This window comes from Pongo abelii, chromosome 4 (assembly GCF_028885655.2).
Source record: "Pongo abelii isolate AG06213 chromosome 4, NHGRI_mPonAbe1-v2.0_pri, whole genome shotgun sequence".
NCBI classification, from domain to species: domain Eukaryota; kingdom Metazoa; phylum Chordata; class Mammalia; order Primates; family Hominidae; genus Pongo; species Pongo abelii.
Window position 1 is genome coordinate 41,558,014 of NC_071989.2, and position 288,358 is coordinate 41,846,371.

General features: G+C 37.5%; 1 protein-coding gene and 1 long non-coding RNA gene across 2 annotated transcripts; both read right to left on the bottom strand.

The window, feature by feature from the left end:
• Positions 1 to 16,599: 16,599 nt before the first annotated feature.
• LOC129059384 (uncharacterized) lies at positions 16,600 to 26,810 on the bottom strand. The gene is made up of 3 exons (XR_008525230.1): positions 26,510 to 26,810; positions 25,533 to 25,706; positions 16,600 to 16,823 (listed from the first exon to the last, which is right to left on the bottom strand). It is a non-coding gene; the product is annotated as an uncharacterized LOC129059384 (long non-coding RNA).
• Positions 26,811 to 38,844: 12,034 nt separating this feature from the next.
• On the bottom strand, positions 38,845 to 239,177 carry PLCXD3 (phosphatidylinositol specific phospholipase C X domain containing 3). Its single transcript, XM_002815523.5, has 3 exons — positions 238,808 to 239,177; positions 116,536 to 117,244; positions 38,845 to 45,591 (listed from the first exon to the last, which is right to left on the bottom strand). The coding sequence occupies exons 1-3, from the start codon at positions 238,908 to 238,910 to the stop codon at positions 45,438 to 45,440; spliced, it is 966 nt and encodes a 321-aa protein (XP_002815569.1). The 5' UTR covers positions 238,911 to 239,177; the 3' UTR covers positions 38,845 to 45,437.
• Between the last annotated feature and the right edge of the window lie 49,181 nt (positions 239,178 to 288,358).

Genomic DNA, 288,358 nt, shown 5'->3' on the forward strand with positions numbered 1-288,358 from the left:
TATATTAGGAAATTAGAAAATAATTCTAATTTTCTATAAGTAAAATTTTGCTGACCCCCTACTCTTATCCCAAATAAATACAAGTTAGAAAGATTTAATAATGCTAATTTCAAGCTTTGCTATGTTAAGAATATGTCCAGGATATCAGCATTAAGAAAAGCTATACCTAACTTCTTTATTTTATAGAAAGGAAGTAAATTGTAATGTGATTTATGGTGCATAAGCTACAGTATCAATTTCTTTCCCCATAAATGTAGCCCTACCTTTTACAGAGAAGCCAATTGAAGCAGTAAAAATTGTCTTAGTACAGGCATTTATTTGGCCAAAAGAATCCTGAAAGAATGACTGTTGTGTGTAAGTTGTTTCAGTGCCTTTCTTCCCCTTTTCCTTATCCTTGATTTAATATTTCCATTTTCATTTTAAACTCCTAACTCACTTATGTATGGATTCTTTCAGGAAATCTTTCTTGAATCCCTGCATTCCTGATACAGTCCTAGGCACTGAAAAAAAGGGTATGATTACTAAGAGATAGTCATGTACATCAAAGAATGTGAATTCTATTACAGAAGAAAAATATATTAATACACAGTGTCCACAGGGTACAATAAGTATAAAATTGAAGTAAGTGCAAAGGTGAATGAGAACTTAGTGCCTACAACAGTAGGGGAAGTTATCCCACAGAAAGTAAAGTTGGGTCTTGCAAGATAAATTTTGCAGACAAAAAAACAACAGAGACATTTCAGGCAGAGAGAATGACATCTGTAAAAGCATGAAAAAGTAAGGCAAAAATGGCAAAACTTCTATTGTGAATATAGCAAAGAATTGACAGGAGGGCAGGGGAATAATAAGAGATAAATAATGGGCTACAATAGTTGTAGGCTGAGGGCAAAGAGTGAAGAATGCATGCCATGAGCCGACAGTCAATTAATGTTTACCCAGTGCTCCCTACAGGGCCTACTAAGTGGGTAGCATGCCCACCACCACCTCCAACTGATTAGACCTGGCCTGCAGCTAGTCCATCTTTTGGCTTGAATGTGACCAAGCAGTTTCTCCTTCTCGGGCATTTGCCTTACTAGATAAGGTCAATGACTGTACCTGGTCACATACGATGCTGAATTAAATGGTTATGTAGGCACAAGGTCAGTTCTGGTGTCATGGCAAGCCAGGACCACAAGCAAGCGGGCAGCAGAAGCGCTACAGACTTGCTGAGTCTGTGGATAGGAAAATGGAACTGACATGCTGAGAAAGGCAGAAATGAAGGACCATGTGATCAGAGTAAACATTAGAGTGAGACAGAGCCATTAAAAGATCCATGAGAAGATCATATCTGGGAGAAGGGTGTGAGATTAAACAATCAGGCCAAAGGTAGGAGAGACATCAGCCAGATGGGGACTTGGTTTCATCCATTGGCTCTGACAGTTATTTCTGACTTTAGAAAGAGTGCTTCTCAGGTAACCTGATGTCAGAATCTAGACACTATCATTAGGAGCTCTGAGTCTACATGGTGTGTCTATGAAATAAGGCAAATAAAGTATGATGTATACTGATGATTTCCTATTGACCAAGGTGATGGGGAATGGCTGCAAGGATGAGGAAATTCAAGGCACGTTCAAATGGGCCACCTCTCTCTAACTATGTTATGATGGGCTGGCTTTCCCTTTCTTCCACTCAAGTCCTCACAGTTTGAGGAATGATTTGAGCTCCCCAGTCTTCTAAGATGTGTTGCTTTCTCTTTTATCAATGATCACAGCTAATGCTGGTAATGTTCCATTAACTTAATCTACTTAAAACTCAGCAAGGGCTGGGTGTAATGACTTGCTTGAGGTCAGGAGTTCAAGACAAGCCTGGGCAACATAGTGAGATTTCATCTCTAATTTAAAAACAAAAAACAAAAACAATCCAATAAAACTCAGCAAGTCCTCACTTTAGTCTAAGTAGTGCTCATACATTGAAATATTGGACAAGGGACCTCAGAAAACTTCATTTTTAAAGAAAATAGTGTAGCATGAGACTGTGAAAAGCTGGAGTGAAGTAAGCTAGGTTTTGCATTGTGATTTTCTTACCCTTTGGATCTTCAGACTGTGGTTCTGGAGGGTGCTTAATGTAGCTATGGTGGTATATCTAGTAGAACAAATGCCTAAAATATAACAAGAATTTCCTTGTTGATAGGATAGCTGTTGATGCCTTATCCACAGCTGTCCTTGGATTCTCTTTTTTTCTGGTGATACGGAAGAGCAGGAAGAACGGGTGTAACAAGTAATCCATGGGAGCAGCAGGTATCTTTAAGGGGGTCCAAAAGCTGCTTGAGACCCGCTGCCTGTTGTCATATCATGTCTACCCTTCAAAGGATCCAAGGCCTAAAATCTTTGAGAAAAACAGTTCTTGACTTTAGAGCAACAGTAGAAATCTTTACATCTTTTCCAATACAGTTTAGAAGAAGAAATTAGAAAAGGGGGGAAAAAATCAAGCAATGGGCAATGACCAAAGGAAGGAAAACAACAACAACAAAAGAATGTCCTCTGAGGAAGATCAGAGTTGAGTTTTATATGTTTATTACTGGCTGAGATATAATGGCACTTGAAACCACAGAGCTGCTTTCCTAGTTGATGTATTAGCCGAGTACCTGGAGTCTGACTGCCCTTTGCTTACCACCAGGGTGCACCAGTGCACACAGTATTCCAAACTTCTAACTCATCAGGGTTTGTTAGCCTTTAACAACTGGGCTAGTCAAAAGTTACTCACTTTTGAAAAGACCATTTGGAAGGAATTGAACCTGTAAGATACTGTTTATCAAGCCACAATTCTGAAATCCTCTGGACTTTAAAAATTACATCTACAGTCTGCTTTGCTACAACAAGTATTTTAAAATGAAAATTAACTCACATGCAACTGGTAATTAGGGGAATTTTGTTAGCACAACAGGGCAGACAAATTGAACCAAACGTGATTTTTCCCAGTATGTCCATCATTTGACATGATCAAGGGTAAGTTTCCTCACAGTTAAATAAAATAAAACTGTAACGATATTTGCAGATCTTAAGAAAAAAGTTGAAAAATCTCAAAATGTCTTCTGTTTAGTCCAAGATAGCAGCTGGTTAATGGCCTTAAGAACTGCTGTGCTGTCCACTGTGCTAAACTATCTGAGGGTAGCGTAAGTGAAGATTAGAACCTGGAAAGACATTTCCCTGTGTTAAAACAAAATGACAACAACAATAAAATACATTCCTGAATCACATTTTTATTTAGAATGTAACTGGCTTGTATTAAAGCAACTGTTTTTAAAGCCCTCCATTTCCAAGAAGAAAGCTTTAGACACCGGAGGGTAAACTGATTCAGGTTCTAGGGCAAAGGCAAATGGAGATTTAACTCTGCTAGTGTTCGCTTTAGGATTGTTACTCCTTTTGTTAGTGCCCTGGCCAAAAAGTGCTGTAGGTTTTGAGGGATCTGTTTCTAACTGTTTTTCTCCATGAACCCTATTATGTTTAATGTATGATTTTGAAAAATGTGAGAATGCATATATATATAGTGATATGGCAGAAACACCTGTGCCAAGAATTTTTCTGAAACATTTGCTTAACCCTTACTAAATGACAGACATTTTTCAAAATATTTTATATACATTAACCTATTTAATCCTCAGAACAATTTAATGAGGTTGGTTCTATTACTATCTTCTTTTTTACAAATGGACAAAATAAGGCAAGGAAGAATAAATGAACAACAAAAGGATGAATGTTTTAAAATAATGTGAATCTGGATGGATAGGAGGAGGAGGTCCTATTCTTTAAGTTATGCCCATGGGAGGGCTTTCTTAAATGGTGAGTTTGCTGGGAAATAAGGTTTCATTAGAATGAGGCTATGTAGAAGATAGCATACAACCTCATTTGATGAATACTGGTTTTTAAGCTTTGCCACATGTGTTTAAATGCACAAGCCATTTCGTTTTTAACTCAGTGAGGCACATATTCCTCTTTTCAAACTTTTCATCAAGTTGTCAGTAGATATTCCATATGAAGTAATGCTATGTGTGATGAACTACAGTGATTGCACAAATTCATATCTATAAAACTGGTTATTATGGTAACTTAGAGTTTATTAACTGCATCTCCCTTTCCTCCCTCCCTTTCTGCCTTCCTTTTTAACTCCTAAGTTAGATTACCTACTGAGATTGGCTAAGCACAAAGTCAGGCCAGACATGGAATATGGAGACCCCATAAATCTCTTGTATATAAGCTTCTAAAAGGCTCACTTGCTTACTTCTCTACATGAGAAATTGCTGCTTATAAAGAAATTCTTTCAGAGATTGATTTAATGTGAGTAAATAAAATTTTAATGGTAAATAAGCATTGTGTGTGAGCTGTCTATGGTACAAGCTTCAGACACCAGCAAGCAGAATGTGGTAGGTCATATTATCCTCAGCTGCCTTTCTGTGAATCTGAAGATTATTGAAAACCATTCTCATTTCCATAATGAGTTCATAATGCAACAAAGAATGACAAGAGTTTACCATATCACTCTGATTGTATTCTGGGACTCTGGAAAGAGAAAATTCCATCATTGAATTACCATTTTATTTGACATTTCATAATCAAGTGAGAATGCATAAAAATTGGAAAATAATGCACGTAAATTTATAAAGAAAGAAAAGTATGACATTGTATTTTACAATTCCCCCTTCCATTCTTTGTAACAAAATGCTTTTTTGATTTATTTTTAAATTTTCCATTTGGTGCCAAGTACCTGAGTGTTAGTTATACTGCCAAGAACCTGAGGGTTAGCTACACTCTTCTTTTGAGAACAAATTTGGACTTTAAGGCATCCTAGTAGTTACAGATTAGTGTTTAGCCAAATGTAGGCTAAGAATTATGTTTATCAGAATCACCTGAAGTGCTTGTTAAAAAACATAAATTCTTAAACTACAGTCCTATTTACTAAATTACAATATTTGGTTGTGCGGGTCTAGGAACTTTTTTTTTAAACGGAGTCTCACTCTGTCACCCAGGCTGGAATGCAGTAGCGTGATCTCGGCTCACTGCAACTTCCATCTTCCACCTTCCGCCTCCCGAGTTCAAGCAATTCTCTTGCCTCAGCCTCCCAAGTAGCTGGGACTACAGGCACATGCCACCATGCCCGGCTAATTTTTTGTATTTTTAGTAGAAATGGGGTTTCACCGTGTTAGCCAGGATGGTCTTGATCTCCTGACCTTGTGAACTGCTTGCCTCAGCCTCCCAAAGTAATCCTCACACCTGGGATTACAGGCATGAGCCACTAGGCTTGGCCTACCTCAATATTTTTTACAAGGTTCTTATGGCTTTTACACACACTAAAATTTTGTGTGTGTAAAATTTGGGTTTAAATCACTGATTTAGAAAATCCAGAGAATTTACAATAGGTATAGTTGTTGCAGCCAGGCAGAAAAAGCCATTGATTGATTAGTTACTATAGATCCCAAGTTTTTTTCTGATTAGACAGGCTTTGTTTCTTAATACAAATTAAGAGAGTCAAATAATCTACTTAGTCAGTTGAAGACTGAGAACCAAGTCAACAAATCAAAGTCCAGTTGTGCAACCAATCTCAGAGGTCTTGTTTGACTGAAAAAAGACATTGTAAACAGCCTATACCCAAAGTTTGTCAGGATAGTCAAATTGATTTATGAGTGGAGAAAGAGCCTTAAAACAATCACTACCATCAAGATTGTAGAAATGTTTAGGTTTATCCAAAAATCTTTAGTTGCAGAAGAGGAAACCTCCGAATTAAATATTGATACATGCAGGATCATGCTAAGTGTAAGAGACCCTTTTCAGTAGTTGTTTGACTTCTAAGCAGACTTTTGACATTGCTAAATACTCCTTTTTGAAACAGTCTCTTCTCTTGGTTTCTGTGATTTAACATCGTGTACGTGAAGGTGGCTGCACTTGGTGGCTTAACATAATAAAAGTTAATTTCTCACTCATGTTAAGTCCAATAGTGTTTTTCCCCAGGGGATGGGGAAGTTTTCTGGCTTCTTTTGGAGGCTGACATGAACTGACTAGATGGAGAAGAGACAAATTGTTATGGGAAGATCTTACGTATCAGCTTTGAGAGCGGCATTTATCACTATTGCTCTCATTCCATTAGTTAGGATTCAATCATATAGGAATACCTAAGTACCTGGGAGGCTGGGAAATACAGTCTAGAAAGAAAAATAAGCACGTTGGTGCTCAGTGAAAAATCTCTGCTAGACAAATTCACCTTGTTTTCTTTCTACCTCTTTTATGCTCTTTCTCAGATGCATCTGTGACTTTTTTTCTCTACCCAACCCTGAAACATGGATTTTCCTCGTGGCTCTGTCCTAAGTCTCCAATCCTTTTGGTCTTCAAACTTTCCCTGGGCAATCTCATTCTTTCACATGACTTTAATGTGCATCTGTAGCCCCGGGAGCCCCCAAAGCAAAGTCCAGTTGCTACTGAATTTTTATCCCCCAGTGGCTCAAAGGTATGTCAACCTCAAATGTGCAAAAGTGAACTCTTCAGCATCCTGATTCTTTTCTCCTTCCAGCCTTTTTGGACACAGTAAATGGCAACGATCTGTTTCAAACTGCCCAAATCAGAGACCCAGGAGTGCTCCCTGACTCCTCCTACATTTCCCTTCATCATTGAATTAGTCATTAAGGTCTGATGATTCTAGTTGCTAAATATCTCTTAAATATAACCACTACTCCATGTCCATTTCTGCTATCCTAGTAAAGTCCATCATCTCTTCCTTCTTTTCCTGGTTACTGCCCAAAGTCTTGCTCCCCCTCCATCTACTCTTTATATTGCCACCAAAGTTATTTTTATAAAATTAAATTATTTATTTCTCTGCTTTAATTCTTTCAATGAGTTTTCTGTGCCATCACAATAAAGTCCAAGCTCTCGAATGTGATTTATAGTGTCCTCCATGATTTGGTCCTTCTATCCCCTTTCTTGACCTTCAACTCCTCCCCTCTTACTATTTTTCTTTAACATACAATGTTCTTTTGATTGTTTTCTCAAGCATAACATTTTTTTCTCTGGACCTCTGCTCATGTTGTCCCCTTTACTTAGATCTGTTTCCCTGACCCATTTGAAAGTCTAAATACTATTCATTTTTGGGGTTTTAACTTAAACATCACTTCCTTTTGGAAATCTACAAGAATTCCTTAGTTCATACTGGTTCATATTAGAAACCTGTAAGGATTCCTTAGTTCATATTAGAAGCCCTGCTTATTCTTCTGTGACACTTTGCAATTTATTGTGTTTTCTTGTTTAAAATGTTTATTTACCCTCACTCTTCTGCACTCTCCAAGAAAGCAAGAGTTGAATCAGTTATGTTTACTGCTTCATCTCCAAGATTCTTACTGGGTATGCAGAAGTTTGCTGGTGAATGAATAAAGTTATTAAATGAGAAACTCAGCCAGCTACTATCATATTTCTGCACGTTCTGTGAAACAAATGGTTGCTTATGTGGTCCAGTTAAATGATCTGTGAAACCATTTTCCAGAAGTCCAAATTCTGATGGCATCTTCACGTAGCACCTCCAATCACTTTCTTTGACAAGAAGAATAGGATTGCTTTTTGTTTGCACACACTTGTTTGTTTCCATTACTATCAACTTCCTCAACAAACCCAGGCAAAGCTAAGGAGCGATTTCCATAACACTTCCCAGAGGAACACAATAAATGAAATCAGAGAGACATCTGTGCATTGTTTTTTTCTTTTATCTCCATTAACCTTTTATGAACTGCAAATTACTTTAGAACAGCTGGGCAAGAGGGAAGAGAGAGCTATTTTGTTTAAAAAAAGATGTATGAACATAATGACTAATTTGATGCTTTCAAGTTTTATCATCTACAAAGTTACAGCAATTTTCTTAACTTACAATTGACTAGTATAATATTAATCAGGAGACATATTGAGTATGTACATACAGTGAGAAAGGACAACTCTAAACATGCCAACTGACTTTGGAAAACTGAAATGGAAAAAATGTGTAACTGAGGTGGAAGCTGGCTATTGCCACACCAATCTCCTTTCCAGCACTGAAAAATTGATTCTCCTGGTTATGGAGTGCTCTCTTATATTTCATGATTGCTTGGCTGAAGAGAGCTAACCACCCCCAAGGTTACATCCTTTTCTAAGGTCAGTTTGCCCTGCTGACTAGGTTGCCTTGAGCATGTAACAGCCTGGGCCTCTTGACCCAGCTTGAGGCAACTCTTAAGGATTATCAGTTAAATGTGGAGCTTCCCACGTGGTTGGCTGGGGTCTCCATTTGAACACACCAGAGCCTACGTTCTCCCTCTGTCCGATAGTGCTTCCTTCTCCCTTCCCACAGGTATCGGTCGTGGGAACACTCCCTAATGAACTTCCCATATGCTAATCTCCATGTGCTGTCTCAGATTCTGTGACACACACCTTCTATACTAGGCTGCACATCTAGTCTCAGATAGGATTTTTTTTTACTCTGTTATCCACTAACTTCTTGATGGTAAAATTGGAAGAGGAGATATTGTTTGTCCAGCAAGAGAGGCAAGGGAGTAAGATTGGGTTTGAGGATGGAAGTAGGAACTGAAACACGAGGCAGAGGATAGATGGACTCCTAGAAGCTTTAGCTTAATTAAGTTAGGTAGAATTATTTAAACTTCCTAGGTAATTTGTAGGTTTTTGCTATGAGAAGAAACCTTTTCTGCTTCTGACCAATAAAGAGCTCTGTGACTCTTCCTGCAAGTTTGCTTTTATATTTTGTCTTATACTGCTAGTTTATTTTTTTTTTTTAAAGTGGCTTATAACTCAAGATTTTTTAGAATAGAATCTAGATCTTATGCCTCACCATTTCCACAGAGATTCTACCTCAGTACCTTGAATGTCCAAATAGTATAATATAGATAAATTGTTATCAGATAAAGTTTCTTAAAAATAGATACCTAGCTGTGCCTTATTCAATTTAGAATTGAATTTAACTTACTCCTCAGCCTGGCCCTTCCATATTATAACTTTTTTTTAATCCCACCTGATTTTAAGATGCTATCAAAACCACTTTTCAAGCTTGGTTAAATAAAATAACTGTTTTTTTTATCATCAATACTTCTTTATTTACCGTAATGACTAAATATAACAATTCCATTATCATATAGAAAGTGACTCCACCTAAAGTTGAGAACCTAGTATACTCCAGGGGCTATGCAGAATACTCTACCTGCAATCTTGAAATACTCTCTGGAGTTTGAAGAAATACGTGCCCAATGTTTTTTTTTCTATTTATTATATTTTATTGTGTTGAATTCTTGTAGGAACCAATTAGACAGATTAGATTAATCTTTCTTAATAAGAATGATTAACAAAAACTCATGCCTTACACTTGCCATGGAACAGGAAGTCAAGTTCATTGTAGAGTCAGTTTTTAGGTCCTGAGCATTCAGTGATGAGACCAGGTCTTGTGGGAGATGGCCGTTCATGCCCGCCTACTGAATCTTATGTGACATTTTAATTTGCATGACCTGTTTTCATTGCTGTTGGAATTGCTTTTAGTTTGTCAATGAAAGAGTGAGTTAGTTTGTCAGTCATTCAAAGGAAGGAAAGCAGCACAGGAGACCAAGAACCACATCAAGCTAGGAAACAATAACATAATTAAACACACATGAGTGACCTGGAGAGAATAGAGAAGGGTGTTGTAAATCTTCAAGTAAAAGAATAGATTGTGAGTATGAGCAAGTCTCTCATACTGTGAAGAACAGGAAACTGGCAAAAACTTAAATTAGAAAATTGTCTCATTTCAGCCTTTATTGAATCCCATTATACGTACTCCTTTCACTGTGCTACCCTCCCTGCCCTCGAAGAGGCAACAGTGGGGATAATGATGAATACAAATACGACATCACTACCCTAATGCACTTGCTGGCAGGGGAGGGGACAGAGGAGGACCAATACAATTCTGGAAACAGGAACCTGTGTCTGGGGGAAGTTGAGCTTTCAGTCTAGGTTCTTAAAAGGTCATTTCAGGATATTTCTTAGGAAAAAAATAGGCCCAAATGTTGCTGTTATTGAGTTATCTTTTCCAAATAATCTGCTTAAGAAAACTTTCATGTTTAAGTAGGAGATTGCCCGAAGGAAATAAAACGTTATCCTCCTATTGATGGCAGGTTTACCAAAACTATATTCTGTGAGCACAACTTTACCCACAAAAGAGGTCAGTCATACCTATATTCCAGTGAAAATGAAATTTCTGTTTCCTGCATTTACTTGTATAATGTGGTGAAAATCACTCCACACTTCTCTCCCTTGTATTTTTACCTGTAGCAAGTCCCTGTTGATCTTAGATGTTTCTATAGCATCTCAGAGGAAGCAAGAGGAGAAAAGGGAGGAGAGGAGGGGTGTGGCTGTGAAGTCAATGGCTTCAAGATGCCAGAATCTCAGACCAGACACAGGGGCACACCTGTGGAATGTGTATAGGTTTATTTTCTGTTATCTGCCCTTTCTATTAAAAAAATCTTTGAAAAGTAAAGTAGATGGTGACTGTTAGCAGATTGCCCCCCCCCCCCACTTTTTTGAGACCTTACCTTACAAATAATTATTTTCTGTGGATATGAGTCAGTGCAGGACAGAGAGCAGAGCCTTTGGATGTACACAGACTCGATTTGGATCCAGCTCGTCCCCTTAGTAGTTGTTATGATAGAAATTTATTATTTGACACCAATTAATTTAGTACCTGTAAATAGCCAAGTCTTGAGTTCCTAAGTTCTGTGTATACAAAGGAAGCAATAGCGGAAGAACTATATTTATTTATAGTCTGAATTGTTTTTGTAAATGTGGATAGGTCTTGTTGGGCTTTGATTTGTTTGGTAAGCAGAAAGAATATATCTTTCAGCTGAGGGAAATCAAATTGTTTTAGAATTTAAATATCAGTGATTTAAGTCACTGTTCCCTCTTTCTGTATAAATTTTTTTTTTCTGAAACGCAATAGGTCATCTAACCAGTAGATCATAGAAAATCCTGTGATGATATTTTTTAAAAACACTTTTCAGGAAGCTTATAAAATATGTAACTGGATTATTCAAGTGAAAGTAAGCTGTCAGAAGATGTGGAAGTGAGTCAGGCTGGAAGTAGAGGTAAGAGATGAAAATCACTATAGCAGCAGACTAGGGCGAGCGTCATTAATGCAGCCAACCACTATATTTAATTCTGATCTTCATCATAGACAAGGCCGAAAAACCAAAGGCAGTGAGATATGAAATAAATCTATTAGGGAAAACGTTCTCTTTCCTACTATTAAATTATAAGAAACTTATATACCCTTATATAAGAGACAGAGAGATGTTAAATTTGCTGCATATAACAGGAAAACCCCAAATAAAAATGATTTAAACAAAGTAGCAGCTATTTATTTCATGTAAAAGAAGGTCAGATATAGGGAATCCCAGTGTGCCTCAGGAATCTTCATGGTGTCATCACGGACCCAGGCTCCTATTTTCGGATCCATCGTCTTCAAGATTTGTGGCTTTCATCCTCACAGTATCCAGCAGTCCAAGACGGCTGCTGAACTCTGACCATCACATCTGAGTTTTAGGTGGTCGGCAAGAGGAAGGAAACTCCAAAAGTTATTTGTCCCTTCCCATTTAAGAAAACTTTCCAGGAGTTGTATGCAACACTTATGCTTTATTTTATTAGTTAGAATTTAGTCATGTGGCCACATCATGTAAGGGTATAGGCTTGGCTGGGAAAAGTAGTCTTTTTCTGGATAGTAATGTGTAACAGTAAAAATACTTCATAAGCAACTGATAGTCACTGTCACAGACAGGGAATAACAAAATGGATGATGTCTTTCATGATAGTTTTACAGAAAATTCAAATATGGTATTTATAGAAATGCGTTACCAGAGGCAAGAGAACAGAGTCCTGGGGCCACAAAATATTGGTGCATCTGTACTATTTTACTTAGCTCAGGTCTTGGGCATTTCTCCAGGAGAAGTAAATGCTGAGGCTCCAGAGAAATAATTACATATTTAACATGTTGGCTCTAGTTCACGTCCCTAGGGACCAACCAGCTTTTAAAACATGAAGTTCTAATAAGGAAAACATAAATCCAGTTCTTCTTACCCATGAGATGTAATTGATGCATAGTCTTATATTCTTTTGGCCTTCTAACAGGCAATAGCTACACAAAACTTTTGCCTGTGGTTTCTGTAATAATTTAATTGTGGGGAAAGTGCTTTGTCCAAAGCAAATAGGTAATCGAGATGTCAGGAGTTCCCCCTAACCCTTTAGGTCTAATGAAGATTGATTTGAGCCCCATTATCTGGACTGTGGAAGACTACCATGAGCTTCAGAGGGACTCAGGTTCTTATGGTCACCTCTGGTTCTGAGCACCTGCTTGTACAAATTGTCTGTTTTTTTTGTTGTTGTTGTATTTTTTTTTTTTTTTTTTTTTTGAGACAGAGTTTCAGTCTTGTCGCCCAGGCTGGAGTGCAATGGTGTGATCTCAGCTCACTGAAATCTCCGCCTCCCGGGTTCAAGCGATTCTCCTGCCTCAGCCTCCTGAGTAGCTGGGATTACAGGCATGTGCCATTACGCCTGGCTAATTTTGTGTTTTTAGTAGAGACAGGGTTGCTCCATGTTGGTCAGGCTGGTCTCTAACTCCCGACCTCAGGTGATCTGCCCTCCTTGGCCTCCCAAAGTGCTGGGATTACAGGGGTAAGCCACCACGCCTGGCCCAAGTTGTCTGTTTTTATAGATTAACTTGCTCATGTTGTTCCTCTTCCATACTGTGTGGAGGCTGAGGTAAGACCTGGATATTTTTCTTATTTTCCATACACATAAAAATGCAAACCAAAAGAAAATCTATAACAAAACCAGAAAACTCTCATACAAGGTAATTTGCGGGTCAAGGACTTTCCTGAAATATATCAGAGTAGAAAAGTACATCAGATGTACATGGACAATTTTAAACAGTAGACATATTTTGGATAGAATGTCCTTTAGCCACCATGCCATTGGAGACATTTTCTTGGCAGCTTTATTCTCATTTCTGCTTTTGCTAATCCCTTCTTATATGGTTTGGCTGTGTTCTCATCCAAATCTCATCTTGTAGTTTCCATAAAATCCCCACGTGTCGTGAGAGGGACCCTGTGGGAAGTAATTGGATCATGAGGGCAGTTACCCCAATGCTGCTGTTCTTCTGATCGTGAGTTCTCACGAGATCTGATGTTTTTAGAAGGGGCTTCCCCGCATCCACCTCGTTCGGCACTTGTTGCTGCCGCCTGTGATGAGGCCGTGTTCGCTTCCCCTTCCGCCATGATTGTAAGTTTTATGAGTCCTCCCCAGCCATGCTGAACTGTGAGTCAATTAAACCTTTGTTGTTATCACAGGCAGCCAGGTTTTGTTGATGTCATTCCTACATTGAACTACCTTTGATCTATGGCTGCTTTTAGGATTTTAGCAGTGAAAATGAAAGCCCTTAGGAGGCTGAAATTAGATTATGAATGTGAAAGACAAATCACAGTGCCTGCAAATAAGTGCATGGTAGTTATTTAATAAGTGTTACGTATTGTTACTAAACAATCTTCAATCGATACTGCTTTTCTCATTGAGAGAAATATTGAGTCTGTTTATTCTTCTGGTGCAGAGTAGTTTTAATTTGAATACAGAGACCTCCAGAATCTGGATTTGGGGACTGAGCCTAAGTCAGGAATCATGGTCGGCTGGTTCTCAGGACGTGTCAGTTCTTGAGGTGATCTTGTAGGAACAGTGGACTAGCTAGTTCTCTGTTACTGTAATTCGGTTTTGAAAATGCAGCAGCTAGCCATTTAAGAATCAACCAGGTGAGCACTGACCATAGTCAATTAACTAATGTAGCGAGAGGGAAAGGTGATAACTATCTTTTAAAGTGTCTAATATCTGACTAAGCTGATCTGACTAATGATAATTTATTTTGAGCTTCACAACCCAAATGAACAATAAAAAGTTACAACCAGCCAACATCTTGAAAATGTCTTCGCCTCTGTATCTTCACTTCTGCCTTGCAAACCTCATCTCTTACTCTCTTCACTAACTTCCTCTCTTAACCTGCCTTCTTTTTCTCCCTCTTCTACCTTTATTATACTTCTGCCTCTTTAGATCCCTGGCTTTAAGTTATGATTTAAGAACTATAGTACTTTCCTTTTCCTTAGGATTTATTACACATCTTCAATAAATGACCAATTTCACTTTTGAAAGTAGGTAGATTGAATATTTTCCTCTGTAAATAAAGCCAACTGTGTAGTTATTTTTTGCACTCAATTGATTTTCCTTGTACAATATTATTCCTTAATTGAAAATGGCTTATTCCAATGGGTCCAAATGTTTCTCCTCCAGGCTGTGTTTTGTTAACTCCCTATAGTTTCTCAAGTTATTTAACCACCATTTCTTGAAAATTTGTTACATGTTGGACACTGAGACAGATGCTGTAGATTAAATTAGATTTGGCTCCCTTCCTCAAGGAGCATGTAGTATATGTGGAAAACAAGATATAAAATACACAATACACAATTTAAAATACTGGTTCAAGACATTATATATAAACTCCCTACTGTATGTCCTGTTAAGAGGTTTAAAACTTAAATATGCCAGACCCAGGTTAGTGATACAGTTATATTGTCTCTAATTTCCTAACAGCAGACTAAATTATGATAAAAGGCACTTCCCAGTGCTCTTTACAAGGAAAGCAAAACATGGATTCATTTTCTTTTAGAATGAAATCTATAAGGGTGGCACAGTCGTAAGTCCTATTAAGCAGCGATATTTTCTCTTTTCTGAAGATTATTACAGTAGATTTTGCCCCATATTCTAGATTCACTATCTCTGGCACTCACTCAAAATAGAGTATTATTTAAAAGAAAGACGCTTCTTTCCTTATATATATGACTAATGTTTCATCTAAAATGTCATTTTAGATGTAATAGTCAAGTCCCTGGTCTCAATTAGGCGAAGGTAGTCAGATTCTCTATAAAAGGAACTCAAGACAGAAAAAGTAGCTACTTTTTTTTTTTAATGTAAGAAAGGGAAAAAATACTTTCTTAGGTTACTCACTGGTTGTCTGGGATGGGTAATAAATTATGTAGCCTCAAGAAGTCTTAACTAGCAAGAAGAAAGCATCCTTTCTTACTGACATCTTCGGGGTAGATGAGAGAGGCTGACCACTTTCACCCTGAAGATATGTGTTTTTAACTCATCCTTGTACCTGAGAGGCTCACAGATGTGGCCTCACCTGAGATCACAGGTCAGTGTGGAGAGAGCCAGATGAGGATACGTCTTTCATACGTCTTTTATATATCCACTTGGATTTCAATTTATTCTATAAGAGCAATTGATTTCTATATGGAGGGCAGGGGCAATATTACAGGGTAGGAGAAGTCATTGTTTATATATTACCAGCAGTTCTCAAAAATAGTGCTTCCCTGATTTACTTAACAAAAGGCAGATTCCCAGAACATTTGAACTACCTTGGGCATAAGGAGAGAGGGAGTTGGGTAGGGGTGGGGCAAATGGAAAGCTAGAGATTATAGGCATTTGACACGTTAAGAAAGATGGTGCAGTAGAATGAAATAGCATGAGGAAGAGAATACTGGCTTGACTAAAGAGAGAAAATAACTCAGAATTTCAGGACCTCTGGTGTAGGGGAGAGCTAGATCTATGAAGGAGCTTGAAACTAAATGGGAATCTATTGTTTAGTGGGCCTGAGATGTTTCTGATTTTGAAGTGTGTGTGTGTGTGTGTGTGTGTGTTTAAATGGTAATCAATGCATATTTTCAAATGTTTTCGAGACTTACAAAGATAAACAATAAAAGTGCTCCTATAATCACTGCCTCTTAAACCACCCAATCCCAATCTTGGAGGCAACTGATATTACCAGTATTTTTGTGTGTCCCTCCAAAGATGTTTTATGCATGTATAATATGACTATATTTATTCTCTTCGTTTGCCAATATGGAAGAAAGCTTTTTGAGGGTTACATGCTTTGAATAAGAGAGAAGCTCCAGAGCATTAGAACTGGCCAGAATGCCAACTCATTTTCTTGAGATAAAAAGAAAACAGAAAAATAATCTGCTGAAAATGGAGCAATACATACAATAGTTAGAATGAGGGTGACTATTAGATGTCCCTATTTATTTGTATTATGAAATATATTAGGGTATTGTGCCCTGCCTAGTGTTACTAGACATACATTAAAATAGAGGAGGTATAACTTATTAAGGGAGTACCATCTGAATGGCAAGGTAACCTAAGCAAAGGAGGACTGTCCTTTAGAGCTCTTTCACATTATAGTTTAGATAGGTTTTCCAAGATTTATTATGCAATATTCATTTTCAGGACTTCAGGAATTTAATTTCAATGTTATACCTAGAAAGAAGTAAACATCTTTGACCTATTGAGTTCCTATTATCTCTGGTTATGATATAGCCTGTTTTCTCCTTAAATTCCAACTCCTCAAGGCCAGAAACTATGCTTTATTTATCCTTCTATTTTCTACTTAGTCTAGTGATTAGAATATGGTAGATACTCTATAAATATGTGATGGATGAATGACTAAATGAATACGTTTCTAAATAATCAACCAAGCCATCAAACAATCTATGGCTTAATTTCTTTACTTTCCAACAGTGAGTATTTTCTTTTCAGCTTTAATTAAAATACGGAAAAAGGCATAATCATTCAGTTTTTAGTATTGCTCTGTGGCAACATTTCATGAAATTCAAGGTGGCCATTCTTATGTTAGTTTTGCTAGATTAACATATCTTAAAATTCTTTTCTTTTTCTGTTTTATCTTCAGTTTCCAAAAGGGCAAAATATCTGTATCTGGAATAAAAGACAAATTTAAAAAAAGAGATTAATTAAGCACTTAACATTTTTTTAAACATACATTTTAGCACTAGAGGGGTGATAAAATCAATCATTTCAAATGTGCTGTATGAGGTGGGGTTCAATTTAATTAATTTACTTAAAAGATGATGCAATCTGCACAATTAGAATATCAATAAAAACACAGCTTTTACATATAAAACTCTGAAAGAATTTCCATTATTATGATTGCTAAAACAACAACAACAACAACAATAAAAAACATGCTTTGCACAGCTTTGTTATCAGGAACCTTTGCATTTGACATTTTGGAAGCAAGAAAAGGGAATGGCTTGACAAGTTGAAAAGCCAATTCATCATGATGTCTGACATTTGGGAGCTGATATTATCGTCTGCAATTTAAAGTTCAGAATTGATAAAGTGCAATCATATAGCCCAGCAAACAAAGGGTTTTATTGAAATGTATGTGCTCTGGGAAAACAACATCGAGTCACAAAAACTTGACGGTTTTGAATTTGAATGTTTATTCCTCCTCCTCTCATCCCCAATTTCTACAAAAAAGTGAGTTTCTATCTTCTGCAAAAAACAAAATTATACGTACAAAAAACCTGATTTTATATAGGGGGATTTATAAAGGGGGATTTTATATAGTGGATCTAAAAATACACTATATGACCTTTCTCATCATGGTTAAGAGACTTTTCTTAAACGTGTGTCATGTGATATTTGTTGGCTTTGTTTCTTATCAAAATATGAAGGCACATGAAAATATGTTCAGCGCTACTATGGAGATTCTGTGTAATAGTTCTTTCACTGCTATGTGCTTATACATAAGGTTTACTGGTTAGGGATTCCTATCTGGTAACATTAGCAGGCATTTTTGGGAGCATTTGCATCAGAACATAACCAGTTGGAGAAATTCTTCAGCAACTACAGCCTCAAAAGTCACATAAGGTGACTCTGAGTGCTCAGATAATCTCCTGTCCTTGAATCTGGTCATCCACTTTCCTTTTCATCAAAGGAATCAGCATTAAGATTGGGAAATGGGCATCAATGATTTTATGTTCATTTCTGTCCTTGTCTAGCATTGACGATTCTGCTGCTCTCTAAGTTTGGCTTGCTTCGTGTCCTGTGCCCAGATTTCTTGCACTTACTCTTGGATCAACAAAGCAAAATATTCCTTTTATTCCTTTCTTACAAACACTGCAAGAAAAAGCACCTAGTGATTTGTACAATTGACAACTGCAACCATTGCTCTAGGGCAGAGTGAGGAGAACTCATATTCTCTCTAATATAATCTAGAAGTGCCTGTTCATCTACCTTATGACTGAGGCATGCATTTCATTGCTGCTCTGTGATCTGATTCAGAGGAGAGATAGCTGCTGCATTTACAATTGATATATAAAAATAGCTGGTTGCACTAGACACTATCTGACGTCAATGGAAACATTAAAAAGCAGTGACCAGTCTGCAGAAAGTCTTGGTTGAAGCTAGTGCAGCTCAGTCTGCAGATACTTAAGCCATACCATTTTTTCCTTTTGACAAACAGCCATCTTTTCCTATTGCAAGGTAATTTTCATCAATCATTTAGCAAATATATGGTCAAAGTTCAAGCTCTTTTCACTACACCATAGTGCATAATTCTGTGTCAAAGGTTAGCCACCTTTGAGAATGATTCATATTCTGTGCATATGTTAGGAATGGATTTATGAGGACCCTTGGAAATTTCTCAGTAGAATCCTATGTAATCTGAAGCCCATGGACTAACTTTTACTATATTAGCTTCCACCACAGGCTTTTCTAGAGGTGACTGATGCAGAAAGCCATTAGACTCTTAATAGTGACCAATATAGTGCTGAGGTCCTCTTGCAAAACCTTTCCAGGATATGGAGCTTACACCAGGAACCAGATATGAATATAAAAATGCCAGACAGAGTCAGGCTCACGAGTCTGCCAAATCTGTTACTCTGTAAAACGTTCTGCTGCCCTTGCTCCGGTATGAAGTCTCTTCCCCTTTCCTCACTATCAAGCTAAATTTGATTCTGCAAATGACCCTAAGAAGTCTTGCCTGACCACTCTGGCATATTATCTTTCCCCTTCCTCATCAGACTACTCCAGTTCTTGGTCATTGATCTAGCTGAAACTGTCATCAGCTGTCTCTTAATTGCACTTTCCCAAAAGAATGCCTGCCTCACCCCTGTTCACGCCATCTTTCAACATACCTTAGTTGCAATTTTTCTTTTTTTTGAGACGGAGTCTCGCTCTGTCACCCAGGCTGGAGTGCAGTGGCGCAACCTCGGCCCACTGCAACCTCCACCTCCCGGTTTCAAGCGATTCTACTGTGCCAGCCTCCCGAGTAGCTGAAATTACAGGCATGCACCACCACACCTGGCTGATATTTTTATTTTTAGTAGAGATGGAGTTTCACCATGATGGCCAGGCTGGTCTCAAACTCCTGACCTCAAGTGATCCACTTGCCTCGGCCTCCCAAAATCCTGGGATTACAGGCATGGGCCACCATGCTTTGTTGTAATCTTTCTAATACCAGTCTGATTATGTTAGCCCCTGGCTTGACAACTGTCAATGTCTCGCTATGTGAGAGATCCCCTACCTCTATGTCTTTTCACCAGGCCAACTCATCCATATCCTAGCCAGAGGCCAACTAAACAAATCTTTGGTCTTTTAGGCCTTAGAATTGTTGATTTTTATTCTCCCCTTGCTTCTGTTATCCAATCATTCCTGCAACCACTTGCCTTGTGATACTCTTCCTTTTTACCCCTCACCCTTGACAGATTTAGCTATCTTAATGTTGGGCAGTTGTGTTCTCTTTTAAACGTAGTTTCTACTAGTCTTATGAATGCTCAGATAACCACTCTGCTTCACCAGTATCCAAACCTCGGCCTCATACTGGAACATGATTTACCACCTTCTTGGAAATCAATTAGGTACTCTCCCATTACATGCAGAATAAAACCCATGGCACAATACACAAAACCCCAACCCACCGTTCCAGACTCTTCTTCCACCAATTCCTACCATACACCTGTATATCAGCCACATAGCCCACCACAATCTCTCATTCTTTCATCATTGTGCCATGCTGTGTCATATCTTGAAAACACTTCCACTATTCTCTATTTGACACATTAATCATTGACTATCAAACTTAAATGTCATCACCTCCAACCAATTTAATTGATTCAATGTATATGTTCCCATGAAAATGCATATTTATCTCTAGCACACGTGCTTTGTAACAGCTTCATGTTCATCTGTTTTCTTTCCTAAAACTTGACTTTCCATAATGAAAATCAAGTTGTATATATTTTTATCCCCAGCACACAACAGAGTCGGTCAAATGATGGTTCCTCAACAAAGTGTTTGTTGATTGAACAAATAACCTACACCATACATTTGAGCATATCTTGATTTTTTTACTTGTACTGCCCAATAATTAAGTGTATGTCATCTATGCATTATTGCCTTTGATTACTCACAAGCGTGATGTGCTGCAGATATTATTTTTAATTACCTGTATACTACCTTGGTCAGTGTTCAGAATTTACATTTGATGAACTATCTTTTTTGATATTATCTTCTGGTTTCTGTTTTACCTATATTATAATATTTTCACTTATTAATATTTCCTTTCAAACTTAAAATTTTAGCCTTTATCATTTCTTAGGAAGGCACTTAGATGATGGAGGATTAAAGTTTGTTAGGCCAGTTAACCTGGAGGCCCAGGTGGAGGAGGATATTTGCCACTATAGAGATGTGTAATGGTACCTTCTTTGGTCATGTTTGTGTCCTGCAGTCATCATTTAATTCAACATTTAATAATTGAGAGATAGCTTTGTTTCAATCCAGACTCTGTTTCTAAATAGATCTGGAGATTTTCATGTTGTTCTTCAATTTGTGTGTTCAGCCAGTTCACACAGCTGCCTACTCAAGACTATCCCATCACACAAGTATCTAAAACTCATTATGTTCAAAATGTGAACCAATGATCCATCTTTCTAAATGTGTGCATTCTGGAATGTCTTCCATTTTTATATTTAACATAACAATTTCTTGATTTTTTTCTAATTAGAAACTTGAGGATACCTTTAAATCCTTTTTCTTCATGACCACTCGCCATATTCAGTCTAGCATTAAATCCTGTGTTTTCAAACCCATCCATTTGTCTTCACCCCCATTGTCATTATTCTAATCCAAACCATCATTGTCTCTCTCCTGAATTCTTGCAAAGTCCTTTTATTTGCTTCCTGCAATTTATTCTCCACATAGCATCCTAGGAAATCTTTTAACAAACAAATATGATTACTTCCCTCTCTTACTTAAAATCCTTTAATGGCATCTGATTGCCTTTAAAATAAAGTCCAAAATGCTTCTCATAGTCCACATGCCTTTGCATAACCTCTTCAGTTCCATCTCAGCCTCCTCCAGCCTCTGTTTTCATGAGCCTCACTGAAACTGTTCCTGATATACAAGCATTTCATGCCTCTACTTAGGCTGCTCCCCATGCTCTTCCTGAATCTTCCTCCCTCTTCGCCTGGCCAGTACCTACATATCCTCTAGAACTCAACTAAAGCACCACTTCTTCTAGAAACCTACTACGACCCCTAGATTAAGTTAGGTACTTCTTTTGTATGTGCATTCACCTACAACTCATAACTTTCACATATATATTTTATCACATTTGTAATTATGTAATTGTGTAATAATTTCTTTTAGCTTTCCCTGCTATCATGCAAGTTTCTTCCAAGAGGACAAGTATGTTTACATATTGCTCACCTCTGTATCTATAGAATATAGGAGAGTACCTGACAAATAGTGGTGTTCAATTAAAATACTAATTCACTGAATGAATGAATGAATGAATGAATGAATGAATGAATGTCTCTTTTCTGTGAGGGTTCAGCTATTAGTTGAGACTCTGAATTTTTAATTTAGGCTTGGGTGAAAGATTAACATCTCAATGGCCAAGTTGATGATACTGTCACAGGATACTTGGGGAGTTGCTTCACCAGGCAGAAACCTCTGTGGCTGGCAGTGCCTTATGCCTGAGTATTGCTTGTGCCCACTGGGCTCATTCCACCCACTCAGCCTGGTAGGCTGTACTCAGCTCGTGCTGCTGGCTTGGATCCCACACCTGCCAAGGGCCAGCCAGGTGCAGAGAGGCAAGGGGTCTGTGGGCAAGTGAGCATGGGTTCCGGCCACTGCACACAGCCAGGTGCTGGCACAAGTGCTGGCTCTGTGCAAGGCTGTGGCTGGACCAGATGTACCACACATGGCTTCTGCTCTGGGCACGTGTGTCTGGATGAGGGGAATGTGGTGGCTTCTGAAAGCTTACAAATGTCAGGAACCACAGAGCCAAAGAAAGTGTCACAGCCCTGGCTCGGGGAGCCCCTAGGTCTGGGCTCCCCAAAGGGCTGCAGCTCTACTTTCCATCTTGTTGCCTGCAACATGGTGAGGTGGAGTGGCGGGCAGGGTTCAGCCCTGTTTGTGTTAGAGCTCTTTCAGTCCCACCATTTAGCAGGTCCCAAGGTCTTGTCCTTCATCTAGGAAAAATGAGGTACACAGACAACTGGAGGGTGAGCAAGGTGGAGAGGAGCTTCACTGGATGACAGAACAGCTCTCAGGAGACCCAGAGTGGGTAGCTCCTTTCTGCAGGCAGGTCATCCTGATGAGTGTCCAGTTCTCAGTGGAGAGGAGGCCCGCAGTGGGTAGCTCTCTGGACCGGGGACTCTACCTAGAACTGGCAGCCTGACTTCTAGGCTTTGGGCCATCCCTGCATTGAAAGTGGAATTTCCCCCGGGACTCGCCCCTTTCTGCTGAGAAGCCTGTCTGCCTCCTGCTGCCATCAACATCATCACAATGTTACAGCGCCCAGGCTGTTTGTGGCTCAGGGGTGCCTGTGGGCTCTTGATGAGCTACCCTCACCCCTGCTCAGTCTCCCTCTTATGCTCATCAGCACCCAAAGTCTGGAGGGAGCCAAGGTGGCAGGGGGCTGGCCTGTCAGTGCCACTGGGAGTGTGTACACACCTAGTCGGGTAGTGACAACACCTGGGCTTGGCCACAACTTTCCTCCACCCAAGAGCAGGTGCTGGGAGGAGGGAGAGGCTAGGGAGTGGGAGCAGGTACTTCTGAGCCTGTGGGGAACTCAGGCATTTCCTGAGTCCCCAAGAAGGCAAGAATGCCCCCGTGCAGAGCGTCAGCTGGGTGCTGCAGTTGCTCCCAGGAGTGTGGGGCTCCCACCCCCCAACTCAGTAAGGGGCAAGGCTCCCACTAGCTCCGTGGAATGCACAGCCCCAGCTGCACCTACCCGGCTGCAGCCAGCATCTTCGCAGCAGCCACTCCAGATGGGCCACTGCTGCCATCAATAACGGGTAAAACATATTACAGGTTATTCTTTTTCGTAAAATTGCTTTCCTTTTGCTTGCCTTCGTGAAAGCTCTTCACACTTGAAAACAGCATATATAGGAAAACAGTAGGTTCTATCAAGGTTTTCTCAAAATAAGAAGAGATATTGTGATTCTGAACTTGTGTTAATTGCTGAGGTTGGCATATCATTGAAAAGTCGTACCTTGCCCTTTTGTTTAGGTGCTGCAGTAACTATGTTTGTATGTTATTGTGCAGACACATGTTTTAGCTAATCACTGAGAGCCACAACTAAGCAGCTGTCGATGGAAAATGCAGAGCAATCAAATCAAATCAATAAAGATGGCTGAGAGCAGTTGCAGAAAGAGGGTGGTACAGACTTCATATGGTCTGACCTGTTTCAGGCCAGTTTGTGTTTTTGGCTTAAATACATTTACTGTAACATTTTGCTATTGCTAAGTATTTCAGGAGTCTTGAAAAAATAGAATAACTTTTTTTCTTTCTTATAACTTCTATATTTAGTGCAAAGATCATGAGCTTTGGCATCAGGCAGTCCTGGGTTTAAATTCTACTTAGAGATTTTGTAATGCTGAGAATATTGTTATCCTTTAGGAGGCCTTGCTTCTTTTATTGCATGGTTATCAGGGTTGAAATAAATAACATGTTCAAAATAACCAGAAAGCTTGATAAATGTCAGTTTCTCATTCCACACACCATGCCTTGATTTTTTACTTTTATTTTTTCTTTACCTAAACTCATTTACCTGGTTTTTCTGGTCTGTGGGGCCATTGGTAACCTTCTTTAATTTCTAAGGTATTGGAAATTAAAGAAATTACTTTTCTACTTGAATATTGGGTTATAGATTCTCCAGAATTCTATAACTTAGGGAAATTTAAATCTTCTTTAAACATATTAGTAGCTAATAAAAGATACTATTTCTCTATTTTTACTGATGAAGAGTCTGTTTTGACTGACTAAAAACTTTAGAATCCTTCTTTAATATGCTATATGGCCACAGTTGATCAACTTCTAGTTGAATATTGTAAGCTTAGGTGAACTAAGGTCATCTAGAATCTTATTGATTTAATATAGTGGGAGGGAGATAAATGACTGAGAGAAAGATGGGCAATTCTAATGGAGTCTAGTACAAAGATCATGGAATCTGTAGTCAAATCCTGGGTTAAAGCCATCTTTTGCTCATGTAAACTTGAATAGATAATTTAAAATCCCAAAAACTCAGTTTCTTTATTTATAAAATTGGATACTTAGTATACAATTATACAAAATAATTAGTAAACAGTCATACTAAATCATAGTATTTAGAATGCCTTCCCTGTATAAAGTATATAAATTTTATACATGCATTATTTCATTTAATAGTCACAAAAACTTTACCAAAATTGGACCCTAGAACTTTACCTAGTATCCAATTTTGGTAAAGTTTTTGTGACTATTAAATGAAATAATGCATGTATAAAATTCATATACTTTACGTAGGGAAGGCATTCTAAATACTATGATTTACTTTTTTCACAACAGAAGATAAAGTGTAGTTCCCAATTCAGGCATTTTTCTTGCATATGCAAAGGAGAGTCTGATTATGTATCTGGGAAAGAATATAATGAAAAGTAGAGGGCAGAGGAAAGGGGAAGAAAGCAAGCAATATTTTTTCAATTCTTCGAATTTCCTAGGGCATATTCTAACTAATGCTTATCTGGTATATGCTTGGAGGGAAGGAAGATGACTTTGGGTGCATCTTCCATCATCACAGTGTCTGGAATTCCTGGATGCCTACCAGAGTAAACTGGTTCAGCTTTTTCTGAAGCAGACATTCCAAGCAACAAAAGAGGCTCCGTCCCACCCCTCACCCGTAGACCTGATCTGGTGTCTATTGAGCTGCTGGGATTGGACAAAAAGATGGATAAGCTGGTCCCAAAGATTTTTTTTTCTGAGACGGGGTCTTGCTATGTTGCCCAGGTTTGTCTGAAACTCCTGGGCTCAAGTGACCCGCCTGTCTCAGACTTTCAGTATTACAGGCATGGGCCACTGTGCCCATCTTCTACAAAGCTTTTAAGTGATAGGAACAGAGACTGCTTTTAGCCCCATCCCAAGGGCCCCATGGGACATAGTGGAATTGACTGGGCAGTCATTTGCATAACCGGGTTCTATTCATTGTGATATCACTCCCTGAATTCTCCTACTCTGGTTACCATTCAGCATTGGTAATTGGGGTAGATGAGATGGGGGTAGGTATCTTAGAATGAATGAAAACTAGAAAACAAAAAGGATGATAGGTGACTAATACCCTTTTAGCCCTCTGCTTACCTTCAACAACAATTCACTCATCCTCTCTCAGCTGATAAATTTGCTTTGAATTTCACTGAGCAAGCTGTGGCAATCAGAAGAGGTCCACAAGTTCCCACACCACATCTGTCTGCCAACTGGCATCCTCACCCTTATACTCACTTTCCTCTTGCTGTAGATGAGGAGTCCGTGTTCCTAGTAAGGACAACCTCTTCAATTGTTTATCAGATTCCAGCCTTCTCACATTCTCAGGAATATTACCACAGAAATGCCCCTCTCTTGCATCATCAGTTTTTTTCTCCAGTTGAATTATTTTCATTCATCTACTTATATGCTATTATTTTAATAATCTCAAATAAACCCTCTCTTTACCCTATTTTTCCCTGTAGCCTATCACTCCATTTCTTTGCTCTCCTCTACCACAAAACTCCTCAAAAATATGGCATATAGTCTCTACTTCTAGTTCCTCCTTTCTCATTCTCTTTTAAACCCACTCAAATTATGTCTTTGTTTCTATCATTTTAGTAAAGGTGCTCTTGTCAACAATGATTTCAAGTTACTAAATCCAAAGGTCAAATTCTCAATCCTCATTTTATTTGTCCTTTCAGCAGCATTCAACCTGATAAATCACATATTTCCTCTCTTTTTGAAGTGCTTTTTTCACTGGGCTTTCAAGACACCACTCTCTCCTGGTTTTCATCCTCCTTATTGACCATTCTTTAGTCTTTACTGATTCCACTCTACCTCCCTCATTTTAATATTGGAGTGTTCCTCGGCTCAGTACATGATCTTCTTCTTTTCTCTAGTAACACTCATTTCCTTGGTAATCTTATTGAATCTCTTGGTTTTAAGTCCTAATAACTCATTAATGATTATCAATCTGGATCTTTCTCGTGAAATCCAGACACATACATGCAACTGCTCTCTTGACATCTGCCCTTGGAGTTCCATGGGTACATTTAATTTATCATGTCTAGAGCGGGGTCTCTGACCTTTACCTGCTTTTTACTTTTCTTCCCCCTTTTAGCTCATATCAAATCAAGTTTTCCTTAGAGTCGCCCATGCTTCTTCTTTCCTTCTCACACCATAAAAAATTTCAAATAGATTTACCCTCACAATATACCCATAATCTACCACATCTTTTCACTTCTGCTGTTACTGGCCGACGTCATCATCTGTTACCAGAATTGCTACAGTAGACTCCAAACTGGTTATCCGTTTCTACCCTTGTCACCTTCAGTCTCTTGTTAACACAGTGCCCAGAGTCATCCTGTTAAATCATAATGCAGATGATGTCAACAACTTCTCATCTCAAACAGAACCAAAGACAAAGTTCTGTTAAGGTCTATAAGGCCCTACATGATGGGTCCTCCATTACCTCTGGACAAAATTCTATTATATCATCCCCCTTGCTCTGTTTGATCTTACTACAGTGGCCTGCTTGCTGTTCTTTAGCATGCCAAACACATATCCATCTAAGGATTTTGCACTTCTTTTCCAATTTGTGCCTCAGCATGTGCTACCCAGAAATGGAGGCATAGAGCTTATGTGATGTTTTCAGGGAGTTCAATCCCAGGGCACAGGTGAGAAGGGCAAGAAGAGTGATGCAGGGAAGGAGGAAGAACCTGCTTCCAGTTACTGCAGTTAGCTGCTCAGTTCGCTGGAATACACTCTTGAGCAACCTTGAGTGTTCCTGGGGAACACAAAGGAAGAAGAGCTTATCTAGATGATCTTCTCTTGCATTGGTTGAAGTTTATCCACGTGGATAAACTTCCAACTTACACTTCCATGCCCTTCCAACTTGCACATGTGTGGGTTTAAGTGCCCACGAGTCTATAGTAGTATCAATGGGAAGCCCTGGGGCAGAATAAAAGAAGTGAAATCAATCAGAGCCCACATAGAGCAGGAACAAGACACATTGGGATCTCAGAGATACATAAGAGATGTTGGATAAACTCTTGCTGGAGTGTTCTTCTCCAGGTGTTGGTATGGCTCACTTTAGCTTTGAACAAAGGTGTTCTTTTCTCAAGTGCCGTCTTCTCAGTGAGATGTTTTCTCACCTTCCCTTTTAAAATTGTAGTACCCTATCCCCTTTCACTGCTTTATTTTTCCCATATCACTTTCTAAAATGCCATAAATCTACTTTTTTATTTTGTTTATTGCCAGTCTCCTTCACTAAACTTTAAGCTGCAGGAGAGCTGTGAGTTTGATGTGCCTTATTCATAGTTGTATCCCCAGCCTATCACATAAATAAATACATTCAATAAGTACTTTGTTAGTGGATTATTTATAGAAATTATTGAAACTGAGGTGGTAAACTTTTGTGATAAGCTTTGAATTAGATATATGAAACATGTCAATGCATAGATTATGTGTTTCCTTTGTCAAATAATCAAATATCCTAAGCTTTAAAAGATAGGGTGCAGTATTTCTTAGGTGGATTCTAAAGCAAATTATTGAATGAGAAGATACATTAATGTTCACTGATCAACAAGACATTTGTTTACACAGCTTCTTTATTTCTCTAAATTGCCTTTTATTGATCGGTTTATTAAGTCTCTATGGAAATAACCACAAGGGTTGGCAACAAACTTATTCTTTGTTCTGCCCTCTCTTGGATGTTAACAGTGGGTCCCTGTGAGTTAGACAGTGATAGCAGAAGTTTTATTAACATCACTTTCTGAGCAAAAGGGAATGTGGAAACAAGAAGGTGAAATGAAAAAAATGAGTAAAATTAGATCCCATAAGCTTACATAAGAATCATAAATTATGATATATGTTATTAAAAATAGTCATTATTGATCTTCCTTAGCTATTCTAATGCTGCCAGAAGTAATGATGTCCTCTGCAATTATAAATGAAGGGAAGGGAAGGACAGCAAATAGTAGCAATGGCACAGCTATTTTATAATTTTCTTCTAATCATTGACATTATTTTCTTCAGGGGCCATTATAGAGTACTGATGAGTCATTGATCTAGACATGCCCCCATCCTGATTCAATGATTTATTAGCTTATATGGACTTGGTCAAGTTATTGAACTTGTCTAAGTCTTGATTTCCTTATTTGTAACATAGAGATGATAATATTCAAGCTTAAAGTGTAAATTTTTGATAAATAAATTAGAATATATAAGGAAAGCACAAATACCCAAAAGATATTTGATAAACTCTGCCTCGAGTTTAGGTCCTCTACTGTTAATGTTTGTCAGAAAACAGCAATGTAAAAATAAATGGTAGGAAAAGCATGAAGTAAGAAAGAATAATTTAGATATAATATTAATAAGATTTTTAAAATAAAAATAATAATTCTATGTAATGATGGTTTCAATTTTATTCATAATAAACATAAAAAGCATTGTAACAGGCTAAGCATTGAAGGTCTCTATGTTTAAGTGTTACACAAATAGAATGTATCAGGTGACATATTTAGCCTCTAGTATTTTGCTGTTCCCTTAGCACTTGTATAATTTAGAGAAACTCTCTTGTCTCCACAAAAGTTAGTGTCCTAGCAGTCTAGAATACCTCATTAAGCAATACATGATTGAACTCAGTTTACAAAGTAAGAAAATTGGTTAACCAGATGTGCCAATTATCAGTTTATTGCCTCAGCTCCAAATTCATATTTTAGTGCCTGCTTTGTGATAATATAGACTTTAAATAGGTTTTCTTTGTTATCTGGCTCAATGTTGGGCTTTACCAGTGGAGGACTTGGAGGGAATTTAGAGGAAGAAAGCGTCATTTTCTTCCTGGTCCCAGTTTGTTCTGCCTACCAGGATCCTGCAGCATGGTTTCTCTAATACTGGGCTTCTCAATGCTCAGCTCCTGCAGTGCCCAGCTCCTGCAGTACACGGTGCCCAGAAGCACTCATTGACCAACAGCTGCCCCATGGAGCCCCTTAGATGTTTTTTTCAGTAAGGCACCCATGAAGGGGCACATTTCTGTGCGCAGTTTTCCCTGAACCCTCTTGTGCAACATTGCAGCAAATTCTGAGACATTACCTCTCCCTCTGGATGGTTTTCTTCAGAGAGCAGACTGCCATCAGGTTGCAATGGCACAGCATCTCAGCACCTTTTCTGACATCCAGTGAGCCATTGTTTTGCCCTCCCCAGTGAAGTATGAATCTCAACCTTTTGGGAAGTTCTTACTTGGATGCTCTACTTAAGCCCTAAGGGTGGGTATTGCTCCTTATTTCTGCTATTCTTATATTCCTTATAGTTCTCCTTACTTCATGGTAGCCTGCCGAGACCAGCTTGGTCAGGGAGACCCTAATGCAGCGGCGCTAGAGGAATTAAAGACACACACACACACAGAAATATAGAGGTGTGGAGTGGGAAATCAGGGTTCTCACAGCTTTCAGAGCTGAGAGCCTCAAACAGAGATTTACCCAAGTATTTATTAACAGCAAGCCAGTAATAAGCATTGTTTCTATAGATTATAGATTAACTAAAACTATTCCTTATGGGAAATAAAGGGATGGGCCGAAATAAAGGGAGGGGTGTGGCTAGTTTTCTGCAGCAGGAGCATGTCCTTAAGGCACAGTTCACTCATGCTATTGTTTGTGGCTTAAGAATGCCTTTAAGCGGTTTTCCGCCCTGGGTGGGCCAGGTGTTCCTTGCTGTCATTCCAGTAAACCCACAACCTTTCAGCGTGGGCGTCATGGCCATCATGAACATATCACAGTGCTGCAGAGATTTTGTTTATGGCCAGTTTTGGGGCCAGTTTAAGGCCAGATTTTAGGGGGCCTGTTCCCAACAGTGGCCAATATTCCATTTCTTCAATCCTCTGTTACAGTTAATAATTACATATTAAACTTTACCTGTTCAAATTAGTGTGGTTTCTGTCTCCTGTTTTTTTCTAACAGAAACACCAGAGTCTATCTGGTGCTATATGAAACAATGAGAGAGCAAACATGTTCTGTTTAAATGTCACTTTTAAATTTGTTAACACAGGGTTCATTCTGTTCTATCTCTTGAAGTGCAATGTTTTGAAAAATGGTAAAATTTATTTAAAGAAGGATTATTGATCATGTAATCATTCTACCTGAGAAGAGGTCTATGGAAAAATGCAATGAAGAGAAGTTGTAGAAAAAATAGACTATTTGAGCAGAGTATACCAAATCATTATTTTTTAAAGTTACTTAAAAATGTGAGAATGTTTCTGAAGTCCAGGACTTGTATTTCTTTTTATATTGTCAGCATTATAAGAAAAAATATTTCAAATGAATTTTTATATACTGATAATTTAAATTCTATTTCATGCTATTTTGATTTAAATGAAGTTCACTGAACAACTAACCTACTGAATTGTAGAAGGATCTATCAAAACAAAGATGGATGATATATATATTATTTTGTAACACATGGTGAATATTTCAGCATTTCTTTAGGATATATACCGATTTTTAGTGATCTGAACAGTATCCCTCCAAATCCTTGCATACCCTGAATCTCAGAATGTGACCTGGTAAAGAAATACAGTAGTTTCCCCTTACCCATGGGAGATATATTCCAAGACGCCCAATGGATGCCTGAAACCAGGAATAGTACTGAACACTATACATACTACACACAAATTTATTTTTCCTTCTTTATAATTTCATGGATAGGAGATGCATTCTTGCCATAGATCTTAGCAACCTCATCATACAACTTATTTTTCTTAAGAATTTTCGCCTTTTTGCTTAAAGGAAGCACTTTATGGCTTCTCGTTGGCCATATATGAATCATCAGCATCCCTACCCTTGTGCTTTGGGGCCATTTTTAAATAAAACAAGAAATAACTTGAACATAAGCACTGCGATACTGAGAAAGTCGATCTGATAACTGATCAGATTGGGACAGAGTGAGTCCTTATGCTACTCAGAATGGCAGGAAATTCAAAACATATGAATTATTTATTTCTGTAATTTTCCATGTAATATTTCCAGACCACAGTTGACTGTGGGTAACTGAAACCTCAGAAAGTGAAATGGTGAATAAGAGAGGACTGTAGGATTTTTACAGATGTAATTAGTTAAGATGAAGTCATACTGCATTAGGGTGGGCCCTACATCCAATGACTGGTGCCCTTATAAGAAAAGGAGAGGACACAGAGATAAACACCAAGGGGATGATGTAATGATGGCAGCAGAGATTGGAGTAATGCATTGACAAGCCAAGGGATGCTGAGAATTGCCAACAACCACCAAAAGCTGGAGGAGAAGCATGGGAGGTTTTTTTTTTCCTTTGAGCCTCCAGAAATAACTAATACTGTTAACACTTTGATTTCAGACTTTCGGTCTTCAGGACAGTGAGAGAATACGTTTTTGTTCTTTAAACCATCCAATTTGTTATGGAAGCCTTGGGAAACTAATGTGCAATTACCATACGAAGTATTGGGGATTGACAGGTAAATAAGACAAGAACATTCTTGTGCTCATAGGGCTGCTGATCATATTTTGATATTTTCAGTATTAGTTTAAAAACTTATTTTTATATTATGTGCTTTTGATTAAGAAGGTCTTTTTCTTATAACTCCATAAGAAATTGTAACTGCTGAAATAGTGACCGGAATTTGGGAATGTGGCCTTGTGGAAGGCCTTATTAGATGGGGGCGTCTAAATTAGATTTAAAAAATATCTTTTAAGAGAAAACCCTGCAGAAAATCCTATGGAGCACCTAAATATTAACACACACACACACACACACACACACACACACACACACACACACACACACACACACACACACACACACACCCCACACTATATTTCACCCACTTCCCTAATTCAGACTTACCTTATCTCAGGTATCAGGTAGATGTGATTCTGCCAACTATTTTAATAGTGACCCTGATACGGTTTGGCTGTGAATGAGTTACAATTCTCTTGTAACTCATCAGGTCAATAGTGACCTTGACATGGTTTGGCTGTGAATGAGTTACAAATTCATCTTGCATTGTAACTTCCGCAATTCCCATGTGTTGTAGGAGGAACCCAGGAGAGGTAATTTAATCATGGGGGCAGGTCTTTCCCATACTGTTCTCATGATAGTGAATAAGTCCCATGAGACCTGATGGTTTTAAAAATGGGAGTCTCCCTGCACAAGCTCTCTTCTCTTGTCTGCTGCCAGGTGAGACATGTCTTTCACCTTCCGCCATGATTGTGAGGCCTCCCCAGCCACGTGGAACTGAGTCCATTAAACCTCTTTTTCTGTATAAATTACCCAATCTGAGGTATGTCTTTATCAGCAGTGTGAAAACGGACTAATACAGACCCCAAGAACTGCGCTGATGACGTCGGGATCTCCTGCAACTTGTATTGATTGGGGAGGAAATAATTTGGTGCTACCGAGGCTGTAATTTTCCCCCACTGTTGAACCATTAATTTGACAATATTGGCACCTTCTTCTGAAAGTTGTCTCAGAAGAATTGCCTGTTACTTCCTCTACAGTGAGAATTCTAGCCTGCATCTTATTCAGACTAAACAGCCCACCTAATACCTTCTCACATACTATACATCATCGAAACTTTCTTTTCCCCTCTTTTTATATAAACCAATGGGTTTCTTTTTGTATTCTCTGTGGTGCTTTAGTATAATGTGAATTTTGAATGAAGACCTACTTTATTATATGAATGACTGTGGGGATATAGGTTTTTAAAGTTTTCAATTCTGACCTCTTAATTAAAAATTTCTTATTGGAATGTGAATAATCATTTAAAAGCACACTATTTTCCAGATGATAAGTTAACATTGAAAAAATATTAACTAAAAAGTGACTCCAAGGAAAATATATATGGATGTTTTCTCTAATACTTTTGCAACTTCTCTGTAAGTTTGACATAATTTAAAATTAAAAAGCAAAAGAAAAAAATCAAGAAGTAAGAATTAAAATTCAACTTAATGTTAGTTTTTACTTTTTAATCTCCTCTGGGATTCGGAACTGAAGTCAAAACAATCAAGGCCACCCTAATGAGTAAATAAAGTCAATGCCCACCTACACGGCATGGCTTCAGAGGTATTGGGAAACTTATGTAGATGACATCTGCTATTTGTGCCTGACTAGAGCACCTTCTAACATCTTGTAGTAGCAGAACTTAGGTTTTTCTTATAAACCCCCTCTTCCTCATTTGCAGTTCACTCATAGGGATGGGGCTGGCAAAGGCCCAGCCAATCAGTCCATTCTATTCTCATACCCAGTGCTTGTTTGGGCAATTGCCTTCAGGCCCAAATCAGATCAGTGAAACTCAGTATGTTTCTAGGTTGAAACTATTAGGAAAACATATCTTTGGTCATCTTGACTCAGTATGGAAAGATCCTCCTTAAGGATAGTCAATGCAGACAGAGGAAAATAAAACAGATGGAGAAAACTCAAGCCCGGATGATACTGTTTGAGAGCCCAGATCCAGTTATCCCCAAAGCTGCTGCTTTTTCAGTTCCAATTAGTTTGAAAAGTGTCTCCCTACCTCGTGTTTTTGGTTAAAATGATTTTAGTTGGGTTTCTGTCATTTGCAAACTGATCAGGTTAAAATTAGATTGGAACTGAGAAAGTATAATCTACATGGTCATTTATCAGGTTGGAATAATAGAAAGATATAGATAAAACCAACTCTGCAAGGAAGGAGACACTCACACTAGGACACACTGCAGCTCTAAGGTGTCAATACAATCCCCTTCTTGAATGAGTATGGCTGTTTTAAATTCTATCAGTAAAACTAAAACATTCCACTTGTGCATGTGGGACTTAAGTCACTTTGACACAGAGAAGCAGCCTCAATTCACAGCCCAGGAGCAGAGCTTTAGATAATGAGTTTCTGCACACAACATTCCATAGCTACATCACTTTGTAGGGTGAAAAGAAACAGGACTCTGAGTCCGCTTTGCAGTCTAGACTCCACTAGACTTTACAAAGCCCTACTTTGCTTTGAGTCTATCAAAATAATGTTTTGTTTAAATTTCATTTAAACTCCACTCTTACACAGAACTCTGTAACAACCTATATTTTTCTTTGGTGAGATGAACTTTGCAGTGGGCAGATAAACCTGATTTTGTTAGACTTCAAGTAGTTACTGGTGGTTTTGGTTTGACTAGGACTGGGAAACAAAAGGGTTTTTAATTATTATAGCTCTCCCACAATAATTGTTGCATTCAAACTGTTTTTATAATTAGAGATCTGGTCATTTGTTCATCTGCAGAGCAAATCTCATGAACATTTGAGACTATGAAGCAGGTTTTTTGAAGCTGGACTCCATAGCCTAGCTACTGAGAGTGGGATGCCTGTGACAGTAGCATCAGTATCATTGGGAGCTTGTTAGAAAGGCAGAATCTGGGACCAGTCTCTGACATGCTGAATCAGAATCTGATCTTTTATGAAGATCACTATGTAGTTGTTTGCACAATAAAGTTTGAGAAGTGCTGCTCTGGACAGTCCTAGGAGTTTCCATAGAGCCTCTCAGGAAAGCTAGGGAAAGGGGACACAAAGCCACTGGCCTTTCCCTATGACAGCCATCGTGTAATACATTGCTTTGTGATTTCATTTTTCTGTAAACACTCCTGTATAGTAAAAAAAAAATTGAAAAACTGCTATTTTAAGCCACATTAAACACTTCATTGTAAATGAACTCATCATTTTTTGTGTGTGTGTGTGAGAGAGAATAAAGTTTTGTTTGGGGTGGACAGGGGAAGGAAGAATTCTACTAAGGAAAAGCTTGGAACCCAAACACAAAGCCCCCTACTCAGTTTTATCGTTTGCCTGTCTGTGTGGAGATGGCTGCTAGCAGGAGCTGCTGGTTCTTTTAGACCACACACACACATGGGGTTCTAGAATGATTCTAAATAACAGAGCTGGGAGGGTGGGTCTCTCAGAGCCCTATTTTTATAAAAATTAAGAAATCAACTAGGATAATGTGTTGAGAGAATGAGAAGCCAGGAAGATAAATTTGACCAAGAAGAAAGCTCTGGTCCTCAAAGGGGAGTGGCAATTTTGAGAATAGTACAGTGGTTGTCACTGGAATTCATTTCTGTCTCCAGGCCATAGAGGAGAGAGAGGGAGAGGGGGAGGGGGATAGGTAGTGGGAAAGAGGGAGGGAGAGAGAGAGAACCAGATCTAAAAATGATATGCCTGCAATCCCAGCACTTGGGAAAGGTGAGGCAGGAGGATCACTTGGGATCAGGAGTTCAAGACCAGCCTGGGCAACATAGTGAGACCCTGTCCCTACCAAAATTTTTTAAAAATTAGCTGGGAATGGTGGTGCATGCCTATGGTCCCAGCTACTAGGTTGGCTGAGGTGGGAGGATCACTTGAACCCAGGAGCTTGAGGCTGCAGTGAGCCATGATTGCACCACTGCACTGCACTGCACTCCAGCCTAAGGAACAGATGGAGACTCTTATCTCAAAAAAAAAAAAAAAAAAGAAAGAAACTTCCACTCCTCGGATCTTGGGTAATTATTAGAATATAAGAGCCCTATATCTGAGCCCCTCTGTTAGAATGTAACATAAAGGGAGGAGAAGCATTTCCTCACCTAGCTTTGCTTGGCCATAGGCCAGTCACCCCTTTAGTCCCAGAAGACTCCACCTTTGTAGAATGCTCAGCTGTAGATAAGCAGTGCTATCTGGGCAGATCGCTGGGTCTGGCAGAGAAAAGGCAGAGACCAGAGACTGCAGTGGGCATCAAGATGAGAAAGAAGCACAGGCAGTAGCCAGAAGTAGTGGAGTTTAATATGAATCAAACAGGAAATAATGGCAAAAACGGAAATTATTTTTGCAACTACCTAGTATCTTCTGGGCACTCAGAAAAGCATGGGGTAAGAGGTAGTCTTCCAAAAGGGTATGTGAGCAGCGGTCTTCTGTGGGAACAGGAATCCGTGGAATTTTAGTTAACAGTTTATGCAACCCCACATGTATCTATAAGAGGATGAAAAATTTAATAGGGATTTTGGGAAAACTTAACAGGACATTTTGTTGAAGCTCAAAATGTAACCTCCTTCCCAACTCTTTTTCACTCTTTGTAGAATAGATAAGCCAAGTTCCCATGGTTGAATATTCTTCAACAAGATTGAGAGTTGACTTTGGAGCCTAAGAGACAGGGTCTTTTACTCTTATAGAGAACACCATGCAGTGTATTTTCCCCTAAATTCTCCTCACTTTCTCAGTATTTCTCCAAGGAATACAACAGGTAGGGATACTGCCTTATGGTTTTTTGAGCCCTCATTACTACCTATTAATATTTAGCATGTATGTGACCCTTATCAAGCAACTGTCCACAGTTTGATTGGGTCACAATCAGCCACACTTTGATTTCATTGTTTTCAAACATGTTTTAATACCTGCTATGCACTAGGAATACAAGAATATTTTACCTTCAATGCTTAAATCAAAGGCTAATATTCTTATAGTCCTAAGAAAAAGGATTATTGGTTCTAAATTAAAATGTTCTGCCTTATTCCCATACAATGTAGAAACCAGTCTACAGGCACTTTTTTTTTTTTTTTCTAAAGTGAAAGAGGACAATTTAATAACAACTGGGTAGTTGTGTTAAGGCAAAAGATTTTTTCTTGTTTCTCAGTATAACCCCAGGAGGTCAAGCTTACATATTCCTGTGAAGAAGTAAGTGCGAATAGAGAATAAGGGTTCTGCCAAGAGGTGCTTCGGGAGCTGCCAGCATTGGTGTTCTCAAACACCTTCCTCTCCCTGTCACTGTGGCACTAAGGCCCACTTGTTAGAGTTTAATGTGGTTCACCTTTGCCTCACAGCGCTAGATGTTTCCAGGAATAGTTCTATCCACAGGACTGAAGAGTGAATATGGTAGCAATGCCCATCACATTTAGATTCACTTCTTGCTACTTAATTCCAGTGCAGCCATTATTATGGCTTATCGCTAAGAACATACATTGAACCACATGTTGAGAGCCAATGATGAAACCTCTTATTGTGCTACAGTATTTTTTTCTACCTAAAAAGAATTATCTCCTTCAATTCCAGATGATGTTTTTACTCCTTTGGTGTAGGAAGCACCATTATTTTTACCTTATATGGAGGAGATACCTCTTTTATTTATGGGGTCAGCTTACCTGAGATGCAGAAGTCTACTTGTTAACATCTCAGTGGTGCTATCAGCCTCTCCTGTGGAGCAAAGGCAGTTTCTTCTGAAGTCTGGAGGTGAGGGGAGAAAGGAAAAGGGATAGAGTTCTGCTTTTTCTGTTTTAAAGCTACAGATAAGAAGTGGCCACCAGCTTGCACACAGTGCCCTGTACATAGTGGCAAAGTTTGTGTCAGGGAGAGAACAAGAGTCTACTCTTCATTGCCTGTGGTCATGACCAACCTATTTCCAATTATACTTATTTTAGAAGTTGTCCCTTTCTTCTCAGGCCTTCAGGAATAACTGTGCTCAAACCGTTTTATTATCTGGGGATATTACTTTGAAAATGTCATTGAGAATGAATGCTTTGCTTGGAGACAAAATAATGCCACTTGTTAGCTCAAGTGAGAGACTACCAAAGATGTGCTTTGTCCATTTTCCTAGGAAACTTTTTAGAAATGTTTTATAGTGCTTAGCAGGGAGGCTGCCACAAAGTAGGCAAATGTTTGCTGAATGACAAAATAAATGAATAAGAGCTCTGATGAAGCTATAGCAGTATTATGTTAAGGACACACAGATATAGTTATGTGGATTATTATTTGCAGACATACACTACTTCTTGAATGCAGCAATCATTACAGCTTTATAAATAGAAATCCTCTAGTGTCATGAATCTACTAATGTGTATTAGTAGAGTCTTTGGGGGGATTTATGTCCATGCTCAGCCTCAAAGATAATCTTGGACCATATTTATTTGCTTGACTATTTTTATAATAATATTACAATGCTTAAATTTTGTTTTAAGTATGATTTAAACCCCAGCAGGTAGGGTTTACTTGGTGAAATACAAAGGCAGTTCCACTTCTGAAATAATGTCTCATGTATTAGGTACCATGCAGGCTCAATAAAAGTAGATAGATTTCCTTCACCTGAAGCTTTTAACAAAAAAAAAAAAAAAAAAGAAAAGAAATTGTGTTTTATATTAATATGCTATGTTACTATAATATTGCTACATTGATATGGGCCTTCTTCATAATATCAGAAGTGAAGTGTATTGGACATCAGATACCTAACTTTTATATAATTGAAGGACTCACAGCATTGACTTTATTGGTAGATAATATACATATATATTTTTATGGTGGAAACCCTAATATGATGATTCACATTGTTAAAAAAGAATTATATTTTTTGATGCTCTGAGTCATGCCCTATTTAAGAGATCCATTTTTGAGCTTATAATGAAGCACTGATAAATATTAAAATAAAAAATAAAGATAATTGGTACCAAGACTTTATTAGGCATTTCACTGAATACAAATAAACTTTTTTTTTTACATTAAGAACACAATCTTATTAAAAAAATTCACATTTTCTATACAGACTGTAGGCATGGATTTTCTTTACACCACATTTATTAAAGTATCAATAACCAGATCCTAAAAAGAGAAGGCACAGATCTGTCTCTCTCTGGTGAATTTCTGGTGTCTAATGAAGGAAATGTCACCAGCTCTGCAAATTTCCATCCTCCAGAAATGAAGCAAATCAACACAAATGTGTGTAAGCAGGAGTCATGAGATGGGCATGTTATATTAAAGGATTTGGATTTTCCTCTGCCACTTATAGGAATTTCAAGAGAGGAGGTAGCTACTGAAAATGTTTCAAAACTCCATCTGCATTCAGTCTCTGTCAAGGATTCACTGTTGGAAACAGGAGTATTTGAAAGCTAGAATTTAGGAATTCCAATATGGTTCTATTTTCTGCACTGTTTTTAGAAACTAGCCTTTGATCTCACTGTTCTTATTTTAGGGCTTCTTGGGTTTTCAATTCCAAAAAAAATAGTACTGGTTGTTATAATTTGCTTTGATGAGTCTCTCTGCCAGGTGATAGCTTCATGTCAGGGTCAGATTCTATCCCCTACTTGCGCCTGCCTCCCCTGTCCCCCAATGATGTTCTGAGGAGGTGTCACCAGGGCAGTGTCTATACCTCAGACTCTTTTATTCTTCCAGCAGTGAAGACAGTTCCTATGTCACCTTTTCTACAATTCTGTAGATGACCAGTTTTAACCTGATAAAAATAATTTGTGGTAAGGTGTGAATGGGGGAAATAATGAATTCATTTGTTATCTCTCTGAAAGATAAAAGAAATTGAATTTAGAAGAGGTCCTGGTACTGAGTTAGGTGGTGCTGCCACTTTTCAGGAGCATTTCTAATATGTCGGTGTGTTTTTGGTTGTCCCAGTTACTGGGAAATGCTCTATAAGGGATTAATGGGGAAACTTGGACCTCACAACAGGCTGGCAAAGGGAAGTGTTGAACATGGTGGCATTGATCCTATGAAGATATTTACTTGATTATCCCATCTGTATTTGAGTTGGTCCTTCAAAAAGCATTTGCAAGACCTAGAGCTGACCAATGTTTTCCTTCTTGAAGGACATTATGACTGCAGATATTCATAAGGTGTCTGAACACAAGGGTATGGAGGGAGGTAGATCTCACCCCTTATAGATAGCCCAGCTGAAAAAGATAGAAAGGCAGTGTGGATAGAATTGTGAGATTTAGGGAAAAATATATAGGACGTACCCAGTTACATTTGAATTTCAGATAAACTTTTTTTAAAGTGAAAGTATGTCTGATAAAATATATGATAAATACGCTAAAGAAATATTGTTTATCTGAAATTTAAATTTCACTGGATATCCTGTATTTTACCTGGCAACTCTAAATATTGAAAAGGAATAACTAAGGATGGAGAAAGAAAGGAAATAAGAAAGTTAATTAATATTCTGTACTCAGATTCCCAAGCCCAAAGAAGGTCACAGAATTTTTGCTTTAAGCATGACCACATGTGTAGATCCTTGTCAGTCATGAGTTTTCTATTGCTAGACTAATTCTACATGTGGGGCAGACCAGAAAGGTGTGTGGGTTGCATGCTTGTTTTCTCAAGAAGAGAACCATGTTGGAACCACCTAGGATGGATGGGCCTTTAAAAGCTCTCCTAACACCAAGGCAGTTCATCTTACTTGAGAAGATTGAATTTTAAAAAGTAATGGTTTGGAGAAACAATTTTTCATGGAAAATTTATCATTAAAGAAAAATGGGTGCCATGTTGGGAAGGTCAACTTTAGAGGTGTACTGGTTCTACTGCTGATGAAAACAAATTAGTCTGTATGATAATGAAGTTAATATATGAATTGATGTTTGATTATTTCGAAAAGCAATGGGGTGCCTCACAAGCTGGACAGTTTGCTTGTGGGAACTCAGATAGGTTCTAAAGCCCATTCCTCACAAAATTAAAAGACACCATTTTTAACAAAAACTTAATTTCGGTTTCAATTTTAAATCCAAATTGCAAAAACAACAAAAAAGTGTTAATAAATTAAGGCTGGTCACAATGTGCCCTTTTTCTTTAGGATAAGTTTGATTTTTGATAAGATATTATATACGTACACACACGTACCACATACAAGCACATACTTTTGACTCATACAAATATACATTTAAAACTAATACCTACAAAATAGTATCACAATTGAAATAACAATTACACAATTTTCAACAGATTCAATTGACATGTTTTATAAATTCTACAGAATATTTTATCATTATCATTGGGAAAACAAACAATTTAGAGCATTATTTAAAACTGTATGTAACACAGGAGCCACCAATAAGTTATGGCAAATATAGCATTTACACCATGGTGTCACTGAATTCTAGCTGAAAAGACTAAAGTGCTGTAAAATAAAATGCTCTTACAAACCTTGTTTAGCATATCTTGAGGACACTGTGCATTATTTTCTATTAGCAATTCAAAGTGAGCACTCTGCCTACGGAACTCCTGTTTGGTTGAGTGACCAAAGATTAAAAGATTGTGAGTAGTTGGATCTGTAAAACTGTGAAACTAAAAAACTCATGGAAACATGCATTTCCTGAGACTTCCAACTTTCCAGTCTGGAATCCTAACAAGGAAGAACCTGAACAAATAACCCTGGCTAAAAACATGTCAGAACTTCAAAGAACTTAAAATAACTTTAAGTGAAGATGTGTGTATGTGTTTGTAATTTATATTCTAGTCCATCTTGGATTCTCTAATTTGAAGTGAAATTGACAATTTAGATAGATTGTTCATGCCAGGCATTTTCTATTTCTGATGGTCTCACTTTTCATGGGTTTTCTAGTTACTTTTCTTCTCTTAAATATTTAAATATTTGAATTATGTTTATATCTACTAATGTAGGAGATATTGATTTTAAGAGTTGAAACAGCAATAGAATCAGATTGATTCGAGTGCAGTTTCAGCTTGAATAATAAGTGTATGTGTGTGAAATGTGCATTCTGTGTGTGTGTGTGTAATGTGTGTATGTGCACATACAGGTGTATACATGGCAAACATTTTATACTCTAATACATTCACTGTTAGGTGGCACTCCATGAAAAGTAAGTTTTCCCAGTATGGCTGAAAGTAAATATTGAGGTCATCATATAGAATATCCTAAGGCTTTTAAAAGATGCCTCCTCATTCTCTGCATTTACATGATTGTGTGGTAAATAGGGAGACATAAATGATAATGGCAGAAGAAAAATTTGCTATATTCTTGAAAATTACAGACAGGAAAGCAAACTTAAAAATGATCTCTTTGCATATTTTCTCTCATCCCACCCACTCCTTTGATTTCCTGCTGTAGATTGGGTAAAAGTTAGATTGTATTTGTTTGGTTGCTTTGTTTTGTTTTGTTTTGTTTTTTTGCCTCACAGGACTTGTGAAGTAGTCTTAAGAAACAAGTAAAACAAAAAGTGCACCAAGGTGTATCTACCGCCATCTTGGTGCCCATGTGTAGCCCTTGTGCTACAAGCTCTCTGAAAAGACAATGCCCAGCTGAGACAAATGTGCATAGGCTGAGGATAAGCTTCGATTGCATATCACCATTTTTTACTTTTGGAAGGCCTGCAGCCTGCTTCCCCAGTGTGCTCCAGGGCAGGGTTAATGGATAGAAGACAGTCAAAAGCACCTTCTCTCCATTCCCCTTTCCAAGGACTCCCTTTTAGTAAACTCCCCCTCTAGCTGGAGGACCCATGGTTCCCTTCTACCTCCTCCCTCCTTTATAAATTAAGGCAAGTCCATTTACTCTAAGTGCCTGCTACATAGGCACTGTATGTCCACATGGAAACCATAGCATTGGCTTGAAAGTGCCTTTTGTCTAACAAGGTTTCTGGGTGCATATCATTAGCAGCAGTACAAAGCTTTCCCTAGTTAAAAAACTGCACAATTATTCAAAAGCTTCATCATGTTTGTTTTTTTCCAGCACCCAGTTGACAAATAGGACAAAGTTAATTCTAAGCAAACACTATGAGAAAGTATCTAGGTTCAAGAAAATACAACATAGTTACCTCTATATTTTATTCATAATATGATGAAAAATCTGTTTTCCACTACATTTATAAAATTAAATTCGTGTGTCATTGCAAGTATTCTTGGCTAAGATCCTCCTGAAGGATGACTGAATAGCCAGTTAGAGAGAAAGTCTGCCCAGAAACCAAATTTACGGGACATACATTTCAATAATCCTAATCATTTAAAAAGGATTCATATACATTTTCACATAAAGAGCAGGTGTAAAAGACAGAAAGATAATAAAACTACAAGGGAAGGGAAAATGGAAAGAAGAAAATGAATATATTTTAAAAATAATTAAGTCCTACACTAGAATTCTTTTACAAAAATACTTTAATGTGATCATCTACTCTCAAAGGTTTTATTACTCTTTTTCACACATTATTAAGGGTTTCAGTCTTAAAATTAAATTATTTAATATTATCAATGTCTTCATTTGAAAAGAAGAATTGTACTGTGTCCATATCTGTGTGTGTTTGTGTATGTTTGAATTTGTATGCTATCACAGGAATGGGCATATGTTTGTATATTGTATATAGCAAGATGTATACACACAATCCAAATGTATACACACATTTTTGTGTGTACATGTATGCTATTTGGTATACCACAGGTACATACACACTCCTCATAAACATTCTCTTCAGTATAAACAATTTCTTTCCCTCCCTTTAATTGCTAATAAGTACTATTTTCTGATCATGAGTATTTATAATCTTGAAATCAACTCTTGATTATTTATGATCTTGACATATATAGTTTTGAATTGAACTCGCTTATCTGAGTCTAAGAGATTAAGCCATATGTGCTACATTTAAGTTCATTAAAAGCTGAGGGCATGCTTTTATTTCTCTATGACCCTACTTTGCATGGACTGTATTATCCTAGGAAACTATTGGGGTGTGATTATTTCTAAACATGAAAATAAAATAATTCATAATTGTAAGAATTTCATCAAATTTTATAATTTTATAAACACCTCACAATATTCCTGTGAAGTACATAGGCAAAGATTATTGTGCTCTAAGTTTTTTATTTTTTATTTTTTAGAGTTGTCAAATATCACAAAGACACGAAGGAGGAAGTAACACTCAAGCTGTGTCATTGTTCTTCCCTGTAGACCCGGACTATTAAATGTTAGGTTGCAGAAACTTTGTGTGAAACTTTTGCCTCTGCCTTAGTCTCATCCCTCGGATAGGATGAAACTCAGAAGTGAGGAGTCAGTGCCAATTTTAAACAAGTCCACTCAGACCTCATAAATTTCAAGTTTCCTAAAGATATTTCACAGATCCCTGTGATTTCATGGACATAATTTCAAACACATTGCTCTAACTGCTTCTACCAGCCTTCCTCTTTCTTTCCTTCAAGTCAAAAACTTGCAGTTTCTTGAAAAATCTTCCTTAAAATCTGGAATTTAGAATTAAATATTTGAAAATCCCAAATTGGCAGGAAAGCTTGCAGTCTTTTTTTTACTTCCTTCCTCTCTTCCTCCCTCCCTCTCTTCCTTCCTTCTTTCCTTCTTTCCTTCCTTCCCTCCCTTCCTCCCTCCCTTCCTCCCTCCCTCCCTTCCTTTCTTCCTTCCTTCCTTCGTTCTTTCTTTTTCTTTCATCAAAAGCATCATTAAGAGGGCTTTTTAAAGAGTTCTTTTCAGAGTTTTCAATGTTAACACACTTGTACCTTACCATTTACTGGGTACTTGCAGGACAATATTATTTAAGAGATTGCCAAATTAAAATGCCATACATCTCTTGCACCCCTCAACCATTTTTCCCTCTGAAGTTGGCATTCACAGCTCTCCAAAAACATTTCTCTCCTGTATTTATAGCTGCCTTAAATAGAAATACTGTGAAACACTATTATTTTCACATAACAAAAATCACTGATTATGACCTTCAATATTACTGATGCATGGAAACTGATTTGATGCAGATTTTCTATGACCAAAAGTTAGCTATCATTGCCCAACTGCAGATGACTATAGAGTATTATAACAAGTCCCACAAAACAAGTAAGTTTTAAGACAACAATGTAATACACAAAATGTTGGGCATTCAATTGTTTTGATTCCCATACAGCATCTGATTAAAAAGAGCGAGCAAGAGAGGGAGCAGAAAGGTTACAGGATATAGACAGTGTAGGAGCCATAGGCTGGAAATAGAGAACCTAATCAGGTAAACACTCATGAATTCTATGTTACAAAGACTAATTTTGAAAAACAAAGTTACTGGTCTTTTTTTTTTTTTTTATTCCTAACACTAGAAGTAGATTTTGCTCATCAAATGGGAAATGAAATATTTATAGTAATGAAGAGTATGATTGCAATCACTGAAGAAACAGTTTTTCCCCTTTTCCCACCCACTACCAGCCCTATTCCCTTCAGAGACTCAGTGGAATAGGAAGATCAGAGTGTTTACAGATAATATGCCCTAATACAATGAGCCTTCTCCATCTTATTCATGGAAACTCCAAGTAGCGCTATCAAGTGTTGGCTTCTCCTTCATCAAAGACATAGTTGAGTTTTATGACAGTGCTGATAAAGTCACCAAGTTCTACAAAATCGGCAGTGACAATATTGATGCCACTCTCTCCTGGCTTCTGCGTGCGGACCCACTGCATCATGGCGGGAAGAGCTCTGAGAAAGGAAACAAAAAGAAAAGTCACAGAAGGCAAGATACTATTATTCAAGCTCTACAATTCTCAGTCTTCCCTTTAGTTTCTGGCGTATTAAAATAAATGTTTCACGTATAGGTACAGGAAGGAGAAAAGGCCAAATGGACTCTGGGGATTTCTTAACCTTTGAAGAAACTCTGCAGGAGAAATATTCACTATATTGATCCGTGTTGGAGTCCTCATCTCGGCAGATCCCAGATACTGTGATAGTTTATAATGATGCTTCCCTACTAAGAAAACAACATTCTCGCATTTGTATTCTGATTTAACATGTTGTCATCACAAACCCTGCAAAACTATGGATTGGGGAGGTCAGAGATGAATACACGCACTTAGCAAACATTTATTATGAACCCACTATTATGAGGAAATGTGCTAAGATATTGTAAATAGACATAATAGTAAAATCCCCTGCCTTCAAAAAGTACACAGTTTGGTGGTGGGTAGGCAGACAAGGAAGAAATTGTAGCACAATATAATCAGGGCTCATTCCTTCAGACATATTTACTGGGCACCTATTAAGTTCCACTCATCAGTGTAGGCACCTGGAGGATTCAAGTGAACAAAACAGATAAAAATATCTTTCCCTGTGGAGCTTATATTCTCATAAGGAGAAGCAGACAATAAACAATAGTCATAAAAATGTGTAGTTTGATAGGAGGGAATAAGTGCTATAAAAATGGAGCAAAGAAAAGAAGATTAGGAATCTGCAGGTGGGGAGGAGTGATGCAGATTGCATTTTAAAATAGGGTGGCTTAATAGACTTCAGTGATAAAGGGACATTTGTGCAAAGGTTTGAAGGAGACAAGGGAGTTAGTCATGTGGCTATCTAGGGAAAGCATCCCAGCTATTGCCATGGCACTAACGGGGTAGCATGCTTAAGCTTAGAGAAAAGAAGAGAGTAGTAAAAAAATGAAGATAATGAGGAAAAGGGGGCAGATTCTGTAGGGCACATTAGGCCATTATAAAAGTTTTGATGTTCACTCTGAGTAAAATAGGGGGCCTTTGAAGTATCTTGAGCAGAGGAGTAGTGTGATTTGACTTTCACTATAAGAGCTCATTCATCACCATGAGATCATAGTGGAGAGTCACTTAGCATAGCCTGGAAAATCAAGGAAAATCTTCTGAAAACCTTTCAGAAGAATGCTCCCTAAAATAAATATTGAAGGATTAGGAAGATTTAGCTGGATAAAGGTGAGAATGGTAGATGGAGGATGATGCAATGCACTTTCGGGCAGAGGAAATACCATTTTTTCATTCACTGACAGAATCACGGTGTGTGCTTAGGAGCGATGGATCCAGGCAGACAGATACAGGTGATGGTAATGATGATGTTCAGCATCTTCTGACAGCATATTGGAATGAGAACTACTATAACTTGGTCAGGGCAGGAAGGGAAGTTTCCATGACAAAAGGATAAATGAACAGGCCAGAGACATGATAGTGTATTAACAAAGAAAGTTTGAGGGAAATACATGTGAACATTAAATTCCTGGATGAAATGGAGAGGGAGAGGGAGAGAAAAGGGAAGAAGGGGAGGAGAGTTTAAAAACCTAGAGGAAGTTGTATAAAAAAGGTAAGGTAGTTTTGAAAGATGTTAAAGAGAAAAAAAAAAAAAAAACCCCAGACAGTAGAAGGCCTTGAGAAATATATAACAACTGAATTGGGAGGCTGAGCAAGATGGTGGAACAGAAGGCTCCGCATATCCCTGCAAGGTCATCGTCCTTCCTGCAAGGATACCAAGTTGACAACTATCTACATAGTAAAAAACACCTTATAAGAACTAAAAATCAGATGAGTACCTTTAGTACCTGGATTTAACTTTATATCGCTGAAAATGCCACAGAAGAAATAGAAAAAACAGTCCTGAATCACTGACACCATCCCTCTCAATCTCCACCAGCAATGGCCTGTTGTGGAGAGCATCTCTGGGCTCTGGGCAAGGGAGAATACAGTAATTGTGAGGCATTAAACACAGTGCTGTCCTGCTAGAGCAGAAATGAAAACCAGACATAACTCAGCAGACGCCCAGTCACACAGGGAATATTTAAACCAGGCCTAGCCAGAGAGGGAATCACAGATCCCAGCAGTCAGAACTTGAGTGCCTGCAAATCTCACCACAGAGGGCTACGGAGTTCTGTGTCTCCAAGTAAATTTGAAAGGCAGTCTAGGTCATAAGATCTGCAACTCTTAGGCAACTCCATACTGAGACATCAGCTTAAGTAACCAAGGGAGTGCTGGCATCACCTCTCCCCTAAACCCAGGCTGCACAGCTTGTGGTTTCAAAAGAGACCCCCTTCTTCCACTTGGGAGAAGAGGGGGAAGAATGGTGAGGACTTTGTCTTGCCTCTTGGATACCAGCTCAGCCACAGCAGGATAGGGCACCAGTCAGAGTCATGAGGTCCCCGTTCCAGGCCCTAGCTCCTAGATGACATTTCTAGACACACCCTGGGCCAGAAGGGAACCCACTGCCTTGAAGAAAAGGATGTAGACCTACCAGCATTCATCACCTGCTAACTGAAGAGCCCTTGACCCCGAATAACCAGCAGAGATATCCAGGTAGTACATCTTGGGTCTTGGGTAAACCTCTGAGACTTGCTGGCAAGTAAGACTCAGCGTATTACTAGCTATGGTGGCTGTGGGACAAAACTTCTTTTTGTTGAGAAAAGCAGAGGGAAAAGTAAAGGGGACTTTGTCTTGCACCTTAGGTACCAACACTGCCATGGTGGGTAGAGCACCAAGCAGACTCTTAGAGTCCCCGATTCCAGGACTTCACTGTTGGATGGCATTTCTGGACCTGCCCAGGGTCAGAGGGAGCCCACTGTCCTGAAGGGTGAGTCCCAGGCTAGGCAGCATCCACCAGAAGCAGACTTAAGAGATCTTGGACCTTAAGGGAACATCAGTGGTAGTCTGGAAGTACTCATCATGGCTAGGGTGGTGGTGGCTATAGGGTGAGGCTCCTGTACCTTTGGAAAGGACAGAGAAGACTGGTAAGGACTATGTCTTGTGTTTTTACTGCCAGTTCAGCTGCAGTGTAATAGGATACCAGATAGATTTCTAAGGTTTTTGGCTCTACTCCCTGACTCCAGATGGCACTTCTGGACCCACCCAGGGCTTGGGGGACCTTGCCATCCTGAAAGGAAGGATACAGACGTGGCTGGCTTTGCCACCGGCTGATTGTTCAGCCCCAGGGCCTTGGGAAACCATACACAATAGCCAGGGACTGGTTACAGCAGGCCCTGCGTGAGACCCAGTACTTTGCTGGCTTCAGGTGTGACCCAGCACAGTTATAGTGGTGGTGGCCACAGAGGTGCTTGTGTCATTCCATCTGCAGGTTTAGGTGGTTCAAAATGGAGTGGGAGACTTTGTATGTTTGGAAGAAAGTAAGGAAAGAGAACAAATCTCTGCCTGGTAACTTAGAGAATTCTCCCATATCTGAACCAAGGCCATCAAGGTGGTACCTCTACAAGTCGTCAGGAATCACAGCATTACTGATCTTGGGGTGCCCCCTAAAGCAGATACAGTTTAGATCACAATACCCAAGTCTTTTCAAATTTCCAGAAGGCCTCCCTGAGAAGGATGGCTACAGATAAGCTCAGACAGCAAAGACTAGAATAAATGCCTAACTCTTCAATGTCCAGACATTGAAGAATATCTAACTAGCATCAACACCATCTGGGGAAAGGTGATCTCACCATATGAACTAAATAAGGCACCAGGGACCAATCCTGGAGAAACAGAGATATGTGACCTTTCAGACAAAGAACTCAAAGTAGCTGTGTTAAGGAAACTCAAGTAGGTTCAAGACAACACAGAGAAGGAATTCAGAATTCTATCAGATAAATTCAATGAAGATATTAAAATAATTAAAAAGAGTCAAGCAGAAATTTTCTGGAGCTGAAAAATGCAATTGGTATACTAAAGAATGCATCAGTCATTTAATGGCAGAATGGATCAAGCAGAAGAAATAGTGACCTTGAAGACAGGATATTTGAAAATATACAGAGGAGACAAAAGAAAAAAGAATAACAAACAATGAAGCATGCCTACAGGATGCAGAAAATAGGTTGAAAAGGACAAATCAGAGAGTTATTGGCCTTAAATAAGTAGAAAAGAAAGACATAAGGGTAGAATGTTTATTCAAAGAAATAATAACAGAGAACTTCCCAAACTTAGAGAAAGATATTAATATCCAAACACAAGAAGGCCAGGAGAGCATGACATGACATATTTAAGGTGCAGAAGGAAAAAAAACTTTTACCCTAGAGTGGGATATCTGGCAAAAATATCCTTCAAACATGAAGGAGAAATAAAGACTTTCCCAGATAAACAAAAGCTGAGGGATTTCATCAATACCAGACCCGCCCCACAAGAAATGTTAAAGGGAGTACTTCAATCAAAAAGAAAAGGATATTAATGAGCAATAAATAATCAGTAGAAGGTACAAAACTTACTGGTAATGGTAAGTACACAAAAAAACAAAGAATATTATAACACTGTCACTGTGGTATGTAAACTACTCTTATCCTCAGTAGAAAGACTAAACAATGAACCAATCAAAAATAAAAACTACAACAAAATTTCAAGGCACAGTCAGTACAATAAAATATAAGTAGAAACAACAAAATGTTTAAAAGTGGGGGGATGAAGTTAAGGCATATTTTTATTAGTTTACTTTTTGTTTGTTTACTGATGGAAATAGCATAAAGTTGTTATCAAGTTAAAATAATGACTTATAAGATAGTATTTGCACACCTCCTGGTAACCTAAAACCAAAAACATGCAATGGATACACAAAAAATAAGAAGCAAGAACTAAATCCTATCACCAGGGAAAGTCAACTTCACTAGAGAAAGACAGGAAGGACAGAAAAAAGGAAGAAAAGACTACAACACAACCAGAAGACACGTAACAAAATGGTAGGAGTAAGTCCTTCCTTATCAATAACAACATTGAATGTGAATGGACTAAACTCTCCAATCAAAAGACATAGCATGGCTTAATGGATGAGAAAACAAGACCCAATGGTCTATTGCCTACAAGAAACACCCATCACCTGTAAAGACACACATAGACTGAAAATAAAGGGCTGGAAAAAGATTCCACGTCACTGGAAACAAGCAAACAAACAAACAAACAAAAAAAGCAGGAGTTGCTATACTTATATCAGACAAAATAAATTTCAAGACAAAAACTGTAAGATGAGACAAATAATGTCACTGTGCCATGATAAAGGGTTCAATTCAGCAAGAGGATATAACAATTGTAAATATATATGCAGTCAACACTGGAGCACCCAGATACATATAATAAATATGTTTAGAGCTAAAGAGAGAAATAGGCCCTAAAACAATAATAGCCAGAGACCTCAACACCCTACTTTCAGTACTGAACAGATCTTCCAGACAGAAAATCAAGAAACATCAGATTTAATCTGCAGTATAGACCAAATGGATCTAATCGATATTTACAGAACATTTCATCCAAGAGCTTCAGGATACACATTTTTTTCCCTTAGCACATGGATCATTCTCATAGACTACATTTTAGGTCACAAAACATCTTAAAACATTCAAAACAATCTAAGTAATATCAAACATCTTCTCTGACCACAATGGGATATAACTAGAAATTAATGATGAGAGGAATTTTGGGAGTTATGCAACTACATGGAAATTAAACAGTATGCTCCTGAATGACCAGTGGGTCAGTGAAGACATTAAGAGGGAAATTTAAAAGTTTCTTGAAACAAATAATAATGGAAACACAGCACGCCAAAACCTATGGGATACAGCAAAAGCAGTACTAAGAAGGAAGTTTAAAGCTACAAGTGCCTATGTCCCAAAAGAGAAAAAACTTCAAATAAACAACCTAATGATGCATCTTAAAAAACTAGAAAACCAAGAACAAACCAAACCACAAATTAGTAGAAGAAAAGAAATAATAAAGATCAGAGTGGTAATAAATGCAATTGAAAAAAATACAAAAGATCAATAAAACAAAAGTGTCATTTGTTGAAAAGTTAAGCACAATGGACAAACCTTAACCATACTAAGAAAAAAAAAAGAAGATCCAAATAAATAAATAAAATCAGAAATGGAAAAGAGACATTACAACTGACACTGCAGAAATTCAAAAGTTCATTAGTGGCTACTATGAGCAACTACATGCCAATAAATAGGAAAACCTAGAAGAAATGAACAAATTCCTAGACACATACAACCTACCAAGATTGAACTAGGAAAAAATTCAAAACCTGAACAGACCAATAACAAGTAATGAGATCAAAGCCATAATAAAAAGTCTCCCAGTAAAGAAAACCCCGAGACCTGATGGCATCACTGCTGAATAATTCTACCAAACATTTAAAGAAAAACTAATGGCAATCCTACTCTAATTAATTTTGAAAAATAGAGGAGAAGGGAATATTTCCAAACTCACTCTATGAGGCCAGTATTACCCTGATACCAAAACCAAAGACACACCTAAAAATGAAAAAAAGAAAAAAAAAAAAAAAAAAGAAAACTACAAGCCAATATTGCTGATGAATATTGATGTAAAAATTCTTAACAAAACACTAGCAAACTTAATTCAGCAATACATTAGAAAGACCATTCATCATGACCAATTGGGATTTATCCCTGGGATGCAAGGGTGGTTCAACATATGCAAATCAATTAATGTTTTGGTTTTTTAATTTTTTATTTTTTTGAGACGGTGTCTCGCTCTGTCACCCAGGCTGGAGTGCAGTGGTGCGATCTTGGCTCACTGCAAACTCCAACTCCCGGGTTCACACCATTCTCCTGCCTCAGCCTCCAGAGTAGCTGGGACTACAGGCACCCGCCACCATGCCCGGCTAATTTTTTGTATTTTTAGTAGAGGCAGGGTTTCACCGTGTTAGCCAGGATGGTCTCGATCTCCTGACCTCATGATCCACCCACCTCAGCCTCCCAAAGTGCTGGGATTACAGGCGTGAGCCACCGCACCCGGCCACAAATCAATTAATGTGATACATCACATCAACAGAAAGAAGAATGAAAACCGTATGATCATCTCAATTGATGCTGAAAAAGCATTTGATAGAAGTCAACATCTCTTCATTATAAAAAATCTTTTAAAAAACTGGAAATAGAATGAACACATCTAAACATAATAAAAACCATATACAACAGACCCACAGCTAGTATCATACTGAATGAGGAAAAAGTAGAAGCTTTTCCTCTAAGATCTGGTACATGACAAGGATGCCCAGTGTCACTGCTGTTATTCAAAATAGTACTGGAATTTCTAGCTAGACCAATCAGACCAGAGAAAGATACAAAATGCTTCCAAATTGAAAAGAAAGTCAAATGTCCCTCGTTTGCAGATGATATGATCTTATATTTGGAAAAACATAAAGACTCTGTAAGAAAACAGAAGTGATAAACAAATTCAGTAAATTTACAGTATACAAAGTCAACATACAAAAATCAGTAGCATTTCTGTATGCCAACAATGAACAATGTGAAAAAAGAATAAAAGAAGCAATCCCATTTACAATAGCCACACATAAAATTAAGTACCTAGGAATTAACCAAAAGAAGTGAAAAATCTCTATAATGAAATCTATAAAACACTGATGAAAGAGGACACCATAAAAAAAGGAAAAATATTCCATGTTTATGGATTGAAAGAATCAATACTGTTAAAATGTCCATACTACTCAAAGCATTCTGCAGATTTAATGCAATCTACTGTTAAAATACTAATGATATTCTTCTCAGAAATACAAAAAGCAACCCTAAAATTTATGTGGAACCACAAAAGACCCAGCATAGCCAAAGTTATCCAAACCAAAAGAACAAAACTGGAAGAATCACATTACTTTAAATTATCCTGCAGAGAAATACTAACACAGCATGGCACTGGCATAAAAACAGACACATAGACCAAAAGAAAATAATAAATACAGAAGCAAATTCACACATTTACGGTGAACTCATTTTTGACAAAGGTGCCACAAACATACACTGGGGAAAAGACAGTATCTTCAGTAATGGTGCTGGGAAAATTGGATATCCATATGCAAAAGAATAAAACTTGGCCACTATCTCTCACCTCTCACCATATACAAAAATCAGATCAAAATGGATTAAAGGCTTAAATCTAAGACCTCAAAATGTGAAACTACTATAAGAAAACTTTGGGGGAAAATCTCCAGGACATTGGTCTGGGCAAAAATTTCTTGAGCAATACCCCATAAGCACAGGCAACCAAACCAAACATGGACAAATGGGATCACATCAAATTAAAAGGCTTCTGCACAGTGAAGGATACAATCAACAAAGTGAAGAGACAACCCACAGAATGGGAGAAAATATCTTCAAACTACCCATCTGACATGAGATTAATAACCAGGATATATAAGGAACTTGAACAACTTTATAGAAAAAAAAGCTAATTAATTAAAAGATGGGCAAAAGATTTGAACAGACATTTCTCAAAAGAAGACATACAAATGGCAAACAGACATATGAACAGATGTCCAACATCACGGATTCTCAGAGAGATGCAAATCATGTCGTCCAAGTTAAAATGGTTTATATCCAGAAACAGGCAATAACAAATGCTGGAGGGGACATGGAGAAAAGGGAACCCTTGTATACTGTTGGTGGGAATGTACATTAGTACAACCACTATGGAGAACAGCTTGGAGGTTCTTCAAAAAACTGAAAATCGAGCTACCATGTGATCCAGCAATCCCACTGCTGTGTATATACACAAAAGATAGAAAATCAGTATATTGAAGAGATATCTGCACTCCTATGTTTGTTGCAGCACTGTTTGTAATACCTAAGATTTGGAAGCAACCTAAGTGTTCATCAACAGATGACTGGATAAAGAAAATGTGGCTGGGTGTGGTGGCTCATGCCTGTAATCCCAGCACTTTGGGAGGCCGAGGTGGGCAGATCATGAGGTCAGGAGATTGAGGCCATCCTGGGCAACGTAGTGAAACCCCATCTCTACTAAAATAGAAAAAAATAGCTGGGTGTTGTGACGCACACCTGTAGTCCCAGCTACTCAGGAGGCTGAGGCAGGGGAATTGCTTGAATCTGGGAGGTGGAGATTGCAGTGAGCCGAGATCGCACCACTGCACTTCAGCCTGGCGACAGAACAAGATTCTGTCTAAAAAAAAAATAAATAAGAAAAGAAAAAAGAAAGTGTGGTACATATACACAATGGAGTACTATTCAGCCATAGAAAGGAATAAGATTCAGTCATTTGCAACAACATGCATGGAACTGGAGATCATTATGTTAAGTGAAATAAGCCAGGTACAGAAAGACAAATATCACACGTTGTCACTTATTTATGGGATCTAAAAATCAAAACGTTGAACTCATGGACATAGAGAGTAGAAGGATGGTTACCAGAGGCTAGGAAGCATAGTGGGAGAGCTATGGATGAGGTGGGATGGTTAATAAGTATAAAAAAAAGTTAGAAAGAAGAAATGAGATCTATTTGATAGCACAACAGAGGGACTATAGTCAATAATAACTATATATTTTAAAATAACTTAAAAAGTGTAATTGGATTGTTGGCAACTCAGTGGACAAATGCTTGAGGGAATGGATACCCCATTCTTCACAGTAAGCTTATTTCACATTGCATGCCTTTATCAATACATCTAATGTACTCATAAATATATACACCTACTATATACCCACAAAAATGAAAAAGAAAAAGAAAAGAAATACATAGCAACTGAAAACTGTTAGCTGGGGAATACTATGATTAGATTAGTGATTTAGAGATTAGTTTGCCTTCAGTGTAGACAAGTGATGGGAGAGAGCAACACTAGGGGCAGAAATCGCAATTAGGAACTGCTGAAGTAATCCAGACCAGAGACAGTGGTTGCTTGAATTGCAGTAGCAGCAGTGTATATATATCTGAAAGATACCTGAAATCTAGATGTCATCTAAAATGACATCTGATATGAAACTGGATGTAGAAGGAGAGGAAGAAAGCGGCCATGAATTATGCCTAGATTTCTAGAAGTATTCTGGCAGGTGGACATCATTCACTCATCTTGGAAAGACAGGAGCGAAGGCTTTCCAGCAAGCATGATAAGTTCAGTCTGATATATGTTGATTTTAAGGTGACTTTGGAACACATGAGTTGAGATCTCAAGTGGCAGGTAAGTACAGGTCTTATATGCAGGACAGAGAGCTGGTCAGAAGCCATCACAAACAGAGAATAGTTGGAGCTGTGAATGTGGATAAGATCACTTAGAAAGATTTTGAGGAGGAGGAAGAAAAGAGAAAAAATCAGAAGCATTTAAGGGATGGGCGGGAAAATGGATTCCATAGAAGGCAATCAGAAGTAGATACAGAAGTAAGAGGAAAATCAGGAGCATATAGTGTCATGAAAATCAAGAAAAGAAGGAAGCCATGCTCCTTTTGGAAACTAAGAAGAGCTGAGTGAGATTGAAGCAGGGAGTGCGATAAATGTGCATTTCCCCAGATCTCAGAAAGTTTATCTAGTCTGAAGAAATTCAGCCCATTCAGACAACACTGGGTCAACAGCCTTGAGCTACACCAATCCCTGGCTAGTACCTTAAAAATCCTGATCCATAATTTCAGCATATACATTTTCCTGTGAGACTCAGATAGAGGAGGACTCAGTTGTTTCTAAAAGAGCATAATGTGGATCTAAATGGCCCAATGCCTTTAGGAAATAGAGTAGCAGGTGGAGACATTTGGTCCCCACAGCAATAGTTTTAGAAGATAATTCTATCTTAAAATGGACAATCTGGATCCCATGTCTGAATACACAGAATGAGTGTATTCAAGTTCATTAGAACGACAGATACTGTGACAGTATGTGTGCAGCCACTCTGGTTGAACCCATAACTTTCTCTTCTGGCCTTGCTAGAACAGATGAAGTGGCTCTGCTGTGCCTGTGACATCACCTTTGCATATATGAGAAGACCAATGCTCTTTGGAAATAGTATCACAACCAGTGTATTTCCTGGGAAGAATGATTTTTCAACAGACTCATTCACCTTGAGAGGTGAGAAGCGGAGTAGATAAGTGTGATGCTGAGGCCAGTATTGATTCTGTATTAGCCTTAACTGAGTAGCTTGTTCAGCAGATCCCTTGGGTACTACATCATGGGAGATTCCTGAGCAACCAAATTCACATCTCAGAACCTTGATTATCACAGAAACAGCTCCTCAGATGCCGTCTGTTACTCAGAAGTTAAAATTTCTAGGCCTGAATTTAGAACAACTAATTGTTATCCCCACAGGGAGAGTTTAGGAGAACACAAGAATGTTCTTTTTTGTTTCCCCATAAAGTAGATTGCTTTGAGAATTGATGAAACATTGTTTCAAAATAACTTGTAGTCCTTAGATGAAATATGAATATTACATTTAAAATATCATTCCTCTGAGTCATGGGAATATTTCTATTTTCTGTTCAGGCATACTTTTCTAAAGTCAACATGATGCCAGAGACAAAACAAGCAATAATGCCAAGTTAAATCTCAAATACTCAGACAGTCTCAAGTAGAATTATGTTAAACAAAAAGACTCTCTGTACTGGATTAAAACTAGCAAATGCTACTGAAGTTACAACAATTATTTAGAATAGCATTTCTTAATCTTTTATCATTATTACCTCCCAAGGAGCTTTTTTGAATATTGTTTTCCTATTTGTCCTCCTCCTCCTCCATGAAATTTTAATACTACAGATATATTGTATAACTGTTTATATATCTGTGCTTTACCTGTGAAAAGAAAACCTTTTTTGTTTGCTGTCTGAAGAACCAATTTTTGTGTTTTTTTGCCATTGATAATGTATGACGTACAGCTAATTGGGACATTGCTGGTTATACTTGGTGTTGGACAGGTAATAAGAATGAACTGAAAGATGACTCTGGTGGTAATAAAATGCCACCAATGTAACAATTTTTATGGTATAAGACTGTCTTAGTCTGTTTGGGGCTGCTATAACAAAATATCATAACCTGGGTAGTATATAAACAACAGAAATTTATTTCTCAAAGTTTTGGAGGCTTAGAAGTCCAAGATCAATGTGCTAGTAGATTTGGTGTTTGGTGAGGGCTCCTTTCTTGATTCATAAATGGAGTTTTCTCATTGTATCTTCACATGGTGGAAGGGCAAACAAGATCCCTCATGCCTCTTTAACAAGGGCACTAATCTCATTCGTGGGGACTCTGCCCTTACAGCCTAATCACCTCCCAAAGGCCTCACTTCTTAATGCCATCATCTTGAAGGTTAGGATTTCAACATATGAATTTGGAGAGACACAAACATTTGGATCATAGCAAAGAAAAACTGGTTAAACTTTATTTAAATCACCTATCTTTCTATCCCTCCATTCATCCATCCATGCATTCATCTAACAAAGATGTATTGTGCATCAGTGGTGCTACTTGTAACTCCCTAGGGCCATTTCAGAGTTTAGACTTTCCTCATTTCTCCTGGAGAGATGTTGCCACAGTCTTGTGCCTATGTTCCTTTTTTGTGTGTTATCTACACCACAGTCAGGACAATGTTTCTCAAATTAATTTGAGCGTTATTATTCCTCTTCATGAACAACTACAAATTCATCTCTCACCTGCAAGATATACCCAACTCTTCAGCAGTGTGTATGAGTTTTTCCTGTCTCCCCCATATCAGCTGCCAAATCCTCCTCAGCCTCATTTATTGCTACTTCCTGTTCATTCGTTCTCCAGTGATACTGAAATGCTTGTATTTTCCCCCAAACATGCCCTGCGGTTTCATGCTTATGTATTTTTTTCAGGCCTGTCTTCTTCCAATACCCTTCTTGGCCAATTGCTCCCTACAACTTAAGATTTGGCCTGGGCATCATCTCAACCCCTCCCATCCAAATCTGAGTGAAGATCCTTTTTCTTTATGTTTTATGCCTCTTAAGCATAGCTCTGTGAGTGTGCATAGCACATAACATTGTGATTATCCATTTCCATGACAATTTTTACCAGTACCTGCCCATTAAAATATCATATTGTATTCATTAATACATCTCCTGTACCTACCACAATCCCTAGGATCCAAAGGGAAAACAACACATTCATTGAATTCCAGTTTCCTGGGCTCAGGTGGCTCAAAGTTTAAGAAGCAAAATAGATGTAAACCCACCATGACAATATGATATGGTACAATAGAAGTAGGCATAGGATTCTATGGGAGCACAGTAGATAAAATCATTCATTTTACTTGGGAGAAATTAAGGAGGAATTTAAGGACCATTTCACAAAACAGGGGCTATTTAAACTTGGTCATGCCTAGGCCTTCTTAAGATAAAGAGAAGGATTCCAAAGAAGGTGAAGGAACATATCATAAGAAAAGGGAACAGCACATGCAAAAGCATATGGGCATGAAAAAGAGGATGCAACTAGGAAGTACATGGGGACCAGAGAGCAGGGGCCCTGGAGGTGTGAGGGGATTGACTGCATCTGAGAAGAAGCAGAAAAGGTGTTTGGCCAGATCGTTAAGGACTTCCTTTGACATGCTGTGGAGTCTAAGCTTGACTTTATATGCAGATAAAGGTTTGTCCAATTAAAGAAATTTTTTAAAAATTTTCTCATGCAAAGAAGAGTCTAATATTAATTCCACCCAAAGGCTCCTGAGACATTCAAACTTGTATTTTCTTCACCTATAAATAAAGAGCTCATTGTCTTCCTTTGAAACTTCTTAGATTGCTGTGAGAGTCTAAAAAAGCTTTAATTCATTCATATTTCCCCTACCTTTCTTTATAGCCAAGATGTTACTAGTGGAAATTTTAATATTATCCCCTAGTATCACGAAGGAAAATATTTCTAAGTGAGTTATGTAATCTGAAGAGATAATTAAATTCCCTTTGAATTTGTATATTAACATTTTAACATCTATTTATAGAATGGTCTACTTTAGTATAGAAGGATGTGATTATATAGTTACTGTGATGTTAAAAATGTCCCCCCACCATTCTTTAATCTTTCTTTTCATTAGATGTTGGATTTTTTCTTTTTTAGAAACAGTGTCTCACTCTATCACCCATGCTGCAGTGCAGTGGCATAGTCATAGCTCACTGTAACCTCCAACTCCTGGACTCAAGTGATCCTCCTGCCTCAGCCTCCCAAAGCGCTGGGATTACAGGCCTGAGCCACTGTGCTTGGCAGATGCTGGATTTATAGTGTGGATTAGACTCTGATTGCTTGCAAGACCTCACTGATTACCAGGAGAATCATTTCAAGATAAATGAAATTTAAAAAAATTTCATAGCACTACTGTCAGTTCTAGAGCAAGACTGTTTCTATTCATGTTTAAGCTCCATTTATTATGAGCAAGTTGGTCATCACTCTAAGCCTCAGTTTTACCATCTATAAAGTGGGCATAATAATGAGGATTAAATTAGTTAGTACATGTAGAATGATGAGAAGAGTGCTTGTCTCTCTGTAGTGGTGTTGCATTCAATAATCACTGAGTGACAGCCTGTCAATTCACTGCTTCAGTAGGGGATTCTGAGAGCTGGGGATTAACACCTGGGCATAATACAGATGTGATATAAAAATGAGTCTGCAGGATTTCTTTCCAACTTTCACAATTCCAAAGACAGAAAAGAGGGGGATAATAACGTCCTGGTGCTGTCAGACAAGACTGGTGATGAGGCATTTGGGGAAGTATTCTTGGAATGGCTTTGTCTCCTGGGCACGTAATTGTGGCAAATATCCAAGTATCCTTTTCCCACTGCAGCATCTAAAGTAAGTTGGTACAAAAGCAGGTCCCAGATTTGGCATGTGAGGTCTCAAAGCCCCTCTGGAATGTGAAGCTCTTCTGAGGAAAGGCATCTTCAGACTGTTTACAGGATTCTTAGAAGAGAAACAGGGAAGCCTACAGGAATCAGAAAACCTCCCTCCTCCAAAGAAGCCACAAGAGTGAAGAGATGTGAGAACCAGAGGTCGTCTTCTGATATGCTGACATTAAGAACTGGTTTTAAAAAGATTTAAAGAAAAAGATTTAAGAGTTGGAAATGCTGAGGAGTTCTTTTGCAGGTCATACTATTGAGTTCAGTAACCCGCAATGTGCTGACCTTGACTTGTTATTTCACGTCAATCTCCTGCTTAGAATGTTTCAATTACCTCTCAGTGCTTTTAGAACAAAGGTAAAAATGGCTTAACTGGCCTACAGGGCCCTGAACAATGGCCACTAGAGGTTTCTTCAGTTTCATCTCTTGTCATTCTACCCATCAGTGAATGCTAGCCACGTTATCAGTCTTGCTCATCTTGACCAGCCTAATTTTCCCCAGGGAAACTTCTGGGTTGTTGTTGTTGTTGTTGTTACTTGTTTTGTTTTGTTTTTCCAAAGATGCCTTATCTTCCCTGCCCCGTCACTTGGTGTTAAAAGAGAAATCTCAGTTCTGGTCCTGACTAGAGTAACGTACTTTCATCTTTCAGGTGAAAGTTTAAATGTCACTTCTTCAAAACACTAGTCAGAATTGTAATCGTATTTATGCGTTTGATCAATGTCTGTCTCCCCAACTAGACTGTAAGCTCTTTGAGGGCTGTTTTCCCACTGTTGTAGCCTGGGTGCTTAGCACAGTGCATGGCACAGGCTAAGGACTCAGTAAATATTTGCTGAATAAACGAACAGGCTTTTCGTTTAGAAACAAGGTTTACTTTTAGAACAGAATTATATGCAGTAACATAATTCATAAAAATGCTACTCAGTATTCCTCATTGTGGCTACTGCCACAGATTTTAGTTTGTGGACTCACTGCTTTTTTGCTGAATAAAAGTAATTTTTTAAAAAAAATATTAACTTGAAGAATTTTAACTTTTACAAATTTTCAAATTGACCAGTCAAGTTGAAAGGTGCCTTTCCTTGTGTTATACATATAGTGTCAGGAGGTTCTGTGTTAATGATAATGAAAGCAGTAATCATCACCATCTTTATAAGAGTAAAGTTTATTAGAATTAAATGTTTTATGTAATCAGATGTATTTTATCTATTTTATTATATATTATTAATTATAATTATAGTTGATTATCATTTTATTAATTAGAATTAAATTTATTAGAAATGTATTATAAATCCATGTCAAATTCTTATTTAAGTATACGTGTTTGTGTATATATAATACCTTTATAACAATTGTATTTCATATATGCTACTTCTCTAACACTTCTAAACTTATATTTTACAGTTATGGACAAACAATTGTGGATAATAAAATATTTGTGTCTTTTAATGAATTTGTTTTGAATGCATTTAATTTTCAATGAAGTGTATCTTTTATTGAATGAAATAAATTTCCAAAATCAATTCATTAATTTTTACAGAACTCTCTGATGCACTGGGGGATAAAGATTATTATAAAAACGTCAATGCCTTGTGACTGCCCGTCCCAACCCAGTCTAAGAAATGAAGGCTTCATTGATCTGCAAAGTTTAAAATAATGATCATGGATCTTTCTTTCTTCGAGCAACTGAGCCCCCACAGATCAACTAATTAAAGTCAAGTGTGACAGATTTTCAAATGTGTTTTCTTGTCAATCTGGTTATTTCTGAAAGTTTGGAAATTTCACTTGAAAATGTAAAGAAAAGAATGACAACATGAAAAGAAACTCTTGCCCAAAAGGTTAGTATTTCATACACTGAAGCATTCAGTGATAAAAGGCAGGGTCTTTGCATCTATAGGTTAAAACAATGGTGAGGGTTCAAAATAACCTCAGGTAGACAAATGTATCTCATAAATCATAGCATCTGTAAACACAAGGCTTATGGTTTTTGCTAAATTCATCTCTGTGTAGGAAGCAACATATCTGATTTATGTCTGGTGAAAACAGTTCATTTAAAAAATATTTTTCCCCTAAAATTACACTCAGAGAAATAATTAAGTCCTATGAATTATCTGAAAAAGAATGCTCTAGCAAGCAAGTCTGGAGCTTTTAGGTGACCTGGGATTTCCTGAATAGGGCTAAAGTCCTCCTAAGTCTTAACTATGTCCTTCATTATGTATTCTCAGAACTAATTTATTATAGCTATTTAGGTGTAAAACAGAGAGTAATTAAAGGCACAGCTAAAGAAAACATTAATCTGAATTTTCCCCTTGTTGCTGCAAAAGGAAAAAAATCCCCTCACCTTGACTTTCCCAGATTCTCTGCCCAAATCGAATTCAAACCCCATTTATAGCTTGTTAAAGACATCTGTTTGACAAATATTTATAAAGCAACCCTTATTTGATAAATATTATTCTGTGTGCTGAGGACACAATGGTGATCAGAAACAAGCACAGCCTTTGCTGAGAGATTTATTTTTAAAACCAACAAACAAAAACAATCACATCAACTGAATTGGTGTTAAAAATTTGAGTTCTGGTCCTGACTAGAGTAGAGTAATGTACTTTATTTATAATCTTACATAAATTATGCAAACCTTCTGAGTCTCAATTTTCTCCATTTGTAAGATTAGGAATGATAATACTTTGGGGTTACTACAAGTATCACACTCATGCCACACCACCTCACTGCCAACACATACCCAGGTGACAATATCTTCGATAATATTACTCAAATGTACTCCAGGGTCATTCAAAACTACTCAGCCACAGCCTTGGGTACAGTCATCTTTTGGGAGATGCAGGATTTGCATAGAAGAGCTGCTGTTGCACCAAAAATATTGGGCACAGGAACTGACCAAGCCTCACCCTCATCCTAACGACACTAGTTGTTTTCGGTTTTCCAAGTGGAAAATTCCAAGCCCTCAGAAGTACATGGGACATATCTCATCTTATTTACATGCCAAGAAGGTTGTTAGTTTAGTTTAGCTTTTGTTTTGTTTAACAAAAAGTAATGCAGACAAATCAAAGCAAAATATGCCACCCGTTTCCTTTGATAACGGCAACAGCAGCCCTTATTTTTGTTGTGGCCAGGAAAACCATTAAAAATCAATTTTCAATTAAAATAAGTTCATATAAACTACAAGAAAAATGGTGTTTAAGAGTTCATAAAATGCACTCTGTCCTCAGGCTCATCGTTTGCTCCAAGTCAGGGTTTCAAAATGAGTCACAAACCCTGCCAGGAGACAGAATGTGAGCACAGCCAGCCCTTGATGGGGGCCTCCTGGTGTGCAGGGACTATTTTGTCTTCTAGTTTTCCAGGGGAATGAAAGAATAAAGAAAACTTTGCAATTTTTAAACAAAGAGACGCTTCTGCATGTTAATAAGATTTTGATTGCCAGGAGATAGACAATGGGTTTTCTTTCAAGGGCAGAGTCTTAATATAATGAACTCTTCTATGTGGGATCAAGTGTTCTCACTTCACAGTCTCTTCCTCGGCACAAATAGCCCCTCACTCAGTGCAAATGCACGGGGAATTTGGGTACTCAAAGCTCAAAAGCAATTTACCTTCTTCAAAGCAGACAGTTTCTATCGCTAGCACTGTCCTTCCTTTCCCTTCTTTGGAAAAATTTCCATTTGATAAGAAAGGGCTGTGATGAAAGGAAGTTTTACATTTCTGGTTTTGCTTGGAGCAAATATCTCAAGGACTATCTAGGTTTATCCTTTGGCTCTCAGTAGTTAGATCCACTTGAGAGTTCTGGATCTAGTATTATTAGAGGCAGTAATGTTGAAAGCCACAACACAAATCAATTACCCATAATCCATAGTCACATGAGTTAACAAAAATGCTGCTTCACTGTTGGCAGGATCATTTTACCAATCCGGGTTTAGTATTGACTACCTATTGCTGATTGGAAGTTCTAGCGTATTCTGTGTGTCTTTAATTTTAGCAGTGGGAAAATAAAGTATTACTTTAAAAATATGCATTTATTAAGAAGAGAAGGGCTTTGTGGAGAGAAATAGGGAAATAGGTCCTTGATGGTGAGATCCTGGAAACTGCTGGTCTCCATGGCATTCATACATTTGCTCATACTGTCAACAAGTGTTTATTGAGTACCTATCATGTGGTATTTGTTGGGGTGGATACAGGGATGAATCAGATATGGTCCCTGACTTGACTATGGGACTAGTTCCAGAATTACTTGAAATCCTACAAACAGAAATTGCTAAATTGCTCTGAATAGCCTTGCATGGAAACATTGGAAAAGGAGATGTCCATAAAGCCTCCTTTGGCTTCATGAACTAGCTGTTTGTCTCTTTATTGGCACACATTCCAATTCTAAACGAAATATTCCATGGACTCTCACAAATATATGAGGCGAAATAAAAACTACTCCCCAAGGACTCATAAGCTAAGTGAGTATTTATCGACTTTTAATGGACTCCCTCCAATCGATGCAGAAAGATCAAGAGCTTTGGAATCAGACAGAGTCATATTTGAGTTATAATAACATGTGGCCTTTGGAAGGTTATTTAACCTCCCCAATTCTCATCTTCCTTGTTGTATAATGACAATAATAATGGTACTACTTCATAGTGTTTTTGTAACAATAAAATGAAACAATACATTATAGATAGGTGGTATGGCATAGAGGTTAATAGTGACGACTCTGGAGCAGAGTGTCTGAATTCAAATCCTGGGTAAGTCACTTATGTAAGAGAATAATAAAAGTGAATAGTAAATTAAATGAAATAAAGCATATAAAGTTTAGTATAATACCCAAGAGATAAGAACTCAATGCAGGTTAATTGTTACTCCATTATTAGTGTTAATGCTTCAAATGCTTAGAACATAGACAGTAAATACATGTAGTTACTTTCATTTTTTCTAGTTCTGAGTGACTTCAAGGCAGGTGACTGAACTCTATTCATTCAGGTATGTAGTGAAAGCTTGTGATGAGCCTCCCAGAGCTTCCCTTCCAGATGGAGAGTGCTCATTCTTCTAGCTTCTGAGAGTGTTATTGGCTGTCAATTCCTAACTAAGTTTCTGTCTGAGAATTGCCCTCAGCAAAAGAAAGCCACCTCACTCAATGCCACACATGCTCTTTGGAATAGCTTGCATGCAATGACTGATGTCTGGGGAGGGGAGGGAGGAGAAATCTGAAGATCCCCCGCAGCTCCTGTAGTCTTGGCTGAGGCCTTTGTTCTGACCGCATCACAGTCCAATTTCTTCCTCTACATAGTTCTGTTTCCTGTACTCTCCCATAGGTGTTGATCCCAAGAGAATTCGAGAGTAAACCTTCTGCACACAAATCTTGGTGTCTTAGAGTCTGCTTTCTGGGAAACCCAACCTACAAGTTTAATCTAGATGGCAGGAAATTCTGTGTTCGTAAAATTTATCCTTTAGCCAGAGTAAGAATTAAGAGTGGCCTCTGACAAACTTAATAAGGGAGAAAAATTACAACTACATTTTCATTTCCAAAATGCCAACAGGGTAGGTTTTCAGCTGCTTTAAGGGTGTTTTGTGGTGGTCAACCAAAAGAAATTGCATTTATGCTTAGGCAGTGTACCGTACGTACCCACGTGGGTACCTCTACTTCCTCTGGCAAAGGTGAAAGGCCACCAGAACTAAATGACTTATTGTCAGTGACCACAGAGTCTTAACTCAGCCAGGATTTCCCTCTGGATACCATGAAGCTATGAATAATATATAAAAGGCTCAGAAAATCTAAAGCTACCTCTCAGAAAACATTTGTCATGGGCACTTAATGGGAGACTTTTCCAGTCCAAACTGCCCAGCAGAAGCTGGAGGATATTGATTACATCATCAGGACTTTTTGTGTATAGTACTCTGTTCAGCTTCATGTCCCCAGTGCATCCTTTCCAAGATAAGTGTGATTATAGCATCCAAATTTGAGTTTGATTTTTTTTTAAAAAGCCAAATTCAGAAATTTCACTTTCTTTAGAGAACACGCTAACAGGCAGAATGAATGAATATAAGCAGAATTTAATTTGATCAAAACATCCCAGGTGCTAATATGTCAATGTGTCTTTGGACACTTGCAATCATGCGTAATTATCAGAGGTGATTTCTTTGTTTTTTTCCCCTTTAATCAGTGACAACTGCATGTGCAAAGGATAGAGAAATATGTCATCTGTTCTGTAAGAAAATAATATTCATTATGTTGTTAATTCTATAATTTCCTCCTGACAGTGACCTTATGAAGTCAGAATCTTTTAACAGTACCATCAGGGAGAGAAATTTTAAGTCAATTAGTCTGAGTTAGAAGAGTATTTCCCATGGTGTCATCTCTTCATTATATCTTTGGGAAATCATATTACCTGACACTTTTCTAAATTGTTTGACCATGTTAACATTTTTAAGCAAATTCCTAGGAACTTAATAATGTACAATAAATATTGTCAAGCCATAGAGGTGCCACATATGTGTCTTAATTCGTAATACATTCTCCCTCTTCCTTGTATATTTCCTCCTTGCCATGTTTAGAAAAGTCTCAGAGAATATCGGGTCTGAAAATGTCTTTAAGATATTATAAAGTAGTCATATTCTCTACAAAAAATGTTTCCTGAATTAAATTCCATGGAACAATGCTTCATGAGAGATTAAAGATGTGCCTAAAACAAAAGGTTTTCTTGGCCACATAAGTGTAGGGAATGTTGAAGCCTCTTTGATGTTCACAATACACATAATAGCATATGGAGACCATTATCATATTAAGAACATTGGAATGTCCTGAAGTTAAGGATTTATTTCCCTGTTTTTAAGTTGGGAAACAAATTTATTTGACCTGAGAATAGCCCTGCTACTACCACCCCTACTAACATGTGTGCATGCATGCACACACATACACAAATCACCAATGACATCTAGTGGACCTAGTGTTCTACAGAACACTGTTGAAAATATTGCAGTTTCTTTTCAAGGGGCTCAACTTGAGCATCCTTTTCCAGGGGCTCAGCTCTAACATATGTTTTAGGGGCTTGGAATTCTCATAGCCTCCCTCCTACTATTACAAGTTTCTTTCTGACCACCCACTAGATCTACTTAGGTTAATGTAAAACAAGTCTATTCCTCTTCAACATGATATTCCTTTAAATATTTGAAAATAATTGATATTCCCCTAACCCCACCATCTGTATCTTCCCTTATTCTTCTTAAATACCCCCATTTACTTTCCTTAGATTTTTCAGCTTGGAACCCTCTTATTGTCCTTATCACTCTTTTCTGAGTGCTCCACTTTGTCTATACTCCTCTAAAAGGGGTAACCGGAAAATAATGCAGTGTTCTCACTTGGGTGTGAAGTGTAACAGAGTATTTCCGCCCTCATTCTGGTTCTTTTATTATGGCCAAAGATTATTTTGGCTATTTTTTCATTAATGTTTCCTGGTAATTTCATGATCATCTTTTTCCTGGAATTCTTTCATGGCTTCTTCTGCAGTGAGTGGCAGGTATTAGGCAGTATTAGAGGAAGGGGTAGGGAGGAAGCTGCTCTGTCTCTGGAAGAGTCAACAATAGTTTGCTAGCATATATATTCTTCTCCCTCTTTAGCTCAGAGAATCTCCTCTCTGCTTCCAAAGAAGATATAAAGCATGCAGGAGCTGAGATCCCACCAGAACTGCAAGAAAAGTCCTCAAGAGTGATCCAAGGGTAGATAGTGGTCAGAAACTAAGGAATGGGAGCAGGGGAGAAACATGAAAATTTGGATCCTCTAGGAGGTAGCTCCAGCTGGTAGTATCAATGGTGCTGCCAGGGGATAATAGCCATCTGAGTAAGTCTCTTCTGGCTTGCTTTAGAGTGAATATGTCAATGGATACAGAGAAATCATACTATTTTTTTTTTCAAAAATTGGAATCACTGATGTATGTGAATAGTTGGTCATGTAAATTATCTGCCTGACTGACTGAGTCTGTACTTATCAAATACAGAAGCAGGATTTCCAGGGTGACAAAATGACAGTAGTATTGCCCCTCCTCAGGGCTTGTGCTCACTTTAGCTTTAAGTAAGTCATTGATTGACTAGCTATTGATTCTAATAGACATCATAGAATATGTTATATGGAAGAGAAGCATTATGAACAACTTGGTATGGTTGTATTCTAGGGAAGCATTTGAAAATGTCATCCTAAAAGAACCCTTGCTATACTTTTTATCTTAAATCTTCCTTCATGTTAATCTATAATGCTATAAAAATGACCTTAAAAAGATGAATTAAAATGCTTCCTCATAATAGATCATATCCAGTGCTGGGTTATTTTAAGGGAGATTTGCAGGGATAGGTCTTTAAAAGTTGCTTATAGGATTTATTCTAGATGGAACAAAAGGAAAGAAATTCGCCATAGAGAAGGCCAGAGGAGCCTTCGGTCAGAAACATGGCTAGGTGTTGAAAATTCAGATAAATGGCTCTCTGTTTGTATATGTGTTTCTGGAATCTCAGTTAACCTTTAAAGTTATATAGATTCACACCTATAATTGCATTAACTGCATGCCTTTATATAGATGCTGCTCTCCTGGGTCCTTCTCTCAGCAGTGCCTCTGTTAGATAGTCAGCAGCAGTTTTATTCAGGGAATGAGGTAACCAGCATTCACCAGTCTTTTTTTATCAGAGCATTTTTCTACACGGAATTTTGCAGCTCACTGCAGGTAACATGATACTGTGAAATGAATAATTAGCTAATGTACTGAAATATCAAAATTATCCTAGAGGCAACAAAATATATTAGTTTAATCAATTAACTAAAAGTTGTAAAAATAAATGGAATGCCATGAGTTCTCAGTTTCTCTGCCCTAGACCAGAAGAACAATTTGAAAAATCCCATTATTCTTCACCACTCCAGACTGGAAATTTTTCTTTCCACAGCTGGGGTTCAAATTTGGAAGATACCCACTAAGGGAAGTTGGTGGTGAGCTAGACAACGACACTAGAGATGGCCATGATCTCTGATGACTGCGTGCATCCGTTGCTCATCACCTTTACCAACACTGACCCTAGGGACAGGCCAAGGCAAGGAAAGAGTCTTCTCCCAAGCAGTTAAAGTCTCTCAGGCAGAACCGTTTAGAGGGATAGTGCTATTTTCAAGTGAAAGAATGAATAAATACTTTCTAACTTAAAGTTGCAGTCGGCAGGAAAGAACCTAAAGAATTTTGTTCCTAATTTTATTGGGAACTCATGTCCCATTGAAAGTCATTAAGTAGAAGTTATTTGAAAATATTTTTAATTGTGTGACTTTTAGCTACTAATAATAGAATGTATTTTATAATAGGTCTTACTCTTGGCATTGAGTTACATTTTAGGAGATGAAAAAGTTTTAATATTAAAAAAGTACAAATATTTGTTAATATCCCACCAAAGTAAGGTATTATAAATAAATGTAAAAAATGTTGCTGACAAAATACTTACCAGTTTTGAAAGTTGCTCTATTTCTAATGACAAAAGTTTATAATGTTGATTTATTTTCTTAGCTACATTAAACCATATATCTAGTGAAATTCAGTGAAAAACCAACTAATACCATATATAGTTGACTGAAGAATTATGAATACTTGATTCTAAACTGGGCTGTATCACTAATGGAGTATGTATGGAAGAGAGCACCACCAGTATCACATGTCTACACTGCCATGCTAATATCCAGAATGGACAACTTCCTAGCTGACTCTGTGAAGTCATTCTTGAAACCAAGACTGTGACTCCACCTAAATCACATCTACAAATTGCTGATCCTTTCTTTGCAACATGCAGCATGAAAATACATCATTCTACCTCATGATTACTAGGAAGCTTAGATATAATCATGACTATGAATACTCATGCAAATTTCAAAGTGCCATGCAAATTTCAAAGTGCCCTACAAATTTAAGTTGTACCAAATAAATTAATGATTTTGGATTATGTAAACTGGAAATAGTCCTGTTCCTCAGCTGAACTTTTCACTTGTAAATGGATTGGGTTGCCATTGGGTTTATAATGTTTACCTGTTTGCAATATTAGCTGTTGTAGCTATGAATCATTCCTCTGCCTTATAAAAGGCCATAAAGGGTGGGTGGTGGGTAAATAGGCAAGGCCATGCTAGAAAAGAAAGTTTTTATCACTTATTTTTACATCTCTTGGAATCTCCCCGTGTTGCTAATCTCAAATATCTTGAATCTAAAATGAAAGTTGTCATCTAGTTATTGTGTACCCATAGCTTATAAACTGTGATGCCATCATACTGCTTAGGTGCCAAATAACTCACCTGGATTACAAAGGAGCACATTCCTAGCCATGTTTTATCTCTCAAGAGATGAGTCCACAGTAAGAAATTTCCACAATCTACAAGAAGGCTTTGTTCCAATAGTTGTAAAAAATGAGACTGGATCATACGGCTGTGATCTAGTGAGCTCCTGCCTGCTCATCTTTCTATTTAGGGATAAATCTGGGTAACTGGGAAAGGATTTGTTACTTTTGGAAATGAGCACAGGAGTATGCAGATGTGATTTTGAGGATACTGTGGCCTATAGGGTATCCATATATCCTTTAATTGATCAAGATATTATCAGCTCAGAGTATCCTACTTTGGAATCCCTCTAATGATGTCATAGTTTTTGTTCAATCCAGTTATACCAAATGGTTACTGCCTGCCAGGCACTGTGTTAGGCAACAGAGGTGCCGTTTTAGGTGTTGAAGAGCAAGCCCAGAAAAGTATGTGAAAGGAGAGACTAAACTTTCTAGTTTAATCTAGAAAGCCTGAATATATATTCAGGAAATAGTACTGATTTCACCATCTGTGCAATAATTAGATTTTATTGACTCTGTTTCCCAAACTTGTTAACAATGGAAGAGAAAGTGTGGGCCTCAAAGCAGTTGAGGCCAAAAGGCAGTTTGATGATTAAAATGAAGGTTCACAAATGATATCTTCTTGGACATATAAAATTGTGCAGCTGAGTACCTTCCAAAACTGAAATAAAATGTACAGAATGCTTTGTAAATTTAATGTGGGTATTTTATTACCACTTCACTATCTCATTCTTTATCTAGGTTTAGTATATGAATATATTGAGTCAATAGAACTTTTGTAGGAGAAATTTCAAAACAGAAGCAAAATCTCCAAATGCAGCATAAAATATTAGTAGAAAAGGAGGAGCTAATTCATTCCAAAAGTTAAAAACTATAAGAATTTATAACATACTTAGCTATTTTAATAAGCTGAAGATACTTGCTTCACAATTTGAAAAATATAATCAATGATGCCTCCGTTTTTGTGGTGGGGATAGGCCTTGTATCTAAGAAGGATGGTTTCTAGACAAAAGCAAGAACAGAACATTTGACTCCGAAGATGGCCGAATAGGAACAGCTCCGGTCTACATCTCCCAGTGTGAGCGACGCAGAAGATGGGTGATTTCTGCATTTCCATCTGAGGTACCGTGTTCTTCTCACTAGGGAGTGCCAGACAGTGGGCGCAGGTCAGTGGGTGAGCGCACCGTGCACCAGCCAAAGCAGGGGCGAGGCATTGCCTCACTCGGGAAGCGCAAGGGGTCAGGGAGTTCCCTTTCCAGGGGTGACAGATGGCACCTGGAAAATCGGGCCACTCCCACCCGAATACTGTGCTTTTCCGATGGGCTTAGGAAATGGTGCACCGGAGATTACAGCCTGCACCTGGCTCAGAGGGTCCTACGCCCACGGAGTCTCACTGATTGCTAGCACAGCAGTCTGAGATCAAACAGCAAGGCGGCAGCGAGGCTGGGGGAGGGGCGCCCGCCATTGCCCAGGCTCCCTTAGGTAAACAAAGCAGCCTGGAAGCTTGAACTGGGTGGAGCCCACCACAGCCCAAGGAGGCCTGCCTGCCTCTGTAGGCTCCACCTCTGGGGGCAGGGCACAGACAAACAAAAAGACAGCAGTAACCTCTGCAGACTTAAATATCCCTGTCTGACAGCTTTGAGGAGACCAGTGGTTCTCCCAGCACGCAGCTGGTGATCTGAGAACGAGCAGACTGCCTCCTCAAGTGGGTCCCTGACCCCTGACCCCCGAGCAGCCTAAATGGGAGGCACCCCCCAGCAGGGGCAGACTGACACTTCACACGGCCGGCCGGGTACTCCAACAGACCTGCAGCTGAGGGTCCTGTCTGTTAGAAGGAAAACTAACAGAAAGGACATCCACACCAAAAACCCATCTGTACATCACCATCATCAAAGACCAAAAGGAGATAAAACCACAAAGATGGGGAAAAAACAGAGCAGAAAAACTGGAAACTCTAGAAAGCAGAGTGCCTCTCCTCCTCCAAAGGAACGCAGTTCCTCACCAGCAATGGAACAAAGCTGGACGCAGAATGACTTTGACGAGCTGAGAGAAGAAGGCTTCAGACGATCAAACTACTCTGAGCTACAGGAGGATATTCAAACCAAAGGCAAAGAAGTTGAAAATTTTGAAAAAAATTTAGAAGAATGTATAACTAGAATAACCAATACAGAGAAGTGCTTAAAGGAGCTGATGGAGCTGAAAACCAAGGCTTGAGAACTACGTGAAGAATGCAGAAGCTTCAGGAGCCGATGCGATCAAGTGGAAGAAAGGGTATCAGCCATGGAAGATGAAATGAATGAAATGAAGTGAGAAGGGAAGTTTAGAGAAAAAAGAATAAAAAGAAACGAGCAAAGCCTCCAAGAAATGTGGGACTATGTGAAAAGACCAAATCTACATCTGATTGGTGTACCTGAAAGTGACGGGGAGAATGGAACCAAGTTGGAAAACACTCTGCAGGATATTATCCAGGAGAACTTCCGCAATCTAGCAAGGCAGGCCAACATTCAGATTCAGGAAATACAGAGAACGCCACAAAGATACTCCTTGAGAAGAGCAACCCCAAGAAACATAATTGTCAGATTCACCAAAGTTGAAATGAAGGAAAAAATGTTAAGGGCAGCCAGAGAGAAATGTGGGGTTACCCTCAAAGGGAAGCCCATCAGACTAACAGCAGATCTCTCAGCAGAAACCCTACAAGCCAGAAGAGAGTGGGGGCCAATATTCAACATTCTTAAAGATAAGAATTTTCAACCCAGATTTTCATATCCTGCCAAACTAAGCTTCATAAGTGAAGGAGAAATAAAATACTTTACAGACAAGCAAATGCTGAGAGATTTTGTCACCACCAGGCCTGCCCTAAAAGAGCTCCTGAAGGAAGCGCTAAACATGGAAAGGCACAACCGTTACCAGCCACTGCAAAATCATGCCAAAATGTAAAGACCATCGAAACTAGGAAGAGACTGCATCAACTAACGAGCAAAATAACCAGCTAACATCATAATGACAGGATCAGATTCACACGTAACAATATTAACTTTAAATGTAAATGGACTAAATGCTCCAATTAAAAGACACAGACTGGCAAATTGGATAAAGACTCAAGACCCATCAGTGTGCTGTATTCAGGAAACACATCTCACGTGCAGAGACACACATAGGCTCACAATAAAAGGATAGAGGAAGATCTACCAAGCAAATGGAAAACAAAAAAAGGCAGGGGTTGCAATCCTAGTCTCTGATAAAACAGACTTTAAACCAACAAAGATCAAAAGAGACAGAGAAGGCCATTACATAATGGTAAAGGGATTAATTCAACAAGAAGAGCTAACTATCCTAAATATATATGCACCCAATACAGGAGCACCCAGATTCATAAAGCAAGCCCTGAGTGACCTACAAAGAGACTTAGACTCCCACACATTAATAATGGGAGACTTTAACACCCCACTGTCAATATTAGACAGATCAACAAGACAGAAAGTCAACAAGGATACCCAGGAATTGAACTCAGCTCTGCACCAAGCGGACCTAATAGACATCTACAGAACTCTCCACCCTAAATCAACAGAATATACATTTTTTTCAGCACCACACCACACCTATTCCAAAATTGACCACATACTTGGAAGTAAAGCTCTCCTCAGTAAATGTAAAAGAACAGAAATTATAACAAACTATCTCTCAGATCACAGTGCAATCAAGCTAGAACTCAGGATGAAAAATCTCACTCAAAACCGCTCAACTACATGGAAACTGAACAACCTGCTCCTGAATGACTACTGGGTACATAATGAAATGAAGGCAGAAATAAAGATGTTCTTTGAAACCAACGAGAACCAAGACACAACATACCAGAATCTCTGGGATGCATTCAAAGCAGCGTGTAGAGGGAAATTTATAGCACTAAATGCCCATAAGAGAAAGCAGGAAAGATCCAAAATTGACACCCTAAGATCACAATTAAAAGAACTAGAAAAGCAAGAGCAAACACATTCAAAAGCTAGCAGAAGGCAAGAAATAACTAAAATCAGAGCAGAACTGAAGGAAATAGAGACACAAAAAACCCTTCAAAAAATTAATGAATCCAGGAGCTGGTTTTTTGAAAGGATCAACAAAATTGATAGACCACTAGCAAGATTAATAAAGAAAAAAAGAGAGAAGAATCAAATAGATGCCATAAAAATGATAAAGGGGATATCACCACCAATCCCACAGAAATACAAACTACCATCAGAGAATACTACAAACACCTCTACGCAAATAAACTAGAAAATCTAGAAGAAATGGATAAATTCCTCAACACGTACAACCTCCCAAGACTAAACCAGGAAGAAGTTGAATCTCTGAATAGACCAATAACAGGAGCTGAAATTGTGGCAATAATCAATAGCTTACCAACCAAAAAAAGTCCAGGACCAGATGGGTTCACAGCCGAATTCTACCAGAGGTACAAGGAGGAACTGGTACCATTCCTTCTGAAACTATTCCAATCAATAGAAAAAGAGGGAATCCTCCCTAACTCATTTTATGAGGCCAGTATCATCCTGATACCAAAGCCGGGCAGAGACACAACAAAAAAAAGAGAATTTTAGACCAATATCCTTGATGAACATTGATGCAAAAATCCTCAATAAAATACTGGCAAACAGAATCCAGCAGCACCTCAAAAAACTTATCCACCATGATCAAGTGGGCTTCGTCCCTGGGATGCAAGGCTGGTTCAATATACGCAAATCAATAAATGTAATCCAGCATATAAACAGAACCAAAGACAAAAACCACATGACTATCTCAATAGATGCAGAAAAGGCCTTTGACAAAATTCAACAACACTTCATGCTAAAAACTCTCAATAAATTAGGTATTGATGGGATGTATCTCAAAATAATAAGAGCTATCTATGACAAACCCACAGCCAATATCATACTGAATGGGCAAAAACTGGAAGCATTCCCTTTGAAAACTGGCACAAGACAGGGATGCCCTCTCTCACCACTTCTATTCAGCATAGCGTTGGAAGTTCTGGCCAGGGCAATTAGGCAAGAGAAGGAAATCAAGGGTATTCAATTAGGAAAAGAGGAAGTCAAATTGTCCCTGTTTGCAGATGACATGATAGTATATCTAGAAAACCCCATTGTCTCAGCCCAAAATCTCCTTAAGCTGATAAGCAACTTCAGCAAAGTCTCAGGATACAAAATCAATGTACAAAAATCACAAGCATTCTTATACACCAATAACAGACAAACAGAGAGCCAAATCATGAGTGAACTCCCATTCACAATTGCTTCAAAGAGAATAAAATACCTAGGAATCCAACTTACAAGGGATGTGAAGGACCTCTTCAAGGAGAACTACAAACCACTGCTCAAGGAAATAAAAGAGGATACAAACAAATGGAAGAACATTCCATGCTCATGGGTAGGAAGAATCAATATCATGAAAATGGCCATACTGCCCAAGGTAATTTACAGATTCAATGTCATCCCCATCAAGCTACCAATGACTTTCTTCACAGAATTGGAAAAGACTACTTTAAAGTTCATATGGAACCAAAAAAAAGCCCGCATAGCCAAGTCAATCCTAGGCCGAAAGAACAAAGCTGGAGGCATCACACTACCTGACTTCAAACTATACTACAAGGCTACAGTAACCAAAACAGCATGGTACTGGTACCAAAACAGAGTTCTAGATCAATGGAACAGAACAGAGCTGTCAGAAATAACGCCACATATCTACAACTACCTGATCTTTGACAAACCTGAGAAAAACAAGCAATGGGGAAAGGATTCCCTATTCAATAAATGGTGCTGGGAAAACTGGCTAGCCATATGTAGAAAGCTGAAACTGGATCCCTTCCTTACACCTTATACAAAAATCAATTCAAGATGGATTAAAGACTTAAACATTAGACCTAAAACCATAAAAGCCCTAGAAGAAAACCTAGGCATTACCATTCAGGACATAGGCATGGGCAAGGACTTCATGTCGAAAACACCAAAAGCAATGGCAACAAAAGCCAAAATTGACAAATGGGATCTCATTAAACTAAAGAGCTTCTGCACAGCAAAAGAAACTACCATCAGAGTGAACAGGCAACCTACAAAATGGGAGAAAATTTTCGCAACCTACTCATCTGACAAAGGGCTAATATCCAGAATCTACAATGAACTCCAACAAATTTACAAGAAAAAAACAAACAACCCCATCGAAAAGTGGGCGAAGGACATGAACAGACACTTCTCAAAAGAAGACATTTATGCAGCCAACACACACATGAAAAAATGCTCACCATCACTGGCCATCAGAGAAATGCAAATCAAACCACAGTGAGATACCATCTCACACCAGTTAGAATGGCAATCATTAAAATGTCAGGAAACAACAGGTGCTGGAGAGGATGTGGAGAAATAGGAACACTTTTACACTGTTGGTGGGATTGTAAACTAGTTCAACCCTTGTGGAAGTCAGTGTGGCGATTCCTCAGGGATCTAGAACTAGAAATAGCATTTGACCCAGCCATCCCATTACTGGGTATATACCCAAAGGACTATAAATCATGCTGCTATAAAGACACATGCACACGTATGTTTATTGCGACATTATTCACAATAGCAAAGACTTGGAACCAAGCCAAATGTCCAACAATGATAGACTGGATTAAGAAAATGTGGCACATATACACCATGGAATACTATGCAGCCATAAAAAATGATGAGTTCATGTCATTTGTAGGGACATGGATGAAATTGGAAATCATCATTCTCAGTAAACTATCGCAAGAACAAAAAACCAAACACTGCATATTCTCACTCATAGGTGGGAATTGAACAATGAGAACACATGGACACAGGAAGGGGAACATCTCACTTCGGGGACTGTTGTGGGGTGGGGGGAGGGGGGAGGGATAGCATTGGGAGATATACCTAATGCTAGATGATGAGTTAGTGGGTGCAGCGCACCAGCATGGCACATGTATACATATGTAACTAACCTGCACATTGCGCACATGTACCATAAAACCTCAAGTATAATAATAATAATAATAATAAAAGAAAGAAATGCAAATTCTCACACTCCAAAAAAATAAAATAAAAAGCAAAAAATAAAATAAAAAGCAAGAATAATGGATGGGTCCTGGAAGTCTGCAGTTCTCAAAACTAACAAATCAGTAGCTTCAAAAGTCTACTTATTTGAATGCAGTGGGTACAGATTTTCTTTTCATTAGAAAAATGTAAAAGTTTAATGCTAATTAACTATCATCAACAAAACTGTGCTATCAAAGTTGCTGCAACTTTGCACAAGCATAGGATCCTTAGAGCTAAACCTAGGTAGCTCCACCTTTTCCTGTTCTGGCTCCTTACTCATTTTGGGCTTCTAAGTAAATGAGTACGTGAGGACCCCTTTATTCACCATAATGATAATAGAAAATTAAATGAAAGATATTAAAATTATGATTTTTTCCTTCAAGTGGAATAACCTTTGTATGCAATCTGAAGTTTTTATGTTTACTTGAAACCTAGTTGTTTTGCTTCAAAAATCTCTTTTACATAAACAGAAAAATAATCAATCCAAAGCCAAAGAAATAATCCATGTATTTGGTGAATATATTGAAAATGAATTACTACTAGGGAAAAGGAAAATTGTTTGCTTATATGCAAAGTAAGTGACTTATTTTTGGCTAAAATAAATGGTCTATTCAGTTCTGAAGTCAGTCAAAATTTCTAATCCCAACAGGTGGTTTCACAGGTACTACTACTAAAATCACAAACTTAGTTTGTGTCTACATCTTGAACTTTGGATTGAAATAATTTAAAATCATAACAGTGTCTAGACTGAGAACGTTTGTAGTTACAAGGAAAATCCAATATACTTAAACCTGAAGAAAACAGAGAATATCATCAGCTAGAGGAGAATTCTGACATTTTTTCTGATCTTAATGAAAATGTGGTTTAATGTCAAGTCACAGTCATATTAAAACATTTTTTCCTAAAGCCCAAGCATTATGTTTGCTATACACGAGGCCAACATTTTCATGAATTGTGTTATTTACTTGCTTAAGCACAACTGGATGATTTGTTTGTCTGATAAGACAAATTCTTCACACCTCAGGCTTCCATTTCAACTTCAAATAAGTAACAACTGTATTGCTTTTTTTTTCTTACGTTCTTGTATTTGCTCTAACTTTTAAATGGCATCTATGATTCTCCATTAACCATAAAACATTATCTTGAACTGAAAAAGTAATCTTTCTAAATTGATGTTCTGAATTAATGGGCATGTTTTAAAGGAACGATTTCAGATGGACTTCTAAAACATGAATAATACATTGGTCATAAAGAGCAGGCATTAAGCTAGCATTTAGAATCACTCCATGAACACAGAATAGAAGAAGACAAAAGATAGTTTGTCCAATATTTTGTTGATATATTTGGCCAGAAGATTAAGTGCCAAGTCATCCATCCAGAAATGCGACTTATTTTTAGAAAGAGTAGACTCAATAATTAAGGTTTCAGATTTATTCAGCTCTTATTCAGATAAAAGGTAGAACTTTTCACATTTTTCAGTTATTTTCCACAGCAAAATGAAAATCTGAAATCCAAATGATCAACTCATCAATTAAAGAAATATTTGAATCTAGAATGAGAAATCCATTTTCATTTGTCACTTAAGGAAATAGTTATTTTTGTTATAAGTTTATATTCATAACAGTTCCTATTATTTTGCTCTTATAATTTTAATTCATTTGTTTGCCTAGAAATTGTTTTTGATAAGAAATATAAAAATGCAGCTGATATCTATGACTCACATCAGTTAACAGAAGATCATTTATGGACAAGAAATTACATGAATTACTAAAAATTACAATATTAAGTTCCTGTTGGAAAATTTTTATTTCAAACCTACAACCATTTAGAAAAAATATCCTAATTCAGAGCAAGCCATGTGTCAAAAAATCTAAATTCTCTTTTACTTCATATAATTAAAAATTATATTTATGTTTCATTAAACTAATATAAAGAATCATTCATTCAATATATATGTATTGCCCACCTACTCTGGGCACTAAGCACTGAGGAGTTAATGGTGAATAAAATCAAATCATTCCCTTCCTTCATACAACTCATAATCTAGAGGTAGGTGGGTGTGTGCAGACGTTAGCAAGTAATCACAAAAATAAAAGCATAATTACAAACTGGTTCTGTAAACAAAATGATTCTATTACAGCATATAATAGGGAGACTTGGACACAGTCAAAATAGTCAGGATATTGATTTGAGTATTTTCTTTCCAAAAGTCCAAATAGTAATTGATGAAGCAAGGCAACATTAGATTTGTGTCCAAATAATATGATCTCTGCAGACTTGGGCTTTCTTTGAGATTTTTCCAAATGATGTCTTTGGCTAAATCTAACCAGATAAGACAAAAGAACTTGAGAGGAAAAATGGAATTCAGAGAGTATCTAGTCTAACCCTCTTATTGGATAGATGTAGAAACAAATCATGAGAGAGGGTGAGTAGCTTGCCCCTGCTTGTTTTCACAGTGGCAAAGATGAAATTGGAACCCATTATGCTAAAATCCTGTCCAGAGGTTATCCTTCTTCATATTATTCTGGGTCTGGTTTATCTAACGTTATCTACTCTGATGCACTAAGGCAATAACTGGAATAGCAATATGATGATAAGAAAGTGTAGAGAATGAGAATATTCATAAGATGACATTGTTTTCTGAACACAGCATGTCATTCAGCTCAGGCTAGTAGTGAATAGAAAAAAATAGCTTATGCAAACAGCCAAATATCTTGGTAAGTGTCCAATTATTTACCATGTTTCATCCTTTACTCCAAATTTATACATACATATGTGTACACACACACACACACACACACATTCAGGTCACTAAAGCCTCTAACTTTACAGATCCCAACTTTAACTCATTTAACTCATGGCTAACTCCATATTTAATTTTTGCTATATACTTATTTGCCTTTATCCAAATGAATATTTGTTAGAGCAGTTTCTTTTCTTTTTTTTCGTTTTTCTTTTCTTTTCTTTTCTTTTTTTTTTTTTTTGAGACGGAGTCTCACTCTGTCGCCTGGGCTGGAGTGCAGTGGCACTATCTTGGCTCACTGCAATCTCCACCTAATGGGTTCAAGTGATTCTCCTGCCTCAGCCTCCCAAGTAGCTGGAACTACAGGCACCCACCACCATGCCTGGCTAATTTTTTGTATTTTTAGTAGAGAGGAGGTTTCACCATGTTGGCCTGGCTGGTCTCGAACTCCTGACCTCAGGCGATCCGCCCGCCTCGGCCTCCCAAAGTGCTGGGATTACAGGTGTGAGCCACCATGCCCAGCCTAGAGCAGTTTCTAGTTTACAGAAAACTTAGACAGAAAGTACAGAGAGTGCTCACATATAACCCTTACTCACCAACCCCTAGCTAGTTTCTCCTATTATTAACATCTTGCATTAGTGGAGTATGTTTGTTAGAATTGATAAACTAGTTGTAATATAGTATTATTAACTGAAGTTTAGAGTTTACATTAGGGTTCACTCTGTGTTGCACAGTTCTATGGGTCTTGACAAATGCATGACGTCCTCAATCTACCATTACAGTACCACAGTTTCACTGCACTAGAAATGCTCTGTGCTGTCTACCTGCTCACCCAACCTCCCCTAAAGCAAACCCTTACAACTGATCTTTTACCTTTACTGTCTCTATAATTTTGAATGTGTATGTTGTGGTAAAATATATATTAATATATTTATTAATTTAACATATAAAATTTACCATTTTAAATATTTCTAAGTGTATAGTTCAGACGGATTAGGTACATTCACATTGTTGTATTATACAACCATCACCACTCTCCAACTCTCTTTATAAACTTGCCTTTTACAGAATGTCATATGGTTGAACTTACATGCTATGCAGCCTTTTCAGAATGTCTTTTTCACTTATCAATGTGCATTTAAGCTTCCTTCATGCCCTCTTGTGCCTCATTTATTTTTATGATGGAATAATGTTCCATTGTATGGATTTAACAGTTTGTTTATCCATTCAACTACTGAGGTACATCTTGTTTGCTTCATCTTGGTTCCTTCTAAGTTTTGGCAATTGTGAATAAAGCTGTTATCAACATCCACGTGCAGGTTTTTGTATGGATATAAGTTTTCAATTCATTTTGGTAAGTACCTAAGTTTGCTATTACTGGATCATATGGTAAGACTAAGTTTAGCTTTGTAAAAAACTGCCAAACTGACTTCCAAAATAGCTGTTCCATTTTGCATTCCCAACAGGAATGAATAAGAGTTTCTGTTGCTCCATATTTGGTGGGACATTTGGTATTGTCAGTGTTTTGGATTTTAGCCATTCAAAGTCGTGGTATCTTGTTTTAATAAATTGATATTTTAGGATTTTCCAAATTAAAATGTCAAAGAGATGCCTCAGCACAATAAATTTAGAAAAAATTAGAAAAAAATTCTTTATCTATTAAAATGATTTTTGGTTCACTAATGGCAAGGCTTGTCACCTAGTAGATTTGGTTTACTCTGGACATTTATTAGATCAGATTCATAGATCTTTAGCAATCTCTCACTCCAAGGAAAGTAATTTATCTCTGCTCTGAAATCTCACAGCACCTCAACACCTGAAAGACACCATTCTACATTGTAACAGTGTATTGCTCTGCCAATCTTTCTCACTTAATTTTGGGGTGAAAAAGACAGGGAACTTGGTGTAGCTGTGTCTGTATCCCTGTGCAAGCACAACATCTACAGATACTAGTTACCAACCTATAGTTGTTCTTGATTATGACAGCTGTTAAAGAAAGACATGGAAGATGAATGTAAACTCACCCTGGTCTTCAGTTTTACTATTTGCTCTCTAACACCTTTGTCCTGAGTTGCAATTGTCTCAGTCTTACCCTACTCTTAACACCAGATCAACTGGAGGCACTATTATTCAAAGAATCACCAAATAGGTGCAGGAAAAACTGAGAGAGGAAAAACATATATAGTCCAAAACCAGGTAACTGGGCCATAAAAAATAAAATTTAGCTGGCCTTCTTACTTTTTGTCTTTTATTCCATACCTCTCTTGTTAGTAGCTGAATCAGTCTCTGTCATAGGCATTACACTTTTTGGGTTGGTGGGCAATTGTTCTCCAAAACACTAAGTAAAAATAGTTCAGTGGAGATTTTTTAGAGATGTTCTCTGGCAGCTCCAGTGGATATTTGGAGAAACAAATACTTTTTCCAAGTTATTAGTTAACATATCATGGAATTCCTTATTGTAAAGTGCTTCTCACACTTTGAGGTAGGTTAATAGTATTAGCCCCATTTCCTAAATGAGTTAGAGGAGTAGCTGCTCTGGATGCTATTTTCAAAACAAGGACATCATTGCTTGTGTGATATTATGATCCAACAGACATTCTAAATGGACCCCAATGTACCATTATCTTAAAATATAGATGAGTTAGTAATTGTGCAAAGGTAGGAGGATGAAAAGAAGTAATCATGGTACAGCTGAGAATTCCTGTCAGAAAGTCATTTTTGTTGTTGTTGTCTTTGTATCTAATGTCAGATGTCATGAGAGTAGGATTTTGAATCAGTGAGGGAAATCAGAAAAAAAAAATCCTGGTAATATTTTGCAATGTCAATAGGTAGCACTCTAGCTTTACTAGTTAATTAACAAGACAAGGAAGCTTGTGCAAATATAATAATAATGGTCTTCCAACTTTGAAAATAGATGTTTTTCCTACAGAAATCCCATCACCATCATATAAGATGACCACTTACAAACAGAGAAAATTACTGAGTTTTTTGTTTGTTTGTTTGTTTTAGATTGCAAGACCATTGGGCCAGGTGTGATGTTGAATATGTTAGGTGCTTGGCAGCCTCTGTAATGCAGACTTATTGAGTACAGAGGCACTGGGGAAGAGCAAGACCTGCAGCTGATCCATGATGGCTTGGCAAAGAAGAAGGAAGACTTTTAAACCTCCTGGGAATGAAAATAAGCCATTTCCTTTGAAAAAGTATGGAAATACAGGACTGAGCTCTGGAAAATTTGCCAAAAGAAGTGAAAAGTAGTAGGGTCTAAAAAGGTCAAATAATAACCACACATCTGTGTACTTGCTCTGGTTTTCCAGTAGTTGGATCTAAAACCTATGATTCAAAATTTCTGGATGATTTTAATGTGATTTACCCATCTTTTCTATGATTTATTGACAATATCCATCTACAGATACTGACAGTGCAAAGGATTAGAGAGAGTCCACATATCCATGTGTTACAAGTTCTGCACATGCAACGTGAAGACCCCTAGCTCTATCTAGTAGTTGTTTAAATGGTCAGAAAATTATTCTCAGGTTGGGTCTTTTGTTTCCAAAGCAAGATTTATTTTTTAAAAGGATGGCTGCACTCATTAGAGGTTGCTAGGATGCTAAGCATGGCTTTAGGATCAAAGAAGCCATCAGAAGTTCAAAATGCTATGTCAGGATAAAAAGTTTCATCATGATCATCAAACAGCTCCTATGGAGGACTGCTACTTTTAGAAGAAAAACTTCTCTCAAATTTGGAGGTGGTTAAATGCTCCTATTGGGAAAAGGGTATGGAGTTCTTTAAACTTTTCCTTATATTAAATTCTGCCACAAGTTGTGTTAAAAGGACATTATCACTGAGAAATCAACATTCCTTTAAACTGCAGCAACTAGAGCACATCCCACTTCATGCATGATGTGGAGTTGAAGATGAGGAACTGACAAAAGCATTCCACACTTTCCCTCATGAAATGGTCCAAGAGTTTAAAGCAGAGGTTCTTGTACTTTGGAGGTTTAAATAACACTTCAAAATGCTAGAATTTTTTGCTCCACACTTGAGGAGATTTAAAGACTCAAAAATGCACTAAGCAAGCCAGTGATCATTACAACACAATTGCATGCATCACAGGTCTTTAAATTATCCTGTAGTTACAGAGCACTAGCCCCTTAGTTGTCCTTTAGCACTGTGGATACTCTGCTTACTTCCACAACTGCTGTACCCATAAATTCCCAAAGGAAAGTTCTGGAATGTCCTAATAAACATGCAGGATTAGTTTTTTTTTTTTTTTTTTTTTGATAGTGCTTTGCAACATTTTGTTGCAGAAAATTGTAGCCAGCTATTCACTGTGGTGCCCTACTTGCTCAGCTGGGGTAATATCTGTGGATAACTCCACAATGGGTGAAGTTGATAAAGACCTCTCTCACACTTCCTGTACCAGAAATTTCCACTGTCTCCTGCATCACAAGAGACCATAATATGCACACAGCTCCCTCTCTCATGTTTTTAAGCCAAGTTTAGGCTCTCCTCCCACTTCTATTCTTTCATAACTCAATTATTTCATTTTTTTAAATTGCCTCCTCTGTTTTCTCATTGAAAACGAATGAGGCATATTTGATTTAAGCTAAATCTACAGCATAGAGGTCCTCAGAGCTCTATTTGCTACAGTTCCCACTGCCTGACCCCATGTCTACTATACTCTTCATCTTCTCTCTGATTCTTTTTCTTTACTTGTCCTGTTTCTCCATTCTTTTTCCTTTTTCTCCATCTGAAGCTGTAAGAGTAAGGGAAACAATCTTAGGATATTAGGTTCTATTCCCATAGGAAGAGTATACTATGAATTTTCATGGAATTCTTTCTTCTTAGAGTATAGATGCATTCCATTGAAAGACTCCTTCAAGGTATGGAATAATTGGGTAATTAGGTACAGATTACATCATTCTTACATCATGCTTAAAGAAATACAATAGGGTATTCTGAGCATACAACGTGAATCAGCATAATCAGGTGCAATTCTTTCCCAGACAAGGTCAAGAAAATTTTCCCGAGTGTCCACCTAGAAAATAGAGTATGGCAAAAGTCCCAAAGAGCTTTATGAAGTACAGTAATTATAGACAAAATTATTTTCCCCAGGAAGTTACCTCTTAAAGTGTGATAAGTATATTGCATAAGCAACATCTCTTATATGTTAAATTCCGTTTTATGTCTTTGTTTTTTGTTTCCTGTTTGTAGAATCTGGGACTGGTAACATAAGCTTATTTTGTACAACTTTATGTCTTCGTCTTCAGCTTGAGTAAAAAGCTCTAAAAAAAAGATTTCTGGTCTTATAGTTGACAGAAGTCACCAAACCATACTTTATACTATTGTTTGTGGCAAGGACTGGAGAAAGTATTAAATTATGTTTTATAAAGTATTAAATTATGTTTTATAAACTATTTATAAACTATAAATTATGTTTTATAAACTATCAAAGAAACCACAAGTCCTCAGAGCAGATACCTTTTCTTTGAGGCAAACTTGTTCTAATTTTTGGATTTCTTAGATATTTAAGAAAACAATCAGGGTAGAAGATATCCTGGCTCACTAGGTCCCTCTGATATGTGCTTTCATCGTGCCACACACCTTTCTCACTCTCCATTCCCCACATCTTGACATTTCACATCAGTGTAACTTTATCAGTATCACACAAATGTCTCTTCCCATTGGAGTGTGAGCTTTAGGCTAGCAGGGTTCCTTTCATCCATCATTGTATTCCCAGACCTAGCACAGGGGCTGAGCACATAGCAGTCTTCAAGGCCTGTAAGGGATGAGAGGCTTTCACCTCACTCCCTACTGTGGGCTTGCGGCAGAACAAGGGCAGTTCAAATGGATCATCTCAGTCATAAAAGAAGACACCTAGTAGGAAAAAACCGCTGAACTGAAAGCCCAAGGGCCTTATATTATTTTTCAATTAATTAATATCACTCAACTTCTACTCTTCATTTTTCTGTTTTGAAATATGTGGGAAATATGCCATTAAAATATTTGAATAAAGGAGCAAAATAATTGCAATGTTCCGGCAAGGTGAATATTAAATTTCATGGTGACTATCGCATTTCAAAACTATGTCATTTTTACTTAATTTATTTACTGTAGTATTAACTTATGCAAGCTAACAAGGCCAGACCTTATTGGTGATGTGGCCTGTCACCCACATATTTGAAATTATAAAATAAAGAATTGTGTTTCCTTTATCAATAGAAAGGCTCAGCATGCAGAAGACACCATTATCTGACTTTTCTTAAACTTCTAGTCACTTCATCCGGCCCTCCCCCACATGAGTTTAGTTTAAGACCCATTAAACACTTTGTGCATCTTGCCCATGAACATCCTTGCCTATTTCATACTTCCTCCGACTTGCATATAGTATTCTTTCTGCCTCAAGAGTTCTTTTTTTCCGCAGGTTCACCTGGCAAATTTCTACTTGTTTTAATTCTCAGATCAAAAATCACTTTCTTTGTGAACTTTTTCTGGAAATCCCTGGGTACATGAGGGCAGGGACAGTATCTTATTTATTGTAAAATCAATTAGCAACATCTAACAAATTTTGGCAAAAGCAGGTTTGCAGAAAATAAATTTATGATAATTAGCCTAGTCTTACATCTCTGACTATTTTTCTGAATGTACTTGATTAGGATAAAAGGTAACAATCCATTACATAAACCACCTTTCTCTGCTAAGCATTCTGCACTAGTAGAATTTAAAATTTTTAAGACCTAGTTGTCTTTTAGTTATCCAAGTATAAAACAAACACACATCTGAAGAATTCTTAACAGCTGAAAAATTCTTTGTTCAGGGAGACAAATGGTTTTTTAACAAATCATTCTCTTTGTAGCTGAGTAATTTTTTTTTTAAGTTTGAGGTAATTTTCTATGAGAGTTCTAAAGAGTGGAGTTAATTACAAGAAAGTCCCATTGTGTCATCAGTGATTGTAGAATACTTCCCAGGGTTTGACTTATTTGAAGGACAATCTCCTTAGTGAAAAATCTTAAAGAGCAAGAAAATATGCCGACTTTCTCATATGATTTAAAGCCAGTGCATATCATGGCTAAGAAGGTTTGCTAGAGGTTTGAATAATCCTCACGGCACAGTGAACTTTCGGTTTAACTACTGGGATGTTCAGTCAAAACCAACATGTTGCACACTCAGCTTTTTTTTTTTTTTTTTTTTTGAGACAGAGTCTCGCTCTGTCGCCCAGGCTGGAGTGCAGTGGCGCGATCTCCGCTCACTGCAAGCTCCACCTCCCGGGTTCACGCCATTCTCCTGACTCAGCCTCCGGAGTAGCTGGGATTACAGGCGCCCACCACCATGCTCGGCTAATTTTCTGTATATTTTTCTTTTCAGTAGAGACAGGATTTCACTGTGTTTGCCAGGATGGTCTCAATCTCCTGACCTCATGATCCGCCCGCCTCGGCCTCCCAAGGTGCTGGGATTACAGGCGTGAGCCACCGCGCCCTGCCTACACACTCAGCTTTTAAGAGAAAAAGCAAAACACAAGAAAATAAATTCATATCAGGAGTTTTATATAAGTAGGATTTCCTGGGATATGGTCTGAGGTCAGTAAACACCTTGTATGTATGTATGCATGCTTGATATTTTTATTCATTCAACAAATATTTATTGAGCATCTACTATATGCCAGAAATTGTGCTAGGCTCTGGAGACACAAGAGTGAGCAAAAGAGGAAAAAATCCATGCCTTTGTTTAGCTTCGCTTTTATTGAAGGGAGAAAGATAATAAATGAATTATTAGGTAAAATATGGAGTTATGTTGTGTGATGAAATCACTCACTGGGCAAGCAATAGTTCAGGATTCTTTTCTTCTGAGTTTGTTCTAGTTGGAGACTTAGGAGTTGGTGGTGTGGTAGAGACACGTTTTCTCTGAGCTCCAGTAGTAACTTATTTCTCTACTGTGGGTATCAATGGCTCTGAATTTTCTACTGAACTATAGATAGCTGCCTCACCAGAATTTGAACTTCTCTAGAGAAGGACTATGTTTCTTTTATCTTTATATTTTTGATGCCTAGAATATGTGCCCATTTTTTATGAAATACCTTCCACTGGTTTCTGAGAATCCATACTTCCTCTAGACTTTTTTCTATTTTCTTCCAACTTTTGGTAGCCCCACAGTTTTTTTGCAACCACTTTTCTTCTGCCCAAGCCTAAAATGTGATGATTATCAGAGTTCCAGCCAATCCTTTATGGATTCTAATTATCTCTCAATGATATTCCCATGGCTTTAAATCCCAGCTAGATATTTACAACCTCCCAAACTACTTTTGCAGCCCAGACTTCTCTCTGGATGCTAGAGAACCAGGCTCTTCTATCCAAGCAGACTTATGATCAGCAAGACCTGAATGTCCTACAAACCTCTCGGAGTCTTCATATTTCAAGTAAATGGTCATCCTCCCTCCCTCAACTTGCTCTATGCCCAATGTTTCTGACTTCAGTGAATGGCATCAGAAGTGACCCAAGCCAGAAGCTTCTCTCTTTTTTTTCTTTGACTCCTCCTTTCCTCCCCTTTCCCTAAAACAAGCCAATTGTCCAACTCCTTTAGATTCTACCTCACTAACATATTTAAATCTCTGTCCATTTTTTTCAATTCTTACGACCACACCTCAGTTTAGCCCATAGTCATATGCTGTCTAAATTACTTGCCACAGCCTCATGCAATGACACACATGTACTGACTATATTATGTACCTAGATCCTGGGTAGCAAAAATAGAAGCCCATGCTCCTTTGGGGATGTTGGTGTGGTAACTCCTCTTTGGTTTCCCTACCTGTAATATTGTCTCACTCAAACTCATTTTTTTAAACTGTAGATAGTGTTTTGTCTAAATCCACATCCGATCATGTTAGTTCCCTGCATAAAATTCTTCAAATCCTTTAATTTGTCTCCACTCTTCTCAGGAAAACTGTCAAATTTCTTAGCATGAAATCCAAGGAAGGCCCCTTATAATATGAACCATTCTTCTTTCTCTAGATTAATCTTTTGCACTAATTCCAAATGCCACATTACAGCACACAAAGCCACTTGAAGTTTTCCCAAATGGTATGCTCTCTTACCTCCACAGAAAACATGTAGCTTTCTATGACTAAAGAAAAATCTTCCATCTGAATATAGACACACATCAAGCTTCCCTTTCTCCAGTTGTTCCTCTTTACTCCAAGACAAACCTCACTGTGCCACCATCCTACTCCTTCCTTAACACTAGACTGATACCAGGCCTTAGTCTACCAAGAGTGTAGAAATGGGTAGTCTCTCAATTATATGACAGACAGAAAATACCCATGGAGTTTTACATAACATATCTCCTAATCTGACAGATTATGGAATGTGAATGATTTTTCTGTCTTTGGAGATCATAAAATAGACAGAGCTACAAAGAACTACAAAGTGTTTAGAACAACATTTTTCCAACTAGAATAGAGATAATGCATTCCAGAACACTGCAGCTTGCATAATTATCTTTCTAGGCAATAAGTACTTGTCTGACGTAAGAACCATAATATCATAATCCAACCTCTATCCTCCTGTTTCAACCTGAAGCCACACCCTGTTCATGAATTCAGTCAGCCATCAATTGTCAATGTCCACTTATGCTCCATCCAAGCCCTTTCCCTGCCACTCCTGGAGAGGACCTCAATATCAGCTAGGGGAGCTGGAAGACTAGCCTAGGGATTTTTTTGTAACTGCTTTGACACAGACTGTATATGTTTAAAGGAAATGAACATCTTTGCATTGCCTTCATTCACCAAATGATATCTTCTATCCATGCATGCTGCCTTAGTCACGAGAGTGGGTTGCATGTAACATACTTGTGATTCCATGAAGAGTGGGCACAGGGGAGTGCTGGTCAGGCTAAAGTTTGGGACAGATGAGGATGATATTAGGAGAAGAAGAAAATAACTTCTGATCATCACCCATCAAAGATTAGTTTCCCATTAGTATATATTTTTTTTCCTTTGGGCATCAAACGGCCTCCTTTGGCTTAAACTTTAACTTACATGAAATGATTTTTTATACCACCAGGCCATTTATCTTTGTTACCCAATAACTTCTCTATAAAAAAACCATGATCATTGGGAGGCTGAGGTGTGTGGATCACCTGAGGTCAAGAGTTCAAGACCAGCCTGCCTAACATGGCAAAATCCTGTTTCTACTAAAAATACAAAAAATTAGCCAGGCATGGTGGCGGGCGCCTGTACTCCCAGCTACTTGGGAGGCTGAGGCCAGAGAATTGCTTGAACCCAGGAGGCGGAGGTTGCGCTGAGACGAGATTGCGCCACTGCACTCAAGCCTGGGCGACAAGAGCGAAACTCTGTCTCAAAAACAAACAAACAGACAAAACCATGAACATGTTCATGTCCCTGAGAAATGAACTACAATGATAACAGTTACTATTAAGAGTTGGCTTTGTATCAGTGAAGAAAAAACTGGGGATGGGTACAGGATAATTTGATTCTGGGTAAAAATTAATAAGGTGACACTGGGCAAATCATTTCATATGTGGAGATCTAGGAGTGTAGGCACCATAAATTGTCAGATGCTGTTATTATTAATTGACTTTTGGGTTATTCCTTTTAACTGTTCCTTGATTAATGCAAATGTTAAGCCTCTTATTATTGGGGATATCAACAATTCCCAAAATATGTGGATCCCTGTTTTTAAAAATGAAAACGGCCCTTTATTTTAATCCAGTTTATCTATAACTCAATTTACAGAATATCATATCTGAACAAACCTTTTTGCTATTAATATTTACTGAAGCACATGCTATGAGCCCTTAACAAAACTTCCTGGTGAAGTGACCCCCCAAAGATAAGACATGTATTTTTCCTTTCATCTTTTTGCTGAGAGGCTGAAGTAGGAAAGTCTCACTCGGTCATCCCTCCTGGAGGGCTGCATGTTGTTATCACAAGCTACAGGGCAAACAGGAACGGCTGCATGGGGGTGTGGAGAACTCACACATCCCAGGGGCCCACTGTTAGCTGCTAGAATTAGCTGCACAATTATCCCGGTCACACCAAATGGTCACCAAGGGTGATAGAGATCCTAGATGCAACTTAATGAACCATTTTCAGTTTTATGATAACAACCATGTGTAAGCAGACACGCTTGACCTAACTCGGAGATGGGCATATGCTTACTTGCAACAGAATCTGCTGGGTCACTTGATGTATTTAAATAAAAGAAATGTGATTAATGGCAACAAAACATGTCTTTCTCAGAACAGTGCCTTATCAACAGTAACCAGCTAGCCTGACCTTTCAACGGCTCACTGAAGGGTGGGTATATACACTATTCGTTAATTGTGGCTTATATTTGTACCTTGGTATAAAGCAATACAGCTGTCAAAAATACTGTATATTGAATTTTTTTAAAGTTGTTATCAATTAAAAAATTGTTATTGCCATAATTTAAGGTGGCATTGGCCAATTATAAATTCGTTGGATATTAGTTCTCACTTCTTAGATCATGTAAGACTCAGTTTCTGTTTGGAATATGCAACTTAATTTCTCTTTTACTATATTCTATGATATCTGACCTCCAAAACTACTCAGAAAATGCTTAACAGCTTTAGAGCAATTTTAGGGGCTACAGAATTGAATAGTGCTCCCTATTTTCAAAGAGCTGACCAGACAGTCAATCTGCTTCTCAAACTTGACGTGACACTAAAATAACACTGGGATCCAGGCCCACTGCAGAATTTACACAAGCTTGAGCAAGTCTATATTGCAATGTCTCACTGATAATTCTGATTACAGAATCGCTATAATAGATGTAAGCTTAGTTCTAAAAATAATTATAGCCAAACAAAAATAATGATATATATAATAAAAAGCTATAATATTAGTGTTAGAGAAAAACAAAACCCCAAGATATTTGTTACAATGGCCATATAGCATCTGACAATTAGTGTACAAAATTGTTATATGTGCCCACATCTATTGAAAACTCCAAATCATCATAATCTGTATTACAATAGGGTTCTATTTAAAGTAAACCTAATTATTCCCAATGATAAAATCAATTCCTAGGAAATAAGCTTCTCAAAGAAGATTATTTACTCTTTTAATTTAGCAGAGCACCATTGAATATCCTTACAAAAATATGTTGTTAATGAAAGCTAACATTTGTTGATCACTCACTATGTACCAGGCATAGAGCTAAAAACCTTGTATGATTGTTACTTTATGCTTCACGGTAGTCTTGAGATAGGTGGAATTTTATTTTAATTTTACAGAGGAGGAACTGAGGTTCAGAGAGTTTATGGAACCTGCCTAAGATCACACAATGGCAAGTGGTAGTCAGGACAAGCCCAGCTCCGTGTCCAGAGTGAATGCTTTGGGCTACTTATTTTTTTAATTTCTTTTATATTTCAGTAGGTTTTTGGGGAACAGGTTGTGTTTGGTTGCATGAATAAGTTTTAACGTGGTTTCTGAGATTTTGGTGCACCCATCACCAGAGCAGTGTACCCTGTATCCAGTGTGTAGTCTTTTATTCCTCACCCCCACTCCCACTCTTTCCCCCAAGTCCCCAAAGTCCAATGTATCATTCTTATGCCTTTGCATCCTCATAGCTTAGCTCCCACTTATAAGTGAGAACATATGATGTTTGGTTTTCCATTCCTGGGTTACTTCACTTTGAATAATAATTTCCAATTCCATCCAGGCTGGTACACATGCCATTATTTCTTTCCTTTTTATGGCTGAGTAGTATTCCAGTGGCAGTTTGACTTCCTCTTTACTGATTTGGGTGTCCTTTATTTCTTTCTCTTGTTTGATTGCTCTGGCTAGGACTTTCAGTACTACGTTGAATGGAAGTGGTGAGAATGGGCATCCTTGTCTTGTTCCAGTTCTCAGGGGGAGTGCTTTCAACTTTTCCCTGTTTAATCTTATGTTGGCTATGGGTTTGTCCTACATGGCTTTTATTACTTTAAGGTATATCCCTTGTATGCCATTTTTGCTGAGTGTTTTAATCATAAGGGATGCTGGATTTTGTAAAATGCTTTTTCTGCCTCTATTGAGATGATCATGTGATTTTTTTCTTTTTAATTCTTTTTATGTGGTGTATCACATTTATTGACTTGCATATGTTAAACCATCCCTGCGTCCTTGGTATGAAACCCACTTGATCATGGTAGATTATCTTTTTGATATGCTGTTGGATTCTGTTTGCTAGTATTTTGTTGAGGATTTCTGCATCTATGTTCATCAGGGATTTGGTATGTAGTTTTCTTTTTTTGTTATGTCCTTCCCTGGTTTTGGTATTAGGGTGTTACTGGCTTCATAGAATGATTTAGGGAGGATTCCCTCTTTCTCTATCTTTTGGAGTAGTGTCAATAGGATTGGTACCAATTTTTCTTTGAATGTCTGAGAGAATTCAGCTGTGAATTTATCTGGTCCTGGACTTTTTTTTATTGGCAATTTTTCATTACCGTTTCAACCTTGCTGTTTGTTATTGGTCTGTTCAGAGTTTCTATATCTTCCTGGTTTAATCTAGGAGGGTTGTAAATTTCTGGGAGCTTATCCATCTCCTCTATGTTTTCTAGTTGATGTGCATACTATGAACACCTTGTTCATAGTAACCTTAAATAATCTTTTGTATTTCGGTGGTATCAGTTGCAATATCTCCCATTTCATTTCTAATTAAACTTATTTGGATTTTCTCTCTTCTTTTCTTGGTTAATTTTGCTAATGCTCTATCAATTTCATTTATCTTTTCAAAGAATCAGCTTTTTGTTTTATTTATCTTTTGTATTTTTTGTTTCAATTTCATTTAGTTCTGCTCTGATCTTGGTTACTTCTTTTCTTCTGCTGGGTTCTTGTTTCTCCAGTTTAATGACTTTAAATAACCTGATGACTATGTGCCTAGGTGAAAATCTCTTTGTGATGAATTTCCCAGTTGCTCTTTGAGCTTCTTGTATTTAGATTTCTAGATCTCTAGCAAAACTGGGAAAGTTTTCCTCAATTATTTCCTCAAATATATTTTCCAAACTTTTAGATTTTTCTTCTTACTCAGGAACACCAATTATTCTTAGGTTTGGACGTTTAACACAGTCACAAACTTCTCGGAGCCTTTGTTCATTTTTTTTTAAAAATTCTTTTTTATTTGTGTTTGATGGACTGGGTTAATTTGAAACCTTGTCTTTGAGCTCTGAAATTCTTTCTTCTGCTAGTTTGATTCTATTGCTGAGACTTTCCAGTACATTTTGCATTTCTCTAAGTGTGTCCTTGATTTTCAGAAATTGTGATTTTTTTTATTTATGCTATCTATTTCTCTGAATATTTTTCCTTTCATATCCTGTATCAGGATATGATAAATCAAAAATTTTTTGATTTAAGTTGGACTTCACCTTTCTCTAGTGCCTCCTTGATTAGCTTAATAATCAACCTTCTGAATTATTTTTCTGGCAATTAAGAGATTTCATCTTGGTTTGGATCCATTGTTGGTGAGCTGGTGTGATCTTTTGGAGGTGTTAAAGAACCTTGTTTTGTCATATTACCAGAATTGTTTTTCTGGTTCCTTCTCATTTGGGAAGACTATGTCAGAGGGAAGACTTGGAACTCAAGGGCTGCTGTTCAGATTCTTTTATCCCACGGAGTGCTCCCTTGATGTGGTGTTCTTCCCCTTCCCCTAGGAATGGGGCTTCCTGAGAGCCAAAATGCAGTGATTGTTTTTCCTCTTCTGGGTCTAGCCACCCAGTGGAGCTACCAGGCTCCCAGCTGGTACTGGCGAGTGTCTGCAAAGAGTCTTGTGATGTGATACATCTTCAGGTCTTTCAGCCATGGATATCAGCACCTGCTCTGGTGGAGGTAGCAGGGGAGTGAAGTGGACTCTGTGAGGGTCCTGGGTTGTATTTTTGTTTAATGCTTTGGTTTTGTGTTGGTTGGCCTCCAGCCAGGAGGTAGGGCTTTCAAGAGCACATCAGCTATGGTAATATAAGGAGGTTGAAAACTCACCTTGGGGATACCTGGCTAAGTATTCAGGTTTCTCAGGCCATGGGAAGGGCTATAGAGCTCCTAAGAGATTATGACTTTTGTCTTCTGCTACCAGGGCAAGTAGAGAAAGACTACCAAGTGGAGGCAGGGATAGATATGTCTGAGCTCAGACTCTCCATGGGTGGGGCTTGCTGTGGCTGCTGTGGGGGATGGGGATGTGGTTCTCAGGCCAATGAAGTTATGTTCCCAGGGGTTACAGCTGCCTCTTCTGAGTCATACAGGTCACCAGGGAAGTGGGGGAAAGCTGGCAGTCACAGGCCTCACCCCACTCCCATGCAGCCGGCAGTCCTAAAGGCTGGTCTCACTCTCACTGTGCCCCCCCACAGTAGCACTGAGTTTATTTTCCGGCAGCCAATGCCCAGGGCTGAGAATTTGCCCCATACTATGAGCTTGCCTGTTGAGAAAGCAAGCAGACCCACAGTTTTTTGGTGTCTCAGGGAGCCTGCAGTAGTGATCCAGTTCCTTCACATAGTCTGTGGATTATCTCAGCTTTCCTGGAATGTCCTTGCAGTAGTTCTTGAAGAAAAAGTTCGTGATGTGAGTCTCCACATGTTGCTCCATTCATCCCCGCAGGAGCTGCAAGCTAGTCTTGCCTCGTATCTGCCATCTTTCAATCCCTAATATCCACTTTGGGCTACTTAAACTCCACAAAAACATGAACAAGGTGCCAAATGGAATGAACAATAGAAACCTACCTCACTCATTCTCATAATGAAAGATAAATAAAAGGATGAATAAATGAATGGATAGCCTGCTTTGTCACACTCTTCTAGAAGCCACATCTCAGAGCTATCAGTTAATCTATTGTTCTATTTACCACATTAAAATAAAAAGTCTACACGATACAGAAGTAGTACAGTTACAATAAATATTTTACTTCATTGACTGCTTGAATATTGAACTAATTATCACAATTTTAATATACAAACTCTTGAATCATCAAAGCTCTCACAGATGACGGTTAAAAACAAAACTAAAGATATAGAAAGTAGCTCTTTGGGCAGGCCACCAACTAGACCACCACACTTACTTTCATGTTAGCCTGTCAGTTAGTACATTGACCAAGAGAGATAACCTGAAATTTTGATTGTTTTTTGCTCTATCCCTGAAGCTTTGGGGATTTAGAAATATCTGGGCAAGAATAAGTGACACTCTTTAGAAGCCATTTTTACATGTAAAAAGCTACCCATCTGACAGGACTTTTGTTTGTCCCTGAATTTGGAAGTAGACAAACATTTTCTTCTTTTTCATTTTGTAGTTAGAAAATGTGTGATACTTTCATATTACTTTTCTGAGTTACTGTGAAAAGAATTATATAATTTCAGATCTTCATCAGAGACAACTCAAAAAATGGAATGATGTGTAGGGGGTGAAAAGCAACAGAGACTTTGAAATCAGACTGACACATGTTTGAATCCTAGCTCTGCCACAGATGCTGTGCAAGGCTAGGTGAGTTGGTTTATTTGGCTAAGGCTCATTTCTTCCATATGTAAAATAGAAATAAAAATATCTGCATCATTTAGTTGTTAGGAGGACTGAAATAAGAACATAAATAATGTGTCTATTGTAGTCATGCAAAAAATATTAGTTCTAATTCCAGTCTCTTCATTTTACAATTGAGAATGTTAAAACCAGAAACCGACACCTTGAAAGTTAAACAAACTTCACCTTAGGTTTGTGGATGTCACTCATGTTGTTTAAAATAACACAATAATTTAAATTACAAAAGATTTATGAGTTAAGTTTTAAATGTAGACATTTTATTTTGCTTTTTACTGCTTGCTATTTTACTGGGATACAGCAACTCCTGATCAACCAACCATGTAGTTTATTATAATGCTTCATAGTCCAGGAAGAAGAAATAAGGGCAATTCACTTGGTTTATGGTCATTCTTTAATAATCAACTACCAGTAACAAGTCGGATCTCTCAACAGTTAGTGTTCATGAATGTCTACTTTGGAATCTCTTCCTGTTTTGCTAATAATTCAAATGAAACTAGTGGTTAGTATTTAGACATCATATGACCAGATTTTTTTTTACAACATATTATAATATGTTGTACATAGTAAATATGTCCATATGTACTATGCATGTAACTGTCATTGTTACCACAGAATCAGCATAATGATGCTAGAAGAGGAGACAACTGCCTTTACAGATAAGGAAACTGAAAGCAGATGAAATTAAGTGACTTCTCCCGGCTTACACAATTAGTCGGTATATGGCAGCGCTGGGTTTAAAAACCAGGTAAATAACTGATTTTGACTTATCTTAGAAGTTACCACGTGATGTGGAAATAAACCATTTATTAATCTGTCTCTCCCACTGCAGGGTAACAATGTTGAGGATAAGGGGCTATGTCCTAATCATTTTAAAGTACAGTCACTAGCACACACTCAGTAAATGTTCTGTAAATATCTATTGCTTGATCCAAGTAATACAGATAATAATATATTTTTAAAAAAAGACTTTCTCCAAGAATTCAGGATATTTTCTCCATCTTATTCTATGACAGATGACTGTAAAGTAGTGGAATTTTTTTTAACTGACATCTAAATACTTATAAGCTGAAGATGAGCTGTCATTCAGACTTATTACCCATGGAGATGACTGTTCACTTATCCCATCAATAACAGAATGACTCCAAATCTTTTTAAGACTCCTTTATTGAAATTGACTCTAGTATTTGTTCATGAGGAAAGAAAAATCCATCTCATTATTGTTTCACTTAGATTTTGACTCCAAAGAGACTTCATTAGCTTTGCTCACTTACCTTATCTGCTAAACTTGAATGAGCCTAGCTTGTTTCAAAAAGCAGTTTACCCTGAAAGGAGAAGGACTTATTCCTGACTAAAATTATTCTTAAAATTGCTTCAGTATCACTTGGATAAATGAGTAAATTCCCAAGGTGACTAATATGCAGGTGTCAGTAGACACTAAAAACGTGTATGCTTTGTCATATTTGTTTAAACAAAAAACATGCCATATTTCTAAGTATTTTATGCTTCTCTAATCCCTGGACAGTTGGTATCATCTGTTTAATGTGTAAAGAAATAGAGCATCTGCAGAAGTAAATGACTGTCACAAGATTTTTTGTGCAGTGGCAGCTCTAGGCCACCAGTTTTCAACCAGGGTCAACTCTGTATCCTACTCCAGGGGTGGGCATGGGGGGAGGCATTTGGCAATAACTGGAGACATTTTTTTCAGTCGTAACTCGGGAAGGTGCTACTGGAATCCAGTGGGTAGAGGCCATGGATGCTGCCAAACATCCTACTATGCACAAGACAGCTTCCCACAACGAATTACCTTGCTTAAAATGTCAATATTGCTGAGGCTGAGAAACCCTGTTCGAGGATAAGAATTCTCACCCTCAGTCTCTTCAGGATCCTTCACTACAATCAGTGTTAAGACCCCTGTGTCCTCATGTTTCCATAAGCGAAAGTGAGTGCATGTATTTTTCTTTGGTAACCAAAGAGTAAAATTTTTTTCCATGCTATTTTGCCAGCAGAAAATCCTATTTGCCTTAAGTTCCTTCACCAAAGGATACGAAATTGTCACAAAGGTTGCCTGGAGATGGGTTTGGCATCTTAAAAGCCTAATTGGCAGGAAAATTAAAGCAACTTAAAATGTGTATGCTCTTTAGGGAGATGTGCTATTCCCACTCTATTTTATTAGATCTCAGAGACAGCTGGGGCAAGAACATCTGGGACTTCCTGCACTATCATTTTGCCAAGTTGCTATAAATTTGTCCTTTCTCACTACAAAATTGAGAAGGAAAAGAGAAAAAGCAGTGCAAAGGCCAACCACACTTGTTAGAAGGTTGCTCCTCAGTTGTCTTTCAGAAGTCCCAGCAGTGGCTCCCTTTTTGTCGGGTTACTTCAATAAGGGAGGGAATCTACTTCATTTGATATGTACTTTTGATAATCGAGGAATGTATCTTGACATGTAAACTGTGCAGGACAGAATGTCAAATCTCAAAGCCTATTTTTCCACCTTGAATTTTAAAAACAAAATACGTAACGTGCATTTAGCAAATTTTCTCAGAGAACTTGCTGAATTTTATTGTCAAAATACAGACCTTTCACATAATGCTTTCACTTTTCTCTCTTATGTACATCTGCTCCTAACACCAATAGGCACACAAAGTGTTGTGAATCTGTGGCTGGATCTTTCAAGCCTCCAGGGAACTCTCACTTGTTAGCCTAGTCTAATATCTTATTGTGTGGAAATGTTTTCAAAACCAAGCACAATTTTTCACCATAGAAATTTTTTTTTTAACCATTTTTGGTGGTCAGTGGTTTAGACAATCACAAGAGTATATCACATTTGAGTAGAGAAAATAGATGTGCACCTGATATATGGGTATAAATTGCAATGTCGCAATGAAAGGTAAAGTTCAGAAAAGGTCAGCATATTTCTGTCCTAAGATGCTGAAGAAGTCACTTTTGTCATCTTTCTTTCCTTGGAATCCCTATGGCATATGTCAACTACAGATAATTTTAGTACACAGTTGCAAACAATGTCTCATGCCATTCTCTAGTTTTGCCTTTTATAAAAATCTCACACTCCAAGGAGATTGTCCTGTAACTGAAGGACAAAGCAAAATTTTATGACACTGTATCATGCCTCTCCAGTCCCCACTCTAAGCCCACAGCACATTCTTACTATGTTCTTGTTGCCTGAGTGACTAGCCAACTCAATAAATGGATGGATTCTTGTTTCTGTCCCTGGGTAACCTGAAGAGTGCTGGGACACTGGGAAACACTATTTTGGTCTACTTCAAAGAAATTAGGATTCTGTAAAGTCATACCATAAATACCATACTAGTATCAAGTGGATTATATTACTTTCTTCCCTACCTCAATTTTTTTTAGTATTGTATCTGCTTCAGTTTAATGTTTCACTCACTTTTCCTAAGTTACATCTACTCACTTGAAATATCTCAAGCAGAACCCTTTTTGTAAAATAGAGTTTTGAAGCTATTCTTTGTCCTTGTTCTCAATAGGTCACCATTTTCTTTTTATTTATTTATTTATTTTATTATACTTTAAGTTCTAGGGCACTTGTGCACAACGTGCAGGTTTGTTACATATGTATACATGTGCCATGTTGGTGTGCTGCACACTTTAACTCGTCATTTATATTAGGCATATCTTCTAATGCTATCCCTCCCCCCTCCCCCCACCCTACGATAGGCCCCGGTGTGTGATGTTCCCCACCTTGTGTCCAAGTATTCTCATTGTTCAATTCCCACCTATGAGTGAGAACATGCGCCCCACCTCAATTTTTAAGAAGAATCATAGCTATACAAAAGCCCCCCAAATATCACAGAGATAAGCCACACAATGTTGGAAACAAAACACAACTTTTGAAACTACAATGCTAAAGAAATCCTTCAAGAAAAGCACTAAAGGAAAATATGAGGTTCAGAGCAAGCTAAAATAATGTAAATGCATGTCTCCTAGGACAATCATGAACTTAGGTGAAAAAGTACCACATGAGGTATCTGAGCACTTTCAGGAGACCGTCATTTATATCTTCAATTGGGAGATAAGATCACACTGCATGTGAAACTCTTCTTTCCTTAATAAGCAGGAAGAAAGCAATGTATGCTTACAGGTGTAAAGAGAAGACTAAACTGTTAATACTTATTTTCAAACTATTCTCTTACCCCTTTCAACACACAACATGCATCCACACACACATGCACAAACACATACATGCCCAAGCACATGTCAACATTTTCTTTTTCTTTTGATTCCAAACTTTTAAGTTCAGGGCTCCATGTGGAGGATGTGCAGATTTGTTACATAGGTAAATGTGTGCATGGTGGTTTGATGCATAGATCAATCCATCACTAGGTATTAAGCCCAGCATGCATTAGCTATTTATCCTGATGCACTCTCCCCTGCCCCAGTGTGTGTCGTTCCTCTCCTTGTGTTCATGTGTTCTCATTGTTCTTCTCCCAGTTATAAGTGAGAACATGCAGTGTTTGCTTTTCTGTCCATGCATTAGTTTGCTGAGGATAATGCCTTCCAGCTTCATCCATGTCCCTGCAAAGGACATGATCTCCTCCTTTTTATGACCACATAGTATTCTATGATGTATATATACCACATTTTTAAAACTCAGTCTATCATTGATGGGCATTTGGGTTGATTCCATGTCTTTGCTATTGTGAGTAGTGCTGCAATGAACATACATATGCATGGATCTTTATAATAGAATGATTTATATTCTTTTGGGTATATACCCAGTAATGGGATTGCTGGGTCAAATGGTATTTCTGGTTTTAGGTCTCTGAAGAATTGACACATTGTCTTCTACAATGGTTGAACTAATTTACATTCCCACCAACAGTGTAAAGGTGTTCCTACTTCTCCACAGCCTCGCCCGCATCTATTGTTTCTTGACTTTGTAATAATCGCCATTCTGACTGGCATGAGATGGCATCTCATTGTGGTTTTGACTTGCATTTCTCTAATGATCAGTGATGTTGAGCTTTTTTTTCAAATGTTTGTTGGCCATAATAATGTCTTCTTTTGAGAAGTGTCTGTTCATGTCCTTTGCCAGCTTTTTAATGGGGTTGTTTTTTCTTGTAAATTTGTTTAAGTTCCTTGTAGATACTGGATATTAGACCTTTGTCAGATGGATAGATTGCAAAAATTTTCTCCCATTCTAGAGGTTGCCCGTTTACTCTGCTGATGGTTTCTTTTGCTGTGCAGAAGCTCTTTAGTTTAATTAGATCCTATTTGTCAATTTTGGCTTCTGTTGCAACTGATTTTGGCATCTTCATCATGAAATCTTTGCCTGTTCCTATATCCTGAATGGTATTGCTTAGGTTTTCTTCTAGGTTTTTATACTTTTGGGTTTTACATTTAAGTCTTTAATTCATCTTTAGTTGATTTTTGTATATGGCGTAAAGAAGGGGTGTAGTTTCAATTTTCTGTATAGAGCTAGCCAGTTCTCCCAGCACCATTTATTAAATAGGGAATCCTTTTCTTATTGTCCATTTTTGTCAGGTTTGTCAAAAATCAGATGGTTGTAGGTGTGCAGTCTTATTTCTGGGTTCTCTATTCTGTTCCATTTTTCTATGTGTCTGTTTTTGGGAATGGGAATAACATTGCATCTATAACCTGCTTTGGGCAGTATGGCCATTTTCACAATACTGATTCTTTATGTCCATGAGCATGGAATGTTTTTCCATTTGTGTCATCTTTGATTTCTTTGAGCAGTGGTTTTTAGTTCTCCTTGAAGAGGTCCTTCACTTATCTTGTTAGCTGTATTCCTGGGTATTTTATTCTTTTTATGGAAATTGTGAATGGTGGTTCATTCATAATTTGGCTCTATATTTGGTTCATTCATAATTTGGCTCTATATTTGGTTCATTCATAATTTGGCATAGAGCCAAATTCATTATGAGCTACTTGCCTGTTGGTTTATAGGAATGCTAGCAATTTTTGCACATTAATTTTGTATCCTGAGACGCTGGTGAAGTTGCTTGTCAGCTTAAGAAGCTCTCGGGCTGAGACAATGGGGCTTTCTAGATATAGGATTATGCCACCCACAAACAAAGATAGTTTGACTTTCTCTTTTTCTATTTGTGTACGCTTTATTTCTTTCCCTTACCTGGTTGCTCTGGCCAGAACTTCCAAATACTAGGTTGAATAGGAGGGGTGAGAGAGGGCATCCTTGTCTTGTCCTGGATTTCAAGGCAAATGCTTCCAGCTTTTGCCCATTCAGTATGATGTTGGCTGTGGATTTGTCATATATGGCTCTTATTATTTTGAGGTAGATTCCTTCAATACCTAATTTATTAAGAGCTTTTATCATGAAGGGATGTTGAATTTTATCAAAAGCCTTTTCTGCAGCTATTGAGATAATCACGTGGTTTTTGTCTTTAGTTCTTTTTCACATAAACATTTTCAATCTACAGCTGACCACCCTTTGCTAACTGGAGTAGAAAATGGTGGACCATTGAAACAGCCTTTCTATAAACAGCCCTCATCAGGAGACATGGAAATGTCATTGCTCATGGTTTACGGTATTGAAAAGCCTCTCCATCTTTATTACTTGTAAGAGTTCTCAGCCATATTGTGTTTGGGGTCTTCTTGGTCTGTGGACACATGAGTGATGTGTTGAAGTATATGTATACAGTGGCAATAAGTTGTGTGTGCTGCAAGGGTGTGGAATTCTCCTTATGTCATATAAGACCATGTAGAAATGTCTGTGGCACTTGCTCTGCTTGTGAACGGCAGTAGAGTCAAATTTATTAAATAACCACGTAACCCCTAACCAGCCAATATGAAAGTGAGACAAGAGAAAACTAAGTTTTCAGGATACTTAACAATAGATCCATCATGACTCTTCTCAATCAACATATGCTGTCTGTTAACAGATTGAATTTAGTGAAACTAAACTACACACTTGATCAAATTTTCCTACAATCTATTCATTATAAGCTAGCTTTGTTTTGAAAAACAGGCAGCCTGAATTAAACTCTTGAAAACGAACCACAAAAACTGAAAGATGCCCATTAATTAATAGCTTTTGTTTTTCATTGTCTTTTTTTGGTTGGTTGGTTTTTCTTAGACAGGGTCTTGCTCTGTCACCCAGGCTGGAGTACAAAGGCTCCATCAGGGTCCACTGCAACCCCTGCCTCCTGTGTTCAAGTGACTCTCCTGCCTCAGCCTCCTGAGTAGGTGGGATTACAGGTGGCCACCACCATGTCCAGCTAATTTTTGTAGTTTTGTAGAGAGGAGGTTTCACCAAATTGGCCATGCTGGTCTCAAACTCCTGACCTCAAGTGATTCACCCACCTCGGCCTCCCAAAGTGCTGGGATTACAAGTGTGAGCCACCGTGACCAGCCAACTAATAGCTTTTGATAGAGGAGTTATCTTATTTATTTTTTGACTGGTTAATTTTTGAACCTGAGCTAAATTGTATAGGCAACAACTTTTCTGTTCGGTATTCAGACAAGTAGCAGACAACACAGTGAATTTGGTCTGTTTTATATTGGCCACAGCTCACATCCATTTCCAAAGGGCAGTCTGTGCTTTTAGTGTTCACTAATGAAATCACACATTACAGTCTCACCGCCACATACCACTTCCTCCAGATAGGATGTCACAGCCCCAGAAACAACTTGTAAGCTTTTTCACTCTTAACAGCTGAGGCCACAGGGAAATAAGTGATGAGGGGGTGGAAGCAAAGAATATTTTAAAGGAAAAGTTCAAGATACAATTGTGATTTCTGCAAAAAAATGAATTATGACAATCAAGTCTCTAGCCATTCTTGTTTAATTATTGTTAATACTTTAAAATAAGTTAATTAGCAATAGGCTACAATCCCAGACATACAGAGCAAGAGCCAGAAGATCTGTGCTGTAATCAACAAAGCCAAATATTAGTGCCTGCAATTGATGCATGCAGTATTTTCTTGTAAAATCCTCCAAGGTCAGGTATTCTGAGAAAATTTCAGTTTTAACTTTTTTATTGCTGTTGTTACACTGAAAATATTGTAGAAAACATCATTTTATCAACCAAATGTGGTAAGTTAAAGGCTGACATCTCATTGCCTAGAGTGATGTTAGTTAGTTATTTAATATTTCTATTAAATTTGGTTAGGTAGGACACGCTTACAGCAACTCCTTGCCCTTTTATCTTTTTTGACAGAGAGGATTTGGCTTATATCACCTCACTCGACTAGCCATTTATACTTGTCAGAGTCACCCTTGTTTATCAGTAGGTCAGCCTCCGAAAATTGTGTCTATCAAGTACACTCAACACAAACATCTGGATCGCAAGCCCTCAGGGGCACCCATGCAAACAAGCCTAAGAAAAAATATGCCTCCCTCTGTGAAAGGGAACAACAAACCAATTTAGTTGAAAATATGACAGTCTGCATCCCATCTCCTGCTTCCTTGTGCCCTGAATGAATTGTGAAACCTTGGGAAGACAACTGGAATGTTCTCAAATCTTAAAAAGTCAGCAATTCCCTTTACAAAGAGCTGTGTTCTTCTGTTTTTTTCCTGCCCTGGACCCCTTCTCTCCATCATCTGGGAAATTTCAACAATTTTCCAAAGGTAGAGGGAGAAATTTAAGATCACAGAGAAAGAAAGTCAAGTTGACTGAAAATTTAGCCTAATTTGAAGAGTTTGCATTTTCAGTAGCCAATCCCTCAGCTAGGATATTATCAACTCTTTGATTTGCCTCATTATCAAAATGGTCTGGGCTTTTGCATAGAAACAGCCTCGACTGTTTTAATGAGAAAAAGAACAAAGAAAAAGCACATGGACAGACTAATTTATACTAGAGGCTTTTAAGCCAAATGAGAATAAGTGATATTCCTCTTTTCACATTTTATTGGGAAAGGGGGAAAGAAAAAGCAGCCCCTGACAACTGAGAGCTCGCCAGACACTCACAACCAGGCCATGTTATTCTCCTGTTGGACATAAGCAATCTCCCACATTACCGACTTCAGATAAGGTCACCACCTCTCTTGACTAAAATGAGTGACTGTGAGTCCTTTACCAATTACAGTTTGATCTTGCTCTAGCCCTATGGATTAGGCTTGTTGAAATATCCAAATATAGACTTATCCTTGCTTTCTGACAGCATCTGATCTACAGAGAACCCCTGCTTCCTTAGACCCTCCCTCAAGTCACCCAACCTAAGCCCAATCTTGTAAGTCCCTTCTAGCATCCTCTTACTGGGATGTCTCATGTATGAACCCCACGGTATGTTCTCCCTTGCTGCAACAAATAATAAATGCTGCATGTTCAACTATATGTTTGTGCCTGGGGATCTTTGGCTAAAGGACAACCACAAAATATTTATGTCTCTTCTCTTGGAGCTTTTAAGCTGAATGGACTTGTGCCCCACTCAGGAGCCCTGCCTGCATAGGGCAGAAGGGAAGAGCTGGTCTGCAGGCCCCCTTCTCCTGACCTTGGAATGTGAACTGAGATTTCCACATCTGGTCCATTTTACTTCTTCAATCAGACACCTTTTACTCATTCATCTACTGATATCTCATGATATGGTTCATTTGAAATTCCAAATGAATCTCCCTTTTCCCTCAGTTGCTGACTAAACTACACAAATTATTGTGTCACTACTTGACTGAGTAAATATCCCTGCTGCCTGGATACTCCATCTTTATTCTTTCTACCCCCATCAACCTACCTCCTTTCAACTTTTTTTTTGTGAGTGCTAACTATACATACTAGCTATATTTTAAGCTAGTTTCTTTTAGAAATTAAATTCAATCTGCCCAGCAATTCCATAGAAGAAAACTGAGATCCAGAGAGGTTTACTAAAGTAGGAGAGTCTCCATCATATGCCACAGTTTTTCAGAAAAGTATATGTATTTATTCTCTCTCTCTCACACACAAACACACACACACACACACACACACCCCCCAGGCACTGAATAGATATCTGACTTCTCAACAACTTGGAACTTTCTTTAGTCTTTAACCTCTCTAAAACTGTGAAAATTGCCTGCCTGTATTTAAATGTATTTTAGTCTTCTTTAATCTTACAACACCAGCAGAATGAAGGAGAAAGAGAGTTTTTATGTGCACTCTTATTTCAAAAATTTTGGGGTCAAAATTTTTGAAATAAAATTCTCCATTTGTTAAAATGGAGAATTACAGACAACCCTTCCTCTTGCCATACCCCAGAGGACACAGGCTGAACTCACTCCTCTGTCACACTGTCTCACAACTGTAAGCTGGTACAGAATCTTCTTCCTTCTGAGAAATAAAAATTAAATTTTGAGCCCTGCCACCAACTGAGTGCAACCCCTTCTTGACCAAAAGGACCCCAGAGAAACCTTAAAAACTGAGTTCTTGGCCGTATGTGGTGGCTCATGCCTGTAATCACAGCATTTTGGGAGGCTGAGGCGGGAGGATCACTTGAGGTCAGGAAATCGAGACCAGCCTGGCTAACGTGGTGAAACTCCTTCTCTACAAAAAATACAAAAATCAGCTGGGCATGGTGGCATGCACCTGTAATCCCAGCTACCTGGGAGGCTGAGGTGGGAGAATCAATTGAACCTGGGAGGTGGAGGTTGCAGTGAGCTGAGATCTTGCCACTGTACTCCAGCCTGGGTGACAGAGCAAGGCTCTGTCTCAAAACAAAACAAAACAAAAAAACAAAAGCAAATGAGTTTTTGGCCATGATGGGATGGGAGATTGGACATGCCTCGTTATACCCCCTTCTTCACTAACTGCCACTAAAAGACTTTCTTTCCCAAGAGTTAAACAGAAATCAGTCCATCAAACTTCCCCACTTTTTTGTGGTTTCAACACAACTGACCAGCATTTCTTCCTGATCAGAGACAACAAATCGTAGACTGGTTCTGGTCGGTTTACAGAGGCTGCAGATAACATGTCTCTGTGTCTTCTGTTTCACTTTTTGACATATAGGACCTAATTTTAATGCATTTAAATGTTAAGTCTCCACCTAGAAGTGAACAAGGGACTTATGAAATGTGCATGTTTACTTATTTACAAATGCAAACATCCCACTTTGTGAATATTCATAGATTCTCCTGTAACCTGTTGAATATGTATACTTAGCTGACCCATTCAGCCTAAATTTTTGTCTCTCCCTTCCTTTCCTTGAAGTGCCTTTCTCAGTTTCTACTGGAGCCTACATTTCCCAGCCCATGGAACGGCCAGTCCGTAGGCCACAGTCCTTTATAAGAAATAAAGCTCTCTCCTCTCCAAATTTATGAACCTCATAATTCTTCAGTTGAAACTCCTCCTCCTCCTTTTCCTCTTCTTCTTCTTCTGCTTTCTCATCTTGTTTGAAATTAGCATTGGGGAGGAAGTTGGGATGCAGTGCCGTAATGTTAATTGGCTTTGGTGGGAGACATTGAGTCTAGAAGTTATTAAGGCTTCTTACATGAGAATGTGCTTTTTAGCCCAGGGTAACAAATAATTTCTCACCAAAGGTGAGAAATTGTTTATGCTTATTAGTGCAATAATCTTAGGATCAAACTAAGTCACACAAGACAGAAGATGCCAAAAGCTGAGTGCTACTTTTTGGAAATCATTGATAGGTAGTTCTACCTGAGTGATACTGCAAGCAAATATGAACTTGAATCTGGCAGGCCCTGTGGGTAGAGGAGTTGTAGCTTAGACTTAAGAAAGAACTAACTGAGCCTAGGGAGGAGGGCACCAATAAATATTGCGGTTTATGTTCTTTAGGTTAACTAAAACCAGGTTATTTTGTCAGTAGGGATGATTAAGGTGCAGTTTGTTTGTGGGTATGAGCAGTGCTCCTTGAAGTGGGGCTCACTTGAGACTGTTAAGAATGAAACACTTTGAGCCACAGACTATTAAATCAGAATCTCTGAAAGTGGCATCCAGGAATTTACATTTTAACAAAATTTCCATAAGAGCATTCCAGTTTGCCAAGTCCTAGGCTGGGAAAGGGTTGCTTTCTGGAGCTTCCTTTTGATTTACAAGCCAGAATCCCCTTTCTAATGTTTCAAAAAGATTCCGAATTGGTCCCAGCACTGGCTTATAACATCATCCGAATAAATATTTCGCCGTTCTGACCTTCAGTTTCTTAAATTGCAAATTAGGAATAACACTTGTACAAATGAAGCCATGTACAATACATACAAATAGACATACACAGACACACGTACATATATGTATCTGTATGCATACATATCTATAGAGACAGGGAGAGACAGAGAGAGAGACAGATTGAAGAAATGAATCTTATGGTGAAAGCTTTTTGTAAACAATGATTATTGGAACACTGGCTTTCCATAGTCTCCTTGGTGTTCTTTCTTCTCAGGGATACGTAGCTTGAGGAGATCGCTTTCCCTCTCTGTTGAATAGAATATCCCAAATAACCATTGTCAGCTGCTCTGCTCTGCTGCTGTGCTGACCTGTCTTGGGACATGGCCTAGGGTGGAAGGGCGGGGCTGGAAAGCTGCTCTTTATGGAGATGGGTACTGTCTTGTGTCTGACTTTAAACCATTTGAACAGGGGACTTTGAACCATTCTGAGTCTAACCTCTAAGTGAGGCTTTTCCTGGCTCTCCAAACTGCTAAAATGACTGGCACTGCAGCTGAAAAACTTCCAAGAGACTAGACCCATCCCTTCCGGGTACAGGCAAGGAAAAGGCAAATTGGGCAGTAGGAGGGTTGTGAGCTGGAGTGTGTCTCCATTGGAGAGAAAAAAAAAAGAGTCCGTTGGGTTCAAGAGAGAGAAAAAGAGAGGAAGAAAGAGAGAGAGAAAGAGAGAGAGAGAGAGCCCAGAGAAAGTAGGCCCAGCATAAAATCTGTGGCCCAGACCTTTGGCTTTACCCCCATCCCCTCCAGGCAAGGCCCCAGGGCACCATGCAGTGTTGAGTGCAGTGCAGACTGAAAGCCCTTCCATGTTGGTATGTGCAGCCTGGTATGCTCTGCCCCCTCCACCCCTAGGTTTTCTGTTTATCCTCTGGCCTTATCCCTCTCTGGGGTGTCTCTTCTTTTGACTGGGAGCCAGGAGTCCTGAATTTTAATCCTTTCTCTGCTGCCAGTTAGCTCTATGTCCTTGGGCAATCAATTAGCATTCCTCTTGGCCTCAACTTCCTTATTTAATAAAAAATGGTGAAATGAGCAATAGGCACAAGGCAAGAAGGATTAAGCCCAGTCATCTCTAACTCCCTTCATGTTCTATGTCAATGCTTCCTTAGGGGGTTCCTTGCTAACATCCTATCAGGGTTTGCTTTCTTGAGGCAAAGCCACACACTTCAGACCTTCTCTTCTCTTAGCTTTGCCCACTCTGTCACCAGCAAAATTTACTTTCCCAAACCTCTAGACCTGACTCTGCCTTCCAAGATGACAGATAATATATTAAATGCAGCCCGTGCTAAGCAATATTAATTTTACCTAATCTGCAAGAATAAGCATGGGACTTAGAGTCAAACAAACCCATGTAATAATCCTAGCTTATTAATTAAGGAATGACTTTAATATGGGATTTTAAAGTAAGGTATTAGACATCTCTCAGCCTCAATTTCCACCTCTAATGGATTTAATAATACCTAATTTGTAAGGCTGCAAGGCCTTAAATGGACACAAATCATGTAGAGCTCTTAGCACAGTGCCTGGCACATAATGTGGGCTCAACAACCACAGTTGTCTTCCTTTACCCAGCTGGGTAATATTGGTGTATACTCACAACCACATACTGAAAATTCTACCTTACACTCAAGGTGATCACTGTGATGATGAGACTAAGTGGCCAGGGCTGCCCATCATCCAACTCCAAGGGATGTCATCCATATAAAATGATACTGTAAATGGTATTCCAAAGGGGCAGCACTGTCAGTAGGGCTGAAGTCAAATCATGTCAGCATTTTTTATCTCTCTTTCTTTCTAAACACTTGCTGGCATGCTACTCTGTTTCTCCCTTTAAACTGGTGGCTTATTCTTCAGTCTCTTCCTTCCTTACTCAACCTACATAATTAGGTGGGTTTCATCCCCTGAAGTCCAGTTCTGATTTGCCTTCCTCAATATTTTCTAATATATGTCTAATGCAGCTAATCATAATTTCCCCCTTCACTTTTTCCTCGACTCATCCCCCATGTTCCTTTGCATATCACTCTGTTTCTCTAACCAACCCTGATTTCTCTTGTCCTCAAGATTTCCTACCTCCATGCTTTGCTCTTGCTATTTTTTCATCCTGAGAAGCTACCCCTACCCAACTCTGCCTATCCCAGTGCTTTTTGTCAAAGCCAGCCAAAATCTTTCCAGATATCTCTCTCCTCTAAGTCACCATAGGCCTTGATCTTTAATTCTCCTGTTTCTCTCCAATTTGTATTTAGGTATTGCATGTTCTTGTCTTTTCAAACCTACTTGATGCTTGATGGGAACAATGGCAAATACCAATTTTAATATGCCTCACAGCACTTAATGCAGAGCCGTACTCATAGGAGCTGTTCAACAGATAAGTACTAAATTGAACTCAGTCTACCTGAATGTACTGCCAAATTTGATCTAGATATTGTCATTTAATAAGAAGAAAACAAAGTTGCAGTCACTTCTTTGGATTCTCACAAATAGCAGGGAGATAGCATGATGTAATGGTTATAAGACTCCATATCTGAGATCAGTCACTTGAACTACAGTGTCTAGAACAGATTAGGCATTTAAATGTTTGCTTTTGTGAATAAATGGATAGATAGAGTTTGGATTTAAATTCTGAATCCACCTTTTCTTAACTGTGCTATCCAGCTAAGTTGCTTAACACTTCTAAGGCTCAGTCATTTTATCGTTAAGATAGGATGCAATAGTACCTACACTTGGAGGTTTTATAAAATTGAACCTAATCATGAATATAACACAGTAAAGGATCTAACAGATAGTGAACCCCTAATAATAACAGTTATTATTATTACTGTTATATTAATCATTACCTAAATTGTTGGCCTGTACAAATATTGTCTAATTTAACTCAGCATCACTTTACTTGGAGAGATGCATCGCTGCTTAAAAATTCTGATAGGTAGTATGACTGCATTTTTTAAATTAAGAAAAACCTGTAAGTTAATAAACTTCTACAAATTAGGAAAGTACTTTACTCAAGTTGCACACCTTCTTTTTAAGAATGTGTGAATTGCATGGGTGTGAGGTGCAAAAACTGGTGTTTGAAAAAGAAATTAAAAATAGGTCTTTAAGAAATAAAAGTCTGTGTCTTTTGGCATTGCTACAATGTAGAAAATGAATCTGCAGTATTTAGAACCATTGGCCAGATTGAAAGCTATGGTACCTAAATCCAGGCTAGATTTAGTTTCCCTGAAAGCCACCCACAACTTCAAACGCTGTTTTCTAAACGCATGTGCTCAGAGTTTTGTTAATCCAAATATTAGGCATGATTTTAAAAATTGTAGAGAAACCAGCTAGTCAAATGGAGGATCTTGGAACTGTAGGATTTACAACTCAAATGGATCTTGGAGGTGATCTAGCTCAAACTCCAAATTGTGCAGATGAAAATATGTAAGGCCCAGAGCAGTCTTATAATTGCCTGGTAACTTTCCTTTTGTGGCACAGAAGAACTCACTACACCTTTTGGTGCCATCACAGGACTTTATGAATGAATGGCTTTTGCACAAAAGCGAGGAGGACAATGTCAGAATCAGTTCACTTCATAAGCTTCATCACTTGGTAAGAAGAGAAAGCCAACAAGTTCTGGGGAGTCAAGTGCTCCTTCACTGAATAAGTGATAAGTATTAATAAATTGCTTTTGCAAGGCATGACCCCAGAGCTGACAATAAGCTTTTCCTATAGGCTCCATGCAGAAGGCTGGAATATGTCCAATAACCAAACCAAACCAAAACAAAAAACTGAGCTTCACATTAATATAACATTCAGAATACAGCTTTGCAAATGGTTAAAAAGGAAGTCTTTCTAGTACTTCTGAGGCTAAACTCCACTGGAGAATGCCAGCACATCTATAATGACAAGGTTCAGATATACTGGCAAATTATTTGTAAGTAATTTTCATAATCCTATAGAGGAAAGAATTAGTTCTTTATATGGAGTCTTCATTCTTACTTTTAAAATTTCTTTTTCTTCTCCTTTTTCTTGTCAATGATACAACTCTGCTATTCCAGATATATAAGCTAGAGGCAAGTAGGAAGTTCTGAATTAAAGGGCTGAGAGCAGTTTTTAAAAATTAATTCCATGTGCTGTTAATAAGTGTTATCTGAACAAAATTTAAGTGCTTGGAAAACATTGTATTAGTTAAATTTAAATAGGATTCATCACTAAAATATTCCTTAGTGCCTTTTATATGCTAATGTACACTGTGAATCCTTTGGGATTGTTGTGTAGAATATAATGTTCAGCACTTTTCTAACTGATTTGATTTTTTTACCCACAAATCCTACTTTAGTAGTAGGGTACTAGTGCGTGAGTAACCAAAAAGCAGTTTAACTATGACTTGAAAACTTCTAAATTACATCAAATGCCATAAGAGGAAAAAAATGAAAACCATTTATCCTTGAGTAAATTCTTCTTGGCTTCTTCAAAGGATGATCTCTACATCGGTAAAATGAGGGTAAAGTTCTTGGCTAAAATGCAAAGCAAGCATTTAATAAGAGTAAGTGTTTTCCTAAGCATAGAACTATGCTGGAAGCTGGAAGAAGTCATAGGAAGACTTGCATCATGCCCAAAATGTAAAAGTTAAAAATGAAGCTTCTTTCATTCAAGGTGTGGAGAGAATGGAGGGAGTTGGAGTCAGTTCCCTGCCAGGCTCCTGCTGCCTTTTCTCCACCTTTAGTGACCCATCAGAGATTCTTCAAAATCTGGGGACTCTGTGGCATACAGTTAAAAGTAACACATTTTTATATGTACATAACTCCCTCACTTTCTAAGTTTGTGAGAAAGGGGGTAAATTGTTAATTACCAGAAAAAATAATGTTTGTAGAAAATGGTGCTATAAAGCAAAAAGCCCTCTTGTTTTGATGAATACTTTGTTGGAACTAGCTGAATTTAGGCTTAGGAAGCTGGAGAGAGGTGACTAGTTAGGCATAATCATCTAGAAATGTTAATCTAGTTACACAATCATCTAGAACATTGGGTCTCAAAGGCAATCAAAGGGTAATGAAAGAAAAGAAGTGAAAAATGGTAAAGGAGAAGATTCAGTCATAGGATATGAGGCTGAGGTGTACAGTGTTATAGATGTTGTCAGGGGCTGTTATCCTAGGGCAGAAGATTTGTAATTAAAGACAAGTCTAAAATTTGATTTTAAATTATATACATTATTGTGATTATAAGCCATTCCTGGCCTCTTCACATCTCCAGTAAAATCCAAAAAACATTGTGGAAATGAACGTGAAGCAAGTTTCATGTCTCAGAATGGGACATGGACAGACTGCGTGGGATAATTAAGCCATAAAATCATATAACCCAGTAGTAGAAAGGGCCCTATCATACAAATATAAGAAATGTAGACATTAGCAGAAATCATAGAGAAAGCCATGCACTTTCATAGAGTATACAATGAATGGTTGGTAATGTTATTTAAATTTTAAGGAACAGAGCAGTCCCAGCTAATGGACCATTCTGAGTAACAGAAGAAAGTTATGATTTTATGTGGAGGAACATTTCCACTCCAATGACTTGGAGTTTTCACCATCGAGAAATGCCAACAACCCCCAAATGAGTTGGCCTATATTTCTAGTGATCAATTAGCCACATCTACTTGAATGCCTTACTCACGCTTTAAATTCAGCATGACCCTGATGGTACCTTCCCCACTTCCTCCCAAGTCCCTGTGTCTTTGTTTCCTGACTCTGTGAATGTTTCCTTTACCTGTCCTGCTTATGCTGAACTCTTTTCTCCCATTCATACCACATAGCCAACTAGTCACTGAATCATTTTAATTTTCATTGCTTGCATATTATCGCCTTCTGTGTTTTCTCGCTTCCCCAGTGTAGCTTGCATTACCTTGCTGAAACAGTTCTAAGCACCTATTAACTGCTCGCTCTCTCCATTCCATCAATCCTCCAGGCTGCGTCAATTATTACATAAAACACAGATCATGTCAAGTCATGCTACTTTTAAACTTTATTGTCTAGTTCCCCATTGCTCACAGGATGAGGTTCTCTGTACCTTGGTTAAAAGATTTCTGGAAAATGTATTCTGGCACCACTCCAAGCTTTATCTCCTTTCATTCCCCATCCTATATGCTATGCCACAAGGTCACACATACTATTTTCACTGCCTAATCTTTTCTCTTCATCTTTTATCTTTTTCCACAAAGACCTTGAGTCCAAGCAAAACATTCATGCTCTGTCTCTTTAGCATAATTCAAAATGTCAATGAAAGATAAAAATAAGAGATCTGATAAGGATTTGTGTTCTTTCTTCAGATGATGTTTGCATTGTTTAATATTTTAACTCAGAAGAATAAATAATATGTACAATTCAGCATGTTGTGTCACACTTGCAGGAAAAACTGTGATTGCTCAAATTATACCTCACAGGTAATTAACATCCTACATGTTTGGCTGGGCTTGACCAATGAAGTGACCACTTTCTCAGGGTAACCATTCCTTATAAGGCTGCATATGTAGTATAAAAGGCGCAGGATATAGTTTGAGAATAGAGTTTGAGTATCTGTGTTATCATTCACTGTTGAAGGGGTCTTAGGAAAAATATATCACTTTTTTGAACCTCATTTTTTAAATTTGTAAGACAATATCTACTTCTCAGTGTTGTTATGCATTTCAAATGGAATTAGGGATATTAAAAGACTCTGCAAATGGTAGAGAAAGGATATTGCAATCTATAAAGCACTACACAAATGTGAAAAATGGTGCTATGAAAAGACAACTAGACATGGAGTCAAAATATATGGTGTTATGGGTTGATCTGTGGTCCACAAAAATACATGTTAAAGTCCTAACCCCTGCTACCTGTGAGCGTGACCTTATTTGGAAATTGGTTCCTTGCAGAAGTAATTAAGATGAGGTTATTAGAGCAGGCCCTAATTCAATATGACTGGTATCCTTATAAGCAAAGGAAAACACAGAGACACAATAGAAAATGGCATGAGAAAAAGGAGACAGAGACTGGAGTGATGCATCTATAAGCCAAGTAACACTCAGGCTTGCCAGCCACCACCAGAACCTAGGAGAGAGGCAAGAAACAGATTCTCTTTTAGAGTCCTCAGAAGGGACCAACCCTGCTGACACTGATTTCAGACTTCTAGGTTTCAGAACTGTGAGATAATATATTTTTATTGTTTTAAGATACCCAATTAGTGGTACTTTGTTATTGCAGCCCCAGGGACCTAATATACATAGGTATAATTTTAGCTTCATCACTTATGAGCTCTATGGATTCAAGTTAAATTATTTGAGGTTTCTCCCCTGACATTTTAAAGACACTTACCTTTCTGTGATTGTTTCTCTGAGGCCACTTGCCACCCCTTTGACCACAGTGCTAGCTTTGGGGGTCAGCACCACCTGAGATATAAAAAACGATCCCTTCTTTCTTCTCTCAGTGATGGATGCTTGAAGAAACTGGATCAGTTTCTCGGGGTCTGTGGTGTTGGCCCAGGGTGCTGGCATCATCTGCCCAGGCCAGAGAAAGGGCACTTCCAGAGCCACTGGACTATGGTAGAAGACCAGCACTTGATAGTCCTTCTCCCACAGGTACTTTAAACTAACTTCCTGGGCAAAAATCGCTGGGCACATTTTATTTCCATAGATGTCTTTCAGCATTTGGACCAGTTTTTCATGGTGATATTTCTGCATCCCATAAAAGTGGTTGAAGTCCAAGAACACTACCTCCTTATGGTGATCTGTGAGGAATGCATTGATCTCCTCAAGGCCTTCATTGACTTTGGCACTGAACAAACCATGAGCAAAATAGAGTTCATTGTCGGGGTCTCTGGGCTTGGTGGAAATTCGAAGATCAAAATAACGAATTCCAGCTCCTAGCTGGCCAGTAAAATTCATTGTCTGAGTGGCTAACCATTTCCGCATGAGCTTTTTGGCCACAGTTCCAAACACAGAGACAAAATTCTGGACAGTTTCTGGCTGCTCAGGACCTACTGGAGAGGCTTCATCAATGTAGAAGCTGAAGGAATCATGAGACCCTAGGAGAATAACAAGGCATAGTGTGGTTAATTTCCAGGTCTTTGCCCTTCCCAACTTCTTTCCCTCTTGCAATATCCATACCTCTCCTCAAATGAGCCACAGGAAATACTAAGAAATGTAATACTAGTTATTTTTTATGCCTTAGGAGGGTCCTTTATATAAATTGACACAAGACACAGAACACTTCAATAGATCAAATTGGTTATTAAACAGTAAGAAGATTTCGTTATTATTAAATTTAAAGTTTAAATAATCATCTATTCTGTGAACCAAGAATATAATACACTCACTAGAATTGGCTTTCCTTATGGGTGACATAAGTGATCGTTCATAAAGCGATATGTATGAAGACTCACCAATACCCAAATACTTTGCAGTCTTACCCTTTTCCTTGATTTTGGGTTGATTTTAAGCCTAGAAGGATTGTCTCAATGAATAAAGATGCCCTTTTCACAGGCAATCAGCATATGAATTGTTACCTCATTCACTTCGGAAGGCACAAGAGGTCAAAGTGATAGTGGAAAGGAGAAATAAGACAAGAAGGCAGTACCATGCTGACATATTTAACTTCATTCCTGACCTTGTGTTTGGGCAATTGTAAACTTAGATGAGGTCAAGTATTTTTCACATATTGAATAAATGATGAACTGTTCTTGCAAGTCAACAGCATTTAAAAATTAACAGCATTTAAAAATTGACAGCATTTAAAAATTAACTAATAAACTCTTTTCTTCACAAATTTTCTCTCAACAGCGTCAACTCTTTTGGGAATTGGCTTCTAAATTTAGAAGAATTTCTTCCTAGGAATAAAAAGGACTATTTATTTGATTATTTTTGGCAGTTGCAAATTTCAAGACTCCAGAAATGTAGCAATGAACATGTGTGTGATTTGTCACAAATAGAGAGTGCCATTTGAAACTCTTTATTAGGACCCAATAAAGAAAAGTTATTTCAAGGTTGCATTTTATTTCTTAAAGCCTTCTTTAATTCTTACACATAACCCACTGAAGAGCTAAAATTAAATTAACATATTCTAAAAATTTCATACATTAGAGGGTAGATATGCTTTAAATTCTGACACCCTTTCCTGTTTCATGACCTTGTCCTAGTACCATCATTCCCTATCTGATACTCAGGCTTCCTCTGAGTACACTTTGTTGCCCCATTCCTGATTTCCCTTCCTTGAGGCATATCTTTTCCTAGTTCTTTCACTCCCCAACCCAAAACTCACATACATATAAATACACACAAACACGCCAAAGAAGCTTAAGTTTATCCATACAACACTTCAAAGACTTGATCTTATAAGCTATTTGAAGCATTTTTTTTTCAGTGATGTGACATATACCTACGTCTATATTCCATATCTATGTATATTTCTATATTTATGTATATATATCTATGTATCTCCCTATCCAGCTTTAACGGCCCATAAGAATCACAAGTGCCTAAATTTCAGACACTGTGGGAGGTTGTTAAAGAAAATAATTTGCAAAATATTTTGATGCTCTGAAAATCATAACCTTTAAAATTTAGATAAGTTCTCAGAATGATTTCCTTTTTCAAAAACAATAAAAGATAACCCAAATATACAGAAATGCCATGTTTAATTTAATCTGAAACTGCATGCCTTATCTTTAGTAGACGGTGTGGCAAGAAAATGTCAGTCCTTTCTGAATAAGCAAAGCTGGGAGTTAGGTTCTGACTGGCAAATTTTAATAAGCATTTAAATTGCTGCATACTGATTTATTAGTTGTTATTCATTTGACTGCTAATTTAAGTGAAAGCTAAACAAATGATGCTAAAACTCAATATATACAAAGAAGTGTGTCTAAAGATAGAAATGAAAGAAAGTTTAAGAAGAATTATGATTAAATGATCTAAGATTAGGAGAGGTAATAAATACACTTATTTAAAAATAAATTTAAACTCTCAAAATAAGAGTTTAAAAAGTTAGTTTCTAGGCACATGAAGGGAAAGGTAGATGAAAGTAATTGGTTACTTCTGTAATCTAGTAGAAATTATACTTGGAGGCAGGCAAGAAGGGAATTAAGTATAACTAGATTTCTTTTACTAGAAATGAGTGGTTCTTTGTTTTCAATACAGCTTTAGTTTCACCTTTCTATCACATGGTTATGTGGCAAGTAAAAAAATTGTAAAAATAAAATTTTAAAGGCAAGAAAATCACCACTTTTGAAAACACTGTGAAAGGATATTATACTTTCTAGAGTACATGATTTGTTGATCTTCATGGAAAGTAGCTTCTTAAGGTCAAAATAAGGGAATGTTAAAAATAAAAATAAACAGTCAGAAGGAGAAGGCAATGGTGGCTTCACCAGTATGTGTTTTAAGCCAGACAACTCCGAGGTGTAGCCACAGCACCTGGTATAAAATGGTGCTTCACACTGTAAATATTATTAGAAAAGAAAATAAAACCAATAGATACAAAACGGGATCTATGCATTTTGTAAGAAATATATAATATAGTGTTGGCTAAAAAATGAATATTTTGATGACTTTTAATTTTATTTGGAATAGTACGTCCCAATTTCAACATTTTCTCTGAACCAGTAAGTTTTCTATTTGTTTGAATGTAAAGCAAAAATACAACAGGACTTCATAACCATTCAATAATTGAGAGGAAAAGCCTAACCTCGTGTCTTTAAAGCCAGGAGTCCTCTTTGTTCTTGAACTTTTCTGCTATATCTGGTCTGAAATTTTGCTTCTACATTGACTTGGTATTCCTGGGCTTCTGATCTTTTATTCTTCTCTCATCCACAGTCTCAAACTCATACCTTGGACCTGGTACTTGATGTCACTCCTCTGATGTTGAGTTTAGTTTCTCATCTTTAGGTTCCATTTGCCCTCTCTCCTCAGACAAGGGCTAACCACTCCCATTATAAACCCAGTCCCATCGAACTTGGTTGCTTTGGCTCTGAATAAATAAATGTAGTCAGAGCAACTATTTATTTCATTTCCTGGAAATAAGCACTTTAATTTGTTTCCCCTCAGTGTGATAAATTATACCCTCATTCAGGCACTGTGGGAAGCACACTTCTAAGATGGCACCTAACAATCCTTGCCCTCCTGCATTCATACCCCTCTCTGTGAGTGTGGGCTGAACCTATGACCTGCTTCTAATGAATTACATAGGACAAACATGATGGGATGCCACTTCTGAGATTAGGTTACAAAAGGTTATAACTTCTGTCTTGTTACTTTTTTCCTTGCTTTAATGAGTGAACTGCCATGTTGGAGAGGCTCATATGACACAGAGGTGGTAGTGGCCCTTGGCCAACAACCAGCTGGGAGCAGAGGTCTTTAGACTAACAGCTCTGAAGGAACTGAATCCTGTTAACGGCCAATGAGTAATTGGAAATAGATCCTGCATGAGTGAGATCTTGATTGCAGCCCTGTGAGAGAGATCGAAGCAGGGAACCCAGTTAACTAATGCTTAGATTCCTGATTGATAGAAGTACACAGAAATTCTGTGTTGTTTTAAGCCACTAAATTCAGGGGTAATTGGTTATACAGCAATAGTTAACTAATACAGGCCATAACATCTCTTTGTGGTTAATGAGGGGACTTGTGGCCAATAGACCCAACTGGCTAAAAGGAGAAGTTGGAATTTCAAAGAAGAGAAATTAACTATGGTTATGTTATATGCTTGTTTCTATGCTTGAAAACTGTATCGGGTATGAGAAAAAATTTTAAAGATGGTTTAAAAAATATTCTTGAATTCGCAAATGGATTTTCTTTTTTCCACATGCTGTTATGGATGAACTGAGATATCATCTGCCCTAACCAACTGGCACACAGCATCAATTTTATTACCTTATCAGTGCAGAATGTATGTAATCATTTCTATATTTTATGATTTCCAGTAGTACTGGACTTAACTTCTTATCCTGTCATTCGGTATGGTAGGAAGATTGCCCCCCAAAACATCCTTCTTCTGGTGAGAAGACCTATATAATCCCTCCCCTTGAGTTTCATATTGTTCTTGTGATTATGTTACATTATATAGAAATGAGATTTTAAAAAATATGTAATTAAGGTCCCTAATCAGTTGGCTCTTAGTTAATCAAAGAGAGATTATCCTGAGTGGGCCTGACTTGAGCAGACAAGCTCTTAAAAGAGGCAACAAGCAGCAACAGAGCAAAATGCAATGGTGTAGAGAAGGCCATATGGCAATGGAAGTCATTAATAGCTCACTAAAGTGGTATAAACATTAATTTAAACTGAAAGCATCTGAACAATCAGCAGCAACAGAAAAAATATTATTCAAACTTAAGCAGACCCTCCTGAAAATATAGTTGCCATTGCATCCCCTTCTGATTGAAAAAAAGACTGATCCTTATCACCAGGAAGTGCAAATGTAGTTGTCCATAAGCATCATAAAGCCCAGTAGACCATTCCATACTTTTCCAATTAAAATCTTAACCTTTTTGTTAAGTTTAGTATATGAGCCTTTATTTCTGGTTATTCAGGGAGTTACTCCTCACTGAGCACTCCCATCTGTATACCATGCATGTATAAATAAACCTTGTGTTTTCATCTGTTAATCTGTCCATTGACAGTTAGTTTTCAGGCCACAAATCACTGGATCCAAGATGAAAGGGAAAAGGTTTTCCTCAAAATATAGTGACCAAGTAGCCTCTAGGAGCTGAGGTCTGAGCTCCTACAACTCAAGAAACCACGTTCTGTGAACAACCAACAAGCTTGCAAAAGGAACCTTAGCCTCAAAAGAGATTGCAGTCTTGGTCAGCACTCTGATTTCTGATTCTGGTATGATCCTGAGCAGAGGACCCAGCTAATTCATATCCATAGTCCTTATTTACAGAAGCTGTAAGAAAATTTGTATTGTTTAAGCCACTATATTTGTGGTAATTTTAATGCAACAATAGAAAACTAATACATTTGGACACTACTTAAGATCATCTGTATATGTAGTGTCATACAAGTATTACAGTATAGTTGAGAAAATTAGTGCAAGTATTCTGTAATTTTTTAGACTTTATGTGTAATGGGATATGAATGACTTGAGGCAATTACATCATTCTGATTAAAGGCCCCCAGTAACTGGAAGTGAGTTAGTCTCTCTGTGTAAGAAATTATATGTACTACTAATTCTATTTTGTAAATGTTTTCTTCAAGTAAAATGGTCTACCTACCTGATGGAAAGAAATGTTCTTATTTTTAAACTAATGAATTGCTCATTCAGTAAAACATTTATCAAGCACCTGCTATAAGTGCTGTTATTATGCTAAATATAAGACAAACATTGTTCTCATCCTTATAAATTTACAGCTTAATATGTGATGCACATAGATAAATAATTATAGTACAGTTTGGTAATGATTTTTTAGGCACTATTGCGTAGCATGGGGTAGAGAGGAGAAAATGTGTGGTCATTGATTATTAATATAAATGGGCTTATGCAAATAATTTTTAAAGAACTGGAATAAATGCAAAAGTAGCCTTGCTTTTTGGGTTAAATGATAAATGGCTCTTGGGAGCCACACTAAACAGGGTACAGAATGGGAGTATTTTCATCTGGCTAATTTTGCCTTAGTTTCGTGCTGTGGACTAGTTGGAAACTAAAAAAAAAATACATACAATCTTTGCCCTCAAGAGTCTTATAATTTAATTAGGGAAGTTAGGCATAGACACAAACAAATAAATCCTTATACCAAATAGCATTCCTTCATTCTTTCAACAGACATTTACTGAGCATCAGCGGTGTTCAAGGCACTTACAATTAGGCAGTGGAAGTTAAAGACAATTGATCTAGATGTGGAAGGAAAACATTTGCACTTCTATTTTTATTTATATATTTATCTTAAAATAATAAAAATTAAGCATTAATAACATTTTACATATGTACTGCCACTGTCACCTCCAGGATAGCCAAATACCATATTCAGTACTCAAGATATTTTTAAGAACAGTGAGAATTCCACTGCCCTGAATGATACCCTCATTCATTTGATCAGATTGTGCTGCATTGCAGTTTGCTGTAATATCCTGCCTGGTTAAGTAGACTTTAGACTTGCAGAGTTTAATTATCCAAGCACTCCCAAAATAGACATGTGGTTTTAGAAGTTTTTTTCTTTTTCATAATAAAGGGCCAGACTAAAGATAATTCAATTAAGTAAATAAACTCTAAAATAGAGTTTTTATTAGTTTTCTTTCTGCTTGTTTGTTTATGCAAATTGTGTAAAGTTGTTATCAGGTTAAAATAATGGGTATAAGATAGCATTGGTAAGCCTCATGGTAACCTGAAACCAGAAAAATGAATACATAAAAAATAAATACAATGAATACATAAAAAATAAAAAGCAAAATAAACTAAAACATATCATCAGAAAAAAATCACCTTCACTAGAGGAAGTCAGAAAGAAAAAGGAAAGTAGAGAAGACCATAAAACAATCAGAAAGCAAATAATAAAATGGCAGTAGTAAGTTCTTACTCATCAATAATAACATTGAATGTAAATAGAGTAAACTGTGCAATCAAAAGACAGATTGGTTAAATGAATGGAAAAACAAGATCTGTTGATCCGTTGCCTACAAGAAACACACTTTACCTACAAAGTCCACACAGACTGAAAATACAGGGATGGAGAAAGATATTCCATGCCAATGGAAACAAAAAAAAGAGTAGGAATAGCTATAGTTATATTAGACAAAATGGACTTCAAGACAAAAACTAAAAGAAGAGACAAAGAAGGTCACTATATAATGATAAAAGTGTTAATTTCACAAGAGTATATAAAGTATGTAACAATTTTAACTATATATGCACCCAAAAGTGGATAACCTAGATATGAACAGGAAATATTATCAGAGCTAAAGAAAGATATAGGCCCCAATACAGTAATAGCTGGAGACTTCAACACCACACTTTCAGTGTTGGACAGATCTTCCAGACAGAAAATCAACAAGGAAACTTGTTGGCCTTCATCTGCACCATAGACCAAATAGATCTAATATTTACAGAAAATTTTATCCATGAGCTGCAGAATACATGTTCTTTTCCTCAGCACATGGATATATTATCAAGAATATATCATATGTTAAGTCACAAAACAAATCTTAAAACATTCAAAACAATTTAAATAATATCAAGCATCTTCTCTGACCATAGTGGAATAAAACTTGATTTTAACAACAAGATGAATTTGAGAAACTATACAAATACACAGAAATTTAAGAATATGCTTCTGAATGATAAGTGTATCAATGAAGATGTTAGAAAGGAAATTAAAAAATTTATTGAAACAAATGATAATGGAAACACAATATATCAAAACGTATGGGATACAGCAAAATTAGTACTAAGATGGCTATAATTGCCTACATCAAAACAAAGAAAAACTTTAAATGAATAATCTAATAATCTTAAAGAACTAGAAAAGTATGAAAAAACAAAACCCATAATTAGTAGAAGAAATAATAAATATCAGAGCAGAAATAAATGAAATTGAAATGAAAAAACAATACAAAATATCAATGAAACAAAAAGTTGATTTTTGAAAAGTTAAACAAAACTGAAAAACCTTTAGCCAACAATGAAAAAAGGAGAGACTATCTAAATAAAATTAGAAATAAAAAAGGAAACATTATAATTGATACTGCAGAAATTCAAAGGCTCATTAGCAGCTACTATGAGCAACTATATGCCAATAAATTGGAAAATATAGATGAAGTGGACAAATTCCTAGATACATTCAACCTAGCAAGACTGAACCAAAAGAAATCTAAAACCTGAACAGACCAGTAACAAGTAATGAGATTGAAGCTGTAATAAAATGTCTCCCACTAAAGAAAAGCTTGGGACCTGATGGTTTCACTGCTGAATTCTACCAAATATTTAAAGAATAACTAATAACAATCTGATTCAAACTATTCTAAAAATAGAGAAGGAGGGGAAATTTCCAAACTCGTTCTATGAGGCCAGCATACCCTGATACTAAAATCAGACAAAGACCCATCAAAAAAAAAAAAAAAAAAACCACAAAACAAAACACACAATTACAGGCCAATATCTCTGATGAATATTGATGCAAAAATCCTCAGCAAAATACAAGGAGACTGAATTCAACAATAGATTAGAAAGATCATTTACCATGACTGAAACGGTTTGGCTGTGACCCCACCCAAATCTTATGACAAATTTTAATTCCCAATGTTAGGGGAGGAACTTGGTGGGAGGTGATTAGATTATGGTGGTAGATTTCCCCCTTGCTGCTCTCATGGTAGTGTGCAAGTTCTCAACAGATCTGGTTGTTTAAAAGTGTGTAGCACTTCCCCCTTCTCTCTCCTTCTCCTGCTCCACCATGGTAAGACATGCTTGATTCCCCTTTACCTTCCACAATGATTGTAAATTTCCTGAGGCCTCTCAGCCATGCTTCATTTACAGCATGTGGAACTGTGAGTCAATTAAACCTCTTTTCTTCATAAATTACCCAGTCTCAGGTAGTTTTTTTATAGCAATGTGAGAATGGACTAATACAGAAAATTAGTAGCAGAGAAGTAGGGCATTGCTATAAAGATACCTGAAAATGTGGAAGCCACCTTAGAACTGGGTAATGGGCTGAGTTTAGAACAGTTTGGAGGGATCAGAAGAAGACAGGAAAATGAGAGAAAGTTTGGAACTTTCTAGAGATGTGTTGAATGGTTGTGATCAAAACGCTGATAGTGATATGGACAGTGAAGTCCAAGCTGAGGTGGTCTCAGATGGAGATGAGGAACTTATTGAAAACTGGAGCAAAGCTCGCACTTGCTATGCTTTAGCAAAGAGACTGGCAGCATTTGTGCCCCTGCTCTAGAGATCTGTGGAACTTTGAACGTGAGAAAGACGATTTAAAATATCGGGCAGGAGAAATTTCTAACCAGCAAAGCACTCCAGATGTGGTCTTGCTATTTCTAAAAGCCTACAATCATTTGCATAGACAAAGAAATGACCTGAAACTAGAACTTATATTCAAAAGAAATGCAGATCATAAAAGTTTGGAAAATTTGCAGCCCAACCACGCAGTAGAAAAGGAAAACCCATTTTCTGGGGAAGACTTCAAGGCTGCAGAAATTTGCATAAGAAGAGCCGAATGTTAATAGTCAAGGCAATGGGGAAAATATTTCTAGGGCATTTCAGAGACCTTTGTGGCAGCCCCTCCCATCACAGGCTTGGAGGCCTGTGAGAGAAACATGGCTTCCTGGGCCAGGCACAGGGCCCTGCTGCTCTGTGCAGTCTTGGGACATGGAGCACTGCATCCCAGCTGCCCCAGCTCTAGCCATGGTTACAAGGGGCCTAGGTACAGCTTGGGACATTTCTTCAGAGGGTGCAAGCCCCAAGCCTTGGTGCTTGGTGCTTGGCCCTAAACCACATGGTTTAGGGCCTTCAGGTGCACAGGAGGCAAGAGTTGAGGTTTGGAAACCTCTGCCTAGATTTCAGAGGATGTATGAAAACACCTGGATGTACAGGCAGAAGTCTTCTGCAGGGGTAGAGCTCTCCTAGTACAGGATAATCTGTATGAAGGCAGTGCAGAGGGGAAATGTGGGGTTGGAGCCACGACACAGAGTCCCCACTGGGGCACTGCCTAGTGTAGCTGTGAGAAGAGGGACACGATCCTCCAGCCCCCAGAATGGTAGATCCACTGATAGCTTGCAATGTGTGCCTGGAAAAGCCACAGTCATTCAATACCAGCTTGTGAAAGCAGCCATGGGGGCTGTACTCTGCAGAGTCACAGATGTGGAACTACCAATGCCTTGGGAGCCCATGCTTTGCATCAGTGTGGCCTGAATGTGACACATAGAGTCAACCGGGATTATTTCAGAGCTTCAAGATATAATGTCTGCCCTGCTGGGTTTTGGACTTGCATGGGTCCTGTAACCCCTTTGTTTTGGTCAATTTCTCCCTTTTGGAATGGGAGGATTTATCCAATGCCTATTGCATCTTGGAAGTAACTGACTTGTTTTTCATATTACAGGATCATAGATGGAAGGGTCTTACCTTGTCTCAGATGTGACTTTGGACTTGGACTTTTGAGTTAATGCTGGAATGAGTTAAAACATTGGAGGACTGTTAGGAAGGCACGTCTGTGTTTTGAAATGTGAGAAGAACATGAGATTTGAGATGGATCAGAAGCAGTATAATGTGGTTGGGTTTTGTGTCCCCATCCAAATCTTATGTTGAATTGTAACCCCCAGTGATGGGGAAGAGACCTCGTGGGAGATATTAAATCATGGGGATGGATTTCCCCCTGGCTGTTTTTGTGATAGTGAGTCCTCATGAGATCTGGTTGTTTGCAGGTGTGTAGAACTTTCCTCTTTCCTCTCCCCTGCTCTGTCATGGTAAAATCTTATTGCTTTCCCTTCGCCTTCTGCAATGATTGTAAGTTTCCTGAGGCCTCCAAGCCATGCTTCCTGTACAGCCTGTGGAACTGTGAGTCAATTAAATTTCTTTTCTTTATAAGTTACCCAGTCTCAGGTAGTTCTTTATAGCAATGTGAGAAAAGACTAACATAATGACCAAGTGGGATTTATCCCTGAGATGAAGTATAGTTCAACATAAGCAAATCAATCAACATCGTACATCCTATCAACAGAATGAATAAAAACTATATTTTCAATTAATGCTGAGAAAAACATAATATCCAACATCTCTTTATGATAAAAATCCCCAAAAACTGGGGACAGAAGGAATCTACCTCAACATAATAGCCATATATGACAGACCCACAGCTAGTATCATACTGGATGGAGAAAAACTCTAAAATCTAGAACACAACAAGGATACCTGCTCTCACCTCTGTTATTCAACATACTACTGGAAGCCCTAGCTAGAGCAATCAGACAAGAGAAAGACATAAAGAGCATCCAAATTGAAAAGGAAGCCAAATTATCCTTGTTCACAGATGATATAAACTAATATTTTGAAAATCTAGGCTTCAGAGAACAACTATTAGAACTTATAAACAAATTTAGTAAAGTTACAGGATATGAAATCAACATACAAAAAAAAGTAGCATTTCTACATGCCAACAGTGAACAATGGGAAAAGAAATAAAGTAATCCCATTTACAATAGCCACACATAAAATTAAATACCTAGGAATTAGCTTAACCAAAGAAGTGAAAGATCTCTATAAGGAAAACTATAAAACACTGATGAAAGAAATTGAAGAGGACACTAAAAAATGGAAATATATTCCATACTCATTGATTGGAAGAATCAATATTGTGAAAATATCCATATTACCAAAAGCAACCTACAGATTAAATGTGATCCCTATCAAAATACTAATGGCATTCTTCACAGAAATAGAAAAAACAATCCTAAAATATATATGGAACCACAAGAGACCTAGAATAGCTAAAGCAATCCTAAGCAAAAATTACAAAACTGAAGGAATCACAATACCTGACTTTAAATTATACTACAAAGCTACAGTAACCAAAACAGCATGGTACTGGCATAAAAACAGACACACAGACCAATAGAACAAAATAGAGAACCCAGAAACAACTCCACACTCCCACATTAAACTCAGTTTAGATGAAGGCGCCATGAACATACACTGGGGAAAAGATAGTATCTTCCATAAATGGTTCTGGGAAAACTGGCTATCCATATGCAGAAAAATGAAACTAGACCCTGTCTATTACCATATACAAAAAAATCAAAATTGGATTAAAGACTTAAATCTAAGACCTAAAACTATGAGACTACTACAAGAAAACATTGGAAAAACTTTCCAGGACAATGGTGTGGGCAAACATTTCTTGATCAATACCCAAGAAGCACAAGCAACCAAAGCAAACATGGACATATGGAATAGCATCAAATTAAAAAGATTCTGCACAGCAAAAACAGCAATCAACAAAGTGAAGAGACACAGAATGGGAACAAATATTTGCAAGCTACTCCCCTGATAAGAGATTGATAGCCAGAATATATAAGGAGCTCAAACAGCTGTATAGGAATAAAGCTAATAATCCAATTAAAAATGGACAAAAGATCTGAATAGACACTTCTCAAAAGAAGGCATATAAAGACAAACAGGCATGTGAACAGATGCACAATATCATTGATTATCAGAGAAAATGAAAATCAAAACTACAATGAATATCATCTCACTCCAGTTAAAATGGCTTATATACAAAGAGAGCCAATAATATATGCTGGAGAGAATGTGGAGAAAAGGAAACCCTCATACACTGTTGGTGGGAATGTAAATTAGTGCAACCACTATGGAGAACAGTTTGGAGGTTCCTCAAAAAACTAAAAATAGAGCTACCATATGATCTAGCCATCCCACTGCTGGGTATATACCCAAAAAAAGAAAATCAGTATACTGAAGAGTTAGCTGAACTCCTATGTTTGTTGCAGCACTGTTTACAATACCTAAGATTTGGAAGCAACCTATGTGTCCATCAACAGATGAATGGATAAAGAAAATATGGTACATATACACAATGGAGTACTATTCAGCCATACAAAAGAATAAGATCCAGTCATTTGCAACTACATAGATTAAATTGGAGATTATTATGTTACATGAAATAAGCTGGGCACAGAAAGACAAACACTGCATGTTCTTACTTATATGTAGGATCTAAAATTCAACACAGTTGAACTCACAGAGATAGAGAGTAGAAGATGGTTACCAGAAGCTGGGAAGAATAATGAGGGACTGCAGGGGAGGTGGAGATGGTTAATGGGTACAAAAAACTAGTTAAAGAATGAGTAAGACCCTCTATTTGATAGCACAATAGGTTGACTATAGTTAATAACAACTTAATGGTCCATTTTAAAATAACTTAAAGAATATAATTGGATTGTTTGTAACTCAAAGGATAACTGTTTGAGGGAAAGGATACCTCATTCTCTATGTTGTGCTTATTTCACATTGCACGTGTGTATCAATGTGTATCAAAACATCTCATGTACCTCATAAATCTACATACCTATTATGTACACATGAAAATTTTCATGTACACATGAAAATTTTAAAAAGCTAAAAAATAAAAATAAAAAAAGAATATAGTGTGCTTATTTGACACTTTTTTTTTGAAGTGTTCATTCCAGTCTTTAACTCATTTTAAAACTTGGTTAGCTTCTAATTATTTAGTTCTAAGAGCTCTTCTGGAAACAAGTATTTTGTTTCTTTCAGTGTGTGACTTTCTTCCATGTACTTAATGTTGTCTTTTAAACAGCAAAAGTTTTATTTTTGATGAAATTCAATGCACTTATTTTTTATTCTTTGGTTTGCTCTTTTGGTGCTCTAAAAAGTATTTGCCTGTCCCAAAGTTGCAAAAGTTTAAAAATGTTTTCTTCTGGAACTTTTATAGTTTTGGCATTTATATCTGGGTCCACAAACGATTTTGAGTTAGTTACTATGGATGACACGAGATAAGAGTCAAAAGGTCAAAAGAACATCCAGTTGTTCAAACACTACTTGTTGAAAAATCTGTCTTTTCTTCCACTAAATTACCTTGGCATGTTTGCTGAAATGAATTGACCATATATGTATGGGCCTAGCTCTGGAATACCTAATTAGTTTCCCGATTTCTCTATATGCCAGCACCATACTGTCTTAACTATTATGATAGGCAGCCATTATGATAGGCAGCCTTTCAGATGGCTCCCATTGATCTTGCTTTCCGGTTTTCTCATTCTATTATAACGAGACTCTTGATTTTCTAAAAGAGTTTGTGTAAGACATGTATTATTTTCCTCTTAAATTTTGAATTAAATAAACTACTGAAGCCATCTAGTCTTGGAGTTCTTTTGTGAGAATCTTTTAAACCATAAATTCAATTTCTAAATTAAAATGAGACTATTTACTTAACTAACTTTTGGTAATAGTTGCCTTTCAAAAAAATCTGTACATTTACTTTCTGAGCCGTAGCATTTATTGGTACAAAGTTGTTCATAATATTCTTATTACACTTTTAATGCCTGTAGGATCTGGTGATGCCCCTCCTTCATTCCTGATGTTGGTTAATATTTTTCTTTCTTTCATTTTCTTGATGAATGCAAGTAGAGATGCTAAATTTTATTGACATTTCCTAAGAACCAGTTTTTGTATCATTGTTTTTTCTGCTATGTATTTTCCTTATTAATGTCTACTTTTCATATATAATTTTCTTATTTTAAATTGCTTTTGGTTTAATTTGTTCCTTTTTTTAGCTTTTTAAGGCTGAAATTTAGATCACTAATTTTTATACCTTATTCTTTTCTAAAATAAACATTTAATGATAGCTTTTTCTCTAAGTACTGCTTTAGCTACATCTCAGAAATTCTGCAATATTTTCATTTTCATTCAATTAAAATTATTTTATAATTTTCCCTCTGATTTATTCTTTGACCTCTGAGTAATTTATAAATGTGTTATTTTCCAAATATTTATAGATTTCTTGGGTAGCTTTTTGTTATTCTTTTAAATTTACTTCATTTTTGTCAGAGAATGTGCTCTCAATAATTTTAATTCTTACAAATTTATTGATATTTATTTTATTTTATTTGGTAAATTTTTCATGTGTGCTTTAAAATAATTTTATTCTACTGTTATTGAACAAAGTACTATGTAAATGTTAATTAGGTTAACCTGGTTGATAATGTGCAAGTCTTCCATATCTCTATTAATTTTCTATCTGTTTTATTATTGAGAAAGGAATTTTAAAATGTCTAACTAAATTGTGAATTTATTCTTTATTCTCTGTTCCATCACTTTTTGCTTTAAATATTTTGAAGCTCTCTTATTGTTTATAAGTACTATAATTGTTGTGTCTTTTAATATGTTAATCTCTTTAATATGAAAAGTTTCTTTTTATCATTAGTAGTAGCCCTTGTCCTGGATATTAATATTTAATATCATATCATTTTTGTATTTTTACTTTTAACTTATTTGTGTTTAGATGTAAAGTGAGTTGTTGGCACTTAGTTTTATATCCAGTCTGACAATGTCTGCTTTTCAATTCAATTGTAATCCATTAACATCTAAGTATTTACTGCTATGGTTAGGTAAATACACCATTTATATTTACTTTGTCACATCTGTCCTGCATTCCTGTTTTTCTCTTTTTCTTCCTTCTTTGGGTTAGTTGAATCATTCTCAGAATTCTGTCTTATGCCAACCTTCGGCCTATTAGCTAGACTCTCTACCTTTGGCTTTACTAAAAAGGTTTACTTTGTGGATATGATATAAAATGCATTTCTATAAGAATTTTCAATATCACTTTAGGGGTTCTTTTGAAACTAAAAACAAGATTAGAAAAGAGGAACTCTTAAAATAGCTATTCTATAAGCCTAAATAAAATAAAACATCTTAATAATTTTTCTTTTTAAAAATCAAAGACAATATATGGTTGCTCAATAAAGAAAAATGGTGCATAGAGTCAGGTATCAAAATGTATTAACTTCCAAGTTGGCTCTTCCAAGCAAATGACTCATATAAATTGGCCTTTAGATTAAAATACCTTAAGCAATGGAGTGCACTGAAAGCATCATTGAAAGAATTGTTGGAAGAATAGGCTCAAATTTACACTTAGTCAGTAACTCACAGTTTAATACTCAAGGATCATCAAACCTTCTAGCTCCAGTTTTCTAATTTGGTTAATTAAAATACCTTTCACACCTACTTTGCAGGACTCTTATAAGGAACAAGTGGAACCATGTGGAACCATGTTAATGAAAGTCCCATAAAAGTACTGTAATACTTACAATTCCTTATTTTATTTTCTTATGGTATAACTTGGCACAAACATCTATTCACCTGAGAATTAAAAAAAAATCACCTACACAAATGCACATTAGGATAGCTGTGCAAGCACATAAGGAAGAAGGGCAAGGAAGGAAATGATTTAAGTTGCAGAATTTAGGTTTGTAAATATTAATAAAAAATAAGAATATTTACTACCATCTGTCTAAGATTTTATAAATATGGAACAATAAAAACTGCTTCATCCTTTATTGCTTTGAGCAGTGTCTAAAGATTTATATTCTGCTATATTAATAAAACTTGTATATGATATATAGTAAGTATGAATCTTTCTCCATTTAATATCTTTCCAGTATTATTTATAGAAGTTTTTGGAATGAACTTCTGGTTGGTCTCTCAGTTTAGCCATAATCCCATTTCAAATTCTACAAAATTATAGGTTTAATAAACATCAAAGAAAATGTATCTAGTCAATTTCATCTGTGACCCTTCAGACCAAGAAGGCCCCAGTGTGCCGAAGTTTGACACGCTGTGAATGTTCAATTCCAGTATCCATATCCTGACCTTGGAATTCAGGCTTTGACTCAGTTAAAATAAGAACTGCTTCTCTCCTTGTTTTGGCAGAGCACTGAGCTTGCTTTTGACAACACTATGTGTTAGTACATCATGTTTGCTTCTCCTTGCCTGTTCTATTTCTGTTCTTTGGCTCAATGCTTTCTGGCAACAGGCTTTCTACATATATAATACCTCCATACCTTTTCTGATAATAGCACCAACACTATGGTTGTTGGGAAGCAAACATACCTTGACCTATGAACCAAAAAGAGGCTGCTGGATGAAGATATATAAGGGTAGCTTGTTGTTTGAGGTCTTTTTCTAGGATAGAAGAAAGGCAAGTGGCAGTATTTCTACTTTCCATGGGAAGAGATGGAATTCTGGAGTGAAGCTTACCCTCTTGTCTTGCCATAAGAAAGTCTTTATCTTAGTCTCTTTTGTAACCAACATGTATTTCCTCCTTTGTACCAGAGCCTTTTTTTTACCCATAGTTGTCTTTCTCCTGAATTCACATTCATATCGTCTACTACTCCTCCTATCAAGTAATAATTATTATTGGATGTTATTACGAACACTTGTTATGTTCACTAAATTGTTTTTCTGTCTTTATATCTTGCTGTATACCTGCAATCTCTCATGTACACACACTTGATTTTAAGCTAGATTATAAGCTTCCTAAAAGAGAAAAAAGACCCTATGCCTTATAATTCCCTGTTCCCACTGCTGCATCTAGCTGTATTAATATAAAAATATTTGATTCAAGTCAATGGGTCCATTGTTCACATGAGATATGCTACAAAAGTGAGAGAACTACATCAACTAATAACATTTTTTACCAATTAGGCAATCATTGGTCCAAATTTTTTTTTTGTTGTTTTGTTTTTTTTTACCATTTCCATTCAAATTCTCAGATTAGTCTATTTAGTCTGCCTCTCTCTTCCCCAACTTTGGTTCCAACTTTAACCCACTGTGACAAGGTTATTACTGTTGCAACTCATATAAAACCCCAGCAAAATGCCATTGATGACTACTAAAGAAAATTGACCAGTCACTTTCTTGACATCATTCTTAAGTCTCAGCACAAAGCTTGGTAGAGATAAGTTTATTCTATTAAATAAACAAATAAGTGAATCCTGTGCAGCCTTTCCGGAACATTTGATACAGCTATGCTTCCTTCTCGAAATATTTTCCTCCTTTGGCTTTTGAGACATGGATCTTTCCTAGATTTTCTTCTCTTTCTGTGATTGTCCTTTACTGCCTCCTGTCCTTCCAACTCCCAAATGAAGGTTAACACCTTCATTTCCCTTCACCCAAAGCTCTATTCCAGACCTCAACTTGCTTCATACTTTTGCCTTGGGTGATATCATCCATTTCTTTAGTCTCTTTTGCCTTCATATAGATGCATCGAATATTGATACCATCTAATTTGACCTGCATTTTAGAGCCCCTGTGTGCCTACCTGACAACTAAATTTTATTGTTCCGTGGGTACTATAAGCTTACATGTCCCAAACAGACTTTAGTATCTTCCCCTTTAAATCTGCTCCTTCTTGTTTGTCCACTATCATATTTCCTTATCTCATCATCCTTCTATCTCATCCTTGGGTTAATCTTCAACTCTTGCTTGCCCTTCAAACCTTACACTCAATCAGTCTTCAAGTTGTACTATGTCACGGTACATACTGTGTAGAGGCATAAATCCTCTCTCTCCAAATCCTCTCTCAGATCTGTTTTGTTCTCTTCCATTCCGTTGACAGTGGTCTGGCTTCCTGTGGGGGCCACTGAAATAGCTTTCAGGTACTGCTTTGATTCAATCCTCTGTAGCTTTCCCTTCATCCCAGCTGCGATCATTCAACCCTCCTCTATGGTCATTACCCTGCCTCAGCCTCTAGAATGGATTTAATCTTAGGGAAAAGATATATGATTATTTTCCAGCCCAATACATTGGCATGTGTTAAAAAGTTCCTTTTGCTTTTTGTCTCATTTTCATTAACAAGACTTTTGACTTGGTAATGTATTTAGTATTCAACTCGCCTAAAGGAACTATTTGCTTTTATAGCCCCCTACCACCCTGTCACTAAATGCTAGACTGGTAGCTGGAGCCTGGTCATCTGCTGAGTCTGCCTGCCTGCCAGTATTTTTTTCATACCACTGTCTTAAGAGTTCTAAGCTAGCACCATTCCCTGCTGCCTTATATCAAATCCCTAAGCATGGCCCTTTGTGTGGACTCTGGCCTTGAGAGGTTTCAAATCTGGCTGATGGTATGTGGGACTATTGACTTCAGTACATGGTCCTCTATGCAGGTGGATAGGCAGTGGTTCATTCCCGATAGTACTTAGAAAAAATAAAATTTACTCTTGGTATGTAACTGAGGAGATAAAATACACAGATTATGAAAATAATATTAAATCTCAAAATACTCTTACTTGATTTGGAAGATAGTCAATTCAAATTGTGACTACATGATGATCAACATGACAAGAAAAAAAATTTCAAAATTTACTCACTTGATTCTTACCTGACAGCTAACAATTAATCTTAATTTTTGCTTACTGTGTTGATTAAACTTATCAGTTATTTGGACTTTTGGAGAAAAAGACCAGCCATTGAGCAGAAAGGATCACTTCTTTTTCCTGGGACATAATTTTGCCTCAATCCTCCAGCTCGTGATTGAGTTTTTATGAACAATCCAAGAGATTTTATGTCATTAAAGACAACGTACAATATGTATCACAAACTACAAGACTTCTAGAATTGAACAGATCATTGAAAACCACAGACTTGTAACTTAATATGTGCATTTCACTTGACATAATAAATGAATAGGAAATACATTTTTAAATATTAAACCCAAAATAGCTCATGGAACACTAAGTTGAATCCTTTTCTAAAAAAAGCATCAAAATAGTCATGCTGTGATTTCTCTTTGGGCAAATCTGTATCTTTCATATTGTGTAAATCCTCCTCCTCAGTACATCTTACTGAGCTCATGTAAAGAAAGTTGGTTCCCTTATTTAAGTCTTTTGATCCAGGATTCAAGATGCTAAATTTGAGAAGTCCTATCTTACTGATGACTCTGAGGAGTAGAGAAGTTCAGTATTCATCACAATTTTAATCAACTTGCTGGGTCATTTCTTTAAACCAGTAGATGAGCTGACAACGAATCATTTAACAGCATCAATATTCAGATTATTCAGATCAAGAGGCAGAAAAAAAGAGCTTGCTCCCATTGCCATCCATGGTGAAACTATTAAGTCTCTTTTTCATATGAATTTATTTTTAAAGATTATCAGCAGGGCTTCCAGAAAAAGAATTATAAGAGACCCAGGTATTACCAATGCTGCTCTTTCAAGGCCCACAATTTGAATGTGAGGTATTAAGGTAATACAGACATCTTCTTGCTCATCAACTACTCATTACATTGTCTTCTTTCCTGAGCCCTGAGTTTCCTGTACTTCCACTCTCAATCTCTTTTCTGATACACATACGCATATACACAAACACACATACATGTTGACACACATACTTCTGCTTATCTGATCTGAGTTATGATTATATGAAGACATTCTAAGTTTTGGGAGATGTCACAACACCTGTGTTGTTGGTTGAATACTGTTCTGTCACATATAAAAAAATCTGAACTAAACTTTTTTTAAAACAAAAAGATTGACAGAACATTTACTAATAAGTTTTGTGATTAATTTTATTTTAATAAACTGAGGTTATTTAGTTATTAATACTCATAAGAAGAACTCTGGAAGTCAATCTGCACATCTTTATTAAGAAGTCAAACAGAAGTCTGTGGCCATAAGAATATGGTGTCGCAAAAGTAAGCCTAATTCCTCTTACCCTTGAGGCCACCAAGCTGCACTTTCAAATGTATATATTTCTACATTTGTAACGATCACCCTTCCAAATGTAGTGAGTCAGGAAGAAGGATGAATCAAGGATGACTAAATAATAAGAAAGATGGGGGAGGAAACTGTCCATAAGAGAGATGTGGCAAAGATGAGGAAGAAAAAGAGCAGGTTTTATTAACACTATCGCCTTGGCTGTTTTAGCAGAACACAGAGAAGAATCCAAAAAGGACATGTCTGTTGGCAAACAACCTGGGAGAGAACCAGAATTGAACCCAGTTGCTTGTGGCATTATTTTGCCTTAGCCTTCAAGAGCCTGGACAGCCCAAGGAGGACAAGATAGTTTTGACCTAAGGGAAAGATATGCTTTATTTACAAGAAAACATTAAAAAATCTGTTTTGTACAGGAAACTGTCTGGTTCTTTTCCTGTTCACTGCCCCCAAAGATGACCTATGAAGCTGGAGAAACTGGATTATCGGCAGCCTTGAGCAGCCTTTAGCCCAGGGTGCTAAGGTCACAAAATGGATCACTCTCCCTTTGCTGCCTGGGCTCCAGCCACAGCAGGATTTTTTGAGCTTATCAAATATACTAAGCTCATTTCAGCTTAGCCCCTGCACTTGCTAATCCCACTGCCTGCGATACTCTGCCCCTCATTGTGTGCATGGCTGGCACCTTTTCATTCAAGTCTCAGCTTAAATATCATCTTCTTAAATAAACCTTCTCATATCTAAAGTATCTAACTCATCCAACCCTCCCCTGCTGCCTGTCAGTCTGTATCACATGATCTAGTGATATTTTCTTCATAGAGTTTATCACTAGCTTCAAGTTTCATTTTATTTTGTTGCATATTTGCTTGTTGTCTATCTCTCCCCACTAGCATTTAAATTCCATGAGAATTAGTATAGAATCTGTCTTGTTCGCTATTGTGCCCTCAACAAAAGGCACTGCCACTAGAACATGAAAGATGTTCCATAAATATTTGTTGCATGAAATAATATCTTTTCATTTCACTAAACCTCAACATCCTCATCTATAAATAGGATTGATATCACTACTTATAAAGATTATAAAATAAGTGATAAGCAGTAAACACAAATTATGCAGACAGTATTCAAGAAGTATTAATTTTTATTATCACCATGAATTATAATTTCTACATTATTGACACTGAGAACTAAGTGCCTGGCACAGAGTAGGTTTTCACCAAATGAATGAATGAATGAAAGAATGAATAAGAATTATGCTGAGAGATTACAAACAACATGGTTGTCATAAGCTCTCAGAACTAACTCAAAGAAAATACTGCCACAGCCTCTGGGGTACTTTAGATATATTAATGTCTTCTAAAGCCCCCCTCCTTTTATTTATCTTTTTTTTTTTTTTTTTGAAATGGAGTCTCACTCTGTCGCCCGGGCTGGAGTACAGTGGTGTGATCTTGGCTCACTGCAGGCTCCGCCTCCTGGGTTCAAGCAGTTCTCCTGCCTCAGCCTCCTGAGTAGCTGGGACTACAGGTCCCCAAGCCTGGCTAATCTTTTTTTGTATTTTTAGTAGAGATGGGGTTTCACCATATTGGCCGGTATGGTCTTGATCTCCTGACCTCGTGATCTGCCCACCTCAGCCTCCCAAAGTGCTGGGATTACAGGTGTGAGCCGCCCTGCCCATCCCCCGCCCCCAGCTCCTTTTATGATTCCCTGGACCGTGAGTTTCCTGTACCGGATGTCGCAATGCCAAGCCCTGCCAATTCTGGAAGGCTCTGCTCCTTACACATGTGCCATTTCAGATTCTTACTGTTACTGTATGTTCTGATATCCAGGCTCAGAACTGACAGCTGTCCTTCTAACCAGGCCATCTGAAGGAGGCTCAAGTGTAGGGCAGCTCACTCCATGGCCACCTTTTTTCCCAGCAGTTTTATCCTTGTGACAGGAACCTAAAACTGAGCATCAACAGTAGCCGTTGAAAGAGAAGCGAACAAAAGTCAGTGCCATATAGAAGAAAAGAAAGTTGGGAAAGGAAATATGGTTGCCACACAGTCAGCCACATCTTCCCTATTCCTCCGTAGCAGCTAATTGTATAAGATGTTGGTATCTTTTTTATGCCACCTTCTCCCCCGATTTCTCCACTGGAGCCTCCTGGTGGTGGCAGACCCTGCAGTTTGGGGCAGTCTTGAGTATATGTAACCACAGGAGCAGCTCATATGTGGGAAGACAGAACACATAGCCTGGGCAAGTGGGGGAGGGCAGATTAGATAAAAACAAGTCCATATCACTAAAACCAACTATTCTGAAAGAAAATGACTCGATTGTGTTTTCCCTCTAAGAAGATAACAAATATAAAACGTGGCAAATAAACAGTCTAATTATTAAATTCTCTCAGATTTGAGAACCAAGAAGGCCTCCGAAGCCTGTTTACCTTTGTTCTTGTATGTCTGGCACTATTTGTTTTCCTTTTATGAATAAAGAAAATCTGAAATAACACAACATTACCCTTAATCATGTTTGTGCCACAGAAATAACATCTCCTTGAAATACCAGCCTTTGACTCTATGATGCCCTCACCAAACACCACTTCTTGCCAATAGCTGGATCTTTTCTTTATCAAAGAAGTGTTTGAGGGTTGGGGATTATTTCTTTGCTCTTCCTTCCAGTCTCCCTTTCTTTTCTTCTGGCCTTGGGATTTGAGATCTGGATATGTAGAGAATATATTTCCTTTTGCTCTCCAATCTCACAGCAGAGCTGGGATAATAAGAAATGTTTATAAAACTGGCACAAACTGGTTTCTAAAAATTAGAATGTAGGTACCAAGTTGAGCCCATCATAAGACGATTCTGAATGGTATCACCTTCATGCTACATGATATTTGGTCCTATAAATCTTACATGGCATACAAACATTCCCAAACTCCTTACTCCAAATAATAGTTTTATAATTTTATAATATTTTATAATTTTATAATTTATAATATTTTTGTAATAGTTTTGGTCATATAGAGTATTGATCATGGATATATATATAATATGTCCATATTGATATCCATATATATATATATCTCCATATATATCCATATCTATCTATCTATCTGTATGTATGTATAGCTGCACCATTTAGAGCACACACAGACACAAACACATCTCTAACAATTGTTTTACTTCTTAAGTAATTTTTTTAGTCCTTTTTAATACACTAAACTATTTATATTGTCTTCTGATAGGAACTGTTTAGACTGGATTCAAATCGTGGTCAAATTTATACTCTACATTCTTACTCATGTTTGGTCTCTTTAGGAAAAAAATGTATATCAAATGCATTGGGTTACAACATCAATGTTTTTCCATAGTATTACATAGTCTTCAAACATTGTTTAAATGATTGCAGTGTGCCATATATACTAATAAATACTTTAACAATTCCTTTATAAGTATGTGTTTCTGAGTTACCTCTTTTATTAATTATACCGAAATGAAACTCTTCTTATATCTTTTATAATAAATTCTCAGAAATTCAGTAGTCTCATTTATTAGGAGGTGACTTACACTCTTTCTTTACCTTTACTTCATTATTTCTTCCTGTCTTTTCTCAGAGTTGTGTACCTAACTTAAAAGAAGTCAAGGACATGAGAGCTGTTAGTGGAAAATTACAGTGGCAATGTGCTCCTTTGCCACTTGCCCTTGATAATGACCTTCTTTTTTTTTTTTCTATTACTATTATTATTATTATTATTATTATACTTTAGGCTCTATGGTACATGTGCGCAACGTGCAGGTAAGTTACATATGTATACATGTGTCATGCTGGTGCGCTGCACCCACCAACTCGTCATCTAGCATTAGGTATATCTCCCAATGCTATCCCTCCCCGCTCCCCCCACCCCACAACAGTCCCCGAAGTGTGATGTTCCCCTTCCTGTGTCCATGTGTTCTCATTGTTCAATTCCCACCTATGAGTGAGAATATGTGGTGTTTGGTTTTTTGTTCTTGCAATAGTTTACTGAGAATGATGATTTCCAATTTCATCCATGTCCCTACAAAGGACATGAACTCATCATTTTTGATGGCTGCATAGTATTCCATGGTGTATATGTGCCACATTTTCTTAATCCAGTCTATCATTGTTGGACATTTGGGTTGGTTCCAAGTCTTTGCTATTGTGAATAATGCCGCAATGAACATACGTGTGCATGTGTCTTTATAGCAGCATGATTTATAGTCCTTTGGGTATATACCCAGTAATGGGATGGCTGGGTCAAATGGAATTTCTAGTTCTAGATCCCTGAGGAATCGCCACACTGACTTCCACAAGGGTTGAACTAGTTTACAGTCCCACCAACAGTGTAAAAGTGTTCCTATTTCTCCACATCCTCTCCAGCACCTGTTGTTTCCTGACTTTTTAATGATTGCCATTCTAACTGGTGTGAGATGGTATCTCATTGTGGTTTTGATTTGCATTTCTCTGATGGCCAGTGATGGTGAGCATTTTTTCATGTGTTTTTTGGCTGCATAAATGTCTTCTTTTGAGAAGTGTCTGTTCATGTCCTTCGCCCACTTTTTGATGGGGTTGTTTGTTTTTTTCTTGTAAATTTGTTGGAGTTCATTGTAGATTCTGGATATTAGCCCTTTGTCAGATGAGTAGGTTGCGAAAATTTTCTCCCATTTTGTAGGTTGCCTGTTCACTCTGATGGTAGTTTTCTTTGCTGTGCAGAAGCTCTTTAGTTTAATTAGATCCCATTTGTCAATTTTGGCTTTTGTTGCCATTGCTTTTGGTGTTTTAGACATGAAGTCCTTGCCCATGCCTATGTCCTGAATGGTAATGCCTAGGTTTTCTTCTAGGGTTTTTATGGTTTTAGGTCTAACATTTAAGTCTTTAGTACATCTTGAATTGATTTTTGTATAAGGTGTAAGGAAGGGATCCAGTTTCAGCTTTCTACATATGGCTAGCCAGTTTTCCCAGCACCATTTATTAAATAGGGAATCCTTTCCCCATTTCTTGTTTTTCTCAGGTTTGTCAAAGATCAGACAGTTGTAGATATGTGGCATTATTTCTGAGGGCTCTGTTCTGTTCCATTGATCTATATCTCTGTTTTGGTACCAGTACCATGCTGTTTTGGTTACTGTAGCCTTGTAGTATAGTTTGAAGTCAGGTAGTGTGATGCCTCCAGCTTTGTTCTTTTGGCTTAGGATTGACTTGGCGATGCGGGCTCTTTTTTGGTTCCATATGAACTTTAAAGTAGTTTTTTCCAATTCTGTGAAGAAAGTCATTGGTAACTTGATGGGGATGGCATTGAATCTGTAAATTACCTTGGGAAGGATGGCCATTTTCATGATATTGATTCTTCCTACCCATGAGCATGGAATGTTCTTCCATTTGTGTGTATCCTCTTTTATTTCCTTGAGCAGTGGTTTGTAGTTCTCCTTGAAGAGGTCCTTCACATCCCATGTAAGTTGGATTCCTAGGTATTTTGTTCTCTTTGAAGCAATTGTGAATGGGAGTTCACTCATGATTTGGCTCTCTGTTTGTCTGTTATTGATATATAAGAATGCTTGTGATTTTTGTACATTGATTTTGTATCCTGAGACTTTGCTGAAGTTGCTTATCAGCTTAAGGAGATTTTGGGCTGAGACAATGGGGTTTTCTAGATATACAATCATGTCATCTGCAAACAGGGACCATTTGACTTCCTCTTTTCCTAATTGAATACCCTTTATTTCCTTCTCTTGCCTAATTGCCCTGGCCAGAACTTCCAACACTATGTTGAATAGAAGTGGTGAGAGAGGGCATCCCTGTCTTGTGCCAGTTTTCAAAGGGAATGCTTCCAGTTTTTGCCCATTCAGTATGATATTGGCTGTGGGTTTGTCATAGATAGCTCTTATTATTTTGAGATACGTCCCATCAATACCTAATTTATTGAGAGTTTTTAGCATGAAGCGTTGTTGAATTTTGTCAAAGGCCTTTTCTGCATCTATTGAGATAATCATGTGGTTTTTGTCTTTGGTTCTGTTTATATGCTGGATTACATTTACTGATTTGCGTATATTGAACCAGCCTTGTATCCCAGGGATGAAGCCCACTTGATCATGGTGGATAAGCGTTTTGATGTGCTGCTGGATTCTGTTTGCCAGTATTTTATTCAGGATTTTTGCATCAATGTTCATCAAGGATATTGGTCTAAAATTCTCTTTTTTGGTTGTGTCTCTGCCAGGCTTTGGTATCAGGATGATGCTGGCCTCATAAAATGAGTTAGGGAGGATTCCCTCTTTTTCTATTGATTGGAATAGTTTCAGAAGGAATGGTACCAGCTCCTCCTTGTACCTCTGGTAGAATTTGGCTGTGAACCCATCTGGTCCTGGACTTTTTTTGGTTGGTAAGCTATTGATTATTGCCACAATTTCAGCTCCTGTTATTGGTCTATTCAGAGATTCAACTTCTTCCTGGTTTAGTCTTGGGAGGGTGTATGTGTTCAGGAATTTATCCATTTCTTCTAGATTTTCTAGTTTATTTGCGTAGAGGTGTTTCTAATATTCTCTGATGGTAGTTTGTATTTCTGTGGGATCGGTGGTGATATCCCCTTTATCATTTTTTATTGCATCTATTTGATTCTTCTGTCTTTTTTTCTTTATTAATCTTGCTAGCGGTCTATCAATTTTGTTGATCCTTTCAAAAAACCAGCTCCTGGATTCATTTATTTTTTGAAGGGTTTTTTGTGTCTCTATTTCCTTCAGTTCTGCTCTGATTTTAGTTATTTCTTGCCTTCTGCTAGCTTTTGAATGTGTTTGCTCTTGCTTTTCTAGTTCTTTTAATTGTGATGTTAGGGTGTCAATTTTGGATCTTTCCTGCTTTCTCTTGTGGGCATTTAGTGCTATAAATTTCCCTCTACACACTGCTTTGAATGCATCCCAGAGATTCTGGTATGTTGTGTCTTGGTTCTCATTGGTTTCAAAGAACATCTTTATTTCTGCCTTCATTTCGTTATGTACCCAGTAGTCATTCAGGAGCAGGTTGTTCAGTTTCCATGTAGTTGAGCGGTTTTGAGGGAGATTTTTCATCCTGAGTTCTAGCTTGATTGCACTGTGATCTGAGAATAGTTTGTTATAATTTCTGTTCTTTTACATTTATTGAGGAGAGCTTTACTTCCAAGTATATGGTCAATTTTGGAATAGGTGTGGTGTGGTGCTGAAAAAAATGTATATTCTGTTGATTTGGGGTGGAGAGTTCTGTAGATGTCTATTAGGTCCGCTTGGTGCAGAGCTGAGTTCAATTCCTGGGTATCCTTGTTGACTTTCTGTCTCGTTGATCTGTCTAATGTTGACAGTGGGGTGTTAAAGTCTCCCATTATTAATGTGTGGGAGTCTAAGTCTCTTTGTATGTCACTCAGGACTTGCTTTATGAATCTGGGTGCTCCTGTATTGGGTGCATATATATTTAGGATAGTTAGCTCTTCTTGTTGAATTAATCCCTTTACCATTATGTAATGGCCTTCTTTGTCTCTTTTGATCTTTGTTGGTTCAAAGTCTGTTTTATCAGGGACTAGGATTGCAACCCCTGCCTTTTTTTGTTTTCCATTTGCTTGGTAGATCTTCCTCCATCCTTTTATTCTGAGCCTATGTGTGTCTCTGCACGTGAGATGGGTTTCCTGAATACAGCACACTGATGGGTCTTGAGTCTTTATCCAATTTGCCAGTCTGTGTCTTTTAATTGGAGCATTTAGTCCATTTACATTTAAAGTTAATATTGTTATGTGTGAATCTGATCCTGTCATTATGATGTTAGCTGGTTATTTTGCTCGTTAGTTGATGCAGTCTCTTCCTAGTCTCGATGGTCTTTACATTTCGATATGATTTTGCAGTGGCTGGTACCGGTTGTGCCTTTCCATGTTTAGCGCTTCCTTCAGGAGCTCTTTTAGGGCAGGCCTGGTGGTGACAAAATCTCTCAGCATTTGCTTGTCTGTAAAGTATTTTATTTCTCCTTCACTTATGAAGCTTAGTTTGGCAGGATATGAAATTCTGGGTTGAAAATTCTTTTCTTTAAGAATGTTGAATATTGGCCCCCACTCTCTTCTGGCTTGTAGGGTTTCTGCCGAGAGATCCGCTGTTAGTCTGATGGGCTTCCCTTTGATGGTAACCAGACCTTTCTCTCTGACTGCCCTTAACATTTTTTCCTTCAGTTCAACTTTGGTGAATCTGACAATTATGTGTCTTGGAGTTGCTCTTCTCGAGGAGTATCTTTGTGGCGTTCTCTGTATTTCCTGAATCTGAATGTTGGCCTGCCTTGCTAGATTGGGGAAGTTCTCCTGGATAATATCCTGCAGAGTGTTTTCTAACTTGGTTGCATTCTCCCCGTCACTTTCAGGTACACCAATCAGACGTAGATTTGGTCTTTTCACATAGTCCCACATTTCTTGGAGGCTTTGCTCGTTTCTTTTTATTCTTTTTTCTCTAAACTTCCCCTCTTGCTTCATTTCATTCATTTCATCTTCCAGGGCTGATACCCTTTCTTCCATTTGATCGCATCAGCTCCTGAGGCTTCTGCATTCTTCACGTAGTTCTCGAGCCTTGGTTTTCAGCTCCATCAGCTCCTTTAAGCACTTCTCCGTATTGGTTATTCTAGTTATACATTCTTCTAAATTTTTTTCAAAGTTTTCAACTTCTTTGCCTTTGGTTTGAATATCCTCCCGTAGCTCGGAGTAATTTGATCGTCTGAAGCCTTCTTCTCTCAGCTCGTCAAAGTCTTTCTCCGTCCAGCTTTGTTCCGTTGCTGGTGAGGAACTGCGTTCCTTTGGAGGAGGAGTGGTACTCTGCTTTTTAGAGTTTCCAGTTTTTCTGCTCTGTTTTTTCCCCATCTTTGTGGTTTTATCTCCTTTTGGTCTTTGATGATGGTGATGTACAGATGGGTTTTTGGTGTGGATGTCCTTTCTGTTAGTTTTCCTTCTAACAGACAGGACCATCAGCTGCAGGTCTGTTGGAGTACCTGGCCGGCTGTGTGAGGTGTCAGTCTGCCCCTGCTGGGGGGTGCCTCCCAGTTAGGCTGCTCGGGGGTCAGGGATTAGGGACCCACTTGAGGAGGCAGTCAGCCCGTTCTCAGATCTCCAGCTGCGTGCTGGGAGAACCACTGCTCTCCTCAAAGCTGTCAGACAGGGACATTTAAGTCTGCAGAGGTTACTGCTGTCTTTTTGTTTGTCTGTGCCCTGCCCCCAGAGGTGGAGCCTACAGAGGCAGGCAGGCCTCCTTGAGCTGTGGTGGGCTCCACCCATTTCAAGCTTCCCAGCTGCTTTGTTTACCTAAGGGAGCCTGGGCAATGGTGGGCGCCCCTCCCCCAGCCTCGCTGCCGACTTGCTGTTTGATCTCAGACTGCTGTGCTAGCAATCAGGGAGACTCCGTGGGCGTAGGACCCTCTGAGCCAGGTGCAGGCTATACTCTCCTGGGGCACCGTTTCCTAAGCCCGTCGGAAAAGCACAGTATTCGGGTGGGAGTGGCCCGATTTTCCAGGTGCCGTCTGTCAACCCTGGAAAGGGAATTCCCTGACCCCTTGTGCTTCCCGAGTGAGGCAATGCCTCGCCCCTGCTTTGGCTGGTGCACGGTGCGCTCACCCACTGACCTGCGCCCACTGTCTGGCACTCCCTAGTGAGATGAACATGGTACCTCAGATGGAAATGCAGAAATCACCCGTCTTCTGCGTCGCTTGCGCTGGGAGCTGTAGACCGGAGCTGTTCCTATTCGGCCATCTTTGATAATGACCTTCTAATCACATACTGTTTTCAGTCTGCACCCCTCCACCTCAGAAAACAGGCATCTCTTGTTTCAGCCTGAATGTCTCACATCTTTATTACATTATCTTTTATTGTGTCAGCCTCTACTTCTTATCTGTAGTCACTCAAGATCTTACCTCAAAGATCCCCCTAATGCTAAAAGGACTTGACATTGTCTGGACTTGGTGACATACCATTTAGAGTATACACAGACACAAACCCATCTCTAACAGTGCTTTACTTCTTAAGGGAAATTGTAAAGCCTTTCTTTATATTCAACTATTTGTACTGTCTTCTGGTAGGAATTGTTTAGACTGGATTTAAATTGTGGTCAAATTTGCATTCTGTATTCCTAGTCATGTTTGGTCTCTTAAGGAAAAAAGAAGTAACGACATGAAAACGAATAATTTTCTAATGATCCTAAGTTGAGATCAAAACAAAACAAAGAATAACAATAAACTCTGCTATTTATTGTATTACACTTACTAGAGTTTATGTTTAACTTGGGAGTTACCACTAGTTCACATAAGATTGCAAATAATTTTTTTTAAATTGCCTACTTACAAGTTACTTATTTTTCTACAAACCAAACAAATACTTTGCAAGTGAATGATGCCAAGATTAGATTATGAAAGTCACAAATTTTGTACAACACAAAGAAAGGATGGCTGCGAGCTGGCTCAATTGCAGTGTCAGACCAGGCAAATCAAGAAGAAATATTAGAACCATTTTGTTTCTGCATTGAACTTGGAAGAGTCATTTCAAATCAAATGAGCAAACATGCATTGAATACCTGCAATGCCAAAGGAAATTTGCTAAATGCTATGATAGATGTAAAAATAAATATGACTACTTCTGGCCCCAATAAACTCAAACCCAATAAATTTGTGAATTTTTTCAAAAGAATGGTCCTTGCCTTTAGGAACTTTAAATGAAAACTTCTGGCCAATCCTGCCAAAGAGACTGTTATTCCACTTTTCCATTATTTGTTTCTAACAGTCAATGTGTTTGAATTACAGGAGATATGGGTTAACTGGATTAGCTTCTTGGTCATAAAAGTGTTTCTATTATTATTATTAGTTTAGGCAATGGTCATCACACTTATGAGGTGAAAGAAGGGTTTTTAATTTCCCAGTATGAGTAGGCTTTGATTCTCAGTACAATAAAAATCACCTATATTCTGCACCTTAAAAAATGATAAACTAGAGTTTTTAAAAAAATTCTCCCATAAGATGCAAATATACTTTTTAAATATTTATTTTTTAAAATGCACCGCTGAGCTGGTAAGAACATAAGGGCAATTTTCAAGGGTCAAAACCAAACCAAGCAGCAGACAGAATCCAGGTGGGTAAGCCAGACCTGAAGCCTTGGAGGTTCTAATGATATATACTGATACAAAAATCTAGGACTTTTCAGTTTTTTTAGATACACAGTAGAAAGGTCTGGACCTGACCAAGCAGTATTCACATAAAGCTAAGACCCACATGCTGTACTATACTATAGCCCAGTGAAACTGAGGCTTCCATACCACAAAAGCAGTTTTCAAAGCAGCTTGTCTGTCTTGGCCTTAGCTCTTGATTGGGATGGGGGAAGAGAGGGAGTAGGCATTTTTTTTTTAAATTATTTATTATTATTTTTTTGAGACGGAGTTTCGCTCTTGTTGCCCAGGCTGTAGTGCAACAGTGCGATCTCGGCTCACCGCAACCTCCGCCTCCCGAGTAGCTGGGATTACAGGCATGCACCACCACGCTCAGCAAATTTTGCATTTTTAGTGGAGACAGGGTTTCTCCATCTTGGTCAGGCTGGTGGAGTAGGCATTATTTTTTATGGGAAAAGAAGTATCTAATTAAGAAAGACACTTCCACTGTGGTCTTTAATTGTATTGCGAGTATTTTATTTCTTTACCTGTATGATGAATATGAGGGTGATTATTATATCTGTGTGTCTCTAATATCTCTGAATCAAATAAAAAAGCATAAGTAGCCTGTTACAAATACAGTAGTTATCCCTTATTTGCAGTTTTGCCTTCCGCAATTTCAGTTACCCATGCTCAACCACAGCCCAAAAATGTTAAATGGAAAATTCCAGAAATAAACTACTTATGAGTTTTAAATTGTGCACCATTCTGAGTAGCATGATGAAATCTCCTGCTGTCCTGCCAGGGACATGAGTCATCCCTTTGTCCAGTGTATTCACACAGTCTACACTACCCACTCCTTAGTCATTTAGAAGCCATCTCAGTTATCAGATCAACTGTCAAGGTGTCACTGGGCTTGTGTTTAAATAACTCTTATTTTATGTAATAATGGCCTGAAAGCTCATGAATAATGATGCTGGTATATTGTTGTAATTGTTCCATTTTATTATTAGTTGTTAATTTCTTATTGTGTCTCATTTATAAATTAAACTTTATCACAGGCAAGTAGGTATAGGAAAAAACATACTATATGTAGGGTTTGGTACTATTCATAATTTCAGGCATCCACTGAGGGTCTTGGAATGTATCCCCTATGGATAAGGGGATACTATTGTAAAACCAAAGATATAGATTATTTTTAGATTAAAAAATTCAAGGTATAGCTAATTAAATGGCAGGTAAGATTAGAATTCCAGCCTCTCAACTGCTAATCCCCTGCTCTTTCTGTACTTTTTAAAAAGAGTGTTTCAATTCAAGACATCCCAGAAGTTTTATATTTTACTGTGGGATGTGGCTGAGCTCAGTCTCAAGAGTAAGTCATTTGCAGGAAACCTTGTCTCAGATTGGCAAATACTCTGTGGGCTCTTTGGAATAGCTCCAAAACAGGCCATCCACTTTGGTACACCTTTGAATACAATATTCATCCTGGATCTAGATTAGAAAATCCACTAAGAAATGACTCTCTTGTGTTGGGGTGAAATTTATTGACAGATCCATATGTTTCATCTGACTATTCAGTTCACAATGACCTTGCCCATTTCTGAATTCTTAGAGCACTTATTATGCATCCTAATCACTTAGATACTTAGTTCCATTCTGCATTTAGTAGGTAAATAGGTTATATCTTCAATGTGACTCAAAGTTCCCCAAAAAAAGAGATTTATTTTGCAGTCCCTACATTGCCAAGAAAATTTAGAATAGGAAGGGATATTATTATCTGCTTGAAACTTCTTATACTACATTTGAGGTGATTTGCCCCTATAAAGTGATTTGCCCCAAATCACACAGTGTATCTGTCAAAGTGTTAAAACATGACACAACCCAAATAGGATAATTCAAGGAGAGTTTATTTATAATGGGACTGTGTGGATAGGATGTAGGGAAACTACATATTATAATGTAGTGCCTCAAGGCTGGTAACAGGTAACTGTTGCCACTCTTAACTGATAAGAATCAGGAGTGTTACCAGAAACTGGAAGGAAAGGGCTATAATGAAGATGCCTTGAGAGGAACAAGGATCTTCAGTAAGGAAACTCAGCCATTCCCAAACAAGCTCAAAGAGGGAGATTAGGGGGAATAAATAACCTGACATCACTTTCCCATATCCACTCTGGGTACTTCCATTGGTCAAACCCAACTGTAACCTTGAGAACAAAGAAGCTCATTGATAAATCCTATAATAGTTACCCTTCTGGAGCCAAGGGCAAGATGAAGGAGGATGAGGAGATCTAGAAGGAAAAAAAGACGGTATCTAGGACATTTAGCTTTGGCTGGAATAGAGGTTTCCTAACTCCAACTTTACTTTCAACCAGGACATAACTCATATTGCTCAAAAAATGCTTAATGAATTGAGCTAAGTTTAACTGACTGAAAGCTGCCAAACCAGAAGGAAGGTCTGTATACCTAATGTTGAGTCAGGGCCCAGTGAGGGTAGGTCTCAGACCATCTCCTACTTTCAGAGTTGGAATCAGATCCCGGAACTGTACTCAAAAGCAGATGGGAAGCCAGTGTAGTGCCCAGGGCCAAGTGAGTAAATGTTCCAAGCAACCAGACCCACTCAGCATCCTTTTTTGCTAAACAGTGACACAACCCAGCATATGGCAGGCTGGACACTGTGTGATGTGTAGCACCAGAGCCAAAGATAGAGCTGGGCTGGTTAAAAGAGACATGTTAGTTTTCAGAATTTGAGAGTTAGAGATGTGGAAGGTTGAGAAAATTCAAGAACCATCATATCCTTTTGCCCATGCCCCAGTTAGATGTGAAACTGAACTTCAGAAGGCAAGAGTGGGATTGAAGGCAGCTTTTCTACACCTCCACTGCAGCAGAGCCCCAGAGTACAAAAGATGAGGAATTCACCTTTTGTGAGGGTGAAAAGTTTGCAACCAGGAATGAGATACCAATTAATCCAATATGAACAAAAGATTCTTCCCCAGACCAATCATCACACTGAAAACACTGGCATTCATGGACCAAGACAAGAACAATGGTGGGGACATTTAAGGTTGATCTAGTAGATGTTTCTCTTTTCTTCTCAAATCTGTGGCCAACACTAACATGTCTATTATTCCTCTTACATATCCCTTGCTGAGCTATGATGATAATCAAGTGAAACACTGAAATAGCACTTTGTAAATCATAGGGCTCCCTACATGACACTTATTACTATTACCCATTGAGGGCTGCCTAAGGGTCCCAGGAAGGGAGACCTATTTCCACCCCTCACTTTGGCTACTATCCTGGAGGATGGTTCCGTTGCTGAAGTCTACATTACAAAGAGAGTTTTGCCATTGCCATTGGGTGGATAAGGTGATGGAGAGTGTCTTCTCAGGAGCCCCAGCTGATTTTTGGGTCAGCCTTCTCCTTTTCATTCCAGGAACTAGGAGCCAGAAGCAGATGAAACTTGACTAACGACCAAGAGAGGATAGAGGAGGCTGGGAAAAAGTATTTTCTTGCAGCTTGTTCTACCCAGAAAGGCAAGAAGATAGACCCCGTTACTGAAGAATCAATAAAAGCAGGACAATCAGGACTCTGGGAAATCCTTGGAGAAATCTCAAGGGAGGAAAGAAAATCCTGGAATAGAATAACACATTAATATTAACTACTCTCTGATTAACAGCTAATTATTGCAAATGAGTTTACTGACCTTTTCCCTGATGATTAGGAGAGTGCTGCCATCACAAAGCTGTTAAGCCATGGTATAGGGCTGCACTGAGCAAACCTGGAGGATAGGACTTTCCCAAGGAACCAGGGATACTTGGGCAAAATGACCAAGGATATCCCAGGGGGGCAACCAGAGAAACATGCCCACTGTGGGCCTGAGGGGGTGCCTATGTTGGACTGGCCAAGCTGACTGAGCAGGTTGTTGGAGATTTGGATACATGGGCCAAAGAAAATAGAATATCCTCATGTGTTATCTTATTTCACTATTTACTAACAGTATGGAATTATCTGTATGTTAGTTTTAAGAATTCAAATGTCATATTAAGTTTTCCGAAATCAAATTCTATCAAATAATCCAACAAAACATGTAATTGCCTTCTTTGTTAGGGGAAAAAAATTGTCCAGGATGGCTTAGGATATGGTTTTCAAACTGCAATATATAGGTATGTGGCAGTGCAGTGATCTAGAAGCCAATGCAATGCGCGTGGCATATATTTTTAGAACATAAATTTTATCTAATATTTGAAAGAAGAAGAAATTATTTTCATTTAAAACACACACACACAAGTGCATTAAGAAGAGGAGGTCAAAATTCTCTTTTGTTTTTAAGATAAAACATGAGGCTTCAAAGACATTTCTTCCTTGTAGCAAGCTACTTTAAATAACACATAGACCCACACACCCTGGGGTCTGCTCTCCATATACAGCTATTAGGAGTACTTAGGTAAGAAATTCTGGTGACACACAGCCTTATGTGAAAGCAGAGGCATAAGAAGCAGAAACAGCTGTAAGGTCTTTTACAAATCTAGAAATTGAAGACTAAAAAACACATGAGTCATATTAATTTTTGGTACACTTTATTTAATATTTAACATCTGTATGGCAATATCCTAGATACTGAGGCAAAGTTAAAACTGAATGGTATGTAATTCAGTTGCAAGTCTTCCGGTTTATGAATCAAACCACATTAAGTGGAGTAGTATAGGTTCTTGCTTCCCTCTCTTCTTCCTGCCACACTGCATCCCCACACTGCCTTCCATCCCAGATACCAAATGAAAAAACATTCACTCATAAACTATCCTAATTGTTTGTTATTCCAGCAGTGACACTGAATCAGTCATCATGTTGGAGAAGAGTGTGACTCCCAAATATTTTGTCATTTCCTATGATTTACAATGAAATTATGATTTGTTCCACCTCAGAAGGTTACATTGTTCATCACAAAAGGCACCTTGTAAACGGAAAGCCGTAGGAGTCAGAGAGAGGCCAAGGCTGAGCAGCAGGCAGCTGGGTGCTCTGCATTCCACTATCTTGGAGGAGTGACTGAGGCCACAGCCCTTGATTGTAGACAGTGGGTTTTACTTTATGTTATTATTAGTTCCCTCTTCTCACTTGGTATATGTTAGAAACATGAAAGTTGAAAATTTGGCAGAGGCAGGGGGTGGGGGAAGAAAGGTAATAATGTTAAGGAAAATGCCTTCTAACAGAATTTCCAGAGAGAAAATAGGAAGATGTAGCCAGCAGCAAGAGAATCCTTCCCTTCCCAGTTTGGCTCAAGATTTTATAGCCACAAATCTTCCTCAAATCAAAGCTTCCTATCATCAGGAATTCCAAGGTTTCGTGATAATAAAAAGGACCTCACAAAAAATACTATACAAGACATTCTTTATTTGGAATAATTTCCTGGAGTATTCAAATCAAAGTGCTAGGGGAACATTTCAGAGATTTCCTAGGATATGAGTGTTTTTCCAATAGAAAACAACACATCATATGGCAAGTCAGTCACATCTTCATGATGCCAAGACATGGTTGAAGTTTTCGGGAAAACTTCATGGAGATAGTATTTCTGCTCCATGTTAACCATGAAGCAGTTAAAACAAATACTGAGGTTTTTCCCCCAGAGATAGCCAAGCAAAATCTTATTTCTTAGAATGATATAATTCTGTTGTTAACTGAATCATTTCACACCAATGGCCATACTGGAGAAAATGACATGTATTCTAGAATCAGATTGCCCTAGTCCCACTACTTCTTAGTTATGTGACAACAGGTTAATTTTTTAAATCTATTTGTGCCTGAGTTTCTTTAGCTGTAAAATAGGGAAAAGACCATAGACCAACCTCACTCAATAGGTTGTTGTGATGATTAAATGAGGTAATACGTGGGAAACACTTAGCACCGTGCTTAAGTGCCAAATAATTAATTATTATGATTATGATTATTGTAGAAAATTATTTCTCTGAGATTTCACAGCAAGCACCTTTAGTAGCTAAATAATTCCATGTTAGAGGTACATAGTCTTTCCTTTTTCCCATTTCCCATAATTACTTATCTATTTTTATTTTTAAATTTTAATTATTCTCTGTCAAATGTGTTGTTGCTATAATATGCTTCCAACCTTTTCAAAAAGTTTACAGGGTATAAATTATAAATAAAAATAAAGACAACGATTGCACCTATATCAAGTATCTCATCTATGAGTTTTTAAATGGACTACTTTTACGTCTATATCCCACTCACAGAACAAGAAACAACTCCTAAATATATATTAACTAGAGAGTAAAACAGAAGGGAATAGAAGAAAACTGATACATGTTATTAAATTGGTCTTATTTGAAATGAATCTATTGTGCTTGTTTAACTTTTCCTCAGCCCAGAAATGCACATCTTTTAGAGTCACAGAGTTATTATAGAAATCCTAGTCCAAGCTAGGCAAAAACCCATGATCTCTAGTGGCATAAATTCAGTGTTCCTCATCCCTCCAAAACAACCAACTTTAGATGCTGCATAAAACAAGATTATAATAATCATGTTTTCTTTTAGGAATGTAACAGTGACATGAAAAGATGCAAAGGAATCAAACTGTCAGGGTCTACCTCCAAACCCCTTCCCCTCTTAGCTAGAAAACATGTTACATCTCTCAGACTGGGCTTCTGCCAAATCTGTCATGCTTAGGAGTCTTAATTCCTTCTGCTTCTCAGTGACAAGTGGCACCTCCAATGCTTGCAGAGAGAATTTATCTTTGCATGGCAGGATAATTGCATACAATAAGCCAGGACATGAAACACAGATACAAAATGGCATTATTTCAGCATTTTTAGTCTTTCCTCCATCCCTAACTTTGTCACATCACCTTTGCATTGTCTGCAAGTTCTTGGTTGTTGTCATTACACTACACTAATTCTTCTGGGCAGCTTCTCTCTGCAATCATGTGACCACATAACTCCATTATATGAGGCTACAGATAATAAAATGCTACTATTTTTTAATACTCAGGGAACTTTTCCCCTGCATTTCCTGCATTCTTTCAGTGGAATCTTACCCACAAGTAGATCCCTGATATCCTTTTACTCTCCTAAGGTAAAGAGAACATCATTCCAGTGATAATACCTGATCTCTCAAGCCCTAAAGAAGTTATTTTCTGGTAACATAAAAATGGAAAGATACGCCTAATATAAAATGTTAGGCATATTTTAGGATAATATTAGGCATAATGTCCAAACATCAAAACAGAGTGTATTAAATTCTCCCCCAGTCACATTTCTGTTTGTGCAACACTTTTATAAAATTTATTGTCAACTATACATTGTTCAATCCCTAATTCTTTTTGAATTGTCTTCTGGACCATATTGCTCTAATATAGAAGTAATTTGAGGGTAGGTAGGGTCCATGAATTATATTTCTTATAATAAAGTATTATTCCATTAGATGTTTAGTGGATCCTTAAAAAATACTTTTTGTAGCCGGGTGCGGTGGCTCACGCCTGTAATCCCAGCACTTTGGGAGGCCGAGGTGGGCGGATCACAAGGTCAGGATATCGAGACCATCCTGGCTAACATGGTGAAACCCCGTCTCTACTAAAAATACAAAAAATTAGCCAGGCGCGGTGGCGGGGGCCTGTAGTCCCAGCTACTCGGGAGGCTGAGGCAGGAGAATGGCGTGAACCCAGGAGGCGAAGCTTGCAGTGAGCCGAGATAGCGCTGCTGCAGTCAGGCCTGGGCAAAAGAGCCAGACTCCTTCTCAAACAAACAAACAAACAAACAAACAAAAAAACACTCTTTGGTAGAATCTAGATGAATGGAAAGCTTAAATATACGCACATTTTAATTTCAGCTGGTTTGAAAGAATATTCAAACATAAGTCAACTCAGGTGTGCTAAAGAACTTTTTTTAGGTGACAAAGCAGTGAGATTTCAAGTCCTGGTTACCCATTAATAAAACAAGCATTATGTAACAACACGCTTTTCTTTATGTATTTACTATAATTCTCGATATCACTCAGAAATATAAGCAACCTAGGTATTTCCATATGTATATATTTCTAATGCATAGGAAGATATCAACCTAGCTTTAAGAGTTACTTACATATGTATTAATTTAAACACACTTATTGTATTTTTATCTTTATTCTTAGTCTTTATAGACAATAGAAAGTATATATTGTTGTAAAGGGCTATTAGAATTACATATTTCTGAATTATTACTCACCTACAGCCAAATTAATCAGCTTGCTCTTTCCTATAAATAACTTCCTTATCCCTGACTGTTTTTTCACATACACCTTCTCCATTTTATCAATCCTGGAAATGGCTTCAAAACATGACCAAAATCTCCCTGACGAGCATAATGTGGAGGTAAGAATGTGGACTTGGCAGCAATATGAACCAGGGTTTAATCTTAGCTTTGATTTTACTAGGCTCTGTTGCCTTGGGAAATTTATCAACCACCATCTTTTCATATCTGGGTAGGATGGGTCTCACTCTTCCTCTTTACTACCTTAGTCCAAATTGCCTTGGCCAATCTTGGAGTTTCATTCTTTCATTTGAATTTTAGAATATATTAATCAGATCTATTAAAAAATTGAAAAATTTGTTAGGATTGCATTAATTGATAGAAAAATTGCGAGACAATTGTCATCTTTATGATATTGACTCCTCCCACCTTCCAACATTATATTTCTCTTCATTTCCTCAGATCTTCTTTTAAAGGGTCTTCAATAAAGTTTTACATATTTATCTAAAAAGTTCCTGTGCTCCTTTTGTCAGATTTATTTCCAGGTATCTTTTACTTGGTTTGCTATAAAAGTGGCATTTTTTTCCAGTATGTGTGTTTTTCTTTTGCTTTTTTTGATACTGTACTAGCTGGTCCTCCAACCCAGTGCTAAATAGCAGTAATGATAACAGGCATCTTTGCATTCTTTGTGAATTTAGAGAGTCCTTTTCATTGTGAAATAGAATACTAGGTTAGGTAGTTGGTAGATATACTTTATCAGCTTAAGGAATCTCTCTTCTATTCTTAATTTTCTAAAAAGTATTTATTTTTTTTAAAAAATTATGAATGGGTGTTGAATATTACCAAATGCCTTTTCTATATTTGTGAAGTGATCAAATTATTTTTTCTTTTTTTATTTGTTAATATGGTGAGTAACATTAATAGATATTCTAATTTTAAACTATTCTTGCATTCTTCGCAGAAGCCCTATCTGACTTTGATTTATTATTTTATTTTTATCTTCTCCCAGAACAATTTATATGAAAAATGGGTTATATGTTCTTTGATGGTTTGGTAGATTATGCTGGAAATATACTTTGGTCTAAATGCTGTGATCTGTGGTTAGAATAAAGTTTTTTTATGCTTAATTATTATAAGCCTTTTGAATTTTCTGTTTCTAGTTGAGTCATTCTCAGTTAAGTTCATTTTTTAAAAATATTAAGCTTTTCAAGTGTATTGGCACAAAGTAGTTCATGGAAGTCTCATAAAATTCTGCTGCATCAATAGTTATGGCCTTCATTTCTAGAATGATTATTTTTATATTCTCCTTTTTTCATCAATGTTTCCACAGATTAGTCTATTTTATCAGGAGAAACAGATTTTAATTTTGCTGACTCCGTATTTTCTGATTTGATTTGTATTTGATGATTATATCATTACTGTATATATTTTTCTTTTCTAATATATACATAAAAGGTTGTGAATTTCTGGCCAGGCGTGGTGGCTCACACCTGTAATCCCAGCACTTTGGGAGGCCAAGGCGGGCGGATCACCTGAGGTCAGGAGTTCGAGACCAGCCTCAATCCATTTTTGCTCTCACCATTTTTTTCTCCTTTATTGAGCTTTGATCTTTCCCTACCTTCATTGAGATATTTTTTTTTAGAATCATCAGGGAGCTTTTTATTTTTATTTTTTTTTGTATTTTTTTTCTTTTATTATTATTATTATTATGATACTTTAGGTTTTATGGTACATGTGTGCAATGTGCAGGTAAGTTACATATGTATACATGTGCCATGCTGGTGCGCTGCACCCACCAACTCGTCATCTAGCATTAGGTATATCTCCCAATGCTATCCCTCCCCCCTGCCCCCACCCCACAACAGTCCCCGAAGTGTGATGTTCCCCTTCCTGTGTCCATGTGTTCTCATTGTTCAATTCCCATCTACAATGAACTCCAACAAATTTACAAGAAAAAAACAAACAACCCCATCAACAAGTGGGCGAAGGACATGAACAGACACTTCTCAAAAGAAGACATTTATGCAGCCAAAAAACACATGAAAAAATGCTCACCATCACTGGCCATCAGAGAAATGCAAATCAAAACCACAATGAGATACCATCTCACACCAGTTAGAATGGCGATCATTAAAAAGTCAGGAAACAACAGGTGCTGGAGAGGATGTGGAGAAATAAGAACACTTTTACACTGTTGGTGGGACTGTAAACTAGTTCAACCCTTGTGGAAGTCAGTGTGGCGATTCCTCAGGGATCTAGAGCTAGAAATTCCATTTGACCCAGCCATCCCATTACTGGGTATATACCCGAAGGACTATAAATCATGCTGCTATAAAGACACATGCACACGTATGTTTATTGCGGCATTATTCACAATAGCAAAGACTTGGAACCAACCCAAATGTCCAATAATGATAGACTGGATTAAGAAAATGTGGCACATATACACCATGGAATACTATGCAGCCATCAAAAATGATGAGTTCATGTCCTTTGTAGGGACATGGATGAAATTGGAAATCATCATTCTCAGTAAACTATCGCAAGAACAAAAAACCAAACACCGCATATTCTCACTCATAGGTGGGAATTGAACAATGAGAACACATGGACACAGGAAGAGATATTTTTGAAAAATAAAAACTGTATATATTTAAGGTGTACAACTTGATGTTTTAATACATTGTGAAATAATCACAATCAAACTAATTAAAATATTCATTTCCTCACATAGTTACCGTTATCTTTCTTTTGTGTGTGTTTGGTGAGAATACTTAAGACCAACTCTTCAAGCACATTTCAAATATACAATATAGTAGGTTAACTATAGTCACACTGCTATACATTAGATCTCCAGAAATTATTTGTCTTGCAAAATTCAGACTTTCTACCCTTTGACCAACATCTCTCCATTCCCCTTCCCCCAGCCCCTAGCAACTATTCACAATAGCCAATATATGGGTTTAATTTCCTTTTTATTTTTCTAACTTTTGGGTTAGATGATTATATTATTACTTTATATATTTTTCTTTTCTAATATATACATAAAAGGTTGTGAATTTCTGGCCGGGCGCGGTGGCTCATGCCTGTAATCCCAGAACTTTGGGAGGCCGAGGCAGGCAGATCACCTGAGGTCAGCAGTTCGAGACCAGCCTCAACATGGAGAAACCCCATCTCTACTAAAAATGCAAGATTAGCCGGGTGTGGTGGTGCATGCCTGTAATCCCAGCTACGTGGGAGGCTGGGGCAGGAGAATTGCTTGAACCTGGGAGGCGGAGGTTGTGGTGAGCCAAGATCACGCTATTGCACTCCAGCCTGGGCAACAAGAGCAAAACTCCGTCTCAAAAAAAAAAAAAAAAAAAAAAAAGGTTGTGAATTTCACTCTAATAACCAGTTTAGTTTCATCACACATGTTTTGATATCTACTTTTACTGTCCATTACTTTTTCTTTGATGCAAGAAGTATTGCAATTTTTGACTTCCTTAATTTTTAAATTATTTTTCTATATTTTTATTTATTCTATTTTTTGCATTATAAATAAGGAATTTGTTGTGTATAATATGTGTTACTTAGTATTTGTTGAGATTTGCTATGTGACATAACATGCAATTAATATTTAAATATGCTTCAAGTGTTTTGAGAAAAATGAGTGTCTTTTGATTTGGGGAAGCAGGATTTTATATTCTATATTATCATCAAGCTTGTTTATTGTCTTGTCAAATCTTACATACCCTTACTAATTTTCTAACTTTATGATCTAGCACACAATATGAGAATTAAGGTAGAAATAGTTCTCAACTAAAATTGTGGATTTAGTTATAAAATGCAATAAGCTTTTACTTTATATATTTTGAGTTTATTTTGGTAGTTGTAGCAGCTTTGGAGTTCTTAGAGCTGTTAAACACATGGTAAATCTTTCCTTTAATCATTGTATAGTAATCACCTTCCTCTTGTTATAATACTTTTTGCATCACAGTTTGTGTGACATTAATATAACCACACCAAATTTCTGTTAGTATTTACTTAGTATATCTTTCTCTCCCTTTACTTTCAACCTTTTTGTGTTTTTATGACTCCAGTGTGTCTCATATAATATAAAAGTGAATCTGTCTCTTGTCTTTTTTTTTTTCTTTCTGGAATAGACTTTCAGAACAGTTTTAAGTTCCCAGAAAAATTGAGCATAAGGTGCACAGATTTCCCATATACCTGCTTCCCCAACACATGCACATTCTTTCCCATTATCAATATCCCCACCAGAGTGGTACATTTGTTACAAGTGATGAACCTATATTGACACCTTATTATCACCCAAAGTCCATAGTTTACATTAGCGTTTTCTCTTTGTATTATACATTCTATGGGTTTGGAAAAACGTATAATGACATTTATCTACCACTATAGTATCATATAGAGTAGTTTTACTGCCCTAAAAATCCTCTGTGCTCTGTCTATTCATCCGTTTCTCCTTTCTAACCCCTGGCCAACACTGATCTTTTTACCGTTTTCATAATTTTGTCTTTTTTAGAATGTCACATAGTTGGAATTAAAAAGTATGGAGGCTTTTTGTACTGGCTTCTTTCCCTTAGTAATATGCATCTAAGTTTCTTCAATGTGTTTTCATAGCTTGATAGCTCATTTCTTTTTAGCACTGAATAATATTTTATTGTCTGGATGTACCACAGTTTACTTTGTTGCTTCCAAGTTTGGGCAACTATGAATAAAGCTGCTATAAACATCCATGTGCAGGTTTTTGTGTAGACATAAGTTTTCAATATCTTTGGGTAAATGCTGAGGAGTGTGATTGCTGGATTGTATGATAAGAGTATGTTTAGTTTTGGGAGAAACTGCCCAGCTGTCTTTCAAAGTGGCTGTTCTATTTTGCATTCCCACCAGCAATGAATGAGAGCTCCTGTTGCTCCACATCTTCAATATTTGGTATTGTCAGTGTTCTGGATTTGGGTCATTCTAATAGGTATGTAGTTGTATCTCATTGTTGTTTTAGTTTACATTTTTCTGACTTATGATGTGGAGCATCTTTTCATATGCTTATTTTCCATCTGTATAGTTTCTTTGGTGAGGGGTGGGTTAAGGCCTTTGGCTCATTTATTTTAATAGAGTTGTTTCTTAATTGTATTTTAATTTGTTTATATTAATTGTATCAATGAATTTGAATTTATTCTTACCATCTCATTTATGCTTTCCAATTGCCATATGTTTTTCTTTCTTATTTTATTCTTTTCTGCCTACTTCAGTATTAATCATGCCTGCTTTATTTCTCTTTTTTACTTCTACTGGCTTGGGAAAGTATACATTCTAGTTCTATTTTTAGTCTTTATCCTTCATATGTTAACAAAGCTACTTAGTTTGACAGTCTAAATATAATGTTTTTACCCTTTTCTTGAAAAACATAATGATATTATTAAAATAATTATCCCTTTCCACCGCCATGTTATTATTGTCTAGAATTTTATTTCTACTTTGCTTTTAATTCTCTGCCCAAATGAATTATCAAGTTTACAGTCCATATTCATTTAGATTTACATACATATTTATTAATTCATTTGCTTACCATTACTTCTTGCATCCCATTCCTTCTTAGTTTTCTTCTTTTTAAGGTAGTTTATTTGATGAGGATTGCTGAGTAATCAGTTCTCTCAGTTTTTATTTTTTCTGAAAATGTCTTTATTTTGTGCTCATTTAATAATAATCTATCTAAATAGAGAATTCTAGAATGACTATTATTAGTATCAGTATTTGACAGGTATATTTTACTCTTTTCTGATCACTAATGATTTTGAGAATTCTGCTAATTGATTTTATTCTTTATAAATTATCAATCTCTCCTTTCTTGTTGCTATTAAGACTTTTCCCTTTGCTGATTTGCAATTACACTACAATGTTTCCATGTGGATTTATTTTTTGTTTTCCTTCTCAATGTCCATGGGAGTTATTCAATATGACAATTCATGTTGCTAATTAAATCTGGAAAAATTTCAGATGTGATTTCTTTCAATATTACCCACTCCCTATCTTCTGTTTCTTTTTTGCAAATCCTATTAGCTTTACTCATGACTCTTATCCTCTAGTTTGTATTCCATCCCTTTCCCTCAGAGTTAGAGTCTGGTTAGTTTTCTCAGCTCTGTTTTCTAGTTCATTAAATTCCTTCAACTGTGTCTAATCTGCTATTTACCCAGTCCACTGTATTTTAAATTCAGTGAAGAAGACTTGCATATATAGAAGTTTTTAAAAATATTTTTAGTATTTTCTTTATCCTTTCAAGTGACACTTACTTAGTGAAAATTTATACCACCAAGAGAAGTCATTGGCCCCATGATCTGTTTCATTCCAATGTTTGCTTACAAAGGACAAAGTGATCTTCCAATAAAGTCAGAAATGGATGAGACTGAAAACTCAATAGAATAGGACAAAGACAACACTGCTACTGGGGATGGGGGAAGGGCACATTCAGTATCAGGAGATTCTCTGCTATGAGGGGAATCAGGGGAGGGAGGGAGAGGAGAGAAGGCAGAGGAGAGAGAGACATTAATAATGTTATATTGTATTACCTTAGCAATGTACTTGATCCAATTGAATTGCAAAGATTGATTAAACAGGACTATAGGCCAAATTAAGGAAAACCTTATGGATTTGTGTCTTATAGGACTGGGATTTCTACGTCACTGAATTCATGTTCAAAATCATCTTGAATGTGGATATTTATTAATATGATATCAAATAAAAAAGGCACAGTTGGTTTATTGGAAATGGATGCTATGCTTTAGGAAGTAAATGCTCTTGAAAGAGAAAAAGAAAGAAATATAGAAATACAATAAGGAGGGAGAACGGAAAAAAGAGAAAAAGGAATGACGAAGGTAGGAATTCAGATCTGAAACAGTTTTGTAAGGGATAACATCTATTCACACCCAAACTAATTTAAAATCTATAGGTCATTTGAAGAGTCAGATAAGGTATAGTTTTAACTTATGTTTAGTGTTCTTATTTAGCACCAATTAAAATATTATATTTTTAGAAAAATATTCAGCTTCTAACCAACCTTGATGCCCCTGGAAACACCTATTTATATAGCAGAGCAAAGCAAATGCCAAAGATGAAGCCTAATGCCAAGTTACCAAGGCATCTCCCAATGATCTAAAACAAAAGGGCAAATTGAGTTTGAACCCTAGCTTTGCTACTTGCTAGATGTACAAGCTTGAACAAGTTGCTTAAACCTCTCTGTGTCTTAGTTGCATCAACTCCATCATAGTAACAATAATAGCACCTATCCCACAGGGTAGCTATTAATTGAATGAGTTTTATTTGTAAAGCACTTTTAACAGTTCCTAGTATATAGAAAATGCTATATAACTGTATGTAAATATAGTAAATACATACATTTTATTAATTTGCTTTCCATGAGAGAGGAATGAGTTCAAGAAAAGGGGAATTGAATAGTTGCTTGGTACCCTGATAGGGTTAGATTATAAAGCCAAAATAGTAAAATCGTAAAGAATTGACCTGTCTGTAGTTTTCCAGGGTTAAATATGAAACAGCACTAATTCAATTTATTGAAAATAGCTGTAGCTTGAAGGAACAAAAATTTCCACATCTTCTTCTGAGATCAGGGTTTAATGAGGCCGAGAATATTTAGGAAAGATACAAAATGCTTCACAAGCATGGTTGGGGTTTCACTTGCCTCTCTGCTTGGGCCTTCATCTGTCCAGAATCAACTTAAAAAACCTGGAAGGGAATTCTTTGACCCAGTGTAAGCACTCATGCCCAGGGAACTTAATATTTAGTGTCCTTCCCTAGTTTCTCTTCTGAATCCCTTCCAGGGGTCAGAGTAGTAATTAGGGCTGGCATAATCTGAGGATATAAATTATTCAAAAGCTTTTGGGGGAAATAAAAATTTTAAATTATAAATATTATTCTTTAAAAGCTATTGCCAATTATAAAGAAAATAGAAAAGTCACAAGGAAAAACAGGAGAATTTGATTCCTGAAACTTCTGTACCCATAGCCCATCAAAATGTTTCCATCTGCTGCTTATCCAAACTAATTTGGAACAGTATTCTTTCCCAGCTTTGAGCTGACCAATTGGTCGTCCTCTAATGGGGTATTTGACAAAATTGTCTTGGAAACATGTGAGAAAGGAATTCTTTGCTGAGAAACTTATTATACAATGAGCACAAATCACCTAGCAGATGCACAGAACGTCAGAGTTAGAGAGGATCTATGCCAATTTTCTGGGCTGACCTCATCAGTCTCCGTCCATACAGGGATTTTATCTCTAACTGTCGATGTTTCTAAACCCCAAGCACTAGATTTTGGATTATCGCTTAAAATTTTGTTTAATTAAAAAGTGGTTATAGATAGAACCACTGGCCTATTCTCTGGTTTGAATAGGAATGAGAATTTGTTTTTAATTTACACTCCTCTGACTATACATTAGAGGTTATGCTAAGAGTTTGCAAAGTTAAAAGACACACTGAGTATACAAAATTTTTGATATTTTGACTTACACATTCTTATGTATTACTTAGTGATGACTTTTGTGTTAGGTTACAGATTTATTCATACAACACAATCACTTTCATGATGAATTTATCCTACATTTTCATGCCAAAGTGGATCACTTCATAGACAGGTTCTAGAAATTATCAACATGAATTGGGAGGGAAAATACTCACTAGATATTACATTATATAGCTGTTTGCTTATGTATATATATATTTCACCTTTTTGTCCTTCATTCAAAAATAAAAGTAGCATAACAAGTCCAATTATCTGTTTTATTTGATTGTTTTCAGATTAAATGTGGAGTATTTTACATTAAATCCCACAGAGGGAGGTCTCATTGACCTGGCTGTCTTGCTGAGCCATTACTCATAAATCTCTAATCAAGACAAGTTTTTAAAGTGAGACACAGTTAATTTCAGAATTCAAATCACATTTTGTTTTTAGAAATGTAGGAGGGGAAATGGTGGTGTGATTACCTCCAATTTCAAGCCATTCTCCTGCAACTTGTCCATGATGGGTGCTAGGCCCATGAGGTTTGCTGGACCTACAAGAGCCCCAGGCAGCCATGTGGGACCTTGAGCAAGATGACCACATGGGAGAAGCTAGTTAGGGAATGAGAAGAATGGAGGAGACAGAAGACCAAGCAGAAGTGAGAGGCCTTCCATCTTGGAGACAAGAGAGTCTTTTTCCAACTATCTAATGTCCACCCACAAGGGACCCAGTTTTTTCTGGTTTCTTGCCCTCAGACACCGGGAAATTGTTTAAATAGGCTTCACAATCCAGGATAAATTATGACTTAAAGAAGCCTCCAATCTTGAATAATATTACAGTTCTCCCTCTCCCTACTATGTAATTCAAAATAAGCTTAATGCACAATTGCAATTATCATACTTGTGCTAATCGAGCTTCTTTCTAAATGTACTATTTGTGAAATTCAGGTAAGTTTATCAAAGCTTAAAATACCCTCTATTTCTTTGGCTATCACTGTTTTTCTGCTGTCCAGCATGGGTTTATTCAACAGATAAAGGAAAGTAAGAAGGGGATGAAAGTGGATGGGGAGATGGAGAAGATGTACTACATTGAGGTTGTTCATTCCTTATTTGATAGGATCTTAAAAAGTTTAGTGATAAACTGCATGTTATTCTTTTAATGTCTTCCATAAAAGTTATGTTAAAACCGTCTTTTCCAAAGTACAACCTGCCAGAGAAAAGCACATAAGAGAGCCAACTTCCAAGAGGAAGGGCACCATGTTGTAATGCCTGAGCACCCAGAAGAACATGCCAATCAATGTGTGAGAGATATTTGCTGAATAAATAAATAGGAGCAAGAACATTCTGTTTATTTAATAATGCAACTAACAGATAAAAGAAAAAAGTGAGGTCAACCAATCTTTTGCCTCAAATAAATAGCCATTCTTGACAGGTTTTCTTGATATTTTCGTTGAACTGACCTATTTACAGATTGAATAGGCTGATGGATCTTTTCTTTTCCTGGGAAAGGACAGAAAGGGCTATCCACTCTGTCCACATCTCAGTCTGTCTTGTCTGCTGTTTTGTTTTGGCCCAGAACCATTTTCTTGTGTCACGAAGAACTTGACCTTAATTTCAAGGTCCTGGAGCAGCGAGCTGGTGAGGTCAGAATTCTGCACACCTGGAGCTCTGTTCAATTAGCTGGTGCAGAGGCCAGCTTTCTCCACCACATGACAGAGGAGCTCAGAAGTAGCATTCAGGGCATCAGCTGCCTTTCTTGCCTTTGTGGCCACTCATCTGCTGGAGTCAGACCAGGATGAGAATTTGGACTGCTGCTTACCAACTGGGTAGCCTTGAGCAAATCTTAGCCTCTCTGAGCCTCAAAGCCTACACTCTAAGTGAAAATAATGACACTAACCTCATCTCCTGTTTGAGGATTTTATGATAGTAAGTTCCTAGTGCTCATAATGTGAAATGCAATCAGTGTTCATTAAATGATATTTATGACTTCCCCTCTTGCCCCTTTTTTTCTATTCACCAGGTACCTAAGGAGTGCTGAAGAATAAAAGCCATGAACAGATGGATATTGGCTCCCCTAAACCTCCCTATTGTAAAGTATTCCCCTCAATCATTGTCTAAACACCCCTATCCACCATCCCAAGATGGAAGCAGCCAGATTAATTTCTCAGTAACCTCTGATAGCAATTGTATAGATTTTTCCATGTTTGCTCAGGCACAGGAGAAATGAGACCTGAGCCCTTGGTGCCAAAGTGTTTCTTCTATTACTGACTCACAAAAATGACAGTAGAAATCAGGAGATAAAATGCTCATTCTAAGAATGATTAAAGTGCATGGATGCAGCCTTGCTCATCTCAGCTGATCTAATCAGTGCCCTCACAGGAGGGAGAGAAAACTGCTGCCATATCAAGTAATCCATTAAAACTTTGTGAATCAATTCTTTAAACGCACAGAAACAAAAACATAAAATGACTCCTCTCCCTTGAAGTGATATGATTTTTCCCCCTCCTCTAATCTTGTTCCATCAAAAGCCTACAGGTGGGAAGGGAAAAAGCACGGGTTATTTGTACAGCTGTGATGTAATATCATCTGATGGGAGCCAATGGGATGGAGCCTTTCAGCAGGGATGGCCTAGGCATTGCAAACACATTCAGCAGCAGGAGCCATTCACTTCTGACCCACTATTCAGGGGAAAAGCAGGAAATGCCCACACAGCTGCTGACAAAGATCCTGGGGGCTATTTGTCAACAACTGTGGATCCTTGTGGTTTTTCTACATATCTTTGCTTATCCTAGTTTGCCCTGGTGGCTGCTACCCAAGTTGCGGTATCACAAAGCACCCTGGGTTTGACTTCTGTGTGTGATTTTGGCCAAGTCACTTGACCTCTCATTTATTTATTAATTCATTCAATGAATACTGAGTGCCAGATACTGTACTAGGTGCTGGGGATGTGATGTGAACAAAAGCAAACCTGTTCTCTCTCTGCATTGGAAAGCGAGGAGATGAGCATTAAAAATGTACAATTGCAACTGGGAGAATGGCTAAAACCAGAAAGATCTGACCTAGCTAGGGAGGTTCATGGAACTCCACTTGGTGACTAGATTGAGGCCTGGATTTCAGTGTGTACTCATGCCCCCAGGTACTTGCCTTTTTTCTAGGGCACAATTGGTATAGGAGCCCTGCATCCAACCCTGTAAAACGAAATCTTGTATAAGCAGAATAAGAGCACAATCAGTGGAATTATTTCAATAGCATTAGGGGTGTAAATTATAAAGGGGGAAGCTTGGAATGGGTTCTTGAAAGATGGAAGGAATTTTGATGGATGGAGATAATATGTTGGAAAGGAAGGGACAGGCATTGTGTAGAAAAGTGGGAAACACATGAATAAGACCTGGGTGCAAGTGAGCCTGGTGAGAGTAGGGGCGGGAGGGATTGTTTTCACAGGGCTCCTATGCTTGTGCCTGGAGCTGACATTATTGTGGAGGCACAAATTGTGGAGGACCAGGAGAAAGGAGATAGGGTTGGAATTGACAGAAAGGAAAGGGATATATTTTTTTCTCCTTAATTTTAATGCTAGCACTCACTCATAAAAATCTTCAGTAGTATAAAAACAATATGAAGAAAAATTTAAAATTACATATAGTGTCACCATTCAAAGCAATATCAGTATTTCAGCATATAGAATTTTAGCTATTTTTCTTTGCATACACATGTGCATCTATGTGTACAAAGGCACATAGGATTTTAAATGGTATCATAGTGAGAATATTATTTTGTAACCTGCATTTATCACTTGTTCAATATGCCCTGGGCGTTTCTCCAATTAAAAAAGTGTACAACTCTGTCATCATTTTTATGAAGATGGTGGAGGCCACTGTATGATTCTACCACAATTTGTATAACTACTAATCCCATGTGGAGGAAATTTGTTTTCCCCTTTTGGCTCTGTAAGTAATCTTCTGATAAACATACTTAGATAACTCAGAGTATGCAAAAAAAAGTCAACCTGCTCTTGAAACCTAAGATTAGTGTCTGGCTGCATTGTGTGATAGCTGAGGTTCATGGAGCACCGCCCACATGGACACTGGCAGCTGTGGGGTGCGGGCAGAGGCATGTGGTGCACAGTGCGCTGGGCTAGATGGGAAAGGTTTTGAGTTTGAGTCCCAGCTCTTGCCCTGAGCAATCTTGGAGAAGTCTGCTGGCTTCTCTGACTCTGAATTTCCCCATAGGTAAGAATGGGGGTAGTGGAAAACAGGTGGAGAAGTCATGGTGGATTTGATAGAACTTCCCAAAACACTAATTCTGAGGAAACCTAATAGGCATTCCTTGGTAAAAATAATGGTTCTGTTGCAAAGTAAGTTTTGAAACACTAGATAATGTTTAGAAAATAAGATTTGTGGAGACTAAAGATGTTAAGCTTCTTCTTCAGAGTTTAGCAAAGAATGGAGTTTCTCCTTCTCCTGTAAAGAAACAGGGCCCACCATTCAGCATCATATGAGATAGAGACCTCTGTGGCCTCCTAGCCCTTGAAGTCACTCTATACCACCTACTGAACAGTGCCTCTGCACCTGCCAGCCTGGCCTGCCCTGTGGATACCACTCAACCCTAACACATTGGTTGGGGGTAAGAGGTTATTAGTGTATCCTCTGAGGAGGGACAAATATTGAAAGAGAAGTTGGGATTGGGCTGATATTTAAGAAGCACACACCAGATGAGATATACTGGCCACCCCCATTTGGATGGGTTAGGCATCCATTCTGACTAAATGTCTGATGAGGAGTTGAATATTACACATGGTTCGACTCATAAATGTCAACCCTTAAAAGTACCTTAGCAATTATCTAATATAGCAGTTTTAAAGCTATGTATCACTGAATGCCATCCCTATAAATATGTATTGATACAAAGCAAGTTAGCATTGCTTAAGAGAATGAGATCTAAAACATAGTTAGGTTTAGATCCTGGATTCACCTCTTACTAGCTGTGTGATTATTTGCAAGTTACTTAATGTCTCTAAGCCTTGATTGCCTGATCTCCAAGCAGATACTGTTGAAAATAGTTATATTACACTCACAAGACTAGTTCAGAGTTTGCTACTTAATATGTTCAGTAAATGTTAGCTGTTGCTATTGCTGAGTCACTTGAAAAGTTCTTATTAGGCACCTCTTTGTAATGGCATTAGCAGGCATTCTACTAAGAAATTCCAACAATTGCAGCCCTCCAATACTTCCCACCATGGTAAGTGGCCCTGAAGTCTTTCAATGCAACAAAACCACCACCTACTAAGCACTTAGCAGGTGCACAACAACAGTGTGTAAAGGGCCAAATCCAGAGCTTGAAGAAATCAAAAACTACTTCACACATCTATGGGCTACTGGACAAAGATATAAACCTACTTCAGAATAGGTTTTTCAAAAGAAAATTTAAAAGTATTGAAAGCCAAAATAATTTATGTATAGAATTCAACTAAAGTTCAGTTATTTAATTTCATGTATTCTATACTTTTAGATACTTAATAGAGTCAAGGAAAACATATATACTTAAATGAAAGTACCCCTTCATTCTTTCTAAAAGCTCTTTTACTTAAGCTTCACCTGAGCAAGGCTGTCACAGAATCTCATGTGGTTAGAGAGGAGAGCAATGTAAAATCTGAACTTGTGATTGAAATGTTAGCTCCCACGCCCATTCTCACATTAAAGACTCTGTACTTATTTCCTTTTATCTTTTATTTAATAAAATTATCCTAGTTGGAATGTAAAGATATGAGTAAATCAGAAGACATCACACCAGTCTTTGGGGAGCTTACAATCTAAACACAGTGACAAGACATCATACATGAAACTAACAGAGAGATGGAATACTGAGACTTCAGGCCCACTGGAAAGGGCTATGGATTTGAGAAAAATGATGAAGCTCTGGTCACAATGATCTTTCATTCAAATACATGGTGATAGACATTTAGCAAGTAAACCCTGTAAGTGAATGCATAAAATACAGCGATTTCAGGAACTATTAAGTATTTACAAAGACTATAATAAAGCAGCCCTGTGATAGTGACTCGTGCTTGTGGGAAGAGGTGAGGGAAGACCTTCTTGCAAAGGTGATGTTTGAGGAGCAACTAGAATGATGAAAAGGAAGGAGCAATGGATCTCAGTTTTCTTTCTTCTAGACCCATGACACAGCAAATTCACAAACTTTAAAGTAGGAAGGAGCTTGGCAAGTTCAAGAAATACAAATAAGCCAGTGTGGCAGAGCCCCATTGGTGCAAGAAGAAAGAGAGGAGTTTGAAGAAGAGTTGGAGGTCAGATAGATGTCATGTCTGGTATGTACTAGCAAAAAGTCTGGACTTGATATTCAAGCATTGGGGCAGCCACTGGAGAGGTTGGATTGAAAGAGTGCTATCACCTAATTAACTTTTTCTACAGATCTCTTTGGTATGGGCAGAGATTGGATTATAAGGTGCAGGGGCTGGAAAAAGGGAGGCTAACTACTGTCCATCAACATGTGATAAATACTGCTAGCTATTGGCCAAAATCCAGGTTTCCTTCTTCCTGGACATGGACCATAGTACATTCCCCAGCCCCTCTTGGAGCCATGTGTAATGCTTATCATTGTAATACGACAAAAGTAATGCCTGCAATTTCTTCCTCACTTACTTGGGAAAAAATTCCTGTCCCTGGGCTTTGGTTTGTTCTGCCTTAAGTTGTTTGGAAAGGTGACCACTAGCGAAATTGTTACTGAGTCCCTGAATGACTAAGTAGAGAAAAACTGCCACCAACTTAGAACAGCCCCGACAGATTTTTATGTGAGAAGAAAATTAAATTGCTCACTTTTAAGTGAAAAAGTATTGTGCTTCTTATTTTAGCACTTTAATCAATTTTCCTTAGTTAATGATGAAAAGGCAATAAGAATAACATGCTAATGATAGAGACAGGAGACAGACAAGGGTCCCCTGCAAAACTCCACTTTCAAGCCTAAAATAGCCTGAAGTCTGAAAAACCGGACTGCTGGCCCTGGATGAAGCCTGCCCTTTCCCCGACTGATTCTCTCTGAATAATGCCCACCAGCATGCTGGGGGAATGGGGTGGAACCAGGGGAAGTTTGCCCCATTTGCAGAGAGGAGAAGCCTGGCTTCTTCAGTTCCTGTGTGGTGGCCTGGGCTTCAATCTGTAAGACAGGAGCCTGTTAGCAGGACTCTCTCTCCCTTTGCTGAGAGTTCCTCTTTCCTTTTTCCCTTTTCACCTAATAAACCCTGCCCTAATCACCCTACAATATGTCTGGGTGCCTAAATTTTCCTTGTCGTGTGACCCACTTTTTTCTACAACATTAACATGGGAAAGTCTCTCTTCTAGAAATATCCAAGAATATCTAGTCCTTTGGAGCTTATTATTTAGTCCTTACCCTGTCATTAGGAAAAAAAACTTTACAAACTATCTATATTGACTAAAGTCAGAGCATTAAAAAACTAAGGGAACAGCCAAATGTTTCTCTCCATGGAAAAGAGTTAAAGAAAGCAGAGCTTTACATGTATTTTTTCCTATGACTATAAAAATACATTTATCAAGGTAAATTTCAAGACCTGTTGTTTGTCTTAATGTAGGAGAGCCCCTGTCTTTAGCAATCTAAGCAAGTGAAAACAAACAAACACTGTCGTAGTTTACAGTGGAGCTCACGGATACTTCCTGATATTCCATTTCCATAGAAGGGAGACCAAGCTGTCCTCCAGGTATCCTGCACTTCCTCTGAACCATCCAAAGCACATTTTAATTTCCTGCATGGGTCATGAATGGAAAATTTGTCCATAAAAAAATAAAAGGTTTCTAAGAAGAAACTGACAGATTATTTTCATTACTCTCTGTGGAAAAGCCTACTACTTGCCTATCCATCATTTATTTTTCTCCTTCCAACTTAGTACTAGAACCTTGACCTTTAGGAGGGCATATTAATGTGCTAAATGAAAGACTGCATTTCCCAACACAGCCAGAAGTAGCCATTTTAAAAGTTCCATCCAATGAGATGTAAGCCAAAGTATTATGCATTATTTGGGATTTTCAGGAATTCTTTTTAAATGATTTTTCCCCCCCATTGAGGAGTGCCCTTTCTCCTCCTTGTTGTCTGGAATGCGGCTGTCATATTGAACCAAGAGGTGGCCTTGAGAATAGTCTCCAAGTTCTAAGAGTTGCAAAGCCCAAAGATAGGAGCCTGGGTTCCTGAAGACATCATGTACCATTTCAGCTCTGGACTAACTTCTTCCAAATGTTTTTTAGGCGAGAGAAAAAATTCATCTTGTTTAAGTTACTATTATTTGGATATTTTCCTGTTACATGCAATGAAACTGACTCCAAAATTGATAGTCCCCCATATATTAAAACCTAATATCTAAAACATTCAATATCTCAAGATTCTGTTGACTTGATTATTGGTCACTTATCAAGTACTAGATTCTTCAGGGACACAAATGAACTATATTCAACTGTCTCTTTTCATGTATTTGCTCAGGCTAATTGGGCAGGCAGAATCTGCAGAATAAAAAGGGAAAAATAATAGTAATGTGTTAAATTAGATGTCAGTGACTGTGAGTTTTAGAAATGGAAAGAAGAAGTCCGTTGGGACAATGGTAGAAGAGGAAGGATTCACACACAGGTGGAACATGGGCCTGACTTGTATGATGGCCATTTATAGAGTAGTTGAGTATAGTGAATAAGTCCCTAGATTCAGGAGCCAGACCACATGGGTTCAGATCTTAGCTCCATTACTTATTAGCCATAGAGTTCTGAGCAAATTACATCATCTCTCAATTTTTATTTATTTATTTATTTATTTTTTTTTTTTTATTTTTTTTGGTCAGAGTCTCACTGTGTCACCCAGGCTGGAGTGCAGTGGCATGATCTTGGCTCACTGCAACCTCTGCCTCCCGGGTTCAAATGATTCTCCTGCCTCGGCCTCCAAAGTAGTTGGGATTACAGGTGCCTGCCACCATGCCTGGCTAATTTTTGTATTTTTAGTAGAGACGGGGTTTCACCATGTTGGCCAGGCTGGTCTTGAACTCCTGACCTCAGGTGATCCACCTGCTTTGGCCTCCCAAAGTGCTGGGATTACAGGTGTGAGCCACCAGGCCCAGCAAAGTACATAATCTCTAATGGCTCAGTTTTTGAATCCATAAAATAGAGAAAATAATATCTATCTTATAGAGTTGTCTTACTGATTCTGTCAGTCTATGTATATATGTACATAGAAGAGTGTGTGGCATATAATAAGTACTCTATGGGTGTTAGCTATTATGATTCTGATTTGGACCCTTTTCTGATAACATCACTCTTTTCATTTTAGAAACCTGTTATACCTCACGATAACCGTGTTATTTCTTTCTGCAACCAACCCACAGGTGAATGAAAAGACCCAAGCTGGACCAAAGAATACCTTACCTTGTGGCCATTTGTTTATTTCAAAAAGTGCAGTTGTGACTTTAACCTAAGGCAGAAAGGATGTTCTCTTGAAGTTTTAGAACCATGAGATCAGATACCATGAGACCAGGCTATCAGAATGAGCTACCTAGGAGTCTCGGAAAGTTAGTGTATAATGCAAAGACAAAAACAGACAGAGTGGACTCCAGGCCCACAGAATCAGTTTTCTGGTTCTTGCAGTCCTTCCTCTAACCTTATAAACTACTCTCCAACATCTTGCCACCAAATCCTGTTCATTTGCCTATTCATTCATTCATTTCGTTTTTCTTTAAGATAGTTCAACTGGGCTTTTGGTACCTGAAAAGACAGCAAACCTGAAAATATAGTCTTAAGAAGACTTGTAATGAAAAGGAAGTGGATACCTGGCAAAAAGGATACACCAGCCAAGAGATGCAGAAAAGAATTTCTTTAGAAGATGCACTCTTGCAATGTCAATACTAAATGAGATGCAACTGTAACAGAGACAAGACATCCTCTCCACCACAGTTTTCAAGATCATTATTTTGCATGGAAAAGAAGAAATACATTGGGAATACGTTAGTTCTGCTCAGATTTTTACTCCTCTCCTCATTCTTATGGAAAGCTAATTTCTCATTTTATGGCCAAAATTAGTTTCTTACCTGGGAAAGCTTCTCTAAACAGTCTCCTGAAGAAACCTCCCTCCAGGAAGGAGTACAAGGTGGATCCAAGAGACTGCTCCAGAACATCTGCATTTGCCCACATGAACCACCACTTCATTATGTAGATTTCTATATGTTGGACCTCACTATGCACTTTTAAGGTAGCTTTTTGATTCTTTTGTCTCTGCATGTCTTACATATGACCTGTAGGAAAAGTAGACAACGTCTTGGGGATAAACTCAATTCTGCCAAGTGAACACAAAGGGATTATCCCAACTCTGTGTATTTCATGTCCCCTGCCTATAAAATGAAAATAACAATATGATCTATGATAAATGTGGAGACCCAGATTGTCTCCACACATAGGATACAAATGCTTGTTTTGATCATCTCTAAACATCAGAAAAAATTTTAAGTCTTTATGAAGTTTAAGTTTTGTAGAGGTCTCAATCGTTGGGATTAAATTCTTCTTTTTAAAAACTCTGTTTGTAAAAGCAAAATTTAGATTTTCAGTATCAGACCATTTTAGATTCTCCACTATGTCAACCTAATTGTTGATGTCCATTGAAGAACATGGAGATCAGCAAAAGATTCTAGACTCTTATTCAGATGATTATGTTGCAATTTAAATCATCCCATATATGGGAAGAAGGTAATTTTTATCAAAAAGAGTAAGCCTTCTCTATGCCATGATAATAGTGAATTCTCCTTCTAAATCTGTATGTAACAATGAATAAACAACTCAGACAGGTGTTTATCTGACAAGGAGGCAAATACACAAAGTATGCACATGTGACTTAGTTAACAATATTCCACAATCCTCCAAATTCATTGGACAGTTTTCAGTGCCAAAGAAGTTCATTAACATGTTCTGAAATGTTAATATATCCCAACAGTTTATGTATCATACACATTAAAGTAATAATAAACATATATTAAGACCAGGGTACTGCTAACCTGCCCCAAACACCACATTTCTAAGCCACAGTTTTGTTACCTGTGAAGTGGGAGAAAAATAAAAGACAACCTCAGAGGGGTATTATAAGGATTAAATGAAATAATGAATGTGTAAATCACAAGACATTATTGAGGTGTCTTATGATTTACTTTAGCAGACTTACATTGAGAAGTAACTTTTCCAACATCCAAAAGTAAGCAAACTAGGCAAGGTTAAAAATTGTGTTGTGATGGTAGAACAATGTCTAAGGAAAGTTTCATTTACCACACAGGGGAAAGTCCATAAAGTTTTCTTTTTCTGTCTCATTAGCTGGCCCTAAATCCCTTCCCTCACCCAAACACTTCAAATCAAATCTGATTGCATTACTCTTGTCTTCCTTGTTCTTCTTCCTCTATCCATATTTTCCAGTGTGACTCAACCAACTTGTCACGGTTTATTTCTGTCCTTCCCTTGACTTTACTCCAACTTACCCAGGTCACAAAAATAAAGACAGGGAAGACAGAGTTCTCCTTATAATATATGAAGAGAAGGAGAAGGAGGAGATGCAAGGATTCCCACACATTAATATTTGTCCATATATATGTATTATTGTATGCATATATAATTATAATATATATAATTATATATGTATATAATTCATATATACCCAATAGTCATGCACTACACAACAACAAGTCCATCAATGACAGACTGCACATACCACAATGGTCTCATGAGATTATAATACCATATTTTTACTGTACCTTTGCTATGTTTAGATACCCAAAGACTTACCATTGTGTTACAACTGCCTACAGCATTCAATACTGTAAGCATTCAGTACAGATTTGTAGGTTTGGTGCAATGTATGCCATACCATATAGCCTAGGTGCATAGTAGGCATACCATCTAGGTTAGTACACTCCATGATGTTTACACCATAACGAAATTGCCTAACGATGTATTTCTCAGAACATCTCCTCATCGTTAAGCAACACAAGACTGTATATATATTAGTTGATATAAATGCAATAACATGTTATTATTTTCTATATACATATAACATGTAATAAGTCATTACAAAACCTGAGACCTGGTAAGCATCCATTATATTGTTATTAGTATGATTATTATTAGGAGAGACAGAGCATGGAGGGTGAAAAGATGGAAAGACTGTGCTGAACTTTTGCAGGCACGCAGAGGTGGTTAGCCGTCTGAGGGAGAGAATCTGAACTGAGTCTTTCCTTTAAGTAAACTTGGGATGTGTTGATAAAATAAAATGATTATCTTTTTTGACAAGCACTTCAGGGCAAGCTGGGTGAAGCTTAAGTATACCTAAGTATAAGCACCATACCTAAGTATAAGCACCAGGACAGCCTGTGATTGTACTTAAAATAGCAAATTGGCCTGAGATTCTGTATATACTGTTTTGTACCTTTTAGTTTTTCTTTTAACCCTGCTCTATCTAGATACTTTCCCTGAACTATTTTGATGGTAAACGTTGGACTCTGCTTTTCTCGTAGTTAAAATAGTATTCTTTTAAATGGGAAAATTAGTGAAGTACAAATCAATCTGTGGATATACTTTCTTCTCAGGTGTTTTTTTTCTCACCTCTAGGCCAGTATCTTTAATTAAATTTCACCCTATAATTGGTGGCCTTTATTAGGGGTGAGCAGTGGTGACAATCATATTTCTCACAGAATAGTCATTCTATTATTTGTCTAGTATTTTAAATATGATGTTACCTAGTCTTACCCTGGGTGTCTGCCTCAGATTAGGGTTTGTTGACACTTGTCCCCAAGATTCAAGCTTTCTTAGAAGGGTTAATATTATCATCAATTCTGTCTGAGGATGGCAAAGTTAGAATCAAAGGGAGTAAATTATAATGATAGCACTTCAAGTACCAGAATAAACATATAGAGTCACATTTTTGGGTTGGGCTAGAGGGGCTCATTCAGTGCTCCTCAGCTAGCATCAGCCAACATCTTCTACCTGGGCAGTAACATCAACTTTGTCTGCCAAGAACAACCTACTTATCTGTAATTGATTTAAATTCCTCCTGCTGAAATATAATCCCAATTCTTATTTTGTCCCCAGCACTTAAACAAATGATTCAGGTCCTGTAATGCCAGTTAAGCTGCAATACGTGCTGGAAAGCTAATAATACATGAATTAATAAAAGATGACACATTTTAAGCAGCAGTTTCATAACTACAGATAATGATGTTAATAGAAATGCATTATCAAATGGTCAATTCCACTTTAAATGGGTACCATAGGCTGAATCCCACTAACTGTGCAAGCAGAGACACAAGCAAATTACTCATAGCAAAGCCGTGCCTAAGTTATTTTGTTAGCACCTGGTAGGCTTTTCGAGTATGGTAGCATATAGTAAGTTCTGTATAATAGTTTGCTATTAGTATGAGTGTTCATGTTGACAATACATTATTAGAATATTTTGGGGGTATTCTACTTTAAAAAGTAAGGAAGGGAAATAATTGGTTTATATTCTTGAAGTAAAAGTAAGAGCTTATTAGATGCTCTTTTGTCAACATATACAGCTATTCACAAAGTGTAAATATGACATGCTTTCTCTGAACACAGCTCCAGAAAAAATAATTCTCTATTGATGAGAATCAGAGTCCATGGCCCTGAAGAGAAACTTGTTTTTTAATATTATAGTGCTGAGCACAGTCAACAAGGGAGAAAGTCAATTTTGATTTGTGACTTTAAGGATCCTGCCAACTGAATTCATAACAAGTTTGGTTTATTGGATTGTGGAGAATCATTCCTGGTGACAGAGTATTTTCAAGTACCAATTTATTATGTCTAGTGCTCAGGGTCTCTCATTAAGGAAGGGCACATAAGTCAGATCTTCCTGGCTTCAAAATCAGAAATTATGCTGATTAGGATGTACTTATTGTACCACCTTTTACTCAGTGAGTCAAATAAAACTAGTATCATTCTCAAAAGCATGACAGTATTTCAAAAAGTAGGGCATTCAGAAGGTAAAGAATTCGTCTCATCTATGAGTCTCCTATGGAAATACGGCAACGATGCCACCAATTCTCCTCACTAGGAAGAGAGGCTTGAAAATCAGTGATATAAGACTTCCACAACTCCCTCTCTGAAATGGACTATCAGAATTTTCTTTGAGGAAGAGAACGACGAAATAAGGTCTCCAAAAAGTAAGATGCAAGAGAAAGTATATTTGAGAAAGAGGGAACAAGGTAAAATTACAATTCAGAACAATCAGGAATTTCAAAGTAGTTACATTTGCCTATTTTTGCTTCTGTTTCCTGTGCTTTTGAGGTCTTATTTAAAAAAATATTTGCCCAGCCCAAGGTCACAAAACATTGTCCCTATGTTTTCTTAAATAATCATGATAAGTAATTAATTAAAAAGTAACAAAAAGTTAACAGTAAGTATTTAAATTAAAAAAAGAACAGCGAGGCCGGGCGCGTTGGCTCACGCCTGTAATCCCAGCACTTTGGGAGGCCGAGGCGGACGAATCACGAGGTCAGGAGATCGAGACTATCCTGGCTAACATGGTGAAACCCCGTCTCTACTAAAAATACAAAAAAATTAGCCAGGCGTAGTGGCGGGCGCCTGTAGTCCCAGCTACTCGGGCAGGAGAATGACGTGAACCCGGGAGGCGGAGCTTGCAGTGAGCCTAGATTGCGCCACTGCGCTCCAGCCCGGGCGACAGAGCCAGACTCCGTCTCAAAAAACAAAAAAAAAGAACAACGAGAGAATAGTGAGGGTTGGGGTTTGGGAGGGCAGGGGCAGATAAGGAGTATTGTTGCTTGGCTCCTTCCTACCAGGGAATTTTCATCCAGAGGCTGTTTTAAACTATCCTTGGCTTTGGAGAATGGATTGGCCAATCACATTCATACCAAAGCCATTAACCAGTAATGGAAAGCATGGCTTCAAGTCCAGCTGGCTGTTCATTCTAAAATTGATTGGGCTGTGATCTGTCTCAACTAGTCAATTCCAAAAAAGAGCTTCACATGGGTGTTTCATACTGGCAAATGTAGCCTGTGTAAAAATCCCCATGGAATGAATAAGTGCTAGTTTCTTTTCTTTTTTTTTTTCATTTTCGTGTCTATATTTCACATTGTCTTCAAAACAACTCTAAGAAATAAATCATGCCCATCTTTGGAGATAAGGAACGGATACTCAAGGAGAAGGGAAGATGCAAACAGAGCCATTCAGCCATGTGGTGAGCCTGGAACCCAGGCTCAGCTGTCATAGAACAGTTTTGTCTGCTGGGTGTTTGAAGCCCAGGGGTGTATGGCAGTGCACTCGGATAACATTTTTTATTTCTGTGAACGTTGGGATCGAATTGATGCCTTGGGGAGACCTATTACATCTGCACTATGGCCATAAGTGCTAGTTTCAACTGAACAAGCTTTTTAATTTAGATACCCGTCTTCTAGACAAATGCTAAATTAACTATATAATTGCTTTATACTGAACCTAGCTGGGGCTACATATTGGGATGCTGTAATAATTGTTCAATAGCTGCAAAGGCTATTAATGTTCAGAAATAACATCCACCTACGTTCCACCCATGCCAAAAGCTCTTCTGTAATAGCTGTATTTCTGGGGATGGAGGTCAGAAAGCCTCATGAAGGTTGGCTTGGAAAATAGGTTGGAGAATGGTTCTATTAACCTTTAGTGCTTGTAAAACTCTTATCCAGTTCCTGATTCATGTCTGATTATGATCAATTTGGTCATGTTAATAGAGTTGTTGCCCTTTTTTACTCATTGCTAAGCATTAATAAGTTAACAGAAAGGCAGATAGGAAAGAGGTGGTTGTGAGCCAGGGTAAAAGACTCAGTGGTAATTGAAATGAAGTGAAAAAATAAAATTTGAGAGAAAAAAAGACAAGGCCAAAATATTTAAGGAGCTAAGACCAAGCATCTTGTCAATTTCTCTTTCTTTGGAAGATGTTAGGTTTTCATGTCATGTTATTTTCAATATCTTAAATCATGTGGAATTAAAAGAGAGAAGGAAGGAGGGAAAAGCAGAAGAGTGAGAGAGAGAGTTGTTCAGAGAGACAGAACCAGTACACTCACAGGCCCTGTTTGATAACAGCATATTGGAATTCAGATGTGACTCCATGGAGTACAGGCACCTTGAATAGCCTCTTCATCTAAATCACATGTGTGAGCCCCAGAGGATATTGCATTTAATTGCCAAGATTGGGAGGGAGGCCTTAAAATGGCCCAAAGAACAGAGCAGGTGGAGGAAGCCATTACAGCTATCCCTCTCTGCAAATAGAATGGATAATATGTTGGCATAAAGTTACAATTTCTTCCTGTATCTGCTTAGGTAAGGCTGACAAATAAAACTAGCGTAAACCTTCAAACCTGGGAGGCAAACAGTTATCTCATTAAGGCAAAGCCCATTAACTTGCCATCATCATCTGGCTACATGCTGTGCTGTGAATAAATTAAATTCAGATTTAGAAGCATTCTGGCTATTGTCGGCTGACATGCAATATAACAGTACAAATGCCACCAATCATTCATAGACCAAAATTATGGGGGACAAAGAAGGAGGAAAGAGAGAGGCCTATTCTCAGGCTCTGGTGCAGCTGTAACTGAAAGCCTCATAACAGCTCTTAAATGCCATAAAGAGTTAAGACATAGGCTATAATTTTTCCCTGATCTCTAAGACCAAAACAGACATAGAAGGTGTTGTGAAATCAATGCATCTGACAAGATGCTCTTGACTGGGACCTGGACCCCATCTCTCCCATCATTCCTGGATCCTGCAGAGTTGATACAAACCAGAAACTCAGTTGACTTCAGCATGCTGAGAAGGATGAAAAAGCCACCTGTTCTTGAATAGGAGAGGACTGAGGCCAAGCTCAAGGCAGATTTACTTGGGCTGAAGCCATCTTTCTTCCTACATCCCAAACTGGCATCTAGCCAATATGGCAATCCTCTGAAAAATGCCTCGGAAATTGGTGCCAATTAGGTTTTCCAAAAGTAACTGAGAAAACTGATAGAATTAAAGAGCAAAATAAATCTTACAAAAGACCTCTTGTATTGTAAAATTATATAGAACTAGCGTACTGGTTGCATGTAGCCTGCCTTAACTCTTTTTGGAAAAGTTAGCAAATAAATAAATACATAATTTATCTAAAACGGAACTCAATTCTCCTTTCTAAATTTCCTAACTTCTCAATCATACAAGTTTTGAGTCATCCTTTTCTTCTTTCCCTTCCTCTTTTTTCACCAAGTAACAAAACCAAATGTATGCCTTTAAATAGAGGAGAAGCTCAGTATGGTTAATGAATGGATAAGTGAAATAGATGAATGCTATTACTGTGTTTAAAACCCAACAACAAAGAAAGATAATACTCACTTCCCAAACTTCTTAGTATGACATTTATAATCTTCTTAACCTTGGTCCAATACATGTACATACATATTTTTAACTTCTCTTCTCCCCTTAAAGAATCTTCCATTTCAGTCAGACCCAAATGCTAAACATGCACACCTTTCCCTTTCTGCACCTGCAAAACTTTCTCTACCCACACTATGGATCCTTGCCCATGATTTTTCCAGAAAATTTTCTATATCCATGACTTCACTGGACTCCTACAATATATATAGTTTCTATTTTCACATTACATTTCACCATTTACTCCTTGGCATTTCTGTATATTATTTTATCTATTATCATTTATCTTTGTAATGAATGTTCTCATTCTCCTCAAAAGTACAATCTAATATTCTTACAAATAGAAAAAGATACCACACTCACTGATATCCTCATAGCAATTTGCATTAATTCATTTTATACCAAAGCTCAGAAAAAAAATTTTAATGAATGACTAAACAAGATTACTTTTGCTGAGAATGTAAAGCTGAAATCGTAAAGTATAGCTTAGACCATAGTCAGTGGTCAAATTTCATAATAACTTTCTAATTTTCTAAACTATACAGACTTTTCTACCATTTTCAGTGACACCACAGATTTTCACGTTCAAAAATTAAAATGCATTCTCTCTGTGTGTAGCTTAATTTATATTGCCCAAAGCAGACCATGAGACTAAGATTTTAGTGCAAGTAGTTTATTTGAATGGTGATCATAAAAGGACCATAGAAGAGGGGGGCAGTAAGATAGGGAAGGGAAAAAGCCAGTGCAAGGTACACTGATAAGCAGAGTCCCATTATGAGAAGTGGGGATCCATCCTACTGGGAATACCTATGCCCCAGAGCTATCTCACCTGGGGATTGAGGAGACTGGGATATTCATCTACCAATTTCCTGTTACTGGTTAAGGCCCTTTTCTGCCCTTACTCTCCAACCACAGGACCTTGCATTAAAAAGCCATTGGTGGGCATAGCAATGGGAGGGGAGTGTATATGAGCAGTACACTAATAGTGTCTGCTATGTCTTAAAGCATAAATATTGAAGACACCGCCTATTACCTCCCCTAACAGGTAGATGTGGAGGTATACTGAATACCATTATAATTTTAATGCTAAAGAAGACATCAATGGCTTTCTTTGGAGTAGTACACAAAAGAACAGCAATATAGTAAATACATCTACACACTGGAAACAAACTGAAAGAAAAAGTGATTCTGTCCTATGAAGCTCTATTCCTTGTTCTATCTTCAAAGCTGCCCTTGGTTTTAGCTTGATTTCACCAGAAACAAGATCATGAGGAGCCTGGTGAAAGTAAGAAGGAAGAACAAAACTGGGAGGATGCTGTTATATGTCTTTATACAGATAAAGACTGATAGAAGAAGAGTGGAAAACCTGCTGATTTTCTTGCAAGTCTGAATTGATAGGAAACTAACATTCACAGCATCTTAGACACAAAAGCTTCCAGCCAGGTGATAGTTATTTTATCTCTAAACAAGCTTCTCTACTCTGTTTTTCAAAGGTCTCCAAGATATAGGACATGGATTTTAATTAGCAAGTTTCAATTGACAGAGAATTAAAATTTAATCTTCTATTCATCAATAGTTTAAGTATGAAGTTTCCCAAGTAGTGCCTGGGAAAGGTGGCTGTCAGAGATGCTTGCAGTTTACAAATACTTTACAAAACTGACAATGCTGATAGAAGCAGCTTGAAAGTTTTCTCCAAGTGCACCTGAATTCAGGTCTCTCTAGTAGTAAAGAAAGAGGCAAGCTTACTCTTTTCCAATTTCACTCTCATCTTCCCAAGAACATTTTACTTGTTAAGACTTTCTATGGAAGTTTCTTATCAGTGACACATTTTCTAAATGCAGGTCTCCTAAGTCCCTGGGCTGCCTCAGATACCACCTGCAGATCTTTCTCCATGATGTATACAGTGAGGGGTTACACAACCCCATTCTCTCCTCTACATTCAAGGGATTCTACACATAGAGATGGACAAAAGAGAAGTAGGAAAGGGGAAAAGAAGGAGATGGATTGCAGCACAGATAATGGGAATAATGGAAGCAGAAAAAAAGGAGGAAGAGGAATAGGAGGCTGATTATCAAAGCTGGAGGTTAAGCTTCCTGCTATCTCCATGCCTAACTGAGAAGACACTGGAGTGTCATGCTGTATCTTCATCTCTGGTCTGGAGGAATTCTCCAAGCCAGGAGCAGTTTCCCCTGGTGCATGTGTCAGAGGAAATAAGTGGATTCTGGGAAAACAATGTTCTTTTGGTACATTTTGAACAATTTTTACTCTAGAGTGGACTCTTCAAAAAATACCAAAGGCTCAAGGGTTTCATACACCTCAACGTAACCTGAGACATCTTAGTCAAAAGCAGAAATGGACAAGTAAATTTGTCTTTTCTTTTTTGACTCCTGAAGTACAAAAGTAGAATGTTTTATAAGCCAGTGAATTTCCTGCTACCAAGAATGTTTGGAATATTTGTCATAAGACGATATTTGAGGAATATTTTAAAGGATCTCTGCTTGAGGAGGGAGATGGGATTCTATTTACAATTCAACTCAATAGATATTTAAGTGCCTCTGATTGCAAAAGTGAACACAAAGCTGTGGCTGATGTCAACAAGGCAACACTCTAGCAGAAAAGATGGGTATAGACGACTGTGATAACAAAAGTGTTATGCCTAAATGTATATGCAGAGAGGAAAAGCATTGATTTTTCAAGAATATTTAAAAACAGCCCCAAAGAGAAATAGAGTGATTATTTTGTCTGGTAGATCTGAGATCTTTCCTCTCTTTTTTTTCCACTGAGTATCCATCCCTAATCCTTGGTCTCAGCAAAGAACCTGATGAACTCACCTACTGAAAGACATTGAAGGGAAACTGGACCCTAAGAACTAGCTCTCCATGAAGTTCTTCCTTTTTTCACGTTTGTCACTTTTTTGCTAGCCTTCAGAGAACAATTTTCTTTAAACAATATAATCAGCTGATTCACTGAGCAGTAAGAGAAAATATCATCTTCTTGTTGGATTGGAGGCTTCCCAAGGCCTACTTGACCCTTGGAGTATAATATTTACCCAACTCTCAGATGAGAGCAATTTTGTGTGCATGTTGAGAAACAGGCATTTTGATTGCCATACTTTCAGCCAAGTCTTGTTTTCTGCTCAAGGGATTGCTTTCCTTACTGAAATAAAATCAAGGACCCCAAGGTATTGGTGCCAGAAGGAGGAGCTTCATGGTGAAAGCAGACTGAACAGCCCTGATTCTGTCTCCCAAGTTTGCTCCTCCTTTGCTATCCTCACCTTTCAAATTTAGCTGATGTTGTCTGCTGTTAAATTGCTTGTATAAGTTTGGATCAGACCATCTTCTTTTCATTCTCCTTAGTCCTATAGCATCAGGATTTCAAACGTGCAGAACCATACTGAATACTAAGGAATGGCAAAGGGGAACTGATTCAAGAAAAATCTGTATACATAAAGAAATACTAGTTAGATTTTCACCAAATTTTGAAGGAATGTTTCAAAAGGAATGTTTGAAGTGATCTAAACTTTATAAGCAGAGACTATAAGGTTTTCATCCAGGGAAGCCCCTAAAATGAACAGTCAATGATCCCTCAGAGCCAGTGGAACTTGGTACCAGAGACCTATGTGCCTGCTGTTAAGTAGGCATACCTTAGACTCCAAACAAAACAAAACAAACAACAAAAGTGTAAAAGTTCTGTCAAATATGACCTCCAAATGAAAAATCACAAAAGCAGATTCAAAGGCAGGGCTACAACACACTCAAGCTGCCCCTCTGCACCCATGAGCATTTCTGTATAATCTACTTCAAGGTCAGTGTGGGCAGAGACATATTTACTTGAACAATGGTTAATGATTTTTTTGTGCAATGCTGGCAAGCTCAGCCAGTACCAGAAATCTGAAAGCATTTCCACTTAAAAGAACACACTTCTGAGGCTCCCATAGCTAACTCTATTCTCAAAAACGGTACCACATTCCATTATCTTTCTTTCTTGTTTTTCTTCATTTTATTTTTAATTTACAAATAAAAATTGTGTATATTTGTGAGGTACAATGTGATGTTTTAAAATATGTATACATTGTGGAATAGATGAATAACCTAATTAACATATTCATATTTCACATATTTATCATTCATTTGTAATGAGAATATTTAAAATCTACCCTCTTAGCACTTTTCAAGTATACAACACACTGTAATTAACTATAGTCGCCATGTTGTACAATAGATCTCTTGAGATTATTCCTCTTGTCTAACCAAAATTTTATATGCTTTGTCCAACAATCCCCAATCCCACCCAATCTCCCAGGCCCTCATGATCACCATTCTATTCTTCTCCTTCCATGACTTTGACATTTTTAGATGCCACATATATGCCATTCCATTTTGTGCCAGAAAGTCTATCATATTCTTATGCCAAAGAGATGATGCCAGTGTCACAAACTATTGGCTATATGTTTTGCTACTATCTCTACCCAGTCTCTGTCTTTTTTTTTTTTTTTTAATGACCGCATGGCAATTGGTTTCCTCCATATCTTTATTCTTTCATAGGCCTTCCTTCATTCAGCCACTCACTTGAAGTTTCTCCACTTTGTTTTGCTTCTGTTTTATGATACAGTAATAGGCAGATGTGAATTCAAATCCTGGCTCAATGACTCACTGGAAACATTTATCCTGGTCAAGTTTTTCACCTTTCTTAATATCTTTACCTCATCTGTAAAATTGGACTAAAATAAGTGTTTTACAAAGTTGTTTTGAGAAATAAAATAGTTACTTATGTTTATAGAGAGGCTAGCATGGCACCTAGCATGTGGTAAGTACAAAATATATTTCCTCAATGGAATTTATAAGCTTTCTCTGCCTAGGGTTGTGCAAACTTAGACTCCAGTGCTTGGTCAGGATAATAAGTTCATGCACTGGAAAGTTTTGTCTTAGTCACTTTTCCCCAGAATGGTATAGCCAGTGATTTGCCCAGAGTCACTCAGTCCCTGGTGTTCTTGAGGGCCATGGTTCAACTATATGTCCTTTTTAGACTCTCCAAAATAACGGTCATGACTTTTAGGCTTCTATATTTCAATTTTTCAAACATCCAACTCTGCAGAATTTATTTTCATCAATAAGAGAAAAATACCTTTTTTTTTGGCATGGATTTAGACCTCCCAGAAATCTATTAAATCACACAAGAACACCTCAAAACACCAGAACTCCTTTGAAAGTTAGAAATAGATCACAACATATACTGGGTTAAATAAAGTCCTCCCAAATATTAATGTCCATCCACAACCTCAGAATGTTACCCTTATTTGGAAATAGGGTCTTTGCAGATATAATTAGTTTAGATACAGTCACACTGTAGTGGAGTGGGCCCTAGATCCAATGACTGGTGTCCTGTCTTAGTTCATTCAGGCTACTATAACAAAATATCATAAACTGGGTAGCTTTTAAACAACAAGAATTTATTTTTCATAGTTCTTGAGGCTGAGTTGCCTAAGATCTAAGTGCTGGCAGATTTGGTATTTGGTGAGGGCCTAATTTCTGGTTCACAGATGGCACCTCCAGCTGTTTCCTCACAAGATGGCAGGTGCTAGGTAACTCCCTGGAGTCTCTTTTATAAGAGCACTAACCCCATTCTTGTGGACAGAGCCCTAATGACCTAATTACCTTCCAAAGGCTCCACCTTCTAATACTTTCACCTTGGTGATGAGTTTTAACATGAACTTTTGGGGGGATGCAAACATTCAGACCATGCCTATCCTTATAAGGAAGCCATGAGAAGACACAGAAACACACACAGATTGAAGCAGGTCATGCAGTGATGGAAGCAGAGACTAGAGTTATGTATCCACAAGCCAAGGAACACCAAAAATTGCTGACAACCACCGGAACCTAAGAGACACATGAGACATATACTCTCTCCAAGTTTACAAAAGAAACCAATTGTATTAGTCTGTTTTCATACTGCTATGATCTGCCTTCATAGACTGGGTAATTAATAAGAAAAGAGGTTTAATTGACTCACATTTCAGCATGGCTGGAGTGGCCTCAGGAAACTTACAATCATAGTGGAAGGCGAAGGGGAAACAAGGCAACTTCTTCACAAGGCAGCAGGAAGGAGAAAAGCTGAGCAAAGGGAAAAGCCCCTTATAAAACCATGAGAACTCATGAGAACTCACTCACTATCACCAGAACAGCATGGTGGAAACCACTCCCATGATTCAACCACCTCCACCTGGTCTCTCCCTTGATACATGAGGATCATGGTGATTACAATTCAAGATGAGATTTAGGTGGGGACACAAAGCCTAACCATATCACCAATCCTGCCAGCAACTTGATTTTAGACTTCAAGCTTCCGGAAATATGAAAGCATACATTTGTGTTGTTTTGAGGCATGTAGGTCGTGGTAATTTGTTATAGCTCATAACTGAGGATAACTGAGGACTTTCATTTATTTATTCCTCCATTAACCTGACTATCCCTATTTCCAATTTCAGCAGCTGAAACCATCATTTTCTCAGTTTAAATATGATTGACAAGTTTAAATGACACAAAAGAATGCTCATGCTGTCTCAGAGGGATGATGGGGTCAGATAGCAGGCTAGGAGGCAGCCAGAGCAAACAGGTAAGCCTTAAGCTCACAGGCAATGGCTGAACAGCACTAAAGAACCCAGAAACTGAAGAGAAAGGAAGTACATCAACTCTGATGGAATGAGAAAATGGGAAGTAGAAAGTTAGGTGTAAGCCATGTAAAGTGAAATGCAGAAACATGCCTTCAGAAAATAAAACTAAATATGAAAGGGAAATCCTACCATGTGAGAGACAATGCATGCATTCTGAAAAGGTACACTGCCTGTCCTTAAAGAACTGCATATAGTTCAAGGATATTTGTTTTAGCGTATTCTGAAAAGGCTTTAGGATCATTATCAATCCTGTAATAAGCCCAAGAGGAAATTTCAGGAAGCTGCAGTTCTCCTACCACATTTTCAAGTATGATAATGCAGGTCTTGAGAGAACAAGAAACACAGTTATTGTCTCATATCACCATTGTATTAAAAACAATGCATGTAAAATTGTTGCAAAGCATAAAATCATTTAAAATACAAGGTGTTACTACTGCGGTAGTATGGTACAGTGATAGATGGAGTCTGGAGTAAAAAAAAATAGGGATGAAAATTCTACTATGCACTCACTAAGCTATGTAGGGTGGGATAAAGGGGACTGGTAATGAGGAGGGAGAGTGGTTCAATTTTAAATGAGATAGTCAGGGTAAGCATCATAATGAAAGTGACCTTTAAACAGAGATCTGAAGTGTGTGATTTGTTCATGTAGATAATAGGAAGTTGTTTATTACCCTCAAGAATTCTGGAACTCTCTTGGCATCTTGGATTCTGTCTAGTTCTGTGGAAATTATCTAAATCCTGTTTGTAATCTTTGTACAATCACTTAGCAAATAAAAACATAAATATCCATCACACTTCATTAAAACCTATTGTTCCAAAACATTCTGTGTTCTGCTAAGTACAAAATATGTATGTACGATGGCTAACTTTTTTCTAAAAGAGATAAATTCAGGATAGAAAAATATTTATAAGGATAAATGAAAAATAAAATACCCATTTATGTTGGAAAAAAAAAGAAAAACAAGTTCTTAATCTCTAGACTTACCCATTCTATTAATGCTGGAAAGTAAATGTGTCCCCCCGACACTCCAAATTCATATGTTGAAATCTGTTCCCTAATGTGAGGGTATTTGGAGGTTGGGCCTTTGGAAGATGATTAGGTCATGAAAGTGGAGTCCTTATGAATAAGGTAAGTGCCCTTATAAAGGAAATCCTAGAGAGATCCCTTGTCCCTTCCACCATACGAGGACATAGCAAAAAGACAACCATCTATCAACCAGGAAGCAGCCTCTCACCCTCTCACCAAACACCAAATCTGCCAGCACCTTGATCTAGGATTTCTTAGCCCCTCAAATGGTGAGAAATAAATTTCTGTTGTTTAAAAGCCACTCAGCTTATTATAGTTTGTTACAGCAGCCCAAATGGACCAAGACCATTAAGAAAGATCATTTCCCTACTGTCTTCTCACTCTTTTTAAAAAGGGATGGGGTTTTATGAGAATACATTAGCACTAACTGGCAAACATACATACCCAACCCATACGAGTCAATGGGGCATAAGAGCTTTCTGCAAAAATAAATCTTGAAAATGTTTTTGCTACTTTATAAGCCTGAAAAACAATTCAAGCCACTGTAAACCCTTGAAATTCTGTTGGATGACAAACTTAAGGAGCTGTTGACATCCATGTCACCTGGTGTCCACTCTTGGCCTCATATCAGACAGCCACTGGAAAGCAATTGGCATGAACCTGTATCTGAGAACCCTCTGTTTTATTTTTAAATGATAACAAAAGTAAGTACAACCATGATAGTAGCCTACTAATAATAAAGGGAGCTATTTATACATTTTTAAGTGACTGTGGTGGATATAGTTAGCTATCAACATGAAATTCTTGTACCTTAGAGATGGCATGTCACTGAAAGAAACAGACTCCAGGTCATGGGAGTTCCAAATCTCCTCTCAGATGATTGGAACCCAGGAGTACATCCTTCCCCAGCATAACCTGCATGTAGAAGCATAGCCCACTGCTGAGGAACCTGTACCTGTGACCAGCACCTCAGATACAATACTGGGAGGACATCTGTACTTAAGCTGTCTATATTCAAGTGACCTTTGCTCTCAGAGAAGTGGGACTATATTCAAAATGGCGCCCCTTAAGGTATTTCACATAAACCCCTTTAATCTGCTTTGTTTTGAAACTTTCCCATGGGACTAGGGTTCTTAAAGCTAAGGAGGTACACGAAAGCTCATACCATAACAGGTCACCCGTTAGAACAGGTCAATGGAGAAAGATGAGCACTGAGATAATGCGGAAAGACTGGGCCTTCCCTATCCTCTGTACACCATTGTGTTTCAGCTCACTCTCCACAAAAATGATGTCCTGGAGTTCTAAGAAAGAAAACAGTCATAGAGCACAGAAATACAGGGCTGCGTGTTACTAGATGTAAGGGAAAACTGTAGACATGGGGAAAAAGAAAAAAATAGAAGCACCAAGTTTAACTTAGGGGAGAATCAACCATCATTATGGTTGCTTGAGACAGAACAATGATTTAAAAGGGAGAAACTAAATAGGAGTTTTTACTGGAACAGTTTTTAACCTGCATGTGTTTTCCCTACTCCCTCTCCCCATGCCTGATGATGTCAATAGTGATAAAATTGAGCTAGATGGAAGAGGGTTGAAGGTGGTCAGTGTAATACTTTAGAAAACAGATTCATGTATGACTCAAATACCTGAAGCTTTAGGGATTCCATAATTAAAGAACAGAATACAGAAGGAATAAAAAACATACTGAACAGCCCAAGAATCTCTAGTGAAAGTGAAAGATTAGACAGAGAAACAGAAAACTGGAAAATAAAACCAGAATTAGTGAAAATGTAATTCTGAGAGATAGAAGGGATGGAGAAATGTGACCAGGCTGAATAGGAGATCTAAAAAGCCATTTATTTACCTTGATAAGCAAAAGTTTGTCAATGACAAGGAAAGTTGGGGCCAAAATTAAAAAGTTAAATTATTTTCATTCAATAAATGTTCATTGAATTGTCACCCTGTGCCAGGAACTGTGTTAAGTGTTGGGATCAAGTGGTGGACAAAACAGCAGATTTAAAGTGAGTGGCCAGGGCAAAGAGTCAGGTCATTTGACACTAATGCTAAAATCCCATGGAAATCTGAATGCTTTTCTTAGCACCTTGAGGTCACGGAAAACTAAAGCAGAAGAAATGAGCTGAAATGAAAAATAAGGGGTCAGAAGAAAAACACTAAAATGCATCTGTTTAAATAAATTACATTTATTTCAGGTGCTACATACACATTTGAAAGGGAAAAGTCCTTGTGAGACCCTATAAAATAATTTACACAGAAATATTGAGTGATATTCTGCAAACATATGCAATCTATGCTACATTTTAGCTGTACATTTTTAAATTATGAGATATTTATTTTTCTTAGAGTATCTATTCCTGTAATTTATTTCCTTATGAAAAGCGTGTTTTATTTAGACATTCCTATAGAATATTGCTTGATTTTCTTTTTCTCTCTTGTCTGTTTTTCTAAGAAAAATATTTTCCTTCAATGCTGAGTACTCTTTCAAGGGTCTAAATAGAAAAAGAGTAGAGTTATCGATCAAAGAATCCCTTCTCTTTCTGAGTGTCTTCATCTACATTTAAGGTTTGAGAAGATAAATGACAAACATATTTTTAGACATTTTCATGTTTGAACAGGTTAGGAGGGGTTCATATCTTGATTCTTCCTAATATAAATGGCATTCAGGCTAGACAAAAGGAAAAAAATAGTCTCCAGGATTTCAGAAATGCTATTTTAAAAAATCATCCAAATCAATGTGGCAGAGTGGCCTGCTTAAAAGCCCTTCAATTAGATTCCATTGCTATAAATGGAGGTGAAAAATCAATCAACACAACCCGGGACCAAATATAATGCCACAATGAATAAATACTTCATTACAGGTCCAGCCTAATCTTGCTAATTTTTAAAGATTGGTACATTCATGTGACATGTCAAACTAGCATTACACTGCTCAAGTCCCTTTAGGATATTAATACCAAATTAATATTCCTAAAATAACACATACAGAATATTAATAAAATTTCATAGCTCTGGCCTCAGAACTGCCAACTAGATAGCCAGCATTGTCTCTTACTGCTTCCTAACACATTGCACTCAGTTCCATCAGAGACACCTCCCTGCAACAATTTCTCAATCAACCATTAAGTTATTTCTCTGCCAACATCTTCAGTCAACACTGTCAACCTACCTGTCAGATTTATATCACTTCTTGCAAACTTTCTTTTGTACCCAACTTAAGGATTGCTGCCATTAAGTGTACAATCAAGCAAGTGATAAGGATTTACTGAGCATCTATTCTGTGCTTGTCATTGGGCTAAGGAGAGGGAAAGGAGAAATGATTAGATAAAGATAAATCCTGCAAGGAGCTAATACTAGAGTTCAAGATACAGCAACAAGAAACAACCCCAGATTAAGATCATGTGTAACAAAGGGCACAGCTATGCCTTGCAGAGAGAAAAGGAACTACAATTTAGGAGACCTTTTAAACCTATGTTTTCCACACAAAGACATGTGTATATAGAATATAACATAATGGTTCCCAGTCTCCTCTGGGATATGATTTTATGGATGCTTGTGTTCCCATTTGTGTTGCAAACCTTTCAGAGGCAGGAAATGTTCATTCCTAGCACTCCAGTGTCTATCATATTGGTGACTATGCTGTTAATTCTCAGTGGTGTTGGCTGAATTTTAATATCCTTTACCTTTGATCCTGTTGAACTGTACATAATTCATAGCATGGATAAACAGCGGTGCTTAGATGTACAGTCTAATTTGGATGTGTGCAGTTAATACAAATGTGTTCCTCATCTTCTGTAAGTATATGTGCATTATCATATCTATATTTTTTAAAGTCAGAGAAACTTTAGGGTGAGGGCTGTCAAATACCAGTGTGAAAATTCCAGGGTTTATCACAGCTCATCAACATTTATAGCAGAGTACCTGGCATATTGAGAGAAACCAAGCAGTTTATGTATGACATCCACTTTTGTGCTATTGTACCCTTGGCGGGCAGGAAATTAAGTGTGTTTGCACACAAATAACTTTAGTGAGCGCTCATTATTCTACAAGAATTGCAAGATTCATTGCCCTTTTTACAACACCATTATGAATTTATAAAATGCAATTTTACTTGAAATATTTGATAATTAGATTTCATGTATTATCACCAAGTGGCTTACAGTTTACATTCTGTATTTTAAAATTCTTGTTTATGAATGTGCAAAATTATTGGAACTATTCCTTCATTGTTTTGGAATTGTGAATTTTTTTCTTATTACTATTGTTGCCTAAGTGTTTCATGTCTCTGAAGCTAGAACTTGTTATAAATCATAACAAATTTGGTATAAGATTACATTTTTATATTTTATAAATCAACAACACATTCAGAACATCCTCAGTAGTGTTGATTCTTTGTCTTGCAACAATTGGTTTATTATTTTCTGATAGGACCCAAAAGTTATCTGGACTACATGTGGAAAATAGAATAAATAATCAAAACATATATCACATTTTGGTATTTTATTGGTTTATTGGTAAATAAACTAAAAAATTATTTCTAAGAATTGGAACAGGTTTTTCTATGTAATCTATAAACTGACTCAGCAGAGAAAATCAACAGGGGTACATTAGTGTAATATGCACTGGGAATAAAAGGAAGAGAATCCTAAGTTTAAAAAAAAATTCTACAGGAACAATGTAAAGCATGACTGAAACATTTTTTCTTTCTTTCTTTCTTTTTTGGTATCCTACTAAAGATCAGAAAATTATCCCTCCTACCTTAAAAACCTATAAAAGGGGAGAAAGTGTAATATGATTTTTTGAAGCAATAATTCTCCACTGAGTCACTGCAATCTGTTTCGTGTACACTTGGAATTTTATTTTTCTCTCCTCCATAAAGTGTGCTACAAAACCATGGTGGTTTCCTTCTTTCTAAAATGCTGGGTTACAGGAGCGTTTGTCATCACTGCCTCACTTGTTAACCTGCACTGATATTTCTACATTTAGCCTTGTTTTTACAGTATTTCAGAGGTGTCTGATCATCTCTCCAATGATTAGGTAAGAAGAAAATCGAGAGAGAGAAAGGGGTGGTAACACCATATAAGGAGTCACCACAGCTACTTGAATGTGAGCAAATGAAGCAGCTTATTCTGCTCCCAAATCGTAGCAGCAGACCAAAGCAGTGTCACGGTCAGAACTCAATCAGACTCTGCATTGACACCTCAGCCCCCTCACTCCTATCCCAGAGAAAACACATTAGAAATTGAGTTGTGATAATTTAGTCCTATATTCCTATGTTTCCATTAAGAGACTCAATTTTAATTTAGGTATCAAATCTACTCAACAAGCATGTGCCTAGTAATTGACAACTTGGTTCTACCCACAGTCCTGAAGAAATAACTGTATGAAAACCTCTCCCAGTAGCCTGAAACAGCCAGAAGCTCACACGTGCACTCAGGCTAGGTTTTAGAAAGTCGTTTAATCTAGGCAGCAGATGTCATACCTCTGTAAGAAACATACACAGTTACAAGAGTTGCCATATTCAGGAAAGCCTAAAACTATGAGGTCCACATCATATAGTTGCATATAGGGTTGCTCCTAGTCCAGATTCAGTTTAGAAATCCATGGTCATTTTATCACAAGCAATTCAGCCTAAAAACATAGCTAACATTTTACCCTTATCAGGTTGCCAAGAGAACAGAACTAGTGAGCTAACCAAAGGTCAGATTCTGCTGCAGCAAGGGAAATGGGTACCAACAGAAGTTTAAACATATTTGCAATACCTGTGAGACAATCCAATGGAGATGGTATGTTAGCATTTGGGTAGTCCTGGAACTGAGATAATTAATCTTGGCTGGAAATATACACTTGGGACTTATTTTCATATACATATTTTTCAATACTACAGGAGTAATTACCTCATCTAAAGTGAGTAGAGGGCCCAGGATAAAGCCTAACTCTAACATTTTGAAATCTGATAGAAGAAGAGTGGCTCAAGAGCTAGGAGAAACATCCATGAGAGTTCCATGTAGCAGAAGCCTGTAGAATAAAGTGTCTTCTTAAAGAAAAATAATGGCTATAATCCCAGCTACTTGGAAGCCTGAGGCAGGAGAATCACTTGAACCTGGGGGGCGGAGGTTGCAGTGAGCTGAGATCGCATCATTTCACTCCAGCCTGGGCAAAAGAATGAAACTCTGTCTCAAAAAGAAAAAAAAAAAAGAAAAAGAATGGGCCCAAGTTTGAGAAATGATGCTGAGATGAGAATTAAAACTGTCCATTTTCTTTGGCTTAGCCAACCTAGGATTATCAGTGACTTAGAAAGAACATTTTTAGTAGAATGGGAGGGCACCAGCTAGACTGATTTGAGTAGAAGAATTAATGAAAAGTAAGAAAATGGAAATAGCATATGCAGGACTGACAGTGGGAGGGCACCAGCTAGACTGATTTGAGTAGGAAAATGAATGAAAAGTAAGAAACTAGAAATAGCATTATGTAGGACTCTGTGCAAATTATTCTTTGAGTAAAGTGACTGTATCTTTTATAATCAATTGTATACAACAGTGTGATCTCACCTAACAATTGATCCCACCTGTATTCATCAGTTCTGGTTACTATAACAAAGTACCACAGACTTGGTACCTTCTAGACAACAAAAATTTATCTCTCACAGTTCTGAAGGCAGGAAGTCTGAGGGTGCCAGCATGACTGGGTTCTGCTGAGAGCAGTATTCTGGGTTACACATGACCATCTTGTTGTATCCTTACGTGGCTGAAAGGGGGCAACGGAGCTCTCTGGGGTCTCTATTATAAGAACACTAATTCCATTTGTGAGGGTCCCACACTCATGACCTAATTACCTCCCAAAGGCTTCATCTTTTACTACCATCACATTGAGTGTTAGGATTTCAATATATAAATTTTGGGGGGACACAAATGTTCAATCCATAACACCACTTTAAAAAGAAGATAATTGCTTCTCAAGTAAGAGATTCATATTTCTGGTCTTTGATTATTTTCTTTCCATTACTAATTCATGTTTACAACTTTTTAGGGATCTTCCTAGACCTTGCAGAGTTGGGGCAGAGGCTCCACATTTTCCCCAGCACTAAATTACCATAATATAAGGGCTAGGAGTTCTCACTGTGGCAGATGTCCTCATATTGCTGTGGCACTCTTTTTTTTAAGCTTCTCTGTGTCGCGCATTGGAATTCACTACGAATGGCCTTTGCCTTCCTTGTTTCCTTCTTTTCTGCCAATCATAGCATCACTTTCAGGGCTACCCTTTCTCTTTGAATACTTATCCTCTCAAAGAGAATTTGGTCTCCTAAATCCTTGGGAGCTCAACAAAATCATAACAGCACTTTTTAATGTAAATATTATATTAACAATTATGCTACAGGCATTACTAGACACTTTCTGTCAGTTTTTTGCTGACTACCTTACCTACCATAATTGTACTGTCTAATTTATCTAATTGCCACTCACAGACCACTCCAACCTCATACCCACTATTGATTACAAAATTATCATTATTCAATCATTTAGTGTGATGGAATCCCTCAGTCTGCCCTGACTGTGTTCATTTACTAGTCTGCTTTAATCTGAAGAGCTCTGTAATCTATAGTCTCAGGACAGATGAGGAGCCATTTATTGAGTTCTTCCAATTTTGGTTGAACTCAATTACCTACTTAGTTAAGCTCTTCAAAGATTATATTCCTAAGAAATAAACATCAGTGAGTTCCAAACTCTTTTGACTGTGCACTGCTATCGGTAGACAAAAATGTACTTACATGTACTATTGCCTTGCGCACTGAGAATGGTAGACTGCATATGCTAAAAATAGAGATCAGATAATAAGATAAAATTAATATGGGCATTAGGAGAAATACCTAATGTAGATGATGGGTTGACGGGTGTGGCAAACCACCATGGCATGTGTATACCGATGTAACAAACCTGCACATTCTGCACATGTACCCCAGAACTTAAAGTATAATAAAAAAAGTGAAAAAAATATATATGGTAAAGTTTTCTTCACTTTCAAAAGTTGTTTCTGTTTTTCCTGGTTATTGTTTATCTTACTCAGTACTCAGAGGTGTTTCTAATCTGAAGACTTATGTCTTCTTCATGGTGAATTCTCATCCATTATCTCATTAAATACTGTTATATACCATTCTCTGTATTTTCTCCTTTCTGAATTCATAGCATATGCATGCTGGACTTTCTGAATCTCTCTTTCAAATCTCCTAACTCTTTCATAGTTTTCATTTCTATATCTTTGTGCTGTGTTCTTCCATTTCATCATTCTTTCTTCAGCTGTTTCTGATCTTCTATTCAATGTATATTATGTTTTCTTTTTATTTCAATAACTACTTTATTAAGTTATAAGAAATGTAATGGTCATTTTCAAAATATCTGCTTCTCGTTTCATTATCCCTTGTTCTTATTTTGTTATCAACTGTACATTTTGGGGGGGGGGGTGTTCTCATTCCATTCTTTCTTTTAAAAATTACTAAAAGCATTTGTTGTAAAATTGTTTCTGATTGTTTAATTATCCATATTTTGGGGAGGTGGATTCCTAAGCTTGCTAAACGTATGACATGTTTTTCATTATTTTGGCCTTCTCAGTTACTCTGGGTTTCTTGCATGTAAAGACATCTGTGTAAATCCACAGTAGTTTCATGGAGGCCTCAGCATTGGCTATGTAGCACTGTAGGGAAATTAGCTTAGGAATATCACTCTATGTATCTAATCTTCAGTTCCTACTTCTCCCCACTAGTTTTTGCCTTTTTTTTTTTTTTTTTGCATTTCTACTTGTATTCTCCAGAGATTTCTCTTTCTTAGAATTTAACAATAATTGTGTGTTAATTATTATAAGTATGTGCCCACTGTTTTTCATGAATTTAAAGCAGATGGAAGATAATTCAGCATGTGATCAATGTTCAATGCATTCTCTTGAATCAGAAGCCTTTCCTTGGTTCTTGTCTCAGCTTTGCTATCAGTCTAATAATGAACCAAGGGAATAAAAAAAATTGAGGTTGAGTAGGGAAGTGACTCAGAGTCTCTTTAGAGATCTCCAACTACCGCATATTCTAAGATGATGCTCTAAGCAGGCATGGGGGCCAGGGAGCATGTGTCTGCGGTCTGAAAACTGGATTGGCCATTATGAACATCTATTCTTAGCTTTGCTCTTGACTTTCGAAATAGTCTGAAGTAAAAGCTGCTGTCTCAGCTCCCTTATTGATGCTTCTTACTAACCTCAAAAGACCTTTCCCCTCAATTCAATTTCAGAATATAATCTGCTATAAAATTAAATGAGTTTTTAAGCCCCAATTTTCTTAACCCACAAAACAAGATCTTAGCTAAGAAAAGAAACTATCTAATTACGTCATTTTTACCTTTTCTCACTTTATCCTGTGCAAACACAAACAGAAACACATTTCTTTTATCTTTTTCCCCTAGATCTCATTAACCAACACTGGAAAAAAGTATTGCTTTCTTTTATACTCTCTTTTCCAATCTTCTGAAGTGTTGTAGTCTCCAAATGGATTAAAAATTTTATTTAATCTTTACCTTAAAATACAACTGTTTAATAAAAACAGATTTTAAGGGTTAAAACTTGTTTTTAAAGATTTAATTAAAACAATTTTTCAAATGTGTAAGAAAATTGAGCCCTGAACAGAAAAAGTACATTAAAATGCTTATAAAGTTAATAACTGAATCTAGTTAGCAATGTAGGGAGAAAAATCATATGTACTATAAAAATGTGAGTATTACATATTCATAAAACAGCAGAAATGTTTTTCTTTTTTTAGTTTATTTTATTTAAAAATTATTATTTTTATTGAAAAATCATAATTGTATAAACCTATGAGATACAACGTGATGTTTTTATATATGTATACAATGTGGCATAATTAAGTCAAGTTAATCAACATATCCATCATCTCACTTACCTATCATTTCTATGGTGAGACATTTGAGATTTATTCTTAGTTATTCTGAAATATATAATACATTATTATTGTCTATAGTAACTCTGGTTGCAATAGATCTCAAAATCTATTTTTCTTGTCTATCTAAAATTTTGTCCCTTTGATTAACAACTCCCATTCCCTCACTCCTCCCCACCAACTCCCTGCCTCCCTCAGCCTCTGGTAATCTTAGTTCTACTCTCTAACTTCTATGAATTCAACTTTATTAGATTCCCCATATAAGTGAGACCATGTGGTATTTGTCTTTCTATGTTTGGCTTGTTTCACTTAGCATTATATCCTCAAGATCCATCCATGTTGTCACGAGTGACAGAAATCTTCTCTTGTTTAAGGCTGAATAGTATTCTAATGCATATATATACCACATTTTCTTTATCTATTCATACATTGATAGACACTTAGGTTGATTCTATATCTTCGCTATTGTGAATGGTGCTGCAATGAACATAGGAGTGCAGATATTCCTTTGACATGTTGGTTTCAGTTTCTTTGAATACGCATATATAAATGGACTACTGGATTGTATGATAATTGTAATTTTAGCTTTTTGAGTAACCTCAATACAATTTTCCATAATGGCTATACTAATTTGCATTTCCACCAACGATGTTTAAAAATTCCCTGTTTTCCACATCCTCTCCAACACTTAACTTTCATCATTTTTGTTAAAGCAATTCTAATAGGTGTGACATGATGTCTCATTGAGGTTTAAGTTGAATTTCCTGAATGATTAGTGATGATGAGCATTTTCTCATATTCCTGTTGGCCATTCATATGATTTCTTTTAAGAAATGTGTGTTCAAGTCCTTCGTCCATTTTTTAATGTGGTTATTTGTTTTCTTGCTATTGAGTTGTTTGAGTTTCTTATTTTTTTGGATATTAACCTCTTAACAGATTTATGATTTGCAAATATTTTCTCCCATTCTGTGGGTCATCACTTCACTTTGTTATTTGTTTCCTCTGCTGTGCAGAAGCTTGTTAGTTTGATGCAATTCCATTTGTCTATCTTTGTTTTTGTTGCCTATGCTTTTGGGGTCATATTTAAAAAAAAAAAAAAGCATTGCTTACATCAAGGTCATGAATATTTTCCCCTATGTTTTCTTCTGGTAGCTTTACAGTTTCAGGTTTTATATATAAGTCTTTAATCCAATTTGATTGATTTTTGTATGTAGTGTAAGATTAGGGTCTAATTGTATTCTTCTAGATGTGGATATTCAGTTTTCCTGACACCATTAATTGAAGAGATTGTCCTGTTCCCATTGTGTGTTCTTGGCAGCTTTGCCAAAAATCAGTTGACTGTAAATGCATGAGTTAGGCCCTTGGTTTTCTATTGTGTTCCACAGGTTGATGTCTCTGTTTTTATGCAGGTAACATGATGTTTTGATTACAATGACTTTATAATATGTTTTGAAATCAGGAGTGTGATACTACCAGCTTTATTCTTTTTTTTTTTTTTTTTTTTTGACAGAGTTTTACTTGTCGCCCAGGCTGGAGAGTAATTGCATGATCTTGGTTCACTACAACCTCTGCCTCCTAGGTTGAAGCAATTCTCCTGCCTCAGCCTCCTGAGTAGCTGGGATCACAGGCACCTGCCACCAGGCTCAGCTGATTTTTGTATTTTTAGTAGAGACAGGCTTTTACTATGTTAGCTAGGCTAGTCTCAAATTCCTGACCTCAGGTGATCCACCTGCCTTGGCCTCCCAAAGTGCTGAGATTACAGGCATGAGCCACTGTACCTGACCCAGCTTTGTTGTTTTTCCTTAAGATTGTTTTGGCTATTTGGGGTTTTTTGTGGTTCCAGGCAAATTTAAGGACGTTTTTCCATTTCTATGAAAAATCACATTGAAACTTTGATAAGAATTTCTTTGCATCTGTAGATTGCTTTGGGTAGTATGACTATTTTCACAAAATTAATTTTTCTAGTTCATGAACACAGGATATCTCTTCATTTATCTTTGTCTTTTTCAATTACTTTCATCAATGTTTTACAGTTTTCGGCATTCAGGTCATTTACCTCCTTGGTTAAATTTACACCTAAGTATTTAAATTTTTTGTTGCTATTGTAAATGGGATTATTTTATTTTTCTTTCAGATAGTCTGTTATTAGTATATAGAAATGCTACTAATTTTTGTATGTTGATTCTATGTCCTGCAACTTTACTGATTTCATTTACCAGTTCTAACAGTTTTGTGATAGGGTCTTTAGGATTTTTTATATGTAAGACTATGTAATCTTACATATAAAAAAATAGAGACAATTTCACTTCCTCTATTGCTATTAGTATGCCTTTTATTTCTTTCTTTTGCCTAATTCCTCTGGCTAGGACTTCCAATACTAAGTTGAAAAGAAGTGGTGAAGAGAGCATCATTATCTTGTCTCTGATCTTCAAGGAAAAGCTTTCAAATTTTCACCATTGGGAGTGATGTCAGCTACAGGTTTGTTATATATGGCCTAACTGTGTTGAGGTGCATTCCCTTTATAGCTAATCTGCTGAGAGGTTTTATCATGAATAGTTGTTAAATTTTATCAAATGTTTTTTCTGCATCTACTGAGATGATCATGGGATAGTTATCTCTAACTTTGTTAATGTGGTATATCACATTTATTGATATGCGTATATTGAACTATCTTTGCTTCTTAGAAATAAACACAATATGATCATAATGAATGATTCTTTTAATGTGTTTTTAAATTTGGTTTGCTAATATTTTGTTGAGGATTTTTGTGTCTATGTTTATCAAGGATATTGGCCTATAATTTTCTTTTCTTGTAGTCTAGCTTTGGTCTCGGGTAATGCTATCTAAGATGAGTTTGGAAATATTTCCTCCACGAGTTTTTTGGAAGACCTTCAAAACATTTAGTATTAGTTCTTCTTTAAATGTTTGGTAGAATTCAGCCATGAATCCATCTGGTTCTGAGCTGCTTTTTTTTTTTCTCTCTCAACTGTTTCAATCCCTTATTTGTTATTGGTCTGTTCAGATTTTCTATTTTTCATGATTCAGTCTTAGTAAGTTGTATTGTGTCTAGGAATTTATCTACTTCCTCTAGTTATCAAATTTATTGGTCTACAATTGTTCATAGTAGTTTTATGATCCTTAGAAGTAATTAGTTTTTTTAAAATGCCATCAATTAAATAATAAATGGGAAAAAAACTAAAGTGTATTTACATGTGTGTTATGCTTATATACCATTGTGGTAGGAAGACATTCTTTCTGTATTATAACATGCTAGTGGTGTTTTCTTTACTTTTTAAATGGTATGAACAATAAATTCACCTAGCATATTCTTTCACCCAAATTAAAGTTCTTAGGTACCAACAAAGGTTATCCACACATTTGTCGTGTATGGTTTTTAAACACCTTGCCTCTCTTGAGTGAGATGGAGAATGCAAACAGTGGGGCCAAAAGTGATATTGGGCTGATAAGAGCTAGTTTAGAAAGAATTCAACAAAAGCCTCTGAAGTGTAATCCAGACCAGCAGCTCTGTCCAGTGATTTTGCCAGCTAAGGCATTATATAAAAACACAGTGTGGAATAAATTTAGAAAACACAGCAGATTAAATATGCATGTTTATCTCTATCTCCTTCCCAAACAAGGGGGTGGGTGGCAGTTAAAAAACCATAAGAATTATGACATTTTGAAAGAAGACAAAGATACATCAATGAATATCTGAAAGATAAAGAGTAGATGAACAAATGAATGGTAAATGACTTAGAAGAGCAGTAGAAGCTCTTCTACTGCTCTCCAGAAGGGTCTGGAGAGGAGAATACTGATGAAAAGAAAGACAATCATTTCAGACAGAAATCTGAAAAAAGCATAAGGTTTAGAAGCACCAAATATCATGGAAGATGCAATGAGGAGACAAGGTGGAAATTAGTAGAGCATCAGTCTATGATTCAGATCAGTTAGAGCCACATGGCTCTTCCTCCAGCCCATACAACTGGGCAGGAATTTTTCCCCCCTAAAACTGAAAGGAGAACTAAGGTTTTCCTATAGAGAAGTTGATCCAGGAGGGGCATGCATACCATGGAAATTGAAGATGGACAAATGCCACTAAACAGTAAAAATGTCTGCTCTTTTATTGGCTTAGTTCCTTTAATGCTAGAAGCTAAACAGGAAAAAGACCAGAATATTCTTTTCTGGGTAGTCCAAAGAACTCCGGAGAAAAAAGAAAAGAAAAAGAAAAAAATACATTCCACCAAACAACTGGGGACATGTCTACCTTAGTAAGCAGATACATTTGCCACCTAATCAGCTGGCAGTGAGTCCCAAGAGTTAATAAACTGCATTCCCAAGTGCACCCTATCAAAGCAAACCAGAAATGAATAGTAGTTAAAGTGATGAAAACAAATTTTACTCAGGAACTATTGCGACTGGGGAAAAGAGACCTCAGTATAGAACTTGGCTCAATTCTAAATTTATCATAGATAACTGATGACTTATAGTCAAGGAGCAGGGCAGGGGTCAGTGTATAAAAAATTACAAAGAGGGGAGAGGGGTAGAACAAGATGGAAGAATAGAAGGCTCCACTGATAGTACCCTCTGCAAGGACACCAATTTAACAACTATCTACACAAACAAAGCACCTTCATAAGAACCAAAAATCAGGTGAACCATCACAGTAACTGGTTTTAACATCATATTGTTGAAAGAGGCACTGACAGTCTTGAATTGCCAATGCCACCTTTCCTTCATCCCCAGCAGCATCTAGGCGGGTGCTGCAGAGAGAGAACCTGTGCACTAGTGATAAAGAGAGTGCAACAACTGTGAGAATTGCATTGAATGTACTGCAGCCCTGTCACAGCAGAAAGCAAAACTCGGTTTCCCTCAGCTGATGCCCACCCACAGAAGGAGTATTTAAACCAGTCCTAGCCAGAGGAGTATTGCCCACCCAGTGGTCAGAACTTGAGTTCTGGCAAGTCTCACCAGTTCAGGCTAAAGTGCTCCTATCCTGCAAGAAATGTGAAAGAGGACTACTCCAATTAGAAGGAAAGGATGTTAATGAGCAGTAATAAATCATCTGAAGGTACAAAACTCACTGTAATAGTAAGCACACAGAAAAACACAGAATATTGGAACACTGTAACTCTGGTTGGTAAACTACTCTCATCTTACATATAAAGGCTGAATGATTAACCAAACAAAAATAATAACTACAACATCTTTTCAAGATCTTCCCTTCCCTTCCCTTCCCTTTCCTCCTTCCTTCCTCCCTCACTCTCTTTCTTCCTTTTTCTTTCTTTTCTTCTCTCCTTCTCTCCTACTTTGACAACCAAGACTCCAAGCACCTGGCTCAATTCCAGAACAATGCCACATAATTTAAATCTGGATATATTTCCCACCTAAAATGTTAATTGACAAATGTAATAAGTTCACAATTTAAAGCTACAAATTGAATGATATACTTAGGCCTATGACAAGATTCTTTGTTGAAGCATGTATGTCTTAATTTGTTAAACTGTGATGCTTCTGCCATCCCTTAAATTTTAGAAACAGGCAGTTAACTCTTCAAGTAACAATGGCTACATCTGATCTGCCTTGGCTGGTTTCTGGACCATTTGGAGAGTATGGCCTAAGAACTGGGAAAACCATCTATTTTCTTCATTCTCTAACTATACTGTTTTTCTCATGACTTTAGATTTCCTGGCTACAAAACCCAGCAAGAGATTTTAAGGGGACAAAGAAGAATATAAACTATGTTAAATTGTATGTGATAGCGTTGGAAATGGCTATATTATTAAATTTTCATCCAAGTGGATTTCTCTTAAAGTCCTTGAGTAATTAAAGTAGGCACTTAAAAAATAATTGAACAATCTATACCATCATTTCTATATAATAAAATAACATCTCATCTCAGAATAGACTTGTCATGTTGTTCTATTTCAGAGATGACATTGAAGTACCTTAAGGATCTGCTTTTTAAGAAGCAATGATGGTTTGAAGGTGATGGTATTTGTTAGCAACGTGCTGGATCTTTAGGTTGGCCTAAATTGCTCAGTACTCAGGGGATTCATTAGTTGACCAACGAAAGAAAGACAGATCATTGCAGGTACTAATATAAATCTTAAGTTATATCTCCATTGTAAAAAAGATAACTGTTTTACCTCATATAAGGAACAATTTTTTTTTGCTTTTTCTAGATAATACATGTATTTAGAAAAATCTCATGGTTGATTCAAACAACCACATCAAGTTTGTGGATAATCTAAAATAATAAATAAAATTATAAGCCTCTCCTATCTATATTCTTAACATTTTATATATTTTGTGAAGAGATTTAAGTGTTTTACTTTCTAAAGCATTTTTATTGCCTTAAAAAATCTGCAAGTAAAGAAATATTCTTGGTGGTTAGGGAGACCTTGCCTGGTATTAAAAATTAGCATCTAAATTAGCCAGCAAGTGGAAAATCCATAGGCAGATAATGGAGGATTAACAGTATTTCAAAATAATAAAGGAGAAATTCTAACATCTTGGGCCTTTAATGAATCAATTTGCAATCACTTGTGTGCTAAGATTTCTATAGCACAAAACAAAGTAAAGACTTGCTCCCTCATACAAATTGATAGCACATGTATATCCTTTCTTAGTGCCAATTCTGAGAAATGCAATAAGTAAACTGGTAGTATTAGGTTAGTGCAAAAGTAATTGCAGTTTTGCCATTACTTTTTTAAATTAATTAATTAATTATTATTTTTATTTTTATTTTTTTGAGACTGAGTCTTTCTCTGTCGCCCAGGCTGGAGTGCAGTGGCTTGATCTCAGCTGGCTGCAAGCTCCACTTCCCAGGTTCACACCATTCTCCTGCCTCAGCCTCCCGAGTAGCCGGGACTAGCTGGGACTAGAGGCACCCGCCACCACGCCTGGCTAATTTTTTTTTGTATTTTTAGTAGAGACGTGGTTTCACCATGTTGGCCAGGATGGTCTCGATCTCTTGACCTAGTGATCTGCCGGCCTCGGCCTCCCAAAGTGTTGGGATCACAGGCGTGAGCAACCGCGCCCAACCGCCATTACTTTTTATGGATAGAACCATTCCATTTTCAAGCGTCCTCAGTAGAGAGAAGGGCACATAGTGAAGCAGTCCACAGAGGTAACCCTATTAATTACCATTATACAATGACTTGGATTCCCCTCCCCCATCCTTCCATGTAAATTTACGAGAGGCCCCTTCCTCTTTTTAAATTTCAAATTAATCTACAAACCCTCAGGAAACCCATGAGAATTGTGGCTTGAGAGAGTCACTACGACAGTTACTACTTGAGACTGTCATTTACAACAGTTACTACTGTTACTACTTGAGACCATCATTACGAGACTGAATGAAGGGATGAAGGTAGAAATGAAAACTTAAGACAAAAGAAACTGTTTTAAAGGAAGGGTCCAGGGGAAGAAGAAGAGAGCTCCCCGCTTCTAGTGAGCAAAGACAGCCTCTGAGCTTCCACAGCCCTTCGTATTTATTGGGTAGAAAGGGCAGGGAGGAGGAGGTAACTGGTAGGCTTCTTAATTGATAACAGGTTCATATTATTACTAACAGGCTTCAGATGTACCTAATCACAAGAAACACTGCGCTTGGGGTGTTACTGCCCTCTGCATTCCTACTGGGTGGCAGATACAGTTTGTCAGTTTGCCAGCATTCTGCATTTATGAGAAAGTTTGCTGTTTACTCAGATAGCTTCCAGTGGTATACTGAATTGATCACAACCCTCATTCTTTCAGCCTCCAACATTTCTCCCTTTTTGTTTTTGAATTAATTGAGAAAGTCAATTGAAAAATGTGAAGCCTTCAATTTGTACTGTACAGGTGGGTCCACTAAACGCCATAGGTTGTGACAGATAAATCTCTCTCCTAGTTGTACTTCCAAATCCCTGATTCTCTCATTTCTCCTTTCGTGAAGAAGGATGCAATTTACAGGGAATAAGCAACAGATGAGCAACATATTCTCCCAGTTCAAAAACCCAAAGATCTTGTGACATTACCACTACTACCTGAATTTCTCCTTCACAATCAAAATAAACAACTCCTAGGACTACAGTAATTCCCTGTAAGTTAAGATGACTTTTACCCAAAATTAATCCCATGCATCCTGTTGGCAAAGGCCCCCAAATACCAGGGGAATCTTAGTGAGTTTGTCTCCTCCAACTAACGCAACCCATTCTCTGACTGGGAGAGCTAATCCTGTGCTTCCAGGTGTTCTGCAATCCACATTTGCATTCTCAAAAGCTAGAGCCAAAGTCAAAGCTAGCATTTCTGCAGCCACAGAAGAAGACAGTACAAGCCAATTTTCATCTTCCCTTTCCTGTTCACCACCCTTGATAGGTGCTGTAGGTGGGGCAAAAAATTCTCTCAAACCCTGAAATAGTAACAAAAAGATGGTATGTACCAAACTCCAAACAAAAAAGAGAAAAGAAATAACAAAATTATTCCCCATGTTACCCTGATTCAAAAACTCCCTGTTCTTTGTATCTCTAGGGCACTGACCGGTACCTTTTTAGAGCACTGACCTTATGTTGCTGCCAGCAGACTTGTAACGGGGTTTCTCGTTCATCTGGTTGATTTTAGTTTTTTCTGTTCCAGCAGACCTTCCTCGTTCAAGTCCCTATAGGACCCTATCTGTACCTGTCTGTCCCTGCAAGTTTCTGCTGGCTTCTGCTAGTCTTTATTAGTCTTTGCTAGTCTCTGCTAGTCTTTATCTATCCCTATCTGTCCATATGGTCCCTGTTAGTTCCTGTGAATTCCTGCAAATCCCTGTCTTTCCTACCTATCTCTATTTGTCTCTATCTCTGTTTATCTCTATTTATTTCTATTTATCCCTGCTTATCTCTATTTATCCCTGTAGGCCTCTTCAGGTCCCTTCAGGTCTCTTCAGGTCTCTGTTTGTCCCTGATGTCCCTGTTTGTCCCTGTTCAGGTGCCACTTGTGGCTGTGTGCCACAAGTACTATTTGAGACCATCACTACAACAGTTACTACTTGAGACCGTCATTACAAGAGTTACTTCTGTTACTACCTGAGACCGTCATTACAACAATTACTGCTGTTACTACTTGAGACCGTCATTATGAGACTGAATGAAGGGATGAACATAGAAATGAAAACTTAAGACAAAAGAAACTGTTTTAAAGGAAGCGTCCAGGGGAAGGAAAAGAGAGTTCTCTGCTTCTAGTGAGCAAAGGCAGCCCCTGAGCTTCCACAACCTTTTGTATTTATTGGGTAGCAAGAGCAGGGAGGAGGAGGTAGCAATTGGTTGGCTGCTTAATTTATAACAAGCTCATATTATTATTAAAGGGCTTCAGATGTACCTAATCACAAGAAACACTGCACTTGGGGCGTGAGTGCCCTCTGCATTCCTTCTGGGTGGCAGATGCAGTTTGTCAGTTTGCCAACATTCTGCATGTATGAGAAACAATTTACTGTTTACTCACATAGCCTCCAGTGGTATACTGAGTTGATCACGACCCTCACTCTTTCGGCCTCCAACAGAGAAGGAGTATCTTCCACTCTCGGAGGAATCCTGAACCTCAGGATGACATGGTCTCTTGTGTGTGCATGTCTTTGGCCAATAAGGGATAACACTCAAGAGATTACCAGGGAAGCAATGATTGTTATTGCTATAGTTTTACAGATGAAATTAATGACATTTTTCTATGTGGTGATATGTGTATGTAATGATTCATAACACAAAAAGATATCTACGAAAGAATGTGCCATATCTGAGACGATGTGAGATTTTCTCTTTAGCTATAATACTTCTTGCCACCTGGTTAATCTGCTGAGAGTGAAGTGTGCAATTTGTAGGCTCATTCTCTGCTGAGAATTATTGAAGTACAATACAGATTCTTCTGGACTTACAATGGCATTACACATGAATAATATCTGTACCTAACCCCATCATAAATCCAGGCATGTACTGAATGCATATCACTTTCGCATCATCATAAAATAGAGAAACCATAAGTTGAACCATCCTAAGCTGAACCATTGTAAGTTGGGAACAGTTTGTACATTATCTCATTTGATTCTCACCACTTTGGGAGAGTGGGCAGAAAAAAGTTTACATAGCAGGCCTGATTGCTATCCTTAGAAAGGCTTTATTACAAAGTTTACCTTTGGCTGGCATCTAAAAACTTGAATTTCAGGCATGTCCTCACCATTCCCAGAATTAATAAGAATGCCTCAATGTGCCTTAAGTATCTGGACAAATAATATGGTTTATGTTGAATATCTTCTTAACCATCTAGTTGTCTAGAATTTGATACATGCCAGGTAGAGTCTGCCTCCCTCATCAGTCCCTAATAAAAACTGGGTGCTGAGAATCTAATGAGCTTTTCTGGTTGGCAACATCTTATACATGTTGTCTCCATTTGTTGCTGAGAGGATTAAACATGTTCTGTGTGACTCCACTGGGAAAGGACTCTTGGAAGCTTGCACCTGGCTTCTCCCAGACTTTGTTCATGTGCTTTTTTTTCCCTGATTTTTCTTTGTATTCTTTCACTGTAGTTAAATCTTAGCTGTGAATGTGACCATATGCTAAGTCCTATGAGTCCCTCTAGCAAACTGTTGAACCTGAGGTTGGTCTTGAGGACACCAACACAAAGAGCAATTACTTTCATTATCCACATATTACAAAAAAGAAAACTGAAGTACAGAAAGGTTAGGGAGGTCCTAGTGTTTCCATCAAGGCTTTTATAAGGGTCAAGAATGATTCTGGAGAGACATGGTGCTTAACACCTTAATCTTCCACTGCTTTTGAGACGTTTACAAAATGTAGTTTCCATAGATAGTCATGTTTTTCTGTCAATGACAATGTTCTTCCCATTTCCTGCTGCAAATATATATTTATACATACAATATGTAAATATAAATTATATATACATATTATACACCGCCCTACACACACACACACACACACACACACACATACACGTAATGAACTGGCGACATGAGAACAAGTGAAATATGAGCCAAATTTAGCCTGCTACCTGCTTTTGTACAACCCGAACACCAAGAAAACTTTTATATTTTTAACTGGTTGAGAAAAAAGGCAACATTGTGTGACACATTAAAATCATGAGAAATTAAAATTTAAGAGAGTTCATATATAATACTTTATTGGAAAATATGCGTGCTCATTAGTTTTTGTGTTTCTATGGGTACTTTCATGCTGCAATGGCAGGTTTGAGTAGTTGAAACAGATACCATATCACCTTCAAAGCCCTTTGTAGAAAAAGTTTGAAACCCCCTCCTCTAGACCCTTCGTGTTCAAGGCCTTCCTCTCCTAGCCAACCTTGTGCAACTTATACTGTTTTTATCTCCCACATGTTATTTTTCTAGCCCTGTGATCCTGGAAAAAATCCCTTAATCTTCTAAAATCTGGATATGTTTCTGGCCCTCTGAACTTGGAGAAAGTTTACTTCTTTTCTCTGGGCCTCCGTTCTCCTATCTGAAAAATGGGAATAATATGTTACCCTAACAGTATATAAATAGTACTTACTACTAGTAGTCATTGTAGTTTCTATAATACCCAGTATTTACTTTTATCTCCTAGTATAGAGTTTATTGTAGATTGTCAATAAACATTTAAAAACAAAAACAAGTTTATTAGCGTGGTATAAAAGAAAGTAATCAGGATTCTGGAATCAGAAGACTTAGATCGTATCCCCATACCTGTCGCTCCTGGTTCAAAAAATTTGGGCCAACTTCTTACCTTCTCTGTGTGCCAGCATCCTTGTTGCAAATAGGCCTGTGACATTTGCCTGGGTTCCGTTTAAAGAGTACATCAAAGAATCAGGTGCATATTTTCACAGCTCCTTGGTCTGAAGTGGTACCCAGGATCAAGATGTTCCTCCCATGATTCTAATCTCCAGCCCCCTTACACCATAGTCACTTCCAAACTCTGGATTTCTTAACACTGCAGTTTGCTTCCAAAAAAAATTAAAAAAAAAAAACAACCTCATCTGGGCATTAGAAGTCATTCTGAAGAGGCTGTCCTATATCTCAGTGCAATTTCCTACTTATCCACTCCAGAATATACCCTGCTTTCATCAGATTGCAACTGACCTAATTTGTAAAGACTTCAGTGAAAAGAGGCTCATTAAAAGCCTTCATCTCTTTAGCAGCCTCTCTTTCCTCCCTCAAATGATCTAGGTCAGAATGGCCCAATAAAAATAGCTGGGAAAATTACAAAGTCACTCAAGACTCTGCCAGGAGTAGAGACTTTAAGAATTAGTGACAGACATATACTGTCTAGGAGCAAGGTGGGAGTGGGTTGCATGCCTTAGGGACATACAAAATGCCTGACAAAGTACAGCAATGGCTAACTACTATTCCAACCTCGTCTCATGATAGGCTGGCCATGTTTTTCTGTTTCAGAGATGACATTGCAGTGACTTAACGCTTTGTCTTTTAAGATGCAATGATGGTTTGAAGGTGATGGTATCTGTTACCGAAGCGCTGGGTTGTTAGAAAGTTGATCTTTAGCTTGGTCTCAATTCCTCAATTCTCAGCGGATTTGTTAGCTGAGCAACAAAGGGCTTGACATAGATACAAAATAAGCAACCATAAGTAATAATAATTCATGAGTTTAAAGCTAAAAGTTTTACTATGGATATTATCAAATATTTGGTCCCTTACCAGAACATATAATCATACAGAGTTAACATCTAGATTTTAAAATCTTAATTTAAATAACTGTGTCACTTTTCTAGAAGCCATCACTCCTATAATATTAATTATATAAAACATCATTAATAAGTTGAAAGTATATGAAATAGGAAGGCCTTTCAGTGATTAAAACAGATGTCGTAAAATGTATTTACTAAAGCTGATGTACTTTACCTAAATAAACATTTCTCAAAGCCTCACTCAGAGACTATTTACTTCTGTTTTAAGAATGATTATAATCAACTTAGCTAAATCACTCTTCAGCTAATGGAAAACAAACAGCAAAGTGTAAAGAAGTATGTATTAGTTTATTCTCTTACTGCTATGAAGAACTACCTGAGACTGGGTAATTTATGAAGAAAAGAGATTTAATTGACTCACAGTTACACAGGCTATACAGGAAGCATGGTTGGGGAGACCTCAGGAAACTTACAATAGTGGCGGAAGGGCGAAGGGGAAGCAAGCACCTTCTTCACATGGCAGAGCAGCAGAAAGGAAATAAAGGGCAAAGTGCTACACACTTTGAAACAAACAGATCTTGTGAGAACTCACTATCATGAGAACAGCAAGGGTGAAGTCTGCCCCCATGATTCAATCACCTCTGACAAGGCCCCTCCCCCAACACATGGGGATTACAATTTGAGATGAGATTTGGGTGAGGACACAGAGCCAAATCATATCATCAAATGTTCGTTGACAGAAGAATAGGTAAACAAAATGTGGTATATTCATATAATACTATATTATTCAGTCTTAAAAAATAAGAAAATTCTGATACATGATACAGTATAAATGAAAGTTCCAGATCCATGCAAAGTGAAATAAGCCAGTCACAAAAAACAAATATTACATGATTCAATTTATATGAGGTGCCTAGAGTAATCAAATTTATAGAGCCAGAAAGTAGAGTGATGGTTACCAGGGGCTAGGAGAGGGAAGAATGAGGAGGAGTTAGTGTTTGATTGGCACAGAGTTTTAGTTGAGGAAGATGAAAAAATTCTGAAGACAGAGAGTGGTGATGTTTGCATAATAATGTGAATGTACTTAATGCCACAGAATTGTATGCCTAAAAATCATTTAAAATGGTAAATTTTATGTTGTGTATTTTACCACGATAAAAAAACTGTAACACAAACACAAAAGCTTAAAAACATAGATGTATAGTTTACTGAGTATAGTCATAAACAGCTGTGCACATACCAAAAGCTTCTTCAAAATATCTCTTTGTGATATATAGTTCAATATGCTAATAATAATTTTGCATTATAAAATTGATTAAATTATATTAGTCCTTAGTACTCTGCTGAGAGGGAAAGAGAGAGAAAGAGAGAGAGAGAAAGAGAGAGAGAGAGACAGAGTAGGCATAGACTTTAAAAACATTTATTTGAAATCGTTGAAATTAATCATGGTATTACTTTAAAGAGGCAAATTCTATATTTTAGAAAAGAGCCCTATAGGTTCATTACATATAAGTATTTGCCAATACTTGTCAAAACAACTAATACATCACCTAGAATATAGAAACTAATTATTAAATGTTGGTTACATTTGTTACATTTTTAATGGAGAAAAGAATCTAGTAGAATTTATTTCTTTCATTTAATTTTCTATTAAAGCATTGTCTCAAAGTTTGGGAAAATGCATTTGTTATGATTGTCAGTTGATATTATAATGAAACCGAACTATTTTAGAGGGATACGAGCCAAAACTTTTCTGTTCTGAATTCTGGTGAAAACCTCCCTTTCAATAGGAATAAAAATGATTTTTGCCCAAATATTAGCCAAGAAAAATGCCCCGAAAGCAATATACTGGGAAAGGTTCTAAACTCTTGATAAAAAAAGCAATCAAAATCAAAATGCCATCTCCCAGGGTCAAGGACCAATGAGTCACCCATTGAGAGGCTCTCTGAGCTCCAGGACACAGCAATGTCCTTTTGAATATAACATCAGGATTTAAAGTTCCACTTGGGTACTTGTGCAGCTGATGTAGCTGTACCAAAGTTCTTTTTTTTTTTTCATTTATAACATTTGCTTTTTTTCTCTTCTAATAAAAATTGGTATGGTGACATTTTGCAGCCAGGGGTTGGGTACAGAGAAAAAACACAATTCAGGGTTTAAGGCATTAAGAAAACTTTTTTTTTTTTTTTAATCTCACTCTTGCGGAAATTCAGTACTGTTTAGTTTGTTCCTTTACTTGTTTAAGGATTTAAGAAAATGTCTAGGTCCATTGTTAAAAGTATAGCATAGTGGACCAGGAGCAGTGGCTCACGCCTGTAATCCTAGCACTTTGGGAGGCCAAGGCAGGTGGATCACCTGAGGTCAGGATTTCAATACCAGCCTGGCCAACACGGTGAAACCCCATCTCTACTAACAATACAAAAATTAGCCAGGTGTGGTGGCGGGCACCTGTAGTCCCAGCTACGCAGGAGGCTGAGGCAGGAAAATCTCTTGAACCCGGGAGGTGGAGGTTGCAGTGAGCTGAGATCACACCACTGCACTCCAGCCTGCATGACAGAGCAAGACTCCATCTCAAAATAAATAAATAAACAAACAAACAAAGTGATAGCATAGTGGAAATATAAGTTGAAGGATTAAAGTATACTAATACTGACTGTTTCTGAAAGGGGTCAAATTAGCATGCACTTAATGAGTTAGTCAGAAAAATACCCACCAAATTTATAGTTGTCAATGGAGAGAGTCCTGAAGAAATAATGAAGACCTAATTTGTAAAAAAGAAAAAAAAAAGAAAGAAAGGAAAAAAAGCCTGGACATGGAAATCCAACAGCTCTCTCTCTGTCTGCCTCACCTAATACTTTCTGAATATTTAGTCTCTCCATTTGTATATCTGTAAAATGGGAATGATATTGACTATACAGAGTTGTTATAAGTATTAGAGTTAATACACGTAAGTGACTGTCAGACAGCAGCCTTTAACAAATGGTCACAATGACTGTGATCTCTTCCTATGAACATAATGCTATAATACATTAGCTAGATCTCCCAGAACTGGACTTCTGCCTGCATAAGAGCTACCCAGCATACTGGAGATGAGTTAGATAACACTTTAGGAATCACACATATGGAGCAAAACCAACAATTATCTTTTCATCATCTCTGAAACAACTTCCTTTAGGATCCTAAGGTGCAGAGGGGCCCTAAAACTCAGCAAGTACTCTCCAACAGCTTCTGAAAAATGCCGGTCAAAAGCAGAGAAGCTGTCTTCTGAAATTATCCCAGTCAGGGTCTGAAATGGAAGGTGCAGGTAAATAACAAGTATGATATGATTCAAGTAACTGCCACCACACCTGAAAGAAAACTGTGAAAGGAACTGAGCTGTGTCTGGAGCAAGGTCAAAAGAAGGGAGAGAAGCTTCTGGGGCACAGCTTTGCCCTCTGGGATGAGCGCCTTAGCCACAGCCTCCTTCCCTTCTCCCACCTTCTGGCATGGACAGCAGGGCTTAGGCCCTTGTGAAACATGAATTAGGTCAGGCCTTCATCTGAGTATTTGCACCTACCAGAAACAAAGACTGAATTTTTCACTCTTTAATTAGATATTCAGAGCCCAAGCCACGTGAATAAGGACCTAAGTAACAGCGTTTACAGTGTAAGGACGTATGATGGCATACTAGTTATTATGCCCATTTTCTAAATTTTGATGTGAAAATGAAAAGTGAAGTCCTTCAAGATAACTTTTTTTTTAACCTGGAACTCAGATATGTCAATAGAAAAACATACGCTTCTTCTGGCTTAGGTGAATTCTTTCAATGGGTCTTTTTCTCTGCAGTTGTTTCCAATCTCCTTCATAACGTTAGAATGGAAATGCCTAATCTAGCTTGTTTATCTCCATTTCCAGCTCCCAGCATAGCCTGGAACATATTCACTGTTTAGTGTGTAATTTCTGAATGAATGAGTCCCAAATCCAAGTTGTATTATGGTGCTACCGACCCTATCCATGAAGAGAAATTGTCTTTGTAGGTTATATCTGGGCCACGTGACTCTTAACGTACTTACAAATCTAGGAAGACAATTTCAATATAAAGAATTTGAAAGCTTCCCATATATTATTCCATTAACCCTTACCAGCAGGATACTTAAGAGCACAAAGTATAATACATTAGTCTGATATCACACTAAAGAAGCAGAGACCTAAGAAAGTAATGTGATTTGGCCACCTTTAATCAGTGAAACCATGAATGAAATAACAAGAGGAACAAACAAACTTATTGGCCATGTAGCTGGAAGCAAAGTTAAAGAGGATGCCTTTTCTTGCTGTTAGAGCCTCAGAAAATTAGGAACACTGCAGAAAACAACAGGGCAAAAGGTGTTTGTGTCAAAAAACATTTTTAAAAATCTGACTAAGCCATTTCTTTTCTTGTTTTGTTTAATTTTGGTTTAAAAAGTACCTCACATTTATCATCTTAACAATTTTTAAGTGTACCATTCAGTAATGTTAATAATATCACATTGTGTATGAGCAATCACCAGAACTTTTTCATCTTGTAAAACTGAAACTGTACACATTAAACAACTCCCATTTCCCCTCCACCCCAGCACTGGCAACGGCCATTCTAGTTTCTGTTTCTCCAAATGTTAACTATTTGAGATATCTTATATAAGTGGAATCATACAGTATTTGTTTTTTGTGACTGGTTTATTTCACTTAGCATAATATTCTCAAGGTTCATTCATTGGACAAGTTCATTTTAAGATCAGTTTCTACCCACATCATCTAAAGCTTTAAGGATGTCAATTAAAGTGAACCTGACATGATCTTAATCTCATCAGAACAAAAACAAATCCCAAATACTTAGGATTAAAGGAGAACTTGCAAAGCAAGCACAAATTTTACAGTAGATTAACAAAATTAAAAATAATCCCAGTTACTTGAGAGATCAGGTGAAACAGAGAATGAGTGACTTTTGCATTACCTATGAGATTAAGCAGGAAAGAATATTGGACCGGATGCCAAGTAACCTAAGTTCAAGTTCTGGTTCTCCAATTAACAAGAAGGGTGAGATTTAGCAAGTTATTGAATGTTTCTGAGCCTTGAGACCCCATCTTAAAAGGTTGTCACTGTAAAAATAAGATAAAATATATGCTATATCTTCGTAATACATAAAGTGCTTTATAAGTGAAATAAAAATTATTTTTAAAGTAATTTTTAAATATTATTGCTTAAGCTTAATAAGTACAGAATTTCAGTTTTGCAAGATGAAAAATGTTTTGTGGATGAATGACAGTGATGGCTGTACAACAATGTGAATGTACGTAATGCCACTGACCTACACACTTAAAAATGATTAAAATGGTAAATTTTACATTATGTATATTTACAACTATTAAAAATAAATGTTTAAAAAAATGACAATATTTCAGTCTCAAAAGGTAATTGCTGAATCAGATGAAATATTTTAGAAATAGCAATTCACATTCTTTTTCTATTTAGATTTTGAATTGCCATTGTTGGCCCTCCCCTATCCAAAATACTGTCAACACCACTAACACACACAAAATTAAATGGCCTAATTTTACTGATCTTGGTATTCTCATACATATTTTTAAAAGCTCCAAATGTATTAATGTATAATTACTCTCATTTTGAGGAGGCAGTTATTGATCTCACCATCTAATATGTAAGAAAATAGAAGCAAAAAGGTGTTAAGTGACTTGCTTCACTTTAGGAATCAAGACTGCCAATTATGACCCCAAAAATGTAATACCCATTTTAATATGAACATTAGGGGTATAGGGGTCTGCAGCTATATGTATGATTTTCAAAACTTAAGCAGATTGACTTGGTTAAGCAAATTCTTGTACTCATAAAGTCTATGACTTAAGATCCTGGAACATGCACACACACACACACACACACACACACACACACACACACACACACACTAACTGTATTCTAAAATATTTTTGCACATATTCGTTGAACAATTTGGACCAAAATAGGTGAGCCATGTTTAAGTTACTGTATGCATTAGTCACACACCTTTAGTTTTGAGCAACTTTTTGCAAAGTGTTTATCCTTGCATTTCTAGGCTTTGAAGTCCAGTAGCTTCTTCTTTTTCCAAATCCTTTATTTGATCAACATTTAGTAAGCAAATACTGTTGCCAAATATTACTGTATGCCCTATTAAATTGCTTAAATGGCCCTTAGATGAATTGTTCATTAATATAAAATATCTAAATGGTAAGCTTGCTTTTGGGAGAAACATATTGCTCATAAAATTTTAAGAACTCTGTCCTGAGAGTTATTTTAGCATCTTGACTTCAGAAACTGCCCAGGTAATCCCAACCTGTGTATAAGTAACAGAATGATCATAGCCTGCAGTCTGCACATCTTCTATTGCAGAAGTCTGTATAATTAGATTGACATATGAGAAAAATAAATTCCATCTACTGTCATGTTAAAATATTGTTCTTAATCCAGTAGCCTTGGAAATAACATTCATGTCCTAAATTGAGATTTGTTCCTGCTGTATTCAATTTTCAGTTTCATGTCCCACCTGCTAAGAAACTGCTAAATCCTTGTAGGCAATTAAATAATAAATAAATAAAACTTTAAAAGAAATGAAAGTGAAGACCAGAACCATGTTATTGATAGAGGATAGTAAGGTATAAAGAGGGATAGGTGAGATTTGATTTATTCAGTTGGTCAAGAATTTGCTAGATTAACTCATAACTCATTCACTGAGAACTTAGTAGATGTTAAGCATTGTCCTAAATGTTTCACACCAATTTTTTCATTTAATTCACACATAATCTTATGAAGACGGATACTATTCTACTTCCATTTTTAGGTAAGAAAAAAGACATTCAAAGAGGCCAAGTAACACACCCCAAATCACACAGTATCTTAGAGTGAAAAAATGTCTTAAAGGTCATTGAGCTCAAATCCTGTGTCAATGCAGATGTTTGGAAGATAGCCATGAGCCTCTCTTTATACACTTCTACTAAAAAGGATGAGTTTACTACTTAAAAAATCACACTGATGAAAGTTTCTTTCCTTACTTTCAGTTTGCCGAAACCTTCATCCTTCTAAATTGTATTCTTTGGTTGCTTTAATTTAGAACTCCAGAGACCCCCTCCTTCCTGTATTTGAAGAAAGAAGGCTATATTCCATTTGCAGTGGCTTCCAGAACCTTCAGAGTTATGACCTGGTAGTGTCCTCCAATCCCAATCCTTCAGTCCCGGCCCCCTCTCTAAAACACACTGAAGCTTTCTTGAGTTTTTGTGGAAACTTGAATCCCAGAACAAAGCACCATGCTGCAGATAGGCTCTTCCTGGAACAGAATCAGCAGGACTATCACACTGCTTACTCCATAAACTATATCTGGTTATGCAGCCCAGTATGCATTACACATTTTTGCTGCCATGTCACTCTACTGACTTACAGTCAGTTATCACCAGTTGGCTACTTGCCCTAGGTCTTTTTCTCACAAACCATAGTTAAGTCAGGTTTCTACTGACCTGCTCTTACATAGTTCATTTTTTGACGTTCCAAATTTTTTTTAGTATGAGTCTTGTTGAAGCTCATCAGAATATGTCCCATTAATCTTCAAGTTACAATCAAGTTACAAGAGGTTACAATCAGCCTTGTAACAACTGGAAGTTTTCTCCACAGTGAGAGAGAGCTCAGTGAGTATGAGGCATCAGGAGCCTGCACAGGAAGAATTCCATGGAACCCTTCTCATTCTAGGATATGAGTATAGTCCACGGCTGACGAACTTAAACCTAGAGAGAAAAGTCTGGTGATACAAGCTTGTCCAAAGCTTAGACTTGGGCGAGTAAGTATCATACAATGAAGTCCAATCTGGCTGAATCTTCCCTGTGTTTCTGGAAAATCTGCTTTTGGATTTCCTACTATCTCTGTCAATGTATATTAGACTCTGTTTCCTCTGCTGGATCAAAACTCTTGGTGGTCATTGTCCTCCCTGGATGAGGATGTTCTCCCAATCACTTATCACTATGTCTGTATGGCTATCATCTCCACCAATGGGAAGATTCTATCACTCTCTCTGGGTATCTCATGTCTGCCCCTCCCACAAGAGTCCATTTTTCTATGTCCAGCTGCATCAGAGAAGTTGAGTGCTAGACACAATAAGTTAACTATTAAAATAGCTTTCTTTACTCTCCATCTTCACAGTCTATGGTTGGACTGCTCCTGGAGGCTAAGCAGAGCTGAGCCTCAAATGGAAAGACAGAAAATTTGAGTCTTCAACTGAGGTGAGACAAGAAACAAAGGAGCTTAGAGAGGCAGAGAAACAGGCAGTCCCTGCCAGAGACCTTGTTAGCAAAGTAAATGAGGTTAATTAGACATGATGTAATGGTCGAAAGAGCTACGTTTATTGACTACTAACTCTGTGATACACATAGTATGTATATTATCCTGTTGAATTCTGACAACAAAGAATATGAGGTTAATACTGTACTCATCTCAATTTTAGAGCTGAGAAAATAGCACCTCAGAGGGTATTTAGTGATTCCCCTGGAGCTAATTTGTAAGTAGCAGAGCCACAGTTTAAACCAAGACTGACCATGGCATGAATCTCTCAGCCGTTTTACAGATATAACACCTGATCCTACTTGAATTACCAACTTACAGATAATTAGAATGCGAATTTAAAAACCAAAGCAGTGTTACAAATAGCATACATTTTTTTTCTGAAGGCACGGTCCAATCTAAAATTTCTTCAAAGCCTTTATTATGATTAGTAATCATTAAGTATATAAATATAGAAATAAGAAATGTGATTGCACATGTAATGCCATAATGGCTAAAAATTGTTCCTTGAAACAAAATCTTATTTTATTTTGTTCAATTATCATGTGCCTCATTCAAAAAATATTGAAGGCCAGGATAGTCTTTATTGAAATGTAACAAGATCATTCCTTGGCTTGAATTAACTTGTTTCAGTTTGGGCTTCTTGAAAGATTTTGAAAAAAAAAGAGCTCACTTGACTACTCTTTTTGGGTTCTCTTTCTCTTAGATCAACAGAGCAGAAGCCTTTGTGCAAGGGCGGGGTCTTTCTATGCTTATTTTGTCATTTGATAGGCAACAAATATTAATTGGACATTGACTATAGTCCAGGGCACCAGAAAAGATCCAGACAAGGTCCTGACCTTGAAGAGCTTATATTCTACTCATTTGAGAAATAAAAATATATAAACAAATAAAGTAGTTATTCATAAGCACTAGATAATGTATAAGCACTATGAATAAGACAAACTAATTGTTAGAAAAATGATAAAAATGGAGTAGATTGAATTAGCTAGCGCAGTCAGGTAATGTCTCCTGAGGAGGTGTCACACTGGAGACCAGAGGAGGAAAAGAAGGAAGCCTAGTGATGATCTGGAGGAAGATGCCAATGAAATTTCTAAGACAAGAAGCCTGGAGGGTATGAGGGCCAGAAAGAATGGATAGGATTAGTGAGAAAGGAAAAGGTGAAAGGAGTTGAGGTCAGAAAAACAGACAGGAACCAGTAACTTTAGTAAGTTACAATGGAGTGTTTTATTTTTTACTTATTTATTGTTAAGACAGGGTCTTGCTCTGATGCCCAGGCTAAAGTGCAGTGATGTGATCAGAGCTCACTGGAGCCTTGAGCTGGACTCAAGCAATCATCCTGCCTCAGCCACCTAAGTAGCTGGGACTGCAGGTGTGGAGGGTTTTATATAAGCAAATTATGTACCTAACTTACACTTCTGAAAGATACTCTATATTAAGGGTCAAAAATGAGGGCAGGAAAATTGGTTTGAAGAACAGTGGAAATATTCATGTGGGAGATGGCAGTGGCCAGATTAGGATTGTAACAGTGGCAGTAGAGAAAAGTGGAAGGATTGTAGATATATTTTAGAGAAATATTCCACAGAATTTATTCCTTAAATGGTTTTAGGATTTAAGTAAAAAATAAAAATGAAGAATCACTCCCAGATTTTGGGCTTGGGAAACTAATACGTAATGATACAAAGTACTTAGATGGGGAAAACTTAAGGAGGAACATATTTGGCAATGGATGGTGATATTAACAGCACTATTTGGGTCATGTTAAGTTTAAGATTTCTATAGGAAATTCAAATGCATATGATGGGAAGGTAGTGGGATATATGAGGAGAGAGTCCAGCAAAGAGGTCTGGGCTAATGATTTAAACTTGGAAGTCATTAGCATATTGATGTTATTTCAAGTGATTAGATTAGATATTTTCACCTAAGGTAAAAATGTAACAATAGAAAAAAAGAGTCAAGGTCTGAGCCCAAGGTAATCTAAGATTTCTTTACATGGCAATAAAAGAGGCTACAGCTCACAAAGATAACCTTACAGAAGCATGTAGTGAAGGAAGTGAAGGAAGAAAAACAAGGTAAGTGTGGTTAGGAGTAATGTCAGCAAGATGGCAGAATAGGATGCTCCAGACTCTCCTTTCTCTCATGGAGACACTGATTCAACAACACATGGATCAATTTCCTCTATGATACATCCTGCACTCCAGGTGAGCAAGAAATGTGCCACATCAAAGCCAAAAGGAAGATTTTTGGCATCCTCTCACCGGAGTCCCTCCTTCTAGCAGAGTCATGCAACTGGGAAGAAACTTTGAGCTCCCAGATTCTCCCTAAGGAGATAAAGAGGAGACTAGACTGCATGTCCAACATTCTGACTTTTGGAGAAGGCTGCCTAAGGGACTGGCTTTTGTCTCACCTGTAGAAGAGAGCTAATGAGACCCAGAGTATTCCAAATGTCTGGTGGTCACCGAAAACAAAATTGCTGGGCAACTTGCTGCCCCTCCAGAGGGCCTGAGGTAAACTGACAGAAGCCAACACAGTTCAGCAGCCTCTCCCTCAGGAAGGAAAGGGAAAAGTAAAGTATGCATCCAATGTTCCTGCCTTTTGATGGGATACCCAAGGGGTTAGTTACTGAATATGCTGGCTTTGGGGACTGATAGGACCTGGCATATTCTAGATGCCTGGGAAGCTCTGAGAATATAAAATAGCAGGTGGTGTGCTGCTTCTTCAGAGGACTCACAGTACAGCAGTCAGGCATCAGAGAGAGTCAGAGATTAAAAGCTCCTGAAAAAATTTAATAAATCTTTCTAATTAGAAATCTATATGCACAGGCCTAGAGAAGACACATCACAGAAAAGGTTTGAGAGTCTTCCAGAATCCCTAGTTGGACTGATTGATGAATGCCTTTCTCTTTACAAATCCAGTTTGTAAAGATTATGAGAGGTGGATTTTTTTCAAGTGCATAAATACCAACACAAAGGTACAAGAAATATGAATAAATGGGAAAATAATCAAATCAAAGGAATAAAATAAATTTCTAGAAACCAACCTCAAAGAAACAGAGATATGTGAATTACCTGACAAAGAATTAAAAATAACCATCATAAAGAGGTTCATTAGTTCAGGACAACAATATGTACAAAAAATAAAAACTTCATCAAACATAGAAAATATTTTAAAATAACAGAAATTTTGGAGCTGAAGAATGCAATAACTGAACTGAAAAAATCCCCTGGAGTTATTCAACAGCAGACTTGATCAAGCAGAAAAATATTGCTAACTTAAGGATAGATCATTCGAAATTATCCAGTCAGAGGAACAAAAAGAAAAAAGAATAAAACAGAAAGAAGAAATCCTTAAGGATTTATGGAAAATAATTAAGCAGATCAATATACACATTATGAAATTTAAAAGAGGAGAAATGAGAAACAAAGGGGGAAGAAAGCTTATTTAAAGAAATAATGGCCAAAACTTCCCAAATATGAGGAAGAAAATAGGCTTTCAGATTCAAGAAGCCCATATCTGAGGAACTCAAATAAGTCAATACCAAGACAAATTATAATAAAATTGCCAAAATCAAAGACAAAGAAAGCATTTTTAAAATAACAAGAGAAAAGTGACTAGTCACATACAAGGAAAATTCCAGACTATAAGTAGATTTCTCAGCAGAAAACTTGTTAGACAGAAGGAAGTAGAATAATAACAACCAACCAACAGCACAATATCTGACAAAACTGTCATTTAAACATAAAGGAAAGGTAAAGCTTTTCCTAGACCAAAAATTTAAAAAAAGCCTAGAAAGTTTATCACCATTAGAAATGCTAAAGGGATTCCATTAAGTTGAAATGAAAACATGTTAAATAATAATGTAAAAGCATAGGAAACTATGTAACTTAATGGTAAAGATAAACATAGAGATAAATACAGAATACTATAATACTATAATGATATGTAAATTATTTTCAATTCAGGTATAAGAGTTAAAAGACAAGAATGTTAAAAATAACTTATAGCTAGAAAAATATATTAATGGATAGAAAATATGAAAAATATAACTTATGACATTGGTAACATAAAGTATGTGGAGGGATAAGTAGGGGTTTTTGTATGTGATTTAAGTTATTTTTTAATTTAAATAATGTGTTATAAGATATTTCATGTAAAACTAATGGTAGCCACAAAGAAAAAATCTACAGAAGATACAAGAAAAGAAGAAAAAAAAATCAAAGAGTATTACTACAAAAAAATCAATAAACCCAAATAAAGATAACAATGGTGAAAAAAAGGTATGAAAAAGTTACAAGACAATAAGAAAAACGTAACTAACAAGACATCAATAGTAAGTCTTTTCCTATACAATTTTTTAAAAATGTAATTAAACAGCAAGAACAACAATTCGTAAGACCTATGTGCTGTCTACAAGACTTGCTTTAGACTGGAGAACATACATAGGCTGAAAGTGAATAGAAAAATATATTCCAGGCAAATGGTAACCAAAAGAGAATGGAATGGCCATATTTATATCAGACAAAATAGATTTTAAGTCAAATATTGCTGCAAGAGACAAAGAAAGGCATTATATGATGATATAATTGAATGAGTCAAGTCAACCAGGAAGACAAAGCAATTATAAATATATGCACACCCAATATCAGAACACCCAAATATATAAAGCAGTGACAGAACTGAAGGAAGAGATAGACAACATACAGCAATAGGAAAAAATTTAATATCCCACATTTAATACTGGATTAATCATCCAGACAGAAAATCATGAAGGAATTGGACTTCAACTACAGTTTAGACAAAATGAACCTAACAAACATGTACAGAACATTTCATTTAACAACAGCAGAATACACATTCTTCTCAAGCACACATGGAATGTTCTCCAAGGTTGATCACATGATAGGCCCCAAAACAAATCTTAACAAATTTAAGAGTATTGAAATTATACCAAGTATCTTCTTCAAGTATCTTCTTCAACCACAACTAGAAATCGATATCAGAAGGAAAGCTGGAAAATTCACTAATTTGTGGAAATTAAACAATGCATCCTTTAACAAACAATTGGTCAAACAAGAAATCAAAAGGTAATTTCAAAAAGTTATCTTGAGACAAAAAAGATGAGATGAAAACACAACATTCCAAAATGTATGAAATGCAGCAAAAGCAATACCGAGAGATTTACAGTAATAAATGCCTATATTAAAAAAGATAAAAAACCTTAACCTAATTCTATACCTCAAGGAATTAGAAAAAGAATAGCAGTCTAAGCCAAAGGTTAGTAGAATTAAGGAAATCATAAAGATTAGAGCAGAAATAAATAAAATAGAGAATAGAAACAGCAATAGAAAAAATCAACAACACTAGGAATTTTTTGAAAAGATAAACATAAGTGACATTTAGGTAAAGAAAGAAAGAGAGAAGACTCAAATAAACAAAATCAAAATTGAAAGAGAAGACATTACAACTAATTCCACATAAAGGATTATAAGATGCTACTATAAACAATTATATACCAAAAAATGGGATAAACCAGGGGAAATGAATAATTTCTTAGAAACATACAACCTGTTGAGACTGAATCACGAGGAAATAGAAAATGTGAACAACCCTATAATAGCAAAGAGATTGATTCAGTTGCTAAAATGTCTCAACAAAGAAAAGCCCAGAAACCGATGGTTTAAAGGTGAATTCTATTAGAATTAATGCCAATTCTTCTCACACTCTTCCAAAAAAACTGAAGAGGAGTGTACACTTCTAAATTCATTCTATGAGATCAGCATTACACTGATACCAAAGGCAGACAAAGACGCTACAAGAAGAGAACACTATAGACCAACATCTCTAATAAACATAAATGAATAAATCCTCAATAAAATACTAGCAAACCAAGTTCAACAGCACATTAGAAGAATCATACACCATGATTAAGTGGGATTTATCCACTGAAGGCAAAGATGATTCAACATGTAAAAATCAACTAATGTGATATACCATGTTAACAGAATGAAGGATAAAAATAACATGATCATATCAATAGATGCAGGAGAAGCATTTGATAAAATTCAACATCTTTTCATGATAAAAACGCCCAACAAATTAGATATAAAAGAAATATACCCTGACACAATAAAAGCCACATATGACAAGCCCATAGTCATACTCAATAGTGAAAGTTTAAGGCTTTCCCTCTAAGACCAGGAAGAAGGCAAGGATGGCCATTCTTACTGCTTGTATTTAACATAATACTATACACCCTAGTGAGAGCAGTTAGGTTAAAAAAGAAAAAAAAAGAAAGAAAAGTATCTAAATAGAAAAGGAAGAAGCAAAATTATCTCTGTAGATAACATTTTATATGTAAAAAGACCAGATTCCAATAAATAAATAAATTTGTTAGAATTAATAAGTGAATCTAGTACATTGCAGAATACAAAATCAACATTAAAAAATCAGTTGCATTTTTATACACTAAAAATGAGCAGTCTGAAAAGAAAATTAAGAAAACAATCCCACTTACAATATTATCAAAAAGAACAAAATACTTTGGAATAAACTTAACAAAGGAGACAAAAGACTTCACTGAAAATTGCAAAACATTGCAGAAAGAAATTAAAGAAGATGCAAAAAATGAAAAGTCATCATATGTTCATGGACTGGAAGATTTAATATTGCTCAAATGTTACCACTCCCCAGAGGAATCTACAGATTCAATGCAATCTTTATCAAAACTCCTGGCCTTTCGCAGAAAGAGAAAAAATAATCCTAAATTTATATGGAACCACATAGGACTCCAAAAACCCTCATAATTTTGAGAAAGAAAAACAAAGCTGGAGGCCTCACGCCTTCTGATTTGAAAACATACTACAAAGCACAATAATCAAAACAGTATAGTTCTGGCATAAAGACCAACATATAGACCAATAAAACAGAATAGAGACCGGAAATAAAACCTCACGTATACCATTAACTTATCTTTGACAAGATACCAAGAATACACAATGGGGAAAGGATAGTCTCTTTAACAAAGATGTTGGGAAACTATATATCCACATGACAAATAATGATTTTGGATCCTTATCTTACAACATATGTATGTAAATTAGTGCAGCCTGTATGGGAAATAGTATGGCTATTTCTCAAAGAACTAAAAATAGAACTTCCATTTGATCCAGCAATCCCATACTGGTCATCTACCCAAATGAAAAGAATTCAATACATCAAAAAAACACCTGCACTCATATGTTTATCTCTGCACTAGTCATAATAGCAAAGGTATGTAATCAAACTAAGTGCCCAACAATAGATGATTGGATAAAGAAAATGTGGCATGTATACACAATAGAATACTATAATATTCAGCCATAAAAAATAATAATGTCGCTTCTTTTGCAGCAACATGAATGGAAGTAGAGGTCACATTATCGTAAGTGAAACAAGCCAGACACAGAAAGACAAATATTGCATGTTCTCACTCATAAGTGGATGCTAAAATATGTGTACATACGAATGTAGTGAGTGGAAAAATAGACAAGAGATACTCAGAAGGGTGAGGGGATAAAAGGGAAGAGATACTGAGAAATTACTTAATGGGTACGATGTATATTATTTGGGTGACAGATACCCTAAAAGCCTGACTTGACTATTATACAATCTATGCACATTTATCCCATAAACGTATATATTATATGCACACACACACACACACACACACACACAAACACACAACTTAAATGTAAGACCTGAAACTGTAAAACTCCTGGAAGAAAATGTAGGGGGAAAGCTTTATGAAGTTGGGTTTGGCAATGAGTTTTTGGATATGAAATCAAAGCCACAGGCACCAAAAGCAAAAATAAACAAGTGGAACTACATCTAACTAAAAAGCCTCTCTGCAGGAAAAGAAATAATCAAGAGAATGAAATAGGAGAAAATACTTGCAAACCATATATATGATAAGGGGTTAATTTCCAACTATATATAAGGAATTCCTACAACTCAATAGCAAAAACTAAATAACCTTATTAAAACTATACAAAGAAGAAGTGTAGACATTTCTCTAAAGAAGACATGAAATAGCTAAGAGGTATGAAAGAGTGCTCAAAATCACCAATCACCAGAGAAATGAAAATCAAAACCACAGTGAGATATCACCTAATACCTGTTAGGATGGCTACTATCAAAAATATATAAAATAATAAGTGTTAGGAAGGATGTACAGAAATTGCAATTCTTGTACACTGTTGGTGGAAATGTAAAATTGTGCAGCCTCTATGGAGAACAGAATGGAATTACCTCAAAATTTTAAAGATAGAACTACCACATGATCCAGCAGTCCCACTTTGGGGTATTCATCCAAAAGAACTGAAATTGAGATCTTGAATCGAGATCTCTATTCTCATTGCAATAAGCTTCAGTATTGTTCACAATCAAAATGTATATCAATGGATGAATGGATTAATAAATATGGCATATACATACAAATGTACTATTATTCAGTCATAAAAAGAAGAAAATCCTGTCATACGCTACCACATGGGTAAACCTTGAAGACATTATGCAAACTGAAATAAACCAGTCACAAAAGGACAAATACTGCATGATTCCACTTAGATGAAGTATCTAATAGTCAAACTCACTGAAGCAGAGAGTGGAATGCTGGTTGCCAGAGACTCGGAAAGAGGGGGAAAAGGGAAGTTTCTATTCAACAGGTATCAAGTTTTAGTCATGCAAGATGAAAAAGTTCTGAGGTCTGCTGTTCAATATTGTACTTACAGGTAGCAACACTGTATTGTATACTTAAAATTTTAAGAGAGTAAATTTCATGTTATGGTTGTTAGGGTTTTTACCACAACAAAAAAAATAAGGTGTGCTAAGAAGCCAAAGGAAGAACACGTTTCACGAAGGGAGGTGTGGTGAACCGCATCAATGTTGCTGAAATGTCAAATAAGATGATAGAGAATTAACCATTACCTTTGGCAAAATACAGATCATTGGCTACCTTGATAAGAACAATTTTAGTGAAGTGATGGGGAAATGAGATTAGTATGGACTAGGAAGAGAAAGAGATATAACAACCTGAAGGTAGAGAAGATATTTTTACAAGAATAAGAGAAATAGTTTACTGATTGAGGGGCAGGTGTGGTAACAAATTTTTTTTTTACAAGGGGCATTATTACATATATTTGCATGCTGACTGGAATGATCCCATAGAGGTAGAGAAAAAAGATGACACAGGAGAGAGTGGACAAATTCAAAAGTAAGCTTTGAACAGATTTGAGTGGATGGGATCCAGAACACAAGTGGAAAAACTTAGCTTAGGTATGAGCAGGTCTAGGTCTTCCTCTTATTTAAAGGAAGTCCAGAGTATATAGAAATAGATGCATTGTGGGTTCAATGGTGGGAAACTGAGGAAGATCTTATCTGTTTGCATCAAGTTTTTAAATATAAAATCAGAGGTGAAGTAATCAGTTTAGATGAGGAGGGAAAGAGTAATTAATAGGATAAAATTATGTGTCTGTTTGTATGTGTGTGTGTGGTGTGTGTGATTTAACCTTTTCTTGATGGGTCAGAGCACATCAATTAACTGTTAATGTGCTTTAATACAATGGAGCCCTTTCTTTAATATAAAATAAGATGTGATGTAATCAGTACAGATGAGGTAGAAAGAAGGTGTTGATTTGAGAATCAAGAAGAGGTATAAAATTGTCATCTTAGATAACAAGAAATGAATTTACTAAGGAAGTGTAGTAAGTCTCTCTGCCTGTATTGAATACCCATTTAAAATTTATGGTCAGAAATTTCCAGTGAGTCCAGTCACCCAAGCCGTTTAATTTCTCTCCAACAATGTTCATCCACTGAAGTTTTCTGGGATCTGAATACTTAGAAAGTTGAGTTTAACTGAATTGGGGTTTTCCAGGTAAGCAGAACAGAAAAAGTGAGACAAGAGCATTAAGATCATCTCCAAAGGTGTGAATCTCATGCTGGACCAAGAAATTTGGCTTTATCAGCAGAGAAATGAGGACATGAAAGGGTGATGAAGACTAAACAAAACTTCACATTCTGCAGCCTTCTTCTCTAGCAGCATTCATGGCAGGAGCTTTACATCCCCTGACAACCTTTCTTTTCTTGAGAAAGGGCCAGGACAGTTCACATAGGTGTGTGTTTAGGGCTAACTTCCCTCCAAGGCAGCTATGGTTATCTTCCTCCTACTCTTCTTCCTCCTCTAAATGGCAGCATGGGTGTATGGCCTGAGACATGCATTGAAGATAAGTCCTATTTGCCCACTAGGACTACCAGTGCATCTTTCTCTCCACTACCTAACAAGCCATAGGGGGGTTCCAGGAAAGCATAGCAGGAAATTAAGATGACCATTTATCATAATCCACTTTGCCTCAGGAAATAAAAATTTTTCAAGTGAATGAAGGAACCAAATTTTCCTTTATAATGATAATTATGGATAAATGTGACTGCTTCATAAAAATTAACTCGCAGAAATAATTCTTCTATGTAAAACATAACATTAGCTTGCATTTAAGATAGAGTGTTGTAAGAGCTGTCCACTTCCAGGATCTGTAATAAAATATAGGAACATAACAAGAGCGCATCTAACAAATCCATGGGCCATCTGTTTCAGTACCTGACCTCCGGAGGTGACTAATCCTGGCTGCTTCTCAAGAATATTTAACCATCTCCTCCTGCCCCTCTCTTACTGACCTATCTTCCCGTCTTAATAGAGCATAATAAAAACATATGGTGCTGTAAAAAGCTTCTGGCAGCAAAATTCCACCTGAACCATGATTAATTTTTTCACTCACTTTTCCCTTCCTTCTGGAATATATGATATAGACAATTTTTTGGTCCCCACTCTTCTAAGACCCATTTGAACCCCACCCAAACCAGAAGACATGAGAGGAGTCTATAAACTTCTTGACGACTTTAATTTCAATGACTACGTCTAGGACTTCCTTGAGTGCTCATCATGGTGGCATGTTCTCTGGCTTCCAAAAACTAATATTTTTGGGCAAGAGGCATCCTCACTGGTGGTAGTAGTTAAATTTTCGAGAAAACAGAGCTTTCCCCTTTAAGCAACAGGAATTAAAATGTGTGTGTGCACACTTGTGTGTGTGTGTGTGAGTGATTTAACCTTTTCTTGATGGGTCAGAGCACATCAATTAGCTACTAATGTGCTTTCATACAATGGAGCCCTTAGGGATTACTTTAGGGATGTGGGATTAATTGGCTCTGTTTACATTATACCAGCCTGCTCAGTGGGAAAAATATAGACCCTAGCTGTGTTCCCACTCTAGACTTGCCTAAAGGAATGATTACATTGCACCCACTGGAAGTTTACTTATAGGAAAAATCAAGAAGCTTCCTGAAAAAGAAGTTTTCTTAAGAGGAAGTCAATACAAACACATATGTGCAGATGCAGAGTGAGCTAACATTGAGCATAATGCAGAGTATAGAATAAAATTTGTCCCACATATTTTCCTCTGCCCAGCCACATAAAATCATACCTTAGTCCCCAGGCAATGGAGCAACAACAAAATAATCAATATAAAGCAGGCAAAAAGATGCCTGGTTTTGGCAGTGCCAGCACTCAGGGCTTCAGCAGTGATGGCAGAGTCAACAATAGGAGATGTTGGCATCAGCATCTTCCACAATGGGGGACCAAGCTCTGGGAGCCTTTGACTCTTGTTAGACATTAACATGCTCAATGTTGGGCCTCTGCAGACACAGAATAAGCTCTGGAGGAGCTATTAGTAATCGTAGTGGTATTTTGGGCATAAAACTATGGAAGCACAGTTTCTCCATATGTCAAAGGAGCAAAGGTGACAACTCTCCAAAGCTTTCCCAAAACAGGAAAGAAGGAAAATGGCAGACACCATGTCGTAGCCCAGAGGACTAGTTTATCAATCCAGCCCAAATGACTGGCTTATAGATCATACTTAAGAATCCATCCAGATTTTTAGAACTGTTTGGAAGTTTATTAATGAGGTATTTGGGAGGAGTTGAACAACTGACAGTTGCTGTGACTCTGATTTTACTTTTGGACCGGTAAAGTGTAGAGAACACTATGTTTTGTGTCGGTGTACCTCCATTTGTTAGTCTTCCCTCATAAATATTCCCTATTGTCATTACTGATTTATGGCACTCAACAGTTTTCATCTTCTTTATAATTTGCTGTTTCTATTCTTATTGGGTGGAGTTGGAAATAAATATGAGTAAATAAACTCTAAGTAAGGGTATAATAAATTTTTATATGAGTAAAGCTTATGGGCCTTAACGTATGAACATTGTGGTATCCATTTAAGCAATTGGAGGGCTGTGTGTGCATGTGTGTGTGTGTGTGTGAAGTTTAACTATTTTAGAACAATTATAGTATCAAACAACTGACATTCAATCTAGTGGATTATAAACTGTTATATATGCTTGTACTCCATGTAAGCTATGCTTCAAATAAATGAGATGTGACTTGCAAATACAAACAAGATAGGTCATTTTCTATTGAAAACCAATTTACTGTTTTGATGTTGATGCTTTTGATGGCTTTCTGATGCTACATTTTGCGTTATTTCATGATGCCACTTTTACTCGATAACAATATTGCAAAGTTCTAGCTTATAAATAAAATGAATAAACCTGCAACTTATAACAGAAGGAGCTGGTCCTATGCACAACAAAGAATGACTCCAAATGGACAAAGAACCAATATACAGATGTTTCCTAAATTGGCATTAGGGCTCACTAGCATTACCAGATGAGCTGATTTTAAGTGCCATCAATGGCCAGTAAGAAGCGGCAGGACTTTAAGGAAATGAGGAGAAAGGTTTTACATTTATCACAGTGACCTAATGTGAACAGTTAAGTAGCAATTAAATCACATTTATTGCTCAAGGTACATGATGACCTGTCATGTCAGTTATCAGAAATGTCCCTAACTTGGGTAATTAGCTTTGAGTCAAATATGGTGTTCTGGCTTTAAGCCTGATTTTAAAATTGGAAACATGTATAGACTTCATGGTGCAATAGAAAGGGCCTAGTAAAAAATGTATATTTAAATTTGGCTCTGACATTTACATAGAAGCCCTCTTTAGAGATACACTAAAGGAGTTTTCTCAAACTTTAAATGTATATATAAATCATCTACGGATTTTGTTAAAGTGTAGATTGTAATTAAATAGATCTGATGTGTGATGTGCAGAGTCTGAGATGCAGCTTTTCTACCAAGCCCACATGTATGCTGATGCTGTTGGTCCCTGAACCAACTCTGAGTCCCAAGGCCTTAGAAGATTATTGTTAGAATGTGGGAAAAGCACATGTGTGCATAGGAAGACACTTTGTGAATGGTAAAATAGCATATATAACACTTTACATTGAATAACAATAGTCGAGGATTCAATTCATCAAGAAAAGTCCTAGTAGAACAAATTATGTTTCAGATACTGTTCAATTTTTCCTTGTTCACAAAACCAAAAACAAAACTGGGAATTAGAGAGGCAGAACAAGAGAGATATTCATCCTAAACAATGTTGTTGCTTTTTTACTGTCTTGAAAGATTCACTTCTGTATCACTATCCACTAATAAATGGGATAGGAAGTGGGAACTGCTCTTGTTTTGTTCTTTAGAAGTTTGCACAATTAGACCCAGTCCCAGATACATCCTAGAGATTGACTCCTTCCAAGTAAAATGGAAATAGAAAATTACAAAGAGGAGGAAGATGGTTGGCTCCAGGAACACAGGCAGCAACAAGAAGGGATCACTGTTAGGGGAAGAAATTAAAAACCAGTAAGTCAGACACAAGAACAGAGACTCAGAGCTGTTTAAACACTTAGCTTCCCTTAGTGAACCTGTTGTTTTTCATTGGTGTTTACATTTTCTAAAGGAAATGAACAAAATTCGCAGGCACAATCATTGATTTGTAAAGCATTTCTGTGTTCCTTATCTAAAGTACAATCAACAATTCCCTGTTGAAGAAAACATGGATTCTTTCTGAGTTTCCAGTCCCACAACATTTTGGCCAATATTTTATTATTTCGTGGTCAGTTTGCTACACTATATGAAAAAGATTTTTATCACATATTAGAGAATGCAAAGCAGACCCCTCCCATGGGCTAAACCCTTCCCAATCTTTTGGATTTTGGACAGAATGACTCTCTGTCACACATGCAGATTACCAGCACCTTACTTGTTCCCATGATGCATCTCTTTACAATAGTTCTGGAGCCACCATGAGTACAGAGTTAGAACTCTGCTTCAGAGAAACCGAATTTTCATCAGTCTCACTTTTACCTAAATGTTATACTTTGTCTTCCTGCTTTCATCTCTGTTTATCCTCTCTCACCTGCTTATAGTGAAGGGCAGTATCATTCATAATCCAGAATGCCAGTATTAAACAAATATGCATGAGTTAAAACTTAAGTTTAGTGCCATCAGAGAGAGAAGGAAATGATAAACAAGGCCGAAATTCGAGTAACTGTCAATGTGTTCTGGCTGTGTCATTTCCTTAAAAAATAAATTGAAAGTGAAATACTAATACCAATTACTAACTGAATTCCTCAGCCCAGTCAATATCATATCATGAAGCCATTTAAATGCAAAACAGCTATTGCGAGATTACTCTGAAAGCATTCAAAATGCAGAGATTTTAGAAATATTTAAAGACACTGGAACTGTGCTCTGGTGGGGAATATCACACAGTTGCACATTGCTTTTTGCTGTAACTCTGGGCAATCTGGGTGAGCTGCCCCAGGTGGGTAGCCTTATAATTAGGCAGCTCTTTATTTTCCAGCTGCTTTACCTAAGAAAACCTGAAGCTTTGAGGATGACTGAGCAGCAGTTCCGCTCAACAGAAACACTTGTGTGGTGCACCAGGAGTGGTTTTAAATGGTGGAGATAATTACTTAATTTGAGCTGTAGCAACTGGCCAAGTAAACATGTAGCAGCCAGGAAGCTATTAGCATGATTTTAAGGCAATTATTCCATTAGTGTTTAATAGTCTCCAATTAGTCTTCTCTGACTATCAAAGTTTGAATATCTTTTTTTCCTCCAAAAATTCTTAGTGCTGAGTAATGCAAAAAGGTGCCAAACCTGTTTTTAAACCTGGTTTATTTATATATGTAGATCTTCCAAACACATTTACAGAAACATGGGAGTATTCAGGAGTATAGATTTGATGAAATATGTTGCATCTATTTTTTCTCACAAGTATTGGAGTGAGAAGGGGAAGCTTCACAGGAGATCCATTTGAGTATAATACCAACAGGAGTTGGGAAAACAATATAAATTCCCATGGAAGCCCAATGCCATCATCTTTATGTCTGTACTCTACGATCACCCAGATATCAAAATCTCTCACCTCAGGTTTTTATTTTGTCCCAGGGGAGGAAAGGAAAATTACTGTGTTCCCACTAATGCTTAGTTCCTTGTTTCTTAACCCTGGTTAGTCACAGTTGCTGCTGAATCATCCAGATACAAATCACAAAGCCTTTCCCTCCAAAATTCATAGGGTATCTTCCCAAAGGTCCAATTAAGGGGTCAGATCCCTGAACTGATAGGGATAGATAGTAAGTCATTTGTCTTCACTTAGCTTCAGTTTTTTCATCTGTGACATGGAGGTAATAGTGCCAGCACTGCCTGCTTCATGGGGTTTTAGAAGGATTTTGTGAGCTGGTGTACATAACAGGGCTTTGAAAAGTGAAATATTACAGAAATGTAAGGTAGACTCAAAAAGGTATCATACCATCTCAGAACTAGATAAGCAAACTTAGGTTTTTAATCCTGTATCTCTAGAGAGTCACCTGCCAGAAGGTTTGCGTCACAGTGATTGCCCTTCTTACCTTCTGTGCATATAAAAACATTCAGGGGAAACCATGTGAAAGAAGCTGTCTAAAATCCAAATAAAAATGAAGGAAGAAAAGGAATGGGAATGCCTGTGGAAGTGAGAATGGAGTTATGCCAAATTTGTGCTTTCTACTGTCTCCTTAAAAAGAGCAATCCCCAGGCTCGCCTAGGTAGCAGAGTAAGTGCTGCATGGAGAAACTGGGGTTGGTTCTTTTCCTTGGAGATTCCTGGCCCGTAGGAAGCTATCTGTTGAAGAAGGACAAAAGGAGACAGTCCCTTCTGTGGATAGCACTTGTAGCGCAGCCTGTGCCTGCCATTGCTGCCAAACATCCACTTGACTAACAACCATTGATTTGAGGGACAGATCAACGGCAGCACTGTTGGTTGGAGCATCTAGTGATTTTCAAAATAACCCTTCTTTTGTTTTTGTTTTTGTTGTGTTTTGTTCTTTATTATGTTTTCCTCCAATAGCTGAGAGGGGGCGCTGGATGGGGCAGATCAAGAGGAGGTAGACCAGAACGTTGAATTTAATAGCCCAGCTCAGCTCAGGGCCAGAAGTGGACTGTTCATGAGTAATTTGCCCTGCAGTCCAGCTCTGAAAAGATCAAGTGTGTGCTCCCCCAACCCAACTGCATAGCCAAATTGGCAATAAAGTATGGCCGTGTCCCAGCTGTCATTGTTGTAAACTGTCCTGAAATGACCCTCACTCCTGGATACCTAATCTAGGGGTTGTTAGGAGCTCCCACCCTAGAAACCTGCCCAGTCTCTGGTCCAAGTCGCACACATCAAGCTGAAGCTTCTTGATCCCTCAGGTCTCTTCCTCGCTCTGTCCACGCTTCTTTCCTTCTAGGCTGTCTGGACACATTCTCAATCACCTTTTCCCCACTATTTGCCTACTAATCCCACCCCTCCGCTGCAGGTCACGCAGGTTCCCCTGCCCAGCTTCTGTCCCGAGCAGCAAACACACGGTCCGCAAGGGTTTGCTTTTCTGACCTGGGCGAAGTGTGTTGCCAACACGCACTTGGACCAGACTCGAGACAGCGGCCACTTGGCCAGGCCTCCCGGGGTCCAAACCGATACGAAACGGTGCCCTCTGCCCGTCGCCCCCTTGGGCTCCTTTTCAAGGGCAGCTATCACGCCGCCTCTGGTCCCTGAACTTTCCTCACTCTTCGGGAAGCGCTTAGTCTTTTTAAAGGAGATTGGGGACGAATATTAATGACTGTAGCCGAGAATCTATCAAATCTGCCCAATTCCATGCCAGGGATAGACTCAGGTCCTTGCACCGGAGGCGAGCCCCTGACACTAGCTCGCGTTCGCCGCACACAGTCACCCCACAGACCCAGAGATTTCTCCCACTTCCCCAAATCTGCAGGAGAAACCATAGGAGGGGGTCACGAGGCACCATCCTGGAGCCCAGCTTCTCCTCTGCCCCAGTCCTCCGCATACAACCTGCTTCAAAAGCCCAGGAGAAAAGCAGTCACCTTGACTCTAGCGCCTCGGTCCTTAGGGGTTTGGAAAACGCCAGGAAGCCCAAGGCTACCCGGCTCGAGCTCGCCTGGCCTCAGACCCACCCTGGAAGACGAGTTTCCCTCCCGCGGGCATCGTGGCAAGTTACCACTTAGTGGCAGATAAAGCAGGGCGGGGCAGGTGGAGCGGGCGCCGAGCGCCTAGCCGGCAGCCCCTGCGCGCCTACCTGGAATGGCTAAATTGGTGAGGGGGATGCTGTGCATGCTCTCCGGCAGAGTTGCCATCCAGTCGGCTAATTTCAGCTCGTTTTTCCCCTGAGACGAGGCCATCGTGCCAGTCGGCGTGCAGCGCGCTGGTCCCAGCACTTCTCGGGCAGGTTGGCAGGCTGCTGCCGCTAATCCAATGTTTGCTCCAGCCCCGCTAGAGTTTACACTCCTCTCTGCGCCACACCCACAGGATGGCGCAGACACATGCTAATTTTAATAATTATTCAAAACACCCCGTGCTCCCTTAGTGCCTCCGCCAGACTCCGCTGGAGCTTTTGTTCCTGACGTCCGTGCTCAGCTCTCTCCGCTCTCCCCTCCCTCCCCAACTCCCTCCTCCCGTCTTATCCTTCCTAGGCGTCTCTGCCTTTCCTCGCCATTCTGCAGCTTTCCCTGGTTTCTTATTTTTCTTTTCTATTTATTTATTTTTTTTCCAACTGCTTTGCCCATGGCTTGCTCGGTCCTTTGGTGTGACTTTCTCATCCTGTTTGTATGAAAGACAGTCTTGCACTTGAACCTAAAATCCTAGTAGACTTTGGGATGTCATTGCCTCCCGAGGAACAGACTTCTCATGCTGCCTTTCGGGGCTTTCCATCCTTATCAAAGAGCTTTCCTTTTTATAATCTACAACAGGTTATACCTTTCCTCAGCCAGAGACCACAACCCTGTTTATTAAAAAATGATGATCTTTATTCACTCTTTTGCCTACTTTGTGAAATAGCTGGTAAGTATGAGTCAGTGAAGGGCATGGTAAATTCTAGGTGGTTCCTACTTAATCCTGGGTACCTTGCTCCAGACATTTCAAAGTCAAGAAATGCTACTCCCCCTTCTTTTCTCAGATCATGAGAAATCTACATTATTTCTATGGAGAACACTGCCTCTGTCCTGTCAGTTTCATGGCACTCGGGGTAAGACAGGAGCCTTATGCTGGAAGAAAATCACCACATCTCCCAGTGACATGCTCTAATTATTGCCAGTAGCATTTGGTGGAATGTATTTGGCACCATTCAAAGTGATCTGTGTGACTGTCTGCATTTTCATTCCTTTGCAGACTGGAGAGATGTGCCTCTCTCAAGAGAAATCACTCACTGAGCCTCCAAAGAACTGTCTGGGTCCACCTGCTCTCAGATGAGTAAAAGGAGAGAGATGAAGTTTTACAAATGTAATGAGACCAGCAGTGGCCTGAATAGGAATTATAAGAGATGAACTGAAAGTGTGCTGGGCCCTTGCAACCCAGGAAATGGAGATGCAATAAACAGACCTCTGTTCTTTCATGCCAGGGTTGTGTAAATTTTTATTTTTCTGTGGGAAATGCTGTTAGATTGGGGAAATGACAATCAACATAGGAGACAAAGAGAGGCATGAAACATGAGAATAATTATTCAAGGTTAGTAAATCCCAAATAGCATTAAAAAAATAAGAAAAAACCTAGAGCCTAGCTTATTTTCTACAATGATGCTAAGTCCTAAGAATATTCACCCCCAAGTGGGGAGCACTATAGGAAAGATAGAGGAGAGGCAATACCTTATTTTGGTTATCAAATTTTCCATTCCCCTTATAAAATAAATTCATACCTTCAAGAGGACATGGTACAGTTATCTTTAGTGAGGAGGAAGAGATGCACTGAAACTTTTTCCCCAAATAAATCTTAATATACATGCTAGTACAATAGAACCCACATATCCTTCTAATTAGGATGATAGTTTAGCTTACTATAGGACTTTTGGTCAAGAGATCTACAAACACCACCCTTCTGGAAGAAAACTACAAACACCACCTAATGCTGGTGGTCTCAGGGCATGATTGCGGGGCAATCAGGAAAATTCAAATCTAGTGGTCAGCTGCTCTGTCTCTGTGTAGTTTGGGCAAGTCCTCTAGTCTCTGCTAGCCCCAGTTTTCTCCATTATAAAGTGGTAATAAGAACTCAGAGATTTGTGGTGAAGCTTCCAGAAGAGAGTACATATATGTTTAAGATAACAGGATATATGTATTTATCACTCTTTGTCTTTTCTATACTTATGAAGTATTTTTTCAAGAGCATGAGATAATTATTGAATCTGGGGTATATTTTTAATAAGACACATTTTAGAAACATGCCCTGTTAAAGTATATTGAGCTTATGTGGCCCTAAAAGTTTACAAAGCATTTTTTAAAAAATGAAACCACCTTAACTGTTGAGGAAAGTTCCCTCTGTAAAGAATCATACTATCTTTTGGCAAAACAAACAAACAAACAATCCCTTCTCTGTTTCACCTGATTTGCATTTCAGGATTTTAAATGTCTTGGTTTAATATAAGTTATTATCATTTTCTACATGCAACCCATGAAAAAAGATCAGCCTGAAAGTTGATAGTTGTGAATTTCTTTCCCAGCCTTATAATCAATATTTTGGGCAATTATATGACCCAGTTTCTCCATCTTTCTATCACCAACCCTGTTACCATTTACTAAAACACATTAGGACAATCATGTAATTTCTCTGGGCTTTAATTTTGTCACTGGATTAATCAAGGTTCTCCACAGAAACAGAACCAGTAGTACATATATATAGAGAAAGAGATTTATTTTAGAGAAATTGTCTCATATGATTGTGACAGCTGGCAAGTCCAATATATGTAGGGCAAACTGGAAGGCTGGAACATGAGATAAGAATTGTTCTTGCAGTCTTGAGTTCAAAATCTACACAGCAGGCCAGCAGGCCAGGAACTCAGGAAGGACTTCTGTGTTGCAGTTTTGAGGCAGAATTGCTGCTTCTTCAGATAGATTTTGTCTTTGTTCTTAAGGCCTTCAACTGATTTAATGAGGCCCACCCACATTAGAACAGGTAATGCACTTTACTCAAAGTTAACTGATTATAAATGTTAATCACATCCACACACACTTTCACAGCAACATCTACACTAGTGTTTGACCAAGCAATTGGGCATCACAGCCTAGCCAAGTTGACATATAAAATAAACCATCACACCCACTTGCAAATTAACTAGAAGTTACTGCCAAACTCTATGGCCCCCTTTGACTCTATTATTCTATAATTTTATTTTCTTTATGATTCTTTCTCATTTATATAGCTGCTCAAAATAGCAAAAGGAGGCATGTAATATTTACTTTCTTTTTTTTTTTTTCCAGGCTGGAGTGCAGTGGTGCGATCTTGACTCACTGCAAGTTCCGCCTCCTAGGTTCACGCCATTCTCCTGCCTCAGCCTCCCGAGTAGCTGGGACTACAGGTGCCCGCCACCACGCCTGGCTAATTTTTTTGTATTTTTAGTAGAGACGGGGTTTCACTGTGTTAGCCAGAATGGTCTCGATCTCCTGACCTCGTGATCTGCCTGCCTCGGCCTCCCAAAGTGCTGGGATTATAGGCATGAGCCACCGCGCCCAGTATACTTTCAATTTTTAATTCATGCAGACAACTTAAGATATAGACCAACATTTTTTTCCCCACAAAACAGATGAGAAAATACCAGTGGTTTTTAGTTATGGCATTAATAGTAGCCTGCCTCTGAAAATCAAATGCTTTTAGGCATAAATGAAAAGAGAAAAATGACTAATTGCAGTGGCTTTGTGCTACCACCAAAAGTTGTTTGTGTAATGCTCTGCTGTCCATCAAATTCATATACCACGCAAAGTTGGTGAACAAGGATACTCATCTGGAGCATTTTCTTACTTCATATCCTCTTCCACCCATAAAAATACATAACTCTTTGCTATGTATTTTCTTCCATTAGTTCATAATCTTTCTTAATCATTGGAGATATATATTTTATTTTTGTAACTGAATTGATTTTGAATTATGTTCTGAAAAGCAAGGGTTTTTATAGATCAGAAAACTTTAAAACACATTTTCATCAAATAATATTTTAAAAGAGGAACTTTGTCTAAAACAATTCTGCCAAATTATTTTTTTAAACACAGTGTTCTAAAATAAACACAGAGTCAGACTTAAAACATGTCCAAAAGGGCAATAAAGAACCTTTGTGAAATTAACTATTAATAATCAATTTTTTTACCATTCTCTACAACTTCTATGTAGGTATTCCACCCAAAGAATTTTTCTGTGTTTTAAGGACAAAAATACTTTTGTACTTAAATTCAGAGTGGAGAAAAAGTGATGACCCTCTCTTTCCACCACCAGTTTAGCCCTACAGAGTTTTCTGTCTTATCCCTCTTGTCCTCCCCTAGTCTACCTTTTATATGTCAGCCCTAAACAAGCTAATTTACACTCATTGAATGTAATCTATTGGCTGGAATCACCAGCTATGGAATGTGGTGATTCAAATCCAGGTCTCCCCAGTCAATTACTGTGTGCTTCTTGGTATCTTTTTCTGAAGGATAAAGAATAATTACTTTCTCCTGGAGGTGGGGAAATGGAAGATGCTATGAAGCTTAATAAAGTAAGGAATTTAAAGTTTATTGAACAGACTGGAAAATTAAAAATTATACTTTTATGCTTCTTGCTTCTACCATGACTTTGCTCATGGACATGAAATAAATGTACTTCATGCTTTCATCTATCAAAATTCTTTCCAATGTAACCAACTCCTCTTTGCAATTTCCCTTACTATCCATAAGTAGAAGTAATCTTTCTCATCTCTGTACATCCATTGTGGTTTGTTTATAGTATTGTGTCTCTCATTCCCTAGCTAGTCTTAAAGTATTATGTAGGCAGGGATGGTGTCATTTGACACTCTCTAATGTCTTTCACAGAGCCCAAGACATAATAAGGGCTCACTCTAACCATTCATTTTACTCACTTATTTCATAAATATTTATTGAGTGTCTATAATGTGCTCTGTCTCAGAGAGAAAAAATACAGCAGCAAGTCCCTGAACTCTTTGAGTTGATGCTCCAGGCAGAAAGTGGCAAATGATAGCTTTATGGCTCAATACATAAATGACTTGGCTGTATCTCTTATCTCAATGGCAAAACCCAAATTTTGCATCCCTATTTTTAGCACTTGGGTAAGTAGCAAAGCACCAAAGACTTACACCTTAGTTTTGAAAATACATTTTAAAAGAAGAATTGGTTTAGAATTGTTTTGTCTTTCTACACTCTTTCCCATCTCTATTGCTATCTTCCCTAATACAATAGGGAAGAAATCTGGAAATAACATGATAAACTCTTCTAGATCTCCAGGGGTCATTACTACAAAATGTTTGATTTCTCAGAGCTTGGGGATTGGTGGAGGTGGGAGTAGCCTGGGAAGGGAGAGGGAAACTGTTTTAAATTCATGTGCAGAGTAAAAACAATCCTGGAACTATTCTACTCATCACTGCCAAAAACTTAGGACCATTGTACACCAATACTTGTAGAAGCATCATTCACAATTCCTAAAAGGTGGAAACAATACAAATGTTCATTGACAGATGAATGGATAAACAAAATATGGTATATACATACAATGGGATATCATTCAGCCTTAAAAAGAAATGAAATTCTAACACCTGCCACAACACGGATAAAACTTGAAGACATTATGCTACGTGAAATAAGCCAGACACAAAAGGACAAATATCTTATAATTCCACTTATATGAGATACCCAAAATAATCAAGTTCATAAAAGCAGAAAGTAGAATAGCAGTTATCAGGGGCTGGGGCAGGGAGAAACAAGGACTTTTTGCTTAACAGGTACAGAGTTTCAGTTTGGGATCCTGAAAAGTTTCTGGAGATAGATAGCGGTGGTTGCACAACAATGTGAATGTTCTTAATGCCACTGGACTGTACCCAAAATGGTTAAGATGGTCAATTTTATGTTATGTGTACTTTACTACAATAAAAAAAATGACCATTGACTCTGTTGGCCAAATTTACCCTATTTGTTTTATCAGTTATAAAGTAGCCATTGTAACCACTTAGTTTTAATAATAGTTTATTCTCCACCTGATGACTACTACCAAGAGCGCATCTCAAGTTGAACAAATTGAAATTATCACTTGTTGCGCTGAGTGAGAATGTGCATCATGGGAACCTGGGGACACCTTAGAAAGAGGATGTTAGAAAGAACTTAAAATATTTGAGCTTGCCTTAGGTGATTTGGAAGAGAGTTTAAGAAAGTGGAGCTTCATTCTGATTTGGATGGTGTCAAAAAGTGAGGAGAAGGTAATTCTATAATTAGGTATCATGATAAACCTTATCTAGAATGAAGAAACACTGGACTAAGGCTAAATCTGTACTTGGTAAAGAAATAGGAGTCATTCATTAGAATAGAATAGAATAGTGGGTCATTTTTGTGGTGTAAGACAGTATTAATATTTTGTTTATTTTCAGGCATGATTACAAAGACTTCATGTTCTTTTCTTTTCTTGATTCACCAAGGTCACAGAGTGGACCTGTATGATGCTGATGATCCAGAGCATGTTTTTGTTCAACAGGTGGACACCAAGTCCTAGCTGATAGTATCAGGAGAGCTCCTAGATGCCAGGAACTATTTTGCACTTTCTCATAAATAAATAGAAGGACACAGTCCAGTCTAATTTACCTGGGGTTCCAAGAGTCCTAGTCTAGTGGACCTTTGTCAATGATAGACACTACTGGCAACTTTGACATGTACTTCCCATCAGTGACACTTTAGCTTACATTTTATAGCAAGAGCAAATTGATGCAACAAAGTAAATTATATTCCTGTGTGTGCAAGCTGATTGTTGTTCTTCCACAAGTATGCCCTGCAAGACTTTTTTTATATTTCTGTCATTCTCAAATAGTCTCTCAGCTACACAGAAGCAAAGACAATCCCTGCTGCAGGGTAACTCACTCAATTTGCATTTCTTTCCAGCCTCTTCTTGCAAACCCCAAAGGCAATAATCTATATCTAGGGCTGTCTGACAGACACAGGTAATGCTGTGGGACACTCTAGCACCTTGGAGAAGGAGATTCTGAGAAGAAAAGTTAGATAATGAGCTCTCCGTCTAGCTCTAGTCCTAGAACTGCAGTTCAGCCTCTGGAAGAGTGTGTCAGAAATATGGACATGGTGTGAGAGGCAGGACAGATGTCTTGCTGTTCAGAGAACTCAGAGCAATCTCAGCACTTGGAAAAAGAATAATTAGAGACTGTTTTTTTATAATTATTGATTTTTTTCTGGCTGTCAGTCTAGCAACATTTAAGACTACAGCTTTGCCTAATAAAGGTTTGCTCTAAAGAACAGTCATCTCTATTCAGTACTAAACCCTTCTTTACAACTTTATGTAACCGCTAATCCATAAGTATGATTTTTTCCTTTTGTTTTCATCATATAAAGAATTTAAAAATTGGAGCTATTTCTTTTCATACTTGAGCTCAATGGCTCAAATGTAACCATGCATTAAGGAAATGTTACCATATCCCATTAAATTGAAGAGGTTAATTCCACATAATTTATAGCACCTTGATTTTATTAATCAACACTGTAATATTTGGGCATATCACTCCTGCCAAAGAGATTTTAAGGATAAGCTCAGCATGGGGGAAAATAAAGCAGAATGCATTTAATTTTTTCTTCATCCCATGAAAAAAAAGTTGTATTTAAAAAGTTATTTATATTTTCAAAAACATAAGAAAAAATATAAAATGCCCAGGTCCTGCTTTTTTTTATTTTTATTTTTTGGAAACACAGAAATTTGAGGGATTTTACATCAAGTCAAAAGCTACAGAAACTGAGTAGCTGTCCACAACTTTAGTGCTGAATACAAACAGATTCATAATTTGCTCTGGGTATGTGTTTACCCTGGCTTGTGTTATAAGCCTTTAACTACATCAGTATGGTGATAAATACTAAACGTTTTTGTGGTTCACAACCAAATCTTCCTTTTGGCCCTGTCTTTGAAAACATTTTGTGATGAAAAAGTTCAATCAAAAAAGTAGAAAGTACAGTTAATAAACCTCCACATCTCCCTCACTGGTCTCAGTAATTATCAGCTCATGGGCAATTTTAATTATTTCACATACTTCCCTTCCAAGCTGGATTATTTTGAAGTAAAGTCCATATATGACAACAACATTTAATCCATATTTCAATATATTAAATTAATAACTATTGTATTTAGACAGTCCATTCAGATTTAAAAATCACCAATGATTGGCTGAATTAACTGATTAAATTTTTCTGACTTAACAGATTAGTCACCTGGATACAATATAAATGTGAAGCTTTAAGCTTTAAGTCCTCTCCTTTTTTTTTTTTTTTTTTTTTTGTCACCCAGGAGACAAAAAAATCTGTTGCCCATTGCAACCTCTGCCTCCTGGAAGATGGGGTTTCACCATGTCGGCCAGGCTAGTCCCAAACTCCTGACCTCAGGTGATGCACCCACCTCGGCCTCCCAAAGTGCTGGGATTACAGGCGTGAGCCACTGTGCCTGGCCAGTCCTCTCTTTTTATTAACTTAATTGTATGTAGATAAATGCATAGAACTTGCATCATAGGGAAATTATGAAAAGTGAAATTAAAGTTTCATGAACATAGATCATCCTAAATTCAAAGTAACCACAAACTCCGAATGTGTGATCACTATGAACGCACATCATTAAAAAGATAATTAGTTTCCCTGTATCCATGTATGTCATCACTGCAATTACAGTGTAGTGTAATCATTGCCTTTATTCCAAATAATGTAAAGCGTTTTATTTTAAAATGATTGAAGTTTGTGTATTTTTATCACAATGTTGGTCCCTTTTAAAAAAAAAAAAACAAAATAAAATACATCCATCTCTAACAAACAAATGGATCTAGTCTTCATCTTGTTCACTATACTATATATATTTTACATATGGGCAATAATATAATTTTATTTAATTACTGTATTTAGCTTGAAAATAGCATTTGACAAAATATTTAAAAAATTTGTAGATTTCCTTATAAATATATAAAGACATTTTTACTGTTATAGAGAAATGGCATATTTCTAAGAAATAGGAACACATTATCTAATAATTATATAGCAACAACATTTGAACTGAGTGCTAAATTGCTATATTTGGAATCAAAGTATCTTTGAAAGGTTATATAAAGGGCTTGTTAATAAACTTGCCTTTACACACACTGCAGAAAGTGTTATAAAATTCATACTACATTAGATAAGAACAAATTATGAATACAAAATGGCTTAGGAGCAGCTTCTTTGGCTTCAGCAAAGACAATTGTGGGCCCAGATAAGGTGAAGGCCAAAATTTATCGTAAATCATATAACAGCTGACGGAAAGGTCCAAAAGGAGACCTGCAAATAGCACAATGCCTTATTTCCCTGGCTGAATGATTCTAATTTATAAAGCATAGTAGAAGAGAATAGGACAGATGAAAAAATATAACTCAAGAAGAAATCCCTGCATATACATCATGGTGGGATGAGGAAGTTATAGAGATACCTTCATAAAATTAGTAAGCATTCATCCTCCAAATTAATGAGTTTAGTAGAAAGCCCACATAGGGCACTGAAAAATGGCATACTTCTCAAAGTGAATAATGCTGGTTTGCAGACACAAAGGGTCATAAGACTAATCTTGATTTTGCATGGGAATTTGAAAATACAATACTCAAATTTATGGTTAGGTAATGTGGCCACCTGCAGGCTGTTAAGCAACAGAGGAAGAATATCCCATTCTTACGGGATATTCCCATAAGAATGGGAAGTTATTTTCTCTTTAAAACAATTTATGGGCCGGGTGCGGTGGCTCATGCCTGTGATCCCAGCCCTTTGGGAGGCTGAGGCAGGTGGATCATCTGAAGTCAGGAATTCAAGACCAGCTTGAGATAGTGAAACTCCATCTCTATGAAAAATACAAAAGTTAGCCAGGTATGGTCATGCGCACTTGTAATTCCTGCTACTTGGGAGGCTGAGGCAGAAGAATTGCTTGAACCCGGGAGGCAGTGGCTGCAGTGAGCCGTGATTGTGCCACTGTACTCCAGCCTGGGTGACAGAGTGAGACTCTGCCTCAAAAAAAAAAAAATTATAGCAAAAAAATTACAACACAGCGTTATCATATGCTTTGTGTAATTATAAAACTTAAATTCTTCACACATGACAATTGTGGATATAATTTTCAACAAAGATACTACTTATTATACCTCATTAACTTTGATTACTGATATTGAAAAATAATAAATTTACTATTATTGCTTTTCATCTTATTCTTGCCTTCTTTAACAAGCATTGAAAATCTGAGATGTGGCTTTTGGCTAAGAGACATAGGGTTAGGTAAATTCGGCATTAGAAAAAGAATGGGCCTGAGTTGACTGCAGTTCATTACAATGGCTATAAAGGGTATTGGGAGACCTGCGCCTAGTCAAAAACCATTGTGAAATAAAATATACTAAATAGCTGTTGGAAATAATCATAAGTCAATTTGAAGGAAGTGCATTTCAGTATGTAATGTGTTTAATGAAGCGATTTGATAGTAGGACATATGTTAGTTAATAGTCTTGGGAGAAATTAAAATATAAACAGTTTTTAAATTATGTGGACAGATTTCATTTAAAGCAAATATTGGCGGGTCAACTAATGAGTAGTGTAATGCAATGGTTTCAGAACAAGAACCAATCATTTCAAGTGTCTGTCACTGGTAAGTATTAACTATTTTAATGTTAGCGTATAGATTAGCCTGTATAATCTGTGCTGGAAGCAATGGACTGGAGAAGGAAGGCAAGGAGAGGAAAGAATAATTAGAGGGAAATTGTGATAAAGGGTGAAATGGAATGACTATGAAATTAATCATGAACATTTTTGACCATTCTTTACAACAAAAAGTAAAATAGAAATTTGTAAATTATTTAACTAATATAACTATTGCAGAAAATTTCACTGACTAATTTAAATCAAGATACCAAATTTCACTCTAAAGACTCTTATTTGATAACACTAATTAGTTTGTTCCTCTTCCCTTAACTTTCTGTTGCATGGATACTCCCTACAGCTAACCTCTAAGAAAACACCAATATTAAAATGGGGGTAATTCATTCAATTATTTAGATATTTTGCTTACGTAAGTGAAGCCTGAGGTTTTTTTCTTCTTCATTTAGATACTTTGGCAGTAAATATCATTTTAATAGAAATCAATCCAAAGTAGTAATTTTTGTTTTGTCAGGGACATATGGCAGCCCAAAAGAGGGTGAAAAATAACATATTAAAAATAAACTTAAATATTTTAAAAATAGTATTAAAATATATCTTCATCTGACATAATAACTAAAATAGAAATTAATCAGACATACTCAGTGACACATACTTGCTGCCATTTGAAAAAATAACTACAGGGTGGAAGCCAGGCCCACTAATAATATTAGGTAACAATTACTGTGTCCTGAATATATGCTGTAGGCACCAGAGCAGTGCATTATGTATATGATTCTGTTATATCCTCACATGGGGATTAAGATGCATTAACCTATCAGTGCTCATGGCCCCATCTCCAGGCTCGAACTTGCAATTGAGTCTGAGAAATGTAAACGTCCCAATGATATTCTCTCAAAATGTATTTCTCATTTGGTTAACTGTAGCCATGGTCTACGTGTTTCTTTTGCTAATGTACTAAATATGCCAAAACTTTCCCTCTACAACCATAGGCCTTTTTTCAATCTCTTAGTATATTTTTCTAATAATTTCATTTCTCCTGTGTTCACTATCTTGTGATGTTAAGGGTTAAGGGTGTGGAAGATTCCAGGCATAGCACCCTGGTTGCCAGTTAGATGTTCATCCATGGTTTTGAATCATGAGTATGATTGATAAACCTGAAATTCGTTTTTAGGTGGGTTTTGCTCTTAACATTTAGTTCCTTGTCTGATCTTCAATCCAATCTAGATATCTCTGTTTGATATTATTCTTCAATAATTTAAAATTCAAGGACAAGATTTGTGTACCTCTAGTTCATCTTTATTTTTTTCAAATATAAATTAATATTTTCCCTCTCCTCTCTTTTTCTTTCTTTTCTAACTAGCACACATCCTGAGTCTTTTATATGGCACAATAATCCAGACCAAGATTATTTCTATGATTGGTCAAAATATTAGACAGTAGCATAAATATCTCATTGTAAGCCCATCCAATAACACAGGAAGCAGCAGGAGGGAGAGAGTGTGGTGGGTCTCCAGCTGCTTCTACACAACAGAACCTCTTTGGGTTACTTATCACTGACACCAAACTTCAGATTGGAATACAATAATGTTATTTACCGTCTATAACCTCCCTTCTCCCCTGTCCCCACACTCATATACTTCAGTTTTTCCTCTTCCTTTTGTGAATCATTTTTCCCTTTACAATGCCATTGTTTATTTTAACCCAACTTCAGATATATGGTAACCTTCAGTGTGAATTGTTCTGTCCCCAGTTCCTCCCATCCAACCTCCAAGGTGTTATGTTTTAATGTGTATGTGCTTGATTGCCATGGCTTCTGTTAGATTTACTCTACATCACCTCTTCCCAGGGTCCCAAAGACCTGAAAGAGTTATACAGGTCAAATTGAAGTTGGGTAGAAAGTTGGGGAGAGGAGGAGAGGAGGAGGAGGATCTGAATATTTTTTAAATGATCATATTAAGTCCATTAAGATAAGTGCACTCCTAGACAAACATTATTCCTATCTAATGAATAACCTCCTCAAAGACGGGGTGTGTAGGTTAGAAAGGGTCCTGGGTTACTAATAAAGGTTAGAGTATAAAAAGCAGGATTAAATATGATTAAGAGCACATTTCTATGATTGAAACATTATTATTTTATGTTGAATGCATTTGTCACTGGCAAGAGTGTAGTCCAAAGGATGTTCAAATCTGTAATAAATGTTCATACATTTTGAGTGTTGTTCCACTATAGCATGCATCTAGAAATTCAAATGGACAGTTTCTTTGGGTAGCTTATTTGAAGGCTATAAGGCTATTTGATTTATAAATCTCTTTCCTTTTGCATCCCCCTATACAGTGTGTGTGTGTGTGTGTGTGTGTGTGTGTGAAATTGTATTAAGATCTTTACTGAGATGAACTATTAAATTACTGATATTCAAAAAATCCACAAATATTAAATTAAATTTAGTCAATCTAAATAAGTTTTCAGCACAGTTTTAACTTTAGCTGGAATAAACTTTGTGATAATCCTGTATTGCATACCTCTAAATAATTTTTCAGTTTTAAAATAATCAAAACCAATATGAGTGACTTTCGGAATTTGGCTGCTCCACATTAAAAAGAAAATTTGACCCTGTAGCTCTGTGAAATGATTTTTTGGGGATGATAGATACGTCTTTCTATGCCATGATGCTTCCTGAAAAAGAATTAGACTTGATATAATTTCTCCTTGCTCCCAGCTACTTCCACCTATTTCTCCTTGAGCTATGATTCTTTAGTTTTGTCTCCATGTATTGGGAGAGTTGAATAACTAATCGTAGTGTAAATGTAACAGGAGAACAAAAGTACACTAGATATTTTCAACCAAGAGATTTCAATAAAAGGAAACAAATAGATGTTGGAGAACTGAAAAAAAAATCTAAAAATGAACACTACAGTAATCATTGCAAGAACCTGCTGTCATCTCTAGAGCTGAGGAAGCAAAGACAACAATTTGAGGTTATCAGAACCCAGATGCTTGGAGCAGTGGTTCTGAAGAGCAGTACCTCTGAAAGACTGACATTGCCCAGCTTATATGGGCACCTCTTAGGGTGATGAGACTCATTCTAGAAGTGTGACCATTCTGGAAATTTAGAAAAATAGCTGAGATCTTTCCCCTCTGCTGCTGCCAGTGAGAAAGAATTGCTAGGGCAATGCCAATGAAACCATCAAGCTAAACAAAAAAGATTAAAGTCCCCCTTCCACTTCCTGCCTTCCAGTATCTCTTAGTGCCCCCTATTGGCAGAACCTGACAAAGAACCAGCCGGCAAAACAGAAGTATAATTTGCAGAGTTCCATTATCTCAGATCAGAGATATGGAAGAGTAGATTTGTCACCAAGGAAGAACAGCCTAGTAACTGGCAGGCGTGGTAGACAAAATAATGGTACCTCCAACAGTATCCACATCTGAATCTTTGAAACCTGTGAAAATGTTACCTTACATGGCAAAAGAGACTTTGCAGATTTAAATAAGTTAAGGATCTTGAAATGGAGAGACTATTCTAAATTATTTGAATGGGCTCGATAGAATTATAAATGTCCTTATAAGAGGAAGGCAGGAAAGTCAGAGTCAGAGAAAGAGATGTGAGGCCAGAAGCGAAAAGAAGCAGGAGGGAGAGAGGGAAAGAAGGAAGGAGGGAAAATGAGAGGGAGATGTAAATGTGCCATTCCACTGGCTTTGCGGATGAAGGAAAGGGCAAGAGCCAAGGCATGCACATGCAGGAAGCCTCTAGAAGCTGGAAAAGGCAAAGAAATAGATTTCCTTCTAGGGCCTTCAGAGGAAATGCCGTTCTGCCAATACCTTGGTTTTAGTCTCATAAGACCCGTTTTGAAATTCTGATCTCCTCCTCTTGTTATTTTAAGCCACTATTTTTGTGGTAAGTTTTTATAGAAGCATAGCACTGAATTATAACATCTTGAAGGTAGAGAAGTAAACAACATCCTTTGCCCCCAAAAAGGCCATTCTTAGTCATGGGATGAGATAGGAGGTCTTCTGCCATGTCTGATATGAGCAGACATATCACAAAAGAAAATATACAAATGTTCAACAAACACATGAAAAGGTATTTATCATTCTTAGTCATCATAGAAATGAAAATTAAAGCCAAATGAGATATCAGTATATACCTACTAGAATGGCAATAATTCAAAATACGACAATATCAATTCTTTTTTTTTGTTATTTGTTTTGAGGCAGACTTCCGCTCTTGTTGCCCAGGCTGGAGTGCAGTGGTGCGATCTCAGCTCACTGCAACCTCCACCTTCTGGTTTCAAGTGATTCTCCTCCCTCAGCCTTCCCAGGAGCTGGGATTACAGGCACCCGCCACTACGCCTGGATAATTTTTTGTATTTTTAGTAGAGACAGGGTTTCACCATGTTGGCCAGGCTGGTCTTGAACTCCTGATCTCATGATCTGCCCACCTCGGGCTCCCAAAATGCTGGGATTATAGGTGTGAGCCACTGGGCCCGTCCCCCAACAGTATCAATTCTTAGCAAGAAAGTGGAATCATTGGAACTCTCATGAATTTCTGATATATGTGTAAAATGATACAACCTCTTTAAAACTCTGGTAGCTTCCAATAAAGTTAAACATACACTTTACCTATTACTCACTCCAGGGTATATATCTCAAAATAATTAAGTATATTACCACAAAGAGAATATACAAGTATGTTTGTAACAACTTTACTTAAAGTAGCTCCATTATGGGTCAAATTATAGCCTTCCAAAAAGATATGTTAAAATCCTAACCCTGGAATTATAGCCTTCCAAAAAGATATGTTAAAATCCTAACCCTGGGTAACTCAGCATGTCACTTTATGTGGAAATAGGATCACTACAGAGGTCATCAAGTAGAAATGAGGTCATTAGGATAGACTTTAATCCAATAAGACTGCTGTCCTAAAAGGGAAATATGTCCAAAGACACACACAGAGTGAAGATGATGTGACGACACGCAGGGAGAAAAGTCATATGACTGGAGTGATGATATACCTGCAAGCCAAAGAATGCCAAAGGTTGTTGGCAAACACCTGTCAATGAAGAGTCAAACTCTGTAAAATATTTGAAGAGATTTACTCTAAGCCAAATATGAATGACTATGGCCTGTGACATAGCCATCAGGAGATCCTAAGAACGTGTGCGCAAAGTGGTTAGGGAAGAGCCTGGTTTTACACATTTTGGAGAGACACGAAACATCAACCAAATACATTTAAGATGTACATTGGTTTGGTTCAAAAAGGCAAGACAACTTGAGGAGGTGGCTTTCAGGCTAAGGTAAATTTCAACATTTTTTGGTTGACAATTGGTTGAGTTTATATAAAGGCCTGGGATCAATAGAAAAGAAATGTTTGGGTTAGGAAAAAGGATTGTGGAGGTCAAAGTTTTATTGTGCAGAGGAAGTCTTAACATAGTAGACTTCAGGGAAAATAGGTTATAAAATGTTTCTTATCAGACATAAAAGGGCACCTGACTCTTAGTTGATTATCTCCTGGATCTGGAAAGTGAAAAAAAAAGAGAAAACGGGATTCTCTACAGAATGTAGATTTTTCCCACAAGAGATGATTTTGCAGGCCAACTTCAAGATATGACAATAAAATATATTTGGGGTTCCTTATTTGTTGTGTGATGTTATGCCAAAGTCAGGTTGGAAAGTAGGCCATGTTATACAGGGTTAAATAAAACTCCTCTGATGAGACTTTAGGGTTTGTAGCGCATGCTCTCCAGACCCCTTAGGAAGGAATTTGAGCATGGTAAGATTAAAAAAAAAAATGGTCAGAGTTTAGTCTTCACACCAAAGCTAGAAGAGGTCAGGAAGTATTCTTTCCTAGAGCTGATGGAGAGAGCATGGCCTTGCCAACACCTTGATTTCAGACTTCCAGTCCCTAGAACCATGAGATAATACATTTCTGTTGTTTTAAGTCACTCTGACTTAACAATATGGATAACCCTCAAAAATTTTATGTTAGCAGAAGAAAATGCTAGAAGACACAAAAGAACACATGCCATATTATCCCCTTTATATAAAGATAATAGTAAAAATGACCATATAACTCTTTTTCACATCCACACCTTTTGCAATTTTTTTTTTAACCATCTATCAAGAGGTGGCCAATTGTCCACTTCTTCAATCTGGACTGGAATGTGACTTTTGTCAATAGAATGAAGTGGGAGTAATCGTGCACCAGTTCTCAGACAAGATTCTTCACATACCCAACTCTGTCTCTGAACCATATCCAGGCGCCATGTGAGCAGTCCCAAAATAGTCTGCTGACGTGTCAGAGGCATTCAAACCAGAGTGATTCCATCTTAAATAGGGGCTGGGTAAAATAAGACTGAGACCTGCTTGGCTGCATTCCCAGGAAGTTAGGCATTCTTAGTCACAGGATGAGATAGGAGGTTGGCTCAAGATACAGGCCACAAAGACCTTGCTGATAAAACAGTTTGCGGTAAAGAAGCCAGCCAAAACCTACCAAAACCAAGATGGTGATGAAAGTGATCTCTGGTTGTCCTCACTGCTCATTATATGCTAATTATGATGCATTCACATGCTAAAAGACACACCCACGAGTGTCATGACAGTTTACAAATGCCATAGCAATGTCAGGAAGTTACCTTATTTGGCCTAAAAAGAGAGGAACCCTCAGTTCTGGGAACTGCACACTCCTTTCTGAGAAAACTCATGAATTATCCACCCCTTGTGATATGGTTTGACTGTGTCCCCACCAAAATCTCATCTTGAATTGAACCTCCCATAATTCCCATGTGTTGTGGGAGGGACCTGGTGGGAGATAATTGAATCATGAGGGCGGTTTACACCATACTATTCTCATGGTAGTGAATACGTCTCATGAGATCTGATGGTTTTATAAGTGGAAACTCCTTTTGCTTTGTTCCCATTCTCTCTTGTCTGCTTCCATTCAAGACATGCCTTTCGCCTTTTGCAGTGATTGTGAGGCCTCTCCAGCCATAGGGAACTATAAGTCCCTTAAATCTCTTTTTCTTTATAAATTACCCTGTCTGGGGTATGTCTTTATCAGCAGCATGAAAGCAGACTAATACACCTTGTTTAGCATATAATCAAGAAGTAACTATAAGTATACTCAGTTGAGCAGACCATGCCACTGCTCTGCCTATGGAGTAGGCATTCTTTTGCTTCTTTACTTTCTTAATAAACTTGCTTTCGCTTTACTCTGTAGACTCATCCTGAATTATTTCTTGCATGAGATCCAAGACCCTCTCTTGGGGTCTGGATCAGGACCTCTTTCCAATAATAGAAGGATGAGAAACCATATAAAGTAGAGATAAAATGTCATAACCAAGGTAATCCTGGAGCTGCAGACTTAGCAGTTAATCACAAATACTTGAGTGAGCCCAAAAGAAACAAGAACCACACAAACAAATTTGGACCAAATTGCTGATCCATTTATTTGTGAATTAAATAAGGAGTTGTTTTAAGTTATTGAGTTTTGAGGTTTGTATGTAGCAGCAATTAACTAATGAAGTAAAGAAACAAGCCAAGTAAAATCTGACAATAAACATCATAAAAGTGAATAGTTAAAGCAGTCTTGAGCAAAATAAAACAAAAGAACAAGAAAACAAAGCTAAATGCATTACACTATCTGATTTCAAAATATACTACAAAGCCATAGTAATCAAAACAGCATGATACTGGCTTAAAAACAGACATATAGACAAATGGAACATAATGTAAAGGCCAGAAATAAATCCATGTTATGGGTAATTAATCTTTGATAAATATGCCAAGAACACACAATGGGGAAAGTCTCTTCAATGAATACTGATGTGAAAACTGGATATCTACCTGTGGAAGAATAAGATTGGACTTTTATCTCATATCTCATAAAAAATTAACTCAAAATGAATTAAAGACTTAAATGTAAGTCCTGAAACTTTAAAACTACTAGAAGAAAGTGTAAACCAAAAATAAAATTCAAAGGGCCCCCTGCAACCATCTGAATGGACTCCCTCCTCAACCAGTGCACTCTAAAATTTAACCTGAAAGACTGGTTCAGGCCATGATGGGAAGCTGAGGTCAGACATGCCTTATTATGCCCCTCCAGCATTAGCATCAACAGAGACCTTAAGTCTGATAAGAAGCATTCACAATATATTTTCTCTAAAGCCTGCTACCTGGAGGGTTCATCTGCATAATAAAACCTTGGTCTTCACAACCCCTTATCTTAACCCAGACATTCCTTTCTACTGGTAATAACTCAACTAATTGCCAGACAGAATATGTTTAAATCTACCTATGACATAGAAGTGCCCCCAAAGTTGTTTCACTCTTCCAGATTGAACTAATGTATTAGGTTGGTGCAAAAGTAATTGCAATTTTATCATTATTTTTGATTACTTAGATTACTGCTAAGTCTGTTGAGATCCCACATATAAGAGACATAATGTGGTATGACACATTATTTTATACATAACAAGTAAAATTACTTTTAATTGCAAAAACCACAATTACTTTTGCATCAACACAATAAATCTTACCTGTATTGATTGATGTATTATGTCTGCCTAAAATGTATAAAACCAAGTTGCATACAAACCACCTTGGGTACATGTCATCAGGGCGTCTTTAAGCTGTGTCACAGGCACATCCTTAACCTTAGCAAAATAAACTTTCTAAATTGACTGAGACTTTCTCAGATATTTTAGGTTCACAAAAGCATAGGAGAAGAAGCTTCTTGAGATCAGTCTGACCAGTAATTTTGTTTTCTATATGATCCAAAAAGCACAAACAAATAAAGCAAAAACATGAGAATGGGATTGCATCAAACTAAAAAACTTCTGTACAGTAAAGGAAACAACAATGTGAAGAGGCAAACTACAGAGTGGGAGAAAATAGTTGTAAGCCATGCATCTGACAGGCAATTAATATCCAAAATATGTTTAGAAACTCAAACAACTCAATAGCAAGAAAACAAATAACCTGATTTTAAAAATGAGCAAAGGACCTGAATAGACATTTCTCAAAAGGAGAGACTCACAAATGGCCAACAAGTATATGAAAGAATGCTGTACATCATTAATCATCAGAAAAATGCAAATTGAAACACTAAGCTATCACCTCACACCTCTTACAAGAGCTATTTTCAAAAAGACAAAAGATAAGTGTTGGCAAGTATATGGACAAAAGGAAACTCTTGTACGTTGTTGGTGGGAGTGTAAATTAGTATAGCCTTTATGGAAACAGTATGAAGCTTCCTCAAAAAATTAAAAATAAAATTACCATATGATCCAGCAATCCCACTACTGGGTATATATCCAAAGAACATGAAATCAGTATGTTGAAGAGATAACTGCACTCCCATGGTCATTTCAGCATTATTCACAATAGCCAAGATATGGTGTTAACCTAAGTCCCCATCAGTGGATGAATAGATAAAGAAAATATAGCATATACTCAATGAAATAATATCCAGTTTTAAAAACAAAGAAAATATTGTCATTTGAAACAACATTAATAAACCTGGAAGACATTGTGCTAAGTGAAACAAGCCAGGCATAGAAAGAAAAATACCACATTATGTCACTTATATGTGGGATCTAAAAATGTCAAACTCATAGAAGAAAAGAACAGAATGATGGTCACCAGGGGATTGAAATTTGGGAAGAACTGAGGGGGTGTTGGTCAAAGGGCACAAAGTTTCAGTTAGATGGACTGAGATAAGTTTAAGAAAAAAAACTCAGAAAAATGATTACCTTGGAGAAAGATTAACTGTAAAAAGTTGAGAAACCTTTTTGAGATAAGCTTTTAGTTCTGTATCTTGATTTGGGTGATAGTTATATCATCATTAAAATGTAACATACATTTGTGAAAACTTATCAAACTGCACATTGAAGAGCTGTATATCACAGTATGAAAGTTATAGCTCAACTGTAAAGACAGAGAAGACATTGGGTGTCTTCTTGTCAGGATTAGATTACTGCTAAGTCTATTATCAAGAGTCCCCCTACCCTTGATGTCACCTCTTAGTGATTTTTTATTCTACTGATCCCTTGATTATAAACCCTCATTGGTGTAGCTGTATTCAAAGTTGAGCCCAGTTTGTCTCCCCATTGCAGTATTTTATTCCAATAGTTTTAAATAATCTTATTTATTATTTTAACAAGAGTCAGAATAATTTTTTTCTACAACTTTTATGAAACATGATGGTTGGCACCTTTTATCAATCAAAACTTTTCAGTTTTTTGAGAATTAATAGTGATACTGTCTAGAAAACTTTTATAATAAGTAAAAATGTTCCCAATTATCTAGATATATTTGGAGGTATATAATTTATTCATTTTATATAAACTAAAACAATAAGCTTAAATAAAATTTATGGTAGAGAATGACTTGTGTTAGATAATAGTGCCTTTTGACTAGACTTAATATTGCAGCTTAGACCTACTGCATGTTCCAAGTAACTATTATTATGAGATAATGTATTGAATATCTATCATTCTTAAAGTGCCTGTTATATATGGACTTTTTAATTCCTTATGACATCTTATTTTTGAACTTCAAGTGTCAGAATACTAAGTGTTGAGACTTCATGCTAGAATGAATTATGAAAAAACATGATCTGATTTTGGACAACTGACATTGGCCTAATAAATCTAACCAATGGGGTTAACTTTTCCCAGTCAATATATATGTTTTGGAACATACTGTACTGCACCTGGATAAACAAAATTTGAAGTAGTTGCTTATTAAATAGAGCTGATTTTCTTCTCTAAAGACATACCACATCTCCGATTTTCATAGTCTTCTTCTCAGAGAAGCATTATTCATTTTCATAGGAAGAAGGATATGAGGCTGGGAACGTTTATTGAGACTTGATTAAATGCCAGGCTAAGAAGTTTACTTTTAAAGAACTAGTTATTAAATCCTGGTGGCGTCTCCTTGCACTTCACCTCTGATTTGAGTATTGTAGTAGATAGGTATAGGGTTGGATTTCATACTTATGAGTAGCAAATAAAGTTTTTATTATTCTTTTAAAAATATATTTACTCTACTGGCAGTTTCTCTAATACTTTTGTTAGCCACCAGAGCTTTAACTCAAGACAATTTAGAAAATGAGCACTCTCCACATTGCTCTGTAAAGACAGGGAGAATGAAGCCAAGAACAAATTATACAGACATTGTGCTTTGCCCATAAATGCTCAGTAAATATCGAGAAGTAAATAGTATCTTCGTTTACATTCCTATTATTTTCTCTAAGAAGTTTGAGTTTAATAGATTATTTACCAGAAAAGTTCTCCCCTCTAAACTCAACAATATTGTTCTTTCATACTGAGAGAGCACAAACATTTTCATAATCTCCTGAGTTCTGTAGCCTATGCAGGCTGATTCTTGGGAGAACTCCAGAATTGAGTCAGTTCTTAAAGGGAAAGGGGGGGAAAAGGCATGTAGTGGCCTTTACATTTGGAGAAAAAAAGTGCTTGTGTAGAAAGTGAGGGAAGTGAGAGAAGTTAAAAAACATGCACTGATAAATATAATTGAGGAGCTGACTGATTTGTCAGTGGTCTGCATCTTTTAAAGAATATGACATTTCCTGTTGTGGGTCTTATGCTACTTTCAGGCAATGCCAAAAAATGAAAACAAGACACAGAGTGAGATGCTCCCACACCACAAACACACCCCGTCAACCCTCTACAAATAAAACGAAAGGGAAGACTCTTGCTTCATTTTTTATTTTCTCCCTCTCCATTCATGTCCCCCACCACTGAAATTCCTCAGTAACATTCTACCTGAATATTATGTCAGTTTTTGCAACCTGATATGGACCATTTGTGGTCTAAGAGAAAATGGGCTTTACCATACTCATTTAGGTCTTTAGGTCTCCTTTTGTATTTTTAACTAGTTTTATAATGAAGACTTCACCATATAGGTTTAATTAAACACCTATAAATTACCTCATCTGGTCTGCCAAGGCTGAGTAACCTAGTGACTTAAATGTGTCCTATAATTGCAAATGAGATGAGTTTGAATTCTTCTGAGTTTTATTTTTATTATAAATTTCCCTATCTTCTTGTTCTCTTAATATCCAAAGGGTAACTATAATTTTTATTTAATTATTATTATCATGTCGATGATGGACTAATGAAAATATTTAAGTATTTTCCAGGAAGAAAAATACCCACATGATATTAAGTATAATTTTCAGAAAAATGTACTGCATTTTTAATAAACAAGGGACTGCACTTCTTTAGTACTTTATAGCATTTTACTAACTATTGTACAGTATACTTTTCTTTGAATTCTCAGCATGTCTGTACAGTTTTGGGAAACAAAAGCAGATTCCACAGTAGCAATCCTTTAAAAGGGAACTTTTATTGACTAACATTCATTCAAGACAAGTGTTCCCAGCATGTTAAAATATAATGATGCTTGCTATCTACACAGTTGGATGATGCTACAAGAAGCAAATTTTTACTTGTCTAATTAATCATCCCCTCTTCCTCTGTAGGGTTTCAATTCAGAATAGCTTGCCCATTGATAAAACTAATCATCATGTATGGTCAAATTGCAGCTAGAATCATAGAACTGTGGAATTAATCGTTTCTAGAAGAACAGCACAGTCCTGTAAATTCAATTCAAATGTCTGCTGTAAGATCAGAGCAGTATTCACACAGGAGAAAAATCTCACACTGGGAAAAGTAAAAAATTATTGATGAAGAAGCATTTGTGTGGTGAAAGAAAAAAGAAGACCAACACCTTTATTGTATAACCAGGGAGTTGTAGTGTATCTCCAACAGGTTATACTTTTCTGACTGACGGTATTTCTTTTTTTTTTTTTGATGGAGTCCAGGTGGTTTTTATTGACTTTGATGCTTTTCTATGTCTTTCTAATTTTATTATTATTATTATTATTATTATTATTATACTTTAAGTTTTAAGGTACCTGTGCACAACGTGCAGGTTAGTTACATATGTATACATGTGCCATGTTCGTGGGCTGCACCCATTAACTCATCATTTAGCATTAGGTATATCTCCTAATGCAATCCTTCCCCCCTCCCCCCACCCCAAAACAGTCCCCTGTGTGTGATATTCCCCTTCCTGTGTCCATGTGTTCTCTTTGTTCAATTCCCACCTTTGAGTGAGAACATGCGGTGTTTGGTTTTTTGTCCTTGCGATAGTTTGCTGAGAATGACAGTTTCCAGCTTCATCCATGTCCCTACAAAGAACATGAACTCATCATTTTTTATGGCTGCATAGTATTCCATGGTATATATGTGCCACTTTCTTAATCCAGTCTATCATTGTTGGACATTAAGGTTGGTTCCAAGTCTTTGCTATTGTGAATCGTGCCGCAGTAAACATATGTGTGCATGTGTCTTTATAGCAGCATGATTTATAATCCTTTGGGTATATACCCAGTAATGGGATGGCTCGGTCAAATGGTATTTCTAGTTCTAGATCCCTGAGGAATCGCCACACCAACTTCCACAATGGTTGAACTAGTTTACAGTCCCACCAACAGTGTAAAAGTGTTCCTATTTCTCCACATCCTCTCCAGCATCTGTTGTTTCCTGACTTTTTAATGATCACTATTCTAACTGGTGTGAGATGGTATCTCACTGTGGTTTTGATTTGCATTTCTCTGATGGCCAGTGATGATGAGCATTTTTTCATGTGTTTTTTGGCTGCATAAATGTCTTCTTTTGAGAACTGTCTGTTCATATCCTTTGCCCACTTTTTGATGGGGTTGTTTTCTTCTTGTAAATTTGTCTGAGTTAATTGTAGATTCTGCATATTAGCCCTTTGTCAGATGAGTAGGTTACAAAAATTTTCTCCCATTCTGTAGGTTGCCTGTTCCCTCTGATGGTGGTTTCTTTTGCTGTGCAGAAGCTCTTTAACTTAATTAGATCCCATTTGTCAATTTTGGCTTTTCTTGCCATTGCTTTTGGTGTTTTACACATGAAGCCCTTCCCCATGCCTATATCCTGAATGGTATTGCCTAGGTTTTCTTCTAGAGTTTTTATGGTTTTAGCTCTAACATGTAAGTCTTTAATCCCTCTTGAATTAATTTTTGTATAAGGTGTAAGGAAGGGATCCAGTTTCAGCTTTCTACATATGGCTAGCCAGTTTTCCCAGCACCATTTATGAAATAGGGAATCCTTTCCCCATTGCTTGTTTTTCTCAGGTTTGTCAAAGATCAGATAGTTGTAGATATGCAGCATTATTTCTGAGGGCTCTGTTCTGTTCCATTGGTCTATATCTCTGTTTTGGTACCAGTACCATGCTGTTTTGGTTACTGTAGCCTTGTGGTATAGTTTGAAGTCAGGTAGCATGATGCCTCCAGCTTTGTTCTTTTGGCTTAGGATTGACTTGGCAATGCGGGCTCTTTTTTGGTTCCATATGAACTTTAGTTTTTTCCAATTCTGTGAAGAAAGTCATTGGTAGCTTGATGGCGATGACATTGAATCAATAAATTACCCTAGGCAGTATGGCCATTTTCATGATATTGATTCTTCCTACCCATGAGCATGGAATGTTCTTCCATTTGTGTGTATCCTCTTTTATTTCATTGAGCAGTGGTTTGTAGTTCTCCTTGAAGAGGTCCTTCATGCCCCTTGTAAGTTGGATTCCTAGGTATTTTATTCTCTTTGAAGCAATTGTGAATGGGAGTTCACTCATGATTTGGCTCTCTGTTTGTCTGTTATTGGTGTATAAGAACGCTTGTGATTTTTGCACATTGATTTTGTATCCTGAGACTGCTGAAGTTGCTTATCAGCTTAAGGAGATTTTGGGCTGAGACGATGGGGTTTTCTAGATATACAATCATGTCATCTGCAAACAGGGACAATTTGACTTCCTCTTTTCCTAATTGAATGCCCTTTATTTCCTTCCCCTGCCTGATTGCCCTAGCCAGAACTTCCAACACTATGTTGAATAGGAGTGGTGAGAGAGGGCATCCCTGTCTTGTGCCAGTTTTCAAAGGGAATGCTTCCAGTTTTTGCCCATTCAGTATGATATTGGCTGTGGGTTTGTCATAGATAGCTCTTATTATTTTGAGATATGTCCCATCAATACCTAATTTATTGAGAGTTTTTAGCATGAAGGCTGTTGAATTTTGTCAAAGGCCTTTTCTGCATCTATTGAGATAATCATGTGGTTTTTGTCTTTGGTTCTGTTTATATGTTGGATTACATTTATTGATTTGTGTATGTTGAACGAGCCTTGCATCCCAGGGATGAAGCCCACTTGATCATGGTGGATAAGCTTTTTGATGTGCTGCTGGATTCGGTTTGCCAGCATTTTATCGAGGATTTTTGCATCAATGTTCATCAAGGATATTGGTCTAAAATTCTCTTTTTTGGTTGTGTCTCTGCCAGGCTTTGGTATCAGGATGATGCTGGCCTCATAAAATGAGTTAGGGACGATTCCCTCTTTTCCTATTGATTGGAATAGTTTCAGAAGGAATGGTACCAGCTCCTCCTTGTAACTCTGGTAGAATTCGGCTGTGAATCCATCTGGTCCTGGACTTTTTTTGGTTGCTAGGCTATTAATTATTGCCTCAATTTCAGAGCCTGTTATTGGTCTATTCAGAGATTCAAATTCTTCCTGGTTTAGTCTTGGGAGAGTGTATGTGTCGAGGAATTTATCCATTTCTTCTAGATTTTCTAGTTTATTTGCATAGAGGTGTTTATAGTATTATCTGATGGTAGTTTGTATTTCTGTGGGATCAGTGGTGATATTCCCTTTGTCATTTTTTATTTCTATTTGATTCTTCTCTCTTTTCTTCTTTATTAGTCTTGCTAGTGGTCTTTCAATTTTGTTGATCTTTTCAAAAAACCAGCTCCTGGATTCATTGATTTTTTGAAGGGTTTTTTGCGTCTCTTTTTCCTTCAGTTGTGCTCTGATCTTAGTTATTTCTTGCCTTCTGCTAGCTTTTGAATGTGTTTGCTCTTGCTTCTCTAGTTCTTTTAATTGTGATGTTAGGGTGTGAATTTTAGATCTTTCCTGCTTTCTCTTGTGGGCATTTAGTGCTATAAATTTCCTGACTGAGGATATTTCTTAGCTCCATCTACATAAAATTGTATAGCCCTTAGATTTATATATCCAGATCTTAATCATGCATACCCTGGATAAGCAGGGTAGTGATAAGAGTTCAGTAGTTAGACATGCTTTCAACCATGGCTCTACCACTCAGGCAAATTATTTACATCTGTATCAGTCCTTTTTGACTGCTATAACAAAATACCATAGCCTAAGTGATTTAGAGAAAACAGACATTTATTTCTCATGGCTCTGGAGGCTGGGAAGTCCAAAATCATGGCATGGTAGATTGTAGTGAGGACCTACTTTCTGGTTCATAGATGTGAACCAGAACCAGAACCAGAACCGTGTCACTGTGTCTTCACAACATAGCAGAAGGGAAAGAGGACTTCTCTGTGGCCTTTTTTTTTTTTTTTTTTTTTTGAGATGGAGTCTCGCTCTGTCGCCCAGGCTGGAGTGCAGTGGCATGATCTCAGCTCACTGCAAGCTCCGCCTCCCAGTTACATGCCATTCTCCTGCCTCAGCCTCCCGAGTAGCTGGTACTACAGGCACCTGCCACCATGCCTGGCTAATTTTTTGTATTGTTAGTAGAGTCAGGGTTTCACTGTGTTAGCCAGGATGGTCTTGATCTCCTGACCTCGTGATCCACCCGTCTCAGCCTCCCAAAGTGCTGGGATTACAGGCATGAGCCACCATGCCCGGCCATCTGTGGCCTCTTTTATAAAGGCCCTCATCATATTCATGACAACTCATGACTTAGTCACTCCACCTCCTAATACCATCACACTGGAGATTACGTTCAACATATGAATTCATGAGGGAGGGAGGGACATAAATAGCCACCACAACCTCCCTTTACCTCAATTTTCCAATCTGTAAATTTAGTAAAAATAATGCCCAAATATACACATATTTGGCATATACAAACTTAACTTCTATGTGTGTGGATGTCGTGGTTTGTAAATACATTTTAGATAATTGTATAAAGTCATAAAACATGGGTGGTATAGAATTTGGAGAAGTAATGGGACTGTTTTACTTATTAATTTTGTTGGTAGTTATATAACTGTATGTGTTATATGTCTTAATGAAACAGCAGAAACAAATAACATGGACAGGGCTAAAAATAGTGATAGTTCATGAATTATATCCATTATTAATCACTTCAGATGCTGAATGAACTTACAAAGAACTTAATTTTTCTAATTCTTTTTCTTCTTAGAGTTAGGTTCTATATTTTACACCTTATAAAAAAATTAGTGTCACTTTCCAGGTGTTAGAGACAGGAGCTATGATTTCATAAAAGTTTTTCTGACACTCTCTAATCCTAAAGCAAAATGTGGACCTTTGTTTATGCTTACTTTTTTTTTAACCAGCTCCCTATTTGGATCACAAATGTCTAATAATTTAGGAAAATATAACAAGATCTCCATGTAGTCCATGTTCCTTGTATAACTTACTTCATAGGATAGAGTGATAAACACGTTCTGTATAACTGTCAGTGGTTACAAAGTTCTGAGCTGATATGAGATAGAAAAGGAAAAGGGCACTAGCTTGTTCAAACTCTTAGATTTGAGAGAGCAACAGCAGATTTAACTCGTGAAACTTCAGCCCCTCTAGCCACAGAAATTGGAGTATAGTGACTAAAACATCTGGGTTCTAGTCCCAACTCCTTCACTTACTGGGTGATCTTGAGTGGACCTCCGACCAATATGGTACCTATTTTATGGAAATTTGAGAATCAAATGAGACAATGTACACAGAAGCATGTTGACATTAAGAAGTCCAATACGTATATAATATGCATTAGTAAGTATGAATGTGTGCTGAGTTAAGAGCTACAATTAGAATGCTCTATCGTTCTTTACAGTGCCTCATTCCTAACAATCACTTTTTGACTTGCTCTTGAAAGCAATCTGAGGTTTTGACAGGCCAACATGTGACCAGAAATACTAATGTGTCTCCCTTTTCAACCTGTGATGAATAAGAGTTTGAGATGACCACCATCAAACAGAGCTATTATTTTAGTCATTAAAGTTTATGACATCAAAGACTATAAGTTTATGATTGTGTTCTTTGTTCAGCTCAGAATCTGGGCCAGCATCTACACTGAGCAAGATTAGAGCAACAGAAAGCAATGGTTTAGACCAGGCTCCTTGGCTGGTAATTTCATTCATTTTCTATAGTAAAGCTTGATGATGTGTTAAAAAATCCAGACATCCGGTTCAAAATACTTTTTCCATTTTTAAACAACATTTTTCATCAAAATGCATTGCAAATAGTTGTATAATGTCCTTAAATAGATTATCTAGTGGTGGTCTACTGACCATGCCCTGAAAACTCACCATCAAAAAGAAGGTCTATACAGAATAGAACTGATTTATTGTGGGTAATGGACAAAAGGTAAATGTCATGTATTAGTCCATGCCAGAAGCATTCTCTGGAGGTCTAGTGGTGGGGAAAGGGAAAAATTAATTCCCAAAGCTCATTTCTGGTTTCTAGAGGCTGCTGGACTATAGAGAGTTAAGCTGAGCTGCCTAAGGCTACTGGCGCTCTTCTCTTTTTGAAATATTAATGCCTATCTGGTATCAGCTGAGCCTTTGACAAGAGCTAAAGGGTTGTTGCCACTGAAGCTTGCTGTCTAGGAGATTTACTGACCTCTAGTGAATCTAAATTCTGCACAGATTTCAGTACATACTGCCTGCTGTTTCAGCACAGTTTTGCAATTTGGTGGTCTGTGCATGCCTGTGTGAAAAGTGAAAATTTGGAATTTGTGTTCATCCACTTGTTGATTTACCTGTATGATTTTATATGGTTTGATTATTCTTTTAACTGAAACTACTTTCACTACATTCAAATATTTAGTTTTTCTTACTTTTTAATTGCAGCAAAACATACTTCCAGTAAAGCACATAGAGTACATTAATTTTGACTGTGCAGCTGCACGTGTTTATTTATTTGTTATATTTATGGACTTATGTGTACAAATGCAGTTGTGTTCCAGAGATATTTGCATAGTGGTGAAGTCTGGAAGTCTGGGCTTTTAGCGTGCCCATCATCCAAATATTGTACTTGTACACAATAAATAGTGTTTCATTCCTAACCTCTTCACATCCTCCTGTATAACTGTCAGCAGTTACAAACTTCTGAGCCAATATGAGATAGAAAAGGAAAAGGGAATTAGCTTGTTCCAACTCTTAGACTTGAGAGAGCAATAGCAGATTTAACTTGTGAAACTTCAGCTCCGCTAGCCACAGAAATTGGAGTGGGTGTTTTGGAGTCTCCAGTGTCTATTTGCAACGTATCTCCTAGGAGTTCTTCGAGCTTCTGGATGTCTAGATCTCTAGAAAGACCAGGGAAGTTTTCCTGAATTACTCTCTCAAATAGTTTTCCATACTTTTTACTTTTTCTTCTTCTCCCCCTGGAATACCTATAACTCGTAGGTTTAGATACTACATAATCCCATATTTCTCAAAGGCTTTGTTCATTAAAATTTTTTTTTAATCTGACTGGGTTAATTTGAAAGACCTTTCTTCCTGCTCTGAAATTATTTATTCTGCTTGGTCAAGTGTATTGTTGAAGCTTCCAACTGTATTTTATAATTCCTTTATTAAATTTTTCATTTCCAGAAGTTCTGTTTAAATTTTTAAAATAATATCTCTCTTATTTTATATTGTGTATTTTTTTCTGATTTCTTTACATTTGTTTTCAACTTTCTCTTGGATCTCATTGAGCATCATTAAAATCAATATTTTTAATTCTTTATTTGATATTTTAAAGATTTCAATTTTGTTAGAATCCACTGCTGGAGAGTTAGTATGATCCTTTTGGGGTGTTGTAACTTTTTTTCATATTTCTAGAATTGTTTGTCTGGTTCCTTCTCATCTGTATAAGCTATCTCTCCTTTAGTAAAAAAAAAATTACTTTCATTTGGATGGTATTTTCCCACTTTGGGTGTGACTACAATGTGTATGATGTACGGTTGCTTGGCTTTGGTTCTGGATGTTTTCAGTGGTCAAGACTCTGTATAAATTCCTTGGTTATAGATAGCCTTTGTATGGTGGCATTCCCAAACACTGGTTGTAGCAGTGATATACTGGGCATGTGAGTGGGCTCACTGCCTCCTGTGGGCCCAGGATGACAGAGGTCTCAGGAAGTTTATCTCATTCCCTAGTGCTGTGCACTTATGTCAGTGGATTTTCTATTGGGTTACACAGTTCAACCTCCAGGCCAGTATAGAGTACTTATGGATAAAAGCCAGATGCATCTGATACAGATGGGTATATGCTTGATCTTTGTTTACTGTGAGAAGCTCTCTGTTTCCTCAGGCAGTAAGATGTCCTGTGGAATATGCCTTGCTCTGAGCTACCTGCTCAGACCTACAGGGAGTCTGGGAGGACCAAGCTGGACGGGGGTGCACTGGGCAGCCATGCCTACATTTCCCCAGTGACAAGAATAAGCACGAGCTCCAAGTTGGAGACTGGGGGCAGTTGCCAAGCAACAGATGTGCTGGGGTATGAAGTGGAGAAACTTCTGCTGTTCCACGTTCTCTGCTGGAAGGCAGGACTAGCATCAATTCCTAACCTAGAAGAATGGGTGCTCCAAATGCCTGGAGATACTACTAGGCACCAAGTGGCAACACCAAGATCTCTGCATATGAAGGGACGGAAGCTAAGGCTCCTAATCTAGGTAAATGAATGCACCAAATGCCTGGAAATATTCCTGGGCATGGAGCAGATAGGGCACTGCTGCACCAAGATCTCTGCACAGAAAGGGAGGGGTGACTCAACTTCCTCATCCACACAAGCAGTTGCACCAAATGTCTGGAAATATGTTGCCCAGAGAACAGCAGAGTAGCCACTGTAGAGCAGAGTTACCACCATTGCAACAGGGTCTTTGTAGCGGAAGTGAAGGGCAGTTCACGCCCCTATTCCTGGCAACGAGTGCACCTAATGCCTGGAAATACGTCCAGGTGGTGAGTGGAGGGGGCACCATTGCATCTGGTTCTTGCAAGAGAAGGGAAGTGTGGCCCTTGCTCCCACTCCAGGCTAGCCAGAGTGGGGTCTGCCTTGCTCCTGCTCCTTGCAACTGGAACACTCCTTGGAACACTACCCTAACTGACTGAAGGAGCAAGCTGAGGCGCCCAGCAATGATACATGCAGATCAGTTCCATGCCATAAGGCTGCTCCTGGCTACAAATCACACTGCCCAGGAGAAATTACAGCTTCAGCAACTCTCCTCTTGCTCCAGTTCAGTGACAGGAAAGAGCCCAATTCCAATGCCTATGTCTATGGCACATTCCACACTTATTGCTCAATTCTGGCTGTAGGAGCCCTTTCACACTCCAAGTCAAGTGCTCCAATCTCCAGCTGGAGACATATGCCTGTGGCAGCTGCTGCTACCAAGTCACCAAACAATGACTGACTTTGCATGAACCCAGATTGAAAATGGTGTCCTCTGTGAACAGACACGTCTCAAAAGAAGACATACAAGTGACCAAAATCATAGGAAAAAATGCTTATTGCTAATCATCAGAGAGATGCAAATCAAAACCACAATAAGATACTATCTTATATCAGCCAGGATGGCTATTATTAGGAAGTAAAAAAAATAGCAAATATTGGTGAGGTTGCAGAGAAAAGGGAACAGTTATACACTGTTGGTGGAAATACATATTAGCTCAGCCCCTATGCAAAGCAGTTCGAAGATTTTTCGAAGAAGTAAAGATAGAATTACCATTTGACCAAGCAATCTCCTTACTGCATATATACCCAAAGGAAAATAAATTATTCTACCAAAAAGACACCTGCATTCATTTATTGCAGCACTATGCACAATAACAAAGACATGGAATCACCTCAGGTACCCGTCAATGGTGGATTGAATAAAGAATGTGTGATACATATACACCATGGAATACTATGTAGCCATAAGAAACAAAAACATGTCATTTGCAACAACATGAATACAGCTGGAGACCATTATTCTAAATGAATTAATGTAGAAACAGAAAATGAAATACCACATGTTCTCATTTATAAGTGGCACTTATAAGTGGGAGCTAAACATTGAGTACACACAGACACAAAGATGAGAACAATAGACACTGGGGATTCCAAAAGAGAGGAGGGAAAGACGGGGCAAGGGTGGAAAAACTACTTATCAGATATTATGCTCACTACCTGGGTGATGCGACCATTAGAAACTCAAACCTTAGCATTACTCAAAATACCCTTGTAAGAATTCTGCATCCCCTGGATCTAAAATTTAAAAAGAGGGAAAAAAAAGAAAACGGTGTCATCTTCTCAGTCCCAGGTCTGAAAAAAAATGCCTGTAGCTTTTCCCAGTGTCTTTATCTCCCAACCTCTCTGCCCATTAGCTCCAGGACTTGGGAGAAACAAGGAGTTCCCCTGTGGTCTCTGTTGCATAGCCATACAAATGCTAGAATGGATTTTTTTTTCTGTTTCTACAAAAAACATCATTGGGACTTTGAGAGGGGTTGCACTGAATCCATAGATCCCTTTGGGTTGTATAGACATCTTAACAATAATAAATTTTCTGAAACAAAAACATGAAATATCTTTTCATTTATTTGTGTGTTATTTAACTTTATTCCAACAATATTTTATTGTTTTGCTGTATTTTGTCTCCTGAGTTAATTTTGCCTCAAAGTATTTTTTGATGTTATTATAAATGGAATTGGTTTTTTAATTCCCTTTTTGAGTTGTTCATTGTTAGTGTACAGATGTGTAACTGACTTGTGTGTCTTAACTTTGTATTTTGGAACTTTACTGAATTTTTAAATTGGTTCTGACAGTTTTTTTGTTTTTGCATGCATGCATGGATGCTTTAGGGTCTTCTACATATAAGATCATGTCATCTGTGAACACATAATTTTCTTTCCCTCCAATTGGATGCATTTTATTTCTTTTTCTTGTCTAGTCATTCTTGCCAAGACATCCAGTACCATGTTGAATAGAAATAATAAAAGTGGAAGTTCTTGCCCTGTTCCTGATCTTAGAGGATAAGTTTTTGGCCTTTCACCATTGACCATGATGTTGGCAATGGGATTTTCACACTTGGCTTTTATTATGTTTCTTTTTATAGAAACAGGTGTTTTTTTTTCCTATTCCTAGTTTGTTGAGTGGTTTTTTTAATATCATGGAAGGGTGTTGAAGGTTTTCAAATGCTTTTCTGCATCAATTGAGATAATTATTTTCTTTAATTCTTTATTTTGTTAATGTGGTGTATTACATTGGTAGGTTTTCATATTTTGAATCACTAACTCTGCTTTTTATTACTTAATGATTTTAAGCAAGTTCTTTAATTTAAATTTTAGTTTCCTTTACTGTAAAACTCAGCCAATACTAATACATACTTCTACTATTGAGAATATAAAATAAATAATGCATATATTGCACTTAGTACTGTGCCTAGAACATTCATGTTCAAAAATGGTAGCTATTAGTATCATCACCAAAATTATAATCATCATAATCTGATATTTTTCAGTAAAGCTACCAGTAAGCAGTAAATTTATTGAAATCAGACACATAAAGAAGAGTATAAATACACTCTAAAAATGCACTTAAAACGTCCATTGTTAACATTAACTGGAAAAAAGAATAATTTATACTTAACCCCTCAACCACAGAGCCTGCTGAGCCCATAACTAAAAGAACATGTGTTAGTTTATCTGTCCGTTTGCTCCAAACCTTACACTTTGACTTCCACCAGAGTCATCTGCAGTCCCATTCATGAAGGCAGGATAGAAAAGAAGATATTGTTAAAGAAGAAAAGTAGAGGAGGAATAGGAGTGAGAATAGAGGGTAGAAGTCGTGGAGTACAGGAGAGCAATTCACTTGCCGATGTATCAGGCTACTGTTGTTAGCCACAGTAAGAGGAGATAGAAAGCTTCAACACCTGCCATTTATCCCCAGCCCCTGCCAGCCCCAACACACCCAGTGTCCATCCTTCCCCAGCTCTGTGATGTTTACCTATCTCGACTCTTTTCTTTTCTGGCTGGGGTAAGCAAAAATGATGCAAAGAACAGAAGATAGGTAATTCTGGCAGAGAGATTAAACTATTGGCTAAGTTCAGTAGGTTCTTAGGAGTAGATAGTGATTATTCCTGCTTCTCATCACTTTACTAAAAGAAGTTAGACTCTTATAAGATGAGTCAGGTTTTCATAAAATTTTTGAAACTGGCCTAATAACCTTCAGACTAGCTCATGGGAAACATTTTCTTATTTTACATTGCCTTTAACTCTGCCTTTCTACCATCTCTTTCAAAGCCATTCAACTTTCATTTAACAGCTATTGACTAAGGATAGAGCAGTAACCAGCTCAAGTCCTTGCTCTCTTAAAATTCACATTCCAGTAGGGGAAACAGACAATAAAATAAAAAAATAATGACCTTACAATGGCAAGGTTATTTATGACATAAGCCACAAAGGAAGGAACATTTGAGTAGAGATTTAAACAAAGTGAGAAGCATGCCACATTCTTGGGATGTGGATTCCCTGCATAGGGCATGGCAATGATTTCACACTCTTTCTCCAAAAATAAATATTCTGAAGAGTGACAATTCTTCTGCAATATCAAATGATCTGGTTTCTAAACCATTTTGCAAGGAAAGTAAGGCAGCACATTTTGTTTCTCATCGTCTTCTGGAACAGCAAAAGTCAGATTTTGTAAGAGACCTATGGCAGGAGAGACTTATTAAGCACCTAAAGTACAACCTCCAGACCCACACTTTTGTCGTGTGCTGTTGTGATGTAACAAAAAATCTTAATTAAAACATGCCTCATTTGTTGAAAGTCAAGCTCCCTGTTCACATTGCCAGCTAAAGTTCAGATCCAATCAAGTTCCTGGTTCATTTACAAGTTGATATTTTCCCTTAGCCAGATAGTTTTAAATGTATAGTTATCCAATAGCCATTCCTACGTAGTTAAAGGGAAAATTGAATGCTCAGCTAGGTAACCTTTTGCCATGGCATAAAATCAGAGAGATGAAGGTAATTCAGGGGAATCAGAATGTATGATATCATGTCTAAAAAGGAAAATAATTAAAATAGGGAAACCACAGTTCCAGGAGGGACTAATTGTCATATCATAGACTGTGGTCATTCAGGCAGTTGGTGAAAGTTTTTCAAGAGAACTTGCAAATAAATAAAATTAACAAGGCAACAGTAAAAATTTTTAACTCCTGGAATAACCTTTTCCCTCCTCTACAAGATGCTTTAAAATTTGTGAGGCTGCCTCTTTTTCTCTGCTAGAAAATCAGGGACAGTTTTCTCTTCCCCCAAGCTAAGTTTCTCAATGGTACAGTCTAGAAAAATGGGCAGATCTGCCTAATTAATTAATGACTGGAAAACACTTTGAAAATATCATTATCAAAGAAACTATTTCAGTGAAAGGCTCATTAAATTATATATTTATAGTCAAGTAAGATGAAAAGGATTATGATCGGAAGTGATACGATAGTTAATCAGAAAGACTGAATGGGCCGGGCGCGGTGGCTCACGCCTGTGATCCCAGCACTTTGGGAGGCTGAGGCAGGTGTATCACGAGGTCAGGAGATTGAGACCATCCTGGCTAATGCAGTGAAACCCCATCTCTACTAAAAAATCCAAAAAAAAAAAAAAAAAAAAATTAGCCGGGTGTGGTTGCAGATGCCTGTAGTCCCAGCTACTCGGGAGGCTGAGGCAGGAGAATGGCGTGAACCCAGGAGGCGGAGGTTGCAGTGAGCCGAGATTGCGTCACTGCACTACAGCCTGGGTGACAGAGCGAGACTCCATCTCAAAAAATTAAAAAAAAAAAAAAAAGAAAAAGAAAGACTGTGAATGATTTCTTTCCCACAATAACAGTTACTGTCAACAAACACACTCAGATCATTTCCTGAAAGGAGGTTCTGAGCAGCTCTACAGCAGTGAGCTGAGTCTTTTTTTCATTATATGTCCTTTCACAATACATTAAAATAAGTCTCACTTACAGGTAGAAATTTCATTGTGTGACATAACAATGATGGATACCATTTGCTGAGCACTGAGCTATTTTCCGTGTATGTTTTCTCTACAGCCCACAATAACACTTTGAGGTAGATATTGTTCCTGGGAAATATAACTGATAATGACCATCCACAGCTACTAAGTCTTGAAACAAAAGTTCAAGTCCAGTTCTGTTTAACACCAATATCTATTCCTCCAAGCGCAATAGACTGTATTGCCCCAAGAGTTCTCAGTTTCCTACTTTTTCTTCCCCTAACATTTTCCATTTATATTTACAGACCAGGAACAATATAAAGGATATCTCCTAAGTGTTGGACATTTCATTTTAGTATCATTCCAAGTGCTGCTATGCAATCTAGACACTATTCTGTACAATACACATTGCTTTTCTAACATGTTTTGCTTCAGAATTCAATAGTGCATAGAATATTGTGTTACAGAATTAATACATTTCCCTTTGAGGCATAGTGTTATTGAGACACTGAGTACTGTGAAAAAATCAAAAGCTATTAAAACTGACAGTTTGAGAAAGTACAAAAGATGAATGGTATATGTATTCCTTTTGTATCTAACTGATCCATTAGTATTTTCTTTATCTAATTCACAGACAATTACTTGGTACTTTCACCAGTTGGTCTGGGCTCATGGTCATCATTAGATGGAGTCCAAATAGATGACTTACTATGTGGTAGCACCAAAGTCTATAATTGCCAAGGTTCTATCTAATCCAAAATTACTCTTCCATTCTTCTAGGGAAGTAGTTGGAATTTTTCACCTCTTGCCTTGAGTTCAGTTCTTATCATCAGGACATTCCTTTGCAGGTTCATCCGTGAAGCATTAGGACCAATCAATCTTTAGGCAGAAGTCAATTCAGTAGAACCCAGTAGAGTTCATGGCAGTGTGACACAAAGAGCCAGGACTCTTGTGCCCCCTTTGAAGCTTACATTGCAACATTGGGGAGATAGACAATCAATAAACAAACACAAATAAATTAGTAAAATGTGTAGTGTTTTGGAGTGATACATGCTGTGTTAGTTTCCTAGGGCTCCATAACAAAGTACCACAAACTGAGTAGCTTAAACCAATAAAAAATTAGAAGTCTGAAATCAAGCTGTCAGCAGATCTATGCTCTCTCTAGAGCTCTGAGTAGAATTTTTCCTTGCTTCTTCATAGCTTCTGGCAGTGACCCTCACTCCTGGCTGTCTTTGGCTTGCAGCTGCCATCTTTCCAATCTCTTCTTCTGTCATCACATATATTCTCTCTGTGTATCTCCATCTTCACTTGGTATTTCCCTCTTGTTGCAAAGACATAGTCACATTGGATTAGGGCTCACCCTAATAACATAATCTTAACTTTATTAAATCTACAAGGCCCATATTTCCAAATAAGATCACCTTCACAAGTACCTCAGGTTAAGACTTTAACATATCCTTTCAAGAGACACAACTCTACCTATACCACACACTATGAGAAAAATTAAGCAGGAAAACCCAAGAGGATATGTGTGTAGGTAGGAGGTGGAGGTCAGAAGTAGTATAAATAGAGTAGCTGAAAGAAGTCTGACTGAAAATAATACATTTGCATGAAGACCCGAAGATGAAGGAGCCAGTGGATGGTTGGACAAGAGTAGATGCAAAGCTCATAGAATATACCATACATGTTCAAAGAACAGCAAATGGGCTGGTATAGCTGAACCAGAGTGAAAAAAGGATGAAATGTTAGGAGACAAGTTCTGAGAAGTAACAAGAGAGCCAGATTGTAAAGACTTCAGTTTTTATTCCAAGTGAGATGGGAAGCCCTTGGAAGGTTTTGACCAGAGGATGACATGATCTCACTTACATCTTAACAAGACCTCTCTGGCAACTATTGAAATTAGAATATAAGAGAGAAGGGTGGAAGTAGGGATTCAGCTTAAAAGACTATTGAAATAATCCTGATGAAAGATAATGGTGGTTTGACAGTTGATATAATGATTAGTGGTCCATGTCCGATTTTTCTTTTTTTAGTTTTTAGAGACAAGGTCATGCTCTGTTGCCCAGGCTGGAGTACAGTGGCAAGATCATGGCTCACTGCAACCTCAACCTCCCAGGCTCAAGCGATCCTGCTGTCTCAGCCTCCTGAGTAGCCAGGACTACAGGCAGAGACCAACACACCTGGCTAAATTATTTATTTAACTTTTTGTAGAGCTAGGGGTTTCACTTTGTTGCCCAGGCTAGTCTCAAACTCCTGGCTTCAAGCGATCTGCCCAGCTTGGCCTCCTAAAATGCTGGAATTATAGGCAAGATCCACTGCACCTCACCTCTGGATATTTTTTGAAGGTAGAGATGATGAAACTTGTTGACAGATTTTGGTTGTGGGGTGTGAAAAAAAAACAGTTGAGTCAACAATGAAACAAGCTTTTGGCTACAGTAAATGAAAGAAGGCAGTTGCCAATAACCTAGACATATAGAATATGGAAATAGCTGATACTAGAGAGAAAACCAAGAAATCAGTGGACATACTAAGTTTCAGATGTTTTATTTGTATACACAAATTGAGACGTTCAGTATAGAGTTAACTGTAAGGGTCTGTATGAGTGAGAACAAACATGCACACTCCATATCTCATCTTGGCAGGTGCACTGCCAAACTACCCTATGTTGTTGTGTGAACAGAAACCTGAACAAAAGTCTAAGCAATTTGTTTCTAAAAACATTCCATGGATTAAGAAAATGTGGCACATATACACCATAGAATACTATGCATCCATAAAAAATGATGAGTTCATGTCCTTTGTAGGGACATGGATGAAGCTGGAAAGCATCATTCTCAGCAAACTATCACAAGGACCAAAAACCAAACACTGCATGTTCTCACTCATAGGTGGGAATTGAACAATGAGAACACATGGACACAGGAAGGGGAACATCACACACCGGGGCCTGTTGTGGGGTAGAGGGAGGGGGGAGGGATAGCATTAGGAGATATACCTAATGTTAAATGACGAGTTAATGGGTGCAGCACAGCAACATGGCACATGTATACATATGTAACTAACCTGCATGTTGTGCACATGTACCCTAAAACTTAAAGTATAATAAAAAATTAAAATTAAAATTAAAATTTAAAAAAAGCCTTCCATGGACACGGATAAGGGAAAATCAGTATTGATAAAATGGCCATGCTACCCAAAGCAACTTACAGACTTAATGCTATTCCTATGAAACTGCTAATTACATTATTGACAGAACTAGAAAAAACTATTTTAAAATTCATGTGGAACCAAAAAAGAGCCTGAATAGCTAAAGCAATCCTAAGCAAAAAGAACAAAACTGGAGGCATCATGTTACCTGACTTCAAACTATACTACAGAGCTACAGTAACCAAAACAGCATGGTACTGCTACACAAACAGACACATAGATCAATGGAACAAAATAGAGGACCCTGAAATAAGGTCGCTCACCTACAACCATCTGATTTTTGACAAATCTGACAAAAACATGCAATGGGGAAGGGACTCTGTATTCAACAAATGTTACTGGGATAACTGGCTGGACATATGCAGAAGATTAAAACTGGACTCCTTCCTTACACCATATACAAAATCAACTCAAGTTAGATTGAAGACTTAAGCATAAAGCCCAAAACTATAAAAACCCTGGAAGACAACCTAGGTAATGCCATTCTGTACATAGGAACTAGCAAAGATTTCATTACAAAGAAGCTGAAGGCAATTGTAACAAAAATAAAAATTGACAAATGGGACTTAAACTAAAGACCTTCTGCACAGCAAAATAAACTATCAAAAGAGTAAACAAACAACCTGAAAAATGGGAGAAAAAATTTGAAAGTTATCATCTGACAAAGGTCTAATATCAAGAATTTATAAGAAACTTAAATCAATGAGCAAAAACCAAACAACCCCATTAAAAAATGGGCAAAGGACATGGACAGACACTTTTCAAGAGGAGACATACATGTGGCCAACAAGCATATAAAAAAAAGTTCAACATCACTATTCATTAGAGAAATGCAAACCAAGACCACAATGAGATACCATCTCATGCAGTCAGAATGGCTATTATTAAAAAGTCAAAAACAAAAAACAAAAAAAACAGATGATGGTGAGGTTGTAGAAAAAAAGAGAATGCTCAAACACTGCTGGTGGGAATATAAACTAGTCAGCTACTGCGGAAAACAATTTGGAGATTTCTTAAAGAACTTAAAACAGAAGTACCATTCAGCCCAACAATCCCATTAATCAGTATATATCCAAAGGAATATAAATTATTCTACTATGAAAACATACGCACATATACGTTCATCGCAGCACTATGTACACCAGCAAAGCCATGGAATTGACCTAAATGTCCATCATTTAGTTGCAGCAACATGGATAGTGGTGAGAGTAAGAAACAAAGCGCATTCGAACAGGAAGAGAGAAGTCAAAGTATCACTGTTTGCCAGTGATAGAATTTTTTTGAGATGGAGTCTCGCTCTATTGCCCAGACTGGAGTGCAGTGATGCAATCTCGGCTCACTGCAACCTCTGCTTCCCAGTTCAGGTGGTTCTCCTGCCTCAGCCTCCTGAGTAGCTGGCACTACAGGCACATGCCACTACACCTGGCTAGTTTTTGTATTTTTAGTAGACACGGGGTTTTGCCATGTTGGCCAGGCTGGTCTTGAACTCCTGACCTCAGGTGATACACCTACCTCAGGCTCCCAAAATGTTGGGATTACAGGCATGACCCCCCATGCCCGTACGATGACATGAGTCTACATTTAGAAAACCCTAGACTCTTGGCCCAAAATCTTCTTCAGCTGATCAACAACTTCAGCGAAGTCTCAGTGTACAAAATCAATGTGCAAAAATCACTAGCATTTGTATACACCAACAACAGCCAAGGCAAGACCCAAATCAGGAATACAATTCCATTCACTGTTGCCACAAAAAGAATAAAACACCTAGGAATAGAGCTATCCCAGGAAGTGAAATATATATGCAATAAGGATTACCAAACACTGCTCAAAGAAATCAGAGATAACACAAACAGAAAATCATTTCATGCTCTTGGAGAGGAAGAATCAACATCATTAAAATGGCCATACTGCCCAAAGCAATTTAAAGATTCAATGCTATTTATATCAAACTACCAATGACATTCTTCACAGAACTAAAATAAACTATTGTAAAATTCATATGGAACCAAAATGAGCTTGAACAGCCAAGGCAATCCTAAGCAAAAAGAACAAAGCTAGAGGCATCATGCTACCCAACTTCAAACTATACTACAGGGCTACAGTAACCAAAATGGCATGATACTTGTACAAAAATAGACACATAGGCCAATGCAACAGAATAGAGAGCTTACAAATAAGGCTGCGCACCAACAACCATCTGATCTTCAACAAAGCTGACAGAAACAAGCAAGAGGAAAAGGACTTCCTATTCAATAAATGTTGCTGGGATAATTGACTAGCCATATGCAGAAGATTGAAACTGGACCCCTTTCTTACATCATATACAGAAGTCAACCCAAGATGGATTAGAGACTTAAATATAAAAGCCAAAACTATAAAAACCCTGGAAGACAACCTAGGCAATACCATTCTGGACATAGGAACAGGCAAAGATTTCATGATGAGGACACCAAAAGCAAAAATTGATAAATGGGATCTAATTAAACTAAAAAGCATCTGCATTGCAAAATAAACTATCAACAGAGGAAACAGACAATGTACAGAATGGGAGGAAATATTTGCAAACTATGTATCTGACAAAGATTTAGTATCTAGCATCTATAAGGAACTTAAATTTACAGAGAAAAACAGCCTCTTTAAAAAGTGGGCATAGGACATGAATAGACACTTTTCGAAAGAAGACATACATGCAAGAAAAGCTCAATACCACTAATCATCAGAGACATGCAAATCAAAATCACAATGAGATACTATCTCACACTACTCAGAATCGTTATTATTAAAAAGTATATCTATATCTATATCTATATCTATCTATCTATCTGTATATATAAAACAAATCCTGGCGAGGTTGTGAAGGAAAAGGAATGCTTATACACTGCTTGTGGTTAGTTCAACCATTATGGAAAACAACGTGATGATTCTTCAAAAAGCTAAAAACAGAAATATCATTTGAGCCAGCAATCCCTTTACTGGGCATATACCCAAAAGAATATAAATCATTCTACCATAAAGACATATGCACACGTATGTTCATTGAAACACTATTCACAATAGCAAACAAATGGAATCAACTGAAATGCCTATCAATGGCAGATTGGAAAATGAAACTGGTACTTACGTACCATAGAATACTATGCAGTCACAAAAAACAATGAGATCAGGCCTTTTGTGAGGACATGGAAGGAGTTGGAGGCCATTATCCTTAGCAAACTAATTCAGGAATAGAAAACCAGATATCACATGTTCTCACTTATAAGTAGGAGCTAAATGATAAGAACACATGGACACAAAGACGGGAATAACAGATGGGCCTACCTGAAGATGAAGGGTGGGAGGAGGGAAAGGACCAGAAAAAATAACTGTTAGGTAGTAGGTGACAAAATAATCTGTGCAATGAAAGCCTGTGACACAAGTTTACTATATAATAAACCTGCACAAGTACCCCTGAACCATATGGACACGAAGTGGGGAAAAACAGACCTGCGACCTAACCGTGGATAGAGGGTAGGAGGAGGGAGAGGATCAGAAAAAATAACCATTAGGTACTAGGTGACAAAATAATCTGTGCAACAAATCCACATGACACAAGTTTACGTATATAACAAACCTGCAAATGTACCCCTGAACCACATGGACACAAAAAGGGGAACCACAGATGGGCCTACCTGAAGGTGGAGGGTGGGAGGAGGGAAAGGATCAGAAAAAAATAACTATTAGGTACTAGGCGACAAAATAATCTGTGCAACGAACGCCTGTGACACAAGTTTACTATATAGTAAACATGCACATGTACCCCTAGACCTGAAGTTAAAGTTAAAAAAGAAGTTGGAAGGAAAATAAAAACAGCAGAAAATTTAAATGGTTGATTTTTTTAGAGTAGAGAGAATATGTGGGGATGCAGGGGGAATGGGTATTAAATGTCTGGTACTGTTAAAAAATTATAAAAATAAAAATTTATTTAAAAAGAGAAAATATTCCAGTAGAAAGGATGAATAATTACAGTATTTTCTCATGATGCAAATTTGGCATATATTCATTTATTTAATAAAAAGGCATTTATATTTTGGCAGTTTGTAGAACTATATATTAAAAGGAACCCCAAAGGGTGAGAAACCAGATTAACAAACCTAACATGAATGATATATCCTGAATATATGTCCCCACCAAATCTGATGTTGAATTGTAATCCCCAGAATTAGAGGTGGGGCCTGTTGGGAGTTGTTTGGGTAGGGGGGAAGAACTCTCATGAATGGCTTAGCACCATCCCCTTGGTGATGAGTGAGTTCATGCAAGATCTGGTCATTCAAAAGTGTGTGACAACTACCATTCTCTCTCTCTTTTGCTTCTGTTCTGGCCCTGTGATAAGCCTGCTCCTGGTTCACCTTCTGACATGAGTAAGAGCTCCCAGAGGCCTCCTTAGAAGCTGAGCAGATGCCAGTGCCATGCTTGTACGGCCTGCAGAAGCATGAACCAATTAAAACCTCCTTTGTTTATAAATTACCCAGTCTCAGTTATCCCTTTATAGCAATGCAAGGATGGCCTACCGCAATGAAGGCCATTCTTCCATTGCTATATGTATATCTTATTAGAATAAGAAGCTATAGATAAGATAACTAGCCAGAAGACAGAAGCAGATAAGCCCACATACTCATAAAGGAGGGAAGAAGTCTGGTTTCACAGTGAGTGATGGTATAAAGCTCACCTTTATCCATTCCAAGGAAGAAGACTGCCATGGCGTTTGGCAGAGAAGGGTCCATGAAACACCTGGAACAAACCTGATGAGGGACATGTTCTTAGTTTGGGACTGAGTGTAGGGTGTTCTATCCAACTTTGCCTGGGCTCAAGGAGCAGCAGCTTTCTCAACAAAAGGAGATGTGTTTACCAACACATACTCTTCAGCAAGATTAACTGTTTTGCAGGGAATGCATAGCACTGATGATCACATTCCTCATTCTTCCAGGAAATAGGGCTAAAAGTATATGTGTGTAGGACTGTGAGGTGGAGCTGACATTCAAGCACTGACCCCAGAAAAAAAACTTCAGTGGATTAGCAGGGTTCCCTCCATACTGTCATTGTTTCTTTCCTGGGATGATGATCTAGAACACCCTGTTGGAAAGCCTTGTGATTTTGAGCTCCAAGGTTGGAGTCCTGAAGCATTTTCAACCACTGGCTTCTACTCCTTTTCTCTCCATTCAATCTCCATTCTCATACCAAGGAGACAGGCAAGTCATTCAGTATGGATACACATCTCCTCTAGAATACATTTCTGGGTTGTTAAGAGAAGCTATGAAGCTTTAAGTGACTTTGAAAAAATGCAAAATATTATACAGATCTTAGTTAATTTTTCCATTTCACAGCTTAATAGAAGGTTTTTCCTTCTCTTTTAAATTGGTCATGGAGTCAGTCTGTAAAAAGTTCACTAATCATTTTATAGAGAAATAGGAGAGCAAACTGGTTAATGACTCGCTCACGGTCTTACACAGAGATAAGGGTAGAATCGAAGTCTCTTGATTTCTGAACCACTTTTTTGTGCCCTACTCAATATTTGGCTGCCAATATTATAATTGCTAATATCTCCATAATACTGGAGCATCAGCTTATACCTGTACAAGAAGCTTCAGTGGTCTTCTGCCTCCAGGAAAATTGCTATCAAATCTTCTTAAGATCTTAAAATCTTTATAGAGACTCTGAAAGAAAGGTAACCCGATATAATGGAATGGCCACAAATTTCAGTCAGGCAGCTATTTAGAATCCAAGCTGTCACTCACTAACTCTGTGACTCAGAGCAAATAACTAAGCTTCTAGAAGCCTCAGTTTTTTATTTATAAAATGAGGATAGTAACACACCAAAGACTTGGATTTCTTAAATTAACATTATTTCTAATTGAAACATTAAAATTGAATATATTCAATGGGATACTATTTGATATTTTGCTATATGTATACACTGTGTAATGATTCAATGAAGCCAGTTAACATATCTATCACTTTGCTTACCTATCATTTTTTATGGTGAGACATTTGAAATTTATTCTTTTCATTGTGTTTGTTTGTTTGTTTGTTTGAGACGGAGTCTTGCTCTGTCACCCAGGCTGGAGTGCAGTGGCGCAGTGGCGCAATCTCGGCTCACTGCAAGCTCCGCCTCCCGGGTTCACGCCATTCTCCTGCCTCAGCCTCCCGAGTAGCTGAGACTACAGGGGCCCGCCACCACGCCTGGCTAATTTTTTGTATTTTTAGTAGAGACGGGGTTTCACTGTGTTAGCCAGGATGGTCTCAATCTCCTGCCCTCATGATCCACCCGCCTCGGCCTCCCAAAGTGCTGGGATTACAGGCGTGAGCCACCGCGCCTGGCCTTTTCATTGTTCTAAAATATACATTATTACACTATAGTCATCCTGCCATGCAATAGTTCCCAAAACTTATTTTTTCCTGTCCATCTGAAACTTTTTATCCTTTGATCAACCACTCCCTATCCCCTCCCTCCCTATTGCGCCTCCCCCCAGCCTCTGGTAACCATTATTCTATTTTCTACTTCTGTGAATTCAACTTTTTAATATTTCACGAGTGAGATCATTCAGCATTTGTCTTTCTGTGCCTGGTTTGTTTCACTTAGCCTAATGTCTTCCAGGTCATTAATGTTGTCTACAAAATGACAGGAATTTCTTCTTTTTAAAGGCTTAGTACATTGTGTATATGTACCACATTTTCTTTATTCATTTATCACTGATAAATGCTGCAATGGACGTGGAAGAGCAGATATCATTTTATATATTAATTTCAGTTGCCATGGATATGTATTCACAAGTAGGGTTACTGGATCATACGGCAACTTGATTTTTAATTTTTGGAGAAACCTGCATACTGTTTTCCATAATGGCTGTACTAATTTACATCCCCACTAACAATGTACCATAGTTCCCTTTTCTCTTCATTCTTCTCAGCACTTATCTTTTGTCTTTTTGATAAAGGCCATACTAACAGGTGTGAGTTCAGATCTTATTGCTGCATTTCCTTGATAATTGGTGGTGCTGAGCATTTTTTTCATGTACCTGCTATACCATTTGTATGCTTTCTTTTGAGAAATGTCTGTTCAGTTTCTTTACCCATTTTTTAATTGGGTTATTTGTTTTCTTACTATTGAGTTGTTTGAGTTATCTATTTTGAATATTAACCATTTATCAGATGTATGGTTTGCAAATATTTTCTCCCATTCTTTGGATTATGTCTTTATTTTGTTAATCATTTCCTTTGCTGTGCAGAAGGCTTTTAATTTGATGCCATCTGATTTGTCTACTGTTGTTCTTGTTGCCTGTGCTTTTGGAGTCATATTCAAAATGTCCTTGTCCAGACCAACATTGTGGAGCTTTCCTCTTATGCTTTCTTCTGGCAGCTTTACAGTTTCAGGTGTTATATATAAGTCTTTAATTAATTTTGAATTGTATTTCTGTATATGGCATGAGATAAGAACCCAATTTTATTCTTCTGAATGGGATGTCCAGTTTTTCAACACCATTTATTGAAGAGACCATCCGTTCCTCCTTGTGTGTTCTTGGCACCTTTTTCAAAAATCACTTGACCTTTAATGATCTTACATATAAGAAAGCCCTGATGACTCTACCAGAGGACTGTTAGAACTGATAAACCAGAGGATCTTTAGAACTAATAAACAAATTCAGTAAATGTACAGGATACAAAATCAATCAACATAACAAAAATCAGTAGCATTTCTGTATATTAATAATAAAGTATTCAAAAAGGAAATCTCATTTACCATAGCATCAATAACAAAAATACTTAGGTATAAATTTAACCAAGGAGATGAAAGACCTATATACTGAAAACTATAAACATTCATGAAAAAATTTGAAGAAAACACAAATAAATGAAAATATATCCCATGTTCATTGATTAGAAGAAAATGTTGATACTACCAAAGTGATCTACATATTCAATACAATCCCAATCTAAATTGTAATGTCATTTTTCACAGAAATAGAAAAAAATCCTTAAATATATATGTAACCACAAAGACAGACCTCAATAACCAAAGAAATGTTAAGCAGAAAGAATAAAGCTGGAGGGTTTATACTCTTTAATTTCACACTGTCTGATTTCAACTCTAATCAAAACAGTATGGTACTGGAATAAAAACAGACATTTCAACTAATGGAACAGGATAGAAAGCCCAGAAATAAACCAAAGCCTTGTTTTGATAATTAATTATGATGCTGTATATAGAGTATAGGAGGCAGAGAATAAATAACTGCTGATTAATAATGATTATTATTATTATCAAAAGAAAGTTGCAAAATGAAGTGGCACTTAAGTTGATAAAGAGGTAAGATGAAGTTATGAACTGAAAGGTTAAAAAACAAACAAAACCCTGGATACAAATAGATATGTAAATTTGATAGCGAATGGGTAACTGGAGGCTACTTTGACTAAAATAGTTGGCAAAAGCAAGTTTTGCCATTGAAAGTAATAGCAAAAACTGCAATTACTTTTGCACCAAACTAATACAACCTTGAATCTTTTTTCATGTCTTATTTTGATGTGGTATTTTTAGTAGGTAGTACCAAAAATTTTGAAAATTTGTCTTTAATAAGTTAGAAAATGATAAAGAGGAGAAGGAGGAGAAAGATCGAGTTAGGGAAAGGAGGTGTAGATTGTACTCAGTATATGGAGATATATGAGCCCCTCAGAACAACTTGTACATAAGACTTTTGAAATTTAAAATGAAATACAGAAATACTGTCATGACAGTGTCCATAACATTACCTTTTTGTCTTCTCGTCCTCGTAGAAAATATGTCTGCAAATCTGTGCCCTTGTGTAAAGGAGGATCTTAGGGAGATCATTGGAAGATCCCAGATAATACCCTGGCCAGGTACACTCACGCCCAGAGTCCAACACTCTCATCCCTATTCCACCTATGGGAAAGCTGAAGCAAAGAATGACTTCCCACCACCATATGGTCAGAATGTGGAGTAACCAAAGAATAAATCTTCAGATCCATCATGGTCCATGCTCTACATGCAACATTTGACCACAGTAAACTTCCAAAAGCTCGTGAATACTATTTCCAAATGAACAGAGACACTTTTGGTAAAGGGGCCACTCAGGCAGTGGTTTCCTTCTAACTCCTTTTTGAAGTTTCCTTTCCATCCAATTCATGCTCCTTCCAGTAAAAGGCAAATCTAGGGTTTGCCTTGAATGGCTGCAATCTCCATCTAGTATGTGATACTGTTTTCCTCCACTGCAGCACAATTGGCCTTGCTAATGAGACCCTAGAGGGAGAGTTCATGGTTACTGGTGCCTCTCTCACCCTGGTTGTTTATTACAACCCGACTTTAAAGCTTCAGAGAGTTTATTACCACATGTTCCATTTCCCTTTTTAGCACTGTTTGGGCTCTGTGTACAGAGACAAAGTACTTCCTACAGTCAGGCTGTGGCAATTTTTAGATGACGACAAGCTATGAAAAGAACTCTGAGCTTTTTTAAAGACACTGTCTAGAGGAGATGATTCTTATTTTCATGAATAGCTATGTTCCAGCACACACAGATATATACATGTTAAAAGGTCTGTCAGCTAGACCGGGCAGACTCACACTGTCAGCCTCAATAATATTAAGGCAACCTGCCTGGGTTTTGGTTGAAGGAACCTCTCAGATGGTCATAATGTTTTCTTGTAGCTGGAGAAACAAAATAGATGCTGCAAATTAACTTCTTGTTTGTTTTTCCTGGAGATAA

Excerpts from the sequence above, each read along its gene's own strand:
- PLCXD3 (XM_002815523.5), bottom strand. The coding sequence starts at position 238,910 with ATGGCCTCGTCTCAGGGGAAAAACGAGCTGAAATTAGCCGACTGGATG. Across the intron at positions 117,245-238,807 it reads CACCAATTTAGCCATTCCAG|GGTCTCATGATTCCTTCAGC; the intron begins GTAGGCGCGCAG and ends TTATTCTCCTAG. Across the intron at positions 45,592-116,535 it reads AGAGAAACAATCACAGAAAG|AGCTCTTCCCGCCATGATGC; the intron begins GTAAGTGTCTTT and ends TTCCTTTCTCAG.